Source organism: Barbus barbus (assembly GCF_936440315.1).
Source record: "Barbus barbus genome assembly, chromosome: 43".
In the NCBI taxonomy this organism is placed as follows: domain Eukaryota; kingdom Metazoa; phylum Chordata; class Actinopteri; order Cypriniformes; family Cyprinidae; genus Barbus; species Barbus barbus.
Window position 1 is genome coordinate 4,708,482 of NC_136721.1, and position 224,587 is coordinate 4,933,068.

General features: G+C 37.9%; 3 protein-coding genes across 4 annotated transcripts; 1 reads left to right on the forward strand and 2 right to left on the reverse strand.

Annotated features, from left to right (window-relative positions):
• Positions 1-1,140: 1,140 nt before the first annotated feature.
• On the forward strand, positions 1,141-22,223 carry LOC306862256 (short transient receptor potential channel 5-like; the record flags this gene model as incomplete). Its single annotated transcript, XM_079405006.1, has 10 exons — positions 1,141-1,527; positions 2,743-3,264; positions 9,306-9,642; positions 10,780-10,919; positions 11,044-11,366; positions 14,090-14,285; positions 16,156-16,365; positions 18,718-18,759; positions 20,490-20,579; positions 21,393-22,223. The coding sequence occupies 10 exons, from the start codon at positions 1,141-1,143 to the stop codon at positions 22,221-22,223; spliced, it is 3,078 nt and encodes a 1,025-aa protein (XP_079261132.1).
• Positions 22,224-26,361: 4,138 nt separating this feature from the next.
• LOC306862257 (UDP-N-acetylglucosamine transferase subunit ALG13-like) lies at positions 26,362-42,035 on the reverse strand (the record flags this gene model as incomplete). The annotated part of the gene is made up of 24 exons (XM_079405007.1): positions 26,362-27,040; positions 28,578-28,761; positions 30,599-30,639; positions 30,724-30,819; positions 30,959-31,142; positions 31,227-31,298; positions 31,570-31,628; positions 31,731-31,766; positions 33,247-33,391; positions 34,787-34,931; positions 35,605-35,715; positions 35,846-36,089; positions 37,579-37,694; positions 37,771-37,871; positions 38,037-38,101; positions 38,196-38,304; positions 38,378-38,447; positions 39,619-39,781; positions 39,915-39,996; positions 40,562-40,634; positions 41,280-41,326; positions 41,474-41,524; positions 41,622-41,705; positions 41,916-42,035. 24 exons carry the CDS (start codon positions 42,033-42,035, stop codon positions 26,757-26,759), a joined length of 2,682 nt encoding a protein of 893 aa, XP_079261133.1. The 3' UTR covers positions 26,362-26,756.
• A 21,023-nt stretch (positions 42,036-63,058) lies between these two features.
• LOC306862092 (dachshund homolog 2-like) lies at positions 63,059-207,854 on the reverse strand. 2 transcript variants are annotated; one of them, XM_079404722.1, is made up of 13 exons: positions 207,187-207,854; positions 146,907-147,022; positions 112,410-112,541; positions 91,505-91,657; positions 90,719-90,781; positions 89,960-90,132; positions 88,696-88,831; positions 88,361-88,435; positions 74,862-75,007; positions 74,230-74,377; positions 72,943-73,089; positions 71,021-71,086; positions 63,059-64,486 (listed from the first exon to the last, which is right to left on the reverse strand). In XM_079404722.1, the coding sequence occupies exons 1-13, from the start codon at positions 207,681-207,683 to the stop codon at positions 64,449-64,451; spliced, it is 1,890 nt and encodes a 629-aa protein (XP_079260848.1). In that variant the 5' UTR covers positions 207,684-207,854; the 3' UTR covers positions 63,059-64,448. The 2 variants fall into 2 exon arrangements, with proteins under 2 accessions (XP_079260848.1, XP_079260849.1); XM_079404723.1 differs by lacking the exon at positions 90,719-90,781 and having other exon boundaries at positions 63,065-64,486; positions 207,187-207,852.
• Between the last annotated feature and the right edge of the window lie 16,733 nt (positions 207,855-224,587).

Sequence of the window (224,587 nt, forward strand, 5' to 3'; positions counted from 1 at the left end):
TAATTTTAAACAGATAAAAAGCCTAAAAAATTAAAGAATCCTCTATAACCTTCTTCTAGTTTCTTGCTAAATATGTTAACCCCAAATGATTAGAGGGATCTCTTCAGATTGATGATTTCAAAAAGTTTCAATCACTTGTAGTGAATAGCTCTTGGCCAGCTGACTCTCCTGGAATCCTGGGTGGAGCCATCATGGGTCATCTGGATGTAGCACAAGTATATATAATATTCCATGTTCCATCTGCAAATATGTGCTGGATAGACAATATCATTATGCATTTCAACATCTGATTAATACTCGTCTTCAGAAATAGACTTTAGCTCTGAGGTTTCATTTGCATTAGTGCTGATCTAAATGGTAGATTTTAGGTTATTTTAACAAGACATATTCCACCATCTCTTACATAGAGCCTGCAGTAAAACTCATCTGTGAACACAGATTGAGTTGTAGCTACATTAGTTTTTAAGACGTTGCTTTGTTTTTAAGATTGTGTTTGTGTTTTATTATTTTAAAACCTTACTGTACATATAGGGATAAATCACCCAAAAATCTCACGTCGTTCCTAACCATAAGCTACCACTTTCTTTCTTCTGTGGAACATAAAAGAAGATGTTTTGAGAAATATGCTTATTTTGGTCCATAAAATGGAAGTAAATGGTTGCCAAATCTATTTGGTTACCTACGTTGTTTAAAATATATTGTGTGTCTTTTGGAATGACATGAGGGTGATTAAATGATGACAACATTTTCATTTTTGTGTGGAGCAAGTTGCCACGTGTTTTATAAATGTTTTTATTTCAAACTTTTCTTTTTGTTATGTAGTTAAAATATATACACTATATCTTTTTAAGAGCATTTATGGTAGAAATGTTTAATGATTTTTTTTTTTTAAATCAAATCTTTGTTTCTATACTGAAACTGGCTTTCAAAAATCTTCATTCTGAGAAATATTAGAGAGGTTAAATTGAAATATTTATTCACGTGAGTAAAAAATGTCTTGCCTCACTCCTGGATTTGTTCTGATTTGCAATGTCAATTTTGAAAAAAATGTAGTGTCATTTTGAAATGACTAACTGATTGTTTGCTCAATCTCTGCACAGCTTTGTCTGGACTTGTGTCATTTTATGTCACCGAGTCCACATGAACCCCATGGCGCAGCTGTACTACAACAAGGCCTGTAACTCCCCGTACCGCGATCGCATCCCGCTGCAGATCGTGAGGGCGGAGGTTGAGCTTTCTGCCAAGGAACGAGCCTACCTGACGGCGGTGGAGAAGGGAGACTATGCTGGAGTTAAACAAGCCCTTGAGGAGGCCGAGATCTATTACAACATCAACGTGAACTGTCTGGACCCATTGGGCCGCAGCGCACTCCTCATCGCTATTGAGAATGAGAACCTGGAGGTGATGGAGCTGCTATTGAGTCATGGTGTGCACATGAGCGATGCACTCCTCTACGCCATCCGCAAGGAGGTGGTGGGAGCGGTGGAGTTAATGCTATCCTACAAGAAGCCAAGTGGCGAGAAACAGGTGTGTGAGGGCGTGACTTCCTTTAAATGGAGAGTCACATCTAACTTCTCTGATTGGATAGCATGTAGCTGTACAGATATGACAGTGCATTTAAGCCCTCCTGGCAAGTTCGTATTTATGAGTTGGGAAGTCGTAATTACGACATGAAGTTGTATATATATATTATTATTATTGTAATTATTATTCAATTTATGAAGGTGGAATTGTAAACTGAACCATTACATCTACCGTAATTTTACAATACTAGCATATTTTGTACATGCAACTTGTATAGTTATAAAATGTACAATACAACTATACAAGTTGCATATACAAAATATGGCAGAATTGTAAAATTACATTCGATTTACAGTGTAAATCAATAAAATAATAATAATAATTTAATTCATCACTGTACAACACCAACTCGGAAACTTGGGGCTAAAAAAGTTCAGTTTCCTACGCGTAGTTACGACTTTGTAGTTCACGTGCGTTCAACTCGCAAATATTTCCGACATAAACACACCAACACTGCGGATTTTGAGCAGAACAAAAAAACTGAAGAAAATAATATGCACGGTGGCTGAGAGAGCTCAACGCGCTGCAAATAGAAAAAACACCTGCAAATTAAGAAAACAACTTCATCAATTTGACAACACGAGCTACAAATGCTCATAACACAAACAAATAAAGAAATGCAAGTACATAAGAGTGAAATCAGCTCAAAATCTGGATTTTATTTATAATATGAAGTACTTAGTTTTGCTTTAATGCACCCAAAGAGAATAATCGTACGAAATGGGTGATGGCATAGGAGGCTCTGTGTATGGTCAAATATGCCAAGTTCAAGTGTCCATAAAAAAGATTACAGTACAGTAAAAACTGATGAAAATGTTGATTTTGTTAGAGCCATAACCATAGTATGAAGCCATTTTGTTCATTTTAATGCACCCGTAAAGGGAGGCAAAATGGGCTGATGGCGCAATAAAGGGCTCTGAAGGGTCAAGGGTCTTTAAGGTCTATAATCATTTTAAAAGGCCAGTGCACACTGCACCGACAGACACCGACAAATGGCAACAGACACACTCGTCGGGTTTTGTCTGTTGGTGTTGGATGGCGATTGTGTTCATCTTTAATATTATGCACAGTACATTGGACTGAACTGTAAAGATTGACAACTTCCTTAATAGCGTACTTTTACCTTTATTTATTGCTCTCTTTATTTCACTCTTCTAGGTTCCTTCTCACATGACGCACACACAATTTTCAGAGTTTACACCCGATATCACACCAATCATGTTGGCTGCCCACACTAACAACTATGAGATAATCAAGCTCCTAGTTCAACGAAAAGTCACCGTCCCGCGGCCACACCAGATCCGCTGTGACTGTGTGGAGTGTGTATCAAGCTCTGAAGTGGATAGCCTGCGGCACTCTCGTTCACGTTTAAACATCTACAAAACTCTTGCCAGCCCCTCTCTCATCGCCCTTTCCAGCGAAGATCCCATCCTCACTGCGTTCAGGCTGGGCTGGGAGCTGAAGGAGCTCAGTAAAGTGGAGAATGAGTTCCGGCAGGAGTACGAGGAGCTGTCGCAGCAGTGCAAACTTTTTGCTAAAGACTTGCTGGATCAGGCCCGTAGCTCCTGTGAGCTGGAGACCATCCTCAACCATCGGGATGACCACAGCGAGGAGCTGGACCCCCATGAGTGCAGAGACCTGGCCAAGCTCAAGCTAGCCATCAAGTACCACCAGAAAGAGGTGAGTATCCTAGACTGACAGATTTTAAGAAGGGACTGAGTATCCCTTCTCCACTATCCACAGTTTGCAGGGATGTGAATCTTGCTTAGACAGCAAATCATTTCATAGGTTTTTGATTCAGTTCAAAAGCAATTCTTGCAAATTCATAATGATTTGATTCATCATAAAGTTTGATTCAGTTGATGATTCGATTCTGTATTTAAAGATAAGATAAGATTCTTTAAATACTTGTACTAATGTGTCTGATGCAAGAAAGAGATGAAAGACAATCTTTAGCTTGTTCATTGCACAAAAAAAGTTACTTTTCCATGACCATAAAAACCCTGAGTCAGCATTTGTCCAAAGGTAGAGTTCCAATCTATGAATTCCAAAGTTTCCATACAAGGAAAAAGTTTTATTTTGATAGCGCCCCTAAGGTAGAAGTGCACAATGTCTCCATTAATTCACATAACTAATTTAATGTTTATTATATATTTTGAAATGTGCTACTTTACCAAATCATGATTCATCAACAATTATTGACAAAAACAACAGCAACAACAACAGCAATACTACTACTACTACTAATTGTTATTATTATTATTATCATCATTGTAACCAATTAATAAGTTTCAGAATTATATTTCATTATCAGTGCATATAAATTGGCAGATTTTTTTATTATTATTATTTTTTATTACTTAATATCTTTGTTACATCCAGAAAATATTTTTTGCAACCATAATAATGTGGATTTGGGGTGGTGTGGTACTTTGGTTAATTGTCTTGTTCGGTTGTAGAAGGTAAAAGGTTGTAGGTTTGAATCCAAGTTGTCGGGTTTGGTGGGTTTTTTTTTGGGGGGGGTTCTGGTGGAAACCCCTGCTGATAGATACTTTAACTACAATTATACTACCAAAAATGCATCTTTTTCACAAGTATTTCATTATATTAGATGGTTTTTTTTCATCGTTGAAAGTGAATTTTTATTTGTGCAAATATTTATTTTATTTTCTTATTTTTATGTATTTTATTATTATTATTATTTATTTAAAAAAAACATTTTGCTCACAGCTCATGATAGTCTCCAGTGCATGGATGTGTAAGTTAACCTTAAGCTTGAAAACTTTAGTATTATCATCAAAAACAGGAATTGGTTTAGTCATAGTGCAAGCTCATTCTCCTTGTGGCATTTTATAAGCACCTTATGAGATGAATTTTGTTTTTATCAACCTTAATGTCAGTTAAGCGTGTCTAATGCTGAACTTTTGTCTTGTCCTCAGGCATCAAATTAAGTTTCACTACATGATGTTGCCCTATAAGTGTATATCATATTTTGTCTGTGCATCAAATGCAGTGGGAATCATGTTAAGTCCTTCTCATGCAATCATTTTATTGATTTTGAGGAAGTCCAAAGTTGTCCTTTTTCTCCTTTTTCATCAACTATACATCTCTTGCTGATAAATCAGTAAATCATTGCAAAAACATTTCATGAGAGGTGACAGTTCAAGTTGCCACTGCATTTTGATTCATTCGTCTGTTTAATAGGAGTCCACAGCAGAAATTACTCCTTTCATAAAACATAATAACATTGCAGAGCAATGTGGGTCAGGCAGCAAGAGAAAAATGTGATTTGAGAAACATTATTTATACAATTATTATGGACAGGCACATCATTTTACACCAGCATTGTGTAAAAAGGAGCCATTTCTGGGTGTTTGAGGTTTTTTTTTTCTGCAGTGCTAAAATATAAACCTCATTTTGTGAGAACATGAAGTGTTGGGGTGGTGTGGCATAATGGGCTGGTAGATGAAAGCTGCATGTTTTAAACCTCACAAGGGCTGATTTTTAAATCATCAACACTGGGCTCTTGAGCAATTCATTCTAGGTTACTCCAAGGCAATAGATCTTGCATAAGTGTAATGCAATTTTTAGATAAATGTTTTCCGGTGATAAAAGTAAAACTAAATGACTTCTTACTCAAAGTCTGACAGTTTGAGTTAATAACTGATTTCACCTCAAATGCCTGTGGGAAAAATATTACGTAATGACATGAATGTCAAACCTCACTGATGTTCACTCACTTAAAAACCTTTTCAAAATTTATGCTGTTGCATAACATTTGTCGTTTGTTGCCATATGTGCACTTGGCTGTTTTTTTTTTTTTTCTTTTCTTAGGATGATTAATAGAGAGTAGTTAAAAAATACATTGTTAATATATGAGCACGTCACAAAGAATGGCCAAGGTGACTTACAATGGAGAAACGTAAGGACTTCAAGTCAAGTCAAGTCTGCTTTTAGTCAATTCTTCCACATGTACGGCACATACATACAGAGAATTGAAATTGCGTTACTCTCAGACCCTTGGTGCATACAGTTAATATTAAACCCTGACAGTAGACGTTCAAAAACAGATAAATACAGTTTAAACATATGTACATACAACTATACAGATGAGGACATTGAAGAAAAATAAAGAAAGAGATCGATAAAGTGGCATAAAGCACATGGCAGATAGAGTGCAAACCAGTTAAATAAAACAAAACTGTGCAGATATATGTGTATATGTATAGAGTGTATATATATATATAGTGCAAGAGGAGCTTATCAGTCTGAGGACATTGTAGAAAAAAAAAAAGAAAAGAGATAATAAAGTGGCATAAGGCACATGGCAGAATATATAGTGCAAACCAGTTAAATAAAACAACACTGTGCCGATATATGTGAGTATCACAAGAGCATCACAATGCATATGCACGGTTTCGCCTAAGCGTAAACAACGCTGATTACATCAAATACGCTCTTGGGTACTCTGCGCAAAACAAACGTATTCTCGTAGCGTCGCAAAACTGAAGTTAAGCCACTGATGTCACATGGACTGTTTTACCGATGTATTTACTACTTTCTGGACCTGGGAACATTTCAGTTGTGTTGCTGTCTATGGAGTGTCAGATAGCTCTCTGATTTCATCAAAAACATCTTAATTTGTGTTCAGAAGATGAACGAAGGTCTTACGGGTTTGGAACGACATGAGCGTGAGTAATTTATGACAGAATTTTCATTTTAGGGTGAACTAACCCTTTAACACTTTTTCCAAATGCTTGGATACAATACACATAAGATCATTTGTTCATTGAATTAAAATCACCTGTTCAAAATGATGCAACTTAACATCAAATTATTACTATTTCAACATGCAACTCACACATTACATCTGAGCTGAGTACCTATTCTTTTTATTACAATGATCTAACTATAAATTGATACATCTGCTCAAAATGCTAAATAACTGTTGCATTACTCTTAATGCATGCTTTTTTATGGAAAATGATTAACAATATTGTATTTTTAGATTATGAGTGTGAGGACTATGTTCAGGTATGATCAACTTCAAGATGCCTGTTGTTGGGAGAAAAAAATTAGAGAAAAAATCCTCAACAATTCTATATCATTGTTATCAGTATTTGTTTTTCCTACAGTAGATGTCTTTTTAGAGTGTGATAGAGCTGGGTGGTGATGAAAACGTTCATATTTTTGGATGAGGCAAGACATGGAGGAGAGGTTGAGAGGGGTCCAGAACTATATTCTCTGGGGGGCCTGACCACCCCCCACTGAATGTAATTTTGAGGAGGCCCCATAGCAAAATCAGTGCAATGGGCCCAGAGTTCCTAGTAACGGCACAGTGCAGTTATGGTTTCAGGCCTATCTACAGTTTATCACCTTTTATTTTTCCCCATACTCCCCTTTCCTTATGCAACCCGGCTGAAGAATTTTTCTCCACATGGAGGTGGAAGGTTTACAATAGGCCCCCTCACAAACAAGTCCCTCTTTTCCAGGCCATGCAATGACATCACAGGAGACCAAAGTCAGGCCTGGATTTGCCATGCCAGAAGATGTTTAGCTAATGAAAACATTTATTGTGATGAAGATGAGAACCTGTGGCCAAATCCACAAGACAAGGTTCATGAAAACAAAGAAGTGCAGTGAGGAACACTCAAGTTGACATTTAGTTGAACTTTTTCTTATCTAAGTTTTTGAAAAACCTATGTTGTGAATTGATTATTTCATCAATAAATGATTCCAGTGTCTGTACTTTTCTCTCTAGTCTACTTTAATGATGTACGTATGAATGTGTAGAACAATAATGAAACCTGCATCACGCATTTTGTACAACTATACAGTATTTAATAATTGTACTACAGTTTTTTTTATTCGCTTTGGTACTATTTTCACAAGCAATTGGTAGATTTTCAAAACTCTTAGTACTGATATCACAACAGATCATCAAAAGTGCACTTTTTTCAAACATTTCAGCATATTTTCAATTGTCTTAGTACAATACACGTCTTCTCATTCAGTATCATACATTTTTCTATTAATTAATCTAACTCATTTGAATGGTTAATCAGTGAATCATTTGGTGCAGCTATATTCAATAGATATAGTTTCTAAAGAACTTGGGTTACACTTTACTTGAAGGGGTGTGCATAAGACTGACATGACACCTTCATAATCATGACATGACACGTCATGAATATGAAGGAGGTTTTATGCATGTTTATGACAACTGCCATTAAGTGTCATTTGCTCAGTTATGTAATTTTTAATGCAAAGATGACATTATTTGAGATGTCTTTGTTATGGGCTAGGGTTAGGGGTAAGGGTAGGGGTAGTGTTAGGTCAAATAATGTCATCTTTGCATTAAAAATGACATAACTGAGCGAATGACACTTAATGGCAGTTGTCATAAACATGCATAAAACCTCCATGTCATGTCATGATTATGAAGGTGTCATGTCAGTCTTATGCACACCCCTTCAAGTAAAGTGTTACCAGAACTTGTTTGCAATTTAGGGGCAAACAAATGTAATGAATAATTATTTTTTGCAGTATAAGTGATTTATCTTAGATGATAACCATTGTTTTGTACATGTGTGTGTGTGTGGTTTGGGTAAACCCTATGTTATGGGAACAAAATGTTCCTCAAAGATGGCAATATCTGAAATCCTTTTCCTTGTGGGAGACTTTTTTTTCTATGAAAAAAACTTTTTTTTTTGTAAGGGTAGGTTTAGGAGTAAGGTTAGTGTATAGGGGGGTAGAATATACAGTTTGTACAGTATGCTATAAAACCCATTACTCCTATGAAATGTCATCATAATGATAGGAATACCTGTGTGTGTGTGTGTGTGTGTGTGTGTGTGTGTGTGTGTGTACCTACTTAACCATATTTTGGGACAAATTTGTACCCAAAAGTAAACCTGACAAAATCTCCAAAAACCTCCCTTTGGGGACATCCTCATTTGTAAGACGGGTTTAAAAATAAACAAAGTTTTTTTGAAATTGTAAAAATGCAGAAAGTCTCCTGTGAGGGCTAAGTTTAGGTGTAGGGTTGGTGTAGGGCAATGGCACATACAGTTTGTACAGTATATAAACCATTACGCCTATGGAATGTCCCCATTTAGATAAGTAAACGCGTGTGTGTGTGTGTGTGTGTACCTACTTACCAATATTTTGGGGACAAATTGGTACCCAGAAGTGAGCAAAACCTGACAAAATCACACACAACTGCACATTAGAATATTAGAAACTGCACATTAATATAACTCATCTGAAAAGTGCAGTTACAGTGTAGATTCAGTCATATGTCATACTGCACTGACAGTAAACTCTGTCTAGCACCAAACCTTATGGCCATGTCATATCTTCATCACACATTTTGATCCAGTAACACACTGTATAAATACTTTTACAAACATTATGCATTTTATGCGAGTTATGCAAGCTAGGAAATGTAAGTGTATTTTCTAACATGACAGTTATTGCCTCTATTATTGTAATTATTTCAGCAACAAAGGTGATTTGAAACATGTATCTTGCATTCTTTGCTCTTGAATTAACTGAATGTTGAAAGTACTAAGTTGAAAGAAGATCAAATTTTGTCTTAGTCTAATGCTTAAATGTCAGGTAGTTAAAATATTATGCCAAATACTGAATACTGTCCTTCTGTATTTGTCATGAATTTCACTGGCTTATTAGATCATTCAACTATTATTATATTCTCACAGTTTGTAGCTCAGCCCAACTGCCAGCAGCTCCTGGCAACACTGTGGTATGATGGGTTCCCAGGATGGAGACGACGTCACTGGGCAGTGAAGCTTGTCACTTGCTTCATCATTGGCCTGCTCTTCCCTGTCTTCTCCCTCATATACCTTCTGGCTCCAAAGAGCACCCTGGGAACCTTCATCAAGAAACCTTTCATCAAGTTCATCTGCCACACTGCCTCCTACCTGACCTTCCTCTTCCTCCTCCTCCTCGCCTCACAGCATATCGTGCAAACTGACCTGCATGTACAGGGACCACCACCCACCATTGTGGAGTGGATGATCTTACCCTGGGTTCTAGGTAAGGCTTCTTTCATTTTTGTGCAATAGATAACATTCATTCAGTTTGCACTAAAGTAAAGTGGGTTGACACTGTTGTGCTGGAGTCCAAAGTGTGAAAATCTAGTCTCAAATATCCTTTTAGCTCAAATAAGGAAGAAACGCTGATCTGTAACATTCACTTTTCGCAAGCAGTAAAACTGGTGGCCTGCACAGGAGATAGATACGGCTATGGTTTTATCTCTCTCATGAAGTAAATGAATACTCATGAAATATTGATATCATAATTTATTGACCTCAAGACAAAAGCCGAGGAAATCATATCTCGAGTCCCAGTTCAGGATTGATTACACCAGGGTTCAATCATAATGGCTTGAGGTTTTCTCTCAAAGCACACACAAGTCCAGATGTAGACACATGGAGGCTTGAAACAAATGATCTGGAGTCTGGAGGACAGGTGCAATCAGCGAGAACAGAGTTTGCTTTACTTTTGTGAATATGAGCGCCAAGCAGTGGAGCAATGAAAATGTATATATGTTAGTCTAACAGCATTTGTTTGTTTTCTGTTTTGTTTATTTCAGTTAATTAATTTTGGGGACATGTTGGGGCCCTGAGGGGCAGGGTGAGACAATTTAGTTTTTAAGTACATGTTTTCCAATATTATTATTTTTTTTGTCTTTTGATCTTAACAAAAATAAAAATAAACAAAAAATAAAATAAAATTAATTTAAAAAATTAAATTAAATAAACTAAATTAAATTAAGCATATTAAAAAAATTAATCCAAAGGGCAAATGTTTATTCTTATACACCAGCAGAACTATTATTTATTATTTATTTATTTTATTTTTGTGCCTTTTGATCTTAAATGAATTAAATGAATAAATAAAATTAAATAAAAATTAAAGTAAATTAAATTAAACAAAACAAACAATAATCCAAAGGGCAAATGTTTATTATGCACTGGCAAAACTGGGGGAAAAAATACAGAAAAAAGAAAAAAAATATGCAGAAGAATCATTTTAATTTAGTAACTACAATATTTTTTTGTTAATTTTGCCCTAAAGGGCTATGTAGTGAAAGTGGAGGAACTGCACTTTTTGTAGTTTTGCCGTTATTGTAATGTTTTGTTTTTAATTTTCTCGTTTTGGTCCTTGCAGGCTTCATCTGGGCGGAGATTAAAGAGATGTGGGATGGCGGTTTCACAGAGTACATCCATGACTGGTGGAACCTGATGGATTTTGCAATGAACTCTCTCTACCTGGCCACTATATCTCTTAAAATGGTGGCCTACTTTAAGGTTGATACCAGCATTTTAATGCAAGCTACAGTATTACAGAAACTATTACAGAATTGTAAATAATTTCAGCTTGTAGTAGGAACTAGAACTGTCTCCATTTATCTCTCATATCTCTCTCCATCAGTACAACAGCTCTCGTCCTCGTGTGGAGTGGGAGATGTGGCACCCTACGCTCATCGCCGAGGCTCTATTCGCCATCGCCAACATCTTCAGCTCTCTGCGTCTCATCTCTCTGTTCACCGCCAACTCTCACTTGGGCCCACTGCAGATCTCTCTCGGCCGCATGCTGCTGGACATCCTCAAGTTCCTTTTCATCTACTGTCTGGTGCTGCTGGCTTTCGCCAACGGCCTCAACCAGCTCTACTTCTACTATGAGACGAAGGCATCCGAAGAGCCCAACCACTGCAAAGGGATCCGGTGTGAGAAGCAAAACAATGCCTTCTCTACGTGAGTGAAACACATTGGGAAGTTCTTTAGTCGAATGTCAAAACTAAAAAGAAGCATACTTTAGCATACTTTTAAAGAAGCTATATGTAGTAATTCATAAAGCTTTGTAATTAGCGAAACCGGTCGTTAAGTGACCTGCAGCCAGCAACGTAATATTTGTAGCAATAGCCAACAATATGGGTCATAATTATAAATGTTTCTTTTATGCCAAAAATTATTAGGATATTAAATAAAGATCACGTTTTCATGAAGATATTTTGTAAATTTCCTACCGTAAATGTATCAAAACGAAATTTTTGATTAGTAATATGTATTGCTAAGAACTTCATTTGGACAACTTTAAAGGCAATTTTCTTAATATTTCGATGTTTTTGCACCCTCAGATTCCAGATTTTCAAATAGTTGTATCTCGGACAAAAATTGTCCTATCCTAACAAACCATATGGCTACATTTACATTTATTCATTTAGCTGACGCTTTTATCCAAAGCGACTTACAATTGCTATATATGTCAGAGGTTGCACGCCTCTGGAGCAACTAGCGGTTAAGTGTCTTGCTCAGGGACACATTGGTGTCTCACAGTGGATTCGAACCCGGGTCTCTCACACCAAAGGCATGTGTCTTATCCACTGCGCCATCACCACCCCCAGTGGAAAGCTTATTTATTTAGCTTTCAGATGACATATAAATCTCAATTTCCAAAAATATACCCTTATGACTGATTTTGTGGCCCAGGGTCACATATGTGCTGCATGCTTTCCTCTCAATAACAAAACAAACACAACAAAAATGACAGCAGTGAGAAAACAGCAGTTAAGGAAGCATCTGATCATAGCAATGTGGATATGTTTACATCAGCTCTGCAATTCACCACCATCATGTCGACAGATGAGGTATTTAAAATTACATTGTTCTGATAGCTTGATTATAAAGTGTATTTGAGACAGTAGACTATGTCGATTTGGCTCTGTGAGACTATAGTACAGAGACTATATTCCATATACAGTGTTAAGCTTGAAGTACACTACAAGTGCACCTTCAATACAATTAAGTGCACTTGATTTCCATACATTGAACAAAGATAGAGACCAGTGGCTGTCACAGTACAAAATTGATGGTACAAAATTACAAAATCAGCCTGGCCATTGTTTTTTCAGAGGAATGTCTTAATTAACACTAAATTCCGAGTTTTCTGAAGCCAAGATAAATTTGTTTTGAGACTGAATGGGGCTCGCTAAAAACTGTGTTAACTACAGTACATTAAAGTAGTTGTCTTTTTGGTTTAAGCTGATCTAGTTGATATCTGAGCCTGACCTCAACCTGAGGTTGGTCGGACTGATCTGTTGATTTTAGAAAGGTTTTGGTCACTTTTTAGCTAGTCAATCTAGGAGGTCTGGCTAAACTAGCTGAGCACCAGCAGGACTAGGCTCAGAGACCATCTTATACCAGCTAAGACCAGCAAACCCGCTTAGCTTTTTGTTCTCTTAGAGTCAGACGTAAAAAAAAAAAAAAAAAAAAAGTCCTGTGTGTTGAGTATATCAGACATTAGATGATAATGAGACCGCTCAACAGTCGAGCTCCCTGCTTGGCATTGCAGTAATAGAGGTCTTATAGCTTTGCTAATAATCAGAATAAATGAACTGTGATGCACATATTACAAAACCCACACAGACACTTCGGTCAACTTGATCAATGAATATATAATGTGGCCAAGATGCCACACGCAGCTTAATGCTAACCTCCTGCAGAGGTCAAAATGAGAAAGAAATGAGAAAGGAAACAAGAATGGAAATGGTTATGATCTTCCTGAATTTTCACATCATATCACGAGCCTTGCAGAATCATTTGATCTCAGAGGAAGAAGACAAAATTATAGAGCAGCGTGTCATCCATCAACTTTTTTGTGTTGATGAGAATCTGCTGCTCAAGGCTGTGCAGTAATAATGTGTTCAGAAATGGGAAGAGATTTCAATGATACTAATATATTTTAAAACTACTCCAGAGAAGGCAATTATTTGGTTTGATTCTAAGTAAAAACAGTCAGGAAAAGCATACTATCCACTTTTTCTTTCCCGTTTCAGTGTATAATGAGAGGTTGAATTTTAATTGAATTGGCCACTCCCTATATGAAATTGAATATCAATTTGAATCGTCTATCTATCTGCCTGTCTGTCTGTCTGTCTACACTTCTATCTTTCCATACATCCTTCCATCCATTTAAAAAGTTGTTTTTAACTTTCCTTTAAAACATTCAAACAAGGGTTTGTTAAGTTTGTCTTGAGAAACTTTGCAGTTAGTTATAATAATTATTTATATGTTCTTTCTTAAAGGGATACTTCACTTAAAAATTAAAATCCTGTCAATTTCTCACCCTCGTGTCTCCAAACACGTAAGACCTTCATTCATCTTTGGAAAACAAATGAAGATATTTTTGCTGAAATCCGAGAGCTTGCTGACCCTGCGTAGATAGCAAGGGAACTACCGCGGTCAAGGCCCAGAAAGGTAGTTAGGACATCCTTAAAATAGGCCATGCCCTCAACCTTCAAGCTGCGGGAATAATTTTGTTTTGTGTGTGCAAAAAAAACTAAAATAACGACTTTATTCACCAATTTTTTCTCTTCCGTGTCAGTCTCCGGACAATTCTTGCTTTGCTTCTTTCTTATTCTTTCTTTTCTTTCTCTTTCTTTTTCTTTATTTCCCTCTCTCTCTCTTTGACTTCTCAGGCTGTTTGAAACTCTTCAGTCTCTCTTCTGGTCTGTGTTTGGGCTGCTGAATCTGTATGTTACCAATGTGAAGGCTCGTCATGAGTTTACTGAGTTTGTGGGGGCCACCATGTTCGGCACTTATAATGTCATCTCACTGGTGGTGCTGCTGAACATGCTCATCGCTATGATGAACAACTCTTACCAACTCATTGCTGTAAGTGCCATCTGATACTGATGATTTTTTTAAATAGGTTTACACTACTTTGACCTGAATCATTTGGTACCAAAAGTAAGTTTGAGAGCGGTAGAGGGCCATAAGGGCCAGATTTACTAACAGCTTGCACCAGCTCAAACCCTCTTTTGGTGTTAAATAACTACTGTCAGAATTTACTAAAGACATGCAGTGAAAAATTAGCGATGAAAAGGCATGGCCACAGCCATTTTTGCAGCTGACCTTATTGCAAATGCATTTGTAGGAGGCTCCGTTTCAGACACAAAATGTATGGGAGGAGAGTATTTAAATCAATCACGCAGCAAGATTTACTAATGTTTGCACTAGTCAACTTACTGGTATTTGTGTTATTATTTACTGCCCCCGAAAAAGATACGTCTTAAACCAGATGCTAATTTGGGCTGCTCTTGGTAGATTGCGTTGGTTATCATTGAAATGCACTTTTATGGGATTGCGCTATCATGCTTATTTGCCCTGTTTAGTAAATCTGGCCCTTAATGTCTAAAATCAGTTTTAATGTGGCCAAACAAGGGCCAAATTCACTAAAATTTTAATTAGCAAAAACATTTTCAGTGTAAATTGCTATGAACCGATCTGCTTTAACCAGAGGCTACAGTAAATGTTTTAAAATAGCTCTGTGGCATATTTAAATAAATTATATTTGCTAATATACTGCTTAAAAGAACATTTTATGTCAGCCTGATAGAAGATGATTTTCTGTTTTATTTGGTCTTAATCTGGTCTCCTAGCCTTGTCAAAATGGTATTTAGCAAGTTTAGTTGGGTGACCAGTCGAAAAGTGGCTAAAATCAGTCAAAAGACCATTCTGACCATGCTAGGTGACTAAATAAAACCTTTAAAAATGAGGAATATAATAATGTGCATTATTGATTGAAGACTAACTACTATTTGTATTGTATTGGTGCAATTAACACTTTTACCATCTGGGTCAATGGAAAATAAGAGTGTCCATTACCAAAATCTATACTTTAAAACAGTGGTTCCCAACCTTTTTTTCATGCCCAACCCTACCTCAAAGTATATTTGTTGCAATATACCCCCCCCCCCCAGTTGGGAACCACTGCTTTAAACCACATGTGCCAAGCTTTTAGTACTCTTAGTACTCTTTGTATTCTTGTGGTTATGGTTTTGAAAAACTTGAGCATTTTCCAGAAAACTTTAAATTTAACGACTAAAAATGTCATGTGGTGTAACCATCAAATAAAACGTACAGAAAAGCTTTTAAATATATTTTCTCATCTTTTCATTATTTATTTATTTTTTATGAATTTTTTAAATCAGTTTGGAAAAGTTGCACCACATGACATTTTTAATCCTGTACATGTGTCTTGGTACAAAACGGTCAAATTATTTGATATTAAGAATCTTGCTGACCTCTGACAATCCTGAGGGTCTTTAGGGGCCCAGTCGATGATATAATGGCCTCTTATATGTTTCTACATGTTTTATCAACATGACTTCACCTCAAAACGTTTAATATCTTTAAATTACATAATGGTTTTGTGTATGTATTCTGAACAGTAAAGCCATTAGTATCTTACTAACAAACCATCATATTTCTTCAGTTTTGTTACAGTCACATGGGCTCTTATCTATGCATTTTTTCTGGATATTAGTTTTGTGCTTATATAAGCCACATTCAGAGGCATTTTCCCCCCTGCATGTGTCTCACAATGGGAGCCGTTATTCAAATAAACACAATTCTGAGTAAACGCACATCATCCAATCACAAGATGATTTTTGCAGCAACAAAAGCCAGTCTCGGACACTGTCCCAATTGGCAGTTTCAGCACTCTCCTCCGTCCAACTGGCTGTCTGTTTCTCTGCTGTAGGATCACGCGGACATCGAGTGGAAATTTGCTCGTACCAAGCTGTGGATGAGCTACTTTGATGAGGGAGGGACGTTACCACCACCCTTCAACATCATACCTAGTCCGAAGTCTGTGTGGTACCTGTGTGTGTGGTTGCACTGCCGTCTGTGTGGACATGGAGAGCCTGGACATGAGGAGGAGTGTAAACATGAAAACCTCAAAGAGTTCACGGTAATACACTGCGCGCTTTCATTGTGTATGCAGCGTGGGTGGCACATTATAGCTTTCACTCAATAAATCTAACACAGTCCTTGACAAAGCAAACAAAACAGCATAATTGTCATTATAAACAGTGATTTTTGAAGAATCACTAGAATTAGGGAAGGCAAGCTACTCATCATTATTTCTCATACTTTAACTCTGTTTCCCCGAGTATTATATTTTGTTTGTGCTGTGCACATGATTTATATCTCAAATCATGCGGTTTATTGAGGAAAGTTTTGCTAATCATTTTCTAAAAAATCTGATTTTAGCCCGGGGGATGATTAAATAGGCAAAAACAAACAAAAAAAAAGAGAGAAGGGACCAAGCCATCTACAAACCTGGAATATACTGTAGCTATTTGAAATTCAGCCAGTAAGCAACCATTCAGAAATACAATTGCAACCACTCCTTTAAGGTTCCTTTAAGGCAAGTCAATACACGTCAGCCATATTCATAATGCTCTTGGGTGGCTATTTCTACTCATGCAAGAGGAGATATATTAGAGTGAAAGAAGACCAAAATATACAGAAATCAGAAATATAATCTACTTCAAAACAACTACTTCATCATAATTAGTTATTCTTTGGCCCATATCACTGAAAATAAATAAATGAAAATAAAAAAACATGTAGGCCTACATGCAAATTCTAGACTATACAAACAGGCTCATTTAAATGTAAAGGTACGGGCACCTGGTGTCACGGTGCACACACGAGGAGGATGCCAGAATACGCAGACGAGGAGTAAACTCAAGATAACAGTCTTTAATAAATTCAAACAAGGCAGGGCAAGACAAGGCAAGGCTGACACCGACAGGAACACCGGGGAGTAACGAGTAGACCAGACGAAATCAAACTGAATGGACAGGACTATAAATACACAGGATAAATCATAGATAATTAGACAAACACAGCTGGACAGAATAAACTAATAATCACATTAAACAAGGACAGGAAACAAACCAAATAAGGAAACATGAGGCGGGAACACACGACAGAGGACTGACACCTGGGCTATTATAGTTAATTAAAACTAAAACCATTAAAAATACATTTTTGTTACTATAAATAAACATTGAGTGAAATACATTTTTTTTTTTTTTTTTACAATATTACAGTAGATTTTTTTTTTCACTGCTTTACAAAATAAAATCAAAGTATGACCTCTTAGAATGGTCTACTAACATCTAACAATAAACAAATTGCATATTTTAATAATGTAATAATAATTTTAACATTAAGGATGCAAATAAACCTTCATAAATCCTAAACTGCCTTTGAAATTTTAAGGCTGTCCTGTTATTAAATAATGTTTGGATTGTGCCTGCCAGTGCTTGTCTATTTGGTGTCCAGCCTCAAGTTGCCCTAGGCCGATGTTGGTTGCTAGGCAACCCCGCTTCAGCCATACCAATTCCCGAGACATCTTTCGATCAGTTGAACTTCTCTCCTCTGTGAGGTGGGCTCTACTGTTTCTGCAAGCACGCTCACCCACGTTCTCCCACACACAGCACATGGAGCGCACGGTTTTGGGTTTAACAATCATTATGTAAGGCTGCTATCATTTATTTTTGAATTTGTAGCTGGTGTTTCGGTGAAGAATAGGCATGTCAAATGCTTTCAGAGGGTTTCAGGTAATTCCAAAGAACAGTTTATGTGAAAATGAAACATCTGTCATCAGTTAACCTCATGTTGTTTCAAACCTGTATGACTTTCTTCCATGCATGGATTACAAAGTCAGTAGATTTTGCTGAAGAAATTGCTGGTCGCTCTTGTTTATACAGTTATAATGAATGGGGATTGGAGCTGGCAAGCCTTTTAAAAGTAAAAAGCTACATGGTTATGTTATATGGTTTCAGAAGACTTTCAGAATTCACATGGATCTCTTTTATGGTACCCCTTTTAAAACTTCAAATCTTATATCCTGTATTAAACGCACACAAAAAATTAACTTCTAACACTATTTTGTGTTCCACGGAAGTCTTAAAAAATAAATGCAAACAAAAAATATTTTAAAATATATATTTTATTTTAGCTAGTGACATTTCCATTTTTGTTTAGTTTAACTTGAAGTACTAAAATAATTAAAACAAACTAAATGAATAAAAAACAAACATTTAAAAGATAATGAAAATGACAAAAATACACTTTAAAATCGAAGTGAAAATATAAATAAATTCAAAATATCAATAAAAACTATATTAGTATATCAACGATACTAAAATAACAGTAACTGATAGTTCAAACTATTCACCTTTGGATCATAAGTATTACATAATGCCACATATGTATTGTTGAAATTTTCTATTATTGTCTGTTTCAGGAAAGGCATGCCGATAACCTCATTCAGAACCAACACTACCAGGTAATGACATTTGACCTGCCCATCACATTTTGGCATCCGTGTCATTAATCCGTTTCCCAGCATGCTGTTGGATCAGAACCTTGCTATTCATGTTAACAATTCCAACAGTGTATTTAAATGAGAAAACAAACATTAGCCTATGGGCATCATGCATATTAATGAGTTATTAGAGCATTGCACATTGTATAATTTGCATGTCTTTTTATCAATGATAGTTTTAGCTGCTTACAAAGAGAAAAATCATGTAGAAGGGATTTTAAAAGTTTAAAATATACTGAAAATAAATATTAAGTTGTTAATCAGTGCATATTCATTACTTGCTCTAATTGCATTACACCCTGTCCTGCTTTGAACTTTATAACCACTGAATCCCTGCTGATTGCTAATGCATTAATACATAGCCATCCAGACTCCAGCAACCTCTGGTGCAGGTCGCAACACCGTAACGAACATCCATTATGAAACAACACAGCTGCCACTAAACAATGTAACGTATGTGAACGCAGCGAGGAACTTAAAGCAGTAATCACACTTCTCTCATTTGTATGCTGCTATTTTTTTATTTATTTTTGAGGAACAGACATTTTGGAGGAATTTTACATAGTTATGCACTATATAATGGTAATTCACAGTGAAAAGGGTGTCAAAACACCATAAATGATGACGATGCAACATTATCAGAGAATGACAACTCAGGGTACATTTACACAACAATGATTGCACTAAAAACTGAAAAGATTTTCCTTTTGAGTTGTCAAACTTGACAACAACGTAGTCAAAATGACCCCTATTCGCAAAGGAACTACGAATACGAATACTGCGCATAATGCATGCCAGGCCAGTAGATGGCGATGTCACTTTGTAAAAAAAAAACACTACACACCTGCGGACGTTTTTATAGCTTATATGGAGTTGATAACATATCGTTTTCAAAAGTTTGCATTTTCAGGCCCCCAAACGCTATTGTCGTGTAAATGAACGACCAAAACGAATTTAAATATTTCCATTTTTAGTTGAAAACAGTGTTGCCTAAAACCCAGTTGAATTTCAAATCTTCTGTATGGATTCACAAGATATAGCAGAATACTGAGTCACATGACATGATACATTTTTTTTTAGGTTGACAGCTGTGCTCATTATGTTATGTTATGCTGTGTGATGATTGTTCAAAATCTCTTATGTTGTGTGAAAAAAAATAGTATCATACAGACTTACATAAGAATGAATAAATAAAAGATTTGCCATTTTTGAGTGAACTATTCTATTAAGCAGGGTCTTTCGTGAGTGTGAAGTATATAATTGCTACAGACAAATGTTTCTCCTCAACAATCAAGAGCTGAAGTAGCGGATATTGCACTAGCTGTTATTTTGTTGTTGTGCATAAGCATGTTTAGAGACCCACCGCTGGCTCATTCTTTATTGGATATGCAAATAAATGCTAATGAATGCACATCCAGATTTTCACCTCCAGCTAATACATATGTCATGAATATGCCCAAAACTGATTTTCACCGCTTATTAAACTGGAATCGCAAAATATGCGCATGCCAATCACATTCAGAGCCCATCACCCTATCTCACCCCATCCGAGAATAAATCACCACCTCCTTTGGGGATGTGGAAAGTTCTTGTGATTCATATTGAAGAGGAAAACAGGGTTATTTGTAGATCAGAATGTAATAGGTCAAGAAAAATGTATTGAAGTCCATCCTGTTTGTGGCTGTTTTTAGGAGGTGATCAGAAACTTGGTAAAGCGATATGTTACAGCCATGATCCGCAGCGCCAAAACAGATGAAGGGCTGACAGAGGAGAACTTCAAGGTATGAGGATTTTTATTTTTTTGGTCATCTTATTCTCTATATAAGCATTTATAGAGGCCATGATGATCTCATTTGTATTCAGAAAGTGTACATTTTTATCTAAATGTAGTATTCAGTCATGCAAGTGTGACTGTTACACTTTAGAAATGAATACTAATGAAATCAGTAACATTGATTAGATACACAATATAAACATTTACATATTATTTATAAAGTAAATGAACTTTGAATTAGAGCTGCAAATGATTTATGTACTGCCTAATAAGCCGAATTGCTATAAAAGACTACAGTGTTTAGTAAATATTCACCGTCATTAATGTTATTGTTAATTATTAATATTAAATGAATAGTTCATTAGCCTAACTGTACACTGTTTAAAGTGCAATACAGCAACTTCTATAAATATAAAGTTTGGTTGATGTGCGATCACAGATGTGGGTTCAAACACGGCTCATCCAATCAAATTTCAGAGTGGGAAACCATCTTATAAAATCCATTTTACTTGCTATGAAATTCATAGCCTAAATAGTGATTTCTTTTTAGGATCTTTCAGTGCAAAGTGAACTCTTAACCACCTAACTAGGCGCAATATATCAAAACTACATTTTATTGGTTGCTTGGATTCTATTTTTGATGCCATCATCTCCTGTATATTAAACCTCAGACATTTGGGGAGAGACTCATTATGGAAGATGTCCACAAGGAAAACCATAGGAACCAGAAGTCATGAAGATAATGTCCTAACGTTAGAATATTTTAATTAGGTGGTGCAGTTTATGCTCCGGTAATTGCATTCCGTTTCTCTGCATTCAGGAACTTAAGCAGGACATCTCCAGCTTCCGCTATGAGGTTCTTGACCTGCTGGGCAACCGTAAACCACCGCGACGCACGTATTCTTCTAGTAGCGAGGCCACTCAGCAGGACGAAACAGCTGAGCCTGAGGAAGAAGAGGACGAGGAGGGCGATGGGCTTGGAGGACCCAGATGTGGGGATGGGGGAGAGTCGTCCAAATCCAAAGCATCTACGTCCTTCTCCCAGTGTTACAGGAGAAACCAAGTTCAGTTCAGCGTATCGGCTCTTTTCAAGGCCATGTCGGGACCAGCCAGAGAAAGACCAGAAAGCAATGGCTTGAGGAACAACATATCCCACTCGTCTGCATTTGTGCGGACCAGCAGCCGCCTGCAGCACCTTTCTCGCTCCAAGAAAAACTCTTTGCAGCGTTTGGGAATGCTAATGTCTCGTATGAACGGACACGTCCCGGAGCAACATGCGGAGACCCCGGGAGATCAGCAGTCCACATACAGCATCTCAGACCAAGTACCGCAAACGTCTTGGCATGATCCCCAGATGCTGTCGAAGGTAACTCGGAGCGAGATGCACCTGCACACGCTGGGACTGGGGCCACCTGAGACTGAACAGAACCCAATGCAGGCCACATCTCAACGGGCAAACGGCAGGGACAGTCTCATCCTCCGGCCGCCCAGCCACTCACTGCCCCCGCTGCACTGTGCTTCCAGCCTGACCGCCTCCAGTGCTCAGCTCTTGGCCTCCAGCGATGATCTGTGCCGTGGCTGGGTGGGACCTTGTGACAGTTTGGGCTCCTCCAGCTGGGAACAAGAGGAGTCTGTTACGACACAGCTGTAGAGGCGAAGTCAGCTCATTAACGTAATGTTTCACAGCTTAAGGCAGAAGTCTCCAACCCTGCTCCTGGAGAGCTACCTATAGATTTCAGCTCCAACCCCAATCAAACACACCTGAACCAGCTATTCAAGGTGTTCGGGGTTACTTGATAATTATAGGCAGGTGTGGATGGAACTGATGTTTGCAGGATGGTAGTTCTCCAGCAGCAGGGTTGGAGATCCCTGGCTGAAGGTGACTGGTTCAAAGCTTCAACAACAGTCAAGGGACTGAGATCTCATACTTTAGCATCTTTATGCTTTGCAAACATCAGGCCTTATTCACAAAACACGAGCAGAACTAATCGTGTGAAAATATTCGTAAAACGTCAATGCAAGTGTCAGTGCAACCATTTACGTATCGCCTATCCTAACAATTAGGAAAATTTGTTCAGCTTGTGTTTCTTGATTGAGGCCACTGGGAATTTATATTCGAAAGTGAAGTATGTAATTTCTGTGTGGGAATTTTTAAATTTTTTATAATGCCTAACATCCCCCCTTTCTCACATTGGTTGGATACTCTGAAGTAAAGATAAATTGTGGCCTCCATCTGAAATCACATAATTTCTTACTATATAGTAGACAAAAAAAAAAAAAACAGTATGTGAAAAGACTGAGTAGTATGTCCAAGTTCACAGTATTCATAAAACAGTACGCAAAAGGTTCAGAAGTACGTATCCAGTGGACACTTTACTATCTCATTAGGCCTCGGGAGAGGATTTGTGAATAGGAAAATAGCAGAATATACCAGTGAAGCGACGCAACTGATGCTGGTAGGTTACATGAATATGTCCAGATTACATTCATTCTACACACATTCATACTATATAGAAAAGTGGTTCCCAACCCCAGGGTCACTGAAGATTTGCAAGGTGTCACCGAGCTCATTCCAGTTTGAGGGTTTCAAACAGAAATGGCTGCAGTTTGAACAAACCACAATCAAATTTTAGACGTGCAATATTACGGTTTAATATTTTAATTATCATAAAAATTATAAAATAATATTGTTTGATTAACTTACCGCGATTTGGAAAAACTCACTGTAAACTCTGTCCAACAGTAAGCAAAGTTAGTCTCATGCAGACATAGCATAAACGAATTGAATGAATGCATCTTTGAAGGGAATCAACTGTCTTAAGACAAATTTCCATGGCATTTTCTTTTCATCTGAATTTTCCTTTTCAATGTAGTGATGCTTTGTTTACAGTGGCCACCAGGGGAACAGCTTTATTCCTGCTGTTCCATAAGCACCACCTGCTGTTACACAGTGGATTTGCCATTTACCATGTTGGCATGTGACCTACAACATCATCAGTCATGTCACTTCCCCATAATTTATAAAATCCTCTCACCTGGCCTTATGGGTTAATAAAATGTTCATCTCTGCACACTTTCAAAGCATTGGCAGAAGTAGTAGGTCATCCAGGTAATTTTCACGTTTTATGAATACTGCGAATATGGACATAGTGCTGATTTGACTTGCTACCTTTCGCATACTATTAGCAGGGAAGTAGGCATGTTCCGATACAGGGGCTGCATTAGACTTTTCAGGAAATCAGCTTATGAATGTTGTAAGCTGCATTTTCATTGCACAGAACATTGAAATACAATTTTTGGAATTCGTCCCCTAGTGGCAATAGTAATGAACATGTAATGAGCATGGGCTATGTTTCCACCTCCTGTAGCTTTGATTTTTTTGTTATTGCTTGAATATTTATTTTTGCAAAATTATGTCAGAATATTACAACCATCAAAAATCCCAAAGAAAGCAAAACATTATACACTTCTGAGCTCTTTAAATTATTCTGTGTGAGTTGCTTGGAAGCACCCTTAAGTATGTGTACTTGCAATATGTATTTCAAGTATTTGTTATATGGGAAGGTGTTCAGATGCACCCTTAACAAATGTAGCAACCCTCTTGCACAACTCCATCCAATGTAAAAACCTTTGTTTATTTTGCAAGCCCATAAGTTAGTGTTTTAAACAAGATGCATTTACTTTTAAATTACATACCATCTGCACCGCACGCCAAGTTCTGGTGCTGTAACGTCCTTCATCGTCCACGCTAGTGCAATATTCTTGAAAACAAGCTTAAACTGCAGACTTGAACACGTGTGTACTGTAGAAAGTCCTTTTTAGAGCTCAGAAAGTGGAAGTAGAACCAATGTAAGAAATATGTCTGATACAATGTAAATTATTTACAGATCTTGAAGTGACATTATTGTATCAGAAGATACAGATAACACAATGTGGACCTAAAGATATATGCATCTTTGTAATACACGTGTCTACACAACATAAATGTTTATAAAGGGCACCAAATGAAGCTTAAAAATATGAAATGAAGCTTAAAAATATGCATCTATGTGACTGGTAATATCTTTTCATTTGTTTTTCAAAGATGTTTTATAGCAAATGGTGTTAAATAGTGAATTGGCTCCTAAAAACACAATGCATGATCTAATATTTAGAGTTTGCTCAATACCAGGAGCTTAGTTAGTTTCTGTCATGACTGGTCTCTAGACTAGGGGTGGGGAATGTTGATCCTGGAGGGCCGGTGTCCCTGCAGAGTTTAGCTCTAACCCTAATCAAACACACCTGAACCAGCTAATCAAGGTCTTCAGGATGCAGTTAGGTTTTTTCTTGTTTTTTTTCCCCAGGGTTGCAGGAGAGTGACCCTCCAGGATCAACGTTCCCCACCCCTGCTCTACACACTGTACCAGTCACAAATAATATATCAGATCCATTTGTGCATTAGTAACCTTTCATTTGTGTTGCTTCATTATGGTTTTAATTTAAACTATAAGTTATCTACAGTAGATTCTAAATGTCTTTTGTCAAATTTATTTTCTAACAAATTATTTTTCTATTCTTTTTTGACATAAGGGGTATGTTTTTGTTACACTTCATGTAGAATTTATGGGTGAAGATTTTTATACCTTGATTTCAAATAGAGGCTTTAGAGGTTTTCCATTTCATTTTTGTTTTGTGGTCACATGAACTAAATAAAACATATCTGGGTTGACATCACTAATGATTGAAACTGTACTTTTTGCTGCTCTTAAAGTCAACATGATAGACCCTGCCTACATTTTTCTGGTGTTATTGTGCATGTTAGTGATAAAATGAATAATGTAATCTTTCTTTGAAATGTAATAGCTTGCTCTGCCTCTCAAAGACTTTACTTTTCAGATGATGTCACAAAGGCCACACAAGCTTTTGGTTAACATTAAGGCAGTTTTTAGGCTATTATTGTAGAAAAAAATGCTACGACAACAATTTGGACAGTGAGATGCACTCAAAGAAGCTAACAGTGAAAAGTTTAAATAAAGACTGAGGATGAAACCAGTTAAAAAGTCTCTCCACATTCTGCTGAAGTTAAAAACAGTTAAACATTTCCCTTTTTGTGTTTTTCATTAGTCATCAGCTAAAAAGCTAACAGTTCATCTCAGCTCTAACTGGTTAAATTCAAAGCATAGAAAAGGGGTGAACTAATCTGGCCTGTCTTCTGAAATAAAATGCCCAATTATCACAATGAAATACATTTCCAATAGATAAGTGTTCCACGTGTTAATATCCTGTTTTATGTGGAAATGGCTCATATTTTCAAGTAAAATGGGCAGCTTCAAAGATCGGATTGTGAAAGTGCCAGTAATTCATCAAGTTGCCAAGCAACTGCATGACTATCCAGAAAATAAACTGTAACCAGTCTGTCTTACATAGTATTAATCACAAATAGTCAAATAATAGCAGCTTAATGTAGCTTTAAAGATTCACATACATACAAACACAACCATTCAGAGGTCTGGAGCCAGTAAGATTTGTTTTTGAAAGGTCTCCTACATTCACGATTTATTTTAGCAAAAACTATAATATTTCACAATATCACATCACAATTTAAAATAACTTAATTTTGATATTGTAAAATGAAATTTATTCCTGCGGTCAAAGCTGAATTTTCAGCATTATTACTCATCTTATATAATTTGCTATATTTCAGAATGCTTTAAATATAAAGTTAATTTCTCTCATATAAATAAGTTTCAGCTTGTAACCTTAAAATGGATTTGGAAACAACTTGATTTGGTTTCTTATTTTTTTTATTTGTGCAGCTATAAGTGATTTTTTTGACACAGAAAACAACAGACAATGGTTTCCTAAGGCTTGAACTCCTGGTGTGTTGCTAAACGGCTACATTCTAGAAGTGTGCAAACATTTGTAAAAGCAAATGAGAAGGGAACTCTAATTACATTTAGAATCATGTCACCTTTTAAAATCCTTAAATAATTAGGGAAAAAATCCAATATGCGCTTATTAAATGTTAAATGATGTTGATTGGGGAGCGAATGTGCGGGGTGGTAAAAGCACACCTACTCTGTCCTGCCTTTCTGTTTAAGCACTAAGTAACACAGCAGGATCTCTGAATAACCATTCGTCTGTGAAAACAATACAGAACTAACAACTGAACATAAACAGGAACATTTCTGCTGGTAAACGAGACTTAGACAAACTGTGAGTGTGGCAGATGTGTGGGGTGGGTGGGGGTGGTGATGTAGTTAACGGGGGGGTGAGAGGACGAGGGGCAGTATGTGGCGTGGTGGATGCGGGGGTGTTGGCTGGCACCGGGCGTCCAGGGCGTGAGGTAGTGGTATGTTGTGGAGAGCACAGGCATGTAGGGATCATAGGAGGGGTGAACGGGCTGCTGACCACACTGCTCCTGCACCAGGGGGTAGAACACCGTGCCGGGGACCACCGAAGGAGGGCTTTCCATGGCCAGAGGGGTGCCTGAGGAGAGGAGGGCATGGGTGAGAGTGTACTAGGGCTGCCCTGATGAAAAGAAAATTCTCTCTAGTCAACTAGCAGTCGTTCATTTAAGCCATTAGTCGACTAATTGCACAATTTACATACATTACTTAAATATATACATCGAGCTTTTAAAATGTAGTAGGCCTTTCACGATTCCTTTATTCAATTTAAGTAATCCATTATAAACAATTCTCGATTGCATGTTGCCCACGCCGATTAACCAGCAAAATACCAGAAGTGGCGCATTCCACAGATGAAAATCCATGAAAAGCATTGTTAGACCATTTTTCTAAAGGCACCTCCATTTCCTGCGCTAATAGCTTCTTCACTCAACAAACACTTGGATATAGGGATGCATCGATCCGATACTCAGTATTGGTATCGGCTCCGATAGTGGCATTTTTTACCAGATCCGGTATCGGTCAGATGAGACCGATCCAAATCCGATATTGTGCATATACTATTCAATGTTATTGTTAAGCCCCCACGAAAGGCACAAAAACATTATAAAGCACCATAAAGTGTCCATGCACTGTATTTCAAGTGTTCTGAAGCCATTCCATAGTTTAATGTGAGGTACAGATGAATATTTAGCCTAAGTCCAGTTCACATAAACTGTTCTCTCCACTGTGGCTGTCTGTCATCCTCCATTTAGTATTCAAACTGCATGTTGCGTTTGGTTACTACAGTCAAGACGATGAAACTCTCTTCAAGAGCGCACAAAAACTGAGATTTAAAACTTAAGAAAAGGCTCAAATTATCACACAGACATGGTACACTATGCATCAATATCTCTTCCCTTTCTGCTTTTAACTTTTCTATGCTGCGCGCTGTGACTCCGTGCTGCTTCATGTCGCATCATTCTGTGCACGGGATGTGCACAAGCGCTTTGTGCCGCTCTGTATTGGAGCCATACCCTTTTGTATTATAATACTTTTGAACAATGAAAGATTATTAATAGTCTTTCTTGTTCTGTCTTATGTATCATATGTTGCTGCCTTCATTACTGTGCAATACATTTACAAGATATGTCTTTTAATTTTATAGTATATATTTATGTATAAATATATACTTGTTTTTCATGAATGTATTTTACAACTATACAAACAACAAGTGGTGTAACCGTATACAATAACTTATTTGTTCCCCACTAAATAATGTTGTTTCACTAAATATTTAGATTTGATCAAATTATTGTGCACCCATGATTTTTCTAAAGTATCTTTTGTTGTTTATAGTGCACATTTATCCAAGTTAATGTTAGAGGGACTGGCCATGTAAAGTTGCTACTACTTGCATGTTTCAATTTCAAATGATAAGCCATATTTGAGGTTGATGAAAAATAGGTGAACGTTTGGATTTCTTCCCAATATACTGTAATTACCTCAATGACAAGCTCTTAATCTGTCCGTCTAAGAGACTAATACAATTTTGGCTGACTAAGAGTAGATGTATGACAAGCTCAAGATGAACGTGAAAGCTGGAAATTTGGAGGTTTGCGGTAATGATGCTTTACCATTGCTGGCCATGTCTCCTTGTGGATGCGGGCACATGCGGACAGGATCATGGTAGGCCTGGGGGACCGTGTGGTCAGCAGTGGGAACGGTGCTCTGGTACGGCTGGAACTGAGCCTCTGCGATCTGCTGCGGATACACCTGCTGCATGTGCACCATAGAGTGCCAGTAACTCTGCTGATACCACTGGAACAAATACAAAAACATCAGTATGTCACATAGAAAGCAATTAAATATGTACATTGAGGACAGTAAGCCACATTATTTGGATTCTGCTGACAACTGTTATTGTTACTTTAGTATTATTTGACCTGGAATATGTAAGGGCTCATGTACAAACACTGTCACAAAGTGGTTCAATACTGTTTATGCATTAGTGAATCAAGCCAGTGACTAAATCAACTTCACAACACAGTTCCTGATATTAACGTGAAAAACTCTTCTATATAATTTTTTTGTATACAGAGATTGATCAAAGATCATTCTATTTATAATTACTGGATCAATTCAAGAACAGTGATTTGATTTCTGCATTTTCACAAAAACTCTTATTGTAATCAGTGGCTACGTTTACATACAAATAATCCATTAGAAGATTGAAAAGCCTTCATGTAAACACCTTAAATCAATCCAGTTGAGCTCTATCCGAATAAAACTTTGATCGGATCAGAAGGGGTGGTGTAGACCTTTTCTAATCTGATTAGGAGGACATGTAAAAACTCGACTGGATTGAAAACCAAAATTAGAAAGTACTGTGCATGTGCAATGATATAGAAATGGCATAATGATGTATGATGCATGGAACGAGCTGTTTTTGCAGAATGAAGTGTCATACTGTAAATTACTCATGTTATTCTAAAATTCTCCTTCCACTCATCGTCTGTGAAGTGGAGCAGAACAATGTCCCATAAGTCCTCACTTCATACTCCCATCCACAGAGGGCTTGTTTTGGCCACAGGAATGGGCGATCTTACAGCTTTTACAGCTAAATAAAAGCATGGCACAAAGCTTTATGTGCTCGTTCTCCCCTAATTAGAACCAGAAATGGATAAATATCAAGTCTGCTATTTGTAATAAAAGAACCGATGGTAGGAGAACAGTATTTGCAAACTCAAGATCAAATCCGATATTGAAGCTTGTGACATACACCGTAAATGCACACATCAACTTGAACACTTTGTTTAGCATACATGTAAAAAGTACATTCGGATTCCATCAGAATTATTAAATTCCATTTGAAAAGAAAGGTGTCCATGTAAATGTAGCCGATGACGGTTTACATTGCTTAAAAGGTCTTATTTAAATTATATTTTCACTGTTAGTTACGATGAAAGTATTCGATCATTGCATCATGTGCTCAGCAGACATGACTGTTTGGCTATAGTACAGCGCTGCGACCTTTGATGCAACTGGAGTAGCAGTATTAGTATCTAAATATAATGCTATGATCAACACTTTTCATTATTAGTTCATCTCATCATTTCATATGCAAAGATGTTAGCCAATCATAGGATTGAGAGTTTACATTTAGGTCTCAGCAGAAATGCCCCTTCTAATAGAGGCTAAATTCAGGGTAGAAAATTACCATTTACAGTGTATAAATTATGATTTGTTTTAGTTTTTATTTCTTGATGAAAAAAAATATATACTAAAGATTATAAGTGGACTGAAGGAAAATTATTTAAAAAAAAATGCGTTTCATTAAGTCATACGTTATGACTTTTGTCAGTATTGTTAATACTGATGTACAGAATTTATTTTTTTCTGTGCACTCATAAGACGTCACTGCATTTAATAGTTATAGATGCACATTATGATTTTTATCATATCAGTATTAATAATTCCTAATGACTTCCCATGCTGCTTTTGTTTAATAAAAATACACAAGAGGCCACATATTACTGAAAATGAGGCAAAGTTTGAGTGAGCTACGCCTAAATGCAAGTCCAGAACATTGCATATGCTGTAAGTCTCAAGAGGTAAATCTCAATATGGAGATCAAAAGCAAAAATCACCCACTTACCTGAACCCCCAAATTATAGTAGTACTGGAGCACTTTGCAATCTGTGGAGAGAAGAAAAAAAAATAAAAAATTACAAACACAGAAAATAAGCACAAACAGTAGACAATGAGGTGGTTCCCTCTGACCTCTTGGAAGGTCACTGCCATTGGGGTCATAAGAGTAGGGTGGAGGCGGCGCCATGGCGACAGGTTCTCCCAGCTCATTGACAAACCACGGAACTGCTCAGGAAAAATGGCATGGATAAAACTAGACACTGTTCCTCATTAGTCGTTGTGTAGAGTCATCTCCTTCGCTAACATTAGTATTTGATGACTGTAGATGACAATCACTACATTAATTTAAAAAGCCATAACTGTATACCAGGCCTGCCCAGAACATTCTGGGGTGGTGGCTGTCCAGGTGTTAAGATGTTGTTGGGCTGCAGTGGGTTCGGGGGGGTCTGGGAGCTCCCAGTGGATGAAGAGGAAGAGTTTGATGTGAAGATTGCAGCCGGGGCAGAGTTGATTGATTGAGAAGAGGAGAGGACAGACGACTTCACAACCACCTGAAAAGATTGAGTTACACACGTCCCCTCCAAGGCAGGGCAAAACTGTGTAACAAATTTATGAATACTGTGAACAGTGCATGCCTGTTGTGAGTAACTGTAGGTAGCGACACCCTCTTGTGGTGACCCAGCACGAGAACCTCCTTCCTGAATGGTCTGCAAAACATGTCAAAACTCAATCTGATTAGCAATCTCTATTTATTATAAAAGTACTTTTAAACATTTCCACAATCACTCATCTAATGAGTGTGGTCACATTTTCTGTATTATCAAATAAAGGGAAAACAAAGTTGGTTCAGGAGAGCTTGTGCAGAGCTGTCAGAGCACATCTACTCTACAAGAGTTCTCCCACTGGAACTCTTGTCAGCTACAGTATTAGCATTTTGGTGGACATTTTTGACAAATGAAAAAGTTTGGAAGACAGTACCAGATTGGTGGTAGACTCTGCTGCTGCAGCATACACCGATGGACTCTGATATCCTGCCTCTGCAATACACAAATGTTTTTAATATCAGTGCACACAGGATATCATGACAAGAGTATAAAGCTGAAATTTCACCAACATAATGTAGAGGTTAATGAACTAACCTGCGGCAGAGTAGATATACTCCTCAGAGTATTCACCTAGTCAGGACAAACAGTTAAAAATTAACCGCCATCCATCATATCACATATGGGCTGTGTCAAAGCCTGGTGAGCTGCCTACCAAGACAGTACTTAAAATGTTTGCGTACTTCCACTTTTCAGCTTTAGCATTAAAACCAACAATAATTCAATGCAAATTCAATGCAGCAGAATTTTTTTAATGTGCAAATCATTACCATCAGTATATGATAAGATCAAGCATGAGTTTCAACTTTCAACAGTGTCTAATTCTTTTTCTTCATGGCCTTTGTCTGAAGTGGTGAATAGAGAACTGAATGTCAGACCTTGCTGAATACTAAAATGGAAGAGGACACGGTGTAGGTCTATTAATAAGAATAGAGGAGGAAATTTGTTTACACTATTATCAGAGCCAGATTTGACAACGTACATAAGCAAAAAAGCGATACCTGAGCGAAGGGCACTGAAAGAGTCTATGATTCATGGTTCCATCCAATTCAAAATATATTATACCACAAATATTGATGACTAGAGGTGTCAGTATATACCAGTATTAATGATGTGGAGTACTAACAATGCCGTTTACGTAGATGAGGTGTTCTCAAACTTTTTGGGGCCAGGGACCCCATACAGGGGAGACAATTTTCCAAAGATCACGTTATAATTATAACCGTGATTAAGCATAAGCTCACTACAATTTGTACTCTTAGATGCCACTGGATCTTCCGTTTTAATATTTCTATAACGTTTTTTTAATGGTTAAATTAATCTGTAGTAATCAAAAAGCATGTCTAATTATACAATTTAACAATTTCTTAGAAGTTTAACAAGAATGACATTTTTAGGGCCCTATGAAATTGATTTAATGATAATGATTTTCCCTCAAATTCTGGTTTTATTGTTTTCCATTTTAATTATTATTTTTTTTATTCATTTTGAAATCTGTGTTTGTCGTTTAAGTTTTCTGGATTTATGTACAAATTTATTACCAAAACTGGTGGTAATCAAATGAAAGCATAAATCATAAACTTAAAAATAAGCCTCTAAAATGTAAATCAAATGAAAACCATTGTTGTGAAAATCAAACTGTGCTGGAGTTTGTGTAGTAGTCAAAACTGTGCCATTTATTCACATGAAGACTTTATATTTATATAGCAGTCTTTTTGTGGTTTAACATTCACAGACAGACAGTAGTCCATATTGCAATTTAATCAAATGCACAGCCATAATTTGGATTAATTCATCCCAAATTTGCATGAAATTACATGCTATAGAGTAAATTACTCTTATTTATTTTTATTTTTTTTTTGACTGGATTCTGTCTGTGTTTACTAAATCATAGGGCACTAAAATTATTTTACGGACCCCCTGACTATGGGTCACAGACCCCCGCAGGTGTCCATGGAAACCACTTTGAGAACTCCTGATATAGAAAATGGACCATGTGGGTAGCTGTCAGCTCATTTGTTTTTGACAGAGCCATGAAACATTTAGGCTGTACCTTGATCGCCAGCATTACTCCTCTCATCAGGGTCCTCCTCTGATGATGTCATGGGCTGTTTGCCTGAGGGAGGAATTGGACTGGGAACTCTTGGTACCCAATAAGCAGTGGCCCCTGGAACCATGGGGCTGGAGACTGCTTGACCCTTCAGATACACACAATGAGACAGACAGAACAGTGATCTTGGTGTCAAAGCCTAAAAAGCCTCTTCTGCCCTACAAAGGCAAAAGACCTTAACTCGCCAGAGTGTGAAACTGAGAAAAATGACTTCAAAGTTTTTTATTTGTCCAGAATAAAAATTGTCTAAATTAATTATAGGTAGGATACTGGAAATTTGGCAATTAGATGTTTTAGTAAAGAAAATAATCTACATTAAAAAATTGTGAGCTCAAACTTGTTTTTTTACCCCTATTTTGAAGTTACTGTACTCTGCCTTTGCATTGTCTGCAAAAAGTGAGAAGTCACACCAAGGCAAAAGACAGTAACTTCCACATTATCAATATTTGGTTGCAAATTTTGGATCACCATTTACAAAATCGTTACAGTAAAACGTGATCATTTTGCAACCAATTTATTTGCTATGCTCAGTAATGTAAAAGAATGCTAGACACAGCATAATTGCTTTTATATTGACTTGAATGAAATAGCCTAACCTAAAAGAACGAATTGTGGATTGATGTGAATGCCAGCAAGCAGGAATAATGCTCAGAATGCTTGTGGATTAAACATCTCCGACAACGTTCATCTCCATGGATTGATTTTATCAGGTTACAAGGAAAGGTAGGATATGGATTTAATTGCAAACTGTTAGTAGGCTACTGATTTTATAATTGATCGTGCTATGGCATTCGAGTCCACACACGTCCAACTAGAAGTGACAGCCTGGTGAATGATCTGCATTATTTATAAAAAATTTGAAAAAAATCTTTAAAAATGTTATTCACTTTTATATATTGCTGCAAAGGTATCCAGTCTTTACAGGGCTTTGTTATATGGAGCTGTTTGGTAGATCGCGATCTATCTCCAAGCCGTAAACGTAACTTCATTTTGACGCGCAGTTAAACAAAGGCAGAACGGCATAACTCAATTTGAGCGTTCCGAACAAAGCGAAAGAGCCGTAACAGGTGTTATACGGTGTTCTGCCTTGGTTTCCTCAGGGCTTTTCGAAGTTACGGTTGAGACCACCCATTATTTTCTCGGAAAAACAACGAAAGAGACTCAAGATACTTATGCACATGATAAAGGATGTCTTGAATGTCCCAAAAATATCATTAACTAATTTAAGTTTTTTTCCAGTGTTCACACCAAGGACAAAAGTATAAAATTTTAATGATGGTCCTAATTTTATGTGAATAGGGAATCCACCTGACTTTAAAGAGCTTGAACATTTCAAGCTGCATGACATCACTGCAATTCGTGCTTTTAACAAACATAATGGTATCGTGCGTTGGTGCAGACGCTAATACACATAGTTATCGTTCTTGGTGTAAACAGGCCTTATTACTCCCAACTGTTAGTGAAGTAGAACTGGGTGTCTCACTGGTATTGGCGGGAAGGCACTCTCATCAGTCTCCTCAATTTCATAGAAAGTGATACTTCCCTCTATGTCTTGGGTTTCCTCTCCTGGCTCAGGAACACAGCTCAGACACTCTTTATTCAGAGAGTGCATCTGCCGCCGACTCCTCCTATACAAACACAGTTGCACGGTCAGCAGCTGAATAAAAGAGGTTTGCTGAGAAAGAGAGATTCAACTGAAATATCTTGCAATATTGAAAATGCAATGGATTCACAGAAAACCATTTTACACAAAGGAACATGATTTTGAAAGCTGAAAAGTTTTGTATAAATGCATTTTTTTTTGCCCAACCTTCCAACTTTTTTAGTGAGAAATTAGTAATGATTATTCTTACTGGGCAGCCCAAGTACACGAACAGTCTTTGATAGCATAAACATTCATATTTCTTTGCTTTTTTCCCAGAAATCAATTGATTAAAAAAAAAAAAAAGAAACTGGAAATAATTTGGAAAAATGTCTTCATTGCCATTTTCTATGCAACGAGCTTTCAAATGGAAGGCAAACAAAAGGGTAATGACTTTTTAAACATTATTTCCAAATACTTGTTTCAACAGGAAATGTGTAAAAAGCAAAAGTGCACTTGTACAAGAATTTCATAAAGTCTTTAAGTCATAATTCCTAATTTCTCACAACCCATTTTTTTAAAGTTGAAAAATTATTTAAAAAAAAACCTAGTTACAAAATATATTAAAACACTATTATTATCCATAGGTTAATTATAATGCGTGTCATTTCTAACATATACATCAGAAATGGACAATGCTAAAGTAAATGTTTTCTTACCGAGACCTGAACGAGTAGTTATCAAAACTCTGGTAGCAGCGCTTGCTGGGACTGGGATAATAGGCTAGGTCTGGTCCAATAAGATGGTGCCTGTTCAGGAATCGGGTCGAACTTCTGGCCAAAAGTCATGTGGTGAAAACCCCCCCACAAAAAACAAAAACAGATCCAATGAGTAAGGACAGGACATATGTTTAGAAGATAGAACAATGAATAAGCATCTGTAAAGAATGTGGTGTCTAACCTGGGTGGGGCGTAGCCACGTGGTGGTCTAGGTGGATGGTGAGGTCTGTAGTGTTCATAGGCCAGACCTGCAGGAGGTGGAGCGGAACCGTGTACCCCTGGAGAACGGACAGGATAATTGTTTCCTGGCCCAGGCTGCAGACGGGGAGGTAAGCCAGGTTGAGGACGACTGAAAGACACTGCCATCAACATCTCCTTACCACGAGGTTTCTTGAAGTACCGTCGCCGTCCGCGCAGCTCTGGGTCTTTAAAGAGGAAAACTTTCATGACCCAAGAAATATGCAATCTGATCCGTTTATGTGCCCTGCTTATAACTCTGGTATCTACCGGTAATAGACCTACACATTGATCAGCAACAACATTAAAACTACCTGTCTAATATTCTGTCTGTCCCCCTTATGCTGCTAAACAGTCAATGCATTTACTCTACAAGACCTCTGAACATATGTGGTATCTAGCACCAAAACATTTATAGCAGATCCTTTAAATCCAACAAGTTTTGAGGCAGGTCTCCATGGATCAGCATTGTTGACCCAGGAATTGAGATCTGGGGAAATTTGGAGGCCAAGACAACATTGAACTCTTTTTCCATGTTCCTCAAACCACTCCTGAACAAGTTTTGCAATGTGGCAAGATGCATCATCCTGCTGAAAGAGGCCATTGCTACTAGGAAACACCATTGCCATGAAGGAGTGTACATGGTCGGCAACAATCTTCAGGTAGGTGGTACATGTCAAAGTAACCCAAAGTAAAGATTCCCAGCAGAACATTGTTCAGAGCGTAGCACCACCCTAACTTCTTTCCACAATGCAAGACATACACACGCAGCTATCCATCTGCTCTAAAAGCATGATTCATCAGACCAGGAAACCTTCCTCCATTGCTCTATGGTCCAGTTCTGATGCTCCATTGTCCATTGTAGGCGCTTTCGGTGGTGGACAGAAGTCATCATGGGCACTCCAATCGGTCAGCAGCTATACAACCCCGTATGCAGCAAACTGCCATGCACTGTCTGCACAGACTCCTTTCTATCATGGCTGGCAATAAGTTTTCAGCAATTTGAGCTACAGTATCTCCTCAGAGTGATCACACCATACAGACAAGCTTTCACTCCCAATGTGCATCTATGAGCCTTGAGCGCTCATGACCCTGATGCTGGCTTGTCCTTACTTGCTTCATTTTCAGTAAGTACTGACCACTTCATACTGGGAAAACCTCAGAAGAGACTTGCCATTTTGGAGATGCTCTGACCCAGTCTAGCCATCACTATTTGGCCCTTGCCAAAGCCACTCAGATCTTTTCGCTTGGCCATTTTTTCCTGCTTCCAACACATGAAATTCAAGAGCTAACTGGTCACTTCCCACCTAATATATCCCACCCCTTGTCAAGTGCCACTGTAATGATATAATCAAATGTTATTTACTCCACCTGTCAGTGGTTTTAATGTAGTGGCTGATCAGATCATAGATGTACAAAGTATATGGCAGGCTAATATTTGACCACTGTCTGAAATATAATAAACAATGCAAGCATTATTTCAAGCATAATTATGCAGTTCACTTTAAGATAAACACTGCATGCATATTCAACTTAATATTTTAGCATTTTAAAAGTTCAGCTGTTTTATATACAGTAACAGTACATACACATTTAATTACACAAAACAAGTAATCACCCACTAAATTAAAGATAAAGGCTGTACATCCCAATACAGATTAAGTTGAAGAGGCAAACCTATTTCTCCACGGTACTGCTCTGGATGGTTGTAGGAATTTCCTTTTCTGCTTGGTGTGATGTTCCAGGCTGGCACAGGATTCACTGGCTTCAGATTGGTCAAGGGAACCAGGTGTCTAAAACATCAAAGAGGATGTTTAAACATTCTCAGGGATGTCTGCCTGTGAGAAAGTACAGAAAGACACAACTTACTTTTCCCCAAGTTCCTCAATGAACACGGTCACCGCAGTGGTCTGAGTCCCTACTTCTTGAATGAAGGCATTATAGTACTTCCCTTTTGGATCCAAGCGGACCTGGGAAACAAAACCATGAGCATGACAGAGGCTGCAGGGACATGAAATGTTTCAGAAATAGGATTCATTATGGAAAAATTCATAACGAGAGTGTTTTATCAAAAGAAACGGCATGCCAGTTTGCAATATGTTAGCATTTAAACCTGATGCAAGGTTTTGTCCCACCTGACACTTATCTCCTAAAAAATACTGTCTGCCAGCAAACACCATGTAATCAGTCTTCTGTAGCTCTATAAACACAGAATTATCACAAAGCACATCACAAAATCATGCACACATTATACTCCTAATTTAGGGTAAGAATCATTTAAAAAGTAATCCTACCTTTGCGGCTGTCTTGCCACACGTCAAACTCCACGTTACGGTACAGCTCTGGCTCTAAAGCCTTCAGTACCTTGTACGGCAGTGCCAGTCTTCCTGACCCTTCGGTGGCCTGGAGTAGAGAGATCCTGTCAAATACTATTGAACGTTTAACATCTTAATCTCTTAAATTATGGTTTAGCCACCTTCTGGTCCTCAGCTCCAGCTTTGTTTTTGTCTTCTGAGCGGCTGGGACCACTCAACTCCCATTCTTCTCTGGAACAAAGTCATGCTAAGTACATAAACTTAGACATTCTTTGGTGAAACACAAATGGAATTCTAAAGAATGGAAGCATAAAGTGACCAGCAGTGTTGGAAAAGCTACTTGCTCCTGCCTGTAACTTGTCAAGCTACAAACTACTCATACTTTTTAAGTTTAACTACCATCCCGCAGATTTGCTTTATACAACGTTAGAAAGATCAGGCCCTTTATTTCAGAACACGCTATACAACTCCTTGTTCAAGCTCTTATTCTGTCCAGACTGGACAATTGTAATGCTCTCTTGGCAGGTCTTCCAACCAGTACTAACAAACCTCTACAATTAATAAACAATGCGGCTGCAAGACTTCTTTAATGAGCCGAAAATAACGCACGTCAAAAAAAAAAATCCTTGCTATGTGTACTGCGACAGGCTAACCAAGACTTGTCATAGCACTTGCATTTTATTGCTCTGTTGTTGGTTTTGATTGCTTCTATTGCCCTCATTATCCTGTAAGTCGCTTTGGATAAAAGCATCTGCTAAATGAGTAAATGTAAAATCAACCTACTATTTTGGACAAAGTACAATACCATTCAAAGTTCTAGAATCTGTAATATATAAAAGCTGCATTTATTTGATCAATACAGTAAAAAAAAAGTAATGTGGAATATAATCATTTAAAATTTAGTTTAAAATGTCATTTGTAAAAAGCCTTTACTGCCAGTCTATTGATCAATTTAAAGAATCTTTACTGAATAAAAGGCAATACTTCCTTTTTTAAATGCATTTCCTCACATGAAGTAATCATATGCCTTGGAATATAGTTGCAGAAGTTGTATGGACTACTTCTGTAGGCATTTCTTTTTTGGGGGGGGGTACATTTTTGGAGCTTGACAGTCCCATTCCCTATTCACTTTCATTGTATAGTAAAGAACAGCTAAGACATTCTACTAAACATCTCATTTTGGTGTTTCATGCGAGTCTGAATATCATGAGGATAAATAAACGACAGAATTTTGACTTTTGGGTCAAACATTTGCTTACAATCTATACTCTTAAGGCATATGAGCTTTCAACATTTCTCCACGAGGAAAGAACACTGTATTTTAGAGGTAAGCAAGAACAACAAAAGAGAAACATATTAAGGAAGACAGAGACTACAATAAAGACAGGAAACAAGAGAAGACCTCTGAAGGCGGTCTTCTGGGATATCGTATCCTGCGTCCTCACTGCACATAGACTGGCTGTTTCGGTATCTTCGTCCTCCTCCTTTGAATCCCTCCAGCGCCACCTGCAGCTCTTCTTCCTCAACTCCCAGAACACAAGTGTACAACAGTTCATACAAAAGCGCTGAAAAAACAAAAGCAGCACATATACCATTCCAGTACTGTAATGTTACAATAAAGATACAAAATGTTTACTGTTTGGGATTGTTCAGGATTCATTATACACATGTTTTGGGCTTGATGAACTGCTAACTCACCCTGACATATTGCAGCATCCACTGGATAGTTCTTGGGGTAAACGATGTCATAGTGGCCGTTGTTTGAGCAACACAGCAAAATCTGTGGGGTGGAATTCAGGATGGTAAATGTGCTGGGAAATAATGAATGCTGCACAAATTACACAGTACTTGATCAACAAAGTAATGCTTACGCAAAGAAAAAAAAATGAAACACTAAAACACTGTGTCATCTTATTTCTTCACATTTCAAAAGAGAATTATCTGGTGGATGGAACCAGAACAGAAGACTGTGTGAATGCTGCCAACCAAAAACTGATCTCAGCTTCAGACATCCCACCCGCATGATATACATTTTGTGCACAATATATCTAGAGCTGATGGATTCCACTAGATCTTCTTTGATGGCCACTATGTAACTTCTGGAGTCAGGTGTCCAGCTTTCCGGGAGTCAATGGAAGAGCTTACTGCTCAGATTCATGGTGTCAAATCTTTCATAAATGTTCAGATAGTGGCAAGCAAACAAAACCTCCACAAGCAGCTGTGTATACTGCTTTATTATACAGAGTTATTTCTGTGACACAGCAGCTGCGGTTAGTTCATGGTCAGAATAGTGAAACTAAATTAGAACTTGAATGTGAACTAACGGAGATGAACCAATTCCTCACCTTAGGCAAGTTGTCCTCCTCTGCAATCTCAGTTGGCGGCTTACCTGGATACCTGTAAATGACAAAGCACCGCCTGCGCCAAAGACCATTCACATGAGAACACGGCCCAAAATTCCACATTTTAAATCTGAATGCATTCAAGTAGATATAGTCCACATGTACTGCAACAGATAAAGGAATAGTCTACCATGTTTTATTTTAAAGCCATTTGACTGCTTTTCTTCCATGGAGCACAAAAGGTGAATTTAAGTATGCCCTGGCTCTTCTTTTAAATATAACGAAAGTGAATGAGAACTGGGTCAGTCAAGCACTAAAATGACAAAATACATTTCTCATAAAAGCAATCCACAAAACTTGAGCACTTTATTCCAAGTCTTTCAAAGCCTCATGATAGCTTTGTGTGGGAAACAACCCAAAAGTCAACATTCATTGTAGCACCACAGACTTTGGTAATAATACAGATTTTGTAGTCCATTTGAGACATTTGGTGGATGTGAAGATTAACAGTTTTGGTCGGTTTATCACATAAAACTATCAATGCGACTTAGAATACAGCACAGGAGTCTCCTTTTTGTCATTTTGAGACCTCACAGCATATCGATGAGAGAAGCTAGGATGTCCTTCAGAAATCATACTCGTGTTCCACAGAAGAAAAAGTGGGTTTGAAATCTCATTTTTTTGATAATGGCTCAAGATTAAAGGAGAGGGATGCAAATACCTGTACAGTAAAGACAGTGCTTTTATTTCCACTTGACCTGTGGTTTCCTATTGCATTTGGGATATTAAAAGGACAGCATTTTTTTTAGTTATTCTGATTCTTGAAGCATTAAATAAAATCCAAAAAAATAAAACATAATATGCATTGTTAATATTTTAGTGACAGCAGCGAGATGAAAGGCCCTGAACACAAACCTGGGGATCTTCCAAACGTTCCAAATACTTCTCAAAAGATCCTTGAACAAACTGAAAGACATGGAAAAACCATAACACAACATGTTATAATGTTTAAACTTAATGACAGTTTGTACAAAGGCTTCTGATGTAGTTTGAATTCACTCACAGGCTCGAAGTTGCATCGGTTTGCCTTGATGAAGTTGACACACTCTTTCCGTATTCTTTGATGGTAATTCTGGGAGTAATAAAGCTTATAACAAAATAAAACAAATTTAGCAGCATGTATCAAAACACCAGGACAGGTACTTCATTGGAGAGGTATAATCATAAAAATGTCGTCAAGCTACTAATTTTACCAGCTATGCTAAAGCATACACCACTTTCAAGAATTCATACTTTCAAAACTTCTGGAAGTCACAGATAAATGTACGTTATTGAGGTATATATCTATAAAATGTACCTGCTCAGAAACAGCTCGAAACAGACAGGACGCGTCTCTAGCCATCATTTTTCGGTAAAGCCCGATGCTGGCCAGATACTCGTCCATGTTTACAAAATACTTCTTCAAGGCTTTCTGCATCTTCAAGAAATAATAAATAAAAAACAATACACATACAGAACTTCACGGCTTTCCGAATAAAAGCGGAAAAAAACTGTGAAGGTCGAAAGTTTCCTTTCGGTCTCGTGAGTGACACAGGTGCTGCAAATGAAGCCTAATTGAAGCGCATCACTCTCTTTTGGCGCGACTTTACATTTCAAAACTGTTAGTCGGCTACATTATGACAACACGCAGAATTTTGAGCTAATATTAAAGTAGATTTATTACACTGGGGGTGTCTGGTAACCCTTTCAAAAATATGATTCATATATTTAATTGGAGTTTGGTGCCATCGGCATTCAACTATAGGCTAGGTAAGTGGATTTCAATTCGATTTAATTAAATTTAATTATTATTCGGAGACTAAAATTTCTATGTGAAGGCTAATATAGAGAATCAGTTACAGATTCTAGAGGCTAACGAGTCTGTTTTTCAAGGATTTTTTTCTTTAAATAAATCCTGTCAGTTGCTAGGCTCCATTATTATATTAAAGCGATTTGTAAACAAACACATAAGGCAGTGTTTTAGCTATAACAACAATTTATTGTATAATAAAAAATGTATTAGCCTATGATAATAACCCTGCTGAAAAAAACAATAGAATCCTGCCCAAAACACAATAGAAAATGTAATGGATTTAATAGTTATAATGGGATTTTTATTGGTTTTAATGGAAACTATAATGGTGTCTACTGGTATGTGATGGATTCTATTGGTGGGATGTTAAATCCTATTGGAAAAATGCCCAAAACACACTACAAAAAGGAATTTTGTAATGGTTTTACTGGAAAAAGCTAATTGTTTATAATGATGGTGTCCATTGGGAAACTATTGTTGTTGTTTTTTTTAGCAGGTGAACTTTCTAATAATAAGTTTCTACTCCAGTTGTGGAAATATAATCGTTTAAACAATGGATCTTGTTTCACGCATTTATTTAAACATAGGCCTACATTAAATACTGAGGAACAGGTCCAGTCAAAATATAATGAACTTGTAATGTAGCAAAAGGCCCGATCTATGCACTTTGAATGAATGAATGAATGGCTTTCCTGTGGTAAATGTGGCTGTTTACCAGATTCACTGAAGTCTTTCCGCGGTTGAAACACTCTGTGAGCGATTACATGAGGCCTGTGGCCTGTACATTTCAGGAAGTTGTACAGTTTTTTTTCAGCATCCCTTCTGATGTAAGAAACTGGAAGTGGACCGGTCGCTTGTACTGAGGCGCTGCAACTTTAGTAAGGAACAAGTGACGTGACATACGGCCAAGTATGGTGACCCATACTCGGAATTCGTGCTCTACATTTAACCCATCCAAAGTGCACACACACACAGCAGTGAACACACACCCACCGTGAACACACACCCGGAGCAGTGGGCAGCCAATGTTGCGGCGCCCGGGGAGCAGTTGGGGGTTCGGTGCCTTGCTCAAGGGCACCTCAGTCGTGGTATTGAGGGTGGAGAGAGCGCTGGACATCCCCCCCCCCCCCCCGCATATAATTCCTGCCGGCCCGAGACTCGAACCTGCAACTTTTGGATTACCATGTCTAACCATTAGGCCACGACTTCCCATAAAAGAGAACCAAAACGCAATTTACTTTCATTTTAGAAGTAAAAAAGATTTGTTGCATGGGAGGCGCTCTACAAATAAAATGCTATTTCAATAAGTTCTTCATCGACCGAAAACAGACCGATTCTTGGTATATAAGAATCAAAATCGATTAATCAAATGACAATCGATCAAAATTGAGAAATCGATATTTCCAATCCTAGTTGCTAGGCTGTATCTTTACTAGCCTAACTGTTCGAACTTATGGTTTTCCTAAAATGGATGATCAAAATTCGGAAAAATCAATTTAGGCTTATACTGAGGGAATGTTTAATGAGCAAAAGACTATTCAAACTCCTACTGTCAAATCTAAACTTATGCCCTTTTAGCGTCCATTCCATCTAATATCTGTAGCCTACAATACATCTATCTGAGTCATGCCAGAAACATGTTAAAGTAAGCTAACAACATATAGCAATTGCATAGCAACACTCTAGCAACCACCCAGAACACCCTAGCAACCAGCCACAACAACCTATAGATCAGGGTCGTTGCTAGGAAGAGATAAGTGGCTTATAAAAGAGATAAGGGGTACATCCCAATGTAAACTTGGGGTACGTAAACTTATAGCACTGGTGCTACAGAGGGGAAAAGATTTGTAGGGCAGGCCACACAATTGTAGCACAAGAATAAAACATGTTACCATCTTTAAAAACAACCACAAGTATTGCAGTTCATCACTTAAACAGGACATTAATGTTCTAATATTACTATATAAAAAATGAAACAAAATAAGAAATGTTATAATAAAACTTTCACTTTAATATACAAAACAGAGTATTATTATATCATTGTATTTTACAGAAAACTGCAGGCTGATCTGTTAACATGCAGCCATTCATTAGAAATCTTTAAGGTTTTATAATAAAAAAAAAAAAAAGTAATTCCTTGTCAGGAAATCTTAGATTTCTTCCTGAGAGGAAGAAATAACCGCTGTACACTTCTCTACACTGGAGAAAAAAAAACGTATTGGATGTTTACTTACAAGTTCTTTAGAGATAAGTATTGTTGTTTTACCCAACATCATGGGCAAACGCTGCTAAATGCATTCATTTAGACCGAATTTTGTCCAACGGTAAATTGTAATCTTCTACAGCCAGCAGCTTATGGCTTTCTAATGGATTTCTACTACTTGTGGAACAAATTAAGTTATTAAACAGATTTTATTTGGCAAGTCAAACATGTTCTATCTTCAAAAAGATCAGGGGATTTTGACTAAACATCAGAGCCCCCCACCACCACACACACACACACACACACACACCTCTGGGATGCCAATGTTATAGATAGATGCACTATTGCACTATTAAATTCCACTTTGACTGCATGTTGACTTTATTTAAAGCGGTGTTCTTCGGAGAATCCACACGGTGGCGCCAAAGCTCGCGATGAGAGACGAGATCTCAGTGCCGTTAAAAATTGCTATCAGTATATGCATATGTTTTCGTTAATATTACTTCTGTAGCGTCGCATCTATCTGTATTATAAAACCTTTGTACATGAAAAACGTAATGTGATTTAAAAAAAGAAAAGCATGGCGGGATGATTCGTTTAAATATTTGTCAAAAGTCACTTGATTGTTAATACATTTGTAGTTACTCTACTGCATTGTCCTGCAGTCTCAGTACTTGAATGTCTACAAAACAATGTATAAAATAATCAATTATTTTTACCCTTAAAAACATCACACTTTTAAGAATTTCTGTTCTAAATCTAGTACAGGTTAAATGACTTTCCTCTTTGTTCATTAGATAAACCAAAACTAACATTAAGTAATAATAATAAAACAAGTCATACAAGTTATTATTTAATTTCTCACCATTTATTAATGATGCAAATGATCAATAGTGAACAACTAGACCAGGACTCCCCAATCTGGTGATAGACATTGTTAAAAATATATGTTTATAATAAATAAAGCAAAGATTTTTGGAGAGTTTTTTTACAAGAAAATGCTATTTCAGTTTTTGTAAAATTTCACATTTAATTCAATGTGCTGCTTGCTTTTCTTTATAATTGTTTTTAACGCAGTTTCTCATTGGAAATTGTTTCTACACCAATTTAGTATTTTTTTTTCAGTGTACTGTAAAGATTATTATTTTTTGACATTAATAAGAATGAATGATAATGTTCTTTAGCAGTATAATTGATTGTTTTTCTGGTAGTGCTCTGGATTCTCTCCTTTCGCTAAGGACATGGAGTGAGATGCTGCATATTTGCCTAAAAGGCCTTTGACACCAGAATCATTGTAGTATCTGGTGTCGTCCCTTCCCCCTTCAACTAATGGATGGTCAAACACTCCGGAACTCAATCCTTATAATGAAAATACTGCATTAATTTTATTTTGTGATGTGTCATTGTAATTCAAGAGATGTTTTTAATCTTCAGATTGCTCCGGCACAAGCCATTTCAAAAATATTTGGCAGTAGCCCATCTCGCCCCACATGGGTGTATGCTCCTTTTATTGAATGCCGTTTGTCAGAGGTGGACATTAAAAGCTCCCCTTTATTTGAATAAACGGTTCAAGGTTTTTTTTTTTTTAAAGCCACTGTAAAAATATGTAAATTGATCCAGGGAAGAACACTTGGCTCACAGGTAGTCTTTCATATCTCGATGTTGTCCATTACAAAGTGCATCTCCTTTCCACTTTTTCATGTCATCTTGTCTTTATTGGCAGGTTGTGAGCTGCTCTCTGATGATGAGATCGTGTTAGTCCGTCCTGCGCTCTCCACCGGAGATCCTGAAGAGGATGTGATGGACCATGAAAGGTAAGATGATTCTTCAAGTGATCAGCATACAATGCCATTTTCAGTATTACTGCAATGCTTTGACATCAAATAAATGCATATGGCCTGTAACCACCATAGACATTTATTCAGAATAGTGGCTGCTGATCAGTAAGGGTTCTTCAATAAATATTAATGTGATCAAAAAAATATAGTCATCGTTACATTCATTTTACGTTGTCATTAAAAAACAAACAAAAAAAAAACAGATAAATTAATCTTTGATGACAAGGCAAGGTTGTAAAATGTCATGTGGTATGACTATCTAAAAATGTAATATTTCATGAATTATTAATTCATAAATATATATTTTTTATTTTCATTTTCAAAAGTATAACTAGAAATGTGCACATGTCTACAAGGTGTAAGTAATTTATTGACTTTTACTTGATATTTAGAAAAATGTTCAAATCATTAAATTGGAATTTAATTGAAAATGGCATAAGTTTTTCTAAACCATAAGAAAACCAACATGTAGACACTATACGCCATTGAGCCGCCCCCAAATCGTGGTTACATTCTTGATCCGGAATTTATCATATATGCACAATAAATGCAGATGAACTTAACTTTAAGTCTTATTAAATCACAAACTTTCATTGCTTTCAGAAGCAGTGGATATGAGATCAAAATTAGGCCACAGACATTACAGCCTTCCTCCATTATAACCATGTTTGCTTTTGCTATACTTTTATGGTTTTAAACCCCTGGTGGTGAGCTATTCTGGTGTTATTTGTTCTGTAAAACATTGCAAATTTTCTCTAAGGGAGTTTTAAACATATTTATCAATGGGTATTTAGTAAAACATGCAAATTTCTGAAAAGCAGTTAAGCTAGTTTCCCTACGGCACCATTGAGCGCTTGACATTGCCGCCCATCTTTGTTTAGTGTTCCTCTTTATCTAAGTTGCCTCACTTACAACACTCTAATACTGCAATAAAATCCCTACCGGGTGCATGCTTGGTCACCTTGACATGCTGTTAAATTGCATTTGTGCTTCAGAAACTACGGATGTATCTTTCCCCCCATTAGGTGCTCATGGGATTGCTTTTAATGACACTTTGCTGATTTGCTTTCACTGTAATAACAGACAGCTTTTGTGACATCCACTGGCTTCTGCAAACACCATGCTAATCTGACCACAGAACGTGTAGCACAGCACCAGCGTAATTTGATTCGCAGCACATTGTGCTTACACGCTCCAAATCTGCCTTATGCCTGTGATATCAAAACACCTCGGCGTTGCTGGAGCCGCACCAAATGAACGCGGGGAAGAAAAAAAAAGCTCCTGAACCAGACGATGGACAGTGGGGGCCGAATGAAAGCTCTCAGAATCACTGTACGTACCCATCGGTCAAACAGTCCATTTCTTCCCTGACGTCGCTGTAGTCTGGCATACGAGGAAGATGGAAATATATGTGTGTATCTTGTGCAGTTTTTTAAATGCCCCTGAAGGTCTCCAGGTGTCCCATGAAAAAATGCATTAAAAATGTATAAATTAATAATTTATTTGTATTTGTACTGTTGTAATTGTGGGACACGTACCGTGTTAGAAGTGTTTTTTTTTTTTTTTTTTTTTAAAGGGGTAATATTTGCCCCCAAAGCAGGTTTTAAGGGCTGTCTTGACGTTTATGAGTGTATGTTTTCCTTTTTTCAATACTTCAATTGAAATACAAAATATTATTAACAGTTATGGCCTAGCAAATACAAAAGTAGCTGTAAATAATGTACGATTTAATTATATTTATCCTCTATAATATAATATTAATAATAATGTGTGTGTGTATATCGAGAGAGAGATAGATATAGATTTTTAGTTTTTTTTAAAGTTTTTGTTTGCATAATGTGTACTGTGTATATTTATTATGCATGTATAAATACGCACACATGCTTGTATATATTTAAAATTATATTTATATATGTTATATGAATATAAATATGTCATTCAAAATATGTTTGTGTTTTTATATATGTATATAATGTACACATACAACTTTTATTTTGGATGCGATTAATCGTTTGACAGCACTTATAAATATATATATGTGTGTGTATGATATGAATTTTACAGTATATAGGAGAGCAGAATAAGTCGAATATCATTTAAAATCTTAACAGTTGTCAGTTATTTGCAGCACACTCTCTTTCTCTCACTTGTATTCACTTTATCCATCACTGTTTTTTCCCTCGCAATATGTTTCTCCGTTTATGGATACAGGTCACTTTGCCACTTCTTTTCTGTCACTGTGAAAATAAGTTATTTAAAGCAAATTCATCATTGGCGTTTGGATTTAGTCGGCCCCTCCTCTGAGTGCTGCTCTGACACGTGTTTATACAGCTTTTATCCTGTCCCCAACTCTTTGCTGAACAGACACTTTTGTCATGCTGGCTGGTGAATTTTTTAACAGATCTCATGGCCACTTTCGCCTTTACGATTGCCAGGTTCACCAATTTACTGTAATGGACTGAAGTAGAGAGACTGTGGGTATTACAAATGATTTTGAGAGTGAAAGGAGAAAGTGAATGGAAAAATAAACAAGCAGATATAAAACTCTTTATTTGGAAGAGCCAGAGATTAATATTTCATAAGGGGCCGTGTATGTATCAAGCCCTTTTTTCACAGGCTGTAAAAAAAGTTCTGTGCTGTAGTTTGTGTCGTAGGCTATTAATGCATGCACCATTTTCAGATCATAGTATTGACTCATTTTTAGGGATGGGATGTTTTTGTACTTTTAAAGAAGTAGGTATTAGGAAAAAATGTCAATGTGCCAAAGAGAATTTCAATATTGAATTTAGTTTTATGATCCATTTGTATTTGCAAATGTACTTTTAATTTTTGAAGGATGTAAAGAAATAAAGAAAAATAAAGTTGTAAAAGAACTAGAGTTTGTGAAGTGATGCATTTGAACAATATTTGCATAAAAATATGTATGTTTATGCGAAATAAACCTATATTCTCTCTTAATTTTATGCGGTATACCTAATATGCACAGATTACAAATTACATTTATTAAACTACAAATATTGTGCATGATATTTTCAGTCTAAAATGCAAACATTTGGAAAGAGTTGATAATGTAGTAATTTGAGTTTAGTTTAACATTATTATGGTGAAACATAATATTAAATGTTTATTTACTGGCATCTTACCTCGCACTCTTTAACCAGTAAACTGATGCGTTGTGGCTTACTTAATTTGATTGACCATTCTGTTCATTTTGACATTAGACCACTGAGACTGACCACCATAAAGTGCTAGTTTTCACTCTTAAAAATAAAGGTGCTTCGCGATGCCATAGAAGAACATTTTTGTCTTGTTTCACAAAAGGTTCTTTGTGGCGAATATAAGGTTCTTCAGATTATAAAAAGGTAAGAAAGAGATGGTTCTTTAAAGAACCTTTAACTGAATGGTTCTTCTATGGCATCACTGTGAAGAACCTTTTAAGCACCTTTATTTTTAAGAGTGTTGATCCATTAAAAAGAACTGACTCAAAAGTGTGATTCATTTGGGAATCAGACTACACAGATCGTGCTCAGTTTTGCTCTCTAGAATCACTAGCAGTGTTATGGTGAGAGTGAATAATGCAGGAAATGCTCTCAAAGTATTTTAGTATGGTATTCTGGTTGTCTCAGGAGAAAACTGCATGTGTGAGAACTCTGAACAGAAACAAACACTATTTGGTTTCGGCATTAATATATTTTAAATGGAAAAGTTTCCACAGCCTTTTCCTTTTTAAAATCTGACATTTGGGTATTTGTCACAGCCCAGAGTCAAACCTGTGTTATCTGCATGAGCATAAAGTGATTAACCCCCCCGTTTCACAGACAAGGCTTAAGTCTAATCGCCGACTAAAATGTAAGTCTTAGCTGTTTCAACTGAAATAAACTTGCACTGACTGATCTTAAAATATATCAGTGCCTTTGTTTTGTCTCAAGATGCACCCCAGTAATGTTTTTTTTTCCCAAGTATGTTTATTAAAATGACTTAAATGTCCTAATTGAACTATGGACTAATCCTGGCTTAGTCTAAGCCCTGTCTGTGAAACCGGGCCTATATGTTTAAGTGTAAGATTAAGATTTTATTTTTCCATTTACTTTCTGATAGTATTTTTAATTTTTCTTAAATCGTGAGTTAATTTATTTTTATTTTTTTCTAGATGGTGACCCCAAATGCAAAGTCAGTTTGCATACATAAACAGTTTTTATGCATTTTATCACGAAAATTAATTGTGTGACTGTTAATATCTGTGACATCATCACAGTGGCTGTGTATCACTATAAATGAGCGCTTCTGAACCCAAAGGTTGCGCAGACGGCACACAGGCATGCTGGATAATTAGCGGCAATGACAAAGGAGCAGGGCGCTGAGCCGTGGTCTAATGCGTCGCTGGTGCCGGGACAGGCATGTGCCCCCAAAGCTCCAGTGCTGCCCCATTATTAATGAATGACCTTTGCTGATGTTAAAGGGTTTTGGAGCAAAATTAACGTCTGCGCTCATTTGTTGCTGTCACATTCCTTCCTTAACATTCTTCATGGTGTGCGAGAGATTGCTTTTTTTTTTTTTAGGTAATACTATTAACTCATTCACTTAAAAGCTCGATGAGTCGCGTTTGATGTATTCTTTCCGCATTCTGCTGTGACGTGCACTGTGGCATTGGAGTCGTTTAGTCTTCTAGTCTTCTTTCCATGGTGACGGTTTGTGATTGTTTTGGTCATTATTGTTGCTTTTGTTTACAGCGAGTGAGTATTCAGGAAGTGTAAACAGTGGCACACATCCTCATCTACCCAGAAGCCCCTCTACGGCCAGCCAGACAGAGCTCACGTCTACCTTACTTCAAAGAAAAAAAGTTCAACTCTGAACAGTTTCCTACTGAGTCTTGTTAAAAATGTGTGTAAAAAAAAAAGAAAAAAAGAGGCACTTCAAAGGACCGGTGCTGCTGACTGTCTCGAAAGCACAGAAAGGGATTTTACTGGCTTGTTCTAGGTTATTAATTTCCACTGCACCTCACTAAATCTTAATTAGTCTGACGATAAAGAAAAAGTAAACTAACAAAAACAACATAAGATACGGCTAATCTCCATGTAAAGTTAATCAAAATGTCCATCTGTAAATCGTCCAGTTGTGTTGTTGCCATTTGTTCAGACTCTGTTTGCTCTGAGAGGGATGATCGCGTTCACTCGTGCTCCGCACTGCCGCTTGAACTGAGGCGTTTATACAGAGATCCGTCACGCCACATCAGAGAGTGCCGAAATGCCATTTATTGTTTTTAATGTTTCTTACCAAAAGTAACAATATATAATACTGGAAGTTTCCAATGAAGTTCCACTCGTGCAGTGGTTAAAACAATGCTTTATTTTTTCGGTACACATGCGTACCGAACCAAAAGATCCGTACTGAAACTTTTCGGTACAAATATGGTTACCGTTACACTCTTAGTTCATATAAATTTTGGCACAATTGTAGCTATAGAAATTTTAAATTGTCATGCAAGAAAACTACAAAAGTTGATGAATCATCCTGAACTGCAGATTATTGTCCAATCAGATGCTCTTTTAGAATGAGAATGCCCCGCCCCCTAATTTCACCTGCCAGCAGGCGCCAATAACAAATAGCCCTTTGTCTTTTCCCAACTCATTGTTTAAACAGGAAAAAGTGCACTTGTTTGTGGAGTCATTTAAACAAATACGGAAAAATAAATAATCTGACAGTGGCCTAAAACTGGATTTTATTGTTATTGACCACTGATCTGGCAACATATAACTTGTCGTTTGAGTCTGATTTCATCACCAGTGTGAATAGCCATAGTGTCCATTTCTTTTCAGGTAAATTAATCTTGTTTGTTCTATTGGAAAGAAGATACTGATTAATGTAGGCTTTTTTATTTTGCTCCTGTTTTGCTCCTATTAGCTGAACTGGAGGTGGCGTGTATTTTTCTCTCTTGCTGTACTTGGTGCTCTCTTTCACTAAATGTTTATATTTATATGTATTTGTATATCTATGCCTGGAATGGCTGCTTATGAGATCATTTCTTTATGCCTTGGGGGAGGAAGTGTTTTTTTGTAGCGAATAAAAGCACTTCCTTCTCCCTTACAGGCCCGGATTTTATGTTTATCCATGTCGTGAGAAAGCTACCGCGTTGTAATGCCTTTTCCATAATTAGGCTGATGGCAGGAAACTCAAACTAAATAAATTGGTGTATAAATGGTGGAATGCGGTAAGGAAAAAAACACAAGACATACAGCTAAAAAAAGGAGGTAATTTGCTATGGAAAGCTGTCGTACATTTCCGAAAACCGACTTTTGGCTTAAAAGGACAACGTCCGTGTTGTGTTTGTTTGTTATCTTCATCTGTGTTGCTCTGTTACAGTCCTCCAGTGTTTCGGAGCTGAGCTGAAGTTGTAATTGTTTCCGTACTGCAACACTGTGCTCTTTGACTGGATTGTTTCCTGTGTGTAATCAGGCAGATCTATTGAACACTGATCACTAAGGTTTGTCAAGATTTAAAGCACACTTGAGTGGTTCTTCCTTGTCTGATTGGTGTAAATCGCAAATTCACATTGATCAGTGTTGCACATTTATTTCTTATCTTGTCATCACAATGACTGATTGACACATTCTCATTTGCTAAAATATTTTTATTGTGCTTCATGTTGTTTCAATACTTAAACATTTTTACTTCCATTAATGTTCATTTCTGCTTGGAACTGCATTGAATTTACGCCAAGTGATCATTTCAAACTAGGCCTAACGTAACATCTCCTATAACCCCTATGCTGCATAACGATATTGATAAATCCTAAATTAAAAGGAGAATTGGAGATTAGTGTTTAGATATCAGATATGTAACCGTATTAGAACCATATTTGAATGCAAATAATCTATTATTGTATGATTTCCTGTTGTTTACATGCATGCAACAAGATGAGTAATTAATTATCTGTCCCAGGTATCAGTGGAAGAAAAAATAAATGCATTTTTGTGATGCCATAAATGCAGCCTTTGATTAGCCTAAATATTAGTCTATCACATGTTGCCTCAAATATATTTTCATGGTAAATGAAAACTGTGTATTATACATTTTAATCAGATTGTGTAATAATATTTTATTTATTATTATTATTATTAGTAGTAGTAGTCATTTGTATACTTTATCATTTTACATTTGTGTGTGTGTGTGTGTGTGTGTGTGTGTGTGTGTGTTTTATACACTATCTTACTGACCCCAAACTTTTAAATGGTAACTTTTTCAGAAGTGCCAGTTAAAACATACTATTATAGCTGCAAAACAAATAAATTAAAATAAATGCTGTTCTTTTGAACTTTATTCATCAAAGAATCCTGAAACAATTGACCATTTTCACAGACTGATTACATGTCCTGTTAAGTTTTTAATATTTTCTCTAAAAATGATTTATATCTGTATTTTTTTTTTTTTTAAGTTGTGAAAACAATATTGTGGAGGTTTTACTTTTGCTATTCGAGCTAATGGGAATGCAAAAGAATGCATGTAATGAATAGCATAGAGTGTAGTGTCCTCTGTTCTAGTACCGTCGTATCCAGCGTGTCTGTGGCCGTCAGTAGGTGTGTGGTTTGGGTGTGGTGGTGTCTCTGTGCCCTCTTCCTCGGCAGGGACAGACGGCAGCGACGCACACGTTAACACCGCGCTCAAACGCTTTCTGACAGCTTTGGCATATGCCACCCGCTAATTACAGTGCCAGTCCTCCCCCACTGCTGTTTACTCACCCTTCACTGCTTTATCTGGATTAGCCTGACGAGCCACTGCACACTTACACACACACACACACATATCGATTGTTCTCGTCTCTGGATCTGAAATCTCTTATTCTCACACAAGGACTGCCTCCCACAAACAAGCACATATTCACATTTCATATGTGAGCAACCATTCATATTTGTATACTACTGTTCAGATGATGCATGTGTCCCAAAAAGTTCTTGTCCTCCTTATGCAATGCTTACAAAGTCATATTTATGGAGAACCTTCATAGCTGATGGGCAAGTTAAAGGAATTCTGGGCTCAATGCATGTTAAGTTATCACACTTTGGGGTATCTCATTGTCATATAAAATTTTAAACTCTTTCCTCAATTAACAAAAGAAAATCAATTACAGAAATACTCTTACAAAGGAAGTCTGAGGGAGCAGCCAAGGGTTTAAAAGCAGAAATGTGAAGCATGTAGGTTTTTTTTTTTTAGAAATAAAAGTTTATATGTATATATGTGTGTGTATATGTATGTATGTACGTGTAGTATGTATGTGTGTATATATATATATATATATATATATATATATATATATATATATATATATATATATATATATATATATATATATATATATATGTATATGTGTGTGTGTGTGTGTGTGTGTGTGTGTGTATATATATATATATATATATATATATATATATATATATGTATGTGTGTGTGTGTATATATGTGTGTGTGTATATGTATGTATGTACGTGTAGTATGTATGTGTATATGTGTGTATATGTGTGTGTGTGTATGTATATGTGTGTATATATATATATATATATATATATATATGTATGTGTTATTAATAAGATATCATATTATTTTTCACTTTCCAAAAGTGTTGTAATTTTGCTTTCTGCTATCCTTGTGTGTATTGATGGGTTTATCAGCTTTAAATGGACATGACAGACTTTATATTGGCGTTACAGAAACAGTATCTTGATCGTAACTTTACAGCAAGATTGGTTATTAAACGCACTACCAAAAGTTCAGGTTCAAGGTTTAGGTTAGCAATTTTTTAATTAATTTAATACTTTTATTCAGCAAAGATTCATTACATTGACCAGAAGTAACAGTAAAGACATTTATAATGATACAAAAGATAAAACATATATATATATATATATATATATATATATATATATATATATATATATATATATATATATATATATATATATTTTTTTTTTTTTTTTTTAAAAATCAACATTTATCATTTTTAGCAAATTAAACTGATTTTTGAAGGATCATAAAAAAGTAAGTAAAAGTCGTGACGTATTGTCAAGTATGGTGACCCATACTCGAAATTGGTGCTCTGCGTTTAACCCATCCAAGTGCACACACACAGCAGTGAGTAGTGAACAAATGCACACACACACACACACACACACACTGTGAACACACACCCGGAGCAGTGGGCAGCCATGCTGCGGCGCCCGGGGAGCAATTGGGGGTTCGGTGCCTTGCTCAAGGGCACCTCAGTCGTGGTATTGAGGGTGGAGAGAGCGCTGTAAATTCACTCCCCCCACCTACAATCCCTGCCAGCCCGAGACTCGAACCCGCAACCTTTCGATTACGAGTCCGACTCTCTAACCATTAGGCCACGACTTCCCCATGCAATCATGACACTAGAGTAATGAGTCTTTGATCACAGGAATAAATTACATTTTAAATGTAATTAAAATTGAGAAGTAATATTATATTGTAATAAGATTTCACACCTCACACTTTTGAATGGTAGTTTATAATCTTAAACTTTTGTGGCTGCATATTCAAAACTGTATTTTTAACCCATTGGAAAGAATAGAAGTATTGTCATAGTTTGCAAATCTTTATTATCAATATTTCAGACACTGTGCAGTGCTTTACTTATAGATGCACACTGTAAGGATATTACGTTTCCTTATTCTTTCCTTATATGCAAATGAATCAAAATAATTTGTGATAATGGACACGACTTGTATTGAACCTGCCACATTCCTTTAATGTCCAGCATAGAGGAGATTTACTTGTGTCAGCATGATTTTAGATGACACATACAGCTTTCATCTACATTCAAAGAGAGATGAGGAGCCAGAAAGGTCTATTTTACGACTCATCCACGCAACCGAAAAGATGGCCGTTGTCAGTTTCAGCTTTGATGGCATATGAAGCACGGCGCAGATGTACCCATAAACACTCCCTAACTGAGGAAACGCATGTGTATGTGTGTATATGTTTTTGAGAGGTCCATCAATAATAGATGAGGCCTGTATGGACCTGTCTGCCAGACATGCAGCATTAGCAGATGGTCCTGAGAACTGAGCCTCGGTCGCCACGGCGACACCAGCAGATGCCCCTCACTCGCACCCACACACAGCCTGCAGTCTGTGTACTGCGGTAAAACTGATTTACCATGATTGCTTTTCTCAATATAATCAGGAATCTTTTAGTAATCACTTCCTTGAAGAGTTTTGCACTTTTTCAACATGTAGGGGTACATTGAAACTTTTTATTTGGATATTATTAATGCTGAAGGTGACAATTTAAAAAAAAAAAAAAAATTCTATGAAATTTCAACCATTATAAATTCTGGAAAATAATAAATTTACATTCAGTGACACAACTCGTCATACTGGTTTAACATACTTCTGTAATTTATTACAAAAATGTACATCCCAAGTGACATTTGTTAAAAATACATTATAGTCTTTTATCTGTTAACCTTCATGAAATGCCAATCTAATATCTCTGTCACAGCACTGCAGCCATTTGTATTTGTTCAGAATATTAGGACAAAGTGCACCCGTTGAAAAAACCACCCGTTGTTTTTATTACAGTTATATTGTGTTTGATAGTGACTGTACTGAGCCAATAATCAAACACACTTTATTAAAATCACCCATTAGTAAGTTTGATTCAGTCAAATGAGTCTGCTCATTTGAACAGACTGTAATGAATTTTCAAAATTCACATTCACTGATTCATTTCAGTCATCACTTAGTGGAGCACCCTGCCCTGCATCTTGTCTTTTTTAGTAAATAAACACTACATGATTTAGTTTTTTTTTACTTGCATAAAATGTGCTGTTGTGAGGTGTTAAATTTGATCATTTGTGTAATTAAAAAGATATTGCCCCATTGATACTGTAGTTAGTAAATTGTAGTGGAGCTTACTAATTTTTTTGTAGCTTGACTGATGATGTACAAAGTAGCTTTCCTTAGCACTGGACACCAATAAATGTTGCCCGTTTGTGTATGTGTGTTTATTTTTTTCCCTCTCTCTTCATTTAGCCGCTAGATGTGTTTGTAGAAGTGTGAACTCCCTCTCTCGGTGTCTCTGTTTTTGTAACAAAGAACATGTTTTCCACCAGTTCTGCTCCACTTACAAGGAAAACTAAAACAATCCATCAGTTGTCAGGATCACTGGACCAACTGTGGGAGAACTAAATGGATCCTGGGTCTGGGAGTCTTCCCTCATGTTTCAGTGTGTCTTCCTGAGTCTGCACTTGTGCTCTCATATACTTGGAGATGAAACTCACAGAAGTGATCCAACTTGCATCCTGCTTCACAATAGGAAAGAATAATCATATCTCAGTTGTTATAAACATTAAATGGAGAGCAGATTGAAGCTGTTTTCCTTCAGAAACAGACCCTCATACAGTAATCGCATGTCTCTTCTAGAATTTTAGACTAAATCTGTTCTCAGATTTCCCAAGATGCCAACGTCTCTGATTAAAAGTCAGAGATTTAAATATAAAGTAAAACATTGATACATGATCTGAGGTTTTCATTCCAGTTTATAGCTGTGCACTGTAATAAATTATTATTATTATACGTTCTATATTAAAAAAAAAAAAGATTCATAGAGTACCAAAAAATTTGTTTTTTTCTTCCAAGATTTTGTTCAATTCTGTTAAATCCATTTCTTTGTAGCTGTTTGAAATTTACTAGCAATTTCTGAATAAAAATCCTACACCATTTTTTCAGTGTATATTGTTGTTGTATGTAATTAACTGAAAACCTGTCATCTGAGGGTATTATTATTGTACAGTATATATTTTAAGAATTTTCTTTTTATCTAATATCTTAACAGTCAGTTTACAATAGAAAATACTAATGCTACAACATGTATTTCCTCGCAATTCATAAAAGAGGTTCTTTATTCAAGAACTTCTCCTACTAGAAGACCTTATAAAAAAAAAATCTTAAACTCATGTACAAAACAAAAAATCGCTCGCAGCTCTAAATAATGAAACACACATCCAGCGAGAAACGGCAGCAGTGGACAGAACTTGGATAGCTGCTGACCAGCATTATCGCCCGCAGACATCTGAGTCTGCCCTGCTTTAAAACATTCCTATTTACAGCGCGGCGGCACAGAAATAAATAAATGTGTTAATATGTTGGGAAGGCTGGTTGGAGGGACCGCTGGTGCTGTTTGGTTTTTCTGTGATGATGCCATTTATCACGCGCTGACAGCCCGTTTGTGAAGTGCTGCGCTACGCGGCCCACTTCAACTCACCGTCCCGCCGTCTCAGCTCTTTGGGAGAATGCATAAACGAGACGTCACGATGCAGAACGACTAGCGTACCTTGCCCGTGGGACTTCCAGGGTGAAAAACACTGGAGATTCTCCACAGTCAGACGTACGCACAAGTCGATGACACAAATTTTGTGTTTATTTAATGTTTTTCCTGAAGAACATGCTGTCTGGCTGCTTTCTGTGTTGTCTTGGTGAAATGTGTAAAGGACCCAGGACATGCCCTAGGGGTACACCATATCATCAGGTGTGAGAAAGGGAAAATAGAGGTTCAAATGCATCATGAGGATGTTCCAGGAGTTTTTCCATGTAGAGGTGAACTGTGGAAAGAGGGCACATTCCTGTGACCTTAAATTTTTTATGTGGATGTGTGTGTGCAGGTTCAAGCAAATGGTACAGGTGGTGATTTATGATTTTCAGTGCAGCGAGATGCGACTTGACATTTTCCTGCTGTGGCGTAGCCCAGTTCTGGCTCCATGCTTCATTACGTGAGCCTCCCCACGCGATTCCCGACCCAGTAAAAATAAGCCTGCTCACCTCAGCTATGAGTGAATGAGCATGTGTGGATCTGTCTCGGGGGTAGGAGGCTTCACTATGCTCTGCTATTCTCACCTTCCCCAATATTTCCATATGGCCATGATGCCACTGCTCCAGTCAACCCTTAAATACACACACATGGCTGACAGCAACTTTCAAAGTCTTACCTGGTAAGATAAAGGAAACAGGAAACAGATAATTTCTTATTTAATTTCTTATTTATGGGTGTTTTCATGTCCCTCGACCCACTTGCACAGGTCATATGACTCATGCCTAAAATTAGGTGATGCATAACTGTGCTCTATACACTTTTGTTTTTGCCACTACTACTACAACAGCTAATAAGAAAATCACATCCTTCGATTCCACTAAATGTTGCTCTTTTTTTTCTTTCCAAAATGTTCAATCAAAATCTTATAACTTTTATCTTTTGGTGAAATGACAGACTTCTCTCTGGTAACGTATGCCGGTCTTCTCGAATCATTTAGTTATTATATGAAAAAGAAAATCTGCCGTTACTTCTGTTATATCATGGAAAATGTACAGTCCCTTCCAGATTGAAACAAAAACAGACTCATCCTGTACATCTTTTTTAATCTATTCAAATTTTCTGTAGACACTGCTTGAATTGACCCCTATGGAGATACTCCAAAATGTTGGCTCTTCACTTGATGTCTGAAGTCAAATCAGACAGACCCATCCACCCAACATATAATAAATAACCAATTAAATTTGAATGGTATAAATTAATATTACAGTTTTAAATAGTGGAGGGAAAGCTGTTCAAAAAGTTGTCTGTGGAAAACAATGCATTCTCATTTCCTTAAGCCTGCCACAAACCACCACTGCTTTTGACATTATTTTCAGTTTTAATTATAATTTTATGACTAACAACATACTATGCAGAGTTGGTCATAAGGGTAATGTACAGTGTGTGTTTTTTTTTTTTAAGGGACAGAATGTGTAATGTAAAATCATGTGAACATGTCAGTGCATTTAAAAGAAATAAATAATTCAAAGTCATCTTACTGACTACTTAAATTCGTACATTAGCACCCTACTAGCAAATCATGGTTTGTGACTGTGATTTAGTCAGAGTCTATACATTTAAAAAAGGGTCCCAGCTAAACTTGCTAGGAATTGTGTAAGCACAGGAAAGAAAATTGCACTCGTCAAGTGATTTCATGGGCTTTTTAATCTGCCCACGAACCTTATGATCTCAGAAAAGTACAGTAGAGACATAAGTAGGCAGTATTTAGCATACAGTATTACCTTTGCAAAACTACAGTCTCTGCAGAAATTCATTATTCTTAATTAGCATTTCTGTAAACAGCATCAACCCCCATCATTTGCCATACAGGAAAATCTCTGCGGTGCATTTCCACTAACAGTCGCGAACGCAGCAATTTGTTGCAGTTGTTTCTACTTATTACTTCAGTTGTTCAGCGAGAGAGGAGGGGAAAGAGTAGAACATTCCTAGACACTGCTTTGTCTTCACAAACACACATCCAGACACCTATTATTCACTATTATCTTTTAACAATGAAATTTACTGCTGTTTGAATTGTCTTTAATGCAGCCTGGAGGTAATATCCCATGATTCCCCACTAGACAGCCACTTTAGTGAGCTCTTTAACTCCCTTTCAACTGCTTTTACTCATCTATTCATTCATTTTACAATAACATACTCCAACTTTAACAGCCAACAACAACCTGTGTTTGGGTTTTATTTAGTCTTGTAGTGCTGGTAAAGAGTGTGTGTGTGTGTGTGTGTGTGTGCATGGGTTCTGCTTGTAACATTGTGTATGTACACTCAAGGTGTGGGATGTTGGCTTTCTTGTAAAAAGAAATCACTATTTTGGAACAAAAAGAAAAGCAACACACAGGAAGAGCATTAAAACAAAACATTTCACAGAATTTGCTTGGCTGTTTTCAAATACAGAGATATAGACTGTTAAAAGCATTGTTTTTTATAATATATAATATTTTAATAATAATAATAAAATGTAGTTTTTAGTTTTACTGTAGTAATTGTATTATAAAGTTTGTATATTGATAAAAGAAATCTACAAATTTAACAGATATTGAAGACATTTCAACAAACAGGACATGGATGTTACAATTGTTTAATACTTGATCACAAATAATAAGCTTATTAAAAATTAAACCACAATTTTGTGTGATTATTATAAATAGCTTTTTCCATTACCTTAAATGAACTGAGACTAATATTTCTTATAATTTAGAAATTCGTCACTATTAAAGTTAGCTACCAAAACTAAAGGATTTTTTAAATTATGAAAAACTGATAATTATGATGAATAATTATGACTTTGACAAAATATTGATGTTAAAATGCTCATATGCAGTTCAAATAGTGTTTAACTGAAATGTATCTCAGCACTTCTCTCGCAAAGTTGCAATGTTTTCATGACAGTCAATCGTTCATGTTCACGGTGGCAATAATCTGTCCAAACAGCTCCGTTTCAAAGAGGTCGAGAGTTATCGATCCCGGCCATATTTCATCTCCATGAACGTTTTTAATTGACGTGGATCTGCTCTTATGGATTATAGGCTAGAGAAAAGAGATGCACACCTGGCTCTGATGTCAAGCTTGTATGACTCTCCATATTCGTCCGCTCCTTTAATCCCTACCTTCTTGTTAGCCTTAATCAGATTCAGTGTTTTTAATGGAACGTATGCAAATGATTCTGTTTTTATCTTATTTCCACTGATCAAATAGTCCACCGCAGCGACTGTGTTTCAAACACTCACCTCAATCCCACCCCTAAAAACATCGCTAATCATAAATGAAGTACTTTGACTACTTTACATAAAGCCAGTTAGGGAGGAGAGGAGCTAATCAAGAGTAGATCAAACGACTCGTCTTTAATTGAAGTGCAAAAACGGACCCTCTTTCTTTTTTTTTTTGTTTGTAGGGCCAATTCAGGCAGGGGCTCTCAGGGCTCTGTCAGGAGGCCTGCTTCTTTTCCCACAACTCCCAGAAGTCCACAAAGCTACGGACAACAGATGAAGTGCAGGGGTCGCAGTGGGAAATGTAGTCTGCTGCTCGACGGCTCATGAGGCTTGACGGTACGTGACTAATTAGGTCAGTTCCTTTGGCAGCTGCAGGTGAGAGGTGCTCGCTTGCGTTTGCTTCGTGTTGAACACCTCCAGGACAGTGGAGCTTCAGAGCCGTGGGTTTTTATGGATTGCTGGGGTGATGGGAGTTTCAGGCTCTGATGCAAGGCCCACGTGTATATTTACGAAAACGCTCCACTTCAAAGAAGTACTACAAGACAGTCATAAAGAACCAGTGTTCATACCATTTGTGCTGATCCTGAAAAAAAATAGTTTCCACAAAAATATTAAGCAGCACAATGGTTCTTGAGCAGCAAATCAGCATATTAGAATGATTTCTGAAGGATCGCTGAAGACTGGCATAATGATGCTGAAAATTCAGCTTTTAATCACTGGAAATTTTATTTTTATTTTTTTTAAGTGTAATCAAACTGAAAACCCTTATTTTAAATTGTAATACTATTTCCCATAACTTACTGTTTTAACTGTATTTTTTATCAAATAAACAGAAAAAAGTTACAAAAATACAAACTTTTGAACAGTAGTGTGTTTGTATAGCAATAATAATAATAAACTTTGTGCTGTAATTGTCACATTTGGAACTGACACAAGTGGTTATTATACATTAATTTCAAAATGGCCAAATACCAGCTAACTTGGGGAAAACATGTCTGAAAATAACTGAAACAAAACAAGCAAATGTTTCCATCTTAATTTTATTACTCAAAGAAAAAGAAAAAAAACCTACCAAGATGTCCATAGGGGTGTTTTATTCGTTGTGGCATGTGCAAGGCTGTGATAAGTGTCTTTTGCCATTTTAAAACGAGATTCAACATCATTTATAGCTGCCAATTTGTGATTGCATTACCTATGGAATCGCTAGAAATGTTTAAAAATAGATTTGAAGAGGCAGCCTTTTATTTTCAATCGATACGTGTCATTTTTCATCGTTGTATTTACAAGCATGCTCGCTCTGGATGTGCATAAGGGTACTTCTTGTCTCTTTTTCGTCACTAAAAATGTATCCACGTAATAACAACGTCAGGATAGCAAACGCTAAAGCATTTTTACAAGTCTTTATAAACAGGTAAAAACAGAAGGGGGAGTACTGTAATACTGTTTATAGCAACATCAAATGAACACTTCTTTTTTTTGTACTTTTTAAGTTAAGGAGCAATAGAGAAAACGTTGTCACGGGGCAAAGTAAGACATCAAAGACATACAAAGAACATTTGTTTCAAGATCACTTGAGCATCTGTTTGAAATGCTGATTAAAATACAATGGAAAACAACAAACCAGATAATAAAATAAACACCAGAATAATAAACATAGGGCAGGGAAACGACAACATGAGGAAAATATTTCTACACTTTCTAAAAAAATACAACAAATTAGAAAAAAGGAAATGTTGATATAGAATCCCTTTCTTAAAAGGCAAAACAACAAATGTAGACAATGTTTATTAAAGAAGCACATGTGTCTTATTTGGAGTCTGTCCACATAATATTTGTCTGTTTTGTCCCTTTCATGTAGAGGTGCTGTGGACAAAGTTCTCCACAGACTCGTTAAGACAGTTGTGCTGTTCAGAATCACTGGTGCACAGAATCATGGGGGATCAGCAGATAACACTCAATAATAATAATAATATTAATAATAATAACAAACTGAAGATAGGTTTAGATTAGGGTGATGCTGTGTGCTTCACATAAAGAAGGGTAATTCATCAGTTAATGAGATTTTAATCCAGGAAAAAAAAAACACTTATTTTAATCTCAAAAAAGTGTGGGATGTAGAAGTAGTCAAAACAAGAGAGAAATACATTTTTTTTACAAGTCGGTCCATGTGATGTTGAAAGGTCGCCAACAAGCAGTGCTCCAGACACACACACACACGTCTCATGAGGACCGCAAACGCACACATACACGTACATACACACTCAAGTCCTGTACACGGGTTCAGGTGCCTGGTCTTCAGCACCTGCACCACTTTTTCTCCGGGAAAAAGCCCCACAAACCCCTCTCCACGTGGCCCCGTCCGTCTATGGGCTGAGCTGAGCTGTCTGTCGTGGGACTACAGATGCCAGAGGCTTCAGTACATGATGGGAGGTTTGGAGTAGGGTCTGTTTTCTGTAATGAAGAAGATAAAATGCATGAGAGCCAGTGAATTTTATATCGAATTTTAATCATGTAATCCAAAAAAAATTAACTGTAATCTGAGCCTTTGTAAAATGTAATATAATCAAGTACTGCATTTTTGGAATCTGATTACATAATTCAGAACACACACACGTGTTCATTTGTATTAATTTTATACATATAAAATCATTTATTTATATAAAATATTCATCAGATTTTAGAGCTTTAATTATCCATTATATAATATGAAAATAAGGCATAATAGAATTTTGAGAACATTCCATTTTAGCACAACAGTGTTCGAATTAATATTCCACCACCCCCAAGAGAATCGCAAGACTTCGTAATTCAAGAATCATAATTAAAAAAGGAACAGAGACATTAATGTCTTCCAAAATCAAAACTTAGCAAGTTTAGAGAATGAATCATGTTTGCGGTGGCCGTAAAGCACTAGATCAGAGAGAAACAGCTGGTGGTTGAGGGGCAGGAGTGCTGCAGATGCATGTTAATAAAGAGCTCGCAGCGCACCGTCACACAGAAAGCAGTTCATTAGGACTCGAGTGCTTTTACATGTTCAACATGCTCGTTTCTGCAAGCACCACCAGATGAGCTAATATGTATGCAGGATGTAAACAAAACGGCACTCAAGGTACATGGACGGAAAGAGAGTAAGAGAGGGAGAGCAGGACATTAAACTGAGCGACGTGTTTATGTCCCTGCACATAATCTATAGGTCACCCCAAAAGCGGACATGGAAAATCACATTCCAGATGCCCAGAGGATATGTACAAAAGTCCCATGCTGATTGGTGAGGTGCCCACAAATTGGGAATTCTTGACCCTCTTCAACAATTTTGATATCATTTGTTGAATTAGTATACATTTACTGGTGTAAAAATATTTGTATTAATATGTAAAAAATGACCGAATTATAATAATTACTACATTTAATTGATAAAATTCTCTCACATTTTCTTAGTGCATGATCTTACCTCAATTAGGGGAAAAAAGTAACATTCTTTGAACCGGGAAACAGTAGAAATGATCATTTTCTGTAACTTGATGGTAATTTCACACAAATTGTTGTATTTACTGCGATTGTCAGCGACATTGAAAAACATCTACTTATCCAACTTAAGAAAAATGAACAATAGCTTCATTAATAAATCCAAATCAGCAATTTGATTCAAAACTAGGTATGCCATACTGAGTGACAGCTTAATTTACATTGCTAACACATACACTTACATTTGTAAACCTGTTCTGCTGTCGTTTTAAAATAATTAAATTAACTTGATTTATAAAATTAATAAAGTATAAATAATAGAATCACAAATTACTATTAGTTTTAAAACGGTATTCAGACATGTTCCAAATTTTGCCAAGATTGGTTGCAACCATAAAACAGCTAATATAACATAATTTTAACTTCAAGAGGTTTTCAGCAAATGATACGTAAAACCCTGTTCTTAACCTACAGACACATTTGATTCAATTTCAGGCCTTATTTTTGTACTCTATTTTCTGATAAACTGTCTGTGAACCAAAGTGCATTCTCATTCAACCCTTTTTTGTTTATAAACACACAGAGCATGAATATTAAATGAGCCATATAACATATTACATGTGACATTCATACTATACATCAACCATTTGAAATGTATGAATGCGACATTTAGGCCTGCTGCTGCTGAAAGGAGGGAGAGACACTAGAAGAGATAAATAGAAGGCGGGTATTTCACTTGCTCTGAAATATGAGTTACGAGTAATTTCCTGAAGTGCAATTAATTGAGTCCTATGGCTGACAGCAGACTAAATCTGCCATGATGAAGCTGCACCCAGGAGACACCGGAGCAAATAGTTCATACACTTAATACAGAGACCTGACAGAGCAGGACACTATCTGTTTTGTTAAGCAGGTGGTGGGCCAAAATACCAGTTTTCATTTCTCTTTTGTGAATATCAGTGTTTTCACCATGTCACATACTCCAAGCTAAAAAACACACACAAAAAAATGGATTTTATAACCTTATATTAATTGTATTTTCTTTTTTTAATTCTTGTCACACACAGGGCACGTTTAAGATTCAATTAGCAACATTTTGCTCATTCTTTTAGATTTTATAACTTTATATTAATTGTAAAAATATTTTTACACAACATAAATCTGGTCACACACAGGGCAATTTTAAAATTAAGTTTGCAACAATTATTTTATAAATTTTTCATTATTCATCCAATTAAAGATAAAATACAACATTGAATTCTCTCCAATGTGCTACAAAATAAAAAAATATTCACAGATTTTTATGCAAATGAATGAATAAATAAATGCACATTATAAATTAAAAATAGATATTGTATATAAGGAGACTGTTGGCAATTTTCAATTTTGTATTCACATTTTATTCATCAATTTTGATCAATTTGTAGCCCTAACAGAAAGCATTCAAGTTATATTCAAAGGCGCAACCATTTATACATCACAGTCTCCTCCTTCATAGGTCAACCCTATGAATCTTTGGCTCTTTTGCCCCACATGTAGGATACTGTAAATAGATGGATGGGGAGGTGAGGGTGGTCCTCCTCTGGGACCCTCTCCACAACACACGGCTCCCCTCCATATAACCCCGGACTCATTTATTCTCAAAACGCAAAAACCACTTCCTCATCCTTGATTATTCATGCTCATTATATCACAGCATGACACCAATTAATAGGTTGAAAACTTCTAGATATGGATGGTGTACTGAAGTTACGGAATTCCATATGGAATCTGCACACTTTCAGCATTGATTGTTGGAACGCGTACGGAATTCTCTGGAATGACGCCCATTGAGTGTGACTGCAACATTTTGAGTTTGGTTTGCTCCATCTTAATTACATTTTCACCTCGCCTCCCTTCTTCACTCCCTCTCTCTCCCACCACTCCACACTTCTCTTAATCGGCTTGTAAAATGATGCCACCTTCTTTTGTGTTCAGCATTTTTCTGTTAGCGCCACTTGTCTTGATTAATCAGAAAAGGCACGGGTCATCGTAATGGCCCAACACAGGGGTGGAACCTGAGAAAGCGCAAAAAGCTTTTAGCCCGACGAGTGGGATCTCGGCAAGGACAATCAAACCTAATGAAATCAGCTGTCACTGCTAAGCTTGCAAAACTGTGAAGTCCGACTTGGGAGAGAAGCACGGGCTAATTAGATTTTTGCCGGCTGTAATGGATAAATGTGGTGAGGCGCGGGAGCTCCAGGAGGGGTGGAGCGGACAACAGACTTCATACACAAACTCCCCAGGTGGGGCGGCTGCCAGACTTTGTAAGATGATTGCACAGACACCTTTCCTCTTTCAGCTTGATGGAACTTCTAGATAAAGAAGTGTAGAGATAAAGTGATGATCTGTGCATCCGAGAGAGTGCAGGATCATTATGTTTTCCCTTCCTGGACAAAACCAGGCATTCCTTAACCAGCGAATTAGATACGCTCTTCCTTTAGTTTGTTACAATTTAGATGTTGTTGACACCGAAAAAGGACAAATGAAGAGTTCGTTTGCACAAACTAGATGACTCCATTTTTATTTATTTTCGGAAATCATGTTGTTTTATTGTGCATTCCAAGTAATATCAATCAAACTGCAGTTGGGTTGTTTTGATTAAGTAATAATAACTCAAACAAATACAGGTAAATTCCAAAATTAAAGTTCATTAAAAGTATGTTGTTCATTAAAAGTATGTCAGCTGACAATATATACACCTGAAAACCGTTGTTTTTGTGATCATACACTGTATGGTTGTGATTACATGCAGTTTTCCCTCACCATTGTAACGCGCTGATTTTGCAAGATTCCGTGAAAAATTTCAGGTTTTATTTTCCTTTACGCACTGAAGAAGATATCATAGGTTCATAAAGTTTGTTGAAATTATCCATCCTCGATCACTTTTAGTCAGCTCTGACGAACCTCCTCTCAGCTAATCCATATTTTCAAAGAGACTGGAGGCCTTGTCACCTGACCTGAATATAGCGCGCTGATTCGCTAAAATGGACTTATCGGCTTCTGTTCACAAACAACAAAGGCGCTTGTCGGCTTCTGCAGTAAACGTGAACTCACGATGCCTTGAAAGTGGACAATATTGCCTTTTTTGATTCAACGTGTTTAGGGTTCAGATCGCGCTATATGTGGAGAATAATGCACAGCACTCAGTTCATTTTTTTTAAGTGGTATTTATCGGTTTTTGCAAATGAACTCTTCAAATATTGTACTGTCCAATATTTCTCTTCATATTACAGCGTTAATAATTTTGAGGCCTCCATGAACAAAAGTGAACCTTAAAACGTGAATGAAATAGTTTAACGCTCATTCAGCGCTTTAAACTAAAGCAGAGCGATTACAGTCCCATTGCAGAGAGACTCATTTGCACCTCGTATTAGCCTCTGCATTATTGGGGAAAGGTCTGATCTTCACGTTTCCTGGTTCTGCTCGTTGCTCTAAAGGTCAGGGGCATTGTGACGGAGCTCTAACAGTAATCCCTGCTGTTATCCTCACATTAGTGACGCCTCAACTCAAGTCACAGACTACATTCCACAGGCCTCCAGAGTGCCACTAAAACAGTCACAAATGAAACAAAAACAGTCCTTTTGAAAAATCAGTTTTTCAAAATTAACTGGGAACTGTTATTTGTCATGTAAAGATACATAAAATTTTATTGTAATAAATAGTATTCTTAAAAAAAAAGCATAGTGAGGTCTTATTTTAATCTTGTACAGAGCTCCTGAAGGGACACAATGAAAAAAGAAATATTTCAATGCGTTTGCGTTCTCCAGCAAAAGTTTTGTGTTCCCCTGAGAAACTTTGCATTCATGGGCAATTTTTTGCATTCCCCGATAAACATTTTTTTGCAAATGTTTTGTGTTCCCTTGAGAAACAAGCATGAGGCTTCTTGGAGGGAACTCAAAAATTTGTGAGTGAACACAAAGCATGGAAATATCATTTTTCCTCCTTTATTTCCATCACCATGTCTCTTTAGGGCCTCCATAATGTTGAATCCATTGCAAGGGAAACATTGGGAGTAATATGGATAACATGTTAGAACCATCAACACAATTTTTCCCCTTCAAAAAGCCAGAAATATTCTTACAAAACAAAGTGACCTTTATATGGCACAGATCAGGATTACTAGTGACAGCATGGGAACTAAACTGCTTCTGATCAACTGCCTTTATCGAGCCATTCTATAATTTGTGATAACTAAAAAAGCTATTGGGTCCTAAAAGCTTTTATTTTTTAGGAGCCAATGGCTCCCTACTAATTTTTTTAGGCCTGAATGAAATCCAGAATGATTTCAAGATAAATGCTTCTCAACTAGTGGGTTGCAACCCAAAATTGGTTGCATGGTCTCGTGACTGTTTAGATTTGTTTCGGGATTGTTCCTTTTTTTTTTTTTACAATAAGCAAACGTTATTGTATATGATCATCACTTAATGGTTAAAAACCAACTCAAAAGCACTAATTGTTTTGAGTTACTCGATGTCTCAAAAGATTTGACAACAGCATGCTCTGTTCTGTCTCCAGATGTCGGCCTACAAAATAACAATTGATGTATTTCTCAGTCTGGTCTAAGGCTGCGTGTCTTTGATCTGCAGCTTTTTGCAGATCTGACCTGGAGTTGAAAGTTACAGACTTTGAAACACGAGATGTGCAACAGATTTAGGGTGAAGTTGTGTCTGATTCAACCCGAGAAACCTACAATCACCCGCCGATGACCCCTTTACACTGCGAGTGAACTCTGGTGCCGCCCCGAAGAAGAAAAAAAAACTGGCGATATCTACTCTACAAACGCTTCAGCAGTGCTCTGTTACAGCGCCGCTGTCAAAGCCAGAAGAAAAATGGACGTCTCTTTATTTGCAGACTGTGAAATTGGCTATATAGGGGAAAAAAACATTTCGTTCATTTTCAGCGGAGCACTTTGCAGCCCATTTCCACTGCATCTTCTGTAAACATATGTATTTATTCACCTTCCCCCAGCCCCCACATTTCAATAAGATGTACGGCAGCGGGTCTTTAATTCGCCGTCAGACGTGTTGATAATAGGTCCCATTTATCAAACACAACTTTTGGCCAGATTTGGGAGGCTAGCTTGGAGGGAAGGGGGAAAGACAGATGGAACAGGGATAAGAATGAAACTGTATGAGCTGTAAAGCGCAAATAGATCTCGGGGAACGGAAGCGTGAAAGGCACATGAAAACATCAGTTTGTAATCTCACTCCTGAAAGAGTTGGACATCTTCAAAGGGAGCCAATGAGATGTAAGGCAAGTTCAGGGATTTACTCTGGTAGTTTTGCTGGGGTTCGGCCCCAGGAGAGATGGGGCCTCTGGACCATATGTACAGCACATGGCTGGTTGCATCTTCTCAACTGCAGCCATTTTTACCTTTCATTCAAATACTGACTGTTGACGGTATGATGTCAGGTCTTTATTTCGAGTTTTGTCATTTATGGTAGTTACACATGTAGTTTAAATACAGTAAATTCTTACCTTGTACAGCTGAGTTCTCCTGCTGGTTGCCATTATGTTCAGACTTCACCTCTGGTATCACTGCCTCTAAAATCAAATATGTCACACAATTAGCCCTCTCGGTGCTTTATCAGAAAAACATGCCATTGGTACCTCTGTCTCAAATAAATATACTTACAAATAACGCTTTTAATAATAAATCACATTTTACAATCTCACTGAGGGTTTTCTGGGATCCTCTCAAGGGAAATCAAATAAAATAAATAAAAGGTGGAGAAAGTTTAATTAAAAATACACTTTCAAAACTTTGGGGTCAGCAAGTTTTTTTTAAGAAATAATTATTTTATTCAGCATTTAAACTTTTGCATTAAACTCTTCTGAAACTCTTTACTAGTTCAAATAAGTGCTGTTATTTTGAACTTCCTATTCATTAAAGCATCCTTAAAAAGAAACAGTGCATATTAAAAATAAAAATATTAAGTGCCACAATTGTTTTCAACATTGATGATAATCAGAAATGTTTTGAGCAATGCTGAAAATTAATCTTTGCATCACAGGAATAAATTACATTTTAAAACGTGTTAAAGTGGAAAGCAGTTATTTTCAATTTTAATAAACTATGTACAATATTACTGTTTTTATGGTATATTTAATCACATAAATGCAGCCTTGGTTAGTATCAGAGACTTACTGACCCAAACTTTTGAACAGTAGTGATTATTATTACACATTAAAAAGGATTTTTATTTATTTATTAAATTCATGTTGTCTGCCTAGCTCACTTGAGTTGAACTGCACTTGGAAAATCTCCACAACAAAGGCTGTGTTGCACAGATAAACAAAAGAGGAAGTAGCTTTATCTGAGGAGAGATGTGACGTAACAGCAGACCTTCACAATATGGATCTTTTTCTAGCATTCCCCTCAGATGAAAGGCAAAAACAAAGTGCATTTCTCATAATGAATTCGCGTCTAATCAGCCTTGGCCTAATAATTGCTCCAGCACTCATGAAAATACTTGCAGATGTCTTGCAAATGTACCTGTTTTTTCCCCCCATTCAAATTCAGCTTCTGTTAAGATATTCACAATTAAACAAGTGTAATCAAAACAACAGCAAGCGATTAGGAAAATGATAAGTGTGAGTATTTAGAGCGTTTATGATAAACATCTGACTCCATTTCCTCAGCTGAGATTATGATGCTAATGCATTGGTAATAGTTATGACCTAGACGGAAATACCAATATCAGCACTCAAACATAGACAGCAACACAACTGAAATGTTCCCAGGTCCAGAAACGTGTGTTTCTGTGTGACACTGATTAATGACAGAATTTTCATTTTGGGGTGAACTAACCCTTTAAATACAATACATTTGACATTTACTTCAAAATATGCATATATATGGGTAAGTGTAGGGAAATTGACTCAATTGACATTTGCAATGCTTCATGGGAGTGAACGTCACTGCTAAGCATGGTGCTCATATCCAGCGACTTCTCTGATTGCTGGAGCTCTCTTCAAGGTTATGTGTAGTATGGATTTCACCTGGAGTTCAACAATTAAACAAGTGGCTTTGGCTTCTATGGAAGCAAATATCATAAGCTGCTTTTCCACCATTGGGCCAAACGTTTCTCGTTTCCACTGTGGAGCTGATAATGAAGCTTGTAATACAAATGCATCAATTGTTGCTTTGGTAATGCAAGTGTTTACATATAGTATGAGACCTGAATAGCGACCGTGTTATGGAAGATGATCAGATATTTCTGTTTACTTCGCTCAAGTAGCATGCTTGGCCAGCTACAGAGAGAAACTAGTAGCTAGACAACAGACACCGTTCCTAACACTTGGGCCAAATACAGGAAATGTGTCATGTAAGTAGACAAGTGGTCAAATGAAAAGTGTGGGACAGGCCCAGTGTTGTGTGTGTCAGAGCAGAGCCCCACCGTTTAGACTCATGCGGAGACTCTCAGGAGATGTGGCCTGTTTGAGCGCCTGTTCCACCTGCTCTCTCCTCTTGGACTCAAACTCCAGAGCCTCCTGCAGTTTCCTCTTCGCCTTCTTTTCCTTCTTCAGACGCTTCTGAATAGTGGCTGAGGGCGAGAAGAAAGAAGTTTGAACAAACATTCAAACGTAAAACACTTCTCTCGTTCAGCATGGTGTCTAAAAACACAAGGAAACGCCAGCGTAGACTCGCGTTCACACATTAGAGACTTGAAAGTGCTCATTAGCACTAGCAAAACAAAAACATATGGTGCGCTACGTGCAACAGCTTTCAAAAAGGATATGTAAAATTGCTAAATTTTTAGACGCTCGGATTAATAAACTTTATGGAAATGTGGCCAAGTTAGTGGCGTATGTTAGGGCATCGCTACTACTATTACTCGTATGCAGGGTTCAGAGACTGTAAGAATAAGCAATGGTTATAGCACTACTAATAAAATAATAAATTCAACCTAACAATGTGCATTTATGGGCCAACACAACAGCTGTACACACCTAACGCCAACACATCATGTTCACACAGCACAATGTTTTCACACAACACAATCCTCTGAATATGTGCAAACATAATCAACTCTGTGTATATGTGGATTCACAGCAATTAACGGCCTTTTGAAACACTCGGAGTCTGGCAGAAGACCTTAAAACAAGCTCCCGGCGTGTTCGCTCGCTTGCGGTGTTAAATGTATGTCCCTTCCTCCTCACACCTCTAATTACTTGCCTTTGATTGGCCAAATCATCCACCATATAACAGTGTGCATTAAAAGAACATGAAATGCTGTAACAGCCATGGCTAATAAATTATTGAGGTGTTTGTACATATTGTCAGAGTTGTTATCCAGCTGAATAATTGGCTTAATTTCTTGGCGCAAACGGCAGGAGTAGAATTGGCAGTAAATCCACTAGTGACACGGTTTGGTTGCGATGTAGGGAGGGAATTGGCGGTGCACACACTGAGGTTTTTCTGAGTGTTCATCATGCGTTAATGTGTTTACAAAAAAAAAAAAAAAAGAGGATCGTAAGGGTTCATTCACATTATGACCAAAGAATTTCCATCACTTTTCCTGTAATTTGTGATTACAGATGGATAATTTAAAATCATTTAAAAACGTAACGCTATATATCACCACACACACATCAACTCTGGACCTAAAATATAACTATTTTAAAAGCAAGTTCAATTATGATCCACCGTAACATCCTTTGGGTTTAATAGTGTGTGTACGTACCTCGGCTGTGCAGTTCAGAGGTGAGTTGTCTCTCCAGACTCTCTCTCATCTCTCTTTCTCTGTACAGCTCCATCTTTAACTCTTTGCGTTCCTGTTGCACCTGTTTCTCCTGCACACGGGCATTATCCACGGCCACCTTCAGCAGACCCTGAGCCGCCAACACAACACAAGACACACTTGATTTTAATACACAAATAAACATCCACAGTTACTGTATGCAACATGCGTATACTTTAAAGCACTGCTTCTTAACCAGGGGGCCAGGGTCCACTAGGGGGCCTCAGCAAACTTCCGCTTAAAATTATGTAAATGAATATGATTATATATTATTTATTACTACTACTACTACTATAATATTTATATTGGAATTAATATATGAAAACAATCTAACTTCATTAAAATGCTTAAAATAAGGTTATGACCTGAAATTATATTTAATATTTTTTCCCTCAATAGCTATTGTTTTTATTGAAGAACATACAGTTCTTCAAATGACTTGAATAATAAAATGAATTGTGGTTAATCAATTACATAGCAGCATATGGGTTTCTAACATGAGTATAAATACATTGACTTTGAACTACTAATGAACTATTTCTAACAGATATATATAAAACACACACTGCATGTACCTGGATGTTAGTGAGCAATGTCTCCACGGAAGAGAGACCATCAGCAAACAGGAAGGGAGCGGGGAAGCCTGGAGGAAGAGTCTGAGTGCCCAGAGGCAGCTTCTCGAACCCTGGTTTCTGCATGGGCAAAGCTAAATGAGCCTCATCTGATAAAACACAGAACAGAACGTATGTTGTGAATAGTCACGCCAGTGTTTTCAGAAAGATAACGTTAATGCATGACCATTTACATTTATATAAGCTCTTAAAGCATTTATTAATATATTTTAAAATAATGTAATAATATTCAATTTAGCACCAGAAGGTTTTTTTTGTTGTTTTTTTCGTGTAAAATAGTGGTTGGCCAATATGGAATTTTATTGATAGCTAAATAAATAAATAACACATGCTGCAAATAGAATTATTTAATTTGACATCATTACTAAAAATGAAAATAAATCAATATATATAAAAAAGAATAATCATTAAATTTATTGTTTGGGTACTTTAGATTTACCTCTTGATTCTTTTTTTTCTTCAATAAAAAAATTGTTAGAAACTTGACAAAAAAGATTGTAACCTACAGTAATTTGGTTATTCTATGTGCTCTGGAACTCATAAAACCAAGTAGATAGGCAAACTCTATAAAATATCTTCATATACCATTTACTTTCTTTGTCTATCACTTGTATAATAATTTATATACTGATATACAAACTATTTTATCTATCTATCTACATAAATTTATATAATAAAATATCAGTTGACCACTACAGCAAAATCTATTGAGATTAAATTAACAGATTTTTAAAAGTAAATTGTGTCATTTCCGTGTCACCAAGCAGAATTGCCCCCCCCCCCCCCCCCCCCCCCCCCCCCCCCCATCTACCATTGATCAAACAAACAGATAGCTCCACCCACAACCTCACCCTATAGGTTGAGCTGTTGCTGTGTCAGGCTGGTCAAAACACTCAAATACACAGAGCAAGTTTTAACAGTCCCACAATTAGAGAAATCAACCTACAAATTGCTCACTTAGTCTCTGCGTAACAAACTGGAAAAACAGAACGTTTTTTCCAGAAAATGAAACTAAGTGAGCTTCATATAGCCTCCAAATTTGTTTCACAGAGGATGAACTGGCAATAATCAAAGCGAGGGTTTACCGTACACCCAGAAACAGTAAACGTGAATATCACTCAGCGGGGAGAAGATAAACCGAGCGAGTATTTCCGAAGAAACAGACAGCTGCTGTGTCCAAACCTCCGTATAGCAGTTAATCTCTTTCTTCCACACACACGCAATCCATATTTTACCCACAATCCTCATAGGCAACCCCTCCCACCCACAGTGCCAGGCCGCAAACTCTAGCCCCACTGCAGCAGCAATAACAGATAGAACTGGGGCTGAATAAGAGAGCGCGAGCGGTCATGATTCACCCCCGCTAATCTGGCTGGGGCCTCTCTCCACGCACGTTGACACGGCCCGTCCAGGGCTCCCTACGCAAGACAAATAGGACGGCTGGGGTGGGAATTGTGATGACAGTGTATCACGGGTCACATCGATTTCCCCGCCGCGCGCTCTCCTGCGCCCCACCAGATAACCCTGCACTCCTTTCTGCCCATTGTTCATACCCCACCTGTCCCACCAGCCATCAATTTTCCCCCTTCTTTCCTCGCCACCGCAAAGGGCATTAAAGAAGAGAGGAGCCGAGAGAAAGAGGGGAAGAATTCGCCCTCCTCCTCCTCTGGTTGACAGTGTGTGATTAAGTTTTTGGTGCTGGCTGAAAGTGGCGAGCAGATGAAGGTCACGCAGATAGAGTGTGAAGAGGAAAATGCGCGAGAGCAAGAAGGATAGGGTGAGAAAAGGGGTGAGCGAAAGGGGATGCTGGAGAGAGAGGTGTGAGGTGAACTGTGAGATAAAGCTGGAGGTGAAGACTGCAGAAATGTTTAAAAACGCACGAGGGGCTGGGCGTCTGTTTCCTACATTTAACTCGAACATTTTGATACAGTATGTTTCTGTCTTATTGTGTATGGTTCACCACTGCACATTATTCAGAATAAATTTTTCACTAAAACAGCTTCTTCACCTCTAAAATGGCTTTTGTTTCAACATCTGCATCAATAAATTATTTTTTTGCTCCTGAACAAATATGTCATTTCCAACTAATATTTTATTCCAGTGTTTTCAGTCTGAACAAGATGACTGCTGAGTCCGATTTGCTGTAGTTGATTTAACTCGTCATGAGAGTTTCATTCACAACAAGGAGAGAAAAGAAGTGCATGAATTAATAATGTGTAAAAATATCTGATATGCTATATAGCAAATCTCACCTACGTGATTGTTTATATCATTGCAAAATGTATAAGTGATATATATATCAACTTTATCTGCATACATATACTGTAGTAAACCTATTTATGTATACTATAGTATTGCCCAGCTCTATAATTATATCCAGCTTTATCCACATACATACAGTAAACTTACATAAATCAATATACTCAATATATCTCAACTGTTTGATTGATTTTTTTTTTTTTGTTTAAACTATATCGCCCAGCTCTAATCTGCTAAGCGACACCGTAAGGAATAAAGAGATATTGTACTATAAACATCAACATGATTTTCTGTAAAGCTGCTTTGAAACAATGTGTATTGTGAAAAAACTATACAAATACAATGCGACTCGTTAGACAGTAGAATTTTTTTTTTTTTTAACAAATCTGTTAAATGGATGATTCAGTGACTCGTTTGTAATACAAAGACACTTGTAAGTCGATTGTGACACCTACTGGCATAACAGTGTAACTTGCAGAACGAATCAGGAAACAAATCTTGAATTGATTCAAAAGATTCAAGTCACCTAAATGAATCATTCTGTTTTATGCAGAAATGTCACTTTACAGAAGTAAATCGGGCTTTCAATGCACAGGTCAAATATTAGCATCAACCTCTGTAGTTCTTTTTGGTGAGCGGATGATTCAAATTCAGGCTTGGGGAACTAAAAACTACACTTCCCAGGTCAATGCGGCAGTAGAAAGGAGGTTAATGGCAGCAAGCTCTTGAAAGCCCTGCCCTCCTGCTGGCCCCCTGCACACCTAATTGCAAGTCCCTTTTAAACGACAGATTTATCTTGCTGCGGCTGCTGATAGTGTTCACTTCAATTCATTTTATTCCATCCAGCAAAGAGGGTGGAAGAGCCCTCGGCCCATGACATTTACAAAGTGCCCCCGTTCTGTCTCCTCTCACTGTAATGTGCACGAGTAATGATACCGTGAGAGTGTGTGTGTGTGTGTGCGCGTGTGTGTGTTAGCCCAATCACAATGGGATCTGTTTGTTTGTACATATTGTGTGTATGCTTGTTTGATAAAAATGTATCTTTGGTCCTAGGCACAAGACAATACTGAATCATTTTTTCCAAATGCAAACATTTTTACAAGATGCAAGTACTGTAACACAAAAAAAAACACCCCTGACCCACGGAAAACAAAACCCATCCATCCACTCAACCCTACAAAACAGCACCAGCCGAGAGTACAAAGTGAACAAACAGATAAATAAATAAACTAACAAAAAGAAGGGAAGTGCTTTTTTCTTTTAACTGACCACTGCCATCAATAATTCATTTATCAGACCTTTTATTTGCTGTCCACTAAAAATAAAGACAATATGAAGTTTCTTGAAAAAGCTTTCTTGCCGGTTGCAAACAAAGAAACTCAAGCACCACCATGGCTACCAGAAAAAAAGCAAAAAGAATAGAATAGAAAGGAAAAAAAAAGAAATGGGGCAAAGCTTTGTTTTGAGATTTACAACAGTTGGAAAGCTTTTTTTCTCATTTTAATTATTAAAATATTAGTAAACAATACATTTCTAATTCATTATTGATACTGCAATTCTTTTAAAATGTAGTTAGTGCTTTGACTAGCCTTATCCAGGTAAAGTGTTCTCGAATGTATGAAAATCTCATCAAATTTGTAAATGCTTTCTCCTCATGTCTCTTCCTCTAACTTTTCTTCAAAAGATGCTTTTCTCTCTGCGAGTTGCTTGACATAATGTCAGCCTTCCCAGAGACGGTGGATTCTGCCCCCCGTTCCATATGGATGAACAGATGCCGGGGACAGGGACGAGAGAAAGAAGGCTATCTCCCTCAGCGCCTTTAACCCCAATGTGCTTTTCTTGCCCCCACATATTTGTTAGTTTTTATTTTGTACATGTGTCGGAGGGGACGTCTCTTGAATATTCAAAGGGATCCAATTAGGGGGTAATTTAGTGTGCGTCTACGGCAGTGTTTTTGTCAGGTACGTGTACATGATCGCACCAACACTAATATAGGTTTGTTTACACAAAGATTCACATATGAAGATCAAGGCACACAACTAATCACCATAATTGCCAGAGTAAATGTTAAGAGATGGGCAACAGCTAATTATTTGAGGTTGTTTTGAACTGTGAGGTCCTTTTTTAGCACTATATTAATAATGTCATGAAAGAAGACATTAATGACAAGTGTATATAATGCTGCAGTCTGAGCAAAAAGTTGTAGATGCTGACTTTGTTTTGATTAAATCAGTTCAGGATGAGGTCTCAAGGTCATTTTCCACCAAGAAGATATTTTTTAAAGTCAAAACAAGCCTTTTAGTATCATTTAAGACTGGATGGGGGAAATCGGGATGGGGGAGGAAAATGCAGGCGAAATAACCAAAAGTAAAAACTGAGGGAAAACAAGAGGAGATCAGACCTTCCCGCCGAAGCTGATGCCACACAGACTCTGATGGAGCGTTAGCCCGCTAGAGAAAAAAGCTTGAGAGAGACAGATCGCCCCTCTGCCAGTTAGACATTTATTCCCAACAAGATGGCAGTGTTTGACAGGAGGCGCCGGGGGAGCCCTAAAGCATGGGGATCCAAACGCCTGGGTGGTATTTATAGCTGTGAGACACAGTCCAATCAGAACCAACTCACAGAGGAGTAACACGACGGAAGAAACTCCTAGATGAATAACCCCACAGATTCACAAACACATGTTACTGGACAGTCCTCAATTTACCAATCTACCATGCAATTTATATTAAAATAGAGGGTTTCATAAGGAATCTACTGTATTGTTTATAACTGTAAAGGTGCGGTCACATTAATAGATGTTTGGCGAAATCCAGTCATTCCATAAAGAATCCACGCAAATTGGGAGTTTCACATGTCTACAGTTGGCCATGCAAATTCGACATTCAACAGAAAGTGTCTGTGTGAGCCATCCTTCATACATTCCTATGCTATTGACAATGGAAAAATAAAACTTTTTTGCTAAGCAGACCAGTAAGTAACCACCTAAATCACTACAAACTGCTAAAAACATTCACAACGCTTTAGGTTTGTGGCAGCCTATGCAACATTCACATTTTCACATCTTCAAAAATGCACGAGTCGTGCTATAACAAAAATTCAACAAAGCACAAAAACTTCCTACCGCAAGCTGTATTACCGGCACAGTAAATGGAAGTCAATGAAAGCGATACAGAGCACAAGTCACTCCCTATCACCTCTTAATTTCGTTCTTCAACTTCAAATAATTCTCAGGGGTTACACTTCCAAAACTTGAGGTCCACGGGGCCCCTGATTCAGTAGAGTGCAGAATAACAAGCTACATTAAAACCAGGCCCCCAAAAGGAAATGCACAAAGCACTTAATTAGCTCAACCAAAGCAAAGGACCAGTGTTCGTTAGTTAACCCCCACGATACATACGTATACACAAAAAAAGATGAAAGCAGGACAATAAAACCCTAGCAGTAATAGGTTGGAGGAGGAAGTGAATGAGGGGGTATTAGTGTATATTACATTTTAACAGCCATATGCAGGCTGGACCGCAGAACACGTCTGGGCTGCTCGGGAAGATAGAGGATGCTGGGAATATAAAATGAAAGAATAGTTGGCGCAGTGAGAGCTATAAAAGTGGCACTGCATTGATCTTTGCCCTGTTTGGCTTGAATATTCTGAAACTGGAAAAGTACAGTATTCTTCAAGTATAGTAGGAAAGCCAACTAGCAAGAAATTGGAGAACTAGAAAATTCAACTAAATCCATTTTCCAGTTTTTGGCTAATTTTTCTCAATTTGATCAATGGGTATAAGAGAAAGGAGAAATAATATGAACTTGACTCAAACCTCTGTCTCCTAAATAAGCACTATGGCTCAATGTGTCACAAATCACTAGGCCACGGTGGCAACAAAACCATCAGGATTTTAAGATCCACAGGCACAGACACGTTCAAACTTTCACCAAATGTAAAACTCCTTTTAAAGAACGACATAGACTAAGAACAAACGCAACTAATTTGGGCGCGTTCTCACTTAAGTCTACAGGAGACTACAGGAAAGTGCAATTTAAACGAACAAATACACCTGCAAATAAACAGGAAAGTAAACAAACTAGAAAAGAGGCCAGGCTGCATTTTCCTGACACTCCAGCCCTACACCTAATGAATATGTGTACAAGAAATGAGCCTTAATGAGCGCTTCCTTCTCCCCAATTAGCGTGTGAAGAGCGGTAGGTGGAATATTAAATGAGAGGAATACTAGGTCAACACCGCAGCCCTTAACCTGCGCACAGGAAGAATGGACCTGCGAGATGAACGCGTCTCAAGGGACCCGAGAAGAGAGTCCGAGAAAGTTTATCTTATGCAGTCCGAAGTTCTTTCATGTTTTTTATTTAGAAATGTGAACTCATTTGTAACTTTCTCTATTTTTACAGAAAGATTGGAATATGATTTGAAATACCACATGAAATTAAAAGGCCTTTAGCGTTTATGAAAATTAACCATGGTTTTTTTTTTTGTAGTAAAAGAGCTGATAAAATGTTAAAACTGTAACTTGAATGCAATGTAAGTCGCTTTGGATAAAAGCATCTGCTAAATGCATAAATGTAAATGTAGTAAAAATGAAGTAACCATAGTTTTTTGGCATATTGATTAGCATTTGTATAACAGTTGTACTACAAATGGCTAGTCTAGCAAAACCATGGTTAATTTGTGGTTACCATGGTTTAACTATAGTAACCATAGTTTTTTGGTTTTATCTGTAGAAAAACCATGGTTATTTTTCGTAAGGGTTGCGTTGGGGCTAATATGTAAATGCTATATGTATATCTGTATAAAGGTTGACTCCGTCAACTTTAACAAGTATGCTAGCATATGAAGTAGCTTCTGGTACTCAAATCTTGTTTTCAGGGCTGTATACTATTATTTATTTATTTATTTTCACAGTACAATGTTATCTACAATGAAAATGTCCTCTTCCTCAGATACCAACTGCCAACGACTAGCATTAGAATCTGTGTTAGAAGAAGCTAATTTTACTTTGCAAGGCTGTACATGCTTGTGTACTTTTTACATACTTAAATACTGAACATACTTTTTAAAGGTCTTATTCAAATGTAGCACCTACTAAACTGTATGCGACTTCAGATGCCGCTACTTTTTTCAGGTAGCCTTTGGTTAGCAAGCTAACAGTTTAGCCTATAGCTTAGCATAATGCTAAGTGGTTAAAAAGCCAATTTGATTAGAAATCAGTAAACTAAAGGACAACTTTTTATGCATATAATGTAGAGTTAGACTTGATATGTTCATGGCTTTGTTTTCTCTGTAAACTGGTAATTGGCATTATTTAATTCTGGCTCGTATATTGTTTTGTTTTATCAGTACGACTATCTCTGTCCGCCTCGGGGCAACTTTACTTCGGATGCGATAGTGACACCACACAGGAGAGCGCGCAAGCCTGAGAGACAAAAACCTGTTCCAACTCTTCCCTCAGAACCAGAGCAGAACACAAGCACCTGTCCTCACCCTTCTCCTCCTCTCTGCCTTCATCTGTGTGTGTGTGCGTGTGTGTGTGTGTGTGTGTGTGTGTGTGCGGGAGAGGGGAGGAGATAGAGCGCACATCATTTATCACTTGTGTTCTCGTCCAAAAATGTTGCTTTTGTGGGGTGACTTTCAACCGTGCTAACCTTGCCCCAAATTACTAACTGTAACAGTTTACTTTTTCTTTCCAACATGTCATTGATTTTCCTCGCCTAATATCGGTTCCTCGTCATTAACACACAAAGAAGAAACAATGTGCGCCGCGAGCAGACCCTCAAACCCTCCAGCCAGAGAGCTCTCGAGGGCCGCTGGGGCCCCGCAAAGGGTCTTGGTTTAATTAAACCATCACAAACGCGCTTAGAACAGCAATCAACCTAATGATCAAAAAGGGTCTTCAAAGCCCATGGATGGTCCCCTTTGCACATATCTGAAGGAGGAGCTTGCGAATAAACAAACAAAAATGAAGATTAAAAATACGAGGCTCAAAAAGCCAAGCGCTTGCTGTTTGAGGCCTGATCCCTGACTTGGAACGAGGTAAAGCGATCGTTTCGTTTGTTGTGACTTATTTACCAGCACGCTTATCTCAAAGGCGAAACAATGGCGCACATTTCTATCAGAAATCATTACAGGCCATTTCAAATCATTTCCGCGCAGCTAATTTCATAATAGCGGAGGGAAACATTGATTGTAACCAGATGCTACATATCTACTCTGTGGAAAACTGGACAGAGCAATTACGGAGCGCAAGTCTCGGCCTACCCATGCTTCTTCTCGCACACGCAAACGTACACTAAGTGCTTGTATAGCCAAAGTGCTTCACATCAGCTCAAGCCAAATACATTAGCACACTATCATACAACACATATAGACTCTGGACTAGACTTCATGTGTACAATGAAGTGATTTCAGACAGAAAAGCCAAAGAGAAACACACTGGTATTGTCAAGTCTGTTAAATCAGACATCCAGATTATGGATGTATATTTCATCCTAATCCAGGTGTAAATGAAACATCCGGTAACACTATTAACTAGTTGCTTATTAGCATTCTTATTATTAACATATTGGCTGTTTATTAGTACTTATGAAGCACATATTCTGCATCCCTAATCCAACCCAATATCTAAATTTAACAACTACCTTACTATTAATTATCAGCAAATTAGGAGTTTATTGAGTTAAAAGTCGTAGTTAATGGTTTGTTATTAGCGAGAGCTGGACCTTAAAATAAAGTGTGACAAAAACATCCTAGTCAACATGAAGTCAAATGAACCTTTACTGGGACAATCTGAGTTTTTATGGCTCTAAATTGTCGTCCTAAACGCTCTCTCAGTTCTGGAAAACACCCATATATTCATGTAAAGTTGGTCACTTGGTTACTGCTCGCAAAATAATTTGGGATTCAGTTAACAGTAATAATAGGCTGTATCTAATGTCACTGATGTGTGGAAAAGTATTCCGGTTTTACTATTTAACTAAAAGAAATCTTTTGCATACCTGCTGCATGGCTTGGTCACACTTTTCTCAAAGGCATACGAGAGTCAGTGGCCTGATTGTAAGATTAATGTTAGCGTGTGCTAAATGCTTCGCACATGAACCAAAACCACACAGAATAATATCAGAATTTCCTTTTGCTCTTTAATGGAAGAAAGGAGAGACCCTGCCTGCAGTGAGAGCAGCTCCTGTTGGCATTCAACCAGCCCTGAGTGAAAGAGAGGAAGAGAGGTAAAGAGAACGAGTGATTTATGGAGAGCTAGAGAGGGGGTTCACTCGCTAAAGTCCCATTGAAACACAGTGCTCCTGGCCCCGGGCTTCACCATTCATCACCACGTACCACCACGTCACTTTGTTTATCATCACCGACACACACACACACAGAGGCCAAACAGTGTTTAAAATTCAATGGCCCTTTCGTGAGGATTCTGGAAAATGGTACCCAAGTAATCTACATTTGTGAGTCTCTGATCTTTTTAACTTTAGGTTGTTAACTTTAGATTTGACATTGCAGATGAAATCCAGTCTTTTAAATAAAATCCATGTGATCGGGACTTTTGCGCAAAGGTGGAAGATATGTCTGCGTGGATTTCACATCAGGTTCAAGTGTTCACAAACAGAAAGCTGATTGGTTTAAAATTGGTTTGTTTGTGAGATGTGCCTCATGTATTGTTACTAGAGCTGGGTAGTAACTGATTTCATGTAATCTGGATTACATAATCAGATTCCAAGGACTTGTAATTAGATTCAATTACATTTTAAGATACTCGTAATCAGACTACAGTTACTTTTTTATGGATTATATGATTACATATTATTTAGCAATAATTTAATCGTAATTTATCGATTCTCCCCAATTCCTCTTTTTCATCTTTAAAATATATCTTTCTAAAATAACCTTCCACTTTTGTACATTCAGTAAGTCTTCCAGTTCTGTGGACATGCACACAGATACGAGTCTTTAGTCAAGTGGCTACACTGGATTTACAAAAATCATTTCAGGTTTAAGAAGTGTTTCAACATTGCATCAACTACTGATGAACACATTCATTTTTATTTGAATTATCACTCAGTCTGTGATTTTACCATGCATTGGTATGCACAAATTCACCAATATTTTTGTTATCTCATCCTTTTTCACCTATTATATTTTAATTTGAAGTACCCCTGAGATTTTAAAATAAATATGTTAATAATGAGGTAGCACGTTTGCATGTTAATGGTTCTTTGACATTGGTTATGGTCACATGACATGCAGGTAAACAAATATTTCAGTTTTTCACTAAGTGTTTTATTTTGATTCATTTTAAAATCAATTGTTGTTTTTAACTGTAGTTCCTTCACAAACCCAGTTTGGGAAACCTTGACGTAATATAATATATGGTACAGATTACCCTATTTAAATCAATGTAAAAACGAGATGGGTCAAAAGTAATCTAAAAGTAGTCTGATTATATTACCTAAAATGTGTAATGCAATGGATTATGTTACTAACTACAATATTTGTCATGTCGTTTGGAATCAGTAACGGACTACGATTTGTAAGTAATCTGCCCAGCTCTGATTGTTACACTGTTGACAATAGACAACAGATCTCACAAAAATGTAGCTAATGTGTCCATACTTTTTACTTTGTTACCAAACTAAAGGGATATTACAGTAAACATAAAATTTTAGGTATTAAATTATACTTTATAAATCATTCCCTAACCATTTATTCTACACCTATAAATGAAACCTCAAATTATGCTGCTTTTTGAAGACATATGTGTTATAATTTTTCTGAGTGATTAGACTTTCACCTGTCAAGCAATTAAAAATGTGAAAAATCCCATAGACCCAAGCCATATGTAGGGGCCGGAATATCATAGAGACATAGGGGTGGCTTTTTCTTGAATTAGGCAAATAAGCAACATCCTGGCAACCACCCAGAACACCCAAGCATCGTGGTGGAGTTTTGCTCAGGCAAACATCACTCACACTTTCTGCAGAAAATATAGAAATGAGCTTTTCTGATATGAGAGTTTAACATCATCTATCCGTTCTGAGTCAAATATGTGGTTCTAATACCTTAAACAGAAAACGTAGAGAAGGTACTTAGAGAAGGAGGATACACAATGAAGTGGAAAGAATTACTGGTCAATGAATATACACACACTAACAAGAACAGAAGATAATTCACAGCACCATGTAATACAATTAGACAGCACATTGCAGAAGTAAACTAGAGCAGACATATTTGATATAATCATGGCCAATCTTTACTAAGTCAATCCTCTCAGGTGTTCAGAGCGGCCCGCTGCTGTGTGTGTGTGTGTGTGTGTGTGTGGGTGTGTATGTAGGTTAAACTGACGCTCAGATTGGATAAAGTAGCGCGGAAGTCTACCGATACGTAACGGTGAGTTTGGACTATCCTGGAATGAGCGGGAGAGATTGAGAACATGGAAGATAAAAAAAAAATGTAAGAGTCATTTTGTGAGCGTGTATGTGGTCAGTGACCTAAATTTCCTGGGTCCTGCATTCTGTTCTCAACCCTGCATTAAATGCGGCATGCTGCACTTTTAAAAACAAGAGCGCTTTGCGGTGTTCACACATTTGTGTGTGTGCGTTTGGGGTGGATTCTTTTCTAGACGCATTAATAAAATATGGTTGGAGGCCAGGTGCACACTGAATCTCTTTAAGAGAGCCTCGGGGCATCTTTGCATCGTCTCCTCCCAGCAGCCCAGTGTGTGATGTGCGTTAGGGGCCGCCACCTGCTGTACCAACACACACAAGTTACGCTCCAGAAACGGTGCCCACACACACCACAATATTCGCCATTCTTACAAACACAACTGCGTATCATTGCATTATAGAAACAGAAAAAAAAATTCTTATAATGATGAATTATACACTTAGCTGCTCTAACAGCTCTCTTACACTCATCTACTCACACAGACCATAAATATGAACTTCATACATGTTCAGTTAAGCTCCTAATTAAGTCATTAATTAAAAGAGAAGTGTTGTGACGCTGATATACTGCCAGTCTAAACCAACGGGGTGTAAATTTCACTAACGAGCATCAGTCCGCATTAAAATGTTATGCGTGATGTCAATACACTCTGCAGCGTTAAACCGACATCATCTAGGAGTCGGCTGCGTTTACTACAGTGTTCCTGAGACGATGTTTAAAATGTGCTCTACATCTCACATCTGAGTGGTGAGGGTTTCTGTATTGTTACTACAACAAAATAATAATTGTGGGATTATTTGTTTTTATGTGCACAGGAAACTTCCAAATTGAAGATATATAAGATAAAATATCTACTGTATGTATTCAGTTTCATTTTGACATGTTTATAAGGCCACCTAAAGTGACTGTTATGTACATATGTGACCCTGGACCACAAAATCAGTCTTAAGTCGCTGGGGTATATTTGTAGCACCAAAAATAAATTGCATGGGTCAAAATTATCGATTTTTCTTTTATGCCAAAAATCATTAGGATATTAAGTAAAGATAATGTTCCATGAAGATATCTTGTAAATTTCTTACTGTAAATATATCAAAAATATATTTTTTTTGCACCCTCGGATTCCAGATTTTCAAATAGTTGTATCTCGGCCAGATATTGTCCTATACTAACAAATCACCATACGTCAATGGAAAGCTGACACTTTGACACTTAAGACTGGTTTTGTGGTCCATGGTCACATATGGTTTCAGTTGTTTCTATATTTTTTCTGTATTTTCTCTAGATCAAATTTAAGTAAAAAAACACGTTATTGGTGAATCACGATTTGGTAGTAAAATGTCCATAGACATATTTCACACACAAATTTGTACAGCATTTTCACTTTCAATGAGGACAGAGATATTATTTGACAATGGAAATTTGCATTACACCTGGTTAGGATACAGTGTTCATTTACTGCTGTATTGCAAAATTTCATGGGTGAACTCCAATTATGGCAGTCGATCGGGAATTTCGCAAAAAGATGAAAAATTCCTTCCTGCAGATTTTACATGAGGTTTTTCCTCACAAATGTGTTGCATTGACTGACAAAGGTGCGAGGAAAAAGGTGCTTGATGCATTGCTACACTATTGACAATTAAGCTTTTTTGCACACATCATTTTGTTAATGTGACTGCACTTATGTGGTGTAGACGGTGTTTTAGTGTGCTGTTGAGGAACTAACCTTTCTCTTTAAGGATTTTCTTCATATTGATGCCGGTGTCTCGTTCTGGCAGTTCTCCATCGGTTGGGTTCAAAACTGCACACATAAAGAGAAAGCATGCATCCAGTTGTCCCAGAAGTGATGTAATTCTGATAGGGATGTAATTGCCTACCATTGGGAGTATTTTGTCATTTGTACAAACTAGGATCTTTGTTTTGTTATGCCTTTTTCATTCAAAAAAGTTTTCTTTTGTGGGTGGCTTAGTAGTCATTATAATTGGCCTTATAGAAAACAATATGCCTGTGAGGGGTATTAGACATATTTAAATGTGTATAGTATTGTGTGTCTGTACTAACCCAGGCGTTCAGGACTCTGTGTGTGTGGGTTTGGGGAGCTGGACACACTACTGCTGGGGTGGGAAGAGGGCTGTGATCCGGGACGAGGGGTTTCCTCCAGAGACGGAGCAGGAGACGGACTGTCCTGTACACACTCCTGACACACACACACACACACATACACACACACAAAGATTCAGTTAACATATTCTTTATAAATGACTTTTATATTAACTTTATAAAAAAGTTAATATAAAACCTTGGTTGTTTTGAAGTACTGAAATGAATAACATACTAATCAACTAAAACTAATAAAAAAAAGTAATAAATATCATAGACATATTTGAAAAATGACAAAAAAAACACCTATAGTGAAAATTCCAAATTAATTCAAATAATTCAAAATATTAACAAAACTTTAATAGTATATCAGTGATACTAAAATAACACTGTTATGATAATATAAGTGATTTAAGATTTCCATCAACACTGCATTTTTCCACAAGTAAAATCTCTTAATATTTCTCCTAGACAGCTATTTCTCATCACAATCTTCCCAAACTAAATTTTCATTCATTGTCTACAGTAATTTCCTCATTGCGTCTATTCATTTTTCCAAAAGAATTTTAGGAGAAACATCTGGGACAAAGTTGATTCTTAAATGAAGTCCATTAAATCTCCAGAGGAATCAACCAAACACATTCTGTGTGTTATATAGTGGTACCCAGACGGAAGCTTTTGCTATTTTAAGTGCATTTGTGTGTGGCGGTGAATTTCTACGTAAAAGTGTGTGTGTACTGTACGCCTCGGGCCGTTTCTGCATCTCGGAGAAACACACAATTGTCCTCCTCCAACTGTAAATTGACTCGCACACTCTCCTCTCAGGGGGAACATGGCAGTAAGATAACAGATAGTGTTTGTCTTTAAAGTCTACATCTAATATTCCCTAACACGCGCTCCGCATGGACCCAACACAACATTTATTCTGTTATTCCTCCTCCGAGTATTTTGAATCAAACTCTCTCTTGTAGAAATTAAGATGGTTTGGTATAAAGCTCTCTCCCAGGTGTTAAATCACTCGTAGAGCGAGACCGGCTCGCATCTAACGTATCATCGGAGCGAGACACCAATCTGAGGGGATCTGCAGTTCTCTGACTGATGCGCTGTGCACGCGGTGAAAATGAGCTGACTCTAGCTGAGAGATCCAAGTGCACATTAGAGCCCTAATGAATGACTTCTCTGCGTTTGGCCGATGAAGTCTCAACTTTGTGGCTGCGTGTGTTACCTTGATGACGGACGCTCCTGCTCTGGACAGGGGGCTGTGCATCTGAGCAGCTGCGGCCATGTTGGCGATGGTGTTCAGGTGGTTCATCTGGTTCATCGCCATGGCAACGGAGGCAGGCGGCAGACTGACGGGCAGCAGGGGGTGGGGCATCATCATAAACGGCAGGTCCAGCCCTGAAAGACCACAACAGAGACAGGGAGAGACTGTTTATATGGAACTTAGTTGGGAAACTGTGACTGCGATGCACTAATCTCTTCTGTTTACCTCACTTTATGTTTAGAAATCAATTCATAGTTTTCACATGACATCACATTCTTATTGCACTCAGAGGGCAAAACTAAGACAGTAATGTAAAAACACTGTTAACTTGCATGTTAAGCCTTTTCACATAGAAAACCAGTATAAAGAAAATGCTTAATGTGGTTTAATGCAGTAAGACAGTAATATTGGAGGACCGCATTCAGATTATTAATAAAGCATACTATGTATAGGCAACCAGATGAACCCAGAACATGAAGGCAATGCACAAAATACCATTCATATTCTGAGCTCATCTGCAAACCTGTATATAACATGCATCATCAAGAAGGTGTATATTTAATTTGATCTTTTAATATCACTGTCTGAAGACATTAGGGCACAATAAATCCTGCAGCAGGTGCTGTATGACTTTCAGTTTTGTTCACATATCTTTGTTTTTCTTCTTTTGAGAGCTGATCTAAATATTTGTGGCTTGAAACAGATGGAAAATTGACCGACCTGTGCTGCAGTTCTGTGGATGTTTTGCCCTCCAGGTCTCTGCGCCAGTCACGTGACCAAAAACTATGAATACAGATTATTTTTTCTATTTTAAAAGTGATGTTAAAATATTCTATAAAAACAATCACACCAGCCTGACACAGAAACACTGGCTCGACCAATGGCATAAAGTTGGGGGCGGGACTATCAGGTTGTCTGACCAATGATAGAGGGGAGCGTGTTCAGGAAACATGTTCTTTTTTACAATTCCACAATTCACCTGTAATAAATGTTTTGTTATTTATTAAAGATAGATTAGTCAGTGCAGATCTTTTATGATCAACAAGAAAAATTATTATTTTATTTTTATGTAGCACTTTATACAAAACAGAATGTTTCAGTGTCACAATAATACTTTTTTCTGTTTTTCGAATAGCCTCTCTTTTATAGTTATGTACCTAAGAATGTGTAGGTGAGGGAATACAATATTAAATATCATAGCTCATATTTTACAATCTATTCAAATCCCAATGGATAAAATCAATGTTTTCCTCTCGGTTTCACTCAAAATATGTCACATGACAGAAGTAAAATATGTTTAAAAAAAAAAAAAACACACTCGCTAGTCATGAATACACTATACACTGACTCGGAGAACAGTCTAAATGTGCGGCTTGAACGGGAGTATGCACTGAACCCAAGAATGAATGACTAACACAACGTGCAGCTCAATCGGTCTGAGCGGAATCAATACACCAGGAGCTGGTGATCAAGTGAATGAGTGGATGTGATGAATGAATGACTCACGGTTAGCCAGGAGATGACTCTGCTGTAGGGAAGAGAGATGAGACCCTGACAGGCCGTGCTGAGCGGAGAAACCGGCGTGAGCCAGACCATGCTGGGCTCCGGAGGAGGGGGGGGACTGGAGTTTCTCTTTATCCCAGGACGACTCGCTGCCGCCTGAGGACAGCAGAGAGATAGAGAGGGAGATGGTGTGAGAGTCTGGATCCCTAAACAGAGCCAGAACTCCACATGTAATCACAGAGACAAGACTGGAGAATACATGGGTAGAAACCAAAACCAGGGCTTCTTTTGCTCTTTTGACATAAAACTTTTGATTTATGCTATGCAAATATATTACAACGTTCAGAATCATGAGACTATCATTTGATCAAAGAACATTTCATAATATGATTTAACGTGATCAAAAATACAGTAAATACACAGTACTATTTTGTGTGAGTGCGTTTTTCTATTTAAAATAACTTTTTTATTTTTTTATATATATATATTTTCAGCATTCATTACTCCAGTCTTCAGTGTCACATGATTCTTCAAAAAATGATTCAAATATGCTGATTTGGTGCTTAAACATTTTATTTATTTATTTATTTTTACTGAATTAATTAATGTTGAATATTTTGGTGGAAACAGTAATACTTTTTTCAGGATTCTTTGATGAATAGAAAGTTTAAAATGATGCATTTATTTGAAAAGGATATTTTTGTCAAGAATGTAAAAAGTATTTCCTGTCAATTTGATCAATTTAATGCATCCTTTCAGAATAAAACTATGAATTTATTTTAAAGAAAAAATCGAACACCCAAACTTTTCAACGGTAGTGTGTGCCTAAATAAATATAAAAAAAAATATTAGAATTTTAGATTATAATGAGTATAAAAATAAAGGCTATTTTTAAGACTAGTAATATTTATTGTATTGTGACATTATTTTCATGACAAATTTTCTCATTACTTTTAATGTGTCTGAATGTTTGAATTTTGAGCTTGTTTACAACATTACTGTAATAAATATATTTTTTAATTTAATTAGCAGAAATTCAAGTTGGAACAACATTATATTAATTTAATATTTTAAATATGTGCAAAAAAGATGGCTAAAGAGGACAGTAGTAGGGGATGTTTTAAGTGATATTAAAATGAGTGCGGGATAGAAAATGAAAGGGCGGCGGGGATTCAGATATGACGCAGTCCCCCGTGTTCCCGCCTGTCTGACCGCCTCCATACCTACAGACAAAACTGCACAAAATCCCATCTCTTCCCAGGCCGTTAAAGAGTTAACCCCTCTGCCAATCACTCCGAGCTCATCCCAAAACCCATGACATCTGGGAATTAATCACTGGAATGAAATGCAGCAGAAAAGCTCTTTGCGAAGTGCCATAAAACAACTTAAGTTGAATTAGTTGAGAAGGGAGAAGGAATGCAAAGCAGAGGAGAGGAAATCATTGTCTAATTCTGCCTAATAAGCAACGGAGGTCCTACGAGTGATCCAGCAGATGGTGTTTTTGCAACAGATTGCAGTGAGTGATTCTTTTAATAATAATACGAATTAAAATCTCTCTCTGTAGAACGCGGGGGCGCCGTCATCAGGGAGCCGTTGAATGAGCAGGAAAAAACAGCCTGATAAAGTAATGGCTGTGCCCAAACACCTGAGGCTGAGCGGAGAGCGAGTGTACATGTGTGTTTGTGTGTGAGATGAGCAGGCCGGACGGCTGATGAAACACAAAACGATGAGAGAACAATGACATTTGATATCAATACTCAATCCATAAGCAAAACGCGCCCTGTGTAATGAAGTCGTAATAGGATGTAAACTGCTTTAGAATGAATTCTGAAGCCATTTGTGAGGCCCATCAGTGCGTAATGATGCATAAATATCACTGTAATCAGTTTTACTATCCCTTCAACATCAAACTCAATGTTACAACAAAAAACAGAATGTTATTTTTTTCCCAATATTGCTTTGTAATCTCTTCCTGAAATCGGATTCATGTTTAATAAATACTCCTCCTCATACGTTAATATTCAGATAACAGAATGAAGACAAGTTATGTTTAAAGTAATACAGTAATATATTCGAAAAGAACAACAGATACCCAGAAAAAGATAGAGGTTTTCAGGTCTGGTCTGAAATGTCATGATGGTGAGCAGATCATGACAGAATTGTTATTTTTCTCTAAGAGAGATGTAGATGAAGAGGGACAGAGAGCAAAAGTGTGTGCATTGCAGATTCCACATGACCTATATTTGCTCTTGTCTGATATAATTAATTTCTGAACATACAAGCCGAGCTCTGAGGTCCCACAGTGTAGGTGCTAAATAGCCAACGGGTGTTTCTGGCCATTTTTAGCCCTGTGAACTTAAATAAACTCTCTTAAAACACACTTTTTATTTTCATTTGTCTACCAACCAAGAGCAGATATACATATATCCACGTAGTGCCATTTTCATCACATCTGAAATGTGTTGCGTTTAATAACATTCTGTGGTGGAAATGGCATTCTGAATATTCATTTTTGGAAAATGACTCGTTTGTCTTGCCAAGGTTTCATAGTCAATTACTTGAGTAATCTAAAATTGTTTATATACACTACCAAAAGGTGGAGTGTTTTCAAATTATTTTTATTCAAACTTTTATTCAAAAAGGACACGTTCAATTGATGACAAAGACATTTGAAAAGGTTTTAATTTCCTGAAAAACTAAATATCACAGTTTTCAGCATTGATAATATTAAGAAATGTTTCTTAAGCAGCAAATCAGTATATTAGAATGATTTCTGAAGGGTCATGTGACACTAAAGACTGGAGTAATGATGCTGAAAATTCAGCTTTTTATCACAGGACTAAATTATATTTTAAAATATACTAAAATAGAAAACATTTTAAATTCTAAAATTATTTCACAATATTATGGCTTTGAGGTTTGTTTGTTTTTTATAAATGCAGCCTTGGTGGGCAGAAGAGACTTCTTTCAAAAACATGAAAAATAATTATTTTTGGCTGGTAGTATATTTTGGAACGTTTTATATTGATCTTAGTTAAGATAAACACAGTTTAAAATGTTTATAATGGATTTGGATTTTAATATTCCAGATTTAAAGTCCTATGGGAAATGTGCCTTCAACTGAAGAAACTTCCGCATGCACATGTATGCTTGAGTTTGTCTCACTGTGTTCCTCTCCATCATTAAACAGGCTTCGTAATAATCACAATGAGCACATCTCCATACTTTTAAAGTGGCATATCTCTGTTTTATCATGTATCCCATAGCTCAATTCTGTGACCTCTGTAACAGGCTAACTGCAGTAGAACTTGTGTGTGTGTGTGTGTGTGTGTGTGTGACAGAGCATGCAGTATATCAGAGCAAGTGTGGAGTTGAACTATCCACAGCTCTGGTGCTGATGGCCCATTTGGGTTCGGTCCAAGAGCTCCTCCAGTGTTGGCTGCTAAAGTAATTAGCCTAAAAGTGATGCCAACCAGTAGAGATAGAGGAAGAGCAAGTAAGCTCGAGAGATGGAGAGTGTCTGTGTTTCGGCATCCCGTCCAGCCGTCAGTCATGCTTTGAGAATGTGTCCATCACCGCGATGCTCCTTAACCACACGCTGACAGAGCTGGTTAACTGCATCCCTTTTTAAAAAGTCTGCTATAATTGCGACACGCATCTGTGAGCACGTGCGCTGTTCTCCGCTCCCCGATTTGAAACTCAAACTGATAAACACACATTGAGACTTGGGAATTTGTGTCAACTTATACGCCTATCAAGCATTTATATCTAAATCATTAACACCTCTGTGTTTTCTATGATCAACCTCGCCCCACATACAGTCTTCCATCTGACTCACACTCACAGTCACTCGCTCTCTGCCGTTATTTACAGTTCATTCCAGGTATCTGATCACTACGTGTGCTCCTGGGATCCTCGGGTGTTGTTAGCACCATGCTTTGTCATTTGAGGAACAGTTATTTTTATTTGCACATACATGCTGGCTTTGATGTCATGAATATTAAGTGGTGCACAAATAATTCAAAATGACTCCTTACTGTTTTGATAAATCAATAGTCTATGCGGTGTGTTGATCCAGAAATCAGGTCTGTAGAAGAGCATTTGCTCATTTCTGAATCTCTTTTCCACATAAAACAAGTTCTCATCCTTCTCACTGACTAATTTAAGCGGTCAAATGAACTTTTGACAAACTGCATTTGATAATTTTATATCTATATCTGTTGCTGTTGGAAGTAGGCATATGCAACAAATGTGACCAACTAGTTATAGTGCAAAATACTTTAAAAATGTAACGTTTGTTGCTTATGCACAGCCCTTCATAAACAGAGTGCATCTGTTTTTATGTAAAATGCACACTTCAGAGTACTAACAGCCTTATTTCAACCTATTTTTTTAAAGAATCATCAAGTTTAACAGCAGAATTCCTGATGAAAAACCATGATTCTGCAAATAATCTCCAAAAATCAGTAAATCATACCAAAAGAGCAGAGCGAAATATGTAATCAAGATGATCTCCCTACGCTCTTAAAATACTTGAAACTTGCATTAAACTTAAAAATATATTGTTTATATTAGTGCTGTCAAACAATTAATCGCATCCAAAATGAAGGTTTTTGTTTTTGTTTATGTGTATATAAATACACACACATGCATATATTTCAGAAAAATAAGTTATGTTAATATAATAAATATATAATTTATAAATATTATATATAAATTATTTATTTATAATATAAATTATATGAATATAAATATAGACAGTGTTGGGGGTAACGCATTACAAGTAACGCGAGTTACGTAATATTACTTTTTTCAAGTAACTAGTAAAGTCACGCATTACTTTTTAATTTACAAGAAAATATCTGAGTTATCTGCAGTTACGTTTTTTCCCATTTACTAAATGTGAATGTGCATTAATTCATCCCAGTCACAAAAAACAGATCTAGTATTCATCAAAATGAATTTTTGATTGTCATTTGCAATGCTTTATGGGATTGTAGTTTTCCCCCTCATAAAAGCCAATTTTCACTTTTTTTTTTTTTTTTTTTTTGGGTTCAAATCAAAGTTTGTAATGTTGTAATTCACCTAGTAACTGGTTGGTTTTGTTCATGGCTAATAAACCATTTTGAAGCCATATGAGAAAAATGAATGGGAAAAAAATACTTCTAGAATGCCGCTGCACTTTATTACACAGAACTGTTAAATGCTGTCAAAATAAAAGTCCTAGTGCTGTCAAAATTGTCGATAATTAAAAATGCTAATTATCAGCCAATATGTAGGGCGTGTATATATGTATGTATGTATGTATATATATATATATATATATATATATATATATATATATATATATATATATATATATATATATATATATATATATATGTATATGTATGTGTGTGTGTGTGTGTGTGTGTGTGTGTGTGTGTGCGTGTGTATATGTATATCGATCGACCCCTAGTCCTGACCCTTTATTTGTGGGGAAAGACGACACTAAGTTTCTTCTTCCTTTAAGCCACTGAAGTGGAGTGTTTTTTGGCCAGTCAGACTCACCATCTGGCACCTAAGCCTGCCTCCACCTACAGAGTCCCACCGTTCACTGCCTGGAGACTCAACTACATGCGTGTGTGTGAATAATATAACACTGGGCAGCGCATTAGCACTGAGGTCAAAAGTATGGTGTCTTAAAAGGCTCACGGCATTAGTAAGCACAAAATATTGCTCAGAAAACGACACAGATCAAAACAAGAGCAAGCAAGCTTTGATCAGAGAAATATACAAATATTCTTGTGTTTTTGGGTGGGTCATTACTTTTTTTGTGGCCTGTGAATCATCTTCTCGGCCGTGTTGTTTGAGCTCCTGATGGGTTTAGGGTCTTCGGGCCCCCGTTTGAGCGGTCGCATGTGTTGATATTGGACCTGTGTGTGGGACTGTAAACAGTGTGTGTATGTTTATGCCTTTGGTCAGTGAAAAATCAGCAAGTGTGCATGTGTGTTTACTCCACCCCAAACAACATCCCGGGCTAAACATCTCACACTCAAGAACAGACAGGATTCTGGTACTTGTGTCACAACATGGGCTAGACAAGTGTGACAATAAAATGCTAAATTATTAGTTAGGTTTCTCAAATTTGTTACTGATCGGACAAAATGGACATCCCGTCTAAAGCTCCATTTAGTTGAGCCAATAGAGTGCTGCAGGGATGACGATTGAATGCACTTCCTGATCCATCATCCTTATAGTGTGTGCACACCAAAAGTGAATTAATTATTTGCGTGAGTAGATTAGATACAAAGAAACGCAATGTGAATGATGCAAATAGGTCAATGCGTTTGCCACGAACGTGCCATAGTTGCCTTAATCGCGTCTTCCACACAAGTTGAACAATTTAAACTCCAGTGGAAAATTTGCATGACACATTATTCCGCAAGCTAATCAGCGATTGTATTTGTTTTTATTTACATGAGTGATGCGAAAAAACATCCCCCGAGTAATGCGATGCAAATATTCGCTTCGCTTTTGGTGTGCACACACCATTAATTGTTATTTTATTTTTATTTTTATTTTTTTAGTTTGGTTAAATGCCTGAAATAAGGTCTGTGATTAACACAAGCTCAACATATTTTCACATGCTTTTTTTAAAGCTTGTTTTAAAAACTAGTTTTGAAAAAGGTGATAAGTGACTAAATGTGAATACAGAGTGAATACATGTATGCTCATTTGCATAAACAACAAATCATAAACATTTCTACTCATCAAAAGTAACTGACTTTTCCCCCATTCTGTCAAATCCACAATTGCTTTTACTATCAGTTTATTCATCAGTTCTTCAATCAAGCTCAAAAGACAGTTCTCAACAATTAGTTAGCATTTTTCAGAGGAATCAATGCTCTGTACATTAAATTGAAATTGTAGAAAACATTTTAGCATTAAAAAATGAAAAAAATTAACAATGTCAGCTTTTAAACTTTGATATTTATTTAAAGCCTTAATATGTAAAGCATTATAAAAGTATTTTTAATGCATTAATTATGCCTTGTAATGTCACCTTATCAATAACTGTGACTATAGTTATAATACATTATACTTCTACTATTTCTATTTATTCTTCTATCTATTCATTGTTACACCTTCTGAAATGATAATGCATTAAAACACATGACAAACAAACCTTCAAATATTATAATGCATTTTAACTTCAGTTACAATTATTTATGAAAAGATATAAAGCATTACAATGAACATTATGAATACTTTTATAATGAAAGTAAAGTGTTACCAAAGTTTTCATAAGATTGTTAAACTTGGAACTGATATGATTGAGGTATACCTCATCTCGAGTAAAAGGTCATATTAGTGTTGAACATAACCTGTCTGTAATGTGTTGCATGTCAGTGAACACTGTGAAGAACCAACGGTAAATACAGTACACAGAGGTAGTAGCTGGAAGGGTCAGAGGGTGCGTTTCAAACAACAAACCCCTGAAGTCATACGTGTTCGCCATGTATAGCAACAAAACTCACTGTGTTGCTTTGGTTCTGCCGTCTATTTAAAACTAAACATACTGTGCGACACACATGCATTCATTAATATTGTTATGCCGGCAAACCTTACAGTCTCATACACACAAACACACACACACAAACTGTCCGGGAGCGCATTAACAGCTTGTAGCGGGTACGGGCAGAGGACGGCACGCTGGCACTCTGTTTGTCATATTTCTTGTGGGCCTCGCCATCTGCTGGGGTGGCATTTTCATGGCTGTTTACCCTGACTCCCGCCAAGGAATCATCTGCCACCGCATAATGCAGCCCGCAAAAAAAAGGGGGGATTAAGTTGGTAATGCAACTGAGACTATTGCTAATTTGGTGTAATTGGGAAGAAATGAAGATAAATGAGGGCGAGAGAAGGAGAGGCAATCAGTACGGCAGGCAGTACAGCTGTGCTTTTGGCCAAACTCAGCTCTCCCGCCCTCCCCCCTTCCGAGCGTCACCCCCCTGCCACGTCACCCCGTGCTCAACAAGGTGCATGCAAATTCAAGCTAATGACAAATACTCTGGGCTGACATCCACAGCACAGGTTATCTGGCTTTCCGTTCATCTCGCTGGTGTGGATTTCAGCTTATGGGTGTGCACAGATGACCTTCACATAAGAAGTCTTTAACTTAGCTTTAAAAGGTCTACAAAATTGAAATATAAATAAAGTTAAATGAAATAAAAATTACAAATGTGTACATTTTTATTTTTGTATTTTCCTTTTTAACGTTTACACACACACACACACACATATGTGTGTATATATATATATATATATATATACAGTGCCCTCCAAAAGTATTGGAACAGTAAAGACAAAATTGCTCTGTTGGCTGTGGAGTCAAGTCAAATCTCCAGATTTAAATCCGATTGAACATGAATTTCACCAGCTGAAGAGGGGAGTAAAGGCATAAACTCCCCAAAACAACCAACAATTGGAATTGGCTGCATTATAGGCTGGGATAAGCATTTCTAAGGATGAGACCAAGAGTCTGGTGATGTCTATGGGTCACAGACTCACTGCTGTGATTGTGCGCAAGGGATCTGCATCTAAATAATAGCTTTTAATCTTTTATATCTGCCTTATGTTCAACTGTCCCAATGCTCATATCAATGAGTGGGATGAACTCTAAAAGTGCTGTTCTTTTTATTTGGTAAAACATGTATGTGTTGAAACGGCTAATAATAAAATGTGACATTCTGTAGTTTGGTCTCATATTCATCTTTTAATCATATTTGCAAATGTGCAAATAGCCAACAGACTCCGCAGCCAACAGAGCAACTTTGTCTTTACTGTTCCAATACTTATGGAGGGCACTGTATATATACATAGATAAAACTTACTTGTATGTATGTGTGTGTGTGTGTGTGTGTGTGTGTGTGTATACCTTGACCTTTGGCAACTAGCTGATATAAATAACTTTTTATTTTATTTTATTGCAGTCAACATTTATGTTGTTTCAGATAATGAACAACATTTATATTGTTTTAGTTTAGCCATTAGCCAAACAAATGCAGTTATCAGTTTACTCTGGTATGTTGGTTGATTGATTTGTTACCAATAAACAAACATGAATATAACAGCCAAAATATTTATATATAACGAATAAGGATACACATTATATCAGTGACCATATTGGTATGAGACCAATAATAGAATTGTTCATATTCATAATAGAATAGAATTCATAATAGAATTTTTTATTTTTAATAGAATTATTCATATTGGTTTGAAAAGGCTGATAATGGAAGCATATATCAAGATATCATGTTCAAAGTATGCCAGATATCAAAAGTATTATCTAGTGATATCACTATATTGCTTTTGAAGCTCATAAATACAAAGAGTGAATGTTACGTTACTGATACTTTTGAACAGGCAAAACAGGATTTAAAGCATAAGGTATCATATTGGTTATATGCATAACATGAATATTGTATTTATCAGAAGCTTTTAAATTTAAGATTTAATATTTATCAGAATATTTAGATTTAAATTTTTATAAATATTTTGATAACTGAAATCAAATGCTCTAATATAAATGAAATCTTTCATGAAAAATAAATTGTGTTTGATACTGCACCTGCTTTTATCCCCATTAAGAGGTTTTATTTGAAATATGTTGCAGTATGTCATCTGACATAACTGTCATCAATGAAGTCTGGAAGGATATCTTGTCTGTGTGTAACATACTAGTTCAGACATGGTTTACAGTGTTAAGAGTGACATCTGTGTCTATCTTACATCTTTTAAGGTAAGGAGGCTGATGGCGGTGTGCATGCATGCGTCTGTGAGTGGCAGCGTGTTTTCAGTGCTTTGTGGGGCACCCGCAGAGCTCTCTATATCCAACTACACTGTGCCAGACACCCCTCTGGCTGGCCTCCCAACAGTATCCACCCTGCTCCACACAGATGTCCCCACACACACACCCTGACACACCTCACACACTACAGCCCCCTGAGGAGGACAACCTTCACGGCTATACATCAGTTTCAGCCGCCATGGAGATGCGACATCTGTGTGGATCCCCATTCAGTCCCACTGTATATGACTGATCTGTGCTGTGCAACATGATGCAAGTAGGTAACAACACATACTGTAATATCTGCTCTGGAATAGAGGACACAGGACAGTAGGAGAGGGTGGGGGTAAGCTGTGCCACTTTCAGATTGCCCTCTATGGAAGGAGGAATGAGGTAAAACTAATATACTAACTTATATCTAAGGATGTCAGCTATCAACTTAATTTGAAGAAAGCTACTATAAATTAAGCCCACAAAAGATTGTCCAGTGACACAACTTGCCCCACATTAGGGGCAAGTTGAATCACTGGGGGAAATATGAACAATTTTTGTTTCAAATAAAAAAATATATATGAACACAGATGGGGATAAAAAGAGTTTACTAATGCACAATTCCATTGCAAAATCTTATTTTGTAGCTAGCAACAGTTTTATACATTTACAATTCACCAACATCTCTGATATATATTTTTAAACTTGAAAAAATGTGCCACCTGTCATTTAAAAAACTTTGGTGTTAAGGTTTTTAGTTCACTTTTTTCCTCAAACCATATAGTAGCTGTATGTTATGGGTCTTTGCCTAATATATTGTCACATGACCATAATAATGCAGAGTTTACTAGATTACAGAGCTGACACATCTTACCCCACAAGTATATGACTACATAGCAATCACTTTCAGGCCAACTACCTTGAATTCCATTACAACACATTTTCTATTTTAATCAAGCATGCTATGCTGCTTCTGGAAAGCACTTTGACAAGTCAACCTCAAATATTCTCCTGTTTCATGTTGCACCTAATGCAATACTGCATCTAACTGTTAACATCCATCCCAGGTCAGTTGGATAGATTCAGCACAGAGCAACAGTAAATCATATTAGGCAGAGCGACTCACTCGCAAACAGCTCTGTAGAAGATGTTGTGATGATTAAGAAGACACAAAAGCATGGATGTCTTTACAAGTTTATGAAAACACCTCCGCTCCAAACCCCATAGGAAAGCATGGAGCTTTGAGTTTGGGGTGCAAAAAAATCTATTTACACGGAATAACAAAGAAGTAATAATGAAGGAGAGCGATCAAGGGGGAAAAACATATAAATTTTAAGTCATTAATTCCCTCCCTGAACAATGAGAGAGCAATCCACAAGAGGCCCGACGTAAAAGTGTTTGAATTGAAAGTGAAAATGATTAAAGAGCTCTTTTAATGAAGTGTTAATTGCTGTGAGAAGTAGGAAGAAGGTTGGAGGAGACTCACTGCTTTGACAGAGTGAACGCTACAGCAAAAGCCCATTTCTACACTGATAGAAAGCTAAACACCATATGAGAAAATAGTTACTAGATTGGGCAGAGAGGCCAAGGTAAAAGGGTCTTATTCACTTATAAATGTACATAGAAAAGATGCTCATGGAAAATTGGTTTCTCATACATTCAGTTGGCTTTAAATTTGAGTATTCAGAATAAATACACTTTTCTGACAAGGGTTTTACACACAAGACCCATTCATTTTACTGATCAAGGAATAATTCAAGCGAACCAAGGACAGAGCCTTGGTGAACACCAAGTGACAAGAAGTTGGAAAATGGAAACAAGGATGCATCCTAAAAACCTAGGTGAGCTTCTGGATCTCCATGCATCAGTTTAGCCTTAATTCAGAGTAAATGCACTAAGTGCAAACTTTGTTCTGCTGAAAAAAAGGAAAAGTTAAAGTGGACTAAGGACAGAATGCTGCTAAACACCAAAAAACAAAAAGTTGGAAAATGGAAACAAGGATGAATCCTAAAAACCCAGGTGAGCTTCTGAATCTCACTGCTTCGGTAAATAAGTTACTATTCTTGCAGAGGCCTTTCAATTATGAACATCATATTTATACCTCCACCTACAGCTGAATATTCAACATCTCATCATCCTCTCTAAATGAGTCCTATATTGTGTTTCTCATGGGCCTTTTGTGCTGCATAAGATGGCACAGTCTTTCACTTACCCTTATCACAGACACACATTAATGGCCATCAGAGAACTCTGTTCTCTTTGAACGGTTTACGGCGACTAGCCTTTGATCATAAGTAGTGCTCGCTTCACAGAAAGCCTGAAAAGATGTCTCTTTGATATCGCCCCGCGTTTACATATCAATGAGCACCACCGAAGATGGGGGCCTAGGCGACTCTCTTGTGCCACGCTTTTGGGAAATGTGGCTTAGAGGATATGTGCTGACCAGTAAATGCATACATTTGTCAGACAATTTTGTAGATGAGGTTGAGTAGCCACCTTCATCCAGAAGCAAGGACTCGTCAAGTGTTTATCCTCGATAGACCGTGGCTCATTTGACTGTTTTGGAGTGGAGAGCCCCATGTCTTTATGGGCTTTCATTAGACGTCATTTTGAGGCTCATTTGAAATCAATCCCCCTTCGGACCCTCACGCCAGCTCCAGTGTCGGCTGGATGAAAAATGAGGCGGGGCATTGGGGCTTCGGGCGGCCCCCCGTCCGTCCTGCTTGGCCCAGTCCGTTAATACAGCATCATCTGGTCGAACGGACGGGCAATTCCCACATCTCATTACCGACAGGAACTGTGGGTCATTACGCGGGATGGATTCCCATTAGCTGAACTGAGGGTTTGAGACTAAATACAGAAGCTTTGGACACAAGCACATACTCACAAGCACTTTGTTACATACTCCTCAGCCACTCTTAACTTGTGCACACACTTCTGGATGAGAGGAAGGTGAAAATTACTTGAGAGAATTTATCTACTTTGAGCACTACAAGTAGACAGCAGGATTTTGAATGCATTCAAAAAGCATGCACTTATAAGAATAGTTCACCTATTTAAAAAAAATAAAAAAGGTCATTATTTACTTACCCTCAGGTGGTTTCAAAGCCGCACACTGTTATTATTTTTTTTCCAAAATAGTAATGCAGCTTGTGTCTTAGTTGACAGTTCATAGTGACCAGAGGCTATGTGAACTGTTCCTTTAAGTCTGTCCTTTAGGCTAAATCCTTATAAATTATACATGTTTTCCCCAAATGAAATATATACAACATATCTCTCTTATCCCTGAAGAGGAGTTAATTCTCGATGAAACATTAATTCAGGATGACTGTACGGTCATCTGGAAATCAAGGTAACGGAGAGGCAGTCAGGAGTGGGTTGCACCTGCAGGAGTGCAAGGAAGATGCAGGGGCCGTTGAGTGAAGATAATGCAAATCCTTCATATGGTCCGTTGCTATCTGAACCATCTGTTTATATGACAGACTGTGTCCTGATGGACAGAGTAGGTAATCAATGCAGCTCTGCTCCACAGGTTTATGTATGAACGTACAGTGTTCAGCTGGTCAGCTTAATACAAGCTTGAGTGCGTGTATTTGCTTTTACAATTTTAAAATGGGGTATACCTGACATGTTTATTTATGTGAGTATGCCTCCTTGTTTAGTGTGAGCGTAAATATGTCTGTTCAAAAGTGCTCATCTCCGGCAATGGTCAGCAAGCAGCTCCTGTCCCTGTGGGTATGATGATTTATGGAACATTAATTTTGAATGGCTGGATCTGGGCAAATGTTTCAGTCAGAGGACACAGATTGGGGGAGATTTCTGATAAGTCAGCATGGCAGGCGATAGAGACGAATATGATAACATCAGACAGATCACCTAAAAAGCTAATGTATGTATAAAAATTTGTAAAATACCATTTACCTCAAAAACATATTTAAATACTTTTTGCTACACATTAATAATGTGTAACAAAACATGATAATATGATAATGTTAAACAGTATTGACACATTTCAGTTCCTGATTTAAAAATTCTGGCCACATGGGGCAATGTAGACCACTGACTTCTGAATGTCATCTCGCATACGAGATGTTGAACAAGATAGTAGCTGATTAATGACCTACTCTGACCTGTCTGAACTTACTACTCAGGTCAAATGTATCTACAAGTCAAAGATGAATATATTGTGATTTGATTATTTTGTGTATCAAGAGTCAAACTATAACATACAGTAGCCTCTGGAATATGCAAAAATAAAGTTTCTCAAAGATTAACGACTTTTAGAGCAGATCAAGTAAGTGGAAGAGAGAGAAAAAAAAAACCTAATTGAAAGACTGAAATAGGTTCTTCACCTAATTAATTACGTAAGTACCCATTATATTTAAAGCACTACATGTGTTTAGGCAGCAGAGTAGTAAGTAATTTTGTCTTCGTAGTCACTGCATATATTGTAACTATACAGGACACAATTTATTCGTAAATAATATAAACTGGATTCTTAAAGGAGCAGTTGATGGCTAGTTAGTGCAAATACTCCAGATGCATTAAGCCACGGTGCTCATATGGAAGAATTGGGGTTGAGTCTGAGCAGCAACCTGTCAATTTCCTATCATTCTACACTATTTATCAATTTTACTCTCTAATAAAATACAATTTTATAAGATGCACGGTCACCACAAGCCACTATCGGACCACAGACAATCCATAGTCAGTTCCTTAGAATCCCCAAATATGCAAGTGTCCGTTTGAAAAAGAACATCTACAGCCAGGTATCATCCAGACATCCATTTCCACCAAATTCTTTCTTTTTCTAACGAAACCTTGACCCTGCACCCAAGTTCAGAAGGTGAGCTTAACTCTCTCACAGCTGCTCCACTGGAGTGATACAGGAAACCGATACTCCCCCACCTCAGGCACAAGATCAACACTGATCCCTCTTGCTCTCGACATGCTCAATATTTTACATAAAACAAAGGGCTAGCCGAGATCAGATGATGCCATTTATGGGAGCTGAGAGGAGGGCGAAGTGTCTCCGGTTACAGTGGGATTATAGGTAGGAACGGGGAAAGAGTCTTATGGTGAATCTCACAAAAAAAAAAACTGTCAAGAAATATCCTGGTCATATTCTCAATTTCAAATATTACACTTGTTCGGGACTTGTCAAAAAGCCTAGTGAGTTTAACTAGTGCTACATGAGAATCCGAAAGAGATGAGCGAGTGAGGCAGACCTCAGTGGCAACACTAGGACAATCCAGTCTGATTTAATAAGAGTGACAGTTGCTCTCTGATGACAGAAAAGCTCTTGAAAGTATGATGGCAAAATGAAAGGATAGGTGAGAGACAAAGAAAAGAAGAAATAAAAGTGCTGACCGCTTTGGTAGTTAGGGATTTGCAACATACACAACTCTGAGTCCCGCAATCTCTGCATGTGCGCGCTCTCTCTCTCTCTCTCTCTCTCCCTCTCCAGCACACACCTGGTTTTTGCTAACGCGGCAAATCACATGGCTGACAGATTCCCGAGCCCGTTTAAATAATGCATGGGATTTCTCTTTTAACTTGTCAGTCGCCCTACAAAAAATATATATCAGTTCTTTTCTGATGTCATTTGTGACAGTGATTCACCCTGACAGTTCTCCATTAGACCAATGAGTCCATTTTTGTTTGCTCATTCTTCTACCGCCGTTCCGACAAGAAACACATGTTACTCCTTTTTCTTTTACCCTCTCTCTCTCGCCTACTTTTTTCTTGTTAACAGGGGTTTTCAGAGCTGTATTTATATTTAAAGACACAATTTCACAGGAGCCCCCATTAACTCACCCTCCAGTCCTGCTGCAACCGTATTAGCACAAACATTGTTCTCTGCCTAACGCAGAAACGCACACCGGCTGAACAAACTCCGGCGTGCTTTGTGCTACTGGATCAACTCAGGGGGGAAAAAAAGGCAGACTGTCTTTTTCCATGCCAAATACTTCATCAAATGTCTTTGGCCCCTGTCAAACAGGTCGTTACCGCATGTTGTTGCGTTTTTTTATTCTGTGCTCTTTTCTCGCGCTCTGGCGGCGAGGGTGGGGTTAACGTTTGAACAGACTGAGTGAGGGGGGAGATTGAAATCAAGCCTATCTCTGATGACTGCCTGCTGCAGATAGCTCAGGCTTTTTGTGGCACGATCCACACAGTGGAGGAAAAGTCCAGATTAGCCGTTTCCCCTTTGAAGTTCTCCTTCAAAAAAAGCAAAAGGCTCACCACCAACAGTGAGAGGGGAGGGGACCAAAAACACATCTTGCGGGAATGTAAAGAAACAAAAAAGGGACAGGAAAAAGTGCCATCGGGACTTTGAGCAAGCAGTGTCTTGGTGGCGCACGAGAGAGAGCGACGCAAAAGAGAAAGAGTTTAAAGTTGTCAGACTGCTTCAGAGGGTGTTTGTTTAACTTCAGGGATTCAAGATCAGATTCCAAGACACCCCCCCCCCCATCACCACCTCTCAACTCCAAACAATGCGCATCAAACACCAATCCAATGTACTTTGGATTGCTTTTGAGGACTTAAAAAGTCTGGTCAAAAACCCAAATGTCATTTTGGTTCCCCAAAGTTCCTCAGAACTCCATAGCTTTGGCTTGGAGTATCCAATTAAAAATAACAATAAGCAGTGGCACTCGAAATCTGCGCCTGTATCCGTTCTAACAAAATTCTCTTTATTTGTTCATTCAAGACCTCGTGTTGGAATTCTGCGCCTTTTATTTCATCTCTGTGAGCTCTGTGGAGGTCACATTTATGGTAGGACTTTATAAAGTTAAAAGCTCGTGGTCCTTTCCGATTCTACATCCCCTCTTTCTCCCATTTAGTTTCCTGTCATACTGTACTATTTAAATAAAAGAGAAAAATGGCTTACAGGCTTCCATATGTTGTTCCTCTGAAATTATTTCTGGGATTTTTTAAATATTCAGTGCATCCTGGGTACATCTGGGTAATTTTATGCATTCTTGGTATTTGTATTATTGAGTACTGAAAATGAACTTCAGCAGTTGATGATGATGATGATGCGGATCGGATGAGAATGCATATTGAGAAAATGGCTATTGTCAGCTAACTCTATTCAGTAGTTCTTTCTGGAAAATAGACCAAAAATATATCTATAAATATTCTGCCCAATCAAACATTCGTTTTCATCTGACTCCACTTAACCAATCTTTTTTATCTCCAATATTTGTGCACAATTGTCGCATTTCTAGTGGCAGTCGCCTGGAACTTTCGAGTTATTTGCGAAGCAGCCGTTACCGGTTACCCACTATGGTAAAATGAATGAAGAATGAATGAATGTATGAATATATCCACACAAAGCCAATGACTGCCAAAATAAAGCATAGTAGGTTTTCTAGGGCTAATGAATGCAATAATTACACAATTCCTGACATAATTATCCATAACTACCCATTTTACAGAAATCATGTTTAAAGAATAACATTTTAGTGCAAAAATTATCGGTAATTCTCACCTCATGCTCATTTAGTTTAGAATATATATCAAATACAATATCGGATTACTCATCTAGCTGCAAAAGTTCAAATATGTCAAAGGACCACAAGCAGAAATGCGACTTTTTTTCAAATATATATATTTTTCTTTTTTTATGAGATTTATTTTTAATTTTTTTTGCTGACAACTTGTTTTGTTGTTAAATATGTGACATTATGGAAGAAAACGGTTGCAATTCATCTGAAAGAGTTGATCTAGGCTTATCAGATCTGACACCACACAAACAAACGCCTATAGTGCTGGGTCTGTGCTTACTGTGTTTCACGGCCTGGGACTGTTGTTCACTCAGCACGCTGACATCCGCAAACAGGAGTGAAATTTGACTCTGTGTGATTCTCAGTTTCCATTGATGCAGTTCTCTCCATCTCTATCTCTCTCATCATCAACATTAGCTCAATCAGCAGCCAAAGTGCATTAGAGGATGTGTGATTGAGTGCGAGACAGACGTCTTCTCTCCACCCCTGGCACTGGCTCTTCCTCCTCTCTCCTGCTCTCTATTCTCTCGCCATCATCTTTCTGTCACTACACACACTCTGTTTCTCTCCGCATGCATGGACCGAATTCAAAGGTGATTTGTATTCACAATCTCAAGTGCTGATCTACAGTTGGAGCAGCTTTTTTGTGAAGCTTGTTATGAACTGATAGTTCAGTCATTCATTCCAATAGAATGAACCACATCTGAAGTTGCTTTTCCAGAGCAAATAGCAGTAACACTTGTGACTGAACATCATTTGATTTTTACATAACTAAAACGACATTAAAATTCTCCAAACAGCTGACATATATACGTGTCGTGAAGACATTTCATCAGTCGCTTGCACTGAATAGTCTGAATGAAATCTCACTGGTCCAAAATCATATATTACAAATCAGATGTGTTCTGATTGGCTGTGAATTTTAGTGAGTACTGAATGATTACTTGAACTGGAAACTTGTCATGTCATATCTGGTTGGGAAACCACCCTGTTTAAAACATTAATTCTTTAACCAGCCCATATTAACCACTTGGCAACTAACTAAAACCTAATATAATAAAACTAGACAGGACTGAGGACTGAATAACATTTTTCTCCCCCAGTATTCTGCTAAAATGCATACAAAAAATATATATATGAAAACCATTTTATATGATAATATGTAAACTTACACTACCGACCACATTATAATAATTATTACAGAGGCTGGAATAATAATTAAACCAAGGCTGCATTTATTTGATCAAAAATATAGTAAAAACAGTAATATCGTGAAATAGTATTACAATTTAAAATAACAGTTTTTATTTTTATTTTATCGTTTTTATATTTTTGTGGAAATTGTTCAAAGGTTTGGGGTAAGAGAGAGAGAAATAAATACTGTTCATTGCCGAACTTTCTGTTCAAAGAAATTCTGGGGGGGGAAAAAACAGTTTTCTACATTGATAATAAAAACAACCATTATTAATAATTGAGCCAATGACCCATAATAATTGAGTACCAAATCAACATATTCGAATGATTTCTGAAGGATCATGTGGTACTCAAAACTATTAAAATATTAAAATGGAAAACAGTTATTTCACAATATTAATGTATTTTTTATCAAATAAATGTAGACTTGGTAAGCAGAAGAGACTTTCAAAAACTCGCAGTGACTGGTAGTGTATATGACCGTTTTTATATCCCTTTTTTCCCCCTTTATCTTTAAACACATTTGACTGCAGTTTTAAAACCTTTGCAAACTGATATGTGGAGTGCATTGCAGGTATTAATGTCTCCCTCTACATATTCACACACACGCACTGTGTTTCTGTCCACGTATGTGTGTGTTGTTCGTGTATGCAAGCGTTATTGGCCTTGGCAATAACAACGGATGGCATTTGTGTCTGTGCTCACAGTTGTTGTCTGTGATAATAAAGAATGACATTTTACTTTGTGTGTGTGTGTGTGTGTGTGTGTGTGCAGTGATGGTAACATCACAATCTAAATGCACAGTCAGGTGGGGAACATTAAAGACGTCATTAGCCTCAATAAAGCTCAGCAGAAAGGAGAGGGCTGCGTGGGCAAGAACCCATTACCTCAAGTCACGTGCCTGTGCGCGTGCGTGTGTGTGTGTGTGTGTGTGTTGAGGTGATTAGATTGTTGAATGCTTCCTAACGGTGCTCTTTATTTTCATATTGTGAATATCTATAGCCTGCGCTGTAAGTGATTCAAAGCTAGTGAGTCATAAACTGGTCAAAGCTAATGGCTGTGTAGCCCTGTTTTGCTGTTGCAGTGGATTTGATGTGTTTGATTACCAGCTGATGAGCTCAGAAGTGATTCTACTGAACTGTGGCAGGTGCAATAACTCAAACACAAGGCATTTGTGAGAACATAGCGAATCTTCAAACTACAACATTGAAAACTATAAGAGACAGGCTTCAAAAAGTCAATCATGCATTAAAAGTATTTGATAAAACTCATATTAAAGGTTTTCTTGATATATATTAACTCGCATGTGTATGGGGAATGGGAATTGTAATAAATTTAACGACTCGGTTCTGAATTTTCTAAACAATCCTTTTTCATTACCGATTTCATCAGTACGGAGCCCCTAAAGGGACATTGGCAAAAAAATAAAAAATTAAGACTTTCGCGTGCACACGAGAAACTATCGCGTGCTCACGAGAAACTTTCGCGTGCGCACGAGAAACTTTCGCGTACTCACGAGAAAGTATAGTTTCTCGTGAGCACGCGATAGTTTCTCGTGAGCACGCGATAGTTTCTCGTGAGCACGCGAAAGTTTCTCGCGCGCACTCGATAGTTTCTCGTGCGCACGAGAAAGTCTTCATTTTTTTGCCAATGTCCCTTTAGGGGCTCAGTACATCTGTACTTTTTTGAAAAATAAATATTATTACGTCTTTTTTGAAAGCCCCATTGTCAAATTATCAATCATAAATAGTCAATAATAAATTTAAATAAATTATTTTTTTTACTAATTTTGTTTTATATATTGTTTTTGATGGGTTTTTTTTCCTGTTGCTACCGCTGTACTTTTTTTTTACTTTGTATCATTTTTAATGTAAAGCGTTTTGAGAAGTATCTTATAAAGGTGCTATATAAAATAAAATGTATTTATTATTTTATACACAAGGTTCAAGTTTGGGGTTAGTAAGACTTAAACTCTTATACTAACTTATTTTATTTCATTTATTTATTTATAAAAAAAATGTAATATTGTGAAATATTATAACAATTTAAAATACCTGTTTTCTATTTTTGTGTATTTTAAAACGTAATTTCTTCCTGTGATTCCTGTGTTACATAATCTTCAGAAATCAGTGTAATATGCTGATTTTCTTCTTATCAATTTTGAGAACAGTTTTTTTAAACAGTCTTTGATAAAGAGATGTTCAAGAGGACAGGATTTATTTGACTTATTTTGATCATTTTATTGTGCTCTTGGCTAAAAAGAAGAAAAAAATCGTACTGACCCCAAGCTTTTTAACGGTAGTGTATATAATAAAAGGCTTTCATAAGAGAAACATGATTCAGTGCACTTTTAAAGTATATTTGTATGTGTGGGACTGACCTGCACTGGAGTTCAGCTCCTCGTTCTCCGACTCGGTCCCGTTCTGGCTTCCTGCTCCGTGAATGTTGTTCATGGCCATCAGTTTTATTTTCTGGAGTTTCATGGCTTCAGCCATGGCTGCTGCTGTCAGACCTGTGGAGCGCGCACACACACACACACACACACACACACAGAGAGAGTGAGAGGGGTAAGTGTACCTGTAACATACTTGGCCCCTTTTACACCTGGTATAACATCCGTCTCAGGAGATCTGATGTCAAGTAAACAGCCGTCAGAAATCACTGGAAATCACCTGGTCTCATGTAATCAGATTTAGTCAAAGGGAAGCTCACTTACTACGTCAGTGTGTTGATAGAGCACAAAAAGTCACCGATATTGAAAATCCATAGTTTTGCCTGTCCCTAATCAGTACTGGTCGTGACTGCCGCCCACCGGCAGAATGTGGCCCTCTGGAAGAGGAGGGAGGGATCTACTCCCAGAAGGCCCTCTGTTCATGGTCTTGTGCTAGTGTGTGTGTGTGTGTCCGTGTCCCACGAGGATTTCCCAGTGTTACTCACTGTCTCACACACACTTCCCGAACTCAACCCTCCTTTCATCAAGGGCTCCTCAGCCCTGGAAGCCATCATCACTCAGCCCAATTAGGCCCCTAATTAATTCAATTAAATAACGGAGGGATACATTAAGTAATTCATTAAGTGACGATGTGATGCCTTCTCGCACTCCGCTCTCGAAATTTCCCCACAAATCAGGTTGGGAGGAAATGATGGCCCACGTCCTGTGTCTTTTTCCCCAGGTTCAGACAATGGATGTCACCTTGATCTAATTCATTAAAAATGTAGCCTCCAACGGAATACGTGAACTAGTGCAGAAAAGAAGGCCGAAGAAAATTCCTTTATCCTCACTTTCACATGCTCTGCGTAGATTTGGAAACACAGGGCACTTCTGCTCCCAGAGGGCCGTGCAATCCCCCGTCGAGAGCTTACGGCTGAAAATTAACAACGACACGACTGCTTTTGCTTTCTGCAACAGACGGCAAGCCAAATAAACTAGCAAATTATTCATACTTAGAAAAATACAAGTTGTGGATATGCTGGACTGGAGTGGAAGAAGAGATAAATGAAAAAAAGACAAGAATCTGAGTGTATTTTTTTTTTTGCCCTGTCTATAGTAAAATCAGGCAAAAGTGGCAAAAAAAAAAAAAAAAAAAACTATCAACAAAATAGCAACAATTATTGCTCAATAACAAGTAACTGATAACAAATATAAACAATATAGTACTATATAGGGTTAGGGTTAACCTAATATATATATACTTTTTAGTATAATTATTCATTATTAGCAATATTATTCACTGATTATTATAACATTTGTATTTTAATATTATTACTTTTATTATTATTATTATTGATAATTTACAATGTACAATATTATCAATTATTAAACTAATAAAATAATACATATATATGTATATGTATATATATATATATATACTCACACACACGCACAAAAGGGAATATATATATATATATATATATATTTCAAAATGGTACTACGTGTAATGACTACAGAAGGATAAAGCGAACACTGCTTTTATCGGTTAGTGGGAAGATTTCGTGGAAGGGTCCTTCTGAGTTTTGTTTCTGGAAAATGTAGGAGCGCTGAAGAGGTGGAGAAGCATCAGATCATTTCCTGTGAGGTCCAAATAAACTGCGCAAACGAAACACGATCGTTTATACAGAATAAAAAGCGTAGAAAAATAAAGGAAAAAAGCCCTCACAACTGGTGCATTGTCTCAGCACACACACTATAAGCCCCCTCCCGCCTCCCGATACTATGTCAAGGAGAAGCCCCGAGATCAAACGGCATACGTAACAGTAATTGATGTTTGAGGAAAGTCGCGACCCGCGGAAATGGGAGCCGGCGGATGAAAGGCGAGTGCCGTTTTGCAGGGGTGGACAAACAGATTGCTTATTGTTTGCCTTTCATATGGCCCTTCAGATCTACAAGTCTCTCTGCCTCAGACTCCCGCTTTGAACACTCAAGGTATCACCCCCCCTGCCGCATGAATGGAGGGCGCTCGGGCACGTCCTGAGGAGGGGAGAACACATCTATCCTCCTTTCCTCGCCCCATACTCCCTCGTTCTCAAGATCTGACAGGTCCATCTCGGTCGCTAATGGTTCACCTGCTTTGGAAGTGAGGAGGTGAGCCGACGGGCTGGACAGACAGGGGCTTCTGTAGTCTTGAGGGGGGTCAGGTACGGGCCAGTCTGGATTCCTCTGCTATGACGTGCCTGAATTGGCCCTTTTTCATACCTAGACAACAATGTCCCATTTAATTAAAGAGTGGAATGAGAAAAGGTAGATTCCGAAGCGAAGGAAAAATTGATCCAGAGGAGTTTCTTTTGATCTCAGAGTCAGTGAGCGTTACATCAATGGATTCTTTTCAGTGTTGAGAGGCTCTCTGTTTCACTGCGTTTAATTTTGTCTGTCTTTACCACGGTAATGAAACGTTAAAGGCTCGGCTAGAAGACGTAGAGGCACTCGCACCTGAGATTGCGGCCTTGAATTCTGTTACAGGTCAGCAAATACTGGACGTGTCCATGGCCCTTGCTTTTGGTTCATTCAAAGGCTAAAATGGATAACATTAAAAGAATAAAAAAAGTGAATAGTCAGATTTGCATATCTGGTATCATAAAATAAAAATATATATTGGATCAGTTTTAAATACTGGTCGATCTCCAGCTGAATCAAGTCTTTTTTTATCTGCTTTTAAAGGTTTTGTGTATATCTCAGACTCTCAGCATCTGTTGAGTTTCAATGGAGAGAGTCGCCAGGCTTCCCAACAAATATTTATTCCAGTACGTACTTCCGCAACCAAACATGCTCACAACCCAATTCCACTTATACAACGATCCTCACATACGAACATACAAAAGGGAATAGATGAATAAAGCAGGCGGAGAGAGAAATAGAGACCAAACAACACACACAACATAGATTGCCTGTGAGAACAAGCCCAGAGAGATCATGTTTTCCACAAAGAGGGTCAGTCAAGCACTCCCTCCGTTTCATGCAACCGGACGCATTATAGCATTTTACATTTCTCCTTTTCAGACGAAACGAGGGTAAAAAAAAAAAAAGAGAAAGGAACGGGTTCTTTTCTTCGCTTTGATAGAGCGTCTCGGGGAAAAGTATCAGATTTGTGCACAAGACGGGGGAAAAAAACAGGCAGAGAATCTCTCTTTGATTCACTGAAGAGTAAATATTACTGTCCGATTTCACGTCGAACAGTAAACCGAGAAAGGACAAAAAGGTAGAAGGAGGGAGGGCAGAGGGAGATGGGGGCGGCATACTGTATTTAATTCACCTTTGGAATTTCCGAACGGCGGAACAAGGGATGAGATGAACGCCTGACAAAGGCATATGGCCGGCGGGCGAAACCGGACTCTGGTGCTTTTCAGCGCACAACGGTGAGAAAGAGAGAGAGAAATGGGGCGCGATGGAAGTTGTAAATAAAAGCCCAAATGAATGCTGAGATTTCCGCCTCATGACCCCACTGTTTGTGTGAAGCCCACTGGAGGACTGATACGACCAAATCTAGGTTGTGTTAGTTTCCTCCCAAAGTGGGGCTGATTTTGTTGAATACGAAATGGCTCAAATGAACCTAAACTATTGATAAAATCAGTTTGAGTCATTTCAAAGGAAACACTTTGATTTGGAGAAACAAATCTAGTTATGACAGAATGATGGTCTGGATATGAATGTTTCATAAAATGCATTTGAAAAAAAAAAGAGGGTTTTGGATTTTTTTTTTTAATACAAGACTTTCTTGGAAATCCATTTCCATTTCCATGGCAGGAATCCATTTGGAAAGACTTTGATTTAGAGAAACCAATTGAGTCTTAAATGATGGTCTTTATACAAAAGATCCAGAAGGTGAATCTAAAAAAACTTGCATTTTGGAATCTGTTTTTAAAAAATGACTTTGTTCCATTCCGTTAAAGATTTGTGACAATCCAGATTTGATCCGCCAGAATATGCGTCTAAAAATGGGTTTGTGAATCTATTTGTAAAAAGACCATATAGTGACTTTCTTGACATTATATGTAATGAACAATTCATAAACATCCGGATTTTTCTGCCAACGTGAAAGCAAAACATGGCTCAAATGAACCTAAATGACTTATAAGTCATTTCAAAAGGAAATACTCTGATTTGGAGAAACCAACTGAGTCTTAACAGAAAGATGGTCTGGATACAAAAGTGCCAGATGGTGCATCTAAAAGATTTTTTAAAATACCAGACATAAATGACTTTCTCGAGGTTCTGTTTCTGTTTCTAATTTGCAAACAAATGACTCCTGAGGCGATTCTTTAAATGAACAAAGCTAATGATTTATTGGTTTGAACTGGTCTCCCTGATTCACTGAATCATTCAGTGCCGTTCTTCACACTGTGTCTTAACAAGGCATGACACGAAAGGCAACAAACAAGCTATTTTAAGCTTTACAACATGTGCTAGTTCTTATTTATTGACCAGTGAACATGACTGCCTGGGGTCGAGGGGTCTCCCTGATCCTGAGTCAGCTCATGTGGGCCGAAGCACTCTGTCTGTGAGTGCGCCCAATATGAGCAAGACTCTGTAATTACTTTTAATGAAGGCAGATGCTGATGTGGAGTTCTGCCATTATTGGAGCAGAGAAAAGATACACACACACACACACACACACACACACACAGCGTGGGAATGAGGGCATTGACGGCCGTACCCAGAGGACGGGCAGAGGAGTGGGGCGGACAAAAGAAAGGAAGAACAGAAAGAAAGATTGAATGTGACACCATGGAACAGACAGATGACGCGTCATGACGGCTTGAGGCTGTCTACAATGAACACAAAATGCTCACTAACACAGATAAATCAGCTGTACATGCCGTCAAACTTCAGCTGTGGTAAAATGGGAGAACAACTTTAAAACATCACTTTTTTTCTAATGAAATCAATTTGTTTGAAAAATTATTATATTATAAATAAAAGCTGTAAATTCATGCACATTATATTTATATATACATATACACACTTTTGGGGTCAGTTTTTCTTTTTTATTAATACTTTTATTCAGAAAGTAACAGTAAAGACAAGTTTTTATTTCCAATAAATGCTGTTCCTTTTAACATCAATCCTGAAAAAAAAGTATCATAGTTTAGCAACAAATCTGTTTTCTTGAGCAGCGTATTACAAGGATTTCTAAAGGATCATTTGACGCTGAAAACTGGGGTAATGATGCGAAAAATTCAGCTTTGCATCACAGGAACAAATTACATTTTAAAACACAAAATAGAAAACAGTTATTTTAATATATTTCATAATATTACTGTTGACTGCATTTTCATTAAGTAAATACAGCCTTGGTGAATGTAAGAAAACTTTTTTCTAATAAATGTAATTCTTACTTAGCCAAATGGTATGCGTACATATAAACTTGACAATTTTAATATACATTTTCTTTAATATAATTTTTTCTTTAGGTTCAAAAACTAGCACTGTTTCAAGTGGTTGTGGGTATTATTAAGCATAAAAACCAAGTCATAAAAACCAATAATCTACCAAAACCATCCAGGATCTCTATAATTTGAGTTACACTTCTAATCTAGTATGCAAATCGGGACATGGAAATACAGGCGAGCGATGTCTAATTTAGTCTTTGTGGGTATCTGCAAAACTCCACAGACATTATGGAGACCTAATATGACAATGTGTTTTACATGTTAATTTGAGGGATAGTATCCAAGACGCAGAGTCTTTTTTTCTCTCTTCGGCATAAAAATGCCGACAATACAGACAAATTGGGCCATAACATTATCCCTCAGCACTCCTCATTTCCTCTACATTACGTTAAAAAACATTCATATAATCCCTCCTCGTAATTTCTGAGGCAATTAAAGGTAAAAGCAGAGCAATTTACCACCCGCTATATACCAACCCAGTTTAATGTCTAATAGCAGTGCCTTTAATTGTAGTATTGTGTTTTTTTGGCATTAATAGGTGCTGAGGTCCTAGTGGCCACTAGACACAGGTGTTAATTATCCAGTGCAGCAGTGGCAGCTTGCAGTTTTATATTGCATCAAGGTAAATTACAGCGCATTATTCTCCTATCAAACAGAAATAAGCCGTTAATTAACTCCCTGCTGTAGTAATCGCTTCTTTATTTATTTATTTGTTTTTATTATTTGTGCATCCCACATCTTTTATTATTTTGTTATTTGCCCACATCTAGTTTCCAGCGGTGTCTCACATTTGCATACTTGTATGCGCTAAAAGTTATGGACCTAAAAGTTACTCACTCAATGTACTAGAGGTGATGTTTTATTATGCTGATCTGAAGTGGACTGCTATATAGTAAAAACATTTTCAAAAATATTTTTCAGGGTGAAGTTTTTTTTTTTTTTTTAAAGATATTTTATTTTATACATTTTATATCATAAACTGTTTTTTTTTTTTTTTTTTTCAGTTATACCATTTGATCAATTTAACTAATCTTGTCATGTTACAAACAGCTCAAATGAACTGATAATTAGCACTCTCTGACACAGGTTTACAAGGGTCTTCTACTGTATGTGATATTACTTGCTGTTTTATTTTCTTATGACAAGGAAATTAGCTATACCACACTGACAGTTGAGCTCACAAACAAAACAATTTTATTTAATGCTTTTTTTTTAAATTACTGATTCTTTTCTTTTTTTTTATTAAATAATAATATATCCCAAACCGCAAAATAGGTTTTAGTAGTAGTTGTAGTAGTAATTATTTAATAATAACCTATTGACGGTTGAGTTGACACATAAAAGCTAATACTCAATTTTTTATTTTATTTTTAAAATAAACCTCAACATTTTGTGTTTCATATTTTTTTTAATTATAATAATTTAATGAGATGTTTTTCTTAATTATAACTGCAGGCATTTTTGATAAAAAAAAAAAAATCATAATCAATACATTTGGGGGGGGGGGGGGGGGTTTGTTTTGCAAGTCTTCGGAAGTCATATGAGAACAGTCCAAAATTTGGGTTATTATTTGCTAAAACATTTCAATTCAAACTTGCACAAAAATATATTGACAGAAAAGGGCATTAGTTATTTATATTCTGAAGTATATTTATGGTTAGGAGTATTATTGTTAATTATTGTCATACTTTTTTGAGTTGACAGAGAAGTTAATTTAAGTTGTCATACAAAAGCTATTAAAAATATGAAATATATTTTAAAATAAACCCTAAAATAATTTGATGAGATTTATAATTAACATATTTATATATTTATTTTAGGGCTGCAAAACGATTAATCGCGATTAATCACATTCAAAATAAAAGTTTGTTTACACAATATATGTGTGTGTAATGTGTATATTTATTATGTATATATAAATACACACACATGTATATATTAAGGAAAAATATGTTTGATTTATTTATGAAATATTTATATTTATATATAATATAAAATTATATACAAGTAAAAATATATACATCAAATATTTATTTTAAATATATACATTATTATGTAAACATAAACGTTTTTTTAATGCGATTAATTGTTTTGAAGCCCTAATTTATTTTCTTTATTATGAGCAAGGAGCTACAGGCATTCTTGATGACAAAAATATTTGTAAAAAATCTTAAAGTGTTGCCTTAAAGTGTTGCATTGTGTTTATTAAAATGCATCTGGCCAAAAACACAAAGCAAACTGGCACAAACACGCACCAGCACTTGGTAAAACGCATGTGTACAAGCATTTAAAAAAGCAGATGTCTAAACTACAACTTACAGAATACATTCACCTTTAACTTCATCTGCGGGCTTTCTATTTGGTAGGAGATACAAAATCTTTCCATTGGGTTGTGTTTTATGGACTCTAGAGAAGAAACACGTGTGAATGTGGAGTGTGTGTGGAGTGTGTAGAGTGGGCAGCGCCGACTGCAGCAGGATTGTGAAGCTCTGAGGATGAGATCTGTGATTGGCTCGTGGGCGTCATGATCTGTACGTGTCATCAACAGTCGCCCTGGAGGAGCACGGGGTGGTGGGTGGCAGAGGCAGCGTAGATTAATAACCCTGTGTCCTGCAGTCAGACTGCCTATGGAGAGAAATGTGTGTGTGCACAATGTCCAGGATGCTAAAACATCTCACAACCCAATGCAGCGTGTGGATTTATCTGTATGCACACACCTTTATGTTTTTCAATCAATGCCGTACATTAATTTCTGCCTGTAACGTTCGCATACGCACACATACATGCGATCGCACACTCATATACACACAAGCTGCAATCAGCAGTGATTTCAAGGCATCCCTTTAACCCCAGGAACTCGTTAATGTTTCATGGAAAGAGCCACTAGAGTCTTCACTGGCCGACTCAGAATCTCACGACTTAGCAGAAATAAATGGGCCAAGTGTTCAAAGAGTAACAAGGCACTGCTCACTGGGCAGAAAGTGAGTGGAGAGCACTTTTCCTACCTCCTCTTTCTCTCTTGCGCTGTGTCTCTGGCTTACATCCTCCTCTATTTAAGTCTTTACTCTTTTCTTACTATCATCCATCCCCTCCATCCAAAACAGCCCAAAGCATTCTGAGAATATGCATTTCAACTGTCTGGAATGTCCATGAACATAAATTCTTACTCTCACATCATTCCAAACCTGTATGCCTTTCTTTCCTCCGTGGAACATAAAAGGAGATAGTTTGCAGAGTGTCCAAGCTGCTCTTTTCCATATAATGAAATTAAAAGGGAATTTGGACTGTTGAGCTCCCAAAATGGCACGAAAGCACCATAAAAGTAGGCCATGTGAGTCTGTGTACTTTATTGCAAGTCTTCTGAAGTCAAATGATTGCTCTGTGTGAGGAACAGTCCAAAATTTGGGTTATTATTTGCTAAATGTCTTCCCTGCATCACATTTGTCAATTCATTATTAAAAATTAGTGCACAAAATTTTTTGAACCAAAAATGGCATTAATTATTTTGATTCTTAATTATATTATAAGTATATTTGTGGCAGGGGTATTAAACAAAAACAAATGAACAAATTAGAAATGTTGCATTGGTAATTAACTAAAGTTAAATAAACATTCAAATTATTAAATGGAAATAAATAAAAACTCAAATTGAACAAAAAAAATAAATTAAACCTAAACAGACAGTAATATAAAAAAATAATAATAATAATTATAAAAATACCAAAAACACAATTACTAAACAAAGGCACACAATTATTAATACAAATTAAATTAAAAATCATCTTGAAAATGAACTAATTAAAAAAAATCATGTTTTATGCTTTCGTTATGCAGAAAAGAGCAGCTTGGACATTATGCAAAATATTCTCTTTCATGAAAGTAAGAAAGTCATATGGGCTTGGAACAGATAATGGCAGAATGTGCATTTTTGAATGAATTATCCATTTAACTAGCATGAAATATAATAATAATAATAACAAAAGCAATCAAGTTTATGAGTCAATGTAAAATACTAATTATGATATTCAAATGTATAAAAGCTGCCATTTGTGACAGATAACATCATGTGATCGGTGTCCTGTGTCCATTTTTATTATCACACATTAACCATGGTAATGTGATCTTTGCAGAGCATTTGATAAGGATACGATAAAACACTGAACAAAAAATAATATCAAGGTCCACCTTTCACAACTGACTGCCCAGACTGTTTCTGAGAAACAGCACTTCACCTCATATTCATATTAATAATGACGATCAAAGTTCACATCAACCTTCCTGCTCCTGTTCAAACAATCCGGTTTAGTGCAGTCTGGAGGTGTGGTAATGTAAACTATAGTTAGGTTTATTAGTTCATAAAACCTGATAAATTCATTTATTACTTTCATTCTCTGAATGTTTAATTCTTCATGCATGCACTGCACAAACAGAGCCCTGGATAGTGTAAAACCTTGTTTAAATGTGCAGAAGGAAGGGATTGTGTTGATTAGTGTGAAACCGAGCTGCTGTAAACCCTCGGGCATCGTACCTGAAAACATCCTCACAAACATCTTCAGATCCGTCGCAATTTTAGCGTGTCTTTCTCCTCCCCGATACGAGTGTGTGTGTACAGTATGTATGTCTGTGCGCACGCTCTTCTAACTGCTGTTGATCTAGATTAGCCAAGATGCAGCTGCAGGCATCAAACAAAGTGAAACAGAGAGAATAAATAGGTGTTGCTGCATTTGCAGAACCAATTGCATTTAAGTGGCAATACGAGGTGGAATTTCATTAAGGTTTTATTAAATCACTGCGCAGCAATAATAGTTAACTACAGTCTTACATTTTCTGAAGGAAATGTAAGCGCTAAAAGACTCTGAATGGTTTTTAGCACATTTCTGTGAGGTTGATAGGGTGTTTATAAAACTCAGAAGTCAGTTCACTTTGAAAAGTAATAGCAAACCTTTGGAAGTAAGCAGGCTAAAGCCCCGTTTACACCAAGAACGATAAGTATAAAGATAACTATAGAGTAGTGCTGTCAAACGATTAATCACATCCAAAATAAAAGTTTTTGTTTACATAATATATGTATGTGTACTGTGTATATTTATTATGTATATACAAATACACACACATACAGTATATATTTTGAAAATATTTACATGTATATACATTTATTATTATTAATATATAAACATTAAATATTTTTCTTAAATATATACATGCATGTGTTTGTATTTATATATAAATAATAAATATACACAGTACACACTCATATATTATGCAAACAAAAACTTTTATTTTGGATGCGATTAATCGCAAGTAATCATTTGACAGCTACTATAAAGATAACGATATTAGCGTCCACACCAGCGAACGATATTGTCTGTTTATTTATTCTAAGCACACACTCGTCTGCCGCTTTAAATTCTCGAGCTTGTGATAGTAGGATTGATTCTGATTGGGTGTCAATGATTTTATCATTCATCAGCTGGAAAAAATCGTTCTGAAAGTCATTTTTTCTGTGCCTTTATCGTTATAGCTGTGGTGTGGACTCTGCTATTCTTTAATATTGAGAACGATTTTTAGAACTATGTCTTTATCGTTATCTTTATAGTTATCGTCCTTGGTGTGAATGGGCCTTAAATTTAGTTTGTTAGAGAAAACAGTGTGCATCAGTTTTGAATTTTACCCTCATGCTTTATGCTAAAAACAAAAACATGCTACGTTAAATGTAAAAAGGCTTTGAATGCAGACTTTATACGTACTAAATTTTAGGCTAATTTTTTTAGGTTAACTTTTAGGCTAACTTTAGTGCAGAATAAGCAAATAAATACACAACACCTTGTCTTTACAACAGTGAGGTGCTTATTCGCTTAACATCCCAAATTTTGTGTTAGCGCTAATGGCTTAGCCTCGTTAACATGGTTAATTGCAGAGGCGCAGAGGTATGACCTCCCTCACATTTCAAAGGAAGACTGAAGCTGGGCCATTAAAGACAGACCACCCAATTCTCTCTTCAGACCCCCAAGCGTTTATTTTCCTGCAAGACAGCAAACCCAGAGAGTCCAGACTCGAACAAACAACACTTTAGCTTGAGTAGCATGTGTGGTGTGTTCGACAAAACCCTTAACCTCTTTTTAACTGTTGCCCTGTGGTAGAGTCAATCACCTCTCCCTCTCTCTTTTCTCTCTCTCTCTCTCTCTCTCTCTCTCTCTCTCTGTGGTCAAGGCTTTTTGATGGCCTAATCAAGAAAACTACACATTTTATATAAATATGTATTAGTAAAGGGAATTACTTCAAGATTATGGTTGAACTCTGAATGTTGTTTTGATGTGTTTGCCGTTTTGTTGAGCATCTATTGTAGTTCATGGAAATGCATGAGAAGCTGTAGTGATTATAATCAATAACTTCCTACAATACAAGTGTGAGGTTTAGATTAAAAAACAATGATATATAGCAAACTTCTGTTTCCTGGATTACTCTGTTTTTGGAAGAAAATATTGTGTATTATGTATACAGTATATACACATATGCACACACACATACACACACACACACACACACACACACACACACACACACACACACACAAACAGACAATTCTTACATTAATATATACCCCAGACAGACAGACAGACAGACAGACAGATAGATGGTTATATATTTATAAAACTAATATCGATTTTATGAATATATTTTACAATTATATGCTTAGATATTTTTACAAATGACAAATTTTAGAACTGGGGGAACATCTAGTATAGCCTCAGGATTCATATTAAAATATACTAAATACTCTAAAATACTAATATATTTTTTTACTTTTTTCCCCAAATTTATACTTTGCTTATATATTTATATAAATAACATCCATTTTATGTAGATATTTTACAAATACCAAAATATGCTAGTATAGTATGTGCCAACTGCTAAATTTCACAATTAACAAATAGTATTTTCTTGTAAAACATAATCCAATAATGTTTTATTTACAACTTTGAAAAATCATTTACATTGTGCATTACTTAAGTGATTAAATTGATTTAAATTTAGATTAAATTACTACTAGCTTTAACTTTCTAATGTGCATAACTCATGCATATATAAAGCATAAAAATTCTAAATGAAGTCTATTAAACCATAAAATAACCTTTCTCTCTCTCTCTCGCTGTCTCTCTCTAAAAGTAGTTTCTGCTTGACTCAAGTACAGATAAGGAAACGACAGAGCAACTGTAACCATCGTCAAGAAGCGTGAGGTAGAGAAAGAGAAAGTGGGGGCTTCGAGCCTGTCCAAATGAGTTTAATATGATTGATGAGATCTCCTTCCTGCTCTTTCTCTCTCCATCTGCGAAAACTCACTTCCATCATGAGCTAGTACTGGAGCAGCCCTCCCACTGAAGGCAAGGTGCATCCAAGAGCCGAAACAATAGTGACAGGCAGGCCGGCCGGGGGTTTGCTCGTAGGATTAGCTCCAATAGCCATAATAAATGAAACAAGAGGACCCAAATGAAAACAGTTGGGCGCTGACTGGCGGAGGGGCTGATGGGAAGTGGCAGCACTGCCGGCCCCCGGGCGCCGAATTAGTTTTGCCACTCGATAATTTGACTGATCCACTCCAGTGGCCGGAGAAAGCCATAGTAAAAGAGAAGTAGAGAGACAGAAAGAGGGATAAGTAGGAAGGTGAAAGGAAAAGAGTTGTGCTAGTTCACAGCACCTGTTGAGCTACCTTTACTCTCTTTCTCAAATACACAGAACATTTAACATCTTTTGTACGGCTGTTTCTGTGTTCCAGAACAGCATGATGGGAAGGCTCTCACAGGATAGGGCTGTGTCTTATTCAATGACTTGAACCTGTACAATGGATGAATGACTATGTATGGGTTCATATACAGGTGCTGGTCATAAAATTAGAATATCATGAAAAAGTTGATTTATTTCAGTAATACCATTCAAAAAGTGAAACTTGTATATTAGATTCATTCATTACACACAGACTGATATATTTCAAATGTTTATTTCCTTTAATTTTGATGATTATAACTGACAACTAATGAAAGTCCCAAATTCAGTATTCCAGAAAATTAGAATATCAATTAAGACCAATGCAAAAAAAATTATTTTTAGAAATGTTGGCCAACTGAAAAGTATGAACATGAAAAGTATGAGCATGTACAGCACTCAATATTTAGTTGGGGCTCCTTTGGCCTGGATTACTGCAGCAATGTGGCGTGGCATGGAGTCGATCAGTCTGTGGCACTGCTCAGGTGTTATGAGAGCCCATGTTGCTCTGATAGTGTACTTCAGCTCTTCTGAATTGCTGGGTCTGGCGTATTGCATCTTCCTCTTCACAATATCCCATAGGTTTTCTATGGGGTTAAGCTCAGGCGAGTTTGCTGGCCAATCAAGAACAGGGATACCATGGTCCTTAAACCAGGTACAGGTAGCTTTGGCAGTGTGTGCAGGTGCCAAGTCCTGTTGGAAAATGAAATCTGCATCTCCATAAAGTTGGTCAGCAGCAGGAAGCATGAAGTGCTCTAAAACTTCCTGGTAGACGGCTGCGTTGACCTTGGACCTCAGAAAACACAATGGACCAACACCAGTAGATGACATGGCACCCCAAACCATCAATGACTGTGGAAACTTTACACTGGATCTCAAGCAACGTGGATTATGTGCCTCTCCTCTCTTCCTCCAGACTCTGGGACCTTGATTTCCAAAGGAAATGCAAAATTTACTTTCATCAAAGAACATAACTTTGGACCACTCAGCAGCAGTCCAGTCAAGACGCTTCTGACGCTGTCTCTTGTTCAAGAGTGGCTTGACACAAGGAATGCGACAGCTGAAACCCATGTCTTGCATACGTCTGTGCGTGGTGGTTCTTGAAGCACTGACTCCAGCTGCAGTCCACTCTTTGTGAATCTCCCCCACATTTTTGAATGTTTTTTTTTTCACAATCCTCTCCAGGGTGCGGTTATCCTTATTGCTTGTACACTTTTTTTCTTCCACATCTTGTCCTTCCCTTCGCCCCTCTATTAATATGCTTGGACACAGAGCTCTGTGAACAGCCAGCCTCTTTAGCAATGACCTTTTGTGTCTTGCCCTTCTTGTGCAAGGTGTCAATGGTCGTCTTTTGGACAACGGTCAAGTCAGCAGTCTTCCCCATGATTGTGTAGCCTACAGAACTAGACTGAGAGACCATTTAAAGGCTTTTGCAGGTGTTTTGATTTAATTAGCTGATTAGAGTGTGGCACCAGGTGTCTTCAATATTGAACATTTTCACAATATTCTAATTTTCTGAGATACTGAATTTGGGACTTTCATTAGTTGTCAGTTATAATCGTCAAAATTAAAGGAAATAAATATTTGAAATATATCAGTCTGTGTGTAATGAATGAATCTAATATACAAGTTTCACTTTTTGAATGGTATTACTGAAATAAATCAACTTTTTCATGATATTCTAATTTTATGACCAGCACCTGTATATACACAGTGGTGGCCAAAATTATTAGAACGCTAGTATTTTCACCAGCTAAAAAATGGTTTTAAGTCAGTTATATGAAAAGCCTCAACAATCATTTAATTGATTTAATCGAGACTGGTCATAGAACTTTTTTTTTTTTTTTTTGATTGCTTCTACTGTCATCATTTGTAAGTCGCTTTGGATAAAAGCATCTGCTCTGTGTGTATGTTATGTTATTATATGACATGGTATTTTATTATATTTTAAAATAACAGGTACTAGAGAAACTGTGAAAACAGAGAAAATAGTGTACAAATATCATCATCATCATTATTACTAATTAATTAACTAATAAATAATCAATCTATTTATATCATATACCTATATAATAATTTTAGTGTTGTCAAATGATTAATCGCATAAAGTTAACTAGTTGCTTATTAGCATGCATATTACTAGAATATTAGCCATTTACTAGTACAAATTAAGCACATATTAATGCCTTATTCTACATGACCTTATTCTACATCCCTAATCCTACCCAATATCTAAACTTAACAACTACATTTTATACATTTTATTCTTATTTCAAAAAGCGAAACTTTCATATATTTTAGATTCATTACATGTAAAGTAAAACATTTCAAGTTTTTTTGTTTTAATTTTTGTGATTAGAGCTTACAGCTCATGAAAGTTAAAAATCAGCAACTCTAAATATTAGAATATTTACATTTGAGTTTCAATTAATGACCATCCCTACAGTATAAATTTCTCTTGTTCTTTGAAACCACAATAATGGGGAAGACTGCTGACTTGGCAATGATCCAGAAGATGAACATTGACGCCCTCCACAAAGAGGGTAAGTCACAGAGGTCATTATTGAAAGGGGTGGCTGTTTACAGAGTGCTGTATCAAAGCATATTAAATGCAAAGTTGACTGGAAGGAAGAATTTGGGTAGGAAAAGGTGCACAAGCAACAGGGATGACCGCAAGTTTGAGAATACTGTCAAGCAAAGCCAATTCAAACGCTTGGGAGAGTTTCACAAGGAGTGGACTGAAGCTGGAGTCAGTGCATCAAGAGTCACCACGCTCAGACGTCTTCAGGAAAAGGACTACCAAGCCACTTCTGAACCAGAGACAATGTCAGAAGCGTCTTACCTGGACTGTGGAGAAAAAGAACTGGACTGTTGCTCAGCGGTCCAAAGTCCTCTTTTCAGATGAAAGTAAATTTTGCATTTAATTTGGAAATCAAGGTCCCAGAGTCTGGAGGAAGAGTGGAGAGGCACAGAATCCATGTTGCTTGGAGTCTAGTGTGAAGTTTCCACAGTCAGTGATGATTTGGGCTGCCATGTCATCTGCTGGTGTTGGTCCACTGTGTTTTCTGAAGTCCACAGTCAACGCAGCCGTCTACCAGGAAATTTTAGAGCACTTCATGCTTCCTTCTGCTGACAAGCTTTATGGAGATGCTGATTTCATTTTCCAGCAGTACTTGGCACCTGCCCACACTGCCAACAGTACCAAAAGCTGGTTCAATGACCATGGTGTTACTGTGCTTGATTAGCCAGCAAACTCGCTTGAGCTGAACCCCAGAGAGAATCTATGGAATATTGTCAAGAGGAAGATGAGAGACACCAGACCCAACAATGCAAATGACCTGAAGGCTGCTATCAAAGCAACCTGGGCTTCCATTACACCTGAGCAGTGCCACAGGCTGATTGCCTCCATGCCATGCTGCATTGATGCAGTAATTCATGCAAAAGTAGGCCCAACCAAGTATTGAGTTAATATAAATTAACATACTTTTCAGAAGCCTGACATTTCTGTTTAAAATATCCTTTTTTTATTGATCTTTTGTAATATTCTAAATTTCTGAGACACTGAATTTTGGGTTTTCATTATCTGTAAGCCATAATCATCAAAATTTCAAGAAATAAAGGCTTGAAATATTTCACTCTATGTGTAATGAATCTATATAATATATGGGTTTCACTTTCTGAAATCAGTGACAAAAAATATTGACCTTTTTCACGATATTCTATTTTTTTGAGATGTACCTATAAATACACAAAAATTTAGTATATATTTTGAAAATATTTACATGTATTTTTTATAATTTACATTCTTAATAATTAAATATACAAATAAATAAGTGGTCCCACACATTTAAAGCAGTAAATAAAATGACAATATTTTGCATTAGTTTTATTTTATTTATTTTATTTTATTTTATTTTATAGTTGCCAAGGCTAAATTCATAATTTTCAAATCATTTTCCTTTTAGCTACCAGTAAAAAAACAGGTTCTTGGTACAGACTGTAGTTCAGTAAAGGGATTATGGGTGTTCATTTTGAGGGTGACCAAAGGGCAGCAGAGCCTGTCTGTCAACAAACGGTTTACAGTGTCTTGATCACAACTCAAGACAATCTGTTCTTACCACTTCATCTAAACACGTCTTATGTACCGTGAGATGTTTGTCTATAAGCTACACAACAAAAGCAAGAAAGGATGAGCTCCCATGTCTCACCAACAAAGCAAGTTCAAGAGAAAACGGTGAGCATCTGTCTCTCCGCGTCTCCCTCGGCATGCTGGTGCCGCACACTTGAAGGCTAACCTTTGTGTAACCTTTCTGAACGTTGAAAGCGTGTTTCACCACTGATTTATTAATTTGGACAAGGTCACCCTTTTATTCATTTTAATACCAGATTAACGAAGTCAGATCTTGAACTTTGATGTTAAGTTAAAAAAAAAATGTGCAGATGAGGGCAAACTCGAGGACAGCGTGTAAAAATTAGCGTGACTTTATCGATGTGCTATTGACGTTCTCTCTTTTTTTTTCTTTCTTTTTTTTATTCAAGGGGAAGAAGTGTCAGTGTGGCCAATACCTGCTAACTAGCAGCGTAAGCACTAAAATAGGCATTTACATACTGCACTGTCAAAATTAATAAAGCTCGCTGTGGGATGCCGAGACTTTTTTGTTTTTTTTTGTTGGCCCTTTTTTGTTTGAGTGTGTGTGTATCTGTGTGTGTTTATATTGAAATGCTGTATTAGGTGTCCTGTGTGTGTGTGTGTGTGTGTGTGTGTGTGTGTGTGTGTGATGATGCCCTTCACATGGAGAACAGTAACTATTTCTGGTAAGCACAAGATCATTTAGCTGCAGGTGCCCTGATGGGTAATTAACATGGACAGATTATTCAGACAACCTCTTGATGCTTAATTCTCTGCTTACTGCTTATTAACACTTTATTAGCACTTGAAGAAAAAAAATATATATACACACATACACTTGAAAGAAGTCGCTTATGCCCACCAAGTATCAAAAACTGTAATATTGTGAAATATTTGTACAATTTTTATGTGTAAAAAATTACTATTTTCAGCTTTTTGAAAACGTATTGCTATGATGGCAAAACTAAGCTTTCAGTATCATTACTCAAGTCTTCAGTATCACATGATCCTTCAGAATTGTAATATACTAAATTATTGCACAATTATTATAAATTATTATGTGCTTAATTATTAATGTTTTTATCACTATGTTGAAAACACTTTCTGCTGTATACAATTTTGTGCAAAATATGACATTCTTCTCATGACTCTTTGATGAGCAGAACATTCATAGAACAGCATTTATTTGAAATATAATTTTTTTGTAACTTTAAAATGGCTTTTCACGTTACTTTTGATCAATGAATAAAACCATTAATTAAGAAGAATATAATGTATAATAATTATAATGTATCACAGTTTCCACACAAATATTAAACAGCAAAAATTGTTTTCAACATTGATAATAATCAGAAATGTTTCTTGAGCAGTAAATCGGCATATTAGAATGATTTCTGAAGGATCATGTAACACTGAAGACTGGAGAAATTATGCTAAAAATAAAATTTTTATCACATGGATAAATTACATTTTAAAACATGCACTGTAAAAAAAATGCCGTAAAATTGACGGTAAAAAAAACGGCAGCTGTGGTCTACCGCCAAAAAATACGGTAACAACATTTTAGGTTTTACCGTTTTAATTTAAATTTACAGTTAAATACCGTAATTTCATTAACTGATACAATGTTAATATACTAACCTATTAAAGTACTGAAATCTGTTTTGTTTTGAAATACACTTATAACCATCAAATGCAGGTGGTGATGAGAAAGTCACATGATGAACCAAAGCCCATCACAAGCAGCTTTTAAATAATAACATATATAGAAGGTGCACAGTGTCATTCACACAAGCACTAAACACCATCATGGTGAGACTCATTAAACTGAAATATGTAATAAACATTAATTTAACATCATTAGATGTAACATACAACCCTAATAAACATAACTGATAAGAAAAAACTAAGAAGAAACATAATTATTTCAAAGAAAAAACATCAAATTCAAACAAACGAAATGCAACGCAGGGAATTCTGGGAACGTCCGTTCAATTTTACAGGAACTTACCGTTAACCATTTAACAGGTTTTTACTGTAGCATTTTCACAGTTTTTTAACGTAAAAATCACGGTCATTTTTTACAGTGATAGAAAACAGTTCTTTAAATTGTAATAATATTTAATTTTTTGTAATAATATTAGTATGAATTTGTAATAATATGTTACTGCTTTTACTGCCTTCAAAAAAAATTGGCATCTTAAAATAATCAGTAGTTACTACAATTATCAAGGTTTTGTTATCAATTATCAAGTTGTCAGACGACACCAGAAGGATTCTACTTGTACATTATTTCATACTGAGGCATTTGACTGAAATTTGTCACTCCTAGGCTTCATAAAGACGACATCATTTATTTGGGATTAACAAATGTGTATCATTCCCCAGAACTAATCCCACTTTTGTAATCTCTGACACACACAGATTGACTTGTGCAAACATGAGAGGTTTTGGCATATGAGTGTAGGACTGATCTTAAGGTGGGTCTTAATGTGTCGCCGGCGGCACTAGCACACTCGAACAACACACATACGCTTAGACGTTCGTCCTGAACGCGAGTCATTGGCTCCAAACTGTCAATCAAGTCCCTTTTGCTAATTAAGTGGCTAATTATAGAGTTAATGCTGCCAAGCGGTGCAGTGATAAGGAGGCCAGCGGCTGACAAACAGACAGATGAGTATCATATCGCTTGAGTTCTGTAGGTGGATGTCTCAATAGCTATTAATTCCTCAATAAAGACATCCGTGCATGCGAAACTTTGAAGAGGGAGACGTTCGTTGATGTGTTTAATGCTAATCCGCCCTTGAACCACAGTTTGCGCCAAAATAGTTCCTGTAGTTTTTGATATAGTAATACTTTATATGGGATCTTCTGCCAAATTTAATTTGGTTATATTATTTGAAAATAGTGTTCGACTTACACCAAGTATAAATACCAACTTAAAATACTTTGTAGTATTTTTGCAAATGGTTAGGGATCCATGGACATTACGGATAAACGGTTACAATAATTACACGATGGTTCTTGTAACAAAACTTTCAAAACGGAGGATTTTACTTATGATTTTACACCAAATATAACAATTAAACTATTAGTCCTGTAGTAAAACCTAGTTCATTTCCATTCAAATGTTTTAGTTGTGGTTATCATGACTTTACCACAGTTAAAGTCTTGTTCCTCTAGTTAATTTTAGTAAAGGACTGTGGTTTTAGCGCAAAGTTACACTACGATTTTTTAGGTAAACCCATGATTAATTTTCATAACAATTAGTCCTGTCAAACGATTCATCGCGATAATCCAAAATAAAAGTTTTTGTTTACATAATATATACGTGTATGCTTTGTATATTTATGTATATATAAATACAAACACATGCATGTATATATTTAAGGAAAATATGTTATGTTTATATATTAAATACATTTATATATAATATAAATATAAGTATATGAATATATAAATGTACAAACGTAAATATTTTCAAAATATATACTGTATGTGTGTGTATTTATATATACATGATAAATACACACAGTACACATACATATATGATGTATAACAAAAACTTTTATTTTGGAGTGTTTCGTTTGCACAAATAACAATCTGTGGTTACTTTAAAAATACTACAAATTCAACACTTTACTACAAATTCTACATTTTTGTAAGTGGTTTATTGTAGTTGTACTGTTGTAATTTCTATTTCAGCAGTTTACCATGGTAATTTTTGTCAGAGACAAAAGACAACTAAAAGACAAAATACAAAGACACCTAAAAAATAGTTTGAGTGCAAATGTATCAATGTTTTTTTATTACTAGTGTTATTTTCTCACCTCTGGTTTGATACCAGGTAATACATTTCAGCATCCTTCATCTTTGGAAGACGTGTGTAGTGACAAGTAAGGAAAAAACTGTTTAAAGACAAAAAAGAGATCTAATTTTTTCCCGTCCATTCACTTCAGTAGATCAATGCAGGAAATGCGAGAGAAGTACTGGGAAGCCATCGGAGAACGGCCAACCTCGTCTTTATCAGAAGAGCAGTGGAAATAAACACTTGAAGATCTTTTCCTGTGCTCTAACTCTCTCCGTCCCCGAGCCTGTGCGTGCTCTTGTAATTATGATGTCTTTGTGCTTTTGTTTTTTCTCTGCCTGCAATAATGAAGAGCTATTGAGACGTCTCCTGCTAGTGTGTTTGAAGACAGGCAGATCACTCTGTGATCCAAAAAAAAATAGCATAGCCTTCATTAAATAGGGATTGAAGGCCACCCACCTATGCACCTGGGGGCAGATGGAGATCTATGTGTGTGTGTGTGTGTGTGTGTCTTACAGAAGGACTATGCAGAAATGAGTTACAAGGAGGGAAAGTGTGAATCTGGTGCAAATGAACACTATTAATTTTCAATTAATGTTCCACACTTATAAATTGAGAACTTGATTTATATATAAAAATTTGTGTATATTCATTAAACATCACTTTTAATAAAAAAAAAATAATTGCGTAAAAATAATTCATGACAAATATTCATACTTTTAACAGAAAAAATTCAAATAATTTTACAATAAACATTTTCATTAGGCTAGCTATTTAAATTACCTCACCATATACAGTAAAAATATATTAAATTGAATTGGCTATAAATGTAATTTTACTGTAAAATACCGTACGATTGAAATTGAAGTACAACAGTGTGCAGTACCTTATAGTCCAACTGTGAAAATCTATATTAAACAGAAATATTAATACAAGCAATATTACTGTAAAATAATACTAATGAACTTTTACAGTAAAAAAAAGTTAAAATGATGAATGTTTTTTTCTAGTCAATAGACAGAAAAAAAGTCCTGGCGTGACGCATCACATTTTATAATAATTTATTTGAATTATTTTGTTGTTTCTTATTTTTGTTATCAATTATGTGTCCGATTTATGCTCAATTTTGTGTCATTTAATAAAGTCTGTATGTTTTTTGTCACTTCATAAAAAGGCCAAATTTGATGATGTTTAATTTGACATAATTTGATATTCTACTGTACTACCTGCATTATTATGCTAGTTACCAGTGTATTTGAATTTTAAAAAAAATATTTCAGCTGTTCAAAGTATACTGATAGCTTCACTTTAATTATACAATTATGAACTGTAAAACATGCAGGCGCCAACATGTCTCCCATAAGGCTTGAAACATTATTACTGAATTACAGTAAATTTCTGGTAAATTGAACTTTTGCATCTCTGCATATTAAGCTGCGACATACAGTATAATCAAGAGAGTCTGCACCTTCACTCACAGTTAACAACTCTACGTAAAATACATCAACAACTTCTTCTACATCTGTCAAACTTTAAATTTTGGTCACAAATGTTACCCGTGGGATTAAAAGGGGTAAAAAATGCTGCCAAGACTGTACAGATGTCACCTTTATCAGAGATCAAAAAAGATGTCAAAAAGTCACGGATGTGCTAATGACACTGAGACTGTGAGAAGTTTTTTTTTCTCTCTCTCTGACACCAAAAAACAATTTGCAAATTACGAGCTTAATTTGTGTTCAACTGTGGATTTATTTTCAGCTGACTTGTCAATTGACTGCCATATGTTAAATCTGCACGACTGTGCCACTTCAAGATGTGCATGTTAACACATGACTCCTTATGACATTTTACAAACCCAACAAAAGTGCAAAATTAAGTTTGGTGTTGCTGTACGCACTCGTTCACGTGAATCACAGGTTTAGATAAACGTAACCGCTCACTGGTTCTTGCTGATATCTATATTCCTGGCAGCACAAAGCTTTCGTCTCACACAGTTTGAAAGGCTTAGTGTTCATTAGGATGCAGGAGACGGGCTACACTGGCCCATATGTCACTAAACAGATCTCCATGTTTTATTTATCCTAGCTCTTTTCCTACACACACACACACACACACACACACACACACACACACACAGTTAACCCCTCCAGTCGGACTGCAATGCAAGTGACCAGCTCTAAATCAGACAAGAGAACAGGTCACAGTGTAAAACCGAACTGGTTTATGCAGAATATTTTGAGTGGCAGTGTTTGAATTACCAGAGCAGTTTATACACTCTCAGAAAAAAAGGTACAATAGCTGTCACTTGGGTCTGACCCTTCCAAAAGGTACACTTTTGTACCTTTTAGATACTAATATGTACCTTACATATACCAATATGAACCCAATTCTGGATTGAAAAAATCAAGTTCTGACTTTTTTTTTTTATATCTTTAAATGTAGAACCATATCACATTACCGAAGTAAAATGGGTTGTGAAATGCAAATTCATATTGACCTTAAGTCTGGTGACCTTAACCAGGTGACTACTTTTTGAGGTAACACACTATTTTCATTAAAAAAAATCTCCTTGACTAGCCAAAAAAATACTTGCAGAAACAAAACACAACAACGAGGCTCTAGGTGCTTGAAAACGAAGATGTCTTGTGCGTGCGAGAGTGCTTACAGGTGCATGACGGAGCCAGCGGCAGTCTTAAATACTCCTGTACTGAGTGCGCTGTGTGCTTCTGCACATGTGTGTGAGTGAGTTTAGGGAGGGGGGCAACAGAAGGGGGGATAAACAGATGGAGAAACTGCTCCCCAAAGGGACATGTCATTCATCAAAGTCACCAGCTAGGCCTGCAATTGTTTTCACCCACAGAGAAAGAGAGAGAGAGAGACAGTGTGTGTGTGTGTGTGTGTGTAGACAGGTTTGTGTAAGAGTTGCTTTCTACAAGTGTGTTTGTATGAGATGGAAGGCCAGGGACGTGTGTGTGGGAATGTGTGAGTTTGAGAGAGTGTTCAAGTGTCCTTTCACTGACATTTCGTATCAGTGCCGCCCATCAGTTATCTGTTATCAGCGGTGGGCCCAGACTCGAACCTCGAACAGACAGTGAGTTGGGAAGTCTGTGAAAGTCAAATTACCCTGCATACGGTCAACTACAAAAGATTATTAGATTTTTTTTTTATTTTTTTTTTCTGAAATGAAATGATGTTTTATTAACAAGGTTCGGGAGGAGCACGATCAGATAATCAATCTGGCCCAGGTGCAGCTCGTCAGCTAATCACCTTAACAAGCACATCAGGTGTATATATACACAGCCAACTCACCTCTGTTCTATGACAGTTTTCCAGCACTCGGTTTTGCTCCTTTGCTATCATATCACAGACGCATCTTTTTCTGGACAATGAAAAAACCTGGACTGGGGATTTTTTGTATCCTCCATCGCAATCTGCAAGCTCTAGGCTCACTCCTTTTCCGTCAGTCACCACCGCCGAGCACCATGCTTCATCGCGGTCGGTGCTCTGCTCGACCAGCCACACGCTCTCCTCAATGCCGAGGCTTAACCTCGCCTCAACCGACATCCTCATCTCATTCGGCCATTCCAATATATCCTCCGATCGGAAGTGGACAGTATTTAAGCCTGTAACAAACGCTGATTTATTCTGACGAATCATTCTCGCGCAGGGCAAACAAAGCGGATACGTGCGATCCATTCGTTACACTGCAAATTAGCCAACCTCACTCCTAAATCCACTCCAGGCGCAAAGGCGGCCAATAGATCGAGCAAAGCCCCGATCTTGCCTCACTCTCCACCATCATCGTCCCGTACAAGACCAGACTCTCCTAGAGCGTTGGGTCGCAGCGGCAGGCCTCAAACGAGCCTAGGCCGCACCACAGTTCTCACTGCAGCAAAACCTCACTCGGCTCTTCTTTTCACCACAGTTCTTCCGGCCGCAGTGCCGTATGTAGCCAGACCTCCAGCACTCGTAGCAGTCAGCGCGAGGCTGCTTCCAGTAGCGGCGCAGGCCGTGTTGCAAACAAACTTTTGTGTAAAGGCAGGTCATTTGTTGCTAAAAAATTGTTAAACAATGTGATGACATTATGGATGTCGATGTCATTTCGGTAACCATGACGCAAACTGCGTAGATCACACAAGGAAATGATTCATTTTCTGTATTAATTTTCACTAGCATTTTACCTGTATTTTAAATTGCATATCATTGGTACAACCCTCCCCACTCTCCAAGAACTGTACTCATCCAGAGTGAGCAAAAGGGCTGGTAAAATCACTCTGGACCCCTCACATCCAGCACACAACCTCTTTGAACTGTTACCATCTGGTCGACGCTACAGAGCTCTGAGCACCTGAACGACCAGACACAGGAACAGTTTCTTCCCTCAGGCAATCCATCTCATGAACACTCAATAAATAAACGTAGAACACACAACTAATTCATTATCCATTCACCACACTCACTTATTTTATTTTTATTTTCTCATTTCTAATTTGCACATACTTGACCTGTACATACATAGTCGCCTATATTATATATTATATATTGTGTATTTTTTATTTTTTATTTTTTTGCTGCTTTGTACATTGGTTATTGGCTATTTCTTGTTATTTTGTTTTATTACCTGTGTCCTGTCCTGTTACTGTCTTTCTGTTGCACTGTGGAGCTTCTGTCACTATAACAAATTCCTTGTATGTGTAAACATACTTGGCCAATAAAGCTCATTCTGATCTTCTGATGTGATCTTCTGATATTACTCAGATAGATAGACAGATAAGATGTAAAAGATTGTTTGAACTTAATTTTTCGAAAATCATTGTCCCTAAATGAACAATTATAGGTGCAAACTAACAACTAAGGTGTATCATAAAGAACTATTCATATCATCATTGAACAAATGCAACCCAATTTGCATGTGTCGTTCATACTACTAGGCACCCCTCTTCAAGTCACTACCAACCGATGTGCGGCTTGGTTGGCCAGCTGTTTCAATACTTTCTTCTTTTCGTGTGGTTAAGAGGAAAAACTATTTAAAAAAAAAATGTTAAAAGCAGTCATATTTTCTCCTGCTACTTCTAACCCCTCTTTCTTTTTCAGTGGTTTCCAGCTCCCACAGCACTCGCTAACGTGGGTCTGCCTCCGCTAGCTGCGCACTCTGCACAGGCTCTCCAGCAATTTTTCTCCGAATATCACAAGCCTCCACGGCCTACAGCTACAGAAGCTGAAACGAGCACAAAGTTGCTTATGCTTGCAACACATGCCCTCGCATCTCAGTCTTTTCCTCCCGTTACTTCTAATCCTTTTCCTTTTGAGTGGCCTCCAGCTCCCATAGCACACGCTAGCGAGAGTCTGCCTCCGCTAGCTGCGCAGGCTTTTCAGGATGTCAAAAACCCCACTCCTGTGGTCTACAATAGCTGAAGGAAGCATGAGGCCCACACATCTCGGGCTTTTCTAATGACCCCTTTTTCTTTTCAGTCGCCTCCAGCTCCCATGGCAGACACTATTTAAAAGTCAGGCTGCCTCTGCTGCAGGGTTGTCAATAAATTTGAATTTCGAATATTTGTCGAGTTCAAAATAAAAAATTCTCATTCGAATACAAAAACGATGCATTCGAATTTTAGGCGTGTCAGGCAACCTTATCAGTGGCACACAGAATGCATACTTTGCACATTTTCTAGAGTGACATCACTTTTAGACTCACATCTCGCACGAGAGAAGCATGTTTAGAAAGCCATGTAAAATGTCTAATTGGCTCTCGTCTCTTTATTTTAAACTATGCATACATGATGCTGTTTTGTTCACCCTTTTTTAAGCAACTTAATTGATTTATATTTGGTTCATAAAGATTATGCACTTTTTCACAGATAGTCATGTTGTTTTATTGCTTTAATAAACGTGCATTAGTAATATTTTGCTCTATGCACCTTCCTGTGGCCTCAGGAGAGAAGCCAAAAGCTTTCTCCCCCTAACTGAAATTATGCCTCTCAAATTTGAATATTGATAATATTTAGGTGGAGAATTCAAATTTTGTTTTTCAGCCATTTCTGACAGCCCTACTCTGCTGTCAGTTGTGTCCCATGCTCCTTTCCCGCATAGCTCCCTACTTCTTTCAAAATAACGTTGTCTTTTTCCAGATCAAGTTCCGGCTCCCCTCTAGATTCAAGATGCAGCAGGCCATCAGCAAGCATGGGCCACGCCCCAGACTCAGCCGCTCCTCACACTGCATTGCCTCTCTCCTCTTCTCAATCACTGCGGCGCCTTCAGCTACAGCGCCACATGCAATGCCGCTGGCTTAGCTTCCCAAACTCCTATCCTTCACACTCCCTTCCTTCTACATCTGGCGGCAGACGCTAGCGTGAGGCTGCCTCTGCTAGCCACTCAAGCTCAGCCACCATACACTTACACTTTCGCTACTCCTTTTCCCTATCAATGGCCAGCAGCCCCTGCTACAGACATCCAAGTAGGGCATCATCAGCCAGAAATGCAAGTTTACTGGCCTTCTCCCTCATTTCCTTCTACCTCTTCCTACATGCTTCCCTAAGCACCAAATGCTAATACGTGCGCGAGGCTGCCTCCACAAACGGTTTCGGCCCCTCCCTATCTTCCTTCTAACCCTTCTCCCCAATCTAAACCTCAGTACACTTCATTCACTCACTGCAGTCCCACTACCTACCCCAGCTCCAGAACCACCCCTTATGCCAATACCATCAAGTCTCAGATTCTCACAGAAATTCTAAGTGCTGGCTCTGGAGGCGGACCCATCACCAACCCCAGTTCCTCACTGTTCACAACTCGTATCCCTATAACACATCCTTCAAAACCTCTCCTCGACACGTTACTAAGTTCCTTCCTCCAAGCAGGTTCACCCACCATCCATTCATATCCAACAGCTGATCCAAGCTCTCGGTCAATGGTCATCGGACGCCTTCAAGAGCAATATCAGGACCAAACATTTTCACAAAGGAAGCCATCTAACTCTGATCAGTTCAGTTAAATTTGATACTGCCACTGCAGTGCCCTGCTCATTTGATAACACCGCTGCGGTGCCCCGCTTAATTCGATAATGCCAGTGCCGCCGCAGTGCCCTGCTCATCTGATAGTGCTGCTGCAGTGCCCCGTTTAATTTGATCTTGCCGCCACAGTGTCCCGCTAATTTGATCCTGCCACCGCAGTGCCCTGCTCAAATTGATATTGCTGTTGCAGTGCCCGCCTCATTTGATACTGCCGCTGCAGTGCCCTGCTCCGCTCATTCAATACTGCCGCTGCAGTGCCTTGCATAATTTGATACTGCCGTTGCAGTGCCCGGCTCATTTGATACTGCCGTTGCAGTGCCCAGCTCATTTGATACTGCCGTTGCAGTGCCCGGCTTATTTGATACTGCCGTTGCAGTGCCCGGCTCATTTGATACTGCCGTTGCAGTGCCTCGCATAATTTGATCCTGCCGCCTCAGTGCTCTGCTCAATTTGATACTGCCGTTGCAGTGCCCTGCTCAATTTGATACTGCCGTTGCAGTGCCCGGCTCATTTGATACTGCCGTTGCAGTGCCCGGCTCCGTTCATTCGATACTGCCGCTGCAGTGCCTTGCATAATTTGATACTGCCTCTGCAGAGCTTTGCATAATTTGATCCTGCCGCTGCAGTGCCTCGCATAATTCGATACTACCGCTGCAGTGCCCTGCTCATTTGAAACTGCCGCTGCAGTGCCTCACTTAATTCGGTACTACCGCTGCATTGCCCTGCTCCGCTCATTCAATACTGCCGCTGCAGTGCCTTGCATAATTTGATACTGCCGCTGCAGTGCTCGCATAATTTGATCCTGCCGCCGCAGTGCCCTGCTCAATTTGATACTGCCGTTGCAGTGCCCGGCTCATTTGATATTGCCGCTGCAGTGCCCTGCTCAGTTCATTCGATACTGCCGCTGCAGAGCTTTGCATAATTTGATCCTGCCGCTGCAGTCCCTCGCACAATTCGATACTACCACTGCAGTGCCCTGCTTAATTTGATAATGCCATTGCAGTGCCCCGCTCAGCTGATGCTGCTGTTACAGTGCCCTGCTCAATTTGATACTGCCGCAGCAGTGCCCTGCTCAATTGATACTGCCACTGCAGTGCCCCGCTTTTGATACTGCCGCAGCAGTGCCCCGCTCATTTGATACTGCCGCAGCAGTGCCCCGCTCATTTGATACTGCCACTTCCGTGGGCTCTCCCTTCCGGTGCAGCAGAGCTGCGGCTCCCATCCGGTCGCAGCGGGAGCCCTCCATCCGTTGTTCCGAGTTTTCAAGGCTCATTCAGCACTGTACAGGGCTCCCCCTTCCGGCGCAGCAGAGCTGCAGCTCCCTTCGGTCGCAGTGAGAGCCCTCCATCCATCGTTTTGAGCCTCCTGGCTTACCCAGCATCAGACTAGGCTCTCCCTTCCGGTGCAGCAGAGCCGCAGCTCCCTTCGGTCGCAGTGAGAGCACTCCATCTGACACTTCAAACCATGCCAAGTTTTCAGCCACAAGAAGGACTCTCCCTTCCGGTGCAGCAGAGCCACAGCTCCCTTCGGTCGCAGTGAGAGCCCTCCATCCATCGTTTTGAGCCTCCTGGCTTACCCAGCATCAGACTGAGCTCTCCCTTCCGGTGCAGCAGAGCCGCAGCTCCCTTCGGTCGCAGTGAAAGCTCTCCATCTGATGCTTCAAACCATGCCAAGTTTTCAGCCACAAGAAGGACTCTCCCTTCCGGTGCAGCAGAGCCGCAGCTCCCTTCGGTCGCAGTGAGAGCCCTTCATCGTTTCGAGCCTCGTGGCTCTTTCAGCTTCAAACAGGGCTCTCCCTTCCGGTGCAGCAGAGCCACGGCTCCCTTCAGTCACAGTGAGAGCCCTTCATCGTTTCGAGCCTCATCGCTCATTCAGCATCGAACAGGGCTCTCCCTTCCGGTTCAGCAGAGCCACAGCTCCCTTCGGTCGCAGTGAGAGCCCTGCATCTGACGTTTCAAACCACGCCAAGTATTCAGCTGCAAAGAGGGACTCTACCTTCCGGTGCAGCAGAGCTCCCTCACCTGGCCTTCCATCGTGATGGTTATAAGAACTAATAAACAGCCAATATTTTAATAATAGGCATGATAATAAGCAATAGTGAGAACTGGTCCCTATACTAAAGTGTTACCAAATATTTAGGTTCAATACAGGTTAAGCTCAGTTGACAGCAAATTGTTGATTATCAAAAAATATTTATTATATAATATATATAAAAAAAATATATTTATATACCAACAAAAATCCTAAAAAGGCCATAAAAGTGACAACTACAACTTTACAGCTCGAATAATACACAAGTTTTAATAGAAGAAGAAATGTGAGTGCTATTATGAAATTATAACCTTCACATTTCTGCTTTTAAATCCTCCAAATCTGACCCCCATTGTAAGTGCTCCACCATAACCTTTTTTTCTTTTTGCTTTTTTATAAAGAAAACAAGGGATGAGTTGAAATGAACTGAGCTTAACTCAACTGAAATTAATTGAACTAGCAATAAGTCTCTTAAACTGATATTCTGGCCTCTAGATATGGCTTGGGTCGTTCCTTCAAAGGGTCCCTCCTTAAAAGATTGTGATGTTTTTTATTGTCCACGGGTGAAAATCATACGTTTTCAAAAGTAATAGCATACCTCTTCTCAATAAGCCGCACAGTTTCAGGTATCATGCCCATGCTCACAACACAAGTTATTCTAATGTGCATAAGAGTTGTATATCAGCTCTCGTTCTCTCTCTCCACTGCTCAAGTGCCACAGGCTTATAATGTTTCTGCCAACAGCAATCCATGAAACCAAATGCAAAAACAAACACCACAACAACACCTGGTTTACCAGCACTCCCCCCACTGCATTCAGATGCTCCGTCCTGACTGGAAACACAGCGGAGGGCTTCGAGAGAAGAGAAAAACACTTCATTTCTCCAGAGACGTTTTTCTCTGGCAGTTTTTTTTCTTTCTGAGGGTGAGGGTGAGCACTGATATCCTCCGCTGAGCGCTGTATCAGCCGAGCCACCACTTTGTTCTGCCTAATTATGCCGTTAGCAGGAAATAACAGCACAAATTGCTGCTAATAATTAAATGACAAGTTTGATCAGAATCTGCTGATGTGTTAGTAATGCTGCTAGAATGTGACAATAGTGTCAATGCCTCAAATTATATATATATTATATTTAATAAAAAGGTCCAATTTTAAGGTCTAATTCTCAATATTAACAAAGCATTAACTACAACTTTTGTCTCAATAAACTCCTAATTTGCTGCTTATGAAAGTGAATGTGACATGACCCATACTCGGAATTCGTGCTCTGCATTTAACCCATCCAAAGTGCACACACACAGCAGTGAACACACCCACACCGTGAACACACCACCGGAGCAGTAGGCAGCCATTTATGCTACGGCGCCCGGGGAGCAGTTGGGGGTTCGGTGCCTTGCTCAAGGGCACCTCAGTCATGGTATTGAGGGTGGAGAGAGCGCTGGACATTCACTCCCCCCACCTACAATCCCTGCCGGCCCGAGACTCAAACCCGCAACCTTTGGATTACGAGTCCAGCTCTCTAACCATTAGGTAATTTAATTAATAGTTAATAGTAAGTGATGTAATTGTTAAATTTAGGTATCGGATTAGGGATGTAGAATATGGTCATGCAGAATATGTGCTTTACAAATACTAATAAACAGAGAATATGTTAATAATAGGCATGCTAATAAGCAACTAGTTAATAGTGAGAATCGGTCCCTATGCTAAAGTGTTACCAATAAAAATAGTTATTACATCATGAATTCATTATAAATACACAATTGTATAATTACTGGCTGTAATAAGGACAACTGTAATTAGAATTCACTATTAATATTACAACCAATACTAATGACCTAATTACATTCATTTTTACCTCATTAAAAAGGCACAAATCCAGTAATTTGCTGTGAAAGATCACAAATTTTGCCTTCTTTGATAATTGTGGCTCATATACAAGTTAATATTTTCAGGTGTAATATTACAATGAATACTGTCTCTCCATGGAAGGGTGGTACATCTATGTAGAAGTATTATGTAAAGGTTTTTAGAATATTTTACAGGAATTGTTTTTACACATTTAAGCAGCTTGACTTCATCACTGCATAAACGCAAGTAACTGATATAAGTGGAAAGGAGTGATTGCTCACTATAAACATTCAGAATAAGTTCAGCACCTCAAGTTTCACAATATGTTGATACTGCTGTCATGGAGAATAGACTTTTAGCACTGCATGGATTCATGCATGGAATTACAGCAGAAAGACCCGAGGGGTTTGGAACACATCCGGATGGAGTCCAAAATAAACACTTTAGTTCATTTAACATGTTTAAAAGGGTAAATGATACTAGTAACTACCATCTGGAAGAAATACATTACACTATTTATTTTTTAAAAGTAGTCTATTATACAACAAGGCTGCATTTATTTGATCAAAAATATAGTAAAACCTGTAATACTGTGAAATATAATTACTATTTAAAAGAACTGTTTCTGGATTAATATGTTTAAAATATAATTTATTCCTGTGATGCAAAACTGAATTTTCAGCATCATTATTCCAGTCTTCAGTGTCACAAGATCCTTCAGAAATCACTCTAATATAATGATTTGCTGCTCAAGAAACATTTGTTATTATGACCAATGCTGAAACTATTTCACTATTTAATTTTTTTTTAACTAATACTTTTATTCAGCAAGTGAAAACATTCATAATGTCACAAAAAATTCTTAAAAAAAAAAAAATCTAAAACTTAAAAACAAAAACCTGAAAAATGTATCATGGTTTCAAGAAGAACAACAAGTAGCACAACATAAGAAATAATTTTTGAAGGATCATGTGGCACTGAAGGCGGGAGAAATGGCTAGTGAAAATTCAGCTTTGCATCACAAGAATAAATTGCATTTTAAAATATATTTAAATTGAAAATGGTTATTTTAAATTGTAATAATACTTCACAATATTAGTGCTTTTATTGTTTTTCTGATCAAATTAATGCAGCTTTACCCTGTTGGACCAGCTCATATCCAACTCAAGACCAACTAAGGATCAGCTTAAACCAGCTCAAACCAGCTGCCATGCTTCAAAACATACCTAGCTGACATATGCTGGGTTTTTCCACAGGGTAGTGAGCACAAGACCTTCAAAAATGCAAAAAAAAAAAAAAATTAATTAATGATTCCAAACTTATGAGCAGTAGTGTATATGTGACAGTAAATCCACCTCTGCTAAAGTCCAACTTAAACTTAAAAATTAAATAAATAATAACCTGTATAACAAAAAGAAATAAAAATAAGAAAAAAATGTTTTTTTTTTTTCATGTTACGTAAGAATGGTTTTACAAACGATTCGCACAGAAATTCATGTTCACGTTTCATGAATGAGGCCCGTAATGTCAATGTCCCTATTAACTCTCAAATCGCATCACATCCTACAAAGTCAGACGTTTGTTGGCGTTGGGGACGGCGAGATGAGCAAAGGGATTGAGAGAAATGTGGATGCACATTTTAAAGAGCTCCTTGCCCCCCGGAGCGGCCGGCAGAAATAACAACAGAGTCATCTAAAATCAATCAGCGGGGCCGGCTAACGGACTGCTCCGGCTACTCCGCGCAGCGCAGATCGATACACGCGCTGGCCATTGTGAGAGCTAAATTGCCACTACCATCAGCAATTTACAGAACTGAAGCTAAAAGGCAAGAAGAGGAGAGAAGAGCAGACATGACGTTAACGTATCCGAGCACGACGCTAAACGACACATGCGGTTTAGTCGCAAATAAAAATACGCAAACAAACACGCAGGTGATGCCCAGTGGTTTGGGATTTGGTCTAAAACCGATAAAACAATTCCTCTGAAACAGATTGAATTCCAAAGGAAGGAAAGATGAAAGAGGGATGACGAGAGAGCGAAAGAGAGAAAGCAAATGCGTGCACAGGAAAAAAGCAAAGAGGCAACAGAAATCCAATAGTTTAACCTCTGTTTGAGACGCAGTGGTGGCCAGTGAAGGACAGAGGGGGGGTAAATCAATACGAGCTGATTTGCAGAAGGTGGAAGAGTGGGAGGAGGAGAGAAAAGGAGAGCGAGAGAGATGAGAAAAAAGAGACAGCACAGATTTTAAAAATACAGATTCCACAGAAGAAAGAAAAATCAAGCATAAATGAGACAAAATGTTCATATATGTGGTTTTACACACTGGCGTCCGTCATTCATTGACAGGTGAGGCTGGTATTTTTAGGTCTTGCAGGTGGGTGAGCGAGAGAGGGGGGTCTTACCTGTCGGTGAGAGCAGACTGGGAGAGAGCAGCCCGTGAACGCTGTGAGGAAGCAGACGAGAGCTGTCCTGCATCGCCATGCCGAGAGAACGCTTGGGAGGACGACCGGGCCGAGAACTGCACAGAAAAATCAGACAACAGGGGTTTAATATGACATCTAAATGTTTGCTTGATCGTGTACAGTAGGTCACAGGGACACATGATTGAGAGATGTATTTTGATTGGTGAACACCAAATATAGGCTACTTATGGGTCAATGACATGACCCTCATTCAATTAAAAAAAATTATAAAAATTAAAAAGCAATTCTTGAATACCCATGATGACATGATTATGATACACTGCCCACAATACATAGCCTTTTTTAAATCTTTTTTTAATTATTTAATTTTTGATAAAGCCTTGTTAGAAGAAATAAATTATTGACAAGAAAAATAGTTAAATGGTATAATCATCTTTGAAAAAAATGCGTATAAAATTATTTTTAACAAATTCTTCACTTTTTTAAAAGTAGTAATTTTATTTATTTTTTAATTTGTGGTACAACCAACATAAACAAATCTAATTTTTATGAGAAGGAAAGGTTAGTTCTGGTTGTAAAATGCCATGTCATGTGACTCCCTAAAAACGTAATAACATTTATTATTAATAGAAGTTCATAATATTTGTATGAAAACCCTTTTACCCTAAAAATATATGTTATTACTTTTCATTTGATTCATTTCTAGAGTCACCTTCAATTTTAGAGTCATTAAGTTGAATCTTTCTTTAAATTTTGAGTTTTCTTAGAGCTTGTAAGTCGATTAAAATGTTTAATCTAATTAATTGTATGGTGCAGCGATTAATTAATCTAAACTTAACTTAGCTGTGAAAATACCCACAAAAGATTATTAAAGCTATTATTGTGTTAAATGAGAAAGTATCAAATAGACATTACAAATAGTAGCTTTAGAAAGAAATATTTAGTTTGATTCAACATAATATTTATTACACATAACCGTTTAGACCACAATGGCCTAACATAAACTATGGAACATAAAAGAAGATAATTAGAGCAACATCTCAGTCATTTTTTCAATGAACAGTCTTCAAAATATCGTCTTTTATGTTGCACAAAAGAAAGTACGTCATTCATGTTTGAATCGACACAAGGGTAAGTAAATGACAGAATTTTTTTTGGTGAACTATCCCTTTAATGTTTCTGCATTTATTTATTTTTTAATAAATGAAATGAAACTAAAACTGCCAGCAGGTGGCGGTAAATGTCTTTGAGTCATTCATTCATTCGATTCGTTCAAACGGCTGATTCATTCAGGAATTAAGTAAACAGCTCTTTCTATGAATGGGCCTTTGAATCATTAGTTCATATGATTCGTTCAAAACGAGGATTCATTCAGAAACTAAACACCGCTGTGTCAACCCGATCTCATGAAAGTGTGTATAAACAGTACGCCAAATAAAAATGAAAACTCGTGGTATTATACACAAAAATGGACTTTGGCGTGTATATGCTATGCGATGGGAAGGATTAGGGTTGTGGGGCAGATGCGTATCATATGTACGCGAAAACTGCGTATCATATGCACACCAACAAATTTTGTATCATATGCAAACGAAAACTGCATATTATATGCACGCCAAACACGCTCGTATCATATTTATGCCAAAGTCCATTTTTGCATATCAATACCACGAGTTTTTATTTGGCGTACTACTTTTACGCATTTTCATGAGACCGGGCTCGCTGTGTTGCTCACAGATGTAACATTCTGCTGTGGCTTTATAGGATATTTTTGTTGGCAAAATTGAGCAAAAACACACAACATTTTGTTTAAAATATAGCACAGTATTAACTTATTTACTGAACGGTTGTATAAAATCACATTTGCACTCTTTTTGGACATAAACAGCACTCCTGTGATATAGCTCTCACTGCTCATGTATCGTATGATATATCGTATGATATAAATATGAGACAAAAACTCATACAGGTGCATTTTTTGCGCCAATATCTTGAATTGTAGCGCATAACTGCATTTATGAAGTTGTTGCCTTGCATTATATTTGTCAACAGTCAACTGTATGAAATGTAAGATGAAGTACAAGTCTGGGGGCGGGGCCAGTGCGTTAACTGCGTTAAAATATTTTAATCGCGTAATTTTTTCATAACTAATTAATTAAGTTTATGTGTTAAACTGACATCCCTAGTTTTTTTTGTTTTTGTTTTTTTGTAACTGTATGAAGTCGACATGAATACAAACGTTACATTTCTAAGAAACTTTTTTTTATCATCATTGTTACAGTAAATGCTGCAAATGTGATTTTCTGGTAAGTTCAGCCTCTTCTGACAGAAGAAATGCTCTGAAAATTGTTTCAGAGCATAAGCAGGTTACTATTTTACACACACATCAAACATAGGCCTACATCATCCCCTGTCATGATAGATCCGTGAACAAGCGCGGCTTTAGAATCCTGTTCCGCTAACGTGCAACACGCTAGGCAAATTATTCAACACAAAACAAAAACACACACTTATCTCCCACACTTCATTGTGAGACGGGCTATCAAAGAGACAGGTACATGACAGTTCGAACCCTGCGCAAGGGTGCTGGCAGAGCAAAATAAGCCAGAAAAGCAAAATGTTAATTCTACTGCTGCATATCATTGGATCATGTCCAAGTACATCAAGCAGCAAGTGTTTTCACCGTTCTATTAATACTGCAGCGCTAACAAACACAAACCAGAGCAGAATCACCACTGACCTGATCATAGTAAAGCCAAGAGGAAGAACCCCACAGCATGCCACTTGTTCTTAATAGTATTACACTGGCGTTTCAGAGAGTAGTATTATTACATAGAAGTTTCACAAGTATACAACATGTGCATATATAGCCGATGTAGACAACTGAAGTCAACACAAAACAGCATTTCCAACCAGTTTTACATCCATTGTGTGATGTATTTTTAAGCTCAACCTGAATGCAAGTTTGCTACTGATTGTGGAGAACAAATGAAATATCACCAGCACCAACTTACTTTAATGTTACATAAATGTTAGCATGAACTGAAAATTTCAGAGAAAAATTGTGTTGCTTGGGGGAGTGCTATGGAAGGCTGTTTCTGTCACAGAATTAAAAAAAAATAAATAAATAACAAAATCTGACTTGCGAGATATAAACACAGGATTGTCTTTTTTCTGACTTTACATCTCACAATTCACAATTTTTTTTAACCATGGAATAAAAAATAAAAAAGTCAAAAAGTTTACAATTCTTACTTCTCTTCTCAGAATTGCAAGAAAAAAAGTCATTTTATATCATGCAATTGTATTATATCTCGCAATTCAGACTTTATCTGAATTTTGAGTTCATATCTCAAAATTCTTACTTTTTTTCTGAATATGGCTAGGAAAAAAGTCTGAATTGTGAGATAAATATCCCAATAACCTTTTACATTTTTTATTCTGTGGTGAAAGCAGGCTTCCAATCCATACTATACAGATAAATTCAAATTAATAATAATTATTTATTTAAATTTAATAGTAGAAGTAATTTTCCACTTATTTGAATCATCTTTACTGCAATGATAACATGAATGCTAATGGATGATTTTTAAACAATATGTCAATATGTTATCATTAAAACACATTATTATTTACTTCATTTTTATTTTTTAATAATAAAAGTCAATTATATATATTTGAGTTACTTGGTATTAAATTTCAGCCCCTGGTCTAAACTGCACTTCCATCCCTCTCAGGTCCATCTTCATTCTCTAAGACCTTAGTAGTGCACTTGTGAGTATTTTTAAGTACTTACATTTCAGACTTGAAGCAATACTGCAGTCAAACAATGCCAACAAACAGAAAATCTACTAGAAACCAAATGGATCAATGGTAAACTTCAAAAGACCCTTCAACCTCCAGTTTCATCCATACTGTCCTTCCTCCCTTTCCTGCCCCAAGATATCCCAGTTTGACTTGCTGATCTGTTGACAAGCTTGTCATGGTCCGTGGCAAATGGGAATCACTTTGGACCGTCACATTACTAATCCAATTAAAAACTATGAACAGTGGAGCGTGGTGGAAAAAAGAGGCAATCAACATGAATCACTTTAGCCGTTGTAGTGCCTTGTAAGTGGAGAGCAGTCGATGGAGTTAACTGTACTATAAAAAAAAAAACGTCAGCACAGTTTTCCAGACCACAATTCCTCTCTAGCGCGGATAAAATTAATGGAGTCTTTGATTCTGGGAGAGTTCGACAAACTACTTTTAGCCTTGGTTTGTTTGACTTTTTACTCTGAGAAAATGTTTGATTTAATTGACAGAGAAAGTGGAGGGGGATCAAGACATGACACGGCGGATTCGAACCGGTGTCTCCCACATGAACACCATGGCCACAGGTGAGAAAGAAACTTATTATAACTTATTGTTACCAAAAAAGTCCACAAAGAACTTTGTGTGCAAAGGCCTGAGTCTGTTTCAAAGTTGGTTTTTACATCATTCTGACAAAAGCCACGTTGGAAAACAATCAGTTACCTCAGTGTTCCGATAACACGACTCCATTTCCTTTGAGGAAAGCAAATTAGAAAACAACCTGGTGGGGCAGCAAATGATTCTGTGGGGTCATTGTAGTGCAGGACGAAAAATCAGCAAAATGTCAAAAGATCCCGCCTTTGAAGACGGTCAGCTACTAATTTGAAATCACACATCAGTGACTGTTAAAAAAAACTTAAGCAGACGTTTCCGGTCTTGCTTAGAGTGAGGTGGAAAACCGTTTCCTGTAAAGCTCTACATCAGTATACGTGTGTTGAAGAACAAGACGAATTCGTTCTTTCCTCATTTGGAGCATCTGACTCACTTGCTCCTTTCGAGCATTCCTAATCGAGGCGTGCCCGAAGTACAAGATAGAAAAAAGCCAACATGCTGGAGTCGTTAGAAGTCTGCAGTCAGGCGATTGTGCGTGAACAGGCACTTGACTCCCGCGGGACTCTTAAAGCTATTTTCTTATTTAGCCCCACTTTGACTGGGTATTGTTAGAGGCCGAGCAGTTCTTTCCTCGCTCGTGACAGGTGCTTCCCTTATATAAAACCCATCCTTTCATTTTCAAGAGTGCTTTCGGAAAGGTACAGCCATCATGTACTCAACACAATGTTCCAGAAAGAGTACTGGAATTATAATTGTGTGGAAATATGGGACTTGGTATGATTACTACGAATAAGGATAAAGTACTGAAAAAAGTGATTAAGTAATTGATCATTAATATATATTTTGGATTAATTGATTAAATTGGCCAAAGTTTATTTTCTGATAAAAAAGCAAAAATGTTTAATTATAATCTTACACTAATTATACCTAATAAAACGCTAATATATATGGTTATGCAAATGCTTTAAACCATATTTTTAGTGCATAATAAAGGTCATAAAGCATTAGAACAAAACCTGATCAGCATTTTGGACCATTTGAGCACTTATGCTGATTTTGTGCTGCACTTGTAAAATTGTTCAAAATATAATGTTGCATGGTTTTACAGTGGTTCATATTTCATCTTATGGCTTATATAATGAGCTTTTTTATTGTTAGCAACATTTTTGTTATACAAGTAAATGCACTTGATGTGTGTAAAGGCTATTACACAAAACTCAAATATTTGCTGTGCAAGAAAAGTTGAGAATTAGCTGTAATTATCAGTTAGTTGCGCAATTATCATTTTTGATTATGAAAACTGTGGAACCAATATTAATCAAATTTTGAATTTTAAAATCATTTTTAAAAGGTATTTTGGTGATGATGTGTGAATGGTATCAGTATGAGTATTGTGTAAAATCCAAACCTTTACCATAAAAGATAAATAGGCAATCTTACTGCAAAGTTCCATGTATAAAAATTGTCAAAAGTTTTATACATTTTATAGACTAGTTGCTGCAGCCATAATTTCAAATATTGCAAATAAAAAACTACAGAATTCCAAACTGCTGCTAAGTATCCAATAATGTGGAGGTGACAATAGCCAAGTTCACGAGTCCTTACTGTGAAAACAGGATTTTTAAGAAAGGCAGAAACCGTATGAAGACTCCTAATCAGAGTGTTCTGACTTTGTCTCCATTACTTAGCTGTAATGCAGGTCTATTGAAGGCTGCTTGTCGGTATATTGAACCGGCGCCCTGTGAACCGCTCAGTTCTTCAGTCAATCTGACTGTAATAGAGCCTCTTACACCCTGAGAATTCCCTGATATGGGAATATTTTTCATCTCCCTTTCCCACTCGCAGGCATGATGCCCATGTGCGTTCCCTACAGCCACGACAGACAGTGAAGAGCAGCGAGTATACAATCACACACACACACTCTCCTCTCTTTCCCGTATCCCATCGGGCTGGAGGAACAGATGGCAGTGAAAAGTCATTCACACGTTACTGCACGTTCCACATGCCGGAGAAGAAAACCCTGTCAGTGTGCTCGTCGCAACCAATCACTCTGCTCAAATCCCCGGCGACAGCATCGCGCTCTGCTGGGGACCGGCGAAAACTGGGTTACTAAGCACTTTTTATTCTCTCTCAGCTTCGTAAATGTGCCCTTGTCATCTTTTAAACGGCCTTATTCAATATTCATGAACAGGCGACACCTGCTTGTCTCGCGGAGACAATGTGGCTGAAAAGATGAGGACGGGGCAAGTTCCGAGGTAGGTGATTCAAACCACACCCCTTTCGGCAGAGTGGGTGTGGCCTACGTGTTTGTTCGCAGGATTGAACTTTGTTTTAATCTTCTCATTTAGCGAGAACTGTTTGTAATAATATTTAGCCTGAGAAAAAGCAAAGGCCAAGAGTTGGACCGTGGCCGGAGGGGGGTGCGGGAGGACAAGGAGGGAAAACAAAATCAGATTTCCAAAATTATAATGGAAAACGGTTTTAACAACAACAAAGACGGCAGCTGAGGCAAGAGAAAAATGTACGAGTCAGGGTGCCTTTGAAGATATTTAATTAAAATCTAATCCTGCATTCTTAAAGGCTCACATAAATTAAGCTGTCAGTCAGGAGATTTATGCATTCACATTTGCATATTGCATACAATTCATCAATTACTCATGTTTGAAAGGCTTGAGTATCCCAGGGAGAGGAGCTACCAGTGTGCCAGCTCAGAGAGACAGACAGCGAGAGAGAGACAGCGTGAGGGAGAGAGACAGACAGAGAGGATGATGGGGCTCCTGGTACCCGCTGATGCCCAAGAGGAGTCAGTCTCCATATGTCCATGCATTCAACCAATACTACTCAAATCCTTTCTCTTGCAAACGTACACACACACACACACACTGTGCGTGAAGCTGTCTGGTCTCAGACTGCCACATGTAAAGCTCTATTCTCACAGTCAGACAACTGCCGTTGATTTCATTCTGCACTTTGCTCTCAGTGTTGTACAACTAAACTAATTGGTGTACACTAGAGCGGGCCACAAGTACATGTGGCAGGCACAAGCTAAATGATTCACGCTTTACTGAATAGTTACTACATAAACATTTCATATATCTACAATATGTTATTTCATGACTTACAGTCTCTTATGCTCACCAAAGTTGCATTTATTTGATCAAAAATATAGTAAAAACACTAATATTGTGAAATATTATTAAAATTAAAAAACAGTTTTCTATATGAATATTAAAATTCCTGTGACGAAAAGCTGAATTTTTAGTCTTCAGTTTCACTTCATCCTTCAGAAAATCATTCTGATATGCTGATTTGCTGCTCAAGAAACATTTATTTTAATATTTTTGTGGAAACCATGATACAGTTTTTTCAGGATTCTGTGATGAACAATAAGTTCAAAAGAACAGCATTTATTTGAATTAGAAATCTTTTGTAACAATATAAATGTCCTTACTGCCACTTTCTATTAATTCTATTCATTCTTGTAGACTATAAGTTTTTTGTAAAAAAAAGAATATGTAAGTTTGATTTTATACAAATAAGAAAAAATAAAGCTTGTATCGTCTTCTATCGAACTGCATTTCAGTAAAGTCAAGGTGACACCTGACATTTCCAGGTATGTATGTTCAGTCATCACAGCCATCCAATATTTCTCAGATTAAAGGCCAATGCTTTTAATTTGGGAAAGGCTTTGGCCGTGGTAGGGCTGTTTTTCCCCACAGGCTTGTCTCACACTGTGTTCCATTATCTTGATTGTGATTGTCAGACGAAGACTATTGTTAACCATAACTAGCGGTTTCGCTGTAGGGTTGAGGCAAGCCAAGTGCAGGGCAGTGCAACCGAGGAGACGCCAAGAAATTAGGACAACCGTCTCCGACCACCTACCGGTTGGCTAGTTGAATTTCAAAGTGGATGGAATGTTTAATAATCTGTGGCCAAGAAAAAACAAAGATGGAGAAAAACTGGCATTAACAGATCTCCATAAACTGGGTGTCTTATAGGAACTTTGCTTAATAGGCACCTAAGAGTTATGCAACGATATACCTGGCAAGTTTATGGATAGGTAAACGGATAACTTTAACTTATACTTACACACACACACATATATATGTATGTATGTATACATATGTATGTGTGTGTGTGTATATACAGTGCCGTGAAAAGGTGTTTGCCCGCTTCCTGTTTTTTAATTATTTTTGCATATGTCACACTTAAAAGATTCAGATCATCAAACTAATTTTAATATTACACAAAGTAACCCGAGTAAATACAAAATGCAGTTTTGAAATAATGATTTCATTTATTAAGGGAAAAAAGCTGTCCAAACCTGCCTACGTAAAAAAGTAACTGCCCCCTAAATCTAAAAACTGGTTGTGCCACCCTTTGCAGTAACAACTTCAATCAAGCGTTTGCGATAACTGGCAATGAGTCTTTCACATCGCTGTGGAGGAATTTTGGCCCACTCTTCTTTGCAGAATTGTTTTAATTCAGCCACATTGGAGGGTTTTCGAACATGAATGGACTGTTTAAGGTCATGCCACAGCATCTCAATTGGATTTAAGTCCAGACTTTGACTTGGCCACTCCAAAACCTTAATTTTGTTTTTCTTGAGCCATTCAGAGGTGGACTTGCTGGTGTGTTTGGGATCATTGTCCTGCTGCATAACCCAAGTGCCCTTGAGCTTGAGGTCCCAAACTGATGCCCGGACATTCTCCTTCAGGATTTTCTGATAGAGTGCAGAATTCATGGTTCCATCAATAATGGCAAGTCATCCCAGTCCTGAAGCTGCAAAGCAGCCCCAGACCATCACACTACCACCACCATGTTTGACTGCTGGTATGATGTTCTTTTTATGAAATGCTGTGTTGGTTTCACGCCAGATGTAACAAGACACACACCTTCCAAAAAATTAAACTTTTGTCGCATCAATCCACAAAATATTTGCCCAAAAGTCTTGGGGATAATCAAGATATTTTTTGGCAAATGTGAGACGAGCCTTTGTGTTCTTTTTGGTCAACAGTGGCTTTTGCCTTGGAACTCGCCCATGGATGCCGTATTTGCCCAGTCTCTTTCTTATTGTTGAATCATGAACGCTGACCTTAATTGAGGCAAGTGAGGCCTGCAGTTCTTTAGATGTTGTTTTGGGTTCTTTTATGACCTCCTGAATGAGTCGCCGTTGCACTCTTGGAGTAATTTTGTTTGGCCAGCCACTCCTGGGAAGGTTCACCACTCTTTCAAGTTTTCTCCATTTGTGGATAATGGCTCTGACCATGGTTCACTGGAGTCCCAAAGCCTTAGAAATGGCTTTATAACCCTTTCCAGACTGATACATGTCTACTATTTTGTTAGACTCTGTTCTTGAATTTCTTTAGAGCGCGGCATGATGTGTTGCTCTTTAAACATGCTTCACTTTGTCAGACAGGTTCTATTTAAGTGATTTCTTGATTCAACAGGTCTGGCAGTAATCAGGCCTGGGTGTGTCTAGTGAAATTTAACTCAGCTTTCTAAAATAATGTGGTTAATCACAGTTCTTTCATGATTTAACAGGAGGGGGCAATTAATTTTTCACGTAGTGCCAGGCAGGTTTGGACAACTTTTTTTCCCTTAATAAATTAAATCATCATTTAAAAACTGCATTTTGAATTTACTTGCATTATATATGTGTAATATTAAAATTAGTTTGATGATCTGGGGTCTTTTAAGTGTGACAAATATGCAAAAAATAAAAAAAACAGGAAGGGGGCAAAAACCTTTTCACGGCACTGTCTATGCACACACTTATATTTACATATATATAATGATTATAACTATAATATATTTATATGAAAATATTTTTTTTATTTCATTCTCATCTGAGACATTTACATTCAAAAGTTGTATTTATTTATATATTTCATGTTGCAAAAGGACATTTCTATAATAAATGTGATACATCTCACCTTACAATAAATGTGGAAGTAAAATGGCTAAACTTGCAAGCACAGAATGTTTTAGTTCAATCTATTTAGATCTTTAGCAATAAAACAAACAATTTAATTCTTGCACAAAGTAATAAACCCTGATTAAATATTAACTATTAAAAAATGACCATTAAAAATGATTGCACAACCAGCCAGTAGGTGACAATATGCATGAAGACTGTAAATCACCATTAAACAAAAGAAGAAGAAAGTGCTTTATCTTAGTGTTTGTTTTCATGGTGATTATTTTCATGGTTCACTTTCTCCTGGTTGCATTTTTGGAAGCGATAACAGTGAGTAAGATCAATCCAGATTCTGGGGTTTATGTGTGTTGGTATAACCCTGCTTTCTGTTTACCTACAGTACCCACCTTAAGTATATTAAGGAAATTTTGGAAAATTAGAGGCCTGTCTCTTTACCTAAATTAGATGATTAAATTTTGAATTGCTTTTGCCATAACGGATGACCTCAGATCAGCTAATGACAGTAAACAAAGGTGTTTTTCTAAAATGCCGACTCCTGGGACGCCACCAGAGAAAGGTCAAGCGCTCAGAGCGACAGAGTCCCGTCTATGTGGCACGGTCTCTTTCGCACGCATACACACAAATACACATGCTGTCCAGCCCTCACAATGTCACTTTTGTTCTGCGTTATTAACTGAGAGAATTCCTTTGCTTCAAGCTTTTATTAAAAATCTCGGTGCGGCTGTGCGCAAGGAACCGTTTCGGAAAGGGCCCAGAAAAAAACAGAGCATCTCCCGAAGAGAAATCTCCACTCGTGGATTTCTTTAAGTGCTGCCTCCGTCTGACACCGTGTAGCTTTTAGCTTAAGTAACCGCCGATCATAATTTTTCCCTCCTTCTCTCAGCAGTGCCACTACAGAGCTACTGATGGTATTGAATAAATGTCAGATGTCTTCCCCCCTGCTGTCTGCTCCGAGAGCGAGAGGGAGAGGAGCGAGAGAGAGGTGTTGCCTTATTCATGGTGGGCAGCGGGTGGGGGAGGGAGAGTTTGTTTGTGAGCCATTATCTTCATCCATCAATCAAATCCGAGAAGCGCGCGACACGAGCGCATCATTTGATTGCACATGGGAGCCTGTGTGTGTATGAATATCCATAACAATATGGACGTCCAGTGAGATGATCTTTATTTCTAAATGACACACAAGGCCTTGACACATGCTGCTAAACAGCAGATCACCAGGCCTGCATGGAAAAGCTCTGCGGATTTACACAGAATTAGTATGTACGGCATTCACAAAGTTCTACACGGCCCCTTGGTCTGTTGAAGACATTTTACCATACTGAAATCCATTCCACAATTAATGCAGAAAATGCAATTAAAGTGTACAGCTTATATGTGAAGCAGCTGAGCACAAAACAGGCCCACTTTTGTCACACCTGTTCAAGATCATATTCACAAATTGAAATGTTTTAAAGTGAAACAGAAAGGAATTTCATGACATATCAGCACTATATCAGATATCGGCCTAAATTGGATATTTTTTAATGTATCATAACTGGTTGATATCTATTCCAGCATCCCAGAGATCCCTACTGTATTATTATGAAGGTTTTTTCTTTTTTTCAAACAGTATACTACATATTTAGGGTAAAAGTATAAAAGACTGTTAATTCTACATTTTATTTTATCTGTCATACTGTGCATACTATTCACTTCTAGCAAACTGTACATACTAATAATTTTAGTTCTTGCATGTGCATTTAGTTTTTTTAAAGTAGTATACATAAAGATACAATATTGGCCAATTATCTGTTATTGGCCATGAAAAAGATAATAAATTAACGCTTGTATGATTCAACAACCATGCAACATTTGAAACAATTTATGTAACTTAAAAACTGAGATTTAGATTTTCAAAATTCTAAATAAAATAAGATCTATTACAGCGCGCTTGTACATTTAAATGTGTGATAAAGCGTGTGTTTGTGTGTGTGAAAGGGTTCAATGAAGAGGTCATCTATCCAATACTCAAAGGAATTGATGTTTGACTCTTATCATTAGTCCAAACACACACACATACAGACGCACACATCATTTTTAAAATGGTCTGTTCCAGCTGAATTCACGGTTTAATCCTTCCTCTTTAGACATGCTCACTTCCTTTTTTCAGCCCTGCATCTCTGTGATTCTGTATTGACTCTTCACTGAACATATGATGAGCCGGTGATTTACCACACGGGGGAATGGACGGACAGAGAGAGAGAGGGATGGGAAAGAGGAGGGAGAGGCTGTCGTCACTTGACAGCTCACTGAGATACGACTCAATGCGCGGCTCTTAAAAATAGCAGCTCTCTGATAAACAGCACGCTCTCCCTTTAACCCGCAGCAGAGACGGTGGACACAATGTGCCCGACTGTGCTTAAGTTAAGACGTGATAGATTCAAAGCATCCCAGCAATGAGACTCACAGCCTGTTAACGGTGAGCGGACGCACATGTCGGGGCCTCCGGTGTGTGAGAGAAAACAGACAGAGAGATTTCTTATCTTTGTATACTCTCTCTCACACACACATTCACGGTCTGTTTAACTCATGCTGCTTTAATACACACTCGTATCAGTCTAAGTAAGTTTGATCTCTTTTTCCATTCCACCTGTTTCTCAAGTCTCACTCCATCCATCTCTGTAAGTGCTGCATTTCATTCTGTCAAAGCGAGTCTTGAATGTTTAAGTCGACATGAAATCACAACTGACCTTTTTTACTTTTGTGTGATATGATTTATCAGAGCACAGTATTCTCAAGTCTGACTTGCTCTGCCTCTGAAACAACTTCTTATTCTTTTTATTATTATTGTGGGTGTATTAAACATGGTTTCACATTCCTTTCCATTAATTGCCTTCAACAACCAAAGACAATGAAATAGAACCATCCTAAACTCCTTATCAAGTGTTTGGGGTTATAAAAAGCCCATTTAATAATTAAATATTATAAATAGAGCCAAAATGGTTTTGGGTAATAATTAAAAAAAAATTAAATCATGGATGCATAATCTCAAAATCAATTTTTTTAAATATATAAAATAATTAATCAGATTTCAGCATGTATAATTGCACAGTTGTTCAAAAGTTTAGGGCCAGAAAGATTTGTTTTATGTTTATTGATGAAGTAAAAAATACAGTAAAAACAGTACTATTGTGAATTATTACAATTTTCAATAAAAAAATATAACAATTCCCGTGATTGGGTCATTACTTCAGTCTCCAGTGTAACATGATCCTTCGGAGATCATTCCAAGATGCTGATTTGTGCTCAAGAACATTTCTGATTATTATCAATGTTGAAAACATATTTTTCAGGAATACTTTCAGGAATCTTTGATAAATAGAAAGTAAAAAAATAATTTATTTTACTTAAAATAGAAATATTTTGTAACATAATATAAAGGTTTTCAGTATTTTTTAAGTACACACAGTATTTTTGGCTACCATCAATGGCTACCATCAACTCTTTGGTTTCCCATATTCTTCAAATGATCTTCTTTTGTGTTCAACATGAGGATAAGGGTTTTTCAGTTAATTATCCCCTTTAAATGCAACAAGTTCAATCTCCTGATTGTGTTCAGACGAACTGAATGATTAGGACAAAATGTGGCTCACTATCACTCGCTTATGGGCTAACGGTTGACTGAAAGCAAACAATTTAGATAGCAAAACGCGTTGAACCTTGACACATGCAAACACATGCTGTTACCACAAAACACACACACTTCTATATCCTCTCTCAAGTCGCCAGGTTCAGATCCCACTCAATTAAATTAGATCTGCTTCCCGTAATTCTGCCACTCTCAGCGCCAAAGCTGACAGCAATCGGCTTTCTTCCTACCCGACACAACTCGCCGTCTCTCCACTGCGAGTCTTTGTGGACCCCGGCGGGCGGGATGATGTGTTTGTGGGGGGGGGGCTGAGTTTGCCTTCAGACAATAGCGAGGGTTGGCACTTAGCTGTACGTGGATTAAATTCTCTGGCATTATCAACCCGCCCGCTGAATCCGTGCAGGGGGCGGGAGGAACAGGGGTCGGCAAGATGCAGAACAAACCTTCTATCCCTGATGCTCGACGTCTCACTGTGGATTACTGTCACTCACCGCCGAGAGAGAGAGAAAAGTGAGAGAGAGAGAGAGGAGGCGAGGGAGGGTTACTCTCATTTATTTAATAACCCGCACCCTAATCTGTTTCAAAACAGCAGAGGGAGGGAAAATGTCATGGGAAGATGTAAACACGAGGAGCCGGTGGCTCTTGTACCTACAAACAGAGTCTTTTCCGAATTTAACAAGTCTTTTGCTTCATCTGTGTGAGGACTTGATGGGCTCCTTTCTCCGGCTGTTTTGGTTTAAGCATTTTATTATGACCTCTATACTCTTTTCCACACACATGATTAGACTGGATTAAAATATCTCTGATGTTCTCATGAGAAAATATTGTAGATAGCAGCTATTTTTCCAGAGGAAGGCCTTATGAAGTGACAAAAACAGCCCTTATAATGCACCATGAGCTTGTATTCCAATGCATTTGGCAAAGACTTTTATCCAAAGCAATTGACAGCATTTATCATTTTGCATGTTCCCTGGGAATTAAACCATGATCTTGGCATTGCTAACGCCACAGCATCGTACAGTAAAAAATGATTGAAATGTTAATGGTAAAAGACTGTAAAAGACCTGTTTATTGATTAATGGTAAGTTCCCTTATTCTATGGTGAAAAGTATGTGTATGTGCTTTAGGGTTTTGTAACTATGCTATTAAATCAACATTTATTGCTTTCAAGATGGTGTGCACTGTGCACCTTCTATATATTAGTATTTACATTAGATTGCGGAAAAACTACTTGTGATGAGCTTTGATTCATCAAGTGGCTTTTTCATTACCATCTGTGTTTTTAGTGCTTGTCAATGTATTATGAAGATATTAGGTTGATATATTAATATTATATCAATTGATGAAATAAACAGGTTTTAACGTAAGATGAAGTTCAATCTGTAAAATCTAAAAATGTTGGTTCTGTATTTATTACGGTTAAAATCTTGCAACCACAGCTGCTGTTTTTGCTGTACATTTCACAGTTGTTGTATATTATTGTTATTAAAGTCAATATAAAATGTCATTTACAACCCCTTATACTTATATAATAATAATTTTAAAATGTAAATATTGTTGAGCATAACATGAATTGACTGTGAAAAGTTACAAGGTTTCGGAGGGGAAGTGTTGATAAGCACCATGTTGGCGTCAGAATTGCCCAGAGTAAGACCGAGAACACATGCTTAGAGTTCATTTTGATTTGATGTTGACTTTAAGTATGGCATAAAGGCCATTGCACACTGAGTCCGAATTTTTCATCCGAAATTTTCGCACGTTGAAAAATAAATACGACCTCACGTTTTGTCAATCACGTTTGCACACTGCCTCCGAAATTTTCGTCCGTCAAAAAAAAATTCGGATCGGGTTCGATTTTTTGCGTTTTTCGCATCCGTATAAAGCATTTTGAGATGCTTTGAGAAGGTGTTTTGACAATTCAGAGCCACCGTACAAGCGAAAGCCAAAATCCAAAACAGTGTCAGACAAATTAATACACTTCGTCTTGCAGCACAGCGCACTTTATGACAAACAAATTGCGAATACAGAACATAAAGAACTGCTGTAGCCTATTTTTTATGCCTGGCGCGCACCTTTCCGATGCCGCAGTTCGGTGTGTGTTAAAGACATTTTGAATAGTTTTGCGAATTTTTTCGCAACGGATTAATTAAAACGCATCGGACTCAGTGTGCAAGGTCTCTGTGCGTGACGAATTTTTAAGATTGCGAATGCGAAAAAACGCATGCGAAAATTTCGGACTCAGTGTGCAGAGACCTTAAGGCAGAGCATGTTACTTTGAGGACATGACATTGTTAGATTTTAACCTATCACGGTGCAGGACGAGAATCTGGCTGTGATCAGTCAGATGAAACTCATCAGACCTGCAGAAAACTCATAAACTACCTTCCTTTTCACCAGTGTCTCCTTTACCTGTGAAAACTTTCAAATAAAAAGCCAAAAAGTTGAAGTGACTCTCTTAACTCTCTATTCTGCACAATGAATTGCCTATAATGATTTGACCAGATTACAAAATGCCACGTTCAACGCACAGAAAGCTAGGGTGCAGAGCTGGGCCAAAGGTCAGGATTAGGGACTGTTTACAAGGCCAGGGTGAAAGGTCACAGGTCAGGAGCTTAAGACACACAAGCCCAATTGACACAGTAACCTTATTGAGTTTTTCCAGAGGCAGCTGCCAAGCATTCGATACCGCATGGTGCATTGTTTATACCAAAAAGCACTGCGGCGAATTGATAAATTGCAAAATTAATCCCTTCGCACACATTTGGAATTGCAATGCTTTTCGCTCATTCAGAGGGTCACCCTGACCCTGCTTTTGTTTTAGGCAGATTGTAGCAGCTTGACTTGATTAAATGCATTTGATCCTTTTAGCAGTGTACAGTTCCATTCATATTGTGCTGAGGAGATGGAGGTGAAACATTAAATGATCCGGTCTATGCAAAGTCACACGCCAAACTGCATGCACAGTGGACACGAGAGCATTTAAAGAAGTGAAGAAAAAGTGGGATATATTTAACAAAACTTTAAATGATATTATTATAAAATGTGAATTTCCTTTGAAAATATGTAGATTAATAGATCTGAATGAGCAGAAAGGGTGCAAACTACACAGGATTTAGGATATGACTAGTGAATTAAATAGTTTAAAAATGTAAGACAACATCTGCTTATCCTTTATTTATGATCATTTTTGATTATTATCTTCTTTTTTTGGATCTTGGTGGACATTTGTATGAGCTTTGTTGAAAGCAGTGGTAAAATGGCAGATAAATCCTTTTTAATGTGATAGCTGGCACTTTACACTGCTCTGTCTAGATGCATTTTTAATTCACCCCTATCAAGTTTAGATATGATATGCCACTAATCTTCATGCTCTAACAGGTCACCATGGCAATGGCCATCTGATCAATTTCCTGCCCTCGCCTGTGTATCCTGAGTGACCATAAACGTTCATTACCATTGCTCTGCGATCGCTAATGTTTGGAGAACACATCTAATGTTGGGCACAGACATAAAGTTGGGAACTGAAACATGTTACATCTGCTCTTTCAGTTACAATTACATTATATGTTGAGTGCAAGCACACGTAGACACTCGCAGGCTCTAGTCATCCTCTTGAAATGCGACTAACGACAGTGCCTGAATTACGAGCGTTTCACTTCGCTCTCGTGAGTAACACCTACCAGATCCGCTCTAATTTGATGTAGGCTGAGGCAGACGTGGAAAATCAATAGTGGGCTATGAGAGTGGATTTTTGTCCTATCAAAAGATGCCACGGATGGCCGTCACTTTGCTAGAAACATTCCTCTTTTGAAGGCCTTTCCAATTAAACTAATGGTTCGGCCTGTTGAATGACTTTGTTCAGACCGGAGTGAAACTGGGTGCTCTGAGCCAAAACGAAGTAGTGAAGAACATATCACTGTTTAATGAGGAAGTAAATGGGTTTTGTCCACATTGCAGAATAGTCTTTTACTTAATATAGTTGGCTTGTAATTAAAGAACAACAGATTAAATTGAAATGCATGAGTGTAACGCACAAGCGCTCAAAGTGCATTATTGCACCAAGCCACAATTACATTGTGTGTCTCACACACTCTTTAGTATCTCGGACCCTTCAGTTTGTCTCCTGTCAGCAGGGCTAACCGCTGACCCCGCGTTTGGCCTGCCTGTCAACTTCCTGCTAAGGTTAAACACACCAGGCCAGCATCCTCTTTTTCACTGCATTAACTAAGCAAGCCAACATGGCTACAGCAGATCACTGCACTTCTATCCTTTACAATTATTTTGGCACATCTGTACAAAAATATCCCAGCTGCTGTACACTATAAAATATAATTTCGTTATAAAAACAATGTGAACTCAAATACATCGATTTTGAATTTCATAGATAGATTCCTAGGGATTTTAAATATACAGAAGTCTTCTTACATTGTGAAATTAACATATGCATTCTATCAGTGCTGTTTCGCACAGTGAAGCATTTATGCGCAGATTATCAAAAGCAGCTTGCGTCCTTATTTACGTATCCCGCAGGTATGTGCTCTGTCTGCACTGTAAATACATGTATGTTCTGATTAGTGCTGCCACATGTGAACGGTTAAGCAGACCGACGTAATGCGGACCAGACGCAATGGATTCCTGTACAGTCTTAAATGGACACATGTTTAAAATGGATCCTTTTGAAGTTGCCAAACAATGTGCAATATCAGGAAACAAGCTGTGTGCATGAGGCTGGAATGTGGAGCGTGGGGGGAAACGGAGCGGAGAGGGGGACACACTTAGCAAGCCTGTGGGTAAAAGTAACACACAATGAAACATGAAAAAGACTCCAGTCCCCATTAAGCCAGAGATCACAAGACAACAGCGTGTGTGTGTGTGTGTGTGTGTGTGTGTGTGTGTGTGTGTAAACCACTTTCAGAAGACGTTTTGCGTGTTTTCACTAATCATGTGCACTTAATGTATACTAAATACCTGTTTTTAAGAGTTTTCAACATAACACTCTGGATTGATTCAAACTCTTTCAATTTCACTGGCTTTATCTCTTGTAGACAAACACACTCTCTCTCTCTCTCACACACACACACACACACACGGGATGGCCCTCATGGTGAGAGCAGGTCTATTTTTGTGCAGGTAGCTGAGCACTTGGTTTGCTTTAATCAGGAGTGCATTGTTAGCTATGGCCTGATGGGAGGCAGAAGGCCCACAGTTAGAAAAAAACAGAATAGAGGAAAAGAGGAAGCCAACACACTCCTAAATCATATTCAGGAAATAGTTCAACGAAATGAATGTTCTTTCATATAATTCCATATTTTTCTTCCGTAGAACACAAAAACGATGTTAGGAAGAATCTTTGCTTTGGCCTTTCATTTAAAGTGGATGCAGAGTCTGGTGCTGTCAAGCTCCAACAAGAAACAAAAAGCACCATACAAGAACTGTAAGTAGTCCATTCAACTTATATAGTACGTTCTAAGGCCTCTGAAGCCATACAATAGTTTCATGATGAACATTAAATTATTCACTGAAGATATTGCTTGAAAGCTCCAGTGCCCATTCAATTAATCATTGTATGGGAAACAACAGCTTTGACATTCTGATATAAATGTCTCCACACAAGAACATATGGGTTTTGAATTACACAAGAGTGAGTAAATAAAAAATAATAATAATTTTGGGGTGAACTTTCCCTTTAAATATGATCTACCTTTTGCTGGAATACAACAACTCAAACAGGCCTAAATGTTACTATAAAATATGATATGCAAAATGTGAAGCTCACTGGGTAATCGATTTTTTTACTGCTTGTTGGTTTAGTGGTATTAATGAAGGTGAATTTCAATCTTGCTGTAATATTACTGACACTTGCTAACAGAGGCATGATTAATTGGTTTACTCGTTGGCTTTATTTAAATGTATTCCTGCTTGTTTTGTGGCATTTTAGCAATTTAAACACAAACACATATGCATATTAATAAGACAACAGCATATGTATCGAAAGCCACGCCCTAACTTAAAAAACCTACACACATCATAAATAACTAAATTGTGCTCCAGAAAGCAGCCACAAATTCTGAATAAATCTTTTTCATTAACATGTACGTGATGGATCTTGTGAGGACCGTTTCTCCTCCCTCGTCCTGCAGGCGTGGGCACTTGTCTGCCAAGAGCGTTCTTTAATTTAGTGAGTCTGAACTGTTAAGAGGCATTGTGGGACACGGAGTTGAGTCTTGGTGCTTGTTAACATTCCCCTCCTGTTTTCTTTCACCAAGATTAAAAAAAAAAAAATGCTCTATTCAAAATGTTTTGGAAAAGTATTTAAAAGTAAAGATAGAACGCAGCAAATCATATTATGATATTATTCTACATATTATTTTATTATTATTTACTTATCTTATTTTTAAAAAGTTTCTAAATGATAGTCATGGTTTCCTGCATTTGTTTTGTGCTACTGTGCCTTTAAGACCTTTTTGTTTGTGATGTCATAATCTGTATTTTGTCATAATAAACATAGGCCCAACCTAAAAAAACCAATGGCAGATGGGCGGATTGTTCAGGAAACATGTTTGAAAACAGTCATTATTTTTGCAGTTCTGATTGGTGATGGTAATATTGCAGGTATTACAGACTTTTAAATGTGTAGACAAGGGTTTGAAATATTAAATGTAGTCTTGCTGCGAGGAGTCTTTAGAGCACTGCTCATCTGGGCTGATCTCTCATCAATAATTACACAGTCACACACTAAAAGGGCCGTTACCTTGGTATGAATCAATCAGCTTTGTTGATTAACCTATTCGGTGTGCATACATTTTCATACTTTTGTGTCACAATGGACTACATGCTCAAGACAAGACTAAAAGACGATGTAATTATTATATAATAAACACCCACAATATAATTAAAGTTTACATTTTAAACATTTTTAGTTTTTTTTTCTTTAAAAAGGTCCACTTTTTTATTTTTATATTTATTTTTTGTGTGTGCGTGTAATAGAAAAGTGAAAATCAATTTTTCTTTATCTCCTGAAATCTAATTTCCACTCTCTAACTGATCCTTAGATTTAAACTTATATTTTTTGGGGAGACAGTTTAGAGTTGACAGGAAGCGAAGTGGGAGAGAGAGATGGGGGCGAGATCGGGAAAGGTCCTCGAGCCGGGATTCGAACTCGAGACACCTGCAAACTTGCTGTAAACTTGAATTTAAGGCCTTTTTCTATTCTGTGCTTTACAGGAAAACACATAATATTGCATATGAAAAGAGAAACATCACCCAGACATACTTCACAGAAAAATGTGATGAATCACATTTAAGATTACACTGCAATAATTGTGACATTGTTAAAAAATAAACTTGAACCGTTGGCGCCAGTAGCCTCGTGGTTAGTTGTGTCGACATACAGCACGACCCGAGTTTGATACGAGTTAAATTTTGATTTGAAAAACTTTTCCATATTTACTCTTAAGCCCAAAACTTCAGTTTTGACACAAACACTTAATGTATGCATACAGCCGAACACATAGCCCTCAAACTACACAACATTTGCACGAACACAAGCAGTCGACAAGTGCACTAAACGTTTCATCTTTTGTAGTGCTATTTCTAAGTTAAGTGATACTTAAACTAGAGCTTAAACTAAAGTTACGTGTATCACTAAACCCCATTCACACAAAAGCTTGTCAATGCATGCATCTATTTTTGTTGCGATATTCAGTAGCGTATAGCTGTTCCATCTCCTAATTTTTTTCTTTTACTGAGAAACAATAGAGGGAGCCACTAAAGTAGCGCAAAACAAATTATGACGCATATTCCAGCTGAGCGTACAAAGTAAGCATGGTTAAACAATATAGTTGTGTGCATAGTATGCCGATGATGAAATTTTCGTCACGCGTTTTGTACGAATGCGTTTGCGCAAAACCTTAAAGTATATATTGAGCTTTAGCATTAGTTCTTTAGGAATACCCAGTAGGCATCACTGAGATGTAAATGGGGCCAGTCATTTTAGTGTTCCCCATTTCTAACATCAGATCAGATCTCCAAGGATTCTGAAACCCCAACTGGCTTTAAATCTAAGTCGTGAAGTCCTCTAGCATCTCTCTTCCCAGATCCGCTCCATCTCCTCTCATCCTGCTCTCGCTCCTCCCCGCGCCTGGCTCAGTAGAGTGCATTTTAGCACATGGGATCGATGCTCAGATCTGTAGTTAACCATGCACTGTAATGCAAATGCAGAGCCGCATTGATCGACAGGATCTCGCCCGCACCGCACCGCTGCTGCTGTCCCCGCAAGGGCACTCCCTCGCAATCCGATAAACGTCCCGGCTACAACGACTGCTGTGTGCACTGGGTTTTCAAAGTGCCGCTTCAGCACTACGGCCAGCTGCACGAACGCGGCAGCGAGAGAGAGAGATGTCAGGCTTTCAGTGGCGTACAGGGAGGTGAGGAGACGCAGATGAAGGCAGCTGAGTGGGCGAGAGGTGTAAACTTGAGAGGAATATAAAGTAAGTTTGAAGTAATTACAGCTTAGATGGCAAAGTCTAATTTCATAGCAATTAGCGGAATGACTTATCATCAGCGCAATCTTCACAGTGGATCACTAAAAAGAAGAAGCGCCCATCTCTTAAGACACAACGTTTAGAACGGCATCAATCAACGACAGAGATTATATCGCGACAGGGCAGATCTTCTGTGCCTCAAAAACTTCAGATCTCAAGACACCAACTTATCACTCTGAGCAGAACTAGATAGGAGCGAGAGGAAGTGAGTTGGCCTCCTCAGAACACTTGCTTGATGTTGTAGCACCAAATACACACGAGGTCGCGAGAGCGGTTCGGCCTGTTTCGGTTGGGCCAGTGCAGCATTTACACTGTCAATTCAGTTTAGAGCTGCTGTTGAGCAAATAGATGTGCAAAGGAATGAGGGGGCGTACGCACATCGTCGTAAAAATGCTGAAAATGTGTCTTCATGACGTCTCCAGTGTTCAAGAACTTAAAAATGTGTTGACAGCTAGCATCTTATTTTCTTGTGCGTGAGCAACTGTTACTTCTGCTTAAATTCATATATCTTTTTCACTGCCTCTGTTAAAATTTTTTTGACTTTTTTGAAAAATAATCATTTAGTATTTTAATTTGAAGCCCTCCGATCTATAAATGGCAAGACGGCTGGCTAAAACATGATTTTTAGCCTGTCAAATATCCTTCAAGTAGTTACATTATAGCTCTTTATTACATGGCTCTCTGGAACACTTGATTACTTATTTCATTTTGTGGTCAAATATTTTTGCATAATGGCTGCTGTACTTTATATATGACCACTGTCCCTGCAAACCAGCCTTCTACAGTGTGTTAGATTCATGTCTCTCAGAGCACTTTGTGGATTATTTCATCTCACGTAATCAAATAATTTCAACTCAAATCAATATTTCATATCAATGTATTTATTTAGTAAGCAGATATAAAATTTGTGAGATATTGTACAGTCATTACTGCAAAATATAGAGTCAATATTATTGGAAATTTTATTTATAATTTTAGAATTTATTATTAGCATTACATTTATATAAAATAGAATACACACACGCACACATCTAAAATAGAAATATAAAATATAATTATATACAAAATTATATAATTAATTAGGCTATATAATAATATACAGTTATACTAATATAATGTAGAATATAATTATATAATAGTGCTGTCAAACGATTAATCGTGATTAATCGCATCCAAAATAAAAGTTTGTTTACGTAATATATGTATGTACTGTGTATATTTATTATGCATATATAAATACACACACATGCTTGTATGTATTTAAGAAAAATGCTATATTTGTATATTAAATAAATTTATATATAATATAAATTATATAAATATAAATATATACATGTTAATATTTTCAAAATATATACTGTATGAGTGTGTATTTATATAATACATAATAAATATACACCGTACACACACATATATTTTGTAAACAAAAACTTTTATTTTGGATGTGATTAATCGCAATTAATCATTTCACAGCACTATTATATAAAAACTCTAACAAAGTTCATCTTAATTTTTAAGCTTGCTTCTGAAGGTGAGGTCGCATTTACTATTGTTATGTGAATTTGCACTGGGGAAATCCAGTGAAATTTCTCCAAAATGTGACTTTAACACTTACAAATATGTCACTAAAATAACTAATAGTTACCAGCTACAAGCCTGAACGGGAAAAGAAAAAAAATCTTGTAAAACCCGCAAACCGGCAGGCTTTCGTCTCGTAAGTGATGACACCCGAGGCCCCATTTTGTCACTTCCTCTAACCCCAGAATTCTTTAATGCATTAAAACATATTTGGTCCAATTCAAAACTATCAATCATTAAGGAAGGGCATAAATTGAAAGCAGAGCAAGAGACTTACATGCACCAGAGTGGTTCCACATGTGGCCAACAACTGGAAAGCTCTGCATCAAGACTGCTCAAAAAACCTCAGGCTGTTACTAATTCACCCCCGCTGGTTACTCGCCAGTTAGCAGTGGGATATCCCAGCCTGATCAAGCAATATTATATCAGTGTCGATTTTAACCTTGGCTGTAAAGCTTTATCAGAAGGTTTCTCTAGAGGATGAAGCTGAGAACATATAACCTGCTCTTTAACTTTACAGTAGAGTTATACAAGCCCTTCCATGCAAACAGCACTGTTAAACGTTTGGATCAGGGCTCTATGGCCAGTAAAAAAGGCAGCACACCTAGTAAAACCCTTATTGGAGACCTGCTAAGTCCAACCGGTGAAAAGTGGACTCAAACGTACTGTAAAATTACATACACAGTCTATTGCAATGTAATATTGCATCGTAAACAGAAAAAAGCAAACTAACTAATAAAAAAAATATCTATAGATTTGGTTATATTAATTGCAACAACGAAAAAAATCTGATTTTCTTATATCAGATGATTAAGCGTATCGCCACAGTGGAGGTGAGCAGAGAACTTCATCTTTGCCCCCTAAAGCTCCTGTCCTCTACTTCAGCTCAATTCAATTACCATTCCCCACACAAACGAGCACACGTTTTCTTCTTTTCATTCTTTCATCCCTCTTTTCTTTTTTAGCATAGACAAGGCTTATGGAAATGAGCTCTTCTCTGCCACTGAGGGTTGCCAAGCCCTGTGCCCCAGTGTAATGTCATCCCACTTAAAGACTATGTAAACAGCATTATCGGCACGTTTGCACGACGCGCCACGACCCCCGAGAGCTCGCCGCAAGGTCAGGGTGGGCAGGCAGGAGTACAGGGGGAGGAATGCAGAGCGGGACCGGTGTAGTGCATGTTCTGCATCTGAAGACAGACGCGGAGTGTGTGTTCAGGTGTGCAATACACGGCCCTCTGTGACTTTCGCCTTAAGATCATGTTGCATTAATGAAAAGCACAAACGGACAAACAAAAATGAAATAAGGTTGTATTGCAAAACACTTTTGTTCCTATTGAGGTGGGATATGGGGACAGGTTTGGTCAGGATATATATATATATATGTTAGTGCTGTCAAACATCCAAAATAAAAGATTTTGTTTTCATAATATATTTATTATGTCTATATAAATACACACACATGCATGTATATATTTCAGAAAAATATTATGTTTATATATTAAATATATTTATTTATAATATAAATTATATGAATATAAATATGTAAATATTTTGAAAATATATGCATGCATATGTGTGTATTTATATATACATAATAAATATACACAGAACACAAACATATATTATGCAAACAAAAACATTTATTTTGGATGTGATTAAACATTTGACAGCACTAATATATATATATATATATATATATACACACACACACACACGTTATTAACATAAAGTGGGTCATTAAAATAAAATAATAATTATCATTATTTTAATTTATTAATTTATATTTATTTATTATTTTATATAATAATAAATAAAATAAAAATAGCGTGATTAACTCCAGAGTAGTTAAAGAAACATAATAGAAAGTAGGCAATAAGAAATGAAATGAAATGAAATAAATTGGCACTCAACTTCTCGGGTTCTCACAGTACCAAAAATGGCAATCAGTCTTATTTCCAACTGCTCAAACAGAACACATTAAGACATAAAACTTGAGAATGAAAACTCTCAAATATCCCAAATGTCTCTCAGAGATAACAATGAGATTAAATGGAGATAAAATTGAGAATTTTACCTAATTCTCTTCATTTTTCAGGAGAGAGTCCTGGTGATATTTTATAGAGATTCATAAAAATAGATCTTAAGAACATCTCAAACTGTACAACCTCTGATATTTCAGTATGAAGTCAAACATTTCTCATCAAATCATTTTATCTAGAAAAATCCACATTTGTACTCTTTCTGTTTGTCATCAAATATCTTTTCTGTGTCTATTTTATTTCTATTTTCCAGCTGATGAAGCACGACCAAAAATAAGGCTCGTGAGCTATGAAAGAGCAATAACCCCAGAGCAATAAACCCTTCCTCTGGGTATCGGCCGATTCCATCGTATTTCTCTTTTACCCTCTTCAGTTCACAACATATCGCTAATGCCACTTCCATTCTTCTTTTTCCCCTCCAGAAAAAATACTGGAAAATGCCTCCCCGTTTCATCCGTGTCCAGGAGCACTTGTGTGACACAATGAAAGTATTCGAGACCCTGGAGGCCCCTACCTTGGCCCCTGACTGCCTGAATGGCTGTTGTGCTCATTAGCTGCCATGGCGACGCCCAGGCCGGCGAATAGCATTTGAGCTGCGGCCCGGCACAAAAGCACCTCCAATTAAATGTCAATAATTTAACAAATCCTTTGAACTCCTCGCAGCTCCATGTTTACAGGGGCTTACAAGAACACTGGAGCGCCATTGTCTCATTATCTGCACAAGCCACAGGAGAGATAGAGGGACGGAAAGAGAGATAGATAGAAGGAAAAATGTTAAGGAGCTGGTTGAATGGACACATGGGAAGAGGGGTGGAGGAGAGCACTCTCTCATGTTTGGACTTGGGATATTGGGAAATGAAGTCCATTCATGCGCTCTCCCTACAACGCGATATCCTGTTGACTCCGTTAACTTCCTCGAGCCTGCGAAGAATCCAACCGTAGCGGTGTGAGGCTGCTAATGAAATCCACAGCTTCGGTTCTGCAGGAGAGAACGAGGCTCTCGTCGTGGCTTCTTTCGCAAGTTTTAACTTGTGAAATTTCATTATAAATAGTACCTGACATCTGCCATAAATAGAAAATCAATTAACATTCATACACCTTTGTTCTAAATTACAGTGACAGCCGCCGAGCATATGAGAGATGTTTCTAAGGTGTCTTTTCAAGTCAGCGACCTGGTAATTTGACATGTTCCGCACTGGCACTCTTTCAGATATTATTTTGTCAAATAGGACTATCATGACAGCGAATTTCGAAATGACAACAACTACTTTGAAATTAAAGGTGAAGCGTGTCACTTTGTTTTGTCAAATCAACCCACTCTGACTTCCATTGGTTGGACAAACAGATACAGTTAAACTGAGATAGGACGAAGTAGGCTATTTAACCAATTTTAAGCTCAAACTTCACTAAAAGGTGGTGACTGTGGGGAACGTTTTCCTCTTGTGCTCTGCTGATGACCCTACAATAAGCATGCGGTTCGATTCACTTTGAAACTCAGCATGTCAAAAACGCAAAGACGGTTTTCTCTGCAAACGCTTCCAAAGGAATGGGACAAATGGATTAGGAAAACAACACCCCTCCTTTTTCCTCCATCCCTCTGCTAACCCTCGTCCCGCTAGCAAGAAAACTCCAAGAAATCAAAAGCCTGGAGATTTCCTGACTCCCTTGCTTGGCCAAATTTTTACATCTCTGTTTACTGGGATTTTTTCCTTATTACAAAATGATTTCGGTCTCCAAACATGCACGGATTACTCAGCAAGTACGACCCGGGGTCATCCCTGAACTCAAGGCCAAGGAGGAAAAGAAAAACAACGATGCGATATGAAAAGAAAATAGCGCAAAGAAAAGAGCATATTGTTGTCTGAATGTGTTGCGCTTTTGTTTAAAGCAATTAAGTCGGTGGGCTTTTTGTTTTGCATTTATTAAAAACAAATGAGAAAAAGTGGTAAGAACCTGAACATGTAGGGAGAGAGCTAAAGTAAAAAAGGAAAGAAAGAGAAAAGATGCAGTGGCTGCACAATCTAAGCATTGACCGGCCCGTGTTTTTCTTGCAAAGTCTACTTTCAGAGAGATTTGAATTTAATTGATTCCTTTTTACACAAATAAATTGTTGGAATGCCAGTAATGAAAAGGGCCACGGAGAGGTCAGCGGGACAGAGCGGTGCGGGGATGAAAGAGACCAGACAGAACAGGATAGGACAGACAGACAAGCAAGCAGGGGATGTTGATATAGATCTAACTGTACACCTGCTACATCAATGCCTGAGACTGCATCTCTCTTGTATCTTTTTCTCTATGAAAAATACTGAATGTTAGGACTTTAATATTTAATTGATTGACTATTTAAAAAATAAGCAATGAAAAAAAATAATACAATTACAGTCCTAATAACGATCTCTCACTGTCACTGTGTCTATGGTGATATTTTGATGAAACGACTGAGGAAAATGTTAATACAATTAACAACAACTATATTGGTGCATCTATCAAAACAGCAACAACAACAGAGCTGATGTTGTCATTACGCACTTGATTTTTTTTTTCAAATTAAAAGCAAGACACACTGTTGCCTCACAGGCATTTTCCAATGCTCCAAGTAGCTTGAAAACATGTCCACCTGTGTGCCTCATATCAATGACAATTGCCCTGTCCTCTGGGGCATGTCACTGTTTTGTATGTGTCCCACCCTATTATAGCCCAAGGACATCAGCACGGCCCCTCTGTAACTTAACACCTATGTAAAATAATACTACATGTATTATTCATACTAACATGATGGAGCAGTTGAAAACAGCCCAGAAGACAGGCACCTATGAAAATGATGACCAAACACAGAAAGAGTCGTGAATTATTGAGGCGGCCATCAGCTGCGTTTTACCAGCGTAAAGGGATGCTGAATAAGGCGCTGACTGGAAACCCATAATCCCTTGCAATGTTTTTAAAAGGTTAGGACCAAACTGTGGGGTATTCGCTTTATCAGTGCTGAAATTTGTTTTTGTATGCTAAAAGCTACTCATAAAGTTAAAAGTGACCCTTTTGGAAAAGTAGTTAGCTACACATAAAAGTTACAAAAAGTATCAACTACAATGAAGATATTTAGGGATTCAATATATTTAATGACATAACCAGTAAATGATTTACTGTATTTACATCTAATACAATGAAAAACATGAAAAACAACAGCATTTGTACCTAAATATTAGTATCCAAAATGGAAAATGCGTGGTAAGTAACTCGCGCGGTCGCGAATCTCGAAAGTGAAACTAAAAAGCGATCCTGCATTCAAAGGCAGTTTCAATGCCAGGCATAATAGCAGCTCCCAGATGCCTGCAATTATATACAATACAGTATAATTACCCAATGATATAACTGTGAAAGTATTGAAATATGTACTTTCCTCCCATCTCGTATTTATTCCCTTTAGGGGTTCCGTAGTACACATAATTTTCTTTCCACACACAGTATTGGGCTGCGGCGGACTGCGGAGGGGGTATGGGGGGGGGGTTACGATGTCGGCTCAACATCGCGATGTCCATCAGCCATTGGCGATGGACGATGGCATCGTTTATCGGCCTAACCCTAATCGATGCTTAAAAGAGTTTACTCTTTTGAGGCAAACCACTAACAAATTACTTCATCCAAATATGAACATTTGTAATCATTTACTCACCATGTTCAGAGCCTTTTCTTCTGTTCAACACAAAACAAGACATTTTGAAGAATTTTGGTAACCAAAAAGTTGCTGGTAGCCATTGACTAGCATAGTATTTTTCCATGCTATGGAAGTCAACAGCTACCAGCAACTATTCTTCTCACATTCTTCAAAATATCTCCTTTTGTGTTCAACAGAAGAAAGTAAGTCATAAATGTTTGAAACAACTTGAAGGTGAGTAAACAATGACAACATTTTCATTTTGGGGACAGGAGAAGATATTTTAGCATAGAAAAAATACATCAGCTATAAGTTTCCTATGCATTGAGCACATTTTAACATTCAACAAAAAAAGAGTGTAAAAAGAGTATAGTCTGTGCTGTAATCTGGTCTGTTCCTAATGCAGTGCAGAAATGGCTCCATAAGATGGTAAAATTCCATTATTTTAATCTAATATCAACAGGGCCAGCCATATAAACATCCTTTTGTAACTATACTGCCACTGCTGGGATAACAGACTTTTTTTCCAGCCCATTTCCCTCAGCGCTGGGTGATCTGAACACAAGGGTGGACCTCTGGGTGGAATTTACGGCTATGTGGCTATGGTGAGCACCACAAAGGCTACTGATGTCATTCCTTCCTACGCAACCCTTCAAAAATGACCGTGCGAGTCTAAACACCAAAACTATAGGCCTTGTTCACAAAATAAGAGCATCATATGTAAATATTAATGGGGATGAAAGTTAAAAAGAATTTGTGTATGTTAATACACTAGGCAGATGGTCATAGAGCGGAGGATGACTAAACGAATAAATAAACAAATACAAGACTGTATTGTTTTTGCTGAAAGTTTATCCAGCGTGGCCAGAATTAATGCCGTCCACAAAAGAGTCCCGACAGGCAGAGCATTAAATGGGAATAGTGGGGTGTGGGAAAAGAGACTAGCGAAAGAGAGGCTCCCATCTATTGTTTTCATTGTCTGGGATCAGAAGCTGGAATGAGAGCCGAGAATAGGGGGGTAGAGCGAGAGAGAGAGGAGAAACACTCAGAATCCACATAAACGCTCTTGACACGGAGTGCAAAGATGAATTACAGGTATGCATTTAGCCTAAACAGCTGGGGTGAGGGGGGGAAGGGCAATAGAGGAAGTAGTAGAGGAATAAAGAGGAGAGATAGAAGGGCACAGCATCAGTTTTTTAACATACTCTTTCATCCCTTGGTGTGACTCCTCCTTGCCTCAAACAACTCTGCGAGAATACGTTCATAGGTCTGGAAAGAGGATCTGAATCTTACTAGCAAACAAACAAGAACTCGTATGCTGGAGAGGAACCATTCAAGGAAACATCAACTATAAATCACAGACCAGATATTGCACTGTCAGATTAGACTATAACCGCTCTGCTTGGTCCCAGGCAACAGGATCAAACAAAAATGCCTGTACAAGCAAGAACTCTTGTATACAACGGCTCAGCGCAAATCAACAAACACCCACAAGCCTTGACTTTCCAAAACTATCAACTTTCAACATTGGTGCAAATCAGTGATAAACCTTACTTTGCAATGGAGACTAAAAATTTCCACCGATGGTTCCAGTGCAAGTTCCTGGACTGGTTCCCATTGTCAAATCATTTCAACCACAAAAAGGTTTTCTGGCGGGCTCCAGGCAGGAACAACTGGTTTACTGATCTGGAACTAGGAACCGATTGTGTCCAAGAGTGGAAAAAATTTTGTCACCAGGTAAAGTTTTTCAAAAAAAACAACAGGAGTTTAGCTTGGCCTTCTACAGTAAGCAGTGGTTCTTAACTGTACGACGAAACATGGAAACATCCGATCGCATTCAGCAGTGATCTGTAGAGGAAATTTGCTCTTATGATATGGTCTTCTATGGAGATCCAAGAGAATGCTCACAAAGGGGGAAAACCTATACAGTTGGTAACCATCGCAATTCCTATCAGTCGCTATTGGGGCAAGTTTAAGACTAACTTCTCCAATCAGGAGTGACTCCACACAAGGAAGAAAAAGTGAATTATTAAATTTTACAGCTCATTACTTGGACAAAAGAGGAATCGACTCTGGAGGGGAAGAGGATTAGTGGTGAAATGAAGCCAGTGATATGTAGTGGGGGCCATTATCTTGCCCAGTTATCTGGATGGCGCGATAAGTAAATAACCATTGCGGGAGTAACCCCCAGGGATGTAGAATCAAAAAGCGCTCTGATTAGCATAATCTCTCTTGTCTTTCACAGAAGTCTCACTCTCCCCCTCTCACACGTTCGGGGAAACTATGTTCTTTTGTAGGAAACTATGTCAGGCAGAGATAGAAGTCGACATACTGTTTATGCGAGCTTATATAAGCAGAACTAACTGATATCTGCAAATATCAAAGCGGTATCGCTCGTATCGCTTCCAATTTGCGCCACTTTCATTTTTAATTAGCATTTTAAGCGGTATCTTCGGTGGAGAGAACTTTGACGATGACGGCGGAGTAGTCGTCCAAGCTTTACGGTTCAAATTTAAGTTGGAAAAGGATCCCCTCGATGCACCTACCGGTTGGCCTACAGTGAAATGTACCTTTGCTTCGTGCATTAGAGTCACATAGCCGGAGGTTCTTAGCTGGTACTCAAGCCTCTGCTAAGGGATCACGAGTGCCGAGGAAAACATAAATGACCTCAGACTTTCACGACCGCCTTCGCTCTATATATAAATTTCAAAACGGAGTGCTGGAAAGGAGAAAAGGTTAGACAGGAAAAGGGTGAACACGTTGTGTTTCCTGCACCGGGCCTCAATCAGAGAGAATGAACAGATTAGTGAATTGATTCTGCAGCCGTGTTTACCCAAGAGCGCAAAAATTTCCCTTCCCTCGCACCATGCTCTTATCTATATTATTCCAGTTTGTTTTTAACAAACAGCAGACTCGTAATAACCGCAGTGGCCCTTGCTTGCTTTACGTTTGTGAATAAATGGCCATAAAGCATTTAATTTCAGACTTTTTAACAGTCCGTAATAAATATTTTCAGATAATAACTGAAGGTGAAGTTGGCTTTATGGCACTGTAAATTAGCTCCCAGTTTCATCAGCATATTCGCAAGCTGTTTAACTAGCACACAGATGTCATAATAACGTCCTGAAGAATAACCTTGTTGTTCCAGCGATTGCGCTGTAGTCCTATTACCCAGGGAGCTGTTACGCGCACACGCGCTCACCTTCCTCTCGTGAATCTTTAACTGTTTAGTGAGCGGCATGCACAGAGGACAGACGAATTGCCCCAGGCGTGACTGTCACACCAGCCATTATTCTCCCGTTGACTTCCACTCTCTCTGGCCTTCAGCTGCAGAGGTTTTCCCTCGTAATTCACCCACATTAGCCCTCCTAACTACAAGCCCCCTCCCTCGGCTCCTGCGCCCAAATAAAAGAAGAGTGAATGCACACCAATGGGGTGGCTATTTGGACAGACAATATTCTCATGCATACCGCCCCGCCGTTTTTTGTGTCGCATACTTTGGTCCAGTCAGTGAGAATGCCAATAGTCCGCCAGCATCGGGAGGGCTTAGTTAAGACTTCACATGTCTATGATTAATGAAAATAAAATGCAATGGGGAGCGAGTCGCCACCCCCGTTCGCCCCCAGAAGGCTTAGGTTTGTGTGGAAGCAGCGGCGTGATAATTACTGATAAATCCGAGGTCTCAATGAAGCGCACTTTCCCTAATCTCACTGGAAACATCACAAAAGGTCCGGCTCTCTCGCTCTGACACTTGACAGTGCTGGTCTTTGCTCTAATTTCTGTTGGCCTGCGGCAGGCAGACAACATCCATTGTCAGAAGCCACTCAGTGGCGAAAAGAATCGGGCCGCATTTTTGGCCTGGCTAATTCCTATTGTGTGACCAGCACATGATGACCTATGTCCATGTCATTTTCAGAATATGTAGTCAAACATTGTCTCTTTTATCTTGAGAGGTTTCTGCTTACAAACCCTGCTAAAAACCTGAGTTTGTCGGGTTTTGTTGTGCTCTACAACAGGGTAGGATGGTGGTTTTCTCTTATCTTGTTTTGTACAGCACTTTGGAAGTGATTTAGAAATAAAGTTGAGTTGAGGGGTTAACTATCATAACCAGCAAGACTACCCTGGATGACCAGTTTTAAGTTTTGCTGTCGGCATGGCTAAGTTAGGACCAGCATCTTTTCAGCACAGAACAAGCAAATTGGTTGGTTGGTTCTCAATAATCGTTGATATTTAGTTACATCCCTGGATACCCCTCTGTATATCTCTTTTTTCCCCTCATGAGACAGGAGCTAAAATTTGTGTTTCTACCGAGATGAAAACTATAAACCCGCTTAAGTTTCTTCATAGTTCCACTTATATAATATAAAGATCCTTCAACTTTAGGAAAACTGTGACTGCGTGAAAAATAGGTGGCATAAATTCAGTGGTATTTTTTTAGACTGAGGCTGCTGTTTACACTTGCACACACACACACACACACACTGACACTCTTAAATCCCCAGGTTGTGTATATGCATGGGGAAGGTGGGGAGTGTCGCGCTGGTCAACATTTCTGGAGGATTATTTGATTAATGCTGAGGGCTGCAGTGTGTTTAGACAGGGTCACGACCCCTGGGCATCCATTTAATCAAATCTCTCTTTTTCTCAGTTCACCCAGAGGAGGTCAAAACTAATACAGCCTCCCCTGTCTCCTTTTTTTCTCTCTCTCTCTCTCTCTCTTTCTGTTTAATACGTGCAGCTGGCTTCGAATGCATGAATGAGGTGTGCATGTGTGTGGGTCTGACCGAGAAACCAAAAGCATAAGGACAACTATAAACACAGTTTTTTATATATATATTTATATATATATATTTTTTTTTTGTGTGTGTGTGTTGGGGTAGACTTAAAATAAGAAATACTACAGTATGTTCAATATGCACATTATTATTACACTGTAAAATATAATATTAAAATTAAATTTTTACATTTATTTTTTTATTTTGTTTTCTGATAAAAATAAGCCAGATATATGTACTATATATAATACACAGAGAGAGAAATAGAGAGAGAGATGTAGTATAGTGAGACCAAAGGGGTAAAAAAATTACATGATTCATAATAGATATATTTTCTGAATACTATCCAACAAAATTCTGCTTTAAGTATATTTATCTTGTTTTGATATTTAGAAAATGTTACTGGAAAAATAACAAGAAATCCTGATTAAGAAAATGACCTTTTACAGTGTAGCTAAGAAAATGTGTGAGCAGATATATTTGAACAGTGTTACACTGTGTCTACAAAGTTGTGCGACAGTTTGTCGTGTCGCTGGCAGTGTAAGCATTGTTTTTTTTGTGTGCGAGTACAAAGCTTGTGTGTGTTTATGCATGAGCCTCTCTTTGTTTATCCAGTGTTAAGTAATTATTTCGTGGCACAGCCCACTATCAGCACCCCCCCCCCCCCCCCCCCCCCCCCCCACACACACACACACACTCGTACCCAGCCACCAGGGAGGCCCTGACCTCCGGAGAGAGCAGAAGCCCTTATTCAGCGCGATATTACTTAGTCCTTTATTCCTCCACTCCAATAGTGACACTTCAGCGCAAAACCGCCTTTCTTCTTCCACTCCGCTCACCTCTTTGAATACATTAGCCCCTGAGAAAAATACACGCTAACAATCCTTTGTTAATGATATGCTTATTTACCTGCTGCTGTCTGAAGTCGACACTCCATCCACGCTCACCTTACCGCCACTCGCTGCTGATGTCATCATAATTTTTAAGCAATAGTGCAATATTAACATTTCCCCTGACTTTCTCCTCTATGGGTTCCGCTTTCCTTTTTTTCCCCACTTTGAACAAGCCAATTACCCTGCTGGCCCGAACCAATTACACAGTATTTGTTCAGGAGTTTTCAATAATACTCTCTCTGTGTCTCTCTCTCTCTGTGTGTCTCTCACTCGAAAGGTTTTCAAAAGGTTTGAGCTGTAATTGCCAACCATTGATCAGCATAAACTACCGGCTAAATGAAGTGTATTCGTGTACGGAGGGGAGGGGGGTTGACATGACGCAGGTCTCTATGGTAATGGCGTCAGCATAAAATTGAAATAATTGCCTTGTTTGAATTACATGCATCTCGTAGTCTTTGCTTTTAATTAAATCTTTACACCAACGTTATCAACACAAATCTTTAAAAGCTGCAATTTAATGGCATCTGCACAAAAGCTACAAGATTTCTAGTATGCATCTCAGCATTTAAGTGTTTATATAAAAACTTTTATGAAACTAATTGAGGGAGATAGTTTCATAATCATTTTAAAACATCTTCAAATTTGTCTATTCACGAAGATATCATATCAATTCAGAACACTTGGGATTTAGCACACAGTCCCCATTCACTTTCACTGTATGGAAAAGAGCAGCGTGAACATTCTTTAAAACTTCTCATTTTGTGTTCTACAGAAGGCAAACATTCAGGCAGGTTTCAAACCAAATGAGGGTGAATATATGGTGAAAAAACTATCTAGTTTAACCAGTAATATGTCCTGTCTGATATAAGCTGTTATAGTGGCAAAGTCATACCAGTAAAAGATCTGTGAATGCATTTTTGTGTACGGGATACACACACACACACACACACACAGGGGGAATAAGAGAGATGTCCAGGCTGCTTGACTACATTTATTAAGGGTGCAGGTGCAAGTCTGTCTCACTTTCAATCTCACACACACACACACACGGCTCCATTCACACCGACCCGCACAGCCCTGGGGTACGGCGGGTCACGGCTATGAGTGACATGGCTGAGACTGAGGGACGCACACACACTCGCACACATACACACACTTGTGTCCTGACTCCAGATTAAATTCCTTTAAACGTGGGAGGTGGACTATACACATGACCCTTATTTAATTAAAAATCACAGGAGTTGCCCAAAAGAGAGAATCTTTCATTTTGTGCACACAGTACAGCAACAAGAAACAAGAGAGAAATTCACCATGAGAGAAGTGAAAAAATGCTTGCTCTCCTCTATTTGAAAAACCCACTTAAAACTTACATAGAAATTCTCAGTGTGAATGAGGAACAGTTTAACAGTTTATTTACATATACATTCCTCCACACAATTATGTAATTAACAATCCATAATATATAAAAAATATAAGGACAAAAAACAAAAAAAAAATGAAAATTTGACACACGACCAATCTTGTACCGTTAACATAAAAAAAACTGATTCATAAACTTATTAATATCATTGAACAGAATTAAAATTATGCAAAAATTAAACGCTTTATGTACAGTCTCCACTGTACTGACGTGAGTTGACAAATTTAAGAACTATAACAAATTTTTAACAGGTCAACTGTCATAAAATAAATGAATTTATGGATATAAAAATAAATAAGTCTAAATGAACTGTTTAATTGTCATATGACTAGCAACAAGCCCATTAAAAAATGCTAGAGCTAGAGCTAAAGTTAGATTTATGAAATTGATAATGCTAAATGAATATTGTATAACAAGTCCTAAGTCATATTTTATGACTTAATATAATGTATAAAGTAATAAAAACAAAACAATAACATGATTTATTTCCACAACATGCAAAGCTTAAATGAACTCGCCTTGACTTCAAGCTTAATACTTTGAAACTGACTTGCAAACCAAAGCCTTTGATTACTTTTTCTTTTTTTAATTGACTTATTCCCTCCATCGCTGTCGTGAGCCATCACCAAAACCCGCCGCACAAAGATCTAAACCTCAAATGACAGATAGCTGTTTGTTTTTCATGCTGTTCTGCAGCACTTTAATCACTTTTTCCGAGTGCTGCATTTGTACCTCCCAAGCAGACAGGATGGGACAATTAATTAACTTTTATAACATTGAAACGAATAACAGGATGTTTTCAAACACAGTGCTGTTGGAGCAAAGAAAGGCTATTGTTTAAGAGGGCAATTGTTCAGCCACCGAACACAGATGACAAGAAATAGGTATATTTAAGCCAGAGAGAACGAATGCATCTAGCGAGTTCTTCTTTTTCCTGAGATCGATCCGAGACAAAGCTTTGGGAAGGTACTGGGCTAATTTAGGTCCCTTAAGACAATTAAACATTTGGTGTGCATTCAGCTGGACCGCATCTCATACTGCCTTCTAATCAATTGTGTTAATGCTACTTTAGAAAGCCGAAAAGTGCATTTAAAATGAAATAAAGGGGCAGTATTGCTGAAATAAAAATGATTTAAATGAACACATCCATCTAAAAGGACTCTTTTTTTTGAGAGTTCCAAACAAACCACGTGCTGAAAAACGTTTTTAACCTCTGAACCTAACCTTCAAAAGAGGAGAAAAAGGGCACGCTCTCACACGCCAACAACAGTCGGTCATATTCTCACTTCCATACTTCAAACACGATGCATTAATTCCCTAATTGAGTCGCCCTCTCCATCCAACCGTCGCCACTTCTTCTCCACGCTTCATTCTCTCCTTCGTTTTCCTGCTTCGTTTTAATAAACTTCTTGTTGGGGCTGCCACGGCACACACAGATAGACAGTGTGATTTGGTGGCGTTGTTTAATTTGATTTGCTGTAATTAATTTGCCCCATGCGCCGAGACACTCGGAGGCGTGCGTGTTTGCGGCTGTGCGCGTATGCGTGCTTGCGCGCGCCCCGATAGCGGAGTGCATGAAATAAATCATTTCTGTCAGAGCCTACCACTCACTTTAATTAAAAGCATGCCGCTCTATAGAAGACAATTACGCCGGCGATTGTGACAAAGAGGTGTATTAAGCCAGACCAAATGTCATGGCGTGCATTATCTGCTGCAGGAGGCCTGGGGGAAGAAATGCGATGCAGCACCTGTTTCTAAAAAAAGCAGCGCTGCTCTCAGGAGCGAGTGTGTGTGTGAAGTGGACATTTCTCTTAACCCCTATCAATGGCACATTTTTCAGGCGGTGACATTGTGACCTTCCCGTGTCTCTTTCTGCATTCCTTACTGCGAGTGGCTCTTGCCGCGTGTTTCCAAAGGTGCCAGATCAGATGTCTGTGATGTGTGAGTGTGGTTCTATGCACTTACCTGACGTGAGGAACCCGGGACACATACGGGACGGAACGCCACATGAGGAGAAAGAGAGAGAAATGGCAAGATGAGAATACAGACAATACACCTTTAATACATAACTGTACTTTGTCAAATGTGAAGTTAAAATGTTCTGGCATTGACTTTAGTGCAGGAGGATGGGTTGTACAGTATTCATGATCAGCTGTGGTTTGATAATGTGTAATTGGTTTAATATCAAGCCATTCCACACCGGCAACAGGTTATTTTGATTTTACTGCAAAAGCTTCAATTTTATAAATTAGAGATTATATCTCTAGAGTTCAAAAGTCACATGCACTCTTTATAGTCAGCACAAAATGACCGTTTAACTTCTGTAAAATGAAACATTTCATTTTTTTCCCTTTGGAATTATATACACAAAAAAGAAAGAAAAGACACGAAAAGACATGAAAAAGAAAGAAAAGAAAAGAAAAGAAAAGAAAAGAAAAGAAAAGAAAAGAAAAGAAAAAAAAGAAACATGTATTTTTAAGAAAGCTAAATAGTTAAAAGTTCAATATATTTTTAATGTATATTTTATATATTTTATATATATCAAATTTTAGCTATCAATTTTAGATAGATTGATATCTAATATAGACATACATATATCATTTTTTTCCATAACCTTGGATGTTTTTGCACCACTCAAATTTCCTTTAGAAAATAAACAAATCGAATTGTTTATTGAACTTTATTATTATTAATGAACATAATTGATTACTGAACATTGGTGTACTTTATCATATTGCTTCTGCCGCTTTGCTTTTTGCCTTAACCGTGCCGTCACTCACATCCTCTTACTCTATCAATAGTTTATGCAACTTTACAGTGCGGAGCTGGGCCGGTAATTAAATTTTAAGCTTGTGACAATGTACTGACTTTATAATGACATCATTTCACATTAATATTTAAGCGTAGCTTTGTGGTAAATGCGAACATACTCGTTGTGGTAACCTTATAATAATCAATTTACCAAGCACAAACTGTAATCTGCTTGGCAACTGCCCTCACTGAGCGACTTTATTTGAAAGCCGAATCTTTCTGAACTCGTCTCGAGGTGACGTGAAAACTTTCTGCGCGCCCCTAAAATAATTCATGAGCACTTTGTGAGTGACAAGCTCACAATGCTCTATAGGAAATTAATCTCATAACTTGTTCAGCGTTTTGACAACGCTGTTGCCTAACAGCTCAGATTAAGGGAGACACCATCCAATTATGTGTCAGTGTTAGCAGGCAAATAATAGCACTCATCATTTTGAGAACTATTGTTGAGGAAGAAATGCCGAACAATGCTAAGGACTACATTTTGGACGGAAACGGCACTGAAGCGAGAGGCTCTTGACAGGAGAGGCGTGAAACTGCTACATCTGTGACAGGAATTTTGCCGAAGTTCTTTTAACGGTAGCGTTCGCATTTTGCTTCGTCGAGAACAATTGTAGCCCACGGACCGTAGAGGTACGGTAATCAGACAGTACCGACTTTCTATTTTTCTTCCCAGTCTCGGAACGGCGGGCGGAGCGACTACCTGCCAGTCAGTCGACGGAGAATGCGTATAGCGGCCTGACGTTATAATTAAACTATCCTGTAAGACATTCACAGACCTGCTGACAAGCATGTTCGCATTATGACAAAGTGGTCAGATGTTTGAGACTTATTCGTAAAGCTGCTATTAGGGAGGACCTGACACACACACACACACACAAAAGCGCTTTGTGGGCGTACTGGGCGGCATGAGCTTGCTGTGGCATGAAATATTTCAATGCTGCGTTAAAAAGTTGAAAACAGGCTTCAAATTTTTTGACTTCATGTATTGTCTGTTAAGTATGTTTAAATTACAGTGGTTTAAAATTGTAACTTTAATAGACATAAATAGGAATAATAACAAAAGTTAATCCCAAACTACTGTACCACTTCACACAGTTTTTCGTATTCTGTTAAATTCTCATTATTCTAACTCTTATGATCCATCATCCTATAGCCAACTTTATCATCCATCAAAAACTACATTTGCATTTTAGTACTCCGGGCCCCTGGCTACAGAGTCCATCTCTTACACACTGTCCCCCTGAGGCCCCCTCGGGCCCCTCCGGCCTGGCGACAGCAGAAGAAATGAGGGAAAAGAAGATTCTATTACAGATGACAAAAGAGCAAAGACCCGACCTCCGGTGAGCTCTATTATTTAACATACATTATAACCCAGATCCTGATTTGTCAAAGAAGATGGAAGATATTTGCGACTGCTTGGAGCGGTGACCTGAAAAATGTGCATTTGGACATGCAGAAAACTTTTGGTGTTTGTTCGCTTTGAGTTCTTCCTCAAAGTTGAGCTTGGAAAATTTACAGCTCAATTTCTGCACTATAAAAAAATGTTGCGATGAATGTATAAAACAAACTACATATATACACTATTTAGATGCAATGATTAAAAGTTTTCACTATTTTAATCACTTTGACAGTTTCTCAAATCACACTGCAGGACCCAACATGCCAACTGCGACAGTTGCATTCAGCTTTCTATTTTCAGAAATGGAAGCACTATATTGTCTATTTCCAGCACATGCCCTCTATTTAGCGTCTAAATTGGTGTGAGGCCATTAAAACTACATGCATGGTTATTATAAATAAATAGCAAATTGTTTAAACCGTTTTGCATGTCTCAGTGTAGTTACATCCCTGACAAAAATTAACCATGGTTTTATTGTAGTAAAAGTGCAGAAACCATGTGCAAATGACCAGAGTTTTACTACAAATACCATGGTTAAACTATGGTTAGAGTAGCAAAAACATGGTTAATTTGTGGTTACCATGTCATTAACCATGTTTTTATGGTTTTATCTGTAGTAAAACCATGGTTAATTGTCATTTGTCTATTGCACAGTAACAGAAACTTTCCAATAACAGTTCAAGACCACATACCTGCCTTGCACAGACACATTCACATTCTGCTTTAAAAAAACAAAAAGGAAGCATTAAATGGTCATTTTCCCGTACATGCCTTCAGTGCAGTTGACTGAATATGAGGTTATGAAAAATGGCTTGCATATTAAGCGTAAATTAAAAAGTTATTAAAAAGCACAATGCTAATTAAAACTGTTTTACAATCTCAGAAAAAAGGTGCAAAAGCTGTCTAGTACTAATATGTACCTTTAAGGTACCAATATGGACCTTTTAGGTACAAAGATCTACCTTTTGAAAAGGTTCCACCCCAGTGTCAGCTTTTGAACCTTTTTATCTGAGATTGTAGGCATTGAGTATTATGTCACACACTCACAATGCAGGACATGCCAACTGTGCCAATGCAGCTTGATCTTCTCTTCTCAAAAATCACAAAGAAAAAAGCAACTCACAAAACATACCAAAAAGTAAATAACAGTTCAAGACCACCGACCACATATGCGTGAACGCAGTCGAATTCTGCTTTCGGTTTTACATTAAACGGTCAATTTCCTGTACGTGACCATCTCCCCTTCTACCTTCACATATCTGACCACTCCCTGAACTGTGACCATAGGGCAGAGAGGAAAAGAGAAAGGAGATAGATAGCACACCAGCGAGAAAGAGAGAGAGTTACTGCGGCTCTTTCAAAGGTGAACTCTATCTGCGCTGCTGCTATAGTGAGCAGAGGCGGGTAATAAAGAATGCCGGGCCTGACAAGGAAGGTCTGGGCGCAGGTGTTAAATCAGGCAGTGCGGAGGGCAGCCGTATGCACAGGCTGATTTATGGGCCCTTCCAACCCCTGTGTTTTAAACGTGACCTTGCGTATACACTAACCCTGACCCGCTTCTTCACCAGCCCATTTTACCATGCTCTTCTGCTCAAATACACGCGCTTTCATTCCCATGCAATGCTGTGCATAGGGATGTGTCAGTGTGTGATGCCACGTATGTATATGTTCATGACTCTGGTGTCCTTCAGATGCTGAGGTGCTGGAGTTGGACGAGAAGGTGTGAGATGAACACAACATGCCTGCATTTATAAGCACTGTCTTCATGCATTAGCTCTGAAGATTTGAATCATGTTGCTTGATGCATCTTTGCTCGAGTTTTTGTGATGTGTTGAAAAAATGTGTATGTGCAAGACAAGTTAGACTGATTCACATTAACTTTATGAATCACTGGATCCTTGCAGCATTCAGTAAAAAAATGTGTATGGATTCATCCAAGAAATTTTTGATGATTCACATGACTTGATGCATCTCAAATGTATGTATTTCAGTAAGATATTTCGGACTGATTCATAGTGCTTGATGCATCTATATGTGTTTGTGACGTGCTGATAAATGCATATTAGTGGAAGATATTTCAGACTGATTCACATTATTTTATGATGTTTTTAATGTGCAGAAAAAGGCATGTGGATGCATGGATGCAGATTTTGCTTTACGATGCATCTCAGAGTGTTTGTGATGTAGTGAAAAATATGTGCGCGTGCAAAATATTTCAGACCGATTCAAGGTACCTGATGCATCTGTGAGTGTTTGTGACATGCTGATAATTGCGTGTTGGTGGAAAACATTTCATACCGATTCACGGGTACTTTATGAATCACCAGATGTTCGTGACATTCAACAAACATATAATGATGCATGCAAGACATTTCAGAATATTTCACATTGCATCTGTGCATGTTTGTGACGTACTGAAAAAATGTAAGCACAAGACATTTTAGACTGATTCACGTTACTTTTTGTATCACTGGATTTTTGCAACATGCAGTGAAAAATGCATGCATGCATGCATGAAAGAGAGTGATTTTGCAGCAAGCTTGTGTAGTCTGGTGTCTCCCTCATTGCTGACTTGGACACAGAGATAACCGTTTGTACGCCAGATCAGATAAAGTTAACACCAGATAACTCCACTTCATATGTTTCGCCGTACAGCTGTACCAAACGCATCAGTCCTCTTTTAGAGTTATTAAACTCTGAGCTGTGTCTATTCAGAGAGCTCTCCTCGTCCAAACGGCTCGACACACTCTGAATATCAAAGAGGCACCATACACCCTGCGCAGGGGCGACTGAAGGAAACTTTGAGGGGAAAATTAATGAGCTGAAATGGTTACGAGAGATATTAGCACGGCTGTGCGAGCATCCCGGGATACGCATTTGCCAAAAACGCACGCACTCGCACGCACACACTCACTTTCCCATGTGTAGCCGGTGTGTGTTATGAGCTGCACGGGGCTCGTAAAAGGTGGATCGTGCCTGCGGTTGGGTTTTGGGCTGGGTTTTACGGCAGGTAAGGGTGTGCGAACAGCCCTCCTCTGACTCGCAGTCTGTGCCCATGCCAGCATGCCTGGTGCCAGTCTGGCAAATCACTGGTGTTGAGGGTACTTCTTTCTGCAGAGTGGTAAATTTATAAAACATACACTCACAGCATGCAGAAATGAAAAGGACTCGTATATCGTAATCCACAAACAACATCCAAATGTGCTGATTTCAAATTAGTGCATGTTATAAAAAAAGTCTTCATACTCTTTCACCAAAATAAAATGACATGTTCTGCCTCTCAAAAGGCATTCTTTTTCCACGGAGGTCTCCTCAGTGTTCACTTAATAGCCAATAAACTATTTAGGTATTGTTTTAGCAAATTAGCTTTCAGGTTTGACTCATTTTATTATGAAATGCCAAATTTTCACGATCCGAAAAGTCTTGTCTTGCCAATTTCTTGTTGAGTATCCTTTTTCACATTATGGTTGTAAATCATGGAAGTAAAATGGCTTGTGAATATTGACTTTAAATGTAAATTTCGTATCACTAGAAAAAAAATGCTTGTGTCCAAACAGGTTTCCTAAACACTCCAACCACGAGTTTGCCTGGCCTTCTGTAGTGCCACCATAAACTCCTGCCATTGGTTGAGCCAGAAGTTCACACATTATGCTATTCCAACAAACAGAGAAATATTTTAAAACAGCTCCAACACACTGGCATGGAAGTTTCTAGTCATCCTGAATACCTTGATTTAGCTGGTTCAGGTGTGTTTAATTAGAGTTGGAGCTAAACTCTAAGGTTGGACACCCCCATTTAGAAAGCTGACCTGAACTTGACATTATAAACTCATGACTCAAAATCATGTTTTTCTTGCTACTGTGTTTTTATGAATTCTTATCTGCAGAGAGATATTTCACTTGATAAGGCTGCATAGTGAAAGCAGTATGCACATTGCACAATGTATGAAATGTATTGCACAGTGAATTTACTGATACTGGCTTTGCAAACAATAATAATACATTTAAATGAATCAAACAGGTGATGGCATATTTCAAAAATCAAGTTAAAGCAAGCAAAAAGCATGCAATAGTCTGTCTTGGCCTATCCCATGACGTCACGATTGAATACATCCATTTCCAGCGTTTTTTTGTTCAGGCCAAATGAGGAGAGATGGTGTGTCATAAACACTAATGATGATGCAATTCAATCATGAGTCATTTATTGATTGAACTGATGGATTTATATGTGGCTGATGAGCGTCCAATCAATGGACCTGGGGCTCTTCTTAAATGGATGGAGGTTAACACAGCCCTATTACCTGCCGCTTGATTCCAGTGTGTTTTTATTACATGCAAAGCCATCATTCACACACATATGCGTCTGGAGATACATTCCCTCGATGCTCTCTCACACGCACACACACCATTATCACGTTTAACATTCCTAACCACACGTCACACCAGCTGCATCGTCCCAATGACAGTATCAGCCCGAGCTTTCAACAGCTCCGCCAGCAAATAATTAAAGATCATTATTTACCTTCCGCGAGATGAACAGCTATCTCGCGCCTTTCCGTATCCCACCTTTCCTCCCCCACTTTCTCTCTCGTTCTCTCTTTCTTATTCCGGTCTCCCCCCGCAGTGACACGTTCATGTCAGCGCCAATAAATCATCCCAATTTGTTCCTTCTCCGCCAACATGAGCTTTAATCTTCATTTACGACTTACGAAAAAGGTCTGTTTGTCTGAATCCTCTGATAAAACACTTAAGTAACATGTTTTTTCTAGTGATTGTCATTTGGATGTACCGCATTTATTTTTCAGCCAAATGTGGAATATGATAAGAAAATAAAGTGTGAACAGCATGCAGGGGACAGATATCAAAACGTGGTGAATACAAAGTGGGGTGTTATTGTAACACATTTGAACAGAAAATCAAGCTCAATTCATGGACTTCTCGGTTAAAATACATTTAGAGAATACACAGGCCATCAAAATCAGATAAACAGCTGTCATTACTGTACATATGCACTTACTTATGAAGTATGATTGTTCATGGCTGACTACAGAATCCTGTGACCTTTAGACCCCAAAGCCATTCAACTGGCTAAAGCAACTTTCAATGGAAATGCTAAATCATTTTATTAGTAAATATGTAAATCAATGTATTTTCAGTTTCACAGCTGAAGCCTTTGTGTTTTCAGTTAGCCTTCAATTAACAAGCTAACATCTCCTACTTGTGTAACACAGTGTTATTTGGTTAAAAAGGCTTTTTTTATTAGCTGTATCACAATAACATTCTGATTTAACTTTTGAAGGGAGTAAAATCTTGCACAATAACAGAAGGCATGAATCAATGATAGCTTAACTTGATCGTTTGCTGCTTCAGTTATATCATGGGATATGTCATATATAATATAAATAACGCTTTCATGGTTAAGATGAGCGGTTCCAATCAGGCAATGAACAGGACATTCAAAACAAGTTCTTTCAGTCAATGGAAATGCTAATTGAACACTAATTGCTATAATATTGTGCCAGCAGAAACAAAAATTGAGAAATTGGCTGTTGCTTGATTTTGGAAATGGCCAAATATCGGCCGATTAATCGGTCTGGGTGATCTGTCAGTCTCTGAAGATCGTAGAGCCAGAGGCCAAAGGTTAAGTGAACTGGTGCTCACCAATTTCCCAATCTTGTTCCCTACACATCCTGTACTTCCCTCTGGCTACTACTATTCACAAAAAAAGACAAAACCATCAATGTTAAAACATTTAAACCATTCTAGTTGTTTCAAATTTTTGTCTACATACTACTTAAGTAGAACCGTCTAAAACTTTAGCCTTGCTTGGTTCCTTTTGCCACCACAGAGGCGTTTTTGTTCAGTTCCCCGGCGTTCCCACTGGTCCCATGTTGGTGTGCGGTGGAGGGGAGCGTATGTGTCTCAATCATGGCTCAATTACAGCCTTCTTGCCTCAGTATGAGAGATCTGTTATGAATACACAACCGCCGCCACCAATCACCATAACCACTGCTCTCATTACCATCCCTTTAACCGGAGCGATTATTACCCTTTTATTAATGGAGAGAGAGAGAGAGAGAGCCGAGAGGGAGATCGGAGAGAGAGAAAGGAGATACAGCAGCGCACAGTAAACGAGTGTCAGGTTCGGTGCACGCACTGAAAAATTAAACCAATTAGGAGTGCCGTTTGGAGCCCCTCCGTTCGCATTCCTCTCCGAGCCACTGAACAGCTCCGAGGAAAGAGAGACAGAGGGAGAGAGAGATAGAGGGAGGAAAAGAAAGAGCTCGGCACTCTATTCTGTCATGCTCGGTGAAGAGCGGAGAAGAGCAGGAGCGAGAGAGCAAACGCTGCCGCTGAGAGGCGGATTAAAAGCAATCTATATCCACATAAATCATTGATTAAATGAATCATGAAATTAATATGTAAATTGTGTGTTTAACCTCTATTTATATACCACTGTCTGTCATCGTAGCGTAAATCTAAAACTAATTGCGATTTCTCAGCGAGCCTGGGAAACTGCAAGAGAGAGACAAGGAGTGGAAAGAGGGAGGGAGAGAGAGGTAAAAGTCTGACATATTTATTAACTAAACGTTCAACTACATCAACTTACTCATTAACAGCAGTATTAAGGGAGAGTGGTGAGAAAACCACACCGTTTGTGCTGCATCAGCACTCTGAGTGTAACAAACGTAAGAGGGATGCTTTCGGCCCAGAAAGACTACAGTATATTGAGGGGAAAAAAGCAATTTATGGTTGTCTGACAACTACAAGAGCCAATTATATGAATGCTGTATAATCCATACAATGTGTACCTAAATGTATATCTCTGATAAAGGGCTGCAACTAACTAACTAACAACTCGTTTGATAATCACTCTTGAATACTTGTTAGATTAATTGATTAAAAGGGTTATTTTATTTTCAGCAATTTAATGAAAAGCGTGCAGTTTTCTACATCTGGTCCAACATGTCTTTCAACAAGATATACAACTAAAATCTCATTGATTAGTCATAATCTGCCAATTATTTTCAGATTAATCAATTTAAAAAAAATCTGCATTTAATCAAAATACATTATTACAATATTACTATTTGAAAGGGATTAATTTAATTTATATAATCTAGAATTTACAATAACTGATTAATATGAATGAATAAATAGTCAATTACTCAATTATTCTACTAAACAAAAGCAAATGTTTCATTCTTGTTTAAACCAAATTTAACGAGTGCAACAACTTTTTCTTAATCTGTTGGATAAAAAAAAAGTAACAAATCAATTGAAGATTATATAACATATAATATGTAGGCTATAAAGTGCATGCAAAAACATATTTGACATACAAAGAGCACAGACTCAAATAATCAGTCACAACATCTTGTCCACTATTTTCATCATCAATTTATATTGATCTCATTGATTAACTGTTGCAGTTTGATATATAGCTCATGAACACCTGACAGTGTCAAAAGCTCAAAAATACAGCCGATACGCTAACGTTGATATATATATATATATATATATATATATATATATATATATATATATATATATATATATATATATATATTATGTAAGTATCAAAGCCGACTGATACTTGCATATGTGTTTATGTCTGACAGACACATTGTTTAGGGGTCCCATTGGCTGATCTAGAGGCGGTAGTACTGTGTGTGTGTGTGTGTGTGTGTGTGTGTGTGTGTGTGTGTGTGTGTGTGTGGGTGTGTGGGTGGGTGATATAGGTGAGGTGGAGTGATGGGATAGGAAGCTCTTCCTGCCCCGGCTGACATAAACCACACTCTGGACAGTCCACCAGGCCACAGAGGACCCTGATTTATAGTCAGGCGAAAGCCAGGACAGCCGTGGTGATCTTTCAATAAAACATCAAAAAAAGCTCTGACCATCCATTACCCACAAGCCCCTGTGAAACAGACGGGTCAGGTGTGCCTGCCATCTCTCACACTGCAATCTCACACTGAGGCACCATGGGAAAAGCCAGGAAGAGTGTGTGTACTGTTGAATTACAGCACAGTGAAAAAGATACTACTCTTAGATTCTGTTCAATTACACTTACTCTGATTGTAAATATTGGCTCTGTTTTAACTATACTTGATCAAATTGTTGCAAATTGCTACTATAATAAACTATAAAGCAAATGTCACTTTTTTCGGAAGTTGGGCCTGTGCTCATGTATTATAAAGTTTTATTTGAAACTTTTCTACTCTCATTGGACGTTGTTCATCAAACACAAGCGGAACAAATTTGTATGTAAATTGTTTCATTTGTATAATATCTAATTCGAGTGAATATGGCAATTTATGTGACAATGGTTTTACTACCGAAATTCATTCTTTTTTATGTTTAATGAATTAGCCCCAATGTATAGCACACATTTACTCTTTTTTAATAACCAGTAATTTTTTGAAGTGATTTATCAAACAAATAATTGACAGAAAATTGATCATTAAAATTGCACGAGACTGTTCATTAAAGTATTAATATATAGTATGTTCCAAATTTAATTATATAATAAATCATATTTCTTTTTTAGCCGAACTTATATTTTCTGACTTCCATTTATTATAATATGAATTAATTAAACAGGAGTTTTCAAACTAGGGTCCAGTGACCCCAGGGGGGCTGCAAGGGTGTACAAGTAGAGGGAAAAACTTGAAAGAAAACTAAAATATTATACAAAATAAATTTATAAGACTGAGTTCACCTAAAATATGTTTAACACAATACAATTTTTCTCACAATAAAAATAAATGGGTCTTTATGCATAAAACTATGTGGGGTCCTTGGCATCAAAAATCCCTGAAATATATATCAATATATTTTATATACTCTATATATTTACAATGTACTGATGACATTGCATCCAATTTTTCAAATAGGCCAAAAGTTCGAAAGGATCCAGAGACAAAGTCAGAGACAGGAAGGTGGAAGACAATGTATCCCACATTTGACAAGAATGCAGCGCAAGACGAGCCCACACACTTTACCTTTACTCACTCTCTCTCACACACACACACACACACACACACTCGGAGGTAGTTTTTGATATGTTATCTGAGACATGCACTAAACTGAAGGCAGATCATTGTCAGTGTGTCTTCAAAAGAAAGCAATAAAGCGTTGTGCATGCTCTCCCCCTTGTTTCCCTAATTCACTTCATTTCATTTTAACTATCCGTAACAATCTGGCGAGACATTACCCTGTAATGAAACCACACAGGGCCTGATTGTTTTCATCAGAGAAACCCCCACCACCCCATCTCACATACACACACAAATGACACCCATTGCTACTGACAGACACAGTATTTACACGGTTTCAGACATACACACACCTGCACAACATCAGCCCACCCATCCATACATACAAATACACACACTGACCACGCATTGCTTTGTAGGAAAAGAACCATCCAGATGGATGAAAGCTACTGATGACAGTGTGTGTAACTAATTCAGTTTGTTTTATGAATTCAATTGAGCAAAATCATTTTTTTACTCTACAGGATTGTAAAAGTTGTTATTATTGTATATGGGCGTGGCCTTTAGCCCTCTCTCTGATTGGATGAAGTGTCTCTATAAGGCATTTTTAAGACACAGCCATCGTAATGGTGAATAAACAAGCACATAACCTGCTTTGTAGTGTGGTTCCAATTTATAGTCTGTGCACATGCTTAACATGTTTCCAATCAGCCCTAGGGCTACTATTAATGGAAACTATCTTCATACTTATGAGGGCACAGGAAAAAAACATGAGAATGGAAAACCCATAAAAGCAGCTGTTATTGAGCATTCACATTTAGGACTGTTTGAATCTCTTTCAAACCAACAAATGAAGTGCAATGCAAACCGGAGCAGGGTGAATATTTTTGTTGACAATTTGAAGAGTGCTCATATGTTTTAACTTAAGATAAATTGTCATTATTAAAAGTATTCAGATGACTTAGGAGTGGCAGTATGATTGAAATCTGAATTTTGTACTAAGGGTTTTTTCAGTAACTGAATGAAATGTTAAAAAGAATTATATTATATGTGACCCTGCACCACAAAACCTGGCATAAGGGTCAATTTTTCAAATCATCTGAAAGCTGAATAAATAAGCTTTCCATTGATGTATGGTTTGCTAGGATAGGACAATATTTGGCCGAGATATTTGAAAATCTGGAATCTGAGGGTGCAAAAAAATCTAAATATTGAGAAAATTGCCTTTCAAGTTGTCCAAATGAAGATCTTAGCAATGCATATTACTAATCAAAAATGAAGTTTTCATATATTTACGGTAAGAAATTTACTAAATATCTTCATGGAACATGATCTTTACTTAATATCCTAATGATTTTTGGCATAAAAGAAAAATCAATAATTTTGACCCATACAATGTATTTCTGGCTATTGCTATAAATATACCCCAGCGACTTAAGGCTGGTTTTGTGCTCCAGGGTCACATATATTATTAAAAAGCAAATTAAGTCTTAATATCAACTTATATAAGTGTGTGTGTGTGTGTGTGTGTGTGTGTGTGTGTGTGTGTGTGTGTGTGTGTGTGTGTGTGTGTGTGTGTGTGTGTGTGTGTGTTTTATACTTCTGTTATTTTTTATTATCAAAAATGCTGATCAAAATTTCCCAGATAAAAATATACTGACGGTATACTATTTACTGTAGGCCAAAGGAATCTCAAAGACAGTGCAGAGGATGACAGGAGACATGTAGCATGTTACAGGTGGAGGTCACATGATCACAGTACTTATAAAACATTTGGCAACTGTGTTCCATCATAAGGCCTGAAATAATTGCATTTTTTGGAATATGATCTTTCCATGTGTATGATATGAATAGTGCAGCGCTCCTGGGTGGTTTTTAAAAGTTTTATAGGCTTATTCTGCAGACTTCCGGATGCGCAGAAGGGTGTGTGGGGAGGGGGCGGGTTGGTAATTGGAGCTGGGCTGCCCGGGGCAGATAGAGACAGAATGAATCCCTTACAGATCCGACGAGAGCACCAAACCGGCCATGATGTCACCACATACCCAGGGCTTTTCTTGATTTAACCCAGGCGCAGAAAGAGACTCGCGTACATACAAACACTCACCCACACCCTCCTTGACCCTATCTCTCCTTGCATTCCACCTTGCTTTCATCTTTACTTCTTCTTTTAATAATCCAGAGCAAGCAGATGTTTCTACGTTTGACTGCAGCATGACTTCAGTATACCTTCATTTTGTCAAAGCATTTAGTGAAAGCGTTCATTAATATGGTGATTCAGTTTTGAGTTTTGACAACATAATTTAGTGTTTCCAATCTATACTTTAATAATTATATTAATTATTAAATTAGTATTCCATTACATTTCTATAAAAATTCAAGTGCATGGCATTTTGTGTGTATTATAAATAAATAAATAATATTTTCTATATAACATTTTAATGTATTGTTTGTTATATATTTAATACACTACAGAGAGGTATGAAACGATTTATACTTTAATAATTATATAAATTTTTAATCATAAATGATATAATTTTTAAATATTTTAATGTATTGTTATAGATTAGATACGCTATAGAGCGTGAGAGAAAAAATACACTTTAATAATTACAATAATTATTAAATTAATATTCCAAAATATTTACAAAATAATTCAAATGTCTGGCCTCTAAACAAATAAATCAACTTTTGTGTGTAAAACATTCATATGAAAATTATTTCATAATTAATTCATATTTACTGCTGAGTTTTTCTTTTGCAATAATAGATGGACGATACATATGCAATATAACAGATGGAGACAAAAATTCATAGAGACACTCTTGTTGCATAAAGTGCAAAACAGATTTGTTTTGTTCTGTTACTGTTATTCTCACAATTTCTACAAAACCTCATGTATGTTAACATGTGGAACAGTGGAATCTGCAGAATTCCACAACATCCATGTTCAATCCATCACACTCAAGTTTAAGTTTGCAAGGCCTTTCAAAACTAGAGTGATTTTAAGCCTGAGCTCGTCATTTCCCAGCAAGCCTCCCTTGAGGTCATTAACAGCAGCATTGAGCAGCATTGTGCTCTTCAGGTGAACCCATCTGCCCAAGCCAGACAGAGGGGGGTAATGCGGCAAATTATGGCCTCCAGATGTGAGAGACAACTGTAAACACTCTTCTGAGCAGGGCAAAGCATGACTTTGTCATTTCTTCAGATCTTCACATCTTTCAAGTGCTTCAAAACGGGATTCCGAGAGTCAGAGCGTTTTGAGACAGAGTGGCAAACGCTCACTTGAGCTCGCCTGTCATTACCCTAACCTCTCCGTTCTGGCGCGCCAAACGCTTTGTGCGAGCGGATCAACAGCTGTTAGCTCGCAGGAACGGGGAAGTGTAGTGGAACATGTCATGAAATATTAATCGGCATAATTGGGATGCTAGTTAGCGCTTCTTTGACCAGCTTTAGTCCCCTCCAGCGCGGCACGGCTACCGCTTAGTGTCAAGCTAAACTATTAAAGTGGCAGAAAAAATTATGAACTCTTGAAAATGGATTAGATGGGGCTTATGTTTCAGGGCCTTTAAAATACTCACTAAAATGCTCTAACCGTCTTCTCGCCGCCAACGACAGACAATGGAGGGGGAGAAAACACCAGCTCTTCCGGTACAAACTACTTTGCCGATTTCAGTGTCACATTCAATTTTCTGCTTCCTGCTTCTCCCCGGATCCCCATCCAAAAACAAGCATTTAAAACATCAGTCCTAATTAGATGATTAGTGCTTGGAAGGGCAGGAGATAAGTCATTTGCATAATTCAATCATAAGAGTAAGAGATACATATTTTGATGTTCGTTTGTACAATTATCTCCGCTGTCCTGGGGGCTGTGATACTAATGTGATTAAACAATACTCTTGCACGGGGCCTAGTGTCCTCCATTAAAGCACTGCTAGAGGCAAAGCAAAAATTAATTTTAGGAGACAATCAATTTTATTCTACATGACTGTAATAAATATAGCCCGGCTGCAGATGTGTCATTAAGCTCAGGAGGAGACTTTCCCAAAGTCAAAATGACACTCTTTCTCTCCTGCTTTTTTCTCTCCTGCCGTAACTGCGGGGCTGCGGACGGTGAGCGGAAAGTGTCATTTTTCCTCTTGTGAGATTCTTGACAGGCCATATCCATCTGTCTGTTTTAACCTCTTATATCTCTCTCCCACGTCGCTGCACATCAGCGAACACCTGCTATTCCTCATCCCCATCGAGACGGTGTATATTAAGAGCTAACTTCATAATTGCAGCTTCTAAATGCTCCTCAAACATCGTTTAATGATTGCGGATGTCAATATGTAATTTGTGCAGATTCACATACATAGCGGCGTTCTTAATTTGTTTTCGTGATTTCTGTGCCTAGAAGATTCAAGTAGCGCCTTTCCATTACTAATTGACCACATGTGTCTTTGCTTTGCCTCTAATTCATTGGTTACGCATGGGACTAGTTATTAAAGCGCTGTGGCTTGGAACAGGCACCCGCCAACATTAATGAGAACTCACATGGCCACAAGTTGGTTTATAAGAGCCCGTCAGCAGTTAAGCGCTCTCACGACTCAAACATGTTTGCAATAAGACAGAGATGGACAGAATAGCCGGTCTGTAAGACCAGCTGCCCGCTTGCCTTTACAAAATATGTTCAACTACATGTAAATAAAACTCTCTAAAAATCTCTATCCTTTTATCTTACATGGTGGCCCAAAAACTATATGGACTCTTAATCCCAAAAAAGGAAGAATGCTTTAAAATAAATGCCACTTAGTTTAAATATGTCTATATATAGGCTAAGAAGTCTTCAGATGCAAGAACCTCTAACATTTTGAAAATAAGGCATTCGCCTTTTCCTTTCCATTAAAGTGAAATTACTGAACCTAAACATTGAAGCCTGATAAAAATGCTCACTTAAAATAAAAAATCACAGACATAGGTTTTTGCATCAGAATCATATGTATATACACACACACATATATATATATATATATATAAAGTAAAAGTAAAAAAGTAAAGTCGTGACGTATTGTCAAGTATGGTGACCCATACTCGAAATTGGTGCTCTGCGTTTAACCCATCCAAGTGCACACACACAGCAGTGAGTAGTGAACAAATGCACACACACACACACACACACACACCGTGAACACACACCCGGAGCAGTGGGCAGCCATGCTGCAGCGCCCGGGGAGCAATTGGGGGTTCGGTGCCTTGCTCAAGGGCACCTCAGTCGTGGTATTGAGGGTGGAGAGAGCGCTGGACATTCCCTCCCCCCACCTACAATCCCTGCCGGCCGGGGGCTCGAACTCGCAACCTTTCGATTACGAGTCCGACTCTCTAACCATTAGGCCACGACTTCCCCATATATATATATATATACACACACAAATGCATGGCTTGATCATTTTGGCCACTGGATATGAGATATGACAGCTGTTCACATACTAACATACAGATACACTGAAGCCCTTCTTGATGCTTCAAACTGTATTAATTCATAATTTACTGTGCAAAAAGGGTAAAGGAAAGAGTGAATCTGCAAAAAAACAACCTCAGAAAAGGTGGATGTATAATTAATGTTTGACATTAAGGTGTGCCGAAGGAAGAGCGACAATCTGAGGAGATCTGATGAGACAGCGGGGTGTCTGGGGTGCCTCGGGCGAAGCCAAAGGCGCTGAGCCTCTGTCCATATGGACCGAGCGCGCACACGTGCACGCGCGACTACACAGAGAGACCTGGAGGCTCGCGCGCACTCCTGACACTTGATGTGGAGACAATTGTGGTCCTTGTCCGACATTATGTCTTTGTTTTAAATTTTTTCCAGTATTATTTAGTGTTCACACTTATGCGCGACTCAAAATCAGACCAAATCAATATACGTAAGATAGTACCAATTCAAATTAATCTACAGATTATGCTTCTTAAAAGGTGTCAAATTGTGCATTTTAGGGAATCTTTGAAACGCTGCGCTTTGACGCGCGGTGTGATGGTAGCTCGCGCCTGGGGCAAGGATGGGAATTAGACACATTTTAAATTAATGACTAAAAAAAGCAAATCGCTTCAAGAGACGAAAAAAAATATGACAGGCTTTCGAACAAGTAATGCGTTTTATGATTTAACCTGACAATTCCTGCAACTCCTGCTAAAGTGCGATTAGCATGAATGCAAACAGGGATGTTGTTCTCATTTTTATGATGTTACTCGCATGAAGTAACTCTCTGGTCAGTGATGCAATAAATATTAGTGGACAAGAGCTTTCTGCACTTTTTTTGGATGTTCTTGCACTTGGTGGAGAGAGAGAGAAAAACAGTTAAACTAATCCAATCCACCTTTGCGAAGAGGCAGGAGAGCAAGCACAGATGTTCATCTCTAATGTAATTCCCATTCAATTTCCTAAGTGCAGTCCCCAAGTGCAAACTAGTTTAGTGTTATGTTTAGCTTGCAAATTTCGTTTTAATAAATAATGAATGCATTAAAAACTTGAAGATCAATTGCGAGCTGAGAAATCATAAAAAGCGAGCCGTAAGTGCCGCGTGCGTTTGCTGATTTGGACACTTTCTCTGTCTTTTAGTCTGGAAGTTTTAAAGAGCCCTTTGCATATTTTTAGGCTGTATCTGAAATCCTAGTGAGCTCCCTGCCTAGACAGCACATTCAGCTGCAGACTCGGAACGCGCCGACTGCTGGGCGTTCTTGAGTATATGATTCAGGATGATTCAGAACCCAGAACCTACTCTTTTTCAAAACCGGTCTCGTTTTAAATAAATAAATAAATGTATGACGTGCATGTATAACTATACCTATTGTATAACAGTGTAGTCCTATTTTCCGATCGAATGATTCTTATGAGCTTGTTCTTTTTAGTGAATCAAAAACGTAGAGCGCAATCAATGTAGTCCGATTCCTGAACAAACGACTCTTATGAGTCGGTTCGTTTTAGTGCCTCAAAACACAAAATGCAACCAGGGTATGACTTCAAATTATATATTGTGAACGATGACTACTTATAAATGGGTCCTAGCTGAATAAACTAATGTAAGTTACGCATTCTTCATGTCCAACTCCAAAAGGCCTAAAAGTTATGTTACAAAAAAAAAGGTTTCTTTCTTTCTATATATTTTTGTAAAAAAAAATGCTTTATTTAAAATATAGTTAACCTACAATCATACATTTGTCACCCCTAAAAAGTTTTTAAATGGTCTTTGTAAATAGCCTACCTTTTGCAATAACTGTTTTATATTATCTGTTCTGTGAAAGGTGATATGATCTGATTATTTGAATGCTGAGGGCATTAAATGCAATCAAATCTGCAATTTCATTTTCCCTAATATTTACTCTTTAACAGTCTTCAAAGAATTGTGGAATAATGGAACTTTTAGGGAATCATTAAGAGGAAACAGAAACAGTATCGTAAAAATCCCTGAGATTCCCACCCCTATCTATATTTTGTTGGTCTATCTAAACATGCATGAGATGAATGCCTTTGGCCATTGCGTCGCACTCTTAAGTGTTTGTAAAACGGCATGTTCTGTGACCTCTTTAATTCTGTCGTGCCCTGTCTGGCTGCTTTCAATACGACAGTCTGTCCTGTTTGAACACCCCCTATGTAGGCAGCTCAGTATAAATTTTGAGACACACTCCTCACTCGCTTCTCCATAGCTGTCCCGTACAAACTGAGGCAAAAGACACCCATTTGTCTCAGCTTAGCCCTTCTCCCAGTGAGCCTGTGCTGAAGGAGGAGAGAGAGAGAGAGGGAGAGGAGGCGAGGAGCCAGCACGCACATTAGTTTCAGCCATCTGGTAGCAGGACAGTGGATGATGTTTAAATCTGACTATAAAAGCGATGCTTGCGAAGGTGAACTGTAAAGCAACGATGCCGAGGAGCAAATTCAATTTCAGGGGGGCCCATTGCTCGGGCAATTTCATTATCCGACCGTATGCTGCAATCTGACAGAAGAGTGAAAAGCGCAGTGTTCCGCACCTCATTCTCTTATTGTCCATTTTGCCTGGACTCAAAATTAAACAAAATAATGTTGTAAAACGGTCTCTCCCCCGCTCACTTTCTCCTCGCTCCTCATTTCTAATTAGATATGCATGGCAGATTGATTCAGAACTGCGCAAAGCCCAATAAAGTAACGGGGGATTCTTCTGGAGGTTGTGCTGGGGATGTTAAAAGGTTAATTACCGAACCTTGCCCAGAATGGCCATCTGGATATGCGCTCTCTCTCTCTCTCTCCCTAAAACACACATGCGTGCATCTCCACACACACATCCGCTGTGCAAAAGCGCACTTTAAGACCACGTTCCTGAACCTTCTCGCCCCGACCAATTTTCAATACCTGACCTTTTACCTGTGAGAAAGTAAGAAAATGGAAATAGAAAATTGAAAGTACTAGACCTGATGCAAAGCACTTCATGGAGAGGAATACATAGAGATACTGAGGTTAAGGTTACTAAAGGTTGTGAACTTTTGGGGACAGCCTTTACTTCAAAAATATATATTTAATGTAATGTATAAATTATATTTCATTTATAATTAATATATGACACAATATTACATTTTTGTATAAATAACACAAATGATTTCAAATGATGTCTTTTAAAAAGTCAAATCAATTTTATACACTGTGTTTTGACTGTTATTCCACTAAAAGTGAAGATGCTGCCGTTTTTATACTAACATATAATTAGAAACTGTTTCCTTGGATGATAAAGGTCTTTAAAGGTGTACTGCTCCCTTGAGTCCCACCACACCAATCACACACACATAAGCTGATATTGCTGCAGGAGCCTGAGAACACTAATGCATCTGTCATGATAACAAGCTAAGAATAACATCTCTACACCAAACACAGATCCAGGAGAGGTGATTCATTGATTTATGCAACATGGCCCAACACCTCATCCAAATGAGACGTGGGACATCATCCAGACAAATGGAGTATCAAACAAGAATTCCAGATCTGGCCCTGGATATTACATGGGTTAAAAGTGCATAAATGATATTGATGTCTATTTATGTGAGCCTGACTCTGTGGAGCGAATAACAGAATAAAGTGAAATACAACTGAAGTATGACCCCTAGTCCAAAGAGCTGTCATTGTATAAGCAAGAATAAAAGTGGGGAAAACATCAAATATAACTGTACTTAAAAATCTTAAGGTTTCTAAACACTTAGTGTAGAATGATCAATAATGAGTCAGTTCAGTCAATGAAGGCTATAAATATAGTAGATCCAGGAAAGTTAGCAAACTTATAAAGAGTTTAAAGGCAAAAAAAAAAAAAAAAAAAACATTCTAAAAAAATAATAATAATAATCTTTATTATCTTTGCTGTGTGGATTGTTTTATGCCATTAGTTAAATAAATCCTGCAAGTTCAAGCTTAAACATAATTTCAGAATAGCTATTCAAATTTGCCTTCCAAACAGATTTTATTACAAGGCAGCTGAAATATATAGCCCATATATAGTGTAATATGTAATATATAAAATGTATATATAAGTGTAAATGAATATCATATTTTTGTTTTTAGTTGATCTGAATCATTAAAATAACTATGTTTGCGCTGTAATAAACGCTTGTATAAAGACAGTTACGTAAAAAGCAGATCGAGTGGTCAAAAAGTCAAAAAGATTCCGAACAAAGTTATTTTATTAATTTCACGGTTTTATTAGCCTATTTTTGTTACTATTGTTTTTTTTTTCTCAGGACAATGATTTGATTGGAAACGGAAAAGAGGTCAAAACTGCAGGTGGTTTGGCAGAAGGAAAAACTGATTGCAACCAATTTTACACAAAAGTTTCATTTTGGACATTTAATGTGTTTTGACAAGTCCACAAACAGCACTTCATAATAACTTTTTTATAAGTAAATGAATTTAAAACATTATTAAATTATATTAAAGGTAACTATCTTGTTTAGATCGCGTGCGTTAAAATATGAATGTCATAAACGTGTAGCCTAATTCATATATTTCCATAAATATTCCTATTTGCACACGCATGAAATCATTTTTTATTAAAGTTATCATAAAGTGTTCGCAACTTTTCCAAGTACGACAACTCTGCTATAGTTCTGAATGAACTTGAAAAGCACCTCAGGTTCCAAAGCTGAGCGTAAATGTGAGATGCATGTGCGATATAGGCTAAGACTTGCCTGGCATTGGTGCAGTCGTTATAAAGCGCCTCGAAGTCTTTTCGGGTGATGAGCTTGCACCGGTTCACGCCCGGCTGAATGGCCCCAAGTCCGCGCAGGATCCGCACCTGCTCCACCGTGCACACCACCGGACATATATCCAGCCGCTTCAGCTTGGTGTAGACGGTGTGCAGCCCGCCGACCAGGTGCTTCAGGAACAGGTCGAACACCTGCGGGAGGCAGATGAGCTCCTGACCGTCCACGGTGAACGAAGCCACTTTCACCCCGTGCACCTCCACCATCTTACACTCGTTATTGTGGACACCGCCGGGCCCGTTCCCGTTAGTGCTGCCGCCGCCGCCGCCGACGGTGCCGGTGATGAAAGAGTTGATCATGCTGCTGGTCAGTCGCGGGGACTCGGCCGGGCTGGAGTACAGAGAGTCGGGACGGAACAGGCTGCTCGCGCCCCCGGGAGTGGAGGTCGGTGAAAGCACCGGAGGAGTTGCTGATACGGCCATAGTTTATGCGAAGTTTCCTCCTTTCCGTACTTTTGAGTCAAGCACACCTTTGCTGGCTCCTCGTACTGTTTCGCGGCTTTCACTCGGTGTTTCTCATGCGTCTCCGGTAGCGACTGCTGATAGTCGGTAATGTGCAACTACCTTCCTCGCGAGTGAGATGGATAGAAGTGTATCGCACTCAGCGATTCAATTAGCCTGCCCACTAAAGGCCGGAGTGACAGCCCTCTCAGCCAATAAAGAGCGTGATGGCACACGCCTTCAAATGTTATTGGCCATCTGCCAGAGATGGGCGGGGACTTGTGTTCTTCTCACTATCAAAAGCAAATACAACTTTTTAGACAGATGATAGGCTATATACAGTATTTAATTCGTGCCTTTAGCTTGTACTGACCACCGCTGTTATTTTGGTTACACGTTTTCTTCCACGGCCTTTATACTAAATCAATTTAATGCTAAATATAAGAATAGTGCAAATGAAATATGTGCGTAATGATATTTTCATGTGAATGTAGCTTGGCTAGATTCCTGTCCGTTAAGCTTTATAAAATGTTTGTTAATTATGACTTCATGAAAGTTATTAAAATGATCATAATTACACTTCTATTACAGGCATATAACTGTGAATGTCAGTGATGACAGTTGTAGTAGGCTATTTAAGAATATTTCATAATATTAGACTTCTATACTTTAATATTAACAAATATTAAATATGACAACTGTTCACAGTTACCAGTGACTACTCATTCCAACTATACATAGGCTAATTAACACTGCATCACATCATTTTAAAATTGCAGTACATAAGCAAGCACAAGATTTTCTTGAAGTAGCCCTGAAATATATGGAAAATATTACCCTATGCTTCATATTTTTAAAAAAAAAAAGAAAAGAAAAAAAAGATTTTTTTAAAGGCCCAAAACATTATTGCTATTATAACATGTAACACATAAAGGTAAACTAAGGTGAACTAACTTTACTGTCTAAGCTTTGAGTAAGCACTTCTGTTGTTATATAACATTGCCTTTTAGGTAACTTATAAAAGAGAGTTCTGGATTTGAAACATTTGGCCTAATTTGAAGTGGCATGTGAATCTTACTTAGAATTTCTAGTATATTATAATTGTTATTTGTCATGTTGAGTTCTTGTACCATTCATCCATAAACCTGAGAGCCAAGATTATTTTTTTGCATATGACTGTAAATTAACATCTGCTTATTTTTCAGTATCGTTTTGTTCAAAAATCTGATGGTGTTTGTTTATTTTAATGCATTTTTTCTCTTAAACATTTACAAATGAATTCACTGATATTAACAGAAGACCCTCTGAAAACATATGGGTGGATTTCAATAAAGAACAACGATCTGTATGGTAAAACAGTTCTACAACATGTCTTAAAAATGTCAATCACTCCAATACTAATTTTTGACTGTAACACATCTGATTCACTTTTCTTTTTTTTCAATACTTTATCTTTGCTCTCATTATGAACCACTTAGTGAAGCAAATGAGGACCTTTGTAAATGAGAATCTTTATACAGATCAAAAAAAGTCATTGTAAAATTAATGTAGGAATCATGCTTAACCTTTGAGCCCTTGCAACTTTTGTGGGAAGATTAATATTGTAATGAGTGCCTAAATGCCATGCAAATTTCTGCCAAGTACCTGCTGAAATTAAAAAGCTAGGTGGCAATCTAGAAAATTAGATACATATTTTACCTAGCTTTCAATCGCACCTCAACCCATCTTATATTTAATCTTAATGAAGACCTGATTAACATACCTGGCCCTGCAGGCACACATGCACCGCCCCCTCCACACGCCCCTCCAGCACCGCCCCAATGCTCCGTATGCATATTCACGAATTATACATACATACGTAATGGATCTACATACTTACACTGGCATATGTTAATGGCAGTGTAAGCAGCATTCGATTTATACACTGGTCTCAGGATGTAAAACTTTTATCACCTGAGAAATCCATATTTTAACAAAATATACAACACGAATTCTGGAAATGTAGGGACATTTTTTAAATTGGAATAAAATGAAAACTAAAAGACTTTCAAATCACATAAGCCAATATTTTATTCACAATAGAATATAGATATTATAACAAATGCTTAAACAGAGAAATTTTACACTTTTATCCACTAAATGAGCTCATTTCAAATTTGATGTCTGCTAAAGGTCTCAAAAAAGTTGGCACGGGGGCAACAAAGGAAGCCATATGTGAACATGGTCCAGAAGCGCCGTAGTGTCCTGTGGGCCAAGGCAAAGTGTGGAAAAGTGTTCTTTGGTCAGATGAGTCCAAATTTGACATTCTTGTTGGAAATCACAGATGCTATGTCCTCCGGACTAAAGAGGATGGAGACCTTCCAGCGTGTTATCAGCATTCAGTTCAAAAGCCAGCATCTCTGATGGTATGGGGGTGCATAAGTTCATACGGTATGGGCAGCTTGCATGTTTTGGAAGGCACTATGAATGCCTAAAGGTATATAAAGGTTTTAGAGCAACATATGCTCCCCTCCAGACGACGTGTATTTCAGCAGGACAATGCAAAACCACGTACTGCAGCTATTACAACAGCATGGCTTCGTAGTAGAAGAGTCCGGGTGCTGAATCGGCCTGCCTGCAGTCCAGATCTTTCACCTATAGAGAACATTTGGCGCATCATTAAATGAAAAATGCGTCAAAGATGACCACAAACTCTTCAGCAGCTGGAAACCTATATCAGGCAATAATGGGATCAAATTCCAACACCAAAACTCCAGAAACTCATAACCTCGATGCCAAGACGTCTTCAAACTGTTTTGAAAAGAAGAGAAGATGCTACTCCATGGTAAACATGCCGCCATCCCAACATTTTGAGACCTGTAGCAGGCATCAAATTTGAAATGAGCTCATTTTGTGCATAAAATTTTTAAATTTCTCAGTTTAAACATTTATGTTAACTATATTCTATTGTGAATACAATATTGGCTCATGTGATTTGAAAGTCTTTTAGTTTTCATTTTATTAAAAAAAACACAAAAAAATGTCCCAACATTTCCGGAATTCGGGTTGTATATACAGTAGGAACACTATTAAAGTAATTAATAGTATATAATAAGAGAAGAGAAGTGAACGCATAGGGAAAAGACAAAGTAAGAAGGAGAGGAGTCATAATAAGAGGCACTGAGAGCTGGGAGAAGATGAATACTGGAAGAGAAGAGGCGAGACAAGAACGAGCAGAGAAGAGAAGCAAAGAGAAGACAAAACAAGACAAGAAAAGACAAGCTGATCATAGAGGAGACAAGATGAGGCCAAGGGAGACAAATCAAGAAGAGATGTGAGACAAGACAAGAAGATACAAACCTAGCCTAGAAGACAAGAGAAATGACAAGATGAGCATAGAAAAGATGAAAATAAAATGATGACAAGACGTATAGCAATAATAATAATGGATAGCGAAGAGACAAGGCAAGAGGAGAGGAGTCGTACAATGAGAGAAGATTATATACTCAAAGAGAAGAGACAAAAGATGAGAAGAGCAGAGAGGAGATGAGATGAGACAAAACAAGAGAAAACAAGAAAAGATAAGACCAGCTGAGCCTAGAAGAGACCAGATGAGATAAGGTAAGACTATGTGCGACAAGTTGAGAAGAGATGAGACAATAAAAGACACACTGCGCATAAAAAGACAAGAAGAGAAGAGTTGACCATAGAAGAGATTAGACAAAACAAGACAAGAAGAAACAAGATGAGGCCAGGTGAGACAAGTAGAGAGGAGGTGAGACAAAGTAAGTCAAGAAAAGACAAGCTGAGCATAGAAGAGACAAAATGAGGTAAGAAAAGATGAGACCAGGTGACACAACTAGAGAAGAGATGAGACAAGACAAAAAGAGACAAGCTGAGCATAGAGGAGATGAGAAACCACAACTTGAGCATAGAATATTGGAAAAAATGTTGACACAAGACATGTAGCAATAACAATGGATAGCGAAGAGACAAAGTTAGAGGTAAGGAGTCAAACAATGAGAGAAGATGATATACTTGAAGAAAGGAAACAAAACAAGAAGAGAGGAGCAGAGATGAGACAATACAAGACAAGAAAAGACAAGCTGAGCATAGACGAGAGAAGATGAGACGAGACAAAATGAGGCCAGGTGAGACCTGTCAGAAATGAGAGTGGGATCCAACTGCAGGTGAATAACTCAAAATTTATTGAAACAGTGAAACAGAAAAATGCTCTGTCCCAAAAAAATCAGTCGGATGGCGTAAACCAGCAAATAGTCCACTTGCACTGCACGAAAATCAGACCGGCTTCAGCCGAGCCATTGGGGCAGAGCAGCAGCAAGAAGGCAAAAGACACTGAAATCTAGATGAAGCACCGGCTGCGAGCAGAGAGAAATCGGGAGGGGTACCAAGAAAAGCAGAGAAAAGTCAAGGCAGGGAACCGACCAGAGTTCTAGGGAAGCAGGTGTGTAAAAAGGAAGGATTGCAAAAACAAGAGCGCCAGACTGACAGGACTAGAAAAAAAATAAACAAACGAGACAGGGTCAGAATACACAACTGGCAGCAAGAAGATCTGAACTTCAGAATAACGCATAACGGACTGACACAAGACAGCAAACACAAGGGCATGATAAAGGGGAGATAATGAGGACAAAATAGAGTGCAGGTGAGGAGGAATAATTAGCAATCAGGATAACAAGAGGGGCGGAGTAAACACCACGATGACAGCGAAGCACATGGTGAGCTGTCAAAACAAAAGGCCATGTGCTCCAGGAAAACCAAAGCAAGGCAGCCCTCACCGAGAGCGTGACAGTACCCCCTCTCCCAAGGAATGCCACCAGGTGACTTAACCTGTTAACCATCTCCCCCCATTTGGGGCCTCACAGGTAAAAATAACATACCTAAATTAAAATGGTAACATTTCCTGACAAAGTGTGCCTCACAAACAAATTAGGTATCTTTGGAAAGAAGACACTCTTGGCTTTACTATCTATCATCCAGAGTTGATAATGCTCAAAATGATAAAAAGTTATAGACACTGATGTGCATTGAAAAATATTTTCCCACACTGAATGTTTTTTTATTTCATATACAAATACATGAAATAAGTCCTGGAGCAATCCAGAAAAGTAATGGGTTGAAAGCCACGTGTCTCATGAGTTTATATTTCAAATTTGAAAACGATACCACGAAAAATTAGATTCCTGCAATATTTTTTCTGAAAATATTTATAGTCCCCCCAGCCCCCGTTTGAGGAAAAATAACCACCAAATTTATTGCGTCCATACATATAATAATGATGCAGATACGGCCACATTCCCCACACAATACACACACACACACATATAAAAAAAATGTTGAAGAAAAAAAAAAGAGTTTTTTATGGAAAAGCAGATCGCTAAGTTATGGTCCTTGGTAGACACCCATACCTTCTGACCACAGACCTAGTGGGGTGCGATCAGCTGCTGCTTTGGTCAGTCTGGAGGCCTGGACCAAGGCCTTCCTAGCCTTCCTCCAGACACTACGACATCTCCGGATAAAGGCTAGGGCAGACGGTACTGCAGCATCGGGTTCCTGAGAATGGAGAGAACAGGAGCAGAGATAAACCAGGACTTTAAATTATCAAAGGCCTCCTGAGCCTGAGCACTCCAGGTGAACGGTACCCTAATGGAGGTGAGCGTAGTTAAGGGTGCAGCTACCTGGCTGAAGTTCCTGATGAATCACCAGTAGAAGTTGGCGAAGCCCAAGAAACGCTGCAGAGCCTTCCTAGTGTCGGGGACTGGCCACTTAGCGACAGCCTTGACCTTAGCTGGATCCGGCTTAATCTCCCCAGCTGAAACAATAAAGCCCAGGAATGAAACTGACTTGGCATGAAACTCGCACTTCTCCGCCTTGACATAAAGCTGGTTCTCCAGCAGCCGTTGGAGCACTTGGCGCACGTGCTGAGTGTGTACCTGAAGGAATGGAGAAAAGATGAGAATATCGTCAAAGTACACAAAGACAAACTGGTTAATCATGTCTCCCAGCACGCAGACCATGCGCTGGAAGACAGCAGGGGCGTTAAGGAGCCCGAACGGAAGGACCAGGTATTCATAGTGTCCTGTGGGGGTATTGAAAGCTGTCTTCCACTCATCGCCCTCGCGAATGCGGACAAGATGATAGGCGTTGCAGAGGTCTAACTTAGTGCAGACCTTGGCTCCCTGCAAGAGTTCAAAGGCAGATGACATTAAAGGCAAGGGGTACCTGTTTTTAACAGTAATGTCATTCAACCCACGGTAATCAATGCAAGGACGCAGAGAGCCATCCTTCTTCTTAACGAAGAAGAACCCAGCACCAGCAGGGGAAGACGAGTGGCGAATGAGTCCGGCTTTGATGGATTATTGAATGTATTTGTCCATAGCCTCTCGTTCAGGACCACACAGGCAAAAGAGACGACCCCGGGGCGGAGAAGTGCCTGAAAGCAGATCGATGGCGCAATCGAACGGCCGGTGGAGGGGAAGCGAGGTGGCTCAGGACTTACTGAAAACCAGCCACAGATCAAGGTACTCCTCCAGGACCCGGGTGAAATCAGCTGCCTCAACCTGCAACACAGGAGACACAGACACTGAGGTAGAGGCAACACCTAGACAGCACGCATGACAAGACTGACTCCAAGACATAATCTGACTACGGGACCAATCCACATGAGGGCTGTGCTAAACCAACCAAGGATGCCCCAGAACAAGACTTGCATTAGGGGACTCCATGAGGAACAGCACAACTGACTCACGGTGATTGCCCGACACAACAAGACTTACACAGGGGGCGGTGTGGGTGATAGTGGCTACAGGCTGGCCAGAGAGGCCCCAGACAGTGACAGGAGAGGAAAGGGGAATGGCAGGGATGCCCCAGCTCTTGGCTGTGCTACAGTCCAGAACGCTGGCTTAGGCACCCGAATCAATCAGAGCCTTGCAGGAGTGGACGGAGTCTTGGTAAGTGATGGTGGCAGAGAGCTGGGTGCGTGACTGAGGGGAGATTAGAGGAGAAATGCCCACCAGGACTCCCCGGTTAACTATTGGGCCTTGGCTTTTAAAGGACACGATAGAGAAAAATGGCTCGGCTTCCCACAGTAGAGGCAGAGGCCCTGAACCTGCCTTTGTTGTCTCTCTCGGGCAGATAATCGAAGACACCCCAACTGCATGGGCTCAGGATCAGGCAGGGGCGATTGAGGTGGTGGGTGGCCCTTGAAAGGCTGGGTTTCCTCTAGCCCCCAGGACAAGCGGGGAGCCAAGCGTCGCTGACGCAAGCGGAGGCAGCCTTCGACTCGAGGTGCCAAATTGATAAAACCCTCCAGGTCCTGGGATAGCTCGTGGGTGGCAATCTCATCCTGGATCTTGAAGTTTAGCCCCTACCGAAACATAGCTCGCAGCGCCCCTCATTCCAATCACAGGAAGCTGCTAGAGTCTTAAATTGGATGGCATATTCAGTCACGGAACGGCCTCCTTGACGGAGCTGTGCTAGTTTGGATGCAGCTTCATCCCCTCTTACAGAGCGGTCAAAAAGCCTTGTCATTTCACAGCGAAACTCCTCAAAATCATTGCAGAAAAAAGCCCCTGCGTCCCAAATGGCAGTCCCCCACTTGCAAGCCCTTCCTGTAAGCAGAGTAATGACGTAAGCAATCTTTAACCGTCCTGTAGCATATTGGCGTGGTTGCAGCGCAAACACCAGTGAACATTCAGATAAAAATGCCTGACATGAATTAGTATCTCCATCATATAAGGGCGGGTTGTTAGCGTGTGGCTCAGGCTCACTGTGAGAGAGAGGCAGGGGGGCTGCTGAAGCAGAGGACAACAGAATGTCTTGTTGAAGTTCGCAGAAGCGGCCGCTTAATTCTGCCAACTGGGCCGTGAGGGTTTCAACCTCCTGAGATGTGGATAAGAGCTGGCTGGCTTAAGCCCGGCTCACACTGTGCGATTTTGGCCACGATTTGATCGTCTGAGACAAATTTTGAAAATCCTAAAATCCTAAAAGATTCCTATAATCCTAGGCTAAAATCGGTTGTCTAGATCGCTGGTTTGACATGTTCACCGGCAGCCGATTAATGGCCGTTGCGATCAATTTTTTCCTCCGATTAAATTCTGGCAGTGTCAGAAGATTTCAGACACTTTCCTGTGTGACATCTCCTAGGACGACCGTCAAACCAAGAACCAATAGGAGCACTGAACGTGATGACGCAATTAGCGCGACAACTTCAAACTTAAACTTCGTTATTTGCAAAAACAATATATGTACAAAGTAAAGTTTACTTAAAGTTTATTTATTAAGGGGCAGGATGTTTAAACTCGAATAACAAAATTACCTCAAGTTCGCTCTGTAGAACTGGAAGTCCATAAAGTCCTCTTTTGCCCAGCCATGACTTGCTCCAACCCAGTCTCATATAAAAACGTACCCTGTCTACGTTGGTCCATATTGCAAAACGTAGACTGGGTTGGCGAAAATCAGACCGGCTTCAGCCGAGCCAGTGGGGCAGAGCGGCAGCGAGAAGGCAATAGCTATAAAATATAAATAACACGTAAAACAAACAGGGTTCGGCTAATGTAGGCCTATGTTTCTGTTAATGGATGCGCATTCTGGCTTTACATTACATTACAACAACAGCGATGGAAAAAAAAAAAAAAAAAAGTGGACAAACCATTCACTCTTGTTCAATGCCAATGCCGTATGCTCACAGGTGAGACCTGAACAGCACACGTTGATATCGGTGTTTAAACTAAACTCATGTAAGCTTTGCCAGTTTAAACATTTAAGAGCCAGAGAGCGAGCTTGCGCGCTCAGTGAGAAGATTTGTGCGAAAATATTATTAAGCAAATATTAAGCTTTCTCTGAAGTATTGTGTTTGAATGGACAAATTCACACAAAAATTATGTTAAAATGCCCGTCTTGGTAAGTATCACATAGCCGGCTGAACGTACAGTATCAGTGCACTGCATCAGTGCATTCTCTTAAAGTGACAGCACTTTCTTAATCTAAATTAAACTGCAACAATAACAAAGAAATCACTCACTGCTCTTGATTGAATCGCTTTTTTTACTTTAATAAAGATTAATCTTTGATTTATACAATCAAATATGCAATGCAATTACATTTGATTACTTTATTAAATTTCTGTACCTAGAAACTAATGTTACAAAAAGGTACCCCCCCCCCCCCCCCCCCGAAAATCACTGATTATTTTATTTGTATCGTTACTCTATTGTATTTTTATTTGTGCTGTTCCTTGTAGTTAGATTATTCAAATTTTCTTTATTTTTATTTGACAGTACAGATTTCCCTAAACATGCCGAACCGCATCGAAACCGTGACTCTAAAACCGTGATATCCGAACCGTGAAAAAATTGAACCGTTACACCCCTAATGGCGAGCTGTCAAAACAAAAGGCCATGTGCTCCAGGACAACAAAAGCAAGGTAGCCCCCACTGAGAGCGTGACAAGACCAGTCGATAAGAGATGAGACAAGAAGAGACAAGCTGAGCATAGGAAAGAGCAGAAGAGAAACGTTGAGCATAGAAGAAAGGAGACAAAATGATGACACAAGATATGTAGCAATAACTATGGATAGCAATGAGATAAAGTGAATGGGGAGGAATTCTCTGAAAGAAGATGATATAAGAGACAAAACAAAAAGAGACAAGCAAAGAAGAGAAAAGACAGGACACAACAAGAAGGGACAAGCTGAACAGAAGAGACAAGACAAGGCAATATGAGATGAAAGCGGGTGAGAAAAGTTGAGAAGAGATTAGATGAGAAGAGACAAGACAACATAAGACAAGATGAGCATAAAAGAGAAGAGACGAGACAAAAAAGACAAGAGATGAGACAAGAAGAGACAAACAAGATGAGAAAAGTTGAGCAAGACAAATCGAGACAAAAGAGACAAGATGAACATAGAAAAGTGAATAGATAAACAGAAAAAAGCAAAGAAAAGAAATGAAATGTGAAGAGATAACAATGGACAATGGACTTGAGAGAAGAAGAACAGGAAGAGAACAGGACAAAACAAGAAGTGATAAAGACATGAAACACATGAAAAGTGATGTTGAGCATAGAAGAGACGAGTTGAGGTGAGATGAGACAAAACGAGGCAAAATGAGGCAAACTGGGAATAGAAAAGATGAGACAAGACAACACAACACAAAACAAGACCAGCTCAACTGACATGAGTCGAAACCAGAACAACACTGTAACAAATCTAAAGTTGAGAAAACTTAAAAGTTGAAGGCAACCAGCTTCAGGAGATTTTTGAGTTCTCTCAACTTTTTGTCGTACAAATTGAAAACAAGTTGAGAAAACAAAAAAATCTCCTGAAGCTGGTTGCCTTCAACTTTTACGTTTTCTCAACTTTTGATTTGTTACCGTGAAATTGACCATAGATGAGAAGAGATGAGTGAAGATCAGTGGTGGAAAGAGTACTGAAAATTTGTACTTAAGTACAAGTACTGTTATATTGCTGAAAAGTAAAAGTACTGGTGTCAAAACGGTACTTAAGTAAAAGCACAAATTACTCGTCTCAAAAACTACTCAGAGTTACTAGTTACTTTTTAGCGGCAATATTTAATGAATTACCAAAAAATATTAATTCATATCTTCGCTTCTGGGTCCTAACGCTCTGCCAGATGCCCCAAGAAAACTAACAAACTGTGCTAATATACACCCACAATGTAATACTGAAAAAATTATAACCCTAACCTTTATCTCCATACTGAAAACCCAGATGGTCAGACAATGATTCAGCTAAAATATTAGTGTCTGAGACACTGTGAGCACGGAGACTGTAGTGTGCACAGCAAATGTAATATTAATTAAATAGTGCTCATAAATGGCTGTTGAGATATTCTCAAATGAAGTGAGTAGAGACATGGATCCGGAAACAGTAGTCTTTACGTCATGACTTAACAAGAGGATTCTCCCCAAGCCTTTAAACTGACGTCATCAGAGCAAGAATGAGTGAATTTTCTGTTTTTTTCAATTAAATATTACGACGGCAGACTATTTTGTTCCCGGTGTATTGACTTGCCCGGTTTAATTATTCACCACAAGATTAGTCATGTGCACTAAAAAAGTAAGTAGGGTCATTTTTGATTTCATGACGACTTCATGACTTCAATCATTTTCAATACCACTGGCAAAACTACTACATACTGTATAATGCCATATAGATATTTTAATATTTCAAATTGTTTTGTCATATAATGAGATACACAGAGAGAAAGTTGAAGCTAGATGAAATAAGAAGAGTGAGGAAAAAAGAGAAGAGACCAGAGAAGTTGAGGATAGAAGACAAAGTGAGACAAGCTAAGCATAGAAAAGACGAGAAGAGAAGAAAAGACAAAACGAGAAGAGAAGAGAAGAGAAGAGAAGAGAAGAGAAGAGAAGAGAAGAGAAGAGAAGAGAAGAGAAGAGAAGAGAAGAGAAGAGAAGAGAAGGGTCAAGACCTGAAAAGATGAACGGAAAAAGAAAAGAACAGAAAAAGCAAAGAAAAATTAAGAGACAAGACGTGTGGAAAAAATAAGAATGAATGAGATGGGTGAATGGATGAGACGGGACATTGAGAAAAGAATGAGAGAGCGAGAGAGTTCATGTTTGAGACAGAAGGAATGACTGGCTGTGTTTTAATAGCATCAGTCTGTCTCTCTCATGTAAAATATTACACTGAGGCCAAAAGCAGATCAGCAGCCCCTCTCGTTGTAATGAAATGTTTCTGCATTCATTTCCACCTTACGCAAATCAATAACAACAATAAATTACAACTGATTTTAATTGAATGTTGTTTCTAATTTTACTGTCACTCGTGATAAATATTTATGTCTATTACAGCATTTTAAATTCATTACACTCCCACATCTTTTCACTCAACGGATTGCTACATACATCAGCAGTTTAGTAATCCATTTGGGCTGTGACACGTGCCAAAAAGTTGCCTGACTCTTAATTTAGGGTAAAATATCACCCTTTAATACTACTTAAGAATAGACAAGCTGTCGCTCGAATATGCTCAACGTACTTAATTTCTCAGAGAAAGCCACCGCAGATAATTTAAGGACACTCTTCTCACACTTGCTGCCAAATCACAGGTGACTGGACCTTTTTGTGAGAGCAAAGACACACCGGCTGTGTGTACGGCATTGTCTATCAACAAAAATTACTCTGGGAGAAAAATGGCCAAAGGAGGTTAACTGTTTTGGTCACATCAGACTGAAATGTGTTATTTCATTTTTCAGCTCCTGGGTAGTGCTGCCTTCAGCGCTTTGAATGAGTGATGTGGACTTATGATAATGGACAACGTTACGTAGAAAGGTCCTGTTGTGCTGTAAAGTGCCTGTTGGAATCCCAAGGTGACCTGATTCATTTAATAAAATGCTTCTTGGATGAAGCTCACAAAAATAGTCACGTTTTCCAACAAAAAAATCCAAATAAAGATTTTGCATGAACAAAGTGATTTTTAGTTTGTAGTATTTGTATTTGACTTTTATTTAAAAATCACCGTTCTGACTTTCATTAGATTCTAATTGCATCTTTTTTTCTTATTTAAAGGGACAGTTCACCCAAAAATAAAAATATTGTTATCATTTATTCACCTTCATGTTATTCCAAACCTGTGTGACTTTCTTTCTTCTGCAAAACATAAAAGAATATATTTTCAGAAATGTTGTTGCTATGGATTTCCGTTATATGGATGAAAGAAAAAAAAAGAAAACTGAGACATTTCTCAGAATATCTTTGTGTTCAACAGAAGAAAGAAAGTCATGCAGGTTTGGATTGACATGAGGGGGAGTAAATGATGACAGAACTTTTTTTTAATTATCCCTTTAAATCACCATTATTTAAAAACAATACTACCACATTATAATTAAATTCATTAAGAAGATTTATTATAATGTCACAAAGCAATGCACAAGATTTGAAACACAATAATATTTATTTATTTATGTTTTTAATGCATGCTTTTGGGGTGAAATTAGACCTAGATATATTCTTGATGAGATTTCTAAAGATAAAATGACACCTCAAAACTCGTGGCATGACAATGAATGTTTAAGTTTGCATGCGTTTATCAGCGCTGATACACCCATGCATTCACCGTGTGACACACTCTGATAACCGATCTCTAATTTAATTTATATTTACGGTGAGATTTATAATGCAATGATGTTCTCATGGATGTTTCATTTGGAGAGTTTACGAGGGGCCTGACAGATGGTGTCATTGTACGTTGCTTTGCCACTGCTCACCTCTCTCTACTCAAGATGGCCATCCTCAAAAAGAGCTGAGAGAGAAATGAAATGAACTGTGAAGTCTCCTTGAATTTCACTTCAAAGTTGCAGTTAAGTATGAAAAACTTTGCCACAGTATTGCGCAATCGCCGATTGAACGAACGCCAGATCTTTGAACAAACACTTGCGACGAAGGCTGCAACTTTTCCACATGTAGTCTAGGTTTGGTTGCGGTGGCTCTGTTGATGAATTGTGTGCTCTTTCCTTGTCTGAATCGTAATCTTAATCCTTCTTAATCAACACCGGCTCTCTAAAGTACTTGTACGATACAACAGTTGAGCAGGAGTCGGAACCGTCCTTGGAGACATCTTTACCCGGCCTGAAAGTAATAACGGGCAACAAAACAGCAAAGTAGATGTACTCTCCAAACACAGAAGCTGTGAATGAGGACTCTCAGAAGCAAGCATCAAAGCCTGAGGAACTCACAGAAGACTGCGGCTAAAGGTGCGGGCTCTCGCAAGATAAAGAGCGCTTGATTCTTGCGGAAAGCATTGTAGCGCTCGTCGCCTTGATTTTGCTTTCAAAACCAGCCAGAACTAAATGCCTCTGAACATACGGGGTGATGGCACACGATGAAACCCCACACGAAATGATTTAACTCCACACAGGTTTTGCTTTTCATTTCTCCCTCAGATTAAAAAAAAAGAGCCGTATCCCCCGGAGAACAAGCCGTTGACATGAAGACACCCCTCCATCACAAACACTGCGACAAACTCTCTTGTTAAAAGCATCCCTGGTGCGTCAGATATGAGAGAGAGGGAGAGCGAGCGAGAGAAGAAAAAAGGGTTCTCCTGTTGTAAGCCATCTGTCTTGTTTTCCGCTGTTGTTTTAAGCATGGACAAGACGTGCTTAAAAAGCAGACTAAAGAAGATCAAGTGTCACCAATCTGTCTTATTTGAAGCTATAAACACCTGTCCCTATTCCAGCCTAAGAAATAAGTATCAGTGACAAAGCTTGTGATGTTAAAGTCAAGAAAGCTGCGGAAAAGAAAGGTCTTAAGGGTTATCCGTGCTGCTTCTTTCTGTTTCGGAAGATATGGTCATCTCTCTTTGTTTGCCAATGAACTACACAGCACCAAAAAAAAAAAAAAAAAAAAAGGGTTCTGGAGATCTACGGTATGCTGAAAATAGAAAGCAAGTTCCTCACAGCACACTTTTACAAGATGATTTTTCAAAACCCTTGACTGGCGATGAAGAAAGCCACAGAAACATCTGGAACATGCAGATAGGAATATTCAGAGAATAGACAAAGCTGCTCTGAAATATATTCTCCAGTGCATTCTGGCATATCTCGAGATAAGGAGAATGTTCTTGAAATACATGAATTATAAGTGGGCAACCCCTTAAGCTGCTAAAAAAGGCCCTTGTTTTGTTTCAGGAGCAAATGGTTCAGAAGCTTATACTTTGGAGATATGTGTAATCGTTTGAGTGAAAAAAACTGGCAAAAGTTCTGTGAAATTATATCAACCAACTTTCTTTTTCAATGTTCTTTTTAAAAACAACACAGTTTGTTATGGACGCCTATTCCTGTACACATGTTATGGGTTCAGTGCTACCTAAGATTGAAAAAGAAATAGACTCGTTCCTCAGTTTGTAAAAATAAGCATATACAGTAAACCATACAATCGACATCTGCAGACAGTTTCAAATTAATACTGAAGACACATTACGCATTAAAATGAGACATTTACAATTGCTAATACCAACTTATATGTTATATAATATATTTTTTGTTTTGTAGTCACCAAAAAGTACAAGTACACTTGTAATGGAATGCATTATATTGCAGGAATAATGATTGGTTTTATTTAATTGTTCCCTTATTTTATATGGCATTTTTAGCATTTGTGTGATATAATAATAAATAATAACAAATCATAATAAATCAAACAGTGGTCATTAATTACAAAACGGCTTTTGGATTAAAAAATATTGACATTAAAAGCTGCCAGAAGCAGCTTAAAAAATATATATATATATTATCTTTCATTTCAGTCATTAAATGTACTATAAATGAATATTTCTAATAAGAAGTTAGATGTCTTTAGATGTGATTTTTTTTAAATAAATCTTGATAGCTGGCTGTCAGTGGCTATGAGAGCCAAGAGGGTATTTTGACAGCTCGTCATTAACACCTCTTCCCAACTCCTGCTATTTGAAGAAACAATATTCTGTTGTGGACAGCAGCTGGGAACATAAGCCATCGGCGAATTAAAAAAAAAAAGATACCTTTTCAATAGCCTCACCTTGCGTTTGTAGGCTATGGATATTAAAATAAGTCTACCTGCACTACTGTGCAAAAGTATTAGGCCATTATATTTTCATCATCAAAAAAAAAAAAACCCAGCACGGTTTTAAAATAGTTATTTCTATATTGTGCAATAGTGTGTCAGTGGGAAATATTGGTTCACATGTCCAGACATTCCTTTTGACATTAATTGTAATAATCCAGTGATTTTTGTATGCACAAAGAGTCTGACAACAGCCAGCACAGAGATCTGATCTCACCATCATCCAGTCCTTCTCGAATGATAAGTGAAGTGACATTCAGCCAAGTGTGGTGACCCATACTCGGAATTCGTGCTCTGCATTTAACCCATCCAACGTGCACACACACAGCAGTGAACACACACAACAGTGAACACACACACACAGCAGTGAACACACACACACCGTGAACACACACCCGGAGCAGTGGGCAGCCATTTATGCTGCGGCACCCGGGGAGCAGTTGGGGGTTCGGTGCCTTGCTCAAGGGCACCTCAGTCGTGGTATTGAGGGTGGAGAGAGCGCTGGACATTCACTCCCCCCACCTACAATCCCTGCCGGCCCGAGACTCAAACCCACAACCTTTGGATTACGAGTCCAACTCTCTAACCATTAGGCCACGACTTCCCCTAGAAATGATATGAAGAAACAGAAAAAACTGAGACTAAATCCAAAAGAACTGTGGGAATGTCTCTACTTGAAGAACACCTGGAAAGATGAAAAACTATGTGCAAGTGTACCAAGGACAAAAGCTGATTTAAATGCAAAGGGTGGTCACACCAAATGTTTATTTGATTTAGTTAATAGAAGTTAATTGATAAATAAAATGTATTAATGGCATTATTTTTTAAAGCATCCTCACTTTACAGCATTTTTACACAAGTGCCTGAAACATTTCACAGTACTGTAGCTCTCCAGGAAGGTTTCTTCAAGCATCTTGGAGACGTTGCCACAGTTCTTCTGGATTTTTCTCTTTTCATGTAATACCAGATTGACTGGATGATGGTGAGATCAGATCTCTGTGTTGAGCACTGGCTGTTGTCAGACACCTTGTGGATAAACTGATATTTCCTACTGACACATACAGCAAAAGATAGATTTGATTTGATTGATTGATTTTTTGGGTGAAATCTTGACCTAAGACTTTTGCAAAGTAGTTTACGTTATAAGGAGGGAAAAAAAATAAGTCATGTGTGAAATTAAATTTCAAATTGTTAACATTTCTCATTTCTTCACAGTTGTTAGGCTATATGTTTAATATACTTGCATGTAAATATGTTACATTAATATCAAAACACTTTAACGACTTAATATTCATGAGTGGTGTCTT

Excerpts from the sequence above, each read along its gene's own strand:
- LOC306862092 (XM_079404722.1), bottom strand. The coding sequence starts at position 207,683 with ATGGCCGTATCAGCAACTCCTCCGGTGCTTTCACCGACCTCCACTCCC. Across the intron at positions 88,436-88,695 it reads ACAGAGTCCTGAACGCCTGG|TTTTGAACCCAACCGATGGA; the intron begins GTTAGTACAGAC and ends TTATGTGTGCAG. Across the intron at positions 71,087-72,942 it reads TCTCCGCATGAGTCTAAACG|AGGCAGTGATACCAGAGGTG; the intron begins GTGGGGCTCTGC and ends ATTTGATTTTAG.